At 43.0% G+C, this 288,358-nt stretch overlaps 10 protein-coding genes and 2 long non-coding RNA genes across 25 annotated transcripts; 6 read left to right on the forward strand and 6 right to left on the reverse strand.

The window, feature by feature from the left end:
* Positions 1 to 238: 238 nt before the first annotated feature.
* On the reverse strand, positions 239 to 13,334 carry LOC135524602 (megakaryocyte-associated tyrosine-protein kinase-like). 6 transcript variants are annotated; one of them, XM_064952287.1, is made up of 13 exons: positions 13,105 to 13,334; positions 11,820 to 11,882; positions 11,143 to 11,256; positions 10,645 to 10,760; positions 9,505 to 9,724; positions 7,060 to 7,153; positions 6,633 to 6,698; positions 6,403 to 6,502; positions 6,183 to 6,267; positions 5,890 to 5,963; positions 4,693 to 4,888; positions 4,164 to 4,250; positions 239 to 2,621 (listed from the first exon to the last, which is right to left on the reverse strand). In XM_064952287.1, the coding sequence occupies exons 2-13, from the start codon at positions 11,865 to 11,867 to the stop codon at positions 2,430 to 2,432; spliced, it is 1,392 nt and encodes a 463-aa protein (XP_064808359.1). In that variant the 5' UTR covers positions 11,868 to 11,882; positions 13,105 to 13,334; the 3' UTR covers positions 239 to 2,429. The 6 variants fall into 6 exon arrangements, with proteins under 6 accessions (XP_064808359.1, XP_064808356.1, XP_064808360.1 ...); XM_064952284.1 differs by having other exon boundaries at positions 11,820 to 11,846; positions 13,104 to 13,334; XM_064952288.1 differs by having other exon boundaries at positions 13,230 to 13,333.
* Positions 13,335 to 13,515: 181 nt separating this feature from the next.
* Positions 13,516 to 50,660, reverse strand: LOC135524603 (zinc finger RNA-binding protein-like). The gene is given in 21 exon segments (XM_064952291.1): positions 13,516 to 17,462; positions 18,336 to 18,433; positions 21,083 to 21,194; positions 21,312 to 21,407; positions 21,591 to 21,679; positions 24,027 to 24,095; positions 24,445 to 24,619; positions 25,625 to 25,796; positions 25,977 to 26,308; positions 26,444 to 26,570; positions 29,811 to 29,986; positions 30,397 to 30,516; positions 30,618 to 30,772; positions 30,926 to 31,145; positions 31,703 to 31,888; positions 32,121 to 32,309; positions 32,312 to 32,418; positions 32,570 to 32,779; positions 33,043 to 33,157; positions 34,138 to 34,393; positions 50,586 to 50,660. Coding segments are annotated over 21 exon segments (3,231 nt in total). The 5' UTR covers positions 50,639 to 50,660; the 3' UTR covers positions 13,516 to 17,288.
* A 1,655-nt stretch (positions 50,661 to 52,315) lies between these two features.
* LOC135524604 (caytaxin-like) lies at positions 52,316 to 68,363 on the forward strand. 2 transcript variants are annotated; one of them, XM_064952292.1, is made up of 13 exons: positions 52,316 to 52,566; positions 54,678 to 54,767; positions 58,479 to 58,537; positions 60,201 to 60,452; positions 60,798 to 60,971; positions 61,668 to 61,770; positions 62,032 to 62,163; positions 62,542 to 62,628; positions 62,761 to 62,859; positions 63,212 to 63,247; positions 64,907 to 64,990; positions 65,532 to 65,596; positions 66,131 to 68,363. In XM_064952292.1, coding segments are annotated over exons 1-12 (1,152 nt in total). In that variant the 5' UTR covers positions 52,316 to 52,564; the 3' UTR covers positions 65,566 to 65,596; positions 66,131 to 68,363. The 2 variants fall into 2 exon arrangements, with proteins under 2 accessions (XP_064808364.1, XP_064808365.1); XM_064952293.1 differs by lacking the exons at positions 52,316 to 52,566; positions 54,678 to 54,767 and adding an exon at positions 56,952 to 57,145.
* A 10,706-nt stretch (positions 68,364 to 79,069) lies between these two features.
* Positions 79,070 to 82,994, forward strand: LOC135525034 (protein-lysine 6-oxidase-like). Its single transcript, XM_064952806.1, has 5 exons — positions 79,070 to 79,916; positions 80,182 to 80,290; positions 80,864 to 81,158; positions 81,233 to 81,328; positions 82,875 to 82,994. The coding sequence occupies exons 1-5, from the start codon at positions 79,070 to 79,072 to the stop codon at positions 82,992 to 82,994; spliced, it is 1,467 nt and encodes a 488-aa protein (XP_064808878.1).
* Positions 82,995 to 89,496: 6,502 nt separating this feature from the next.
* LOC135524606 (uncharacterized) lies at positions 89,497 to 97,997 on the forward strand. Of its 2 annotated transcripts, XR_010452999.1 has the most exons (6): positions 89,497 to 89,821; positions 90,383 to 90,490; positions 90,743 to 90,804; positions 91,160 to 91,581; positions 95,826 to 96,520; positions 96,761 to 97,997. It is a non-coding gene; the product is annotated as an uncharacterized LOC135524606 (long non-coding RNA). The 2 variants fall into 2 exon arrangements; XR_010452998.1 differs by lacking the exon at positions 90,383 to 90,490 and having other exon boundaries at positions 89,499 to 89,821.
* LOC135524605 (uncharacterized) lies at positions 96,131 to 113,546 on the reverse strand. The gene is made up of 3 exons (XM_064952294.1): positions 112,396 to 113,546; positions 101,493 to 102,381; positions 96,131 to 96,220 (listed from the first exon to the last, which is right to left on the reverse strand). The coding sequence occupies exons 1-2, from the start codon at positions 113,401 to 113,403 to the stop codon at positions 101,611 to 101,613; spliced, it is 1,779 nt and encodes a 592-aa protein (XP_064808366.1). The 5' UTR covers positions 113,404 to 113,546; the 3' UTR covers positions 96,131 to 96,220; positions 101,493 to 101,610.
* Positions 113,547 to 119,680: 6,134 nt separating this feature from the next.
* On the reverse strand, positions 119,681 to 134,036 carry LOC135524607 (tumor necrosis factor alpha-induced protein 8-like protein 1). 2 transcript variants are annotated; one of them, XM_064952296.1, is made up of 4 exons: positions 133,767 to 134,036; positions 133,053 to 133,113; positions 122,192 to 122,471; positions 119,681 to 121,940 (listed from the first exon to the last, which is right to left on the reverse strand). In XM_064952296.1, the coding sequence occupies exons 3-4, from the start codon at positions 122,461 to 122,463 to the stop codon at positions 121,652 to 121,654; spliced, it is 561 nt and encodes a 186-aa protein (XP_064808368.1). In that variant the 5' UTR covers positions 122,464 to 122,471; positions 133,053 to 133,113; positions 133,767 to 134,036; the 3' UTR covers positions 119,681 to 121,651. The 2 variants fall into 2 exon arrangements, with proteins under 2 accessions (XP_064808368.1, XP_064808367.1); XM_064952295.1 differs by lacking the exon at positions 133,053 to 133,113.
* A 4,624-nt stretch (positions 134,037 to 138,660) lies between these two features.
* On the forward strand, positions 138,661 to 144,932 carry LOC135525312 (coatomer subunit epsilon-like). The gene is made up of 9 exons (XM_064953021.1): positions 138,661 to 138,775; positions 139,104 to 139,204; positions 139,323 to 139,430; positions 139,517 to 139,570; positions 139,708 to 139,777; positions 140,762 to 140,917; positions 141,502 to 141,570; positions 144,151 to 144,225; positions 144,553 to 144,932. The coding sequence occupies exons 2-9, from the start codon at positions 139,122 to 139,124 to the stop codon at positions 144,604 to 144,606; spliced, it is 669 nt and encodes a 222-aa protein (XP_064809093.1). The 5' UTR covers positions 138,661 to 138,775; positions 139,104 to 139,121; the 3' UTR covers positions 144,607 to 144,932.
* A 391-nt stretch (positions 144,933 to 145,323) lies between these two features.
* On the forward strand, positions 145,324 to 211,154 carry LOC135524608 (ceramide synthase 1-like). 2 transcript variants are annotated; one of them, XM_064952297.1, is made up of 7 exons: positions 145,324 to 146,568; positions 178,649 to 178,808; positions 191,205 to 191,385; positions 192,039 to 192,200; positions 194,245 to 194,392; positions 194,724 to 194,908; positions 208,193 to 211,154. In XM_064952297.1, exons 1-7 carry the CDS (start codon positions 146,317 to 146,319, stop codon positions 208,233 to 208,235), a joined length of 1,131 nt encoding a protein of 376 aa, XP_064808369.1. In that variant the 5' UTR covers positions 145,324 to 146,316; the 3' UTR covers positions 208,236 to 211,154. The 2 variants fall into 2 exon arrangements, with proteins under 2 accessions (XP_064808369.1, XP_064808370.1); XM_064952298.1 differs by lacking the exon at positions 145,324 to 146,568 and adding an exon at positions 171,037 to 172,632.
* Positions 211,155 to 211,165: 11 nt separating this feature from the next.
* Positions 211,166 to 238,665, reverse strand: LOC135524609 (BOS complex subunit ncln). Of its 5 annotated transcripts, none has more exons than XM_064952300.1 (15): positions 238,384 to 238,665; positions 237,530 to 237,720; positions 237,082 to 237,223; positions 235,676 to 235,770; positions 230,546 to 230,626; positions 224,340 to 224,443; positions 219,277 to 219,365; positions 218,885 to 219,024; positions 218,489 to 218,715; positions 217,745 to 217,832; positions 217,563 to 217,601; positions 217,168 to 217,331; positions 213,046 to 213,099; positions 212,836 to 212,914; positions 211,166 to 212,642 (listed from the first exon to the last, which is right to left on the reverse strand). In XM_064952300.1, exons 1-15 carry the CDS (start codon positions 238,556 to 238,558, stop codon positions 212,580 to 212,582), a joined length of 1,731 nt encoding a protein of 576 aa, XP_064808372.1. In that variant the 5' UTR covers positions 238,559 to 238,665; the 3' UTR covers positions 211,166 to 212,579. The 5 variants fall into 5 exon arrangements, with proteins under 5 accessions (XP_064808372.1, XP_064808375.1, XP_064808374.1 ...); XM_064952303.1 differs by having other exon boundaries at positions 217,168 to 217,328; positions 218,537 to 218,715; positions 237,082 to 237,226; XM_064952302.1 differs by having other exon boundaries at positions 218,537 to 218,715; positions 237,082 to 237,226.
* A 27,405-nt stretch (positions 238,666 to 266,070) lies between these two features.
* On the forward strand, positions 266,071 to 273,805 carry LOC135524610 (uncharacterized). The gene is made up of 2 exons (XR_010453000.1): positions 266,071 to 271,823; positions 272,592 to 273,805. It is a non-coding gene; the product is annotated as an uncharacterized LOC135524610 (long non-coding RNA).
* Positions 273,806 to 280,698: 6,893 nt separating this feature from the next.
* LOC135524611 (sphingosine 1-phosphate receptor 4-like) lies at positions 280,699 to 284,888 on the reverse strand. Its single transcript, XM_064952304.1, has 2 exons — positions 284,824 to 284,888; positions 280,699 to 284,037 (listed from the first exon to the last, which is right to left on the reverse strand). The coding sequence occupies exon 2, from the start codon at positions 283,852 to 283,854 to the stop codon at positions 282,649 to 282,651; it is 1,206 nt and encodes a 401-aa protein (XP_064808376.1). The 5' UTR covers positions 283,855 to 284,037; positions 284,824 to 284,888; the 3' UTR covers positions 280,699 to 282,648.
* Between the last annotated feature and the right edge of the window lie 3,470 nt (positions 284,889 to 288,358).

Consider the following 288,358-nt stretch of genomic DNA (forward strand, 5'->3'; position numbering starts at 1 on the left):
TCTAAATGTCAATTAAATTAAAATGTTATTTGTCACCTGCGCCGAATACAACAAGTGTAGACAAATTCACTTATATGTGTATTAAAGTAGTTGAAAGTTAAGTATTTGGTCCCATATTCCTAGCACACAATAACTACATTAAGCCTGTGACTGTACACACTTGTTGGATGCATTTGCAGTTTGTTTTGGTTGTGTTTCAGATTATTTTGTGCCCAATAGAAATAAATGGTATATAATGTATTGTGCCATTTCAGTCACTTTTATTGTAAATAAGAATATAATGTTTCTAAACACTTCTACATTAATATGGATGCTACCATGATTATGGATTATACTTATGCCTCTGTGTAACTTTCTCACTCATCATTATTCACAATTTATTCAGGATTATCTGTAATCATGGTGAATTTGTCCCAAAACCTTTGGACCACTAAAATGGTGGACTATGTACAAAAAGTGCTGTAATTTCTAAACAGTTCACCCGATATGGATGAAAATAACCTCAAATTAAAGCTGACAGTCTGCACTTTAACCTCATAGTCATTTATCCTTTCAAATCCAAAATGCTGGAGTACAGAGCCTAAATAACAGAACATGTGTCATTGTCCCAATACCTTTGGAGCTCACTGTATTTCTGTACTTAATTTTCAATACATTTGCAAAAATGTCTAAAAACATGTTTTCACTTTGTCATTATGGGGTAGTGTGTAGATGGGAGATATTTAATTTATTTAATACATTTTTAATTCAGGGTTAACAAAATATAGTCAAGGTATGAACACTTTCTGAAGGCACTACATAGTTTTGTTTTTGTACAGTTAGTTCTGATAGCTGGAGTTTATTTGTTGCAAAGATGATTTCTTTAGACAGTGTTTCTGCCATAGAGAAACCCATGTCCACATTTCACTGCTGTTTATAGTATGGAGTAGAGGTCGGCCGATTTAATCGGAATGGACGATTAATTAGGGCCGATTTCAAGTTTTCATAACAATCGGAAATCTGTATTTTTGGGCGCCGATTTAAAAAAAAATATATTTTTACATTTGTATACCTTTATTTAACTAGGCAAGTCAGTTAAGAACACATTCTTATTTTCAATGCCTGCCTAGTTACGGTGGGTTAACTGCCTCGTTCAGGGGCAGAATGACAGATTTTCACCTTGTCAGCTCTGGGATTCAATCTTGCAATCTTACAGTTACTAGTCCAACCCAATAACGACCTGCCTCTCTCTCGTTGCACTCCACAAGGAGACTGCCTGTTACGCGAATGCAGTAAGCCAAGGTAAGTTGCTAGCTGGCATTAAACTTATCTTATAAAAAACAATCAATCATAATCACTAGTTAACTACACATGGTTGATGATATTACTAGATATTATCTAGCATGTCCTGCGTTGCATATAATCTGACTGAGCATGCAAGTATCTAAGTATCTGACTGAGCATTGGTAGGCAGAAGCAGGCGTGTAAACATTCATTCAAACATTATGACTTCAAGCCTATCAACTCCCGAGATGAGGCTGGTGTAACCGAAGTGAAATGGCTAGCTAGTTAGCGTGCACTAATAGCATTTCAAACGGCACTCGCTCTGAGCCTGTGGTTGTTTCCCTTGCTCTGCATGGGTAACGCTGCTTCGATGGTGGCTGTTGTTGTTGTGTTGCTGGTTCGAGCCCAGGGAGGAGCGATGAGAGGGACAGAAGCTATACTGTTACACTGGCAATACTAAAGTGCCTATAAGAACATCCAATAGTCAAAGGTTAATGAAATACAAATGGTATAGAGGGAAATAGTCCTATAATTCCTATAATAACTACAACCTAAAACTTCTTACCTGGGAATATTGAAGACTCATGTTAAAAGGAACCACCAGCTTGCATATGTTCTCATGTTCTGAGCAAGGAACTGAACGTTTGCTTTCTTACATGGCACATATTGCACTTTTACTTTTTTCTCCAACACTTTGTTTTTGTATTATTTAAACCAAATTGAACGTTTCATTATTTACTTGAGGCTAAATTGATTGTATTGATGTATTATATTAAGTTAAAATAAGTGTTCATTCAGTATTGTTGTAATTGTCATTATTACAAATAATAAATACAAATCGTCCGATTAATCGGCATCGGCTTTTTTGGTCCTCCAATAATCGGTATTGGCGTTGAAAAATCATAATCGGTCGACCTCTAGTATGGAGTCATAGTGAGTGTACATAAAGGCTCATTGATGATCTAAGAAAGATGTATGCTGCATGTCCCCTTCGCAAAATCAGCCAATGTTCAGACTCTTTATGAGTCAATACCATTAGATCCAACCCTGACCAGCCTTCTGTGGGTTCAGGCTCACTTCGGTCCACCTGTCCCGGGTTACTGTCCATCTCCAGGCAGCTCTGAACAAAGAACAATAGTTATTTGAATAGGATTATTGAGGTGACCTCAGCAGGCAGGCCCAGGGCTGTGTTTGGTCAGCTCTCTCTCTATCTTCTCCTGTAGTTTATGAAAGGAGGGCCTTTTCTTGGGCTCGGCCTCCCAGCAGCCCCTCATCAGGGCGTAGACACTGGGGGGGCACTCCTCTGGAGCATCCATACGGTAACCCTGCTCCACCCGCTCCTTCACCTCCTTCACAGACTGAGGGAGACGAAAGAAAAGAAAAAGAGATGGCGCATGAGATAATGCCACCCCCTCTTAATGGGTCGGTTCACTTTTTAGTGGACATAAAATAAAAGGTCAAACGTTCAGCCGACATACTGTATCTGTATGTTAATCACCTGGATTAAACAAGTACAGTACAACTCACTCATTCTAATTATATGGTTAGACACTAAGCATGCTTTAAGTCATTCTAGCTGATCCCCCCAGGCTGTCCCTATATCCCCCCTGACCTACCAGGCAAACAGGGACAGGGCTAGATGGGTACAAAGGATGAGGACAGTGAGACTGTGTGTCACAGGAGAGTGTAAGTACCATAATCTCCCTCCCCCCATGTACAAACACAAAATACGCACAAAAGGATGCAAGTACACACACTCACACTCTCTCTCACATCCCCACCCCTCCCCTTCGCTCTTCTTTTTGGCTGGCTGCCATCATGAGCTGTTGCCTTAGAAACGTGGCCTACAAGCACTAATCCTGGTTTATCTCCGCTGTTATTACCTGGTTAGTGCCATTGCTTTGATTCTCTGCTTTACATACCTGTGGGGGGAGTAACAGACTCCCTACAACCAGATACAGCGTGGAAAAAGGGGATTTTAAGTATGGAGTAAATAAATAAATACACACGCCCTTCCATTTCATTCCAGTTAACTGCCCTCTGATCACAGCAGAGTTTGTTAATCGACGCTGCTTCACTAAGACTGAAGTGTGTCTCTTCAATTGAACACATATCGACAATGAGTGTCAATGAAGGTCTGAGCCAGATTACAGTATGTGACACCATGGGAAAGAAATAAAAACCTACTCATGGGGTCCTCTATTGGTACAACATCATGACTACACATAGAAGAACCCCATCTTATGAATGCTCAAATTTCACCCCCGACTCCTATTCAGGACAGATCAAATGAGTCCAGGGCAAATGCATGTCCTGACGCACTAACCTGCCTTTAATCTTAGGGGAAGTTTCTTTAGTTTCAGTACCATAAGTCTATCAGTGGATGAAGCACTGCTGACGTAAACTGGATAATGGGTCATAGAGGGATAAGGGTCAAACAAACCCTATTTTCCATGACCTGCCCTAATAGATCAGGCGTTTTATGTAACCTGAGATTATGGTCATTTGGAGAGATGCACTGGTGCCAGGATGTCAATGGTGTTTTCAGTTAGTAAAAACTACTGGGTTGCCACTGATCAGCGGTAAGATAAGGGCTCTGGACATTGTAGCAGGCATCCTGAGAACAGCATCAGTAAGCTTTATTGTACCGTGGTTCACCTCTCACGGGCAAAGACCTCTGGAACACCTGCTGAGAACAGAGGACCTTGCAGCTTCCATGAAGCACAGGGAGCTATGGCATGCCATCATTCAGCGCATTGCACCACCATAATAAGCAAGAGTGCAACTGGATCAGACAGCCATTCATATTTTTGTCACACACTAATTTCTGTTGCATTGTTGTGCCAGTAACTCAGAACTATACATCACTGTTCATTAAGATCAGTAAAGTCAGGACTCACCATCTTGGGGTAGGGCTGTCGACCATAGGAGAACGTCTCCCAGAGGAGAACACCATAACTCCATACGTCTGACCGCATGGAGAATTTCTGAAGGACAATCACACATGACCACAAAAGCAATTCAATGACAAGATTCCACTGATGGCTGCTCGACATGATAGTTACTGTGTAATAGCCACATAGGCTAAAAAAAACAGACTCCAAACCTTATAGTTCACATACAATTCACATGGATTACACATACTGTTAAGTCTGTAAAGTGGGCGTCAGTAACCGAAAGTTTGAATCCCTTAGCCGTCAAATCTGTCGACGTGCCCTTGAGCAAGGCATTTAGCGCTAATTTGTCCCACACTCCGAAGGTGTCTCAGGGGGAGTTGGGATATGCAAAAAAACTTTTACAATTCACACATTTGCATTCACACTTGTGAAATAGGACAGATAAGCACCCACCTAATTCATATTTTATGATAAATCTGTCTGTACTGTAAGCATGATAAACACTAGATGTTAGAGGTAAACATGATCCTACCTCTTTCTTCAGGGCCTCAGGGGCTGTCCATTTGACCGGTAGTTTAGCATTGTCTGAGGCCTTGCAGTCCACCTTGGTCAACCCAAAGTCACTGACTTTGGCCACGCCTTCATTGGAGACCAGGATGTTACGGGCAGCTAGGTCTCTGTGAACCAACCTCTTAGACTCCAGGTACTCCATGCCCTCGCACACATCTCTGAACACACACATACACACACTCTTACTGAAATACACAGAAAGGCAAAGCTTCTAATAAAGACTCTCTTAAAAAGAGGCTTTAAGTAAAGTTGGTAATGTGGCAATGTTTTAATGTATAACATATAAAGTTATATTAAATGATATACTCCGAGTCAATATTCATGTCATAAGAAGCAATTCCCTACGACCACGCCCACAAAATTAGGTGAAACACATTCTTCCCCATTGTCCGCCATTGTAAAAGAGCCAACTTCATCGTCAATGTTTAGTTAGTGCATTCGGAAAGTATTCAGACCTCTTGACATTTTCCACATTTTGTTACGTTACAGCCTTATTCTAAAATTGATTAAATTGTTGTTTTTCCCTCATCAATATACACACAATACCACATAATGACAAAGCAAAAACAGTTTTTTGGAAATGTTTGCAAATGTACTACAAATATAAAACTGAAATATCACATTTACATAAGTATTCATGTAAATATTACATTTACATAAGTAAGGTATTTAATTGTTATTTTATTTTATACATTTGCAAGAATTTCTAAAAACCTGTTTTCACTTTGTCATGATGGGGTATTGTGTGTAGATTGATGAGAAATTAAATATTTAATACATTTTAGAATAAGGTTGTAACGTAACAAAATGTGGAAAAAGTCAAGGGGTCTGAATACTTTCAGAATGCACTGTATACAGAAGTAACAAAACATGCTGAAAAGCTGCTGTGTTGTTCAATGTACATGTAATCAGGTCAAAACTCCAATCCTACGGTTGCCTCGGGAGCAGGTAATATTGAAAAGTAGTCTTTAGACATGCTGCACTTTTCTTAAATGTAATTTTGTAATTGACTAAAACAAGCCGATAACAAGAAAATTGTGTTTGAAAAATGTCCGGTTTTTGCTGTGGGCCAATGGGGTAACCTAGGTTGATTTCCCCACAGGTGGGCAGGGCCACGAAGTTCTATCAAATACCGCCTGGGACTGTGGTGGGGCCTCACAGTGCAAAACGTAGAAGCTGGCCAGTGCTAATGACAAAACGGCCCCTCGTCCGGAGGAAGTTCACCAGATTACCCTGCAACACACAAATAATACAGTTGGATAAGAGTTGTGTAATCTGAATTAGATTTGAGTAGATAGTCCTAATTGTTTGTTTGTTACAGATAATTGTTTTGCATCAACAAGCTGTTAGGGCTTGTCTCCTGGACTGAGATTAAGCCTACTCCTAGTCTGTTAGTTAGTCTTGATTGACTGTGATGACAGATTGAAGGTACTGAAGTCACAGCAGCAGAACCTTGGCCATGAGCTCTGTGACGATGTGCAGTCCATTGTCTACGATCACCCCCAACAACCGTACCAGGTTCTTATGCTGCAGTTTCCTAGTGGAAAGTTCGTAATCAGATCAAAAACAGATCAACACAATAAAATGAAAAAAAGAAAGGAACAAAGGTCAGACAGTCGTTACTCCATTTAATGAAGTTAATTAAGAAACTGTGTCGCCACTCTGGACTCACGTCATAACAGTGGTCTCTTCTAAGAATGCCTGTGCCGTTACATCACATTTGATGTTCTTTACTGCCACCTTCTGGCCAATGTAGTCTCCTTCAAACACCGCTAGGGGACAACAAAACAAGACTAAATTAAATCTGTAACAGAATCAGGGTTCAATTCAAGGTTACAATGGTTTACCGGCTTATTTAAAAAAAAAACTCCACCGACACAATTGAGGGAATTGCAGCCTCACCTCCAAACTCCCCCTCTCCGATACTCTCTCCCAAGGTCAGCTTCCTGATGTCCAGCAGCCATCCCGCTGTGACACAAACAGAGATGCCAATCTAAAACAGTATCTTTTTTTCTCTCTCTCACTTCTAAAGAAACAGGTAGCTTTTATATTTATCGCTCTCACTTCTAAAGAAACAGGTAGCTTTTATATTTATCGCTCTCACTTCTAAAGAAACAGGTAGCTTTTATATTTATCGCTCTCACTTCTAAAGAAACAGGTAGCTTTTATATTTATCGCTCTCACTTCTAAAGAAAGTCACATTAACACCCCACCACCACACCCTCCCACATACAGAATACCCTTCATCCCCCTCACCCAGGAAGGGTTCTCCGAGCCTTAAGGAGGCCAACTCTGACACATCATGAGAGTGTTAAGACCAAGCCCTTACTTTTAGACAGTTCCAACTCAGCTGACTTGGTGCCCTCCTTATCTTTGGGCTTCAGAAGTTTGGTGGCGATAGCTCCCTTGTGCTTGGAATGGAACTGCGAAGATGGCCATTATTATTATTAACCTTTATTTATACAGGGTGGGTCCCCATTGAGACCAGGTTCTCATTTACAAGGGAGCCCTGTGAATATGAATATACACAATAAAATGTAACACAACATAATGTAAAATAACAATACAAATACAACAAGAATAATCAAATCAAACAGAACTCTCACATATCACCTCCCTTAAAACTTGATCTAAACTTTCCAATGAGACCAGCGAGTCTAGCTTCAAGGTGGCCTGCAGGCTATTCCATGAGCTGGTGGCATAAAAACTAAAAAGCATTTCTCCCCCAACTAAGTGGAGACCCACGGGACCTCCAGAACCATCCAGTCCAGAGAGCGGGTCAGCTTGTGACAGCTTACGGTATATTAAGAACAGAGAATGAACTATGCTGTCGTTGACACTTAAAAGGGTCGGTATGGGGCATTGATTGCTTAGTTGGTTGCTAAAACTCGCAACACCAGTAGAGCTGATTCCTGTATGGGCAACATATAGTATACCGATTGTATGTACAGTATTTACTGTTAGTTATTCATTCTAAAACATTAACAATTAAGTACTGTCAAAAAGAAAACAGAATGATGCTAAGGGGAACTGTACACAACAAATGCATTTTTCCAAATCCAATAGTCCTGCGTGTCAGGAAGCAGCTGGATTCTCCCTTTATTTTCTCACAAGAGTAAGTCAGCGATATGAGTCAGGACTAAAGACTTCTGTGCTCCACAGATAAGGGAGTGGTGAGGCATCTGTAGCTTTTACAGTCACCCGTATCTCCAAACTCCCTAATGACTGTGCTTCCAATAGCTCGGAAACTCACAGGCACAACATAGATAAACCTTAAAAGGTCTGCTAAGACCTTTCTTTTAAACTGTAAGCAATTAATGACAGTTACTTTCTATGGGTGACAGTTAACCGTGGTTAGGTTCAAATACAATTATGAGTGATTATTTATCCATATAGAGGCTGATTATGAACATTAGCTCCACAGTATAAAGATGTAGGCAAGACATTTGTATGGAAATCCTGTATTTTCATACACTCCCCTTTTAAATGTGACTCTACTATACTACCCTACCAAGCAAAAAGGCAGTAACTGCTCATTTGGTCAAAAATGAGTTAATGTCATTTTTGCTACATTAAATACATGCTTAAATATATGTTCGCCCCCAACCCCTCTTTCTGTTTACCATATATGCATAGTCACTAACTATACATTCATATGCATACTACCTCAATTAGCCCGACTAAACGGTGCCCCCGCACATTGGCTACCCGGACTATCTGCATTGTGTCCTGAAGGTTACTAGGTTACCCCCAAGCTGACAAGGTACAAATCTGGCAGTTAACCCACTGTTCCTAGGCCGTCGTTGAAAATAAGAATTTGTTCTTAACTGACTTGCCTAGTTAAATAAATAAAGGTTACATCAGTCAGGAACTCAAAGCTTGGTCGCAAATGGGTCTTCCAAATGGACAATGACCCCAAGCATACTTCCAAAGTTGTGACAAAATGGCTTAAAGACAACAAAGTCCAGGTATTGGAGTGGCCATCACAAAGCCCTGACCTCAATCCTATAGAAAATTTGTGGGCAGAACTGAAAAAGAGTGTGCGAGCAAGGAGGCATACAAACCTGACTCAGTTACACCAGCTCTGTCAGGAGGACTGGGCCAAAATTCACCCAACTTATTGTAGGAAGCCTACCCTAAACATTTGACCCAAGTTAAACAATTTAAAGGCAATGCTACCAAATACTAATTGAGTCTATATAAACTTCTGACCCACTGGGAATGTGATAAAAGAAAAAAAAGCTGAAATAAATAATTATCTCTTCTATTATTCTGACATTTCACATTCTTAAAATAAATTGGTGATCCTAACTGGCCTAAAGACAGGGAATTTTTATTTTTACTTGGATTAAATGTCAGGAATTGTGAAAAACTGAGTTTAAATGTATTTGGTGTGTGTAAACTTCCGACTTCAACTGCATGTTATTTTTATTCGTTATTGTTATTCAATCTGCAATGTTGGAAAAGGACCCGTGAGTAAGCATTTCACTGTTTGTCTACACCTGTTGTTTACAAAGCATGTGACAAATACAATTTGAATTGATAGTACAGAATGTCACCTTTGTGGGTATTTTTATACATATCTGTTTTACCTTTTAGAAATGAAAGCACTCCATGTATCTAGTCCCCCCCATTTGAAGAAGTCATAAATATTTGGACAAATTCACATTAAAGTAGAAAAAAGTTTAGTATTTATTCCCATATTCCTAGCACTCATTGACTACATCAAGCATATGACTCTACAAACTAAATAACAAATCCATCTCCGCCTCACCTCTATCATGTCTATGAGGTTGTAGAAGTACTGGGTGTTGTCGATGGTCAGTTTGCTGTGCTGGTACATGACTCGGTAGTGGATGACCTGGCTGGAGTAGCCGACACAGAGCACATAATCACCAGGGTGGCGGATGGACTCTCGCACCAGGAACAGGCCATCCTCTACAGGCCGCAGCTTGGACACCGCCTCGGGACCTGAGATCTTCCCATGGAACCAGCTGACATGGACCAACAAATTATTAGTAGAAGCAATTAATAAAGAGACATTCCACAAAGTGTATTGCACAGGGCTAAGGATTTTGTTCTGGTCAAGTCACATGTTCAGGAAATCACCTGGCCCTAGCTATACAAAACCCTCATAGGCCTCACTCCCCCCTATCTGAGATATTTACTGCAGCCCTCATTCTCCACATATAACAACAATTCTGGCAGTCATATTCTGTTAAAGGTCCCCAAAGCACACACATCCCTGGGTCTCACATCTTTTCAGTTTGCTGCAGCTAGTGACTGGAACAACCTGCAACAAATACTCAAACTTGACAGTTATCTCAATCTCTTTATTCAAAGACTCAATCATTGACACTCTTACTGACAGTTATGGCTGCTTTGCGTGATATATTGTTGTCTCTACCTTCTTGCCCATTGTGCTGTGCCCAATAATGTTTGTGCCATGTTTTGTGTTGCTACCATGTTGTTGTCATGTTGTGTTGCTACCATGCTATGTTGTTGTCATTGGTCTCTCTTTATGTAGTGTTGTCTCTCTACTCGTGATGTGTGTTTAGTCCTGTATTTAAAAAAATATTATTTTATTATAAATAGGAATTTGTTCTTAACTGACTTGCCTAGCTGAATAAAGGTTAAATATTATTTTTTAAATAGCTCGAAGCTTACATAACTGGAGAAGAAAATCCCCATCTAAATTATATTATAAACTGATAGTACAAAACAATGGCACGATGAGGAAGTGTACATATTAGTCCTTCAGTGGAAGACAGTGTGGATATTATGGAGAAGAACAAAAAGGAAACAGAAAAAAACACAAATGCCTAAATTGCACAATATACATGGTGGTCAGTCATATGACTGGGGATCAAGGAAAAATAATGAAATCCAGACTGATAGCCTTCAATAGACTTACGGCATGAGACTGAGACTGGGGTCGACACGAATGGCCTCTCGCTCTCGCATGTTGGTGGCAGAGATGAGTCCTTCCTCTCCTGTGGTGTTGTGTCTGGCCTTGTAATGTTCTTTCCCCTAGAAAACAGCACCAGAACAGCTTTCAGTAGAATCATGCAAATAGATACATTTTTATCTCAGTTCAGTTCAATTATATTTATAGAGCCCCCACCAAAGCGGAGAGTGCACAAAGATCATGGGCAATTTTTTATTTTTATTTTAGAAAAGTACATTGTAAATGATGTGCTTACATTTGTATACGATCACATATCTCTCTCTATTATGCATGGGAATATTTTGGAACAGATTACCTAAATAAAAATATCATGGAGCTTCTTTGCTGGTGTTTTTACAGTCTTTTTTTGCTCAGAAAACTTGTGGGGGGAAATAAAATCGCCTGCCCGCCAAATTCGGCCTGTTGCCACAAGTTAGGGAACCTTGCTATAAATCATTACTGTACCATTCCTGTTCTCATAATAGTGAGGATGTCTCCTTTGCGATAGGCCAGTTCACCAGTTTTGGGCTGGCTGTGGTCACTCTTGGCAACACATTGTGTGCCGAACACCAAACACTTCTGTAAGGGAGAGGTCAAAAATGCAAAGGCCTGTGAAAGAACTTTGACATTTACAGCATCGGTTGGTTCAAAATTCTAAAATTAGGAAATTTCTCTGAAATGTGTACACTACATTTAACAAACATTATAAACTGGGTGGTTTGAACCCTGAAGGCTGATTGGCTGACAGCCGTGGTATATCAGACCGTATACCACGGGTATGGCAAAACATGTATTTCTACTGCCCCAATTACATTGGTAACCAGTTTATAAGAGCAATAAGGCACCACGGGGGTTTGTGGTATATGGCCAATATACCACCGCTAAGGGCTGTCTAGGCACTCCGCGATGCGTCGCACTTAAGAATAGCCCCTCGTCGTGGTATATTGGCCATATACCACACTTCCTTGTGCCTTATTACTTAATTATTGTTCAGACACTGGTGATTGTACATTATGAATTACAATAAGTTATTTCTCAGGCGGTAATTAATCACACTACTAACAGATAAAGGAGCTTGTGTCCTGACAGAAAGATGGCTTTTATCTACCAGTGAGTGACCCGAACATGGAATGGATACATACCGTTGCCATCCTCAAGATTGGAATATGCTTGGGTGGATGTAAATTCATAAGTAAAGAGAACACCTGTTTAAGGAGAGCACATTATGCAAAACCTCATATGGAAAACGTTCAACACAAGTCTAGCAATAATAGTAGGTTAAATAAACAATATGCTATTTAAGAGTAACAGTAGACTCCCACTGGGAAAAAAATGGTTGAATGAACGATGTTTCCACGTCATCATTTTATTTTTATTTTTTTGTATCGTGATGACCATGAATCAACGTGGAAAACTGATTTGCAAAAGGTCATCAACATATGGGCATTTGTATTTTTTTTCCACACAATTATTTTTTTATCTAAATGCAGTGTGTCATGGTGACATTTTTTGCAGTGGTGGAAAAAGTACCCATTTGTCATACTCGAATAAAAGTAAAAAGATACCTTAATAGAAAATTACTCAAGTAAAAGTCACCCAGTAAAATACTACTTGAGTAAAAGTCTAAAAGTATTTGGTGTTAAATATACTTAAGTATCAAAAGTAAAAGTATCAATCATTTCAAATTCCCTGCACCATTTTCTTGTTTTATTATTTGCGGCAAACCAAGGGCACACTCCAACACTCAGGCATAATTTACAAACGAAGCATTTGTGCTTGACACAAGATCAGAGGCAATAGATGACCAGGGATGTTCTCTTGATAAGTGCATGAATTTGACAATGTTCCTGTCCTGCTAGCCATTCAAAATGTAACGAGTACTTTTGGATGTCAGGGAAATTGTTTGGAGCAAAAAGTACATTATTTTCATTAGGAATGTTACGTTAGTGAAGTAAAAGTAGTTGTCAAAAATATAAATAGTTAGAGTACAGATACCCCCAAAACGAGTTAAGTAGTATTTTTTACTTAAGTACTTTTCACCACTGATGTTGTTGTTAATTTCACGTAGTTGACAACTTATGTGCAGTGGGCTACCACTGCTCATTTCCCTGTCATTAAAATATAGACATTCCTGAAAAAATAAGCCTTTTTTGAATTATCAGTTCAATATAATTATTAAAAGAAAGGAAAAAACAAAGTAGGCAACAGCAGACGACTGAGGGTGGAGCATCATATGACAGTGGCAGTCTGTTTACCCGTGGCTCAGCAATGTAGCAAAATGTTGCCTAATGTTGTCCAAGGACAGATGTGATCAGAGCGCTAAGAGGATACAGGTTTTTGGTGACCAGTCCATAGACACGAGCTAACACTATTTCCTGACAATGAGAAGACAGTTGAAGCCATAACACAGCTGAAACTGTCACTTACCTAATAACGCTGCAATTGTACGACCTGTTACATTTATCATTGCAGTTTCGAGTGGGTAACCAATCGCTGCGATTCATTACAGGCTATTTCGTAGAAATGAAATCGAGGTAGAGATAACTGCTTACTTCTTCGTTAGGTCAGACGTCAAGAACGGAAAGGTTAAGCAGACGCTAAGCAGACGCATCTTCGAATACTAGACAGCGCTTCATACACTATTATTCATCATCACTCACAATAGCCCATCTCATCGCCCCCTTTCCAATCATGAATATTCAATAAGCCAGAGGGGTGTTCTAGGATATGTGGAAGTGCTGACAATTTTTCAGTGACATGACTAGCAACACATTTTAAAAGGTTCGTGGGGCGCGTGTTCTGTCAAAAATAATCAATGATTCATTCACACAATGAGAAAAGTATACATGAGTTGTCTTTAATATTCATCATTGGTTTTAGGCAGCACTACAAAGACGTTCAAATAATATTACAGCAACGTTAACTCACCTTTTAACAAAACAAAGTTGATTGCAACATGATCCAAAGCCAAAAAAATTAATTAAAATGGCTAGTGAAGATGCTCTTTGAAAATAAAAACATCAAAAGCGTTGTTTTTTTTACAAAAACCTTAATTCAAATATATCTGCATTTTTCATCACAATGATAAGATGTTCAAAATATTGCATGATACAGTATTGATTTATTACAATGTTCCCCTTTTAGAACTGTCAGTCCATATCACTCCTCCTCGCCTCTCCACCTGATGTGTGGTGAGCATTCTGGCCCAAATCGGTTACTGTGCATCACCCAAGTGGGTGTCACACATTGGTTGTGGATAAGGTGAGCTTCCCCCTAACTACAGTTGAAGTCAGAAGTTAACATACACTTAGGTTGGAGTCATTAAAACTCGTTTTTCAATCACTCCACAAATTTCATGTGACCAAACTATAGTTTTAGCAAGTCAGTTAGGACATCTACTTTGTGCATGACAAGTAATTTTTACAATTGTTTACAGACATATTATTTCACTTATAATTCACTGTATCAGTATTCCAGTGGGTCAGAAGTGTACATACACTAAATTGACTGTGCCTTTAAAACAGCTTGGAAAATTCCATAAAATTATGGCATGGCTTTAGAAGCTTCTGATTGGCTAATTTACATAATTTGAGTCAATTGGAGGTGTACCTGTGGATGTATTTCAAGGCCTACCTTCAAACGCAGTGCCTCTTTGCTTGACGACATGGGAAAATCAAAACAAAATCAGCCAAGACCTCAGATAAAAAAATTGTAGAACTCCACAAGTCTGGTTCATCCTTGGGAACAATTTCCAAAAGGCCTGTACCACGTTCATCTGTACAAACAATAGTACCCAAGTATAAATACCATGGGACCACGCAGCCGTCACACGACTCAGGAAGGAGACGCATTCGGTCTCCTAGAGATGAACGTACTTTGGTGCGAAAAGTTCAAATCAATCCGAGAACAGCAGCAAAGGACCTTGTGAAGATGCTGGAGGAAACAGGTACAAAATTATCTATATCCACAGTTAAACAAGTCCTATATCGACATAACCTGAAAGGACACTCAGCAAGGAAGAAGCCACTGCTCCAAAACCGCAATAAAAAAAAAGCCAGACTACGGTTTGCAACAGCACATAGGGACTAAGATCGTACTTTTTGGAGAAATGCCCTCTGGTCTGATGAAACAAAAATAGAATTGTTTGGCCATAATGATCGTTATGTTTGGAGGAAAAAGGGTACGCTTGCAAGCCGAAGAACACCATTCCAACCGTGAAGCACGGGGGTGGCAGCATCACGTTGTGAGGGTGCTTTGCTACAAGAGGGATTGGTGGGATTGAGAGGGATTGGTGCACTTCACAAAATAGATGGCATCATGAGGCAGGACAATTATGTGAATATATCGAAGCAACATCAGTCAGGAAGTTATAACTTGGTCGCAAATGGGTCTTCCAAATGGACAATGACCCCAAGCATACTTCCAAAGTTTTGGCAAAATGGCTTAAGGACAACAAAGTCAAGGTATTGGAGTGGCCATCACGAAGGCCTGACCTCAATCCCATAGAAAATGTGTGGGCAGAACTGAAAAAACGTGTGCGAGCAAGGAGGCCTAACAAACCTGACTCAGTTACACCAGTTCTGTAAGGAGGAATGGGCCAAAATTCACCCAACTTATTGTGGGAATTTTGTGGAAGGCTACCCGAAACATATGACCAAAGTTAAAAACAATTTAAAGGCAATGCTACCAAATACTAATTGAGTGTATGTAAACTTCTGACCCACTGGGAATGTGACGAAAGAAATAAAAGCTGAAATAAATCAATTTCTCTACTATTATTCTGACATTTCATATTCTTAAAATAAGGTGGTGATCCTAACAGGGAATTATTACTAGGATTAAATGTCAGGAATTGTGAAAAACTGAGTTTAAATGAATTTTTGCTAAGGTGTATGTAAACTTCAAACTACAGCTATATGTAAAGCGCTATGTAAATCCAATCAATTAATATGAAATCTCCAAACACACTCCACAAAAGACAGATTTTTAAATGCAAAGAATATGGCTGCATATAATAACTAATTTCTTAAGAGCTTTATTCTCATAGCATGCTAGACAGACTGTGCAACATAGGAGCTATCTGTCAACTCCTCTTAAACAAAACATATTCTATAACCCTGTGATTTCTTTAAAAGCGTTTTGTGGTGCAATCAATCATCTTCAAAAATGCAGATATTTTTTTCCAGGTGTCTGACAAATTTATAGACATCTTTAGACTACACAGAGAGAGTGCTTTTCAAAGCACTGTCTTCAGAGTGTTTCTTTACAGCTTTAGCATTTTATTTGTCATTGCCTGCAATTTTGGCACAATGAACTGTACATTTTTAAAACTTACTTTAATGTACTAACATCAGTCTTTAAAGGGGGGCTGAACTTGGTTTCAAGTCTCATTAGGAAATGCGACAGAACGGTTTCGGAGGCGTGCTTTGATGTGGGTTACTCGTCTGTGTTTGAACATGGGAAGTATTTGTACTTTCACTATGCCAAAACAGTACAGTTACATTCACTCACCCTTCTAGAGAACTTGAAACAGTCTAACCATGTCTCAAAGTAGTCTTGCTAGTAAGTTAGCCAACTTCTTTCACCAAGTCGCTTCAGCCACCTGGTGTGCAACTGTGGCAAAATTGGGTTGACTTTGGATTGCCTGTCTGTGGAGCTAGTTCGGGACTGTCAATAAATTACACAATGTAAATGAGACAATAACTTCATGTTCCACACCTGTTCTCTTTAAATGATTTCAATATTTGTATATTCATTTCTAAAATGTATAGTTGGTTTGATGTCAAGTCATTGAAATTTGGAGCTATTGATATTTTTAAATGTTGTCCCATGTACATTGTGTAATTCACTGATGGTCCCCAACTAACCCATAGCGATATCGAATGTCAAACCAAATTGACCATGGGCATTACGATCTGGTCCTGTGCAGCTGCGCTCTGAAGTGATGATTATTTGGGTGCTGCCAGCTGTGGGCAGGATGAAAATAAACCCAATATATGTACCTAAATTAGTAACTCCTGCAGTCTTCAGTATATAACTGGCCTGTACAGTAAATGATTACATCTTCTCTTCAATAAGAAAAGCAGGGGGGAAAAGTCCTTACAGTACATACAAAACAATGTAAGGAACAGTGGTTGGTACAAGTACTGTAAATGGGAGGGCTTCAGAAGTTGAGTGGGCAAATATTCTGGAAATGGAATGATGCAATCATTTAGTCTGGTTCCAGCTCAGCATGTGCTTTAGCAAACTCCTCTGATGATTGTTGTCATGAAGCACATACAGATCTGGGACCAGACTATCAGTCATTAGCTCCTAGAAACCTCAGTAAGTCAGTCTGACGTTAAAGCCAATTTTCAGCACAATTTTAAGAGTAAATCATCTTTACCTTTCCTATCCCATTCCCTCTAGTGGAGACATAAATGTTACAACTAAGTCAGTTATATTCATATAGACTCTGAAAATTAAAAACACATGTAAAGGATGTGACATTCTGCCAGTATAGACGACTAACCTGCTATAGCCTGGGTGCTGATATGTTTGTTTTACTCTATCATGCCAACATTAGAAGCAAAACCAGACGGCCATCCAAGCTAACACTGCTCCGTCAGGGATCAAGCATCCACCTCTTCTGTATCCTCCTTCTTGTCTTTCTTGACCTCCCCCTCTCCAGTCTCGCTCCCGTCCCTTCTGCGCTTGCGGTTCCGAGCGCTGGCCTTGGACGCCGGCAGGGAGTCCATCCCCAGAACCTTGTGGATCTGACGGAACGCCAGCAGTCGCAGAGCATGCTGGAATCAGAGACGAGAGGAGGATCAGTGGACTTCAAACACATTCCATTGTCACACATATCACTGGGTAAAAATCAAAGACGAATGGAGTGTAATTAGAGCTAGCATAATGACTAGGGGTTTAAGTTAGAGGGATATGAGTGTACAAAACTTTAACACCTGCTCTTTCCATGACAGACTGACCAAGTGAATCCAGGTCAACGCTATGATCCCTTGATTGATGTCACTTGTTAAATCCACTTCAAATCAGTGTAGATTAAGGGGAGGCGACAGGTTAAAGAAAGATTTTTAAGCCTGGAGACAATTGAGACAATAATTGTGTGTGCCATTCAGAGGGTGAATAGGCAAGAGTAATGTAAGTGCCTTTGAACAAAGTATGTTAGTAGGTGCCAGCCAGGAGCACCGGTTTGTATTAAGAACTGCAACGCTATTGGGTTTTTCATGCTCAACAGTTGTTGTGTATCAAAAATGGTCCACCACCCAAAGGACATCAAGCCAACTTGACACAACTGTGGGAAGCATTGGAGTTAACATGTTCCACAGGGATTCTGGTCCATTTGACACCTTGTAGAGTCCATACCCTGACGAATTGAGGCTGTTCTTAGGGCAAAAGCTCAAGAGGTTGCAACTCAATATTAGAAGCGATCTCAGTGAGATTGAAAGAGTCGCCGCAAAGAAACATAAGGGGTTTAAAAGTTGTGTGTGTACACACACACACACACACACACACACACCTTATCCATGATTGCTTTACAGAAATTCATATTCAATGTGTTCTGTACGCAGCACAGTTTCCCAGTCTAAGATGGTAGACCACCAAATGTTACAGTTGATTATACCAATCACATGGTGAGTGTGGGGTCGTGAGCATACCTGTGCACTGGCAGTAATGTCTTCCCTGGCTTGTTTGGTCATGCTCCATAGAGCATCGGTTTGGTGTTTCTCACAGGGGTCCAGCAGCCCAGGACCGTCTAAGAAAGAGGAACACAAAATCAGCACACACACACACTGATTTGTTTAACACTTTTTTGGTTACTACATGATTCCATGTGTTATTTCATAGTTTTGATGTCTTCACTATTATTCTACTATGTAGAAAATAGTAAATATAAAGAAAAACTGTGGAATGAGTAGGTGTCCAAACTTTTGACTGGTACTCTGTGTGTGTGTGTGTGTGAAAGATAGATATATATATCTATCACACACACATCCTACTGCCACATTATTTAGATTGTTCCACTCACTGTTTACATACCACCTCTTTGTACAACTTAGTTCATGTTCAGAGCTATGTTTACCACTGACAAAGCACATTGTACAGTGCAAACCGCAAGTTTCCCCATGGACCCTGAATGACCAGTGGAAAGCACTAGAGAACAAAGGTGCTCCAGGTGGGTCAAAACAGAGCTATTTTTTACATTTGTAATTTAGCAGACGCTCTTATCCGGAGCGACTTTCAGTAGTGCATATATTTTCGTACTGGTCCCCTAGGGGTATGTATCAAACCCACAACCCTGGCATTACAAGCGCCATGCTCTACCAACTGAGCCACACGGGATCAATGTGATGTGGGGGTGATGTGGGGGTGATCCCCCGGCCTAACAAATAGATGTGGGGTGAACCTGCCCTAACTAATAGATGTGGGGTAAACCCCCCCTGGCCTAACTAATAGATGTGGGGTGATCTCCCCCCCCCCCTGGCCTAACAAATAGATGTGGGGTGAACCTGGCCTAACTAATAGATGTGGGGTAACCCCCCCCCCTGGCCTAACTGATAGATGTGGGGTGATCTCCCCCCTCCCCCCCTCCCGGCCTAACTAATAGATGTGGGGTGAACCCCCCCTTGCCGAACTAATAGATGTGGTGTGATCCTCCCCCCTGGCCTAACTAATAGATGTGGGGTGAACCTGGCCTAACTAATAGATGTGGGGTAAACCCCCCCCCCCCTGGCCTAACTAATAGATGTGGGGTGATCTCCCCCCCTCCCGGCCTAACTAATAGATGTGGGGTGAACCCCCTTGCCGAACTAATAGATGTGGTGTGATCCTCCCCCTGGCCTAACTAATAGATGTGGGGTGATCCCCCCCCCCCCCTGGCCTAACAAATAGATGTGGGGTGAACCTGGCCTAACTAATAGATGTGGGGTAAACCCGCCCCCCTGGCCTAACTAATAGATGTGGGGTGATCTCTCCCCCCTTCCCGGCCTAACTAGTAGATGTGGGGTGAACCCCCCTTGCCGAACTAATAGATGTGGGTTGATCCCCCCCCCCCGGCCAAACTAATAGATGTGGGGTGATCCTCCCCCCTGGCCTAACTAATAGATGTGGGGTGATCCTCCCCCCGGCCTAACTAATAGATGTGGGGTGATCCTCCCCCCTGGCCTAACTAATAGATGTGGGGTGATCCTCCCCCCTGGCCTAACTAATAGATGTGGGGTGATCCCCGCCCCCCCGGCCTAACAAATAGATGTGGGGGTGATCCTCCCCCCTGGCCTAACAAATAGATGTGGGGGTGATCCCCCCCCCGGCCTAACAAATAGATGTGGGGTAACCCCCCTCCCTGGCCTAACTAATAGATGTGGGGTAAACCCCCCCCTGGCCTAACTAATAGATGTGGGGGTGATCCCCGCCCCCCCGGCCTAACAAATAGATGTGGGGGTGATCCCCGCCCCCGGCCTAACTAATAGATGTGGGGGTGAACCCCCCCTGGCCTAACTAATAGATGTGGGGGTGATCCAACCCTGCCTAACAAATAGATGTGGTGCGATCCCCCCCGGCCTAACTAATAGATGTGGGTGGGGGTGATCCAACCCTGCCTAACTAATAGATGTGGGGGGAACCCACCCTGGCCAAACGAATAGATGTGGTGTGATCCCCCCTGGCCTAACTAATATATGTGGGGTGAACCCCCCCCCCCCCCTGGCCTAACTAATAGATGTGGGGTAAACCCCCCCCCCCCCCCTGGCCTAACTAATAGATGTGGGGGTGTTCCAACCCTGCCTAACTAATAGATGTGGGGGGAACCCACCCTGGCCAAACGAATAGATGTGGTGTGATCCCCCTGGCCTAACTAATATATGGGGGTGAATCCCCCCCCCCCCGGCCTAACTAATAGATGTGGGGTGATCCCTCCCCCTGGCTTAACTAATAGATGTGGGTTGATCCCTCCCCCTGGCCTAACAAATAGATGCAGGGTGAATCCCCCCCCCCGCCCGGTCGAACTGATAAATGTGGGGGTGAACCCCCCCCCCAGGGGGCGTGATCCCCCCTGGCCTAACTAATAGATGCGGGGTGAACCCCCCCTGGCCTAACTAATAGATGCGGGTTGAACCCTCCCTGGCCTAACTAATAGATGCGGGTTGAACCCTCCCTGGCCTAACTAATAGATGCGGGGTGATTCTTCCCCCCCCCCCCATGGCCTAACTAATAGATGTGGGATGCTCCCCCCCAGCCTAACAAATAGATGTGGGGGTTGATTCCCCCCTGGCCTAACTAATAGATGTGGGGGTGATCCAACCCTGCCTAACAAATAGATGTGGGGTTATTCCCCCCCCCCCCTGGCCTAACTAATAGATGTGGGGTGATCCCCCCCCCTGCCTAATGAATACTAAAACTCCCTCACCTGGCAGTAGGATGCCAGTAGCGATACATTCCAGGACCCTACGCATGGCTTCCCCTGGGCTGAGGGGCCCTGTGGCACTGCTGATGGCCTTCTCTACCAGCAGCTCCATAGCCTGAACACAGGGAAACACACACACACCACGTAAGACACAATTCACACAATCGAAAACATCAATTATCATCAACTAGCTTCCTTAGAAAAGCTCAACACTGAGACAGAACATCCTCACCCAGGATGGCATCTTGCCCCAGGTTGGCACTCGCTGGCAAAGATCCCGTAACACTCTAATGATGATCACACAGGACTGAAGACCATTGGCACGAGCCTGTAGATGCCACACACACACACCTGTTACAGTACAGTGTTACACGGAGGCTAGCCTGGAGTACGTTGTAGTTAGCCTGAGTCCCAGATCTGTTTGTGCCGTTTGGCCAACTCCATTGCGGTCATCGTCACAATCCGGGACTCCAGCTAGTTTGAAGTGATCCATTGTACATATTGTCTTTACCTGGAACCACTTGGCGTGTCTCAGAGCAGCTAGGTATTCCAGGCACTTGTTCTGGTTCAGAACATCAGCAGGGTCTTTCTCAGGCACCCCTAGAGTAGGAGAGAAAGGACACACTGGCTCATTGATTACTGATCGATCACTCATGACTGTCCAGCAGTGCCACCTACAGTTCTGTTTCACATAGATTTATGGGTTATGGCCCAGTATTAACAACAGAGAGATATTTAAATATTTAAGTGATTGCATTGGATGTGTTGATTAAAACAAAAGATGACAAACAGGATAATTCAACAAAGTGATTGTCAGACTGTCTTACCATGGAAAAGATTTGTGGGAAGACAATGTGCCTACAATGCATTCAAGTTGGGAACTCAAGGAATTCTGTTTTGGGACTTGATGTTCTTAATGCATTCATTGCCATGTCATACCATTTATCAATAGACAGACATATTGAACTGAGTAGACATATGGAATGCCAAATGGTAACTTCTCAGTAATTTCACAAGATAAGCTACAGTAAGCAGTACAATGGGGCTTTCCATACTTCCATGTTCCTAGAGACTGTGGCAAAAGTGGTAGACATTACCGCAGGGGTGGACAAACTACAGCCTGTGGGCCGGAACTGGCCAACGAGCCTATTCAAACTTGCCCGATGGAGGTTTGAGTAAAAAATGTGTGTGTGTGTGTGTGTGTGTGGGGGGGGTGTTAAAAAAAACACACTTCAGGCCACTCGAGCATCTAAAACCAGATAGAAAGTAAGTAGAAATTATAAAACGGACATACACTACCGTTCAAAAGTTGTGTCACTTAGAAATGTCCTTGTTTTTGAAAGAAAAGCACATTTTTTGACCATTAAAATAACATCAAATTGATCAGAAATAACTATAAAACTTAATTAAAAAGTACCCGCAAAACACCAGTCTCAGCGTCAACAGTGAAGAGGCGACTCCGGGATGCTGACGTTCTAGGCAGAGTTTCTCTGTCCAGTGTTCTTTTGCCCATCTTAATATTTTCATTGGTCAGTGTGAGATATGGCTTTTTCTTTGCATCTCTGCCTAGAAGGCCAGCATCCCAGAGTCACATCTTCACTGTTGAGACTGGTGTTTTGCTGGTACTATTTAATTAAGCTGCCAGTTGAGGACTTGTGAGGCGTCTGTTTCTCAAACTAGATAGTCTAATATAATTGTCCTCTTGCTCAGTTGTGCACCGGGGCCTCCTACTCTTACTATTCTGGTTAGAGCCAGTTTGCGCTGTTCTGTGAAGGGAGTAGTACACAGCGTTGTACCAGATCTTCAGTTTCTTGGCAATTACTCGCATAGAATAGCCTTCATTTTTCAGAACAAGAATAGACTGACGAGTTTCAGAAGAAAGTGCTTTGTTTCTGGCCATTGAGACTGTAATCGAACCCACAAATGCTGATGCTCCAGATACTCAACTAGTCTATAGAAGTCCAGTTTTATTGCTTCTTTAAATCAGAACAACAGTTTCCAGCTGTGCTAACATATTTGCAAAAGGGTTTTCTAATGATCAATCAGCCTTTTAAAACGATAAACTTAGCTAACACAACGTGCCATTGGAACACAGGAGTGATGGTTGCTGATAATGGACCTCTACATAGGCGTACAGATATTCAATTTTTTTTAAATCAGCCATTTCCAGCTACAATTTACAACATTAACAATGTCTACACTGTATTTCTGATCAATTTGCTGTTATTTTAAATGGACAACAAAAAAAGTGTTTCTTTCAAATACAAGGACATTTCTAAGTGACCCAAACTTTTGAACGGTAGTGTATATATTTCAAATAACTGCCATTTTTCAGTCCCGTAAATTGCTTTTGACAAACAATTCGGTCCGTAAAAGAATATGCGTGTCCCTCCACAAAATTTGGTAATCCCAATGTGGCCCTTCAGCAAAAAACATTGCCCACCCCTGCGTTAGATCCTCTGGTACAGGGGAATATACATGTACATACTGTATGGTGGTTGTCTAGGTCTGCTGATACAGGCACACACACTGATCAACAAACCCAAACACAACTTAAGCAATGGGAAATACAATTTGTTTTCCAAGTAGTGTATACAGTAATAGAAAAAGGTGAAATCAGCTCAAATAGGTGAGGGAGTGTTTTACATCTCACAATGGTTCTAACAGTGTGCTGCACTGCATCGCAGCCTAATCAATTCAGAAATCTTCTACCAACTTTAATAGAGACCATTGTGTGGGGATAGAATTACACTCCAACACCGTGTCAACCAATACTTTGATAATGCCGTTTCAGTAAGCAGGCATGAGAGATGGAAGTGTGGGAAGGTCATGGGACCTTGTGAAATCCCTTAGCAACTATTGACCAATTACATGACAGAAATAGACATGGCGATCAATGGTAACAAAATAAAGTCATTATTTAATGTCAGAAAAGTGTTAAATGCACCCTTAATCCTGGGCATCATCTTCACATAGCTCAGTACTTCCATTGTTGTCATGGTTTCATGGGGCATATCTGGGCATGTTTAGAGAAACATACACAAAAACCTTAATGGCATAGAAAGGTCGGAGAGCCCGGCTTTAGATTTCCATATCAGACAAAGTGAAAAACAACTCGACGACTGGTACTACAAATAATGGTTAAATTAAAACAAGAGACAGAAACAAAATGGTGAGTCAATTCACTTCATATCATCGGTGTCCGGGATGGGAGAAACAAAAGTATTATTCTATGATATCTACCACATTTGGATGAAATAGTCATTATGTGCTTGGTTAAAAGTCCCATTTTAGTTTTTTTGTTCAGCTTGAGGTTTAGGGGACACACAGTGCATTTATTGGACTGAAAGCTTGGCTTCTCTAACCTTTCTCAGCCGCTTTGTCTCTTGCCTTTTCCTCCTTGTCAGGGGCAGGGTCCTCCCTCATCAGTGGCGAGGTTAGAGAGATGGTGACCTGCATTTTTGGCTCCTTGCTCGAAAAAATCACGATGTTGGCTTCCTCAGGGTGAGCCTTCACCTCATACTGATCTTCAGAAAATGGCTGCCGGTTAAAAGGACACTGGATTACTCACTACAGAGGAGGGGGTTATCTTTATGGACTGGGGGGCAGGGGAGATTAGTTTGATAGGGCACTGGATTCATGTATTTGGCCCCAGATATTCAAATAATAAGGCCAATTTAGATAACCCTGTGCTAGTGGACAAATGCAGAATTATATATTTTTTTTAGACAGTGGTTGTCAATACATGGGCACAAATGTTGTTTTCAATCAATGGCTTTATGTAACCTTAGGGGAGTCAATTTTAACTATAGCCCCACTCTCTCTGTAGGGTTCAGGTGTCATAACCAGGCAGTGGCACTAAAGATCAGTCAAATGCACTACTAATGAAACACTTATTGTAGCAGAACTTCAGGAGGGAGGAAGGAAATGCAACACACCACAGGTTTAATCTACACCTGGGCTCAACAAGTATTTGTTTTCTTTCAAATGCTCTGAACATTTAATTAAACCTGCTTGGAGTGCCAGATGTGCAGAATTTGCACTTGTACTTTATTTGTTTTACCATTTCATTGTTTCCATTGTGCCAGACAAGCTCATAGCTCAATCAAGCGCAGCCAAAGTATTTGAATGAAAACAATTACTTGAAGCCAAATCTGTTTGGTATAGGTCCTCTCCTTAACTGTTTCGTTTTGAATAGCCTTGATGTCCATCTGTATCCACTCTCCTTTAATAATTAATGATACAGTGTGATCTTCCAATTAGTTCCTCCTTCAGTGTTGGTGCCGATTTCTTTCACTTTAGCACTGATGACAACCTCACGACATGAAGTCGAGCGTTGTGGTTCGTATTGAAAATGATCAGATTTCCTCTGTTGTGACACTTTGCCTAACAAATATGATGGGGGGGGGCTGCTTATAATGGTTGATGTGATTAATATTTCTGGTGTGTAATCCAACTGTATGTAGAAAATCCCACCTCCAACACATAGACAGTGGATCCCAAAAGACAGTGATTCCACTAAAGGAAAGCTGTCTGTGGTCTTACCGCCATTTCTTTGGGAAGCTGCTCAGCAATGTCCTTCAGCAGAGAGAGGGTGGGCTTCTTGGCAGCCAGCAGAATGAGCTCCACGTTCCTATCCCCATGGAGCAGCAGGCCCTTGGCCAGGATGCCCACCCTCATCACCCCCTTCAGCATACGGGCCGCCTGGTTGTCCGGTCTATACACCAGGGATCAGACAACCAGCAGGAATCAGTAAAGAAAAAGCTACAGATCAGGCTACATGCCCATGGCCCACACCACAAGGGATCAGCGTTACAGAACTTTCAAGTATAAATGTGTTGTATAGAACATTGTGTGAATGATGTAGTGCACTAGTACAGACCCATACAGCTCTTACCCTTTCTCTCCAGCATCAGCCGACGGAGCAGCCGACGGAGCAGCCGACGGAGCAGCCGACGGAGCAGCCGACGGAGCAGCCGACGGAGCAGCCGACGGAGCAGCCGACGGAGCAGCCGACGGAGCAGCCGACGGAGCAGCCGACGGAGCAGCCGACGGAGCAGCCGACGGAGGCTCTTTCTCCAGCAGGGAGACAGACACCAGTTTGAGGGCTCTCTCAGTGTGGGAGACGATCCTCTGCACCGCCTGCAGCTCCTCCTCCACAGGGTAGATGGTGGAGTGTTTGGCCATGATGTGACGATCGTCTGGGGAGTCCGGCCGACGCACAGGCTGCTATAAGGGGAAAAGAGCTCAATAAAACCAGGTGCCCTCTTAAAACTAGCCACTTCTGGAAACAAACTGAAAAGCTAAAACACCCGTTTTTTTCTCTATTGATCAAGTTCATGTAAATGGTTGATTTAATCTTACCAGTAGTGGGGGAACTGGCATGCCGGGCCGGCTCATGAGTGGAGGGGGGGCCATCATGTGCCTCTGCTCCCCCCAGTACAACTGCTCCTCCTCCCTCCTCCTCCAGTACATGTCCTCCTCATAGCGGCTGGCAGAGGACACACATACAGAACAGGATTATTAAATATTCTGACTGGGTAGATTTTTCTGCTGAGATACCCGTCTCTGTCAGGTGAAAATGCTGATCAGGAGATAAGGAAACATCTTTGAGACAGTTAGAAAGCAGTTTGCAAGATTATGCAGGGGGAATGAAGAGAACTTCTTGATCAACAGAAAGCAAATTACAGACTCCTTTTTCAATCTGCGTATTCCCTCAAATCACAGTTGTCTTGAGTCTGCACAGAACTTTCAGGACCTAGAATCAATGGAGAAACTCAAGTTTTTAATCCTGTATCTATTGGACACATTCACAAAAATAGTTATGGCCTCTAAACCCTCAAGCTGCATAGCGGACCCTATTCCAACTAAACTAATGAAAGGCAGGCCAAGCACCGGAAGTAGCTCTATGTTGAACATAATAAATGGCTCCCTATCCTCCGAATGTGTACCGCAAACGACCACCCCCCATCACTGTCAAAAGCACCATAAAAAAAACAGCCTCCTTAAAAGTCTAAGGCACTAGCTGTGCCACCAGAGGTTCTGGGTTCGAGCCCAGGCTGTCGCAGCCGGCCGCGACCAGGAGGTCCATGGGGCGGCTCACAATTGGCCAAGCGTCGTCCGGGTTAAGGAGGGTTTGGCCGGTAGGGATATCCTTGTCTCGTTGCGCACTAGCGACTCCTGTGGCGGGCTGACCGACACATTGGTGCAGCTGGCTTCCGGGTTGGATGCGCGCTGTGTTAAGAAGCAGTGCGGCTTGGTTGGGTTGTGTTTCGGAGGACGCATGGCTCTCGACCTTCGTCTCTCCTGAGTTGTAGTGATGAGACAAGACAGTAACTACTAACAATTGGATACCACAAAATTGGGGAGAAAAAGATAGTAAATGTTGTTTTTTAAGAAAAGAAAAAAAGCACCCTAAAACACTTCAGCGAGCAGGCCTTTCTCATCGACCTGGCCCGGGTATCCTGGAAGGATATTGACATTCCGTCAGTACAGGATGCCTGGGTATTCTTTAAAAAGTGCTTTCCTCACCATCTTAAATAAGCATGCCCCATTCAAAAAAATGTAGAACTAAGAAAAGATATAGCCCTTGGTTCACCCCAGACCTGACTGCCCTTGACCAGCACAAAAACATCCTATAGCATTCTGCATTAGCATTGAATAGCCCCCGCGATATGCAACTTTTCAGGGAAGTTAGGAACCAATATACACAGGCAGTTAGCTAGCCATTGCTTTCCTTTTTTAAACAGAAATTTGCATCCTGTAGCACAAACTTCAAAAAGTTCTGGGCCACTGTAAAGTACATGGAGAATAAGAGCACCTCCTCCCAGCTGCCCACTGCACTGAGGCTTGGAAACACTCACCACCGATAAATCTACAATAGAGAATTTCAATAAGCATTTTTATATGGCTGGCCATGCTTTCCACCTGGCTACCTCTACCCCAGTCAATAGTTCTGCACCACTGACAGCAACTTTCCCAAGCCTCCCCCATTTCTCCTTCACCCAAATCCAGATAGCTGATGTTCTGCAAAACTCTCTAAAATTACCCCTATTACTAGCCTGTTCAACCTCTCTTTCGTATCGTCTGAGATCCCCAAAGACTAGAAAGCTTTGGCCACCATAATTTGCAAATATACTCATTAAAAATCCTACAATGTGATTTTCTGGATTTTTTTTTCTCATTTTGTCTGTCCTAGCTGAAATGTGCTTATGATGAAAATTACAGGCCTCATCTTTTTAAGTGGGAGAACTTGCACAATTGGTGGCTGACTAAATACTTTTTTGCCCCATATATAGCCTAGCTATTGTTGTCATTTTCTTGTGTTACTTTTGGATATTTATTTTTTTAAAGTTTATTTAATAAATATTTTCTTAACTCCATTTATTGAACTGCAATGTTGGTTAGGGCTCGTAAGTAAGCACTTCAAGGGAAGGTATTGTATTCGGCGCATGTGACGAATACAATTTGATGATTGAGTGTCCAGTTTTGTGCCCCCTCAGTCTCGTGCGATGGAGGAGATCTTCGTGGGCTATACTCAGCCTTGTCTCAGGGTAGTAAGTTCGTGGTCTGTTGATATCCCTCTAATGGTGTGGGGGCTGTGCTTTGGCAAAGTGGGTGGGTTATATATATTCTGCCTGGTTGGCCCTGTCTGGGGGTATCGTCGGACGGGGCCACAGTGTCCTTCAACCCCCCCATCTCAGCCTCCAGTATCTATGCTGCAATAGTCTATGTACCGGAGGGCTAGGGTCAGTCTGGTATATATGGTGTAATTGTCCTGTCTTATCTGGTGTCCTGTGTGAATTTAAGTATGCTCCCTCTAATTCTCTCTCTCCCCCCAGATGACCTGAGCCCTAGGTCCATGCCTCAGAACTACCTGCCTGATGACTCCTGGCTGTCCACAGTCCACCTGGCCGTGCTGCTGCTCCAGTTTCAACTGTTCTGCCTGAGGCTATGGAACCCTGACCTGTTCACCGGACTTGCTACTTTGTCCCAGACCTGAGGTTTTCAACTCTTTATCGCACCTGCTGTCTCGACCTCTGAATTCTTTGCTATGAAAAGCCAACTGACATTTACTCCGGAGGTACTGACCTGTTGCACTCTAAAACCACTGATTATTATTTGACCCTGCTGGTCATCTATGAACGTTTGTTCTTCAAGATGTTCAATCTGGCCTTAATGACCATGTACTCTTATAATCTCCACCTGGAACAACCACCCATCAGAGCCTGGTTACTCTCTAGGTTCCTGCCTTTCTAAGGAGTTTTTCATAGCCACCCTGCTTCTACATATGCATTGCTTGCTGTTTGAGGTTTTAGGCTGAGTTTCTGTATAGCACTTTGACATCTGCTGACGTAAAAAGGGCTTTATAAATACATTTGATTTGAGTTCTCATCACGTTAGATGTTGCAGGCATTCTATTAATATATTAGGAGGAAAGGTACTGAAAAGGGGAACTGGCATAATATTCTATTACTTCTATTACTGAAGAAGGCAGGGGATTCCCCTTTTGGTTGAACCACAGTGTGACAGCGTGGGCTGCAAAACTGCATGGGGAGTTTACCCAGCACCCACAAGTGGGGTTCCCCTGTCTGCCTTCCTCTGGCATCATCAGCAAGAAACATAGGAAGAATGACTAAGCACAGCTCAAACCTTAACCCCAAATGGATGAGGCTAGGATTTGGGGAAGGTAAGCTTGATCCTAGATCTGTGCCTAAGCAAGGGCTCTGACCTCATCTCTGTGTGCCAGCTGCCGTCTGGCTCTGACCTCATCTCCAAGTGCCAGCGCTGCTCGTCATCCCGCTGTCTCTTCAGCACAGCCTTCTGCTTCCTCAGTTTGCCCTCTTGCAGCTTCCTGGCCCGATTACTGGGCTTGATCTCCACCGGCAGCTCTGGGTTCACCTTCTTCTACAGGAGGGGATGGAAGGGATAGTAAACAATGTCAAGAGCTGTCAAACATACATACATAACACACACCCAGTGAGTGAGTAGCAGGCTCTCCAACTGAGAGGTAGGCCTATAGCCATCATCCAAATAAATGATTATATGATGTGTCAAGGTATACATAATTCAACAGATGACCAAATTACAAGGGGGCTACAGGACATCAAGCAATGTCTACATCCTGCCTAAATAAATTCTGCCATCTAGTGGCGCTAGTTTTGCAGTGACTTGACATAATGCTTGTACAACAGGGCTCAATGCCTAAGTTTCAGTCAATTAATTTCAGCAGTACAATAAGTGCATTGTAGTACGTAGCTGCTAGCTCTAGAAACATCTTGCGAAAAGATAATGCATCGTATGTAGTACTATCTTACCTTGTACTGCAGCCGGTGCCTGCGTCCCTTCAGGTGCATGTCTTTAGCATTGGGGTCATTGAAACTACATTCACAGAGTTTACAGTGGAAGCGAATTACCTTCCCATCATCATTACGCACCTGAGGAAAAAAATGTAAACTTGCATTACAACATACCTTAGTATCTTTAACAACATGGTTAGTGAATCAATTAAATAAATAAGAAATACATGAACTCCTACCTCCTCCACATAGTCATGTCCTACAGGCTGGACGTCGCCCTGCCTCCCCACTCCATCCCCGTCCTCATCGTCACTCGTGGTCTCACTCTTTGACGCTTTTGCTGACTGCTTGGCTTCATTCTCCTTGGCTACTGCAGGGGTGGCCGGCTTGTTGGCTGTCAAGAGAAAGTCCAAATATAAGTATGGAGCATTTTAGCATTGTAGTTTGAGTCCAAAATTACTGCTTAAATTAAAACATTATTGGTTTATTCTGTAAGGACAGATATCATAATTCCAACTAATAAACACTGATTCCTTGGAAGACTTACCAAGAAGGGTTATTTTGGATGCGACTGGCTTCTTCACAGGTGCTGGGGCTTTGGTGGCGTTTATGACCACCAGTTTTGGTGGCGCTACCGGAGCAGTTGCTGTAACAATGATAGGGGTTGTCTTCCCAGCTGTCGACGTTGAGATAATTGGAGCATTGTTCACTAAAACAGGCTCAGTTGAAGGTATAGGTTTGCCTAGTTTGGTGTGGAGCTTCACCACCTACACAGGGTTAAGAAGGAGAGAAATCAAACTAAGGCATGCACAATACCAGTATCGCAATATTTAAAACATGAAGGAGAGCAAACTCTTTGGTCCTTTAAAAACCTGCTGTATGTAAAATATTGTGCTATAGCTTGGAAAAGAAATACATGTGACTCTGGATGACAACATAATGTTTGTTTCCAACATGTTTTCCTAAAGAAGTTAAATCTGCTTTGTGTTTCGTTTCCTTGCCACGATACTAACGAGTATCGTCCCGGCCCTAAATAAAACATCATAATACATTGTGAGGTGGACTCCGTAGGACTCCCTGGAAAACATAGTCAACTGTTACGGAGTGGGCTATACAAGCTAAATAAAATAAAAAGTAACAATAAAATGGATGTCACATAAATGCCTGATTAAAAAGTGTTATACTAAAGACATACCAACTATCACAGAGCTGATCTAGACAAATTAGCTAGCTAAAGAGTGCATCAATTAGCTAGCTAAACGGTGCATCAATGAGCTAGCTAGATGCCTGATGTTACTCCTCCTGTCAGTGCAGCTGTGCTGACCTTCTGGTGCTTGGCCCCTCGGATATGGGCAGCGTACGCATCTACGCCAGTGCAGGCAATGTCACATAGTTCACAGCGTAGCTGGGTCTGAATCCCCCGGGGCCCGTTGCTCCCCCCCGCGCTGCCAGACTTCAGAGCTGCATCCTTCTTTTTGTGCTTCTGGCCCTCAAGGTGCTCTCGGTACGTCTGCAGAGAAAACAATTCAACAACAGTTCATTCAACTTATCTACAAAAGCAAACCTTCAACAACAAAACACTGTACATCCTGTGTTGCTACAGTATGTCTCCTCTTAGGCACTTTGCATGTATAACTGTTGTATGTTAAAATACTGTACATTCATTTGACTCTAAAGTGCTTATGTCCATTGCCGACAAATAACCTGTCCCTCATAACGCATCATCCACAAAGCGCCGCTACCTGCGGTCCAGCACAGCTGATCTTGCAGATATCGCAGTAGTGCAGCTGGGGTTGCTTGGGCGGTGCTTTCGGCTTCTGAATCTTGTTCTGGTGGAACATGGGCTTCTTGTAGGCGTTGACCGTGGGAGCAGCCACCATGTTGCTGCCTGCATTGCTCCATGAGGAGCTGGTGAGCTGCTTGGGAGGCGGATGGGACTGCTGGGGGGCGGCTGGGGCTGAGGAGGAGGTAGCTGGGCAGGCTGGTAGTATGAGGGGGTGGAAGTGTAGCCACTTGAATCATAAGTAGAGTAGCTGACACCTGAGAGGTAAAAAAATATATTTAAAAAAGAGAGAGTTGAGACGGGGAAGAAGGGTGGGGGGGGTCACACTAAAAGACATACACTGCGACAAATATATATATTTCACAAAGGTTGATTCTTGGCTGTGTGGGGATATGTTCTTGTTCTTGCCAGAGTAGGTGCCAGCTGTGGAGCTGAAGGACGAGCAGGGGGTGTAAGACGAGATGGGGGGCTGCTGTACACTGGTGGACACTGGGTAGATGTTGTAGCTGGTGGACGTTGAGCTGGCAGGGGCCAGAGGCTTTAAAGTTGTGACATGCCTCTGTGGTGGTGGCGGCTGGCTGTATACTGTGCTGACTGGACTGTAGCCACTCTTCACGCCTACAGGGAAGGGAACCATCACAGAGTTTTGTTTAACAGGCTTGGTTCCAATTCAACGATATTCAATACACCGGCTTTTGTAGTACACCAGCAGCCAAGTTCTTTTGCACAGTGTAGGTGTTTAAATTAATAGTGTATAACACAGTAAAAACGATGTACTGTCACACGAGAGAACATTTCAAATGAATTAGTGGCTTTTGTATTAGAGTGTTATGACTATTTGTGTGTGATTATGCGTGGGAAGAAGGTTGGCAATGACTCACCTGTCTGGTAGTAAGCTTCTGTTGGTGTCCGATGGGCTGGAGCTATACTAGTCTGGTAGTATTGCTTAGTCTCATAACTAGTGGCTGCAGGCAGGCGTCCGTAACTGTAGTTATCCTGAAAGGTTGTTTTACAGCATGAACATGGATGGCAGAAAAGTGTAAATAGTAAGCAAAATAGATTGCGACTTTAACAATCTACAATTCTCCCCATATACTTGCATTTATATACAATAGCTCAGTGGTCACCAACCTTTGAGTCAAGCAAGCCGAGATCTACCGCACAGATTTTTAAAACACGACTTAACTGTAACATTAACCTAATAAAAACGGTCCTGTAGGAATGAGGTTTGTGTAGTTGGCCTAATAAATTATCACATATTGGCTATATGCATGGTCTGCCAATATTGTTCTTCTTAGACCATAAACTTCAAAAGTCGAGCTTTGATAACAAAATAGATCACTTGGTGTAGCACTTGTTACGCACAGCGGAGAATCAATTTTAATAATTTGCTTCTTTATTTTACTGGACTGATGGTACCTGCATCTGATGGCCATGGTGCTTTCAAGACAACTGGGAACTCGGGAATAAAAAGGAGGTCAAAGATCTTTAGATTGGAAAGTCGGAGCTCTAGAAAGAGGCCCAAGTTCCGACTTGGAATTCTGAGTTGGATGACCGTTCAAAGCGATTTTTCCCCAGTCGCTGAGACTGACCAGAGTGAGGGCACACCGTCTTCACCTGATGGCGAAACTCGAGTCGCACCGCATCTGCCTCATGCATAAATTCATGTTGTTCCTATGACCAGAGAAAGTGAAATATTCCTCGATATTAAAATATAGACAACGAGCTGCTGCTAATAATAATATTAATTATCAAAACGCAGGGCTAGCTACACGTGTGCACCTACTGCTAATTGCGCAACACACAAAAAAGGAGCACAAGCCTTTATCGTTGGCTTTTCTACAGACATTTTTGGTGATCTACTAGGAATTCCTTGACGTTCGACCAGTCGATCGTGAACGACCACTGAAATAGCCAATAGATAAAACACGACAACAGCATGCAATGGGATGATAAGGAATGGAATTGTGTCTTACTGTTTCAGTGTATATTGGTAGCTGGTATGTCTGTGGGGTGGTGGTGGGTTGGGGCGTGGGGTCCGGCTGCCGGTAGCCATAGTCTGGGGGGGTAGCGTGGGTCTGGTAGGCCACCGGGTAGGCAGAGGCAACGGGCCTGGCTGGTTGTGCAGGGGCAGGGGCATAGGAGGCAGTCACTGCATGGGCCACGGCAGGGGCCGGCTGGACATTGTAGCTGGCTGTGGTGGGATGGGCATAGGCTGGTGGAGGCTGAACGCTGTGGGGACAGAGACAAGATGGAGGGAAGAATGAGGCATGTAAAAGAAGGTAAGGAACTTAAACTTAAAGACTAAAATTGGTTAAAGAAAATGGTGAAAAATAAAGTATACCAGTTGCATTTAAGAACCAAAAAAAGTACAGCTGCACCATACAGGTTGCAAAAAGAGATTTGATGTACAGATTCCATGGCACAAGAGGTTCATGAACTGACAAAAACTCTGCCTCGCTCTGCAGATTTTGCTGTTTAGAGAATCATTAGATCACTTGTTTTGATACTGCCCATATGTAGCTTTGTTTTGGTCGCAGGTACAGGAACGGCTGAAGAATTGCAACATTTACCCGGATCTCTGCAAATAGCACTCCTGGGTGACTTGAAAAGCCATAGGTCAATTGATCAATAATACTCTTTTATTTTTTTATTTATTTTTTATTTTACCCCCAATTTCGATGTATCCAATTGTTGTCTCATCGCTACAACTCCCGTACGGGCTCGGGAGAGACGAAGGTTGAAAGTCATGCGTCCTCCGATACACAACCCAACCAGCCGTACTGCTTCTGAACACAGCGCGCATCCAACCCGGAAGCCAGCCGCACCAATGTGTCGGAGGGTACACCGTGCACCTGTCAACCTTGGTTAGAGCTCAATGCGCCCGGCCCGCCACAGGAGTCGCTGGTGCGCGATGAGACAAGGACATCCCTACCGACCAAGCCCTCCCTAACCCGAACGACGCTAGGCCAATCGAGCCTGGGCACGAACCCAGGGACTCTAGATGAAGGGTGGGACTAAAAACAAGTTTAAAAAGATAACTTTTGTAAAATATTCAGTGTCCGTAAAATGTATATAGTATGTATAAGCTGGAAGTAGAAGCATAAGTGTTGTTGTCCATTAGTTTACTCCACACACTGCCTTCGGAAAGTTCAGACCCTTTGTCTTTTTCCAGTCAGGTTACAGCCTTATTCTAAAATGTATTAAATCGTCCCCCCCCCCCCCCCACTCAATCTAGACACAATGCCCCATAATGAACAAAGCAAAAACAGGTTTTTAGAAATGTTTTCTAATTTATTAAAAAATGAGAAACGGAAATATCACATTGAAGTAAGTATTCAGACCCTTTACTCTGTACTTTGTTGAAGCACCTTTGGCAGTGATTACAGCCCGAGTCTTCCTGGGTATGAAGCTACAAGCTTGGCAAACCTGTATTTGGGGATTTTCTTCCATTTTTCTCTGCATTTCCTCTCAAGCATGGTCAGGTTGTATGGGGTGCGTTGCTGCACAGCTATTTTTCAGGTCTCCCCAGAGATGTATGATTTGGTTCAAGTCCGGGCTCTTGCTGGGCCCCTCAAGAACATTCAGAGACTTGTCCTGAAGCCACTCCTGCATTTTCTTGGCTGTGTGAGAAGGGTCATTGTCCTGTTGGAATGTGAAGCTTCACCCCAGTCGGAGGTCCTGAGCACTAGGAGCAGGTTTTCATCAAGGATCTCTGTACTTTGCTCCATTCATCTTTGCCTCTATCCTGACTAATCTCCCAATCGCTGAAAAACATCCCAACTGCATGATGCTGCAACCGCCATGCTTCACCTTAGGGATGGTGCCAGGTTTCCTCCAGATGTGATGCTTGGCATTCAGGCCAAAGAGTTCAATCTTGGTTTCATCAGATCAGAGAATCTTGTTTCTCATGGTCAGAGTCCTTTGGGTGCCTTTTGGCAAACTACAAGCGGAGCTGTCATTTGTTGTTTATTGAAGAGTGGCTTCCGTCTGGCCACAATACCATAAAGGCCTGATTGGCGGAGTGCTGCAGAGATGGTTGTCCTTCTGGAAGGTTCTCCCATCTCCACAGAGGAACTCTAGAGCTCTGTCAGAATGATCATCAGGTTCTTGGGTCACATCCCTGAATCTTGGTGGTTCCAAAGTTCTTCCATTTAAGAATGGAGGCCACTGTGTTCTTGGGGAACTTCATTGCTGCATTAAATTTTTGGCACATTTCCCAGATCTGTGCCTTGACACAATCCTGTCTCAGAGCTCGATACACGTGTGTGTGTGTGTGTGTGTGTGTGTGTGTAGCAACAGTCAAAAGTTGACAGAGCTACTCATTCAAGGGTTTTTCTTTACTTTTTACTATTTTCTACATTGTATAATAATAATAATAATAATAGGAAAGACATCAAAACAACACATATGGAATCGTGTAGTAACCAAATCAAAATACACTGCTCAAAAAAATAAAGCGAACACTCAAATAACACATCCTAGATCTGAATGAAATTCTTATTAAATACTTTTTTTCTTTACATAGTTGAATGTGCCGACAACAAAAAAAAATCACAAAAATTATCAATGGAAATCAAATTTATCAACCCATGGAGGTCTGGATTTGGAGTCACACTCAAAATTAAAGTGGAAAATCACACTACAGGCTGATCCAACGTTGATGTAACGTCCTTAAAACAAGTCAAAATTAGGCTCAGTAGTGTGTGTGGCCTCCACATGCCTGTATGACCTCCCTACAATGCCTGGGCATACTCCTGATGAGGTGGCGGATGGTCTCGAGGGATCTCCTCCCAGACCTGGACTAAAGCATCCGCCAACTCCTGGACAGTCTGTGGTGCAACATGGCGTTGGTGGATGGAGCGAGACATGATGTCCCAGATGTGCTCAATTGGATTCAGGTCTGGGGAAAGGGCAGGCCAGTCCAGAGCATCAATGCCTTCCTCTTGCAGGAACTGCTGACACACTCCAGCCACATGACGTCTAGCATTGTCTTGCATTAGGAGGAACCCAGGGCCAACTGCACCAACATATGGTCTCACAAGGGGTCTGAGGATCTCATCTCGGTACCTAATGGCAGTCAGGCTACCTCTGGCGAGCACATGGAGGGCTGTGCGGCCCCCCAAAGAAATGCCACCCCACACCATGACTGACCTACCGCCAAACCGGTCATGCTGGAGGATGTTGCAGGCAGCAGAACGTTCTCCACGGCGTCTCCAGACTCTGTCACGTGCTCAGTGTGAACCTGCTTTCATCTGTGAAGAGCACAGGGTGCCAGTGGCAAATTTGCCAATCTTGGTGTTCTCTGGCAAATGTCAAACGTCCTGCACGGTGTTGGGCTGTAAGCGCAACCCCCACCTGTGGACGTCGGGCCCTCATACCACCCTCATGGAGTCTGTTTCTGACCGTTTGAGCAGACACATGCACATTTGTGGCCTGCTGGAGGTCATTTTGCAGGGCTCTGGCAGTGTTCCTCCTGCTCCTCCTTGCACAAAGGCAGAGGTAGCGGTCCTGCTGCTGGGTTGTTGCCCTCCTCCACGTCTCCTGTACTGGCCTGTCTCCTGGTAGCGCCTCCATGCTCTGGACACTACGCTGACAGACACAGCAAACCTTCTTGCCACAGCTCGCATTGATGTGCCATCCTGGATGAGCTGCACTACCTAAGCCACTTGTGTGGGTTGTAGACTCCGTCTCATGCTACCACTAGAGTGAAAGCACCGCCAGCATTCAAAAGTGACCAAAACATCAGCCAGGAAGCATAGGAACTGAGAAGTGGTCTGTGGTCCCCACCTGCAGAACCACTCCTTTATTGGGGGTGTCTTGCTAATTGCCGATAATTTCCACCTGTTGTCTATTCCATTTGCACAACAGCATGTGAACTGTATTGTCAATCAATGTTGCTTCCTACATGGACAGTTTGATTTCACAGAAGTGTGATTGACTTGGAGTTACATTGTGTTGTTTAAGCGTTCCCTTTATTTTTTTGAGCAGTGTATATATTTTATACTTGAGATTAGGGCTGGGCGATATGGCCAAAATCTCATATCCCTATATAGGTCATTTCATATCCAGATAATGATACCTATCATGATATGGCACATTTTCTGTAAATTCAATGAATAAATAGTTTACATGTGGTAATTTTATATAAAGGCCCATTTCTTAATACATTTTGAATTATACTCAACAAATAAATCAAATCAAATTTTATTTGTCACATACACATTGTTAGCAGATGTGGTCCCAGCTTTGATGCACCTGTACTGACCTCGCCTTCTGGGTGATAGCGGGGTGAACAGGCAGTGGCTCGGGTGGTTGTTGTCCATGATGATCTCTTCCTGTAACATTGGGTGGTGTAGGTGTCCTGGAGGGCAGGTAGTTTGCCCCCCGGTGATGCGTTGTGCAGGCCTCACTACCCTCTGGAGAGCCTTGCGGTTGTGGGCGGAGCAGTTGCCATACCAGGCGGTGATACAGCCCGCCAGGATGCTCTCGATTGTGCATCTGTAGAAGTTTGTGAGTGCTTTTGGTGACAAGCCGAATTCCTTCAGCCTCCTGAGGTTGAAGAGGCGCTGCGCGCCTTCTTCACGATGCTGTCTGTGTGGGTGGACCAATTCAGTGTCTTATGTGTATGCCGAGGAACTTATAACTTACTACGCTCTCCACTACTGTTCCACCGATGTGGATAGGGGGGTGTTCCCTCTGCTGTTTCCTGACGTCCACAATCTCCTTAGTTTTGTTGACGTTGAGTGTGAGGTTATTGTCCTGACACCACACTCCGAGGGCCCTCACCTCCTCCCTGTAGTCTGTCTCGTTGTTGTTGGTAATCAAGCCAACCACTGTTGTGTCGTCCGCAAACTTGATGATTGAGTTGGAGGCGTGCGTGACCAAGCAGTCGTGGGTGAACAGGGAGTACAGGAGAGGGCTCAGAACGCACCCTTGTGGGGCCCCAGTGTTGAAGATCAGCGGGGTGGAGATGTTGTTGCCTACCCTCACCATCTGGGGGCGGCCCGTCAGGAAGTCCAGTACCCAGTTGCACAGGGCGGGGGTCGAGACCCAGGGTCTCGAGCTTGATGACGAGCTTGGAGGGTACTATGGTGTTAAATACCGAGCTGTAGTCGATGAACAGCATTCTCACATAGGTATTCCTCTTGTCCAGATGGGTTAGGGCAGTGTGCAGTGTGGTTGAGATTGCATCGACTGTGGACCCATTTGGGCGGTAAGCAAATTGGAGTGGGTCTCGGGTGTCAGGTAGGGTGGAGGTGATATGGTCCTTGACTAGTCTCTCAAAGCACTTCATGATGACGGAAGTGAGCGCTACGGGTGGTAGTCGTTTAGCTCAGTGGTTCGCACTTTCAGTTTCAGGCGAATGCTGCCATCAATCCACGGTTTCTGGTTTGGGAATGTTTTAAATCGTTGCTATGGGAACGACATCTTCAACGCACGTTTTAATGAACTCGCACACCGAATCAGCGTATTCATCAATGTTGTTGTCTGATGCAATACGAAACATATCCCAGTCCACGTGATGGAAGCAGTCTTGGAGTGTGGAATCAGCTTGGTCGGACCAGCGTTGGACAGACCTCAGCGTGGGAGCTTCTTGTTTTAGTTTCTGTCTGTAGGCAGGGATCAACAAAATGGAGTCGTGGTCAGCTTTTCCGAAAGGAGGGCGGGGCAGGGCCTTATATGCGTCGCGGAAGTTAGAACAACAATGATCCAAGGTTGCCAGCCCTGGTTGCGCAATCGATATGCTGATACAATTTAGGGAGTCTTGTTTTCAGATTAGCCTTGTTAAAATCCCCTGCTGCAATGAATGCAGCCTCAGGATGTATGGATTCCAGTTTGCAAAGAGTCAAATAAAGTTTGTTCAGAGCCATCGATGTGTCTGCTTGGGGGGGAATATATACGGCTGTGATTATAATCGAAGAGAATTCTCTTGGTAGATAATGCGGTCGACATTTGATTGTGAGGAATTCTAAATCAGGTAAACAGAAGGATGAGTTCCTGTATGTTTCTGTGATCACACCACGTCTCGTTAGCCATAAGGCATACGCCCCCGCCCCTCTTCTTACCAGAAAGATGTTTGTTTCAGTCGGCGCGATGCGTGGAGAAACCCGCTGGCTGCCCCGACTCCGATAGAGTCTCTCCAGTGAGCCATGTTTCCGTGAAGCAAAGAACGTTACAGTCTGATGTCCCTCGAATGCTACCCTTGCTCGGATTTCATCAACCTTGTTGTCAAGAGACTGGACATTGGCGAGAAGAATGCTAGGGAGTGGTGCACGATGTGCCCGTCTCCGGAGTCTGACCAGAAGACCGCCTCGTTTCCCTCATTTACGGAGTCGTTTTTTTGGGTCGCCGGTTGGGATCCATTCCGTTGTCCTGGGTGAAAGGCAGAACACAGGATCCGCTTCGCGAAAGTCATATTCTTGGTCGTACTGATGGTGAGTTGACGCTGCTCTTATATTCATTAGTTCTTCTCGACTGTATGTAATGAAACCTAAGATATTTGATTATTTCTCCTTTTATTTAGGACCTTTGAGCAAATTTTCAATTAAGCATTTAACAAAATATATGAATGTATAAAATCTAAAAAGGTAAATAGAAAACACTTCAACTGTAGTTGCAAACAAAATAAATATAGGCCTAAAAAATATTTATTTTTGGGGGCTTGCCTGTTTTGAATGTTATTTTGGCATTAATACGTGTCACATATCAATTTGCATTTGGTACCTTGGGTCGAGTGTTAGCACCAACTCATGAAACCCCCGTTTCTCAACCGTGTAAATTGGGGCCATGTCTTTGCAGATGCAAGTTGTAATCTCCTTCCATCTTCGTGATTCTTTGCCATATGGTGTGCCACGGGCAAAAGCCTGAGTCGTGGGTTTGTTTTGAGCCCTCTACTGTACTTTTTTGCATCTCATCCGTAGACTCTCCATACTGTTTCACATAATTCTTGCGTCGGTGGTAAAATAGGTTAGTGATGTTTGAACCGATTGTCGGGACCGTTCTGCGGCATATTTTGCAGAGGACGGTTTTCTGGTCCGTGTCAGACTTTTCATACCTAAACCACGTCCATGCGACCGAAGTAGCCCCTCTTTTAGGTTCGAGCTCCGTGTCACGTTCACTCTCCTCCATGTTTGTTTGTGTTGCAAATTCCCTTTTACACGGCATGTGTGGAAGAACGCAAAGCGTTGCCCAAAATATTGCCGTAGAGAATGTGATTTGTGACACAACAAAATAAATAGAGTATATGAAACGATAGAGGTTTTTCTATCGTCACATGATGTACAGTCATATCGCCCAGCCGTATTTGAGATTCTTCAAAGTAGCCACCTTTGCCTTGATGACAGTTTTGCACACTCTTGGCATTCTCTCAACCAGCTTCATGAGGTAGTCACCTGGAATGCATTTTAATTAACAGATGTGCCTTGTTAAAAGTTCATTTGTGGAATTTCTTTCCTTCTTAATGTGTTTGAGCCAATCAGTTGTGTAACTAAAAACCCTTGAATGAGTAGGTGTGCATACTTTTGACTGGTACCAATTACATTGATAGAACCCACAATGTATCTGCAATATTAAAGCTGATCTACTCCTATAAATATATATGGCTCAACAATGGTCAGCACTGTCTAAAAACAGGGCAGTGTGTGCTGTAGGCAAATGCATGATGATGTTTAATAGATGGCCAGAGATAGGCCATCTATTAAACATCATCATGCATTTGCCTACAGCACACACTGCCCTGTTTTTAGACAGTGCTGGCCATTGTTGAGACACCTATCTACTGAAACAGTCTGTTTTTAAAAATGACTCAATGAGGAGTACTGAAATAAGAAATCACCACCCACAATAAAAGCAATACTGCAGACTACAGCACTCTACATTTAACATTTGAAGGATGGAAAATCTATTTTCTGCAGAATATGCAATGCCAAAAGGATGACCTTGCAAACATAAAGCAACAGCCCTATCATTATAATGTATTTTGATGCTAACAGACCGCCTTTCTAAAATCATCTTTGTCAACATTTTGTCTGGAATAACCACGATTTGTTTCATGACGGACAAGGAAAAATCAAAGTAATGGATTATGGGGGGGAATAGATACAAATGAAATCTGTGAAAAAGTTTAGGCTGTTCCTCACTCGTACTGTACTGGTATACAACGGCACAAGGCAGCAGACTTTGCAAAATGGAACTGACCAAAGAAAGCAATGTTCCTATAAAAGGAGAGTGCAGTGACATCACAGTCAAGTGTGCCCGATTTATTCTAAAAAAATAATCCAACTGAGAATCTACTGAGAGTGACAGCTGTAGAATGAGCTGGCAACTAGCAGCTCTAGGCTGCCATGTAAACATCAGGGAATAGTGTAAAAAGAATTATGGTGATAGTTAAAAACAAGGCAACAGTAAACATGCTGTCCCCCACAAATGATACACACACACACACACACACACACACCCCCCCCCGGGCCAATTGAGAAATTGCATGTGACTAACATTTCAGGTAATTACTATAGCTCCCATCTTGGGTCAATCGGTGTCCTTTTTGTAAATGCCGGACCTCTCTGGCAAGACGCATCATTCACCCAAGTTTGGACAAAATCGGCCAGCACAGTGTGATGAACTACAGTTGTATGGAAGAAAAAAATAACTAAAGTCCCTTCACCGATTTCATCATGTGGAACAACAAAGTATTCTAACTAGTGATGCACCAATGAGACATTTTTGGCCGGTACCGACGTCCAACATTTTCCTTGCCAAAAAATACAATACCAATACTTAAAATTTTTGCGACCTTTTAACTATTTAATTGTACAAGAATGCTTAACACACACACGGACGCAGCGGTCTAAGGCACTGCATTTCAGTGCACGAGGCGTCACTACAGTCCCTGGTTCGATTCCAGGCTGTATCACATCTGGCCGTGATTGGGAGTCCCATTAGGGCGGCGCACAATTGGCCCAGCGTTGTCTGGTTTTGGCCGGTGTAGGCAAGTCATTGCAAATAAGAATTAGTTCTTAACTGACTTTCCTAGTTAAATTAAGGTTACCCACACAGACACACATATACACCAACCAAAAAGTTATTTTGTTGGCATTTACATATGTCCCCATTACCAGTAAAACAATCAAAACCTATTTCCTTCACTTACTTGCTGTTTCATTGTTCAGTCGTTTCATTCTCAACCAGGATTTCTATGGAACGCCGTTTGGGTCTTTGCATGTCAAAAAATATACTGTTTAACACCATTTGACTTGTCCAATAAGTTTGTAGACCAAACAGGACCTGAATATGACTGCACGTCACATAATAATTTAACGCCTTCATTCATTTTGTACGTAGTTATTACACATTGATTACACTACCACTCGTATTTCATGTTACAACGAATTATAAATAAATATGCTATGATGCCGGTAAAGTAGTCTAGCTGGTCATTAAAAAAAAAAACGTAGCTAGCTCATGGATGCAAACAATGTTCTTCCACAAAAAGATAGCAAAACGACATCTGTTTAAGTAGCTATAGTTAGCTAGCTAGGTGTCATCTAAAATAACCCTAATTTAGAAGACAGTTCTTATTTGATTAATGGTGGTCGGACCCATCTATGTGAAACTAGCCACAGTAGTGGCCTTCAAAATAAAAGTATTGCATAATTCTACTACTATTGTATTCACTTGCATCACTGTCAATGACATACTTTAATTTTGAAGGAAAACTGCAAATTCCACTATTGTGCCTAATCCTTATTGTGGCTATCTTCACAACACATAACCCCGTCCGGTTGAGTCTCACTAGCCAGATGAAGCTAGCTAGCTGCTTATAACATTAGCTTTGGGCAACAGGGTTAAGTAGCTGGCTAGCTATTTATTTTCATGAACTGAAGTTCAATTTCAATAGGCAAACAACAGTACTTACAAGGATTCCTAAATCATTGCTAAGAATAATAAAAATTAATGCAGTTTCTACTGGTCATGGTTTTCAGGCTGGTTGTATTGGTGCTAGCTAGGTAACGTAGGCTAACCCCATTCTGTACAAATGTGTGCAACCACGACATTCAAACGAGGCTGCAAAGAAAACTAATGGGACTGTAGCGACATCAAAATTTGGGGTGTGGACTACGTTTCTATGCAAGCGTTGATTGACATGGTAATTGTCACCCCCCCCCCCGACATCACGCATAAAGCAACTAATTCTATCTTACAGCCTTTCTCCACCAGGTGTAGCACTTCTCTCACCGTTTAAAAACAAGAAAGGGACAGGGTAAGGGATAATCTGTCATACTGTGGGAGCAATTATTAGGAAAGTAGACATACAAGACCACTGAATCTCCCTGGATCTGGGGCTCCACGCAAGATCTCACCCCGTGGGGTCAAAATGATCACAAGAACGGTGAGCAAAAATCCCAGAACCACACGGGGGACCTAGTGAATGACCTGCAGAGAGCTTGAAGTGTACCATTTGGATGATGAAAATTACAGGCCTCATCAAAGAATTTTTAAGTGGGAGAACTTGCACAATTGGTGGCTGACTAAATGAAACGTGGCTGGGTCTTTTTGCCCCACTGTATGTCGTGAAGCTAATAGCCCCAAAACATCAGTGATCTGCATGGAGGAATGGGCCAAAATAGTGTTGAAAACCTTGGTGTAACTCCAGTAGGGCAACATTGGAAAAATAGCACACTTGGTAGTGTTAACCGGTGCTCAACCAATCGGCGAAAGCCAACATCCCCCACGACAGAGAACGGTTGAATGTCAAGGGCAATGAATTCCATTATCTTGGCTTTAATAGATTTCGCGGTTGAGCTGTCTTGCTGTTATTTTGTAACTCTTTCAAATAGAGGTCAACCGATTATGATTTTTCAACGCCGATACCGATTATTGGATGAACAGAAAAAGACTATATGGATTAAATCAGACGATTTTTATACATTTGAAATAATGACACTTACAACAATACTGAATGAACACTTATTTTAACTTAATATAATACATCAATAAAATCAATTTAGTCTCAAATAAATAATGAAACATGTTCAAATTTGGCTTAAATAATGCAAAAACAAATTGTTGGAGAAAAACAAAAGTGCAATATTTGCCATGTAAAAATACTAACGTTTAAGTTCCTTGCTCAGAACATGAGCATATGAAAGCTGGTGGTTCATGTTAACATGAGTCTTCAATATTGCCAGATAAGTTTTAGGTTGTAGTTATTATAGGACTATTTCTCTCTATACCATTTATATTTCATATACCTTTGACTATTGGATGTTCTTATATGCACTATAGTATTGCGAGCCTAATCTCGGGAGTGTTGATAGGCTTGAAGTCATAAACAGCGCAATGCTTGAAACACAGCAAAGAGCTGCTGGCAAATGCAGGAAAATGCTGTTTGAATGAATGCTTACGAGCCTGCTGCTGCCTACGACCGCTCAGTCAAACTGTTCTATCAAGTCATAGACTTAATTATAATACACTGCTCAAAAAAATAAAGGGAACACTAAAATAACACATCCTAGATCTTAATGAATGAAATATTCTTATTAAATACTTTTTTCTTTAGATAGTTGAATGTGCCAACCACAAAAATCACACAAAAATGATCAATGGAAATCAAATGTATCAACCCATGGAGGTCTCGATTTGGAGTCACACTCAAAATTAAAGTGGAAAACCACACTACAGGCTGATCCAGCGTTGATGTAATGTCCTTAAAACAAGTCAAAATGAGGCTCAGTAGTGTGTGTGGCCTCCACGTGCCTGTATGATCTCCCTACAAAGCCTGGCCATGCTCCTGATGAGGTGGCGGATGGTCTCCTGAGTGATCTCCTCCCAGACCTGGACTAAAGCATCCGCCAACTCCTGGACAGTCTGTGGTGCAACATGGCGTTGGTGGATGGCGCAAGACATGATGTCCCAGATGTGCTCAATTGGATTCAGGTCTGGGGAACGGGCAGGCCAGTCCACAGCATCAATGCCTTCCTCTTGCAGGAACTGCTGACACACTCCAGCCACATGAGGTCGAGCATTGTCTTGCATTAGGAGGAACCCAGGGCCAACCGCACCAGCATATGGTCTACCAAGGGGTCTGAGGATCTCATCTCGATACCTAATGGCAGTCAGGCTACCTCTGGCGAGCACATGGAGGGCTGTGCGGCCCCCCAAAGAAATGCCACCCCACACCATGACTGACCTACCGCCAAACCGGTCATGCTGGAGGATGTTGCAGGCAGCAGAACGTTCTCCACGGCGTCTCCAGACTCTGTCACGTGCTCAGTGTGAACCTGCTTTCATCTGTGAAGAGCACAGGGCGCCAGTGGCAAATTTGCCAATCTTGGTGTACTCTGGCAAATTTCAAACGTCCTGCACGGTGTTGGGCTGTAAGCACAACCCCCACCTGTGGACGTCGGGCCCTCATACCACCCTCATGGAGTCTGTTTCTGACCGTTTGAGCAGACATATGCACATTTGTGGCCTGCTGGAGGTCATTTTGCAGGGCTCTGGCAGTGCTCCTCCTGCTCCTCCTTGCACAAAGGCGGCGGTCCTGCTGCTGGGTTGTTGCCCTCCTACGGCCTCCTCCACATCTCCTGATGTACTGGCCTGTGTCCTGGTAGTGCCTCCATGCTCTGGACACTACGCTGACAGACACAGCAAACCTTCTTGCCACAGCTCGCATTGATGTGCCATCCAGGATGAGCTGCACTACCTGGGCCACTTGTGTAGGTTGTAGACTCGGTCTCATGCTACCACTAGAGTGAAAGCACCGCCAGCATTCAAAAGTGACCAAAACATCAGCCAGGAAGCATAGGAACTGAGAAGTGGTCTGTGGTCCCCACCTGCAGAACCACTCCTTTATTGGGGGTGTCTTGCTAATTGCCGATAATTTCCACCTGTTGTCTATGCCATTTACACAACAGCATGTGAAATGTATTGTCAATCAATGTTACTTCCTAAGTGGACAGTTTGATTTCACAGAAGTGTGATTGACTTGGAGTTACATAGTGTTGTTTAAGTGTTCCCTTTATTTTTTTGAGCAGTGTATAATAAAACACAGAAATATGAGCCTTAGGTCATTAATATGGTCAAATCTAAATATTGCTGTTCCATTGCACAACCTTCAATGTTATTTCATAATTTTGTAAAATTCTGAAAAATTAATTACGGTCTTTGTTAGAAAGAAATGGTCTTCACATCGCTGCCTGACTTGTTGCGAACTATGTGAAGACCATTTCTTTCTAACAAAGACCGTAATGAATTTGCCAGAATTGTACATAATTATGAAATAACATTGAAGGTTGTGCAATGGAACAGCAATATTTAGACATAGGGATGCCACCCGTTAGATAAAATACTGAACGGTTCTGTATTTCACTGAGAGAATAAACGTTATTTTTTTCTATAAATGATAGTTCCCAGATTTGACCATATTAATGACCTAAGGCTCGTATTTCTCACATCAAAGTTGGATCAGCCTGTAGTGTGGTTTTACATTTACATTTACATTTAAGTCATTTAGCAGACGCTCTTTCCACTTTAATTTTCCACTTTAATTTTGAGTGTCACTCCAAATCCAGACCTCCATGGGTTGATAAACTTGATTTCCATTGATAATTTGTGTGATTTTGTTGTCGGCACATTCAACTATGTAAAGAAAACAGTATTTAATAAGAATATTTCATTAATTCAGATCTAGGACGTGTGATTTTAGTGTTCCCTTTATTTTTTTGAGCAGTGTAATGATTTTAAGAAAGGCATAGGTGTTTATGGTTAGGTAAACATTGGTACAACGACAGTGCTTTTTTCGCAAATGCGCTTGTTAAATTATCACCCGTTTGGCAAAGTAGGCTGTGATTCGATGATAAATTAACAGGCACCGCATTGATTATATGCAATGCAGGACAAGCTAGATAAACTAGTAATATCATCAACCATGTGTAGTTAGTTAACTAGTGATTATGTTAATATTGATTGTTTTTTATAAGATAAGTTTAATGCTAGCTAGAAACTTACCTTGGCTCCTTGCTGCACTCGCGTAACAGGTAGTCAGCCTGCCATGCAGTCTCCTAGTGGAATGCAATGTAATCGGCCATAATCGGTGTCCAAAAATGCTGATTACCGAATGTTATTCAAACTTGAAATTGGCGCTAATTAAATTGGCCATTCCGATTAAAATCGATCAACCTCTACTTTCAAATGACTGCTTGACATGTTGACTACTCAATCAGCAGACATTGTGGGTCTAAGTACCTAGGTGTCTGACTAGACTGTAAACTCTCCTTCCAGACTCATATCAAACATCTCCAATCTAAAATCAAATCTTTCTATTCCGCAACAAAGCCTCCTTCGCTTACCCCGCCAAACTTACCCTAGTAAAACTGACTATCCTACCAATCCTCGACTTCAGCGATGTCATCTACAAAATAGCTTCCAATACTCTACTCAGCAAACTGGATGCAGTTTATCACAGTGCCATCCATTTTGTTACTAAAGCACCTTATACCACCCACCACTGCGACTTGTATGCTCTAGTCGGCTGGCCCTCGCTACATATTCGTCGCCAGACCCACTGGCTCCAGGTCATCTACAAGTTCATGCTAGGTAAAGCTCCGCCTTATCTCAGTTCACTGGTCACGATGACAACACCCACCCGTAGCACACGCTCCAGCAGGTGTATCTCACTGATCATCCCTAAAGCCAACACCTCATTTGACCGCCTTTCCTTCCAGTTCTCTGCTGCCTGTGACTGGAACGAATTGCAAAAATCGCTGAAGTTGTTGACTTTTATCTCCCTCACCAACTTTAAACATCTGCTATCTGAGCAGCTAACCGATCGCTGCAGCTGTACATAGTCCATCGGTAAATAGCCCACCCAATTTACATACCTCATCCCCATACTGTTTATATTTATTTACTTTTCTGCTCTTTTGCACACCAGTATCTCTACCTGCACATGACCATCTGATCATTTATCACTCCAGTGTTAATCTGCAAAATTGTAATTATTTGCCTACCTCCTCATGCCTTTTGCACGCAATGTATATTGACTCTTTTTTTTCTACTGTGTTATTGACTTGTTTATTGTTTACTCCATGTTTACTACTCTGTGTTGTCGTCTGTTCACACTGCTATGCTTTATCTTGGCCAGGTCGCAGTTGTAAATGAGAACTAGCCTACCTGGTTAAATAAAGGTGAAATAAAAATAAATAAAATAGTTTAGGAAAGCTGTTTGCATGTATAGCACAAAATTTTACGTGGAGTCATTACATCATGTACCTTCATTATATAGGTATGCACGCAAGCTTTGACATCGGTTTTGCACATCGGACGTTAAACTAGACATCGGCCGATACCTTTGTTGGTATTTTTAGCTAATATAGGACGATTCATATATATATAGCCTTTATTTAACTAGGCAAGTCAGTTAAGAACAAATTATTATTTCCAATGCCGGCCTAGGAACAGTGGGTTAACTGCCTTATTCAGAGGCAGAAGGACAGATTTTTACCTTGTCACCTCGGGGATTCGATCTTGCAACCTTTCGGTTACTAGTCCAACGCTGTAACCGCCCCAAATGTTTGCCGATATATCGTGCATCCCTATTTCTAACTGTAAAATAAGTTGGCAACATTCTTATAGACTGGTGACTAATTTATTTTGAAGTTGCCAAGTACCTCACCTCATTTAAAAGTTGAGTTTACCTGAACCTTCGACTCCTTTGAGTTGCTATGCGTCTATACTTAAATGTACATTCTTAAACCCTTACTGTGTAACGTTACCTGTTTGTCCTCTGTTGTTGCATAACTGTTTGCTGAAATCCATATTATTAATAAGATGTTAATTCAAATCGACTGTTTCCTCATTGTTGCTACTCTAAATCGGCTATTTGATCAATGTTTTATTAAGTATGGATTGCATCCGATCTGTCGGCTCGATTCATGGTATTTATATCTGCATCGTTTGGCAACTGAAAGTGGCTCAAGTTTTCAGCAAATTCACTTTGCCCAAAACGTGACAGGTTTCAAAATTATAAAACTGACCAGAAACTCGCTTTCAGCTAATTCGTGCGTCCCTGCCGCTAGAGAATAAGATAGCTAGCCATTATGCCAAAGTAAGATACTGGTTGTTTCTGATTGTGACACAAATAATGTAAGCAAGCTAACTCTATAACTAATATTTGGCATATTAAATGAGACAGTTTGAGGTTTCATCCTATTCCAAGTGCGAAGAAAGCGCTCCTTAGCCGGGTAAGACTGGGACCTGCTTGCCTGGCTACCTTATTTCGCTAGCATATCCATTGCAATGAACTCCCAAGGCCTCGAGCTTGCAATATCGCACAAGCAATGAGGCATAGCTACTCGTCGCAATAAGACGGGACGACGACTCGAGATGAGTGCATGCTACCCATGCCCAGAATCGATGTAATTACCTGTACTGAGGACCGGCACCATGCGTGAATCCATAATAATTGCTTGCAGCCATCTTGGAATCTACTGTACTGGGAGTCCGGGACAGACTTTATGTCACGTGTCCGTCATCTACAATCGCGCGCATGCTTCGACATTTAAAGGAGCAATTCGCAGTTAAAACAATAACAAACTAAACCTCCCGCCTCTGTTTTGATTTGAGGGATGGGCCTGGAGAAATGGAACCACTCTCAAATTAATAGACAGAGCTATGGATGCAAGAACTCTATTATATAAAAATGATAGTTTTTACCATTATTTGAGGCCATTGTGTTTTTTTAACGTTTACATTATTTACAAACATTGGAGTAAAACAAGCATATATTTTGGGTTATGATAGGGTACGACAGTTGAACTAAACTCATGAGGCATTAGAAGTTATTCAAGAAATCGACGGGTATATATAATTAAGCTAAAATAATGGATGTAACAACTGCAGATTGCCATTTTAACTCTAGATGCGCTGGGACAATGTATTTCACCATTTAAAACTATTACTATATATGTGTAGCCTACTCTGTTTAGATGAAATTCTGTTCTAACAGTATCAGTTTCTCGATACATTGTTGCAATAATAAACCGCTATGCGTGTAGCCAACAGTAGCTTCTGCGACTGAGATCGGGTGGTTTGCGTAACCAAGTGCAAAATGTAGGCTATTAGAAGTATAGAGGTAAGAATCATGCAAATATCCATCCTAAATAGAATGGTGAAATGTTGTGTTGGTAGCCTATCAGTGCACTGTGTAGAGATCGGGTGGTTTGCGTAAAATGAGTTTTAGTTTAAATCCTAAATAGAATGGTGAAAGTTTCAATCTGCAAATAGTTTTAGTTTAAATCAGTTTCAATCTGTATAGGCCTATATAGCTTCTGAACATTTATAGTCTATTCTGTTTAAAATCTACAAGCTGTGCAGAGTCCAGACTGATGCAACTAAACTAGTGGTGAACAAAGCGTATATTAAGGGTCAGACAAGTGCCACATATAGACCTTATGGTGTGTCCCACTGGCATTGAATGGCCGCCTCCCACCACCACTGCTGCTTAGGGCAGAATGCTCCATAGAGTGAAAGTCCACTACTGCAGCTGGGCATAAAAAGGGGAGAGGAAGGACAAGAATGGGTGGAGCATAAGCAGCCGGGTGAGAAATGTGTGGATGAAAGGGGAATATGATTGGTGGAGAGAACTGAAGCGAGAGAGTGAGACTGAATAAGTGAGTGTATGGGTAGGGGATGGGAAGGTGATGTGTTGAGTGTAGAGAGAGAGAGCGGGAGAGAGAGAGAGAGAGAGATGCTGTTGCCAGGGAACAGTCGGCATAGAGGACCATTCACAGCAGCTCATGGAGTAAAAACACAAAGAGAGACTTGATATATTTGTGGTGTTTTTAGAATAAACAGGCAGATAGGAACAGGAGGAGTATCCCAGTATGGACTGGAATAAACCAACATGAGCAGAGAGGATAGTACAGTATAACTGCTGAAGAGGAATTGGCACAGATGAAATAGCTATTATGGGATGTAGAGAGGAGGGATTATCACAAAAGGATTTAGAGTATAAATAGAATTACATGGGCAGAATAGACAACCAGAAACAGTCATAATGATACCAGCATTGATGCCTTCAATTTAAAGGGTTGAGTGGAACTCTAAAGGAGCCTGTCACTTCAGTCTTCACGGCCAGTCTCTTTCACATTCTCCTTCCCCAACAGAGGTGGCCAGGGGGTTTTAGGGAACAGAGCTGCCCCCTGTCTTCAGACACCTGCTGCTGCCTTGACACAGGGGATGTAGAGAGAGAGGGGGGCGCCTCACTAGACCCATGCATCAACCCTGGTCTGGAGGATTACAATTCCTAGCTGTCCAATCTTTACATCAGTGAGTAAGGAGGGTGGACGCACAGGGACGCACAGACGGACGGAAGGAAGAAATTCAAAGGATCTCTTATTGCCCATGTGAGTACTACGGCCGCTCAGACCAGATGCCCTTGCGTTCTTCCTCTACCCTCTTTATTACACACTCCTTGTACAGTGTGTGTGTGTGTGTGTGTGTGTGTGTGTGTGTGTGTGTGTGTGTGTGTGTGTGTGTGTGTGTGTGTGTGTGTGTGTGTGTGTGTGTGTGTGTGTGTGTGTGTGTGTGTGTGTGTGTGTGTGTGTGTGTGTGGTAAATGTATAGTAGCTCATGAAAACCATTGTCTATCAACTCAGTAGGATTAAATGTAAAAGAGGAATGTTTTCATTGTATTCTGCTCTTGCATTGTCCTTGCATGTGCATAATGCACACTACTATAATTCCTCTTCATTTACTCAAATGCCTGGCAGAATACTGAATACCCTTCCTGCCTACAGGCATAGCCTCCATTTGTATGCCCTCCAGAGAAGTAGTACCATCATTTCATTGTCAGTGTCTTACCTTAAAGTATTAGGATCCAATAAATATTTGTGCATGGACATTATAGTGAGGGCACAAAACAATCCATAGTGTTCTATAAATGAAAGATGCAGGCAATTGATTACTTTGAGCACCTCTCATGCTAGTTTGTTTTTCTTCTTCCCTCCATCGTGATAACATGCCAGCTCTCTTTTCATTTGTTTGGATAGGATACTGTATTACGTCACTAGGCACAGACAGTTGGGTGTAGGAGGGTATGCAAATTATTCTGGCCACACAATAAGGCTCACGGTTGCACACTCAATCGAAGTGACATGTTTTGTGGGTTATGGCTGGGGTATTCTGCTATGCCCTTGGATATAAAGGACACTTCCCTATAGCCTCTGAGAGTGTGTATGGTGTAGATATATACATTATATATATAGAGCTTGACCTACCTAACCACTCCTCTATCTTTGACAATTAATATGATTTTACAAAGACATTATAAAAACATAGTACATCTTACAATGCATTTGAAAGTATTGCCGGACAACAACATGATGTAAACAATCATTGAAACATTGTGATGTGTGTAGGACATTGCCTTACAAATCGTAGTGTTATCTCATTTATTTGTTCTGTATTTGTGTTCTCAGAGTAAGTGTTGCCACTTACCAACAGATCGGTACTGTACTTAAGGGGCCCTCCGTCAGTGTATATGTTTCTATAAATATGTCCACAGTTGACCTAGAGAACTTACTGTATGTCACTCAGTACAGCCCCAGTCAGGCTTTGTTGATTTTCTACATGAGTGAAGAGGTACAAAGAGAGGAGGACTTCAATTCCATTAAACAACATTGGTCCCATTCTAATGCAATGAACCATACAACCTCAGCAGTAATTATATTGTGTATCTGACTCTTAATAACATTACATTACCTCATTCTTATTCAACACCGTGGATGATGCTAATGAAAACTGAAACCTACGTTACACTTACAAGTTTCCCTTAAAAACAGAATGTCAGTGATTACACTACGGTGCACTAACTAACATGATGTTAACACAGCTTGAGCTACCTGTAGGCAGTATTATTACGCTGTAGGCCTGTCACTGTCTATTTGAACTAGTGGCAGACAGACAGGATAAACCTGAACAGATCAAAAAGGTGGCAACTGGGCTGAGGATTAGTAGCTGAGGAGGAGGGATTCAGAGTTGATTTCTCCTGGACTCTTGGATTCCACCTAGGAAATTCCTTCATTGTGATTGACTTTGAGTGAAGCTGCAAGGGGACCTGAGTCACATGTTCCTCACATGCTACATAGAGGGATAAACGCCCCGTGGCCTAGATTAAGCCTCTCAATTGAAATCATAAATACCGATAAATTAAATAAAAATCCTAATAACTGTACCATTGTTCCTTTAGTACAAACTCATTCTCTGTCTTATAACGGAGGAATTATCTGTGTTACACAAAACATGGGCTTATTGAAGTTGCCACTTGCACTTCATACCTGAGGATTGGTTTGATTTGGTTTGAGGTAATTTGATAATATAATAATAGTAGTGATGGTGATCAGTGATCATTATAATTGTGATTTTTTCCAAAGCTCAAAGTGCTCCATTGTAACAAGTGATTGATTGATTATTGTTGGTTAGTTAATTATGCATGGTCCGTTGCTGTGTGCCGCAGGCCCCTCTCCTCCCCTCCATGGAATGAGGCGACTGTAAGAATGGATAACATGGAGTATAAAGACGAGTGGCAGGATGATGACTTTCCCAGGTGGGTGACAGATGACTTTGATAATGCTGTACTTTACAGGGTACTTATTACTGTGTGTCAAGTATTGTAATAACTCACCGTTACATTGTACTTACAGCAGTAATCCAACAGTATGTAACAGTAAACATAGCCTAAAGTGTAACCGCAAGGATTACAATTAAGCAATAAGGCCTGGGGGGGTGTGGTATATAGCCAATATACCACGGCTAAGGGCTGTTCTTAGAAATGATGCAACGCGGCGTGCCTGGAAACAGCCCTTAGCCGTGGTATATTGGCCATATACCACAAACCGGTGCCTTATTGCTGGTGGCTTATTGCTATTTGTTGTCATGGCATTGTTCAATACTTGTTTCTGATTGGCTTGAAGCGCATTCTAGAGCATGCATTATTTCCCTATAATGCACAGCATATTTGCACGGTAGAATTCAATGGCTATAGTTTATTCTTACATGTTCTATATTTGAGTTGCTTTTGAAAGCAAAAGTTTAATTGAAAACATTATTTGCATTGTAGATTTTCATGATGGCAAGCGAGGATGGATGGTTTGGTTAGCTAAACTAGCAAGTTGATTTGTTTGGTTACCATGGCAACTACTGTAGCTATCTAGTAAACTTGCTAGCTACAGTCCTTCAGGGATGTTGAACACATTTCCACTGGCAAATTATAACATTTCTAGTGGCAAATATGTTATATTATAGCTACAGTATAAAAGGGACAATCAACTTGGGGTGCTATGTGTTCTCTGGAAAATAATGCAACACCGTGGAAGGTCGCGGAACACACCTTCCACGTTGTTCATTATTTTCCACAGAACACATAGCCCCTCGTTGATTATCCCTTACATAAACTGGTTACCAAGGTAATTAGAACAGTAAATAAGTTATTTTGTGTCAGCCAATCAACATTCAGCATTGTGTTGACTTTTTTTAACACCTGGGCATCAGTACTGAGGAGATGTGATGGGTGGATGGCATTTCATCACAACTGGTAGATGACAATGACTCATGTTTGCAGTGATGTTTGTTGTTGAATTACTATAATCAGCTTCAGCAAAATGTGCTTGAGGATTTCCCAGTGGGCTAGCCCGTGCAGCTGGTCTAATTATAGACTGGGATACCCAGCAGATACCCCCATCTACTGAAATCAACCTTCTCTGAAATTACAATAGCTATATCACAATAGTATGTGCCTTAAACATTCACAAACACTGCATTGATAAAGATGAATTGGCCCCCAATAACTGAAGAATTATGAAGATAACTTGATTTAGGCGTGATGTGTCTCTTTATTGTCCCTATGAGGTGTACGGAGATCAGATACTTGCTCTGTAGGCGTGAGAGTGAAAGAGAGAGAGAGAGAGAGAGAGAGAGAGAGAGAGAGAGAGAGAGAGAGAGAGAGAGAGAGAGAGAGAGAGAGAGAGAGAGAGAGAGAGAGAGCATCCTGACACCAGGCAGCATCCTTTCTTTCTCCATCTGCAGCCTGGCCACATAGACAAGACGTAATATAGTAAAAGTAAATCGGGGACACACAAGTTAGTATGATATGTTACAATTGGTATGTTACATAAGACAGAAGGTTACTAAAAGCAAAAACAAAAGTAGGGTGTTTGTTTGGGGTGGATGTATAACGCAAACATCTAGCAACACAAAGGTTAAGTGTTCAAATCTAATCACAGACAACTTGAGCATTTTAGCTACTTTGCAATTACTTAGTGTGCTAGCTAACCTTCCCCTAACCTTAACCATTTAATCTAACTCCTAACCTTCACCAGTAACCCTAATCCCTAGCCTAGCTAACGTTAGCCACCTAGCTACCATTTTGTATTAGTTATCTAGCCACCTAACTAATGTTAGCCACAACAACTTGGATATTGTAACATATAATAACATTTGCAAATTCATAACATATTGTATGAATTGCAATTCATAGCATATCATACGATTTGAAAGTCATTACATATCATACGAAATCAATGATGGACATCCACAAATTAATACATACAGTTCCATAGGAAAGTAACATATCAGACTAATTGGAGTGTCCCGGATTTACATTTACTATGTTGCGTCTACCCCTCAGTCCAGGTTGCCATCTGAGGGAGTGGAGGCAGGGAGCATGTGCAGCTCTCATTAAATGGCAGTGGGCTATGTCATGTGATGCAGCCAGGAGTCAAAAACACAGCATCACCAGGAAAATGGTGGCAAGTCAGCTTTAGGGAAGAGGAGGAAGAGAAAAGCAGCAGCTCTGAAGGATGATGTGCCTGAGGCTCGCTATAATCGACTAAGATAAGGGAATGCATAATAATATAGGATCTAGGGTTGTGAAGTCAATTATTTGCCTGGATCATCTTTGAAATCGTCCTTCTCCTTTTTCATAAGGTAAGCTCTTATGATATGTTATTTCAGCCCTCGTCATCTTAGGAGAAGAATATGGCCTGACCGCTTGACTTTTCAGATTATAATACCCTTTGTTAGATATCAATCCTATTTAATTTCATCTTCATGGATTTCATTTTATGTAGAAAATGGTTATTGAACAATGGAAGCTTGTCAGTAGTGATAGCAGTAGTCTGTCTTCAGGGACACTAAGTTGGACACCATGCAGTGTAACGGATGCTCTTGTCATTTGTTATTGCCAGTCATGTTGTTTTGGCAACATTTTGTTCTGGACTTTCTGTTCACCCTGGGATGTTAGGATGAAAGGATATCTTAGGCTTATGCAGCAAAGCAAAGTGGAACTGTATACCTTAATTTTCCTCTGTGCTTCTTGGTATTTGGTTGAAGTTGTTGTTGTTGTTTCTCCCTGTATTATACCCTTGATTCCCCTCCTCCTTCTCGTTGTTTCACATTACAATAGGTGACAAGGGAAATTACACCTCATGTTAAGGGGTAACTTAACAGTGTGTCTGCCTCCCTGTACAGAGAACAGGGGGTTTTGACATACCGCCGCCTCTCCCTCCCTCTTCACAACATGGCAGGGCTATCATCTAAAGAGCTCCCTGGGGAGATGCTAATAACCATCCAGACTCTCTCTCTGTGCTCCCTTTGTGGTGCTGAGCCAGATAACTGACAACCCCACTGACATGATTCAAACCAAATCAAATCAAAGTGTATTTGTCACGTGCAACGAATACAACATGTGTAGACTTTACAGTGAAATGTTTACTTACAGGCTTTAACCAACAGTGCAAAAAAGGTATTAGGTGAACAATAGGTTGCTAGCATATGTTAATTTTACATTTACATTTAAGTCATTTAGCAGACGCTCTTATCCAGAGCGACTTACAAATTGGTGAATTCACCTTCTGACATCCAGTGGAACAGCCACTTACAATAGTGCATCTAAATCATTTAAGGGGGGGTGAGAAGGATTACTTTATCCTATCCTAGGTATTCCTTGAAGAGGTGGGGTTTCAGGTGTCTCCGGAAGGTGGTGATTGACTCCGCTGTCCTGGCGTCGTGAGGGAGTTTGTTCCACCATTGGGGGGCCAGAGCAGCGAACAGTTTTGACTGGGCTGAGCGGGAACTGTACTTCCTCAGTTTTGCACCATCTGCAATGATGTGATACTGTACTAGTGTGCTTCCAGGACTATTTGGGGTTTGGTTTATTTGAATAAAGTCTGACTGGCTGGCTTTAGGGTTCGGTCATGTCATGCTATTGTGTGTGGCTGTGGCTCTGATAGAATGCTGTGCCTCTGTGTTGATTTTTTAGACCACTTCCTGAAGACGGTGACATGGAGTCTTCCTGTGGTCTCACCGATGACAAAGCCTGTGAGTAACTTTAAAAGACTATGTGACTGGCATTAAGTACCTCAATTAACTTATACTACATGTCCAAAAGTATGTGGACACCTGCTCGTCGAACATCTCATTCCAAAATCATGGGCATTAATATGGAGGTCCCCTATTTGTTGCTATAACAGCCTCCAGTCTTCTTGGAAGGCTTTCCACTAGATGTTGGAACATTGCTGCGGGGACTTGCTTCCATTCAGCCACAAGAGCATTAGTGAGGTTGGGCACTGATGTTGGACGATTAGGCCTGGCTCGCAGTCAGAGTTCTAATTAATCCCAAAGGTGTTCACTGTGATTGAGGTCAGGGCTCTGTGCATTTGAACATCTTGGCCATGTTCTGTTATAATCTCCACCCGGCACAGCCAGAAGATGACTGGCCACCCCACATAGCCTGGTTCCTCTCTAGGTTTCTTCCTAGTTTTTGGCCTTTCTAGGGAGTTTTTCCTAGCCACCGTGCTTCTACACCTGCATTGCTTGCTGTTTGGGGTTTTAGGCTGGGTTTCTGTACAGCACTTTGAGATATCAGCTGATGTACGAAGGGCTATATAAATCAATTGGATTTGATTTGATTTGATTTGTGCAGGCCAGTCAAGTTCTTCCACATCGATCTCAACAAACCATTTCTGTATCTACCTCAGTTTGTGCACGGGGGCATTGTCATGCTGAAACAGGAAAGGGCCTTCCCCAAACTGTTGCCACAAAGTTGGAAGTACAAAATCGTCTAGAAGGTCATTGTATGCTCTAGTGTTAGGATTTTTCTTCACTGGAGTTAAGGGGCCTAGCCCAAACCATGCAAAAACAGCCCCGGACCATTAATCCTCCTCCACCAAACTTTACGGTTGGCACTATGCATTGGGCAGGTAGCGTACTCCTGGCATCCGCCAAACCCAGATTCGTCCGTTGGACTGGCAGAGTTGTATTTGTATTTGTATTTGTTATGGATCCCCATTAGCTGCTACCAAAGCAAAATTAAGACAGTTGTTGAAGCTAAGTGAGTGTTGCGACCGAGGACAGACTATTTTTATGCACTATGCGCTTCAGCACACGGCGCTCCTGTTCTGTGATATTGAGTGGCCTACAGCTTTGCGGCTGAGCCATTCTTGCTCCTAGACATTTCCACTTAAAGTTGACCAGGGCAGCTCTAGCAAGGCAGAAATTTGAAGAACTGACATGTTGGAAAGGTGGCATCCTATGACAGTGCCACATTGAAAGTCAGTGAGCTCTTCAGTAAGGCCATTCTACTGCCAATGTTTGTTTATGGACATTCCATAACTGTGTGCTCAATTTTATACATCTGTCAGCAACGGGTGTGGCTGAAATAGCCGAATCCACTAATTTTACGGGGTGTCCACATACTTTTCTGCATACAGTGTAAGTAACTTCAGCAGTATTACTTTATGAATAACAGGCATTATCCAATTGTCATATTTTGCTGATGATTGTTATATTGTTAAAAAGGCCACTAAATATATTGTTAAATATATATATATATTACTTTATGACAATAAGCCTTGCCTCAAACACTGATGCTTTAAAACCTTTTTTTCACATGCTACTTCATAAACCCTGCAACTGTGAATTCAACTGGATGTTATGTGTGTACACTACCAGTTACTAATGAGTCTCACCTCCTCTGCCGCAGCTCCCCCCAACTCTCTGAATGTTAGTGCAAGTGGAGGTGGCGGAGGTGGAGTAGTGTCCACTCATCGCAAGCGCCGTACGTTAGTGGCCCCGGATATCAACCTGTCCCTGGACCACAGTGAGGGTTCCATGCTGTCTGACGACTTCCTGGATACGCCCGACGACCTGGACATCAACGTCGACGACATCGACACCCCCGACGACAATGACTCTCTGGAGTTCATCACCAATGGCAATGAGCTGGAGTGGGAAGGTGAGTAGGGCTCATGGGGCATGGATTAATGGTAGCCCTGGTACCAGCCTTCAGCCCTGGTTGCCAGCCTGGTAGCCTGGGTGCCAGTCTTTCTGCTTTAGACAACCTGTTATTTGGCTAAATGTAGTTTGCGCAGAAACGATCTGGCACCCACTTCTGGTAGATAAATAGCTGCATAGTACACTAATGTTTATGTCCACAGACAAACAGCACAAAAGCTAAAATACTGAAGAGAAATACAAAAGTGGATGACATAAAATAAACAAATGTTGTCTCACTCATACAAATACATTAGCTTCACATTGTAGCATAAACACCTTTCAACTTTCCACTATGTATGTCCAGATGATACCCCGGTGGCCATCGCCAAAGCGGGGCCTGGTGACGGAGTGGAGGAAGACTGTGCTGATGGGACGGGGGGTAACGGGCGCCTGTGGAGGACCGTGATCATCGGGGAGCAGGAGCACCGTATCGACATGCAGGTCATCAGGCCGTATCTCCGCGTCATCACCCATGGGGGTCAGTATCCAGCCAACAGCATCCAGCCAGAGCCATAGATATTGTATACGTATTTATTTTATTTTTTATTTCGCCTTTATTTAACCAGGTAGGCCAGTTGAGAACAAGTTCTCATTTACAACTGCGACTGGCCAAGATAAAGCAAAGCAGTGCGACACAAACAACAACACAAAGTTACACATGGAATAAACAAACATACAGTCAATAACACAATAGAAAAGTATATATACAGTGTGTGCAAATGAGGTAAGATAAGGGAGGTAAGGCAAAAAATAGGCTATAGTGGCTAAATAATTACAATTTAGCAATTGAACACTGGAATGGTAGATGTGCAGAAGATGAATATGCAAGTAGAGATACTGGGGTGCAAAGGAGCAAAAAAAAAATAACAGTATGGGGAGGAGGTAGTTGGATGGGCTATTTACAGATGGGCTATGTACAGTTGCAGTGATCTGTGAGTTGCTCTGACAGCTGGTGCTTAAAGTTAGAGAGGGAGATGTGAGTTTCCAGCTTCAGTGATTTTTGCAATTCGATTCGACATGGTTAAACTCATTAACATTTAATTGTCATGGAACTTTCTCTGCCAACATGGTGCAAATTATTAAATCTCAAACTGAGTTTACATTGTAAATGGCTGTGCATCCAACATAGTGACACCAACGGAATGAACTAACAGGCTCTACTCTCCTCCTGCAGGTTACTATGGTGAGGGTCTGAATGCCATCATAGTGTTCTCAGCCTGCTACCTGCCCGACAGCAGCTGTGCAGATTACCACTACATCATGGAAAACCTCTTCCTGTGTGTAACTGTGTTATTAAAAATATGGAACCCATCAGAAAGCCTTGCTATGTAGTGATATTTGAAACTAGGTTATCATGCACAAAATGCTATCATAAAAAAAAACATTCTTCAGAGAGAGCATTTCATACATCATGTAGGAATGTTGGATTGAATATTTACGCTGCCAGAAAATATAACCTGATTGAGATTTCGTTAGTGCTTGCAATGGCAGCAATAAAATGAACCTCAATATTTTTCCCTTCCACATTGCCATCTCAGGTATGTGGTTAGCAGTCTAGAAATGCTGGTGGCTGAGGACTATTTGATCATCTACATGAATGGAGCCACACCGCGGGGCAAGATGCCAGGCATAGGATGGCTAAAGAAATGCTATCAGATGATTGATAGGAGGTAAGGATATTTATATTTTATACTAACTACTGAACAACAGCTTTTTTAATTTGATCGTTCATGCTGTTGACATAGGATGGACGTGCATGACATAAATATCAACTGAGTTTAAGAAAAGTTAATGGCACTACTGGCAGTCAATGGGAAAGGGATTCACTCATACTAAGCTGTATTTCCTTATTTCAACTGTCGGTAGGTAACCTAGCGTTTAAGAGCGTTGGGCCAGTAAACAAAAGGTTGCTGGTTCAAATCCCTGAGTCGTCTAGGTGAAAAATATTTTGATGTGCCCTTGAGCAAGACACTGAACCATAATTGCTCTGGATAAGAGTGTCTGCTAAATTACTAAAATGTAACTGCTTAAATCTGTTGTCTCTGTAGGCTCAGGAAGAACCTGAAGTCTCTGGTCATTGCCCACCCCACCTGGTTCATCCGCACTGTGCTGGCCATATCCAGACCCTTCATCAGGTGACCACACAACACAACGACACATTAATAACACAGTTATATTATACATATCGTCACTGTGACTGACAATTTATAGTTGTACACAAAACATAAATATAACTTGTTGTTGTTGTATCCTGTTGTTATTTGCAGTGTGAAGTTTATGAATAAGATCCAGTATGTACACAGTCTGGATGAGCTGGCAGAGATAGTCCCCATGGAACATGTGCAGGTCCCAGAATGTGTAATGCAGTAAGTATCATCAACCATCATGGTTAGTAACTGAGCTGAAGACTTGGCTCCCACCATCATTCACAGACTTGCAGTGATTTACAGTTTTGCTGGAGTAGACTAATAAATTATGTAAACTTGCAAGAAAATAATTATTCCTTCAGTGAAAAGACGTGGATGCCTGGCAGAGTCTTTGAGGCAGTAAAGAAGTCATAGAAGAAGACATTTAAATATCAACGTTTTTGAAATGGGAATTGATGTGTTAATTACGTTATTCTCAGCCAAGGAATACATTTAAGATAGGTTCTGTATTCCAACTTGAAAAGGACTTGGATAGGAATAGGAATCGTATGATTTTTCTTTCTTTTTATAGATTTGAGGAGGAGAGGATCAAGGCTCGGAGAGAAAGGTAAAATACATTTACATCTGATTTACACTACCGTTCAAAAGTTTGGCGTCACTTAGAAATGTCCTTGTTTTTGAAAGAAAAGCAAATTTTTTTGTCTGTTAAAATAACATCAAATTGATCAGAAATACAGTGTAAACTGTAATTGTTAATGTTGTAAATGACTATTGTAGCTGGAAATGGCAGATTTTTTAATGGCATATCTACGTAGGCGTACAGAGGCCCATCATCAACAACCATCACTCCTGTGTTCCAATGGCACGTTGTGTTAGCTAATCCAAGTCTATCATTTTAAAAGGTTGATTGATCATTGGAAAACCCTTTTGCAATTATGTTAGCACAGCTGAAAACTGCTGTGCTATTTAAAGAAGCAACAAAGCTGGCCTCCTTTAGAGACTAGTTGAGTATCTGGAGCATCAGCATTTGTGGGTTCGATTACAGGCTCAAAATGGCCAGAAACAAAGACCTTTCTTCTGAAACTCGTCAGTCTATTCTTGTTCTGAGAAATGAAGGCTATTCCATGCGAGTAATTGCCAAGAAACTGAAGATCTCATACAACGCTGTGTACTACTCCCTTCACAGAACAGCGCAAACTGTCTGTAACCAGAATAGAAAGAGGAGTGGGAGGCCCCGGTGCACAACTGAGCAAGAGGACAAGAACATTGGAATGTCTAGTTTGAGAAACAGATGCCTCACAAGTCCTCAACTGGCAGCTTAATTAAATAGTACCCCCAAAACACTAGTCTCAACGTCACCAGTGAAGAGGTGACTCCGGGATGCTGGTCTTATAGGCAGAGTTCCTTTGTCCAGTGTTCTTTTGCCCATTTTAATCTTTTATTTTTATTGGCCAGTCTGACTTTTTCTTTGCAACTTTTCCTAGAAGGCCAGCATCCCGGAGTCACCTCTTCACTGTTGACGTTGAGACTGGTGTTTAATCAACAAATTAGGCACATTTGGGCAGTCTTGATACGACAATTTGAACAGAAATGCAATGGTTCATTGGATCAGTCTAAAACGTTGCATATACACTGATGCGATCTGGTGGCCAAAATCTAAATTGCACCTGGGCTGGAATAATAGTACATTATGGCCTTTCTCCTGCATTTCAAAGATGATGGTACAAAAAAATACAAAATAACGGTTGATTATTTCTTATTATTATCTTTTACCAGATCTATTGTGTTATATTCTACAACATTCCTTTCACATTTCCCTAAACTTCAAAGTGTTTCCTTTCAAATGGTACCAAGAATATGCATAACCTTGCTTCAGGATCTGAGCTACAGGCAGTTCGATTTGTCATTTTAGGCTTTTAAATTGATAAACTTGGATTAGCTAACACAATGTGCCATTGGAACACAGAAGTGATGGTTGCTGATAATGGACCTCTGTATGCCTATGTAGATATTCTATAAAGAAATCTGCTGTTTCCAGCTACAATAGTCATTTACTATATTATCAATGTCTACACTGTATTTCTGATCAATTTGCTGTTATTTTAATGGACATTTTTGTAGGGGAAAATCATGTCTGACATGTCAAAGTGTAAATTACAAACATCAGAAGCCTTTTTAAACCTCAAATACACTACAAGTTTTAAATTTCCTCCAGGGTGATGAAATGAAGATCCTACATCTGTATTGTGTCCCTCTGCTTGTACAGGATGGAGCAGGAACAGCGTCAGCAGGAGCAGCAACATCAGCAGCAGGCAAACCCACAGGAGTCTTCTTCAGCCAAGGCAGAGAGGTAGGGAGTAGACAGTTGCACTACAATGGCCTGTGTGTGATAGCCAAATTAAGCAATAAGGGACGAGGGGGTGTGGTATATGGCCAATATACCACAGCTAAGGGCTGTACTTATGCAGGACGCAAAGTGGAGTGCCTGGATACAACCCTTAGCCATGTTATATTGGCCATATACCACAAACCCCTGAGTGGCCTTATTGCTATTATAAACTGGTTACCAATGTAATTAGAGCAGTAAAAATAAAGGTTTTGTCATACCCGTGGTATATGGTCTGATATATCACGGCTGTCACCCAATCAGCATTCAGGGCTTGAACCTCCCAGTTTATAATATCATATAGACCAGGGATCTTTAACTCCCTCTTCAGCCAGAATACCCAGTAACTCCCTGGGACCAAGGTTGGAGATCCCTGGTATAGACCAAGCAGTAGTCAACATGTCCATATGGTCAAGCAATATTTCCTGTCACTAGCAATATAGAAGGGAATGATGGGGAAAAAATGTTACAGAGACATGTTTATTCATAGTCATGTCATTTGCAGGCCCAAGTCAATGATCGCAGAGCAAGGAATCTGAAAAGGACCTCTTCCTCTATGTTCATCTCATGGTAAATACATAACACTCCACTGCTCCTCTCATAGGGACCACAAGGTGGCACTGCATTCATAAATACACTGTGCATTGTGCATATGGTATCCACTGGCAGCCTTGGCAGGAGCCAGGCTCATTGAGATCCTATTAAATTAGTTCTAAGATATAATTCTGTGGTCGTTAAAACACTTCAACAGATGTTAACCACCAGCACCATTTGAACGTCTACTGTTACGTAATGTCCACTTGCTCACTTTTTTAAGAATCAGACCCTGTCAGCCCACAATGCTATTATAAAGGAATGACCTATCAAGTGCATACAGCCAGGTCTAACGAGTGGACATGTGAAGAGTGTGTGTGTCTCACTGTGTCACCATGGAACTTTCAGGGGTTAAGGGGTCATGCATGTTGCAGCCCCACTCATTTTTCAATAAGGCCAGCTGTTTCGAATTAACTGCTCAGTCTGCCGTGTTGAAAAGTGTGTTCTTGTACAAGTTGTTTAAATCATTAGTCTCCTTCTTAATGACAGTGTCTTTTTTAATCTGTGCAGTTGCTGAAAGAAGTTTGGAGCATGAAAAGAATGTTTTATAAGAAGCAAGAGGAAGGCCAACAAGTCTAAGAATACTTCCTAATTTATCAATATCAAGCTGAAGAAAGAATAATGATTTTTCCGTTGTGATGTGAACCGACCTGACCCCCAGCACACACACACACTCCTCTGAAGATCTTAGGTTGCAACTGATTCCATCAGGACATTTCAAGGAAAGCAAAGTCCCGACAGGTACTCTCGCTGTTACAAAGACTGTACAACTGCATATGTTACTTAATTTTTACGACTGCTTGAAGCAGTTACTTTTGAACCCCCAGGTTCGCACCATGAGTTTTGTATCCATTTCAAATATAGATACCAGTGTGACAGTGAAATCCCTTTGCATTAGTCAAGATTTAAGGAAAACGTACAAGAATATTGAAGAAAATGTTCCACAGGACATGTAAGAAAACAGGAATATTGTAGAACATTTTCCACAGGACATATTGTAACTGGTGTAAGCTGTCAGTAGCAGGCAGGCTGGTAACCAGACCTGTTTGATGTGTTGGAGGCTCTTGCGGGGACCATGGTAGGCTAGACTTGAGGATGTAGTGTATGCTGAGAGGAGGATATGATCAAAGAGGAGAAGAAGAGAGAAAAGAGAGTCAAGAAATGCTTCCCAGAGAGCTCAGCAATGGTGTATGCTGTGGCATAATAAACAATCTTTCACCCATTAGCGCAATGCTACTCCTTGTGTAGACCAAAGGCTTTGCGAGACATCAGATGCCTTCACCTTTGCTTTGTTTTTGCCTCATAATGTCTCCTAAAACAGGCCTTATTTTTAATCTGCTGCGTTGCATGAATCAATTTGATGCCATTGTTCCATATTCCTAGATTGATCTGGGGATCATTCAGTACCCAACCAACCCATGTACCTTACATTCTGATGTGCCGCACAAATTATGTCTGTACATGAATATGAAGGCACACTGAAAGTAAGACCAACAAGATATTTGCTGTTTTTTTCAAGAGGACAGCATTTAGTTTAAATTACTTTACTCATTCATGTTGTGATTTAATCACATCATTTTTCCATTGTGCTTTGTTTTTGGTACAGTCAAAGCATGTCAACATATTGCCAGCCTCTAATGTCCCTTCAGATGTCCTATAAGACAATAGACTAGCTGTAAATCTTCTATTGGATACTCACCTAATGGATGGTTAAAGGGGAGGTAGTGTTAGAGTTTTTATTTTTGTAAGAATTACATACATGATGTTTTGCCAGTGTAATGTAAGTGTTGTTTTGCACTATTGAATTTGATTGTCATTAAATGGTTAGCATAGAATCTATCTGTGTATATTTGGGGACAGGTTGGCTTGCTAATACTGTATGTAACTCAAGATGGATTTTTGTGTGCTGTTGACATTTTTGTGCATTTAGTATGTACAATTTCATGCATTTTTGGTTACCTGTCTTGGCATGCACCTCTATAGCAAGTATGATGATGAGAAATGTCTAGATGTTTCTGAAAAGCCATCCAACTTCAAAATGTTACTGTACATTGATTCATGTAAAATTGAAGATAGACATTTTCTGTGGACTGGTATTGTGCAGATGATCATGGGCTGGACTAGAGGTTACCGATATTCAAAGGACAGAGTAAGAAAATGTCTTCAGAAAAGTTTACGAAACATTCCGAACACTGGAACGTTTATTTTGCCTTTGAAATACCTATCCCACCAAAAGGTAGGCCTAAACAAGGCACATAATTGCAGGAGTTCTTCTGTAGTCTCCCAATGTTGCTGGGGATTGTGCCCTTTTCTAAGGATTGTCAGTTCTTCTGAGTGCCTATCTATCTTTCAACCAAATTCTACACAGAAAACTATGATGTGGAACGTAAAAATATATTCTCTTAACACTTAGTTGACTACTGGGACTTTTTCCAAGTCATTGGTAGTAAACTGATTTTGTTGACAGTAGTGTATTTTGTTTTGATAAATGTTCTCCATGGATAGCAAGCCCTGAGCATCCAAAAAAGGATATGAATCATATTTTCAGTCTTTAAAAGCACAATATGTTATTACACTGGATGATTTGAAAGATATCAGTGGGTAATTTGTCTGCTAGCATACTGTATGTAGTTTATTTAAAATAAAAAATGCAAAGCTTAAAATGGGGATCAAAGATTAGCCTTGTTCTTTAGATTGTGATGGTAAATTCTTCCATGTAAATAAAATGTTTTACTGTTCCACCCAACAATCTCTCTGTGACCTGTATTCTTCAATTTCTAATTGACAAATTGCTGTAATGCATATCTTTCACACATTCAGAATGTATGGATAGCTTTCACTTGAATTGAACTTGTTGAGAAAATTACAGTTACATTTGCATTACCATAAAAGTAAGGGTGTCCAGGTGTTCACTGAGTTGACTTGAAGCAATGCTGGACTTCCCGAACCGGTGCTTGTTGGGGTTCAAATGAAGCTATTAATACACAGTCGTGACACACACGTCCACATCCACTCTAACAAGTATCACATGAGCCTCCCGGCTCTGTTAAAAAAAACGGCAGTTACATCAGCTCAGCTGTATTAGTGACAGAGGCAGAGTTGGTCACTGGTCAGTCACACACATGGATCTAAATTAAGAATGGCCTTCAGCAAATGACAGTGCAGCCAATTACATTGTCCTATCAAAACAATTGCAGTCACGTATGACTCGCAACACAAATACTGTATCTGTTTACTCATAGTAGTGAGAAGTATTGTGGTGTTTTGAACTAACGCATATGCAATGGCCTTGGTAGGCTATCATATGTAGAGAATGGAATACAGATTTTTTTTCTACATGAAAGACTGGTACAATACATTTTGTTCTGAATGTTTTGATTTACTGTACCAGTCACATGTTTGGACTTCTACTCATTCAAGGGTTTTTCTTTATTTTTACTATTTTATATACTGTAGAATAATATTGAAGACATCAAAACTATGAAACCAAAAAAAGTGTTAAATAAATCTAATTATATTTTACATTTTAGATTATTCAAAGTAGCCACCCTTTGGTGGGAACTCCTTCAAAACTGTTGGAAGTGCATTCCAGGTGAAGCTGGTTGAGAGAATGCCAAGAGTGTGCAAAGCTGTCATCAAGGCTAAGGGTGGCTAGTTTGAAGAATCTCAAATATGAAATATATTTTGATTTGTTTAACACTTTTTGGGTTACTACATTATTCTATATGTGTTGTTCCATAGTTTTGATGTCTTCACTAGTATTCTACAATGTAGAAAAATAATAAAAATAAAGCAAAACTCTGGAATGACTAGGTGTGTCCAAACTTTTGACACGAGCAATGGACATTCGACTTGTGGAAGTCTGTCCTTTGGTCTGATGAGTCCAAATTTGAGATTTTTGTTTCCAACTTTGTGAGACGCAGAGTAGATTAACGGTGGATCTCTGTGTGTGTGGTTCCCACCATGAAGCATGGAGGAGGAGGTGTGATGGTGCCTTGCTGGTAACACTGTCAGTGATTTATTTAGAATTCAAGGCACACTTAACCAGCATGGCTCCCACAGCATTCTGCATTGATATGCCATCCCATCCGGTTTACGCTTAGTGGGACTATCATTTGTTTTTCAACAGGACTATGACCCAACACACCTCCAGGCTGTGTAAGGGCTATTTGACCAAGAAGTAGAGTGATGGAGTGCTGCATCAGATGATCTGGCTTCCACAATCACACGACCTCAACCCAATTGAGATGGTTTGGGATGAGTTGGACCGCAGAGTGAAGGAAAATCAGCCAGCAAGTGCTCAGCATATGTGGGAACTACTTCAAGACTGTTGAAAAAACACTCCTCATGAAGCTGATAGAGAGAATGCCAAGAGTGTGCAAAGCTGTCATCAAGGCAAAGGGAAGAATCTCAAATATATAATACATTTGGATTTGTTTAACACTTTCTTGGTTACTACATGATTCCATACGTGTTATTTCATAGTTTTGATGTCTTCACTATTATTCTACAATGTAAAAAATAGTAAAAATAAAAAAAAACTTTTTAAGGTGTAATAACTATATTTGGTACATTTTTTGTTTATGCTTTCATTCCTTGTCAGTTCAGTTCCTTTGACATTTAGGAAGTGATAGAGCCATAAACAAAGTCCCCATACAACCATCACTTAGTGCCTCAACGCCATTCATTGGGGAATTAATGTAATTATATATTTAGTGAGTGTGTGTGCGTTGTTAACATCTGCCTAAGTTACTGCCCAGATCTTCCAGTCTGGACGACCAGACGACGGTTCTGGAACGGCTATCACTATCCGGACACCCGCTGCCCATCCTTCTGTCGGCCTGTTCCATTTGCAAAAATCCTACCAAGGTAAACCACCAGAGGGGGGGACCACAACGGCGATCATCAACCAGGACATCCCCTGGCCATTCCTGTAGTACTTTGCAACTTCCAGGAAACCCACCAAGGTAAACCACTAGAGTGGGACCGCAACAGCGATCACCAACTGAACATCACTGTGGTGGACTGCTCCGCTTTCAGAAAGCCTACCAAGTTCAACCACCAGAGGGGGACTGCAACGATGATCTACAAACAGGACATCACATGGTCATTATTTACATTTACATTTACATTTAAGTCATTTAGCAGACGCTCTTATCCAGAGCGACTTACAAATTGGTGAATTCACCTTCTGACATCCAGTGGAACAGCCACTTTACAATAGTGCATCTAAATCATTAAGGGGGGGTGAGAAGGATTACTTATCCTATCCTAGGTATTCCTTGAAGAGGTGGGGTTTCAGGTGTCTCCGGAAGGTGGTGATTGACTCCGCTGTCCTGGCGTCGTGAGGGAGTTTGTTCCACCATTGGGGGGCCAGAGCAGCGAACAGTTTTGACTGGGCTGAGCGGGAACTGTACTTCCTCAGTGGTAGGGAGGCGAGCAGGCCAGAGGTGGATGAACGCAGTGCCCTTGCTTGGGTGTAGGGCCTGATCAGAGCCTGGAGGTACTGCGGTGCCGTTCCCCTCACAGCTCCGTAGGCAAGCACCATGGTCTTGTAGCGGATGCGAGCTTCAACTGGAAGCCAGTGGAGAGAGCGGAGGAGCGGGGTGACGTGAGAGAACTTGGGAAGGTTGAACACCAGACGGGCTGCGGCGTTCTGGATGAGTTGTAGGGGTTTAATGGCACAGGCAGGGAGCCCAGCCAACAGCGAGTTGCAGTAATCCAGACGGGAGATGACAAGTGCCTGGATTAGGACCTGCGCCGCTTCCTGTGTGAGGCAGGGTCGTACTCTGCGGATGTTGTAGAGCATGAACCTACAGGAACGGGCCACCGCCATGATGTTGGTTGAGAACGACAGGGTGTTGTCCAGGATCACGCCAAGGTTCTTAGCGCTCTGGGAGGAGGACACAATGGAGTTGTCAACCGTGATGGCGAGATCATGGAACGGGCAGTCCTTCCCCGGGAGGAAGAGCAGCTCCGTCTTGCCGAGGTTCAGCTTGAGGTGGTGATCCGTCATCCACACTGATATGTCTGCCAGACATGCAGAGATGCGATTCGCCACCTGGTCATCAGAAGGGGGAAAGGAGAAGATTAATTGTGTGTCGTCTGCATAGCAATGATAGGAGAGACCATGTGAGGTTATGACAGAGCCAAGTGACTTGGTGTATAGCGAGAATAGGAGAGGGCCTAGAACAGAGCCCTGGGGGACACCAGTGGTGAGAGCGCGTGGCGAGGAGACAGATTCTCGCCACGCCACCTGGTAGGAGCGACCTGTCAGGTAGGACGCAATTCAAGCGTGGGCCGCGCCGGAGATGCCCAACTCGGAGAGGGTGGAGAGGAGGATCTGATGGTTCACAGTGTCGAAGGCAGCCGATAGGTCTAGAAGGATGAGAGCAGAGGAGAGAGAGTTAGCTTTAGCAGTGCGGAGCGCCTCCGTGATACAGAGAAGAGCATTCTCAGTTGAATGACTAGTCTTGAAACCTGACTGATTTGGATCAAGAAGGTCATTCTGAGAGAGATAGCGGGAGAGCTGGCCAAGGACGGCACGTCATTATTTTTCTGTTGATTTGTAACTTGCAGGATAATCACAAGATCCAAACCACCAGGGGTGGACTGTCATGACGTGGCCCTTTCGGAGTGTAGGTCGTGGCTTTTCCCTCTCTCACTGACTTCATGGAGGAGAGGAAACACATAACTATATCTCTGAACTTTTCTCAATTATGGGGTTTGCATCTAATTCTTCTATAAAATCAATGAGTAAAGATGAAACTATTTGTGAAATGATGTCACGTGATGTTAACCTTTTAATTTGAGAGAATTGAATTCTCTGTAGTTTCACTAGTAAGCAGCCGTTGCCCCCGTGTGCACAGACATGATCAGGCATCATGGCCCTTTTCTATTGTTACTAATAAAAACCCATCCTGAGGAAATCCTCTTCAGACTAAGCAAACCCACAGCGTGAGCTGTGATTGCGAATAGTTGAGTACCGAGACTAGAAAACCATACCACGTGGTGCATTGGCTACACGGCTGGCAATGGTTAAACTCTGAGACTACCGATCCCTACAGAATAAGAGCAAATCTTAGATACTAATTACTAGTCTGCAGCTAGAAATGATGTAAACCTGGGATGCAAATACCGGCAACCGCCGAAACATCTATTCTAAGAACAATGGACGCCTGACGTATCCATTACAACAGACACTATCAGGAGCCGCCGATAGATCTTCATCCACTCTCTGATGAACTGACTCTCCAGCAGACGGACCAACGATTCCAACAGAGAAGACAACAATGACATATGAGCGTAAATATATTTATTGGAATTATTCCCGAATGAGCGAGCGTTCATGTGCAAAGGATTAGCATTTCAATGAATATAATGATCCACTGTGTAGTGAAGCCATTTTGTCTTTCCCGCTCCTTTATCGGTCCACACCCCCTTTCCTTTGTCCACCAAGCCGTCATATCGGCTTAGCCCACTAGGGGATCTTCACTATCATTGTTAGTAACCAATATCTATTGTTTGTTTATGCATTTGTGATTATTTAGTTAGTTAGTAAATAAATGATTAAGCCAATTGGTGTATGGATGATTCATGGTTTAGGCTAGATTCGTACAGATAACCAAGAATTCTTTGAAATGAGACTGACGGAAGGTAATAATAATTAATTAATAGAAGAGTAATTGATCAGATATTAAAATATCTGAATAGTTATATTCGGAAAATTCTAAATTTGTAATCTGAAGATTTTCCGTGGTGGCCCATTTCCTAGTTAATTACATTTACATGATTAATTTAATCACTTGAAAATAATTACAGAGAATTGATTTTATAAAATAACAGTCTTCACCTTTAATTATACTAAAGACATGATACTATTTGTGTTGTGTTATGTCCCCTATATGAATAGGTACCAAGTGTCTTGCAGTGTTGTGTAACCTGGAGACCATACCGTGAGGACGTGATAGGTGTCGTTGTGTGAACTATACTCTCAAGAACCAACATGGACCCTGCTAAGCTCTCTACCGATCTCATGGAAATATACATATGTCCATGGTACATAAGCCAGCTTTAATCAGCGTTTCCACACACACACACACACACCCTACAGTAACAGTGCTTGAATTATTCAAAGCTGCTTTACAGTAACGTCTATATTAAATCTTAACCTAAGCAACAACAAATCCTGTCTAGACAATTTCCTGGAGGAACTTTTCAGAGGGAAAAGTGTATAAACTCTGTTGTACATCCATCATTCTATGCGTGCCTGAATAGCATCTACAATACACAACATTCTGTATTAAATCAAGGGGAAACTGCATGCCAATAGTTTGTGGTATGATGTTTGGCATATGGTTAAGCTATTGAAGCACCAATACAGACAGTTGTATAGTTTTAATAATGTCACTACATGACCATGGTCGGATCATCATTAAATTGATACACTGATGAAGACAGCTTAGCTGTCGAAACACTGGTAATTAAATTATTGCATCTGTGCTCCTAGAGTGTGCGGCTCTCTTTTATTTTCAAGTTTTCTACTCCGCTAGCCAGCACCTCGTCTTAATAGGTGTGCGTTTCTTTTTATTCTAGACGGATCATCATTTATAGCTACCAAGCTTGTCAACAACTATAACAGTCATTGTTATTATACCACAATGAAGTACCAAAAAAATTCTGAACAAATGGCTAAACTGCACCTTGTTTGAAATAAATATAAATATCTGATTACAGATGACAAGAGGAGCTGTTTGCATAGAATATTGTCTGGTTTCATAATTTGTTTAATTTATGGCAACACTTTACAACACAGAATAAAGTGGTAAGAACATGGTAATAGTATGGTTTCTTATAGCAACTTCTCACATCTAACAAAGTGACATTCCTGAGTTCTACCTGCTATGCTACCTGTAACCTGTGCCCTATTGAAGCCCATGTATCAGGTATGAAGGTAAGACCCAGATGCAGACAACGTCGAATTAACAATGGTTTAATAATCCAACAGGGGCCGGCAATATAGGTTAAGGCAGGCAGGGGTAAGTAAACCAGAGGTGGGGCAAAGGTACAGGTCAGCAGGCAGGCTCAGGGGCAGGCAGAGTGGTCAGGCAGGCAGGCTCAGAGTCAGGACAGGCAAGAGTCAAAACCGGGAGGGCGAAAAAAGAGAGACTGGGAAAATCAGGAGCTGAGACACAAAACCACTGGTTGACTTGACAAACAAGAAAAACTGGCAACAGACAAACAGAAAACACAGGTATAAATACACAGGGGATAATTGGGAAGATGGGTGACAACTGGAGGGGGGTGGAGACAATCACAAAGACAGGTGAAACCGATCAGGGTGTGACACCATGACCTTAAATAAAATCTGTTGACAGAGGGAAGGGCTGTGAGGAACCTGTAGGAGACCCACGTAGTAACCACCTGTTGACACGCATCCGGTTGTAGCCAGCTGACCCTGCAATGGTTGCCCTCTGGAAGACAGACACATTGCTGGAAGGTTCTGAGTGCTTCTGGACATAGGCAGGCTGTGTGTTTATAATGAGCTGGGATTCACGCAATGTCAGGGGAGGAGATATATTACTTTTACAAAGATGGACACCCCCACACTCTTATCCACAGCATAACTGGCCTGTTGCCCGAAGCCTGCCTCTTGTCCAGCCACAATGCATCAGAGGAGGACAAAGCAGGGGAAGGGGAGGCTCTAATGAAGCCACTTTACACCCTTTCAATTAAGTATATAATGAGTGGAAACAATTACGCACAATAACCCACTTGCCTTTCCATGGAAACCTTTGGTATGGTAACCTATTGTCCCTATCCTCTGTCCCTACCCTCTGTCACCTTGCACAACATATGATGATATATGAGTTATATTGACACTGAGCTGTTTAATAAATGGTATCACACAGAAGTGGTCATGGAGTCATTGAAAGCACATGTGCAATAGCTTACATAATCCTCTTGCTCTTCATCTTGCAATTCATATCACACAGGCATTCATACTGTATCTTACTGTACTGTATACCGCCATGGGACAGGGCCAATTAGCACTCTTCACTGCAGACTATTCTAAGATTTCTGCACTGTAACATATCTGATGTGAAGGCTTCATGTAACAGTTCTGACGTGTACAGTAACAGATCTCTGAGGCAGGAAGAGTTCACACTGTTCGACAGCATCCAAGACTTCCATGGTGATATAAACTATATATACAAAAGTATGTGGACACCCGTTCAAATGAGTGGATTCGACTATTTCAGCCACACCCGTTGCTGACATGTGTATAAAATTGAGCACACCGCCATGCAATCGCCATAGACAAACATTGGCAGTAGAATGGCCTTACTGAAGAGCTCAGTGACTTTCAACGTGGCATCATAAAAGGATGCCACCTTTCCAACAAGTCAGTTCGTCAAATTTCTGCCCTGCTAGAGTTTCCCCGGTCAACTGTAAGTGCTGTTATTGTGAAGTGGAAGGGTCTAGGAGCAACAACCGCTCAGCCTTGAAGTGGTAGGCCACACAAGCTCACAAAATGGGACCGCTGAAGCGTGAAGAGCGTAAAAATCTCACTAGCAAATTCAACCTGCCTCCTGAAGCAACGTCAGCACAAAAACTGTTCGTCGGGAGCTTCATGAAAAGGGTTTCCATGGCCGAGCAGCCACTCACATCCTAAGATCACTATGTTCAATGCCAAGTGTCAGCTGGAGTGGTGTAAAGCTTGCCGCCATTGGACTCTGTAGCATTGGAAACGCATACTCTGGAGTGATGAATTACTCTTCACCATCTGGCAGTCTGAAAGACAAATCTGGGTTTGTAGGATGCCAGGAGAATGCTACCTGCCCCAATGCATAGTCCCAACTGTAAACTTGGTGGATGAGGAATAATGGTCAGGGTCTGTTTTTCATGGTTCAGGCTAGGCCCCTTACTTCCAGTGAAGGGAAATCTTAACGCTACAGCATACACTGACATGCTAGACGATTCTGTGCTTCCAACTTTATGTCAACAGTCGGGGGGTGGCCCTTTCCTGTTTCAGCATGACATTGCCACCGTGCACAAAGAAGGTCAATACGGAAATGGTTTGTCGAGATTGGTATGGAAGAACTTGACTGGCCTGCACAGAGCCCTGACCTCAACCCCATCAAACACCTTTGAGATGAATTCGAACGCCGACAGCGAGCCAAGTCTAATCACCCAACATCAGCGACCAACCTCACTAATGCTCTTGTGGCTGAATGGAAGCAAGTCCCTGCAGCAATGTTCCAACATCTAGTGGAAAGCCTTCCCATAAGAGTGGAGGCTGTTATAGCAGCAAAGTGGGGACCAACTCCATATTAATGTCCATGATTTTTTAATGAGATGTTCGACGAGTAGGTGTCCACATACTTTAGGTCATGTAGTGTATGGCAAATCATCATGAGCCATTGAGTAAGATACCAATCAGTTTCACGGTCTTCTGTAACCACAGTTCACGTCTGGGTAAAGTCGTGCATTTAAAACCTTAAGCATAGGCATTGGCCATCTGAAAGACCGGCATTGGCATTATCATTCAGCAGTAAATGAGTCCCTACTCTGCACAATTTGCAATACTCCCTTGAAAATTGATGAATAATTATCTTACCATTTTTACTTGGCAGCTTATTAAAGTGAGACACTAGGGAAAAGCTTGATAAGATGCGACTGTAGGTTAGTTCCATTTCACATGGGCAACATTGGAACCAAGTTCTGTCATTGGGATATGTAGTTAATTGTAGAAGATTAGCCTGCTGTTTGGATTATTGTTGAGTAATAAGATTGCTAATTATAAGGTTAATAAAATCCATTATGGATTGAGATCGAAAGATAGATCTTTATTTGAGATGTACTTCACCTTGCATTTGTGTATAGCCACTCCGTTGTGTGTATATCCATGATGGGTTTGGTGTCCAAATGCGCTTTAATGCTGAACTACACCTGACGTTGGTAGCCGCATTGTATTGTAGAGTTTACCAGTAGTTTCCTTTCCAAAGTAAACAAATCAAGTTTGGATGAAGTACAAGGGAGGTTTTGCAACGCTTTTTAATTAGTCCTCGGAGCTGCGGACATCACCTCCGTTATCCTTCATTGGAGTGCACAGAAGAACACGACATAAAAAGTGAAAGGTATGGTAACCACAAAAAGTAAACTACATAGTTGAGGTATGTTACATGGTCAGATGTTTGTATTACAAATCTCTGCTGTGACCTTTAAATACCTGGTTTGACCTTAAGGCATAGGCCGTATGCCTACTTTTTATCTAGTGTGCCAATAAAAACATTTGTTTTACATGTTTACATGTGTTTTGATAGACCACAAAACTTTATTTATTTAATTACTTACTACTTTATTTCGTATTCATCTCGAGGTAGAATAACTAGTGACCAGTTGAACAACGTGGTCTGTTGCTTTTATACAACGGATGCAGCCTTCTTTAGAACGACACTGCGGTAGACTTGACGATAGGTCGTATGCCAGGAATTGTGTAGTTTTCCTTAACCAGGTCAGGCGCAATGTGTTTTTTAAACTCAGTAAATACTTTCCCTATAGGCCCACTGCCATCAGGTGGCAGACGTGAGGTAATCGAGGGACCAGAGTGGAGAGTCAAATAGAAACAGAACTCGATAACCCCTATTCTTATCCCTCAGCTGCATGGTTCTGTATTTCAGAGAGGTGGTGTGAGGTAATACAAGGCCCGCCCCACTGTGTGCTTTTCCAATGTGGCATTTACCGTTAAAATAAACAGGCTGAATGGATCTCAAAGAGCCATCCAGCAGCAGCGCGCGCCACCTGCATGTGTGCTTATTTTCATGATGCAAATAGCACCTATTATAAAACACATTTTCTATTCCCCTATTATGAAGGTTTCAATTTAATCCACGTATAGAACGTATTGTTTATGATGACTATCAGTCAGTTGTTGTGAAGTTCCCAATTGCCAAGAGGTCATTGCGTCATGACGCAAAAGAAATAGACAAAAAAGTTGGATGACTAATCAGGGACACATTTGTTTTTACTAAAACCACTTAATTAAAAAAAATGTAATCTTGCATTTTCAGCAAAAAATCTCAACGTGCTCTGAGAAAGGGCTACCGCTTATGCGGAAAATTTACTTATAGGCCTACTGAACAAATAGCCTAGTTGTAATAGCACGCCCGATATGGTGACGAAACGGTTAAGTTAAACATAGTGTCTGTAAAATAAGCCCTTGCCCCTCTCTGTGCATGCGTAGACAAACTAATTATATGAAAGTGAGAGCCTACATTTCCACTCCAAGTAGTTCACCTGAATTTCACTATGGAGATGTGGTGCGCAACTCCCTGACAGAATCAAGTGTGTACAAAACATCACCCGTACCCCAGCATCACTTAGATTACATTTTTACTGAAGTGACACATTTACGAAGTGTTTTGTGTAGTTGCGATACTTTTTGCCATGGAGAGGTTTTCTTTTCTACTTTTTTGCCTGCTTTATGTTCTGGTTAGTTTAAGCACTGGACAGCGCCATTTACGTGCCCGAATGGGGCCATGGAGACACAGAATCCAATGGGAGAACAACGGTCGGATGTATAGTTTACTCAGCACGGGGTCTGAATATCTCGCACCGGCACAGGCGAGGAAACTACCTGCTCAGCTCTATCTGACCACCAATAATGATTTCCATACACGTCACCCACCTTCCCCGAGGGACACGGTGCCGGTGGCGGGATACCCAGGAGCGCGTCCCCCTCCCCAAGGAGACACCGGTTCCACTTCCAACGGTACTGATTCCGGGGCTCTCCAGGAGTTCTCAGGCAGTGGGATACCGAGGGGAGGACGAAACACTACTCGGGTTGATGTCAGCCTGCCGGTTCGGCGACCGGTCTCTGTGTCACCGGTCAGAAGCGCAGAGAATGCGCATGATCAGGGCACGATCCAAGCGCGACATGAGACCCCAGAAGCATCAGCCCACCCACCCACATCTGGCTACGTGAATAATTCAGAGCGCATTGCCCAAGCAGCGGATTCTATTCCCTCATCCAGACGCATTCCAGCTCCAGAATCAAATACATCTCCAACTGCGCTGAGTGCGCTTTCTAACAATGGCGTGGAGGCGCACATCACTCGCTCGCAGCCCCAGCAACCGAGGAGGGTTGAAAGTAATAATATGATAGGTGATTATGATGATGATCCCACGGACCCAAATAAAAACCACCAAAATTCTGTTTTTTATAACGGAAGAACCAGAGAACCTGTGCGTCTTCCACCGGGAACAGGCTATGGCACCAGATTATTTCATAACGGTAAGGTAGACAGTATGTGAAAATTAGGCTAGCTTTTCTATATTTTATATAGTAGGGTGTTCTATTTTACCCAGGGCCATTTGCTTTGCATTATGCAGACATATTTTTACATACAGATAAAAGTACAGAATATTACAAACAATACATAAAACACTTCAGACTCTCTTGTTGATAAAAATACAAATGTGGTAGGTTACAACAACCCTCACACACCCTTGTAAATCATACAGCTAACACATTATGATTCCTCATTCCTCTTCCCCAGGTCTCCCAGACCTTGTCCCTGACCCCTACTATATCCAAGCTGCTTCTTATATTCAACGGGTACAGATGTATGCCCTGAGGTGTGCAGCAGAGGAAAACTGTCTGTCACGGTAGGAGTTCATGTTTTATTATTGATTACACATATCAATGTGTATGATCAATACCACTAAAACATTTATATTGGCATCATCAATGTATCATTAGACAAATTAATAATATTTGACATATACAGTCATTTGTTTGATTAGTGGTAGACATCAGGCAGGTTGTGTCGACCAGACTTCCTTGGCACTGGCCCATTTGGAAATAACAGTATAATGACAGTACCATACAATCTGGCAGCCGACCTCGATTTTTCCCTCTGTTTCTCTGCTCTGCCAAGTAAAATAAACTTCAAATGAAAGGCTGTGGATTCCTGAGGTGAATGTTAAACTGTCCCAAATACACCTCAAGCCTCCTCCTCAGTGTCTTCTAAAGCATAATACGTGAACTGTTACTAACTTGTTATTAAGCTGTCATTAATGATAATTCAAATGACGGTCCATGCTCTTACCTGTAATAATTGGGGCCAGGAGTTTTTTCTGACCAAGAAAGTTATGGTCAGGTGACATTGTCAGGAAAACTCCTGACCCTAGTCATTATGTACAGTCTGTTATTTGTATTTTTTATTTCTCTCCCCCAAGGTCAGCGTATCGACCAGGTGTCAGAGACATCGACTACAGGACTCTACTGAGGTTTCCTCAGAGGGTGAAGAACCAGGGGACTGCCAACTTCCTCCCAGTCAAACCCAGTCACCAATGGGAATGGCACAGCTGCCACCAGCACTACCACAGCATGGAGGCCTTCAGTAACTATGACCTGCTGGATGTCATCACAGGCAGGAAGGTGGCAGAGGGACACAAGGCCAGCTTCTGTCTGGAGGACACGAGCTGTGACCCGGGAGTCCGCCGACGCTTCGCCTGCACAGCACACACACAGGTTCTGATAGTTTAATTGATCAATCGATCAACCAATCAGTTTGTTATATGTTTTTAATCACATGTTTGGTACAGGGATTGGGTCCTGGTTGCTATGACACCTACAATGCCAACATTGATTGCCAGTGGATTGACATCACAGACGTGCCACCAGGAAACTATATTCTCAAGGTAACACTATAGTCACTTTAAGGAAGAGACAGATATACAGTGCGCTACAAAAGTATTGGGGCAGTATTGGCTCTGTACTTCAGCACTTTGGATTTAAAATGATACAATGACTATGAGGTTAAAGTGCAGACTGTCAGCTTTAATGTGAGGGTATTTTCATACATATCAGGTGAACCGTTTAGAAATTACATCACTTTTTGTACATGGTCCCCTCATTTTTGGGGACCAAAAGAATTGGGGGAAATCCACTTATATGTGTAGTAAAATAGTCAAAAGTTTAGTATTCGGATAGTCCTGAATTAATCGTGAATAATGATGAGTGAGAAAGTTACAGAAGCACAATATCATACACCCACGACCTGCTAACCTCTAACCATTACAATAACAGGGGAGGTAAGCATTTTTGGGGGTTATGATATTTGTGTGTCTGTCATCATTATTCATAATTAATTCATGACTAACTGTAATCATGGTAGCATCCACAGTAGTGTACAAGTGTTTAGAAACATATTCTATTCTTATTTACAATAAAAGTGACTCCAAAATGACAATACATTATTTCACATTTGTCAGGACTCCTCTTCCCGTTCGGGTGGCGCTCGGTGGTCGTTGTCGCAGGCCTACGAGCTGCCACTGATTCTTTCCTCTCCCTCCTTGTCTGTTTATTGGTTACACCTGTTATGCGTTTGTGGTGATTAGTTGGGCTTTATTAGTCAGCCGGCCCGCCTGTTTCTTTGTGCAGAATTGTTTGTTGTAACATTTGTGTATGTTGGAGACGAACGTGTTTGTTCCTGTTCGTGGGTTTTTCTGGACTGTTTTAGTCCCCGTGTTTGTTCCTGTTCGTGGGTTTTTCTGGACTGTTTTAGTCCCCGTATTTGTTCCTGTTCGTGGGTTTTTGCGGACTGTTTTAGTCCCCGTGTTTGGGGCATTTGTTTTTTAGCACCCAGTGTTTCGTGGGGTGGCCTTTGTTCGCCGTGTGTGCATTAAAGAGCACTACCTTGAACTCTCTGTTTCCTGCGCCTGACTTCACACACACGACACCCAGATCGTTACAACATTCATTTCCATTGCGCACAAAATAATCTGAAACACAACCAAAACAGCAAATGCATCCAACAAGTTTGTAGGGTTACAAGCTTAATGTAATCATTACGAGCTAGAAACATGGGACCAAATACTAAACTCTTGACTACTTTAATACACATAGAAGTGAATTTGTCCCCATAATATTGGTCTCCTAAATGGGTAGACTATGTACACAAAGTTCTGTACTTTCTAAACGTTTCACCCGAAATTGAGGAAAATACCCTGAAATTAAAGCTGACCATCTGCACTTTAAACTCATATTCATTGTATCATTGCAAATCCAAAGTGCTGGAGTACATAGCCAAAACAACAACAAATGTGTCACTGTCCCAATACTTTTGGAGCTCACTGTAAACCAGATAGATACAGCTCTTTGTCACTGGCATTTTTCAGTTGTCCAAAACCTATAGCAAAACTAGCAACATGTCATTGACCCGTCTTGTCTCACGATGTATCTCAGGTGACGGTAAACCCAACTATGCAAGTGCAGGAGTCAGATTTCTCAAACAACATAGTGAAGTGTGACATCAGGTACACAGGAAGCTATGTCCATGCCAGGAACTGTAGGATCACTGGGTAAGTCACAAGACTTTCTGTATATAATTGATATACACATTTAATTTTTGATACTGTGAAATATGTGTTTGTTTATCATTGGTTTGTGTTGATTCTACAGGAGTTAACCCTAAATTGCTCTGATGGAGGGGACCATTTTCTGCTACCATACGCCTGCCAATGATAACCAAGCCAGACGAGTAACATGTATGGATTTGTATCAATATTTTTTGAAGTCAGTAATGACACCTGTCTTTCCTTAAGCACTTTCTGGCTTTTTAAAATCATCCAATGCATATGTTCTTAGGTGTGAGCTGTGATGTACTTAGCTACAGTAAGTATTTAACAAGTTATCCTCTTTGTAATAAAAACATGCACGTTCTGCATGAAAGGAGGTTGTATACAGTATGTCAAAGTTACAGTAGTATAATGCTAAGCTAAAATGTATACTATGGTGCTGTGCAAACATAGACATAAAAAGTCTTCGAAAGGCCATTTCAAATCAAACAAATTTGTTTGTTTTGTGTCCCAAGTTGACAGTTATTCCAAGAAAGTCAATGGTGCTCTTGTCTCCTTTAGGCCATTTCTATTTTGATGGAGAATAAATTATTTATCCCCATTATTTTTATTTCTACTTTGCACATTCTTCCACTGCAAATCTACCATTCCAGTGTTTTACTTGCTATATTGTATTTACTTTGCCACCATGGCCTTTTTTGCCTTACCTCCCTTATCTCACCTCATTTGCTCACATCGTATATAGACTTGTTTATACTGTATTATTGACTGTATGTTTGTTTTGTTTTACTCCATGTGTAACTCTGTGTCGTTGTATGTGTCAAACTGCTTTGCTTTATCTTGGCCAGGTCGCAATTGTAAATGAGAACTTGTTCTCAACTTGCCTGCCTGGTTAAAGAAAGGTGAAATAAAATAAATAAAAAATGCAGTAAACCAGACACTGACCCCAAAGTTTATGCTTATTGAAATGAGCCACACATATGTACTTTATTTATGTGATTATATGCACCATATATTCCTATGGATGGATAATAAAATGCATGGATTTCTTTGCATTCTTTTATTCAAACTACTAAAGCAGGCATAAGAACACTAACTGCTACTGTCAAACAGTGTATATACTGGGTTTAAAAATATATACAGTATATTTGGTTATTTTGTAATGAAAATAGATACTGTATGTTTTTGAGGAAGTTTTTCAGCAGTTCTTAGTTTGAGAATTTGTCTTTTGTAATAAAGTTTGCCTAAAAATGTTGAGAAAAATATCAAATATGACTTGAGCCTTATTCTAAACTCAGCAACAACAAAAAAATGTCAATTTTTCAGGACCCTGTCTTTAAAAGATCATTCTTAAAAATCCAAATAACAAAACATCTTCATTGTAAGGGGTTTAAACACTGTTTCCCATGCTTGTTCAATGAAACATAAACAATTAATGAACATGCACCTGTGGACCGGTCGTTAAGACACAAACAGCTTACAGACAGTAGGCAATTAAGGTCACAGTTATGAAAACTTAGGACACTAAAGAGGTATTTCTGCTGACTCTGAAAAACACCAAAGAAAGATCCCCTGGGTCGCTGCTCATCTGCGTGAACCTGCCTTAGGCATGCTGCAAGGAGGCATGAGGACTGCAGATGTGGCCAGGGCAATAAATTGCAATGTCTGTACTGTGAGATGCCTAAGACAGCGCTACAGGGAGACAGAACGGACAGCTGATCATCCTCGCAGTGGCAGACCACGTGTAACAACACCTGCACAGGATCGGTACATCCGAACATCACACCTGCGGGACAGGTCCAGGATGGCAACAACAACTGCCAGAGTTACACCAGGAATGCACAATCCCTCCATCAGTGCTCAGACTGTCTACAATAGGCTGAGAGAGGCTGGACTGAGGGCTTGTAGGCCTGTTGTAAGGCAGGTCCTCACCAGACATCACCGGCAACAACATCACCTATGGGCACAAACTCATCGTCGCTGGACCAGACAGGACTGGCAAGAAGTGCTCTTCTCTGACGAGTCGTGGTTTTGTTTCACCAGGGGTGATGGTCGGATTCGCTTTCATTGTCGAAGATATGAGCGTTACATCGAGGCCTGTACTCTGGAGTGGGACCGATTTGGAGGTGGAGGGTCCATCATGGTCTGGGGCGTTGTGTCACAGCATCATCGGACTGAGCTTGTTGTCATTGCAGGCAATCTCAACGCTGTGCGTTACAGGGAAGACATCCTCCTGCCTCATGTGGTACCCTTCCTGCAGGCTTATCCTGGCATGACCCTCCAGCATGACAATGCCACCAGCCATTCTGCTCGTTCTGTGCGTGAATTCCTGCAAGCCAGGAATGTCAGTGTTCTGCCATGGCCAGCGAAGAGCCCGGATCTCAATCCCATTGAGCACGTCTGGGACCTGTTGGATCGGAGGGTGATGGCTAAGGCCATTCCCCCAGAAATGTCCGGGAACTTGCAGGTGCCTTGGTGGAAGAGTGGGGTAACATCTCACAGCAAGAACTGGCAAATCTGGTGCAGTCCATAAGGAGGAGATGCACTGCAGTACTTAAAACAGCTCGTGGCCACACCAGATACTGACTGTTACTTTTGATTTTGAACCCCCCCACCCCTTTGTTCAGGGACACATTATTACATTTTTGTTAGTCACATGTCTGTGGATCTTGTTCAGTTTATGTCTCAGTTGTTGAATCTTGTTAATGTTCATACAAATATTTACACATGTTAAGTTTGCTGAAAATGAACACAGTTGACAGTGAGAGGACGTTTCTTTTATCGCTGAGTTTATAAGAACCGACGCTGATGATGAGAAGCAGGTACGTCTCCGGAGACTTTCTTTTTCCAAACGCAGTTAAGCCAAAACCACGCTCCGTTATTCAGAGAGGCCTTCTACTACGCTCCCATTGGCTAGCTAGCGTTGTCTCACTCACATGCGATCAGCGCAGAGACAGTGACCTTCCAAGGTAAGGATGGAAAGTGCAATTTAACAATTATTTGCCTACCATAACGTAAAAATGTCTCAGAGAACTCTGCTGAATTCCCTAAATTGAAGGTCAGCTAAGTTAACGTAGGCAACTTAATATTACTAGCTCCGTATTTGAAGTTGTTATATTATCATTAGTAGTCTATTATCAGGTAAAAGCATATGCTTATTATTCCTAATTTCTTAAATATGTATTAGCCAATCATTCAGGCGAATATGCTATGCTACAGCCATTGAATCTGTCTTTGAGTGTTAACGAACATTAATGGCTAGCTCTGTCCAAGACATTGTTATCATATTTTTCAATCTTGAAATACCAGGGCAAATGTTATTAATGAAATTTTGCACTATGTGATACTCACTTCTGGACTTGGAGACTTGAAGAGGATTTAAAGCGTTGTAGAATGCCCCCTGAATAACAGGGCGTGGTTTTGACTTAACTGCATTGGGAAAAAGAAAGACGTGGTATGGAGAGTGAACATTTAATTAGCACAGATATGGAACAGCATCAGAACAGGTGATTGAGTCCAGGTAAGTCCAATGATTCACTGTTGTGTATGATGAGGGAAGCAGGTGTGCGTAATGATGGTGGCAGGAGTGAGTTTAACTCAAGCTGAGCTCAAAACCATTTGAGGGCAGAGAAGTTGATTTCTTAAATTAATTAAGAAAACACGGCATGCCTCAGAAATGTATGAAATTATCTAACTTAGCACATTATGTTTCTTGGAAAGGGAAAGAAAAATGAAAGGCTTGAGCGTGGAAGCTGCTCTTGCGTGTGTTTTGCCATGTCAGTATGTCATTAAAGCTGTCTAGAGGACCCACTCCCCTGGTGTCAACTCTATGTCAAGTGCCTCTTGAAATGTGTTTACATTCAGCCGCAGTGTCAACTAGAGCCTCTGTCTGATGGGTCCCATTCAGGAATGGAAAAGGTTTAACGAGTTCCGAATACCCTAGAATTATTAATGATAACAATTTGGGTGAGGTAATGTAACAGGTCGTGTCTGTTCTTGAGTTTATAATAGGGGAATACTGAGCATGAGTTAAATTGAAAGGACTACACGTTAAGCACATTGCCTCATGTCCTTGTCATCTTAAACATGCCATGGAAATAAAAGAGGCTCTGGTTTGTTCAGCTGGATGGAGCTCATTTATTAAAGGCAAATGGTCTATGGAATGGCTCTGTTGCCACTGCTTAACTTGCTCCATGAAAAGACCTGCTCCGTGAAAAAACATCAACACATTCCCTTTAAGAACTTGACAAGAGGACATACCTCTGTAGTATTTATGATAACCTTCTTTCAAAGATGTGGAGGTCACAGAGTACATCTAGTAATACCCCATATCCTTAGTGAAAGAGTGAAAAGCTACTTATTTTTATCATTAACCCTATTTTGTAACAAACCATCCTTCAAGAAACACATGAATAAGTATAAGGGTTACTCACTCTCGATGGGTACATAGGGAAACTAACTGTGTGCTTGAACTCCATCCACAAACCACCAGAGGGATATTTCTGTCATCTTCCATCCAAAAATGGCCTCTCAGTTGTAGCTCACGCCATCTTTGGTAAAAAATAGAGGTGCTGATGTGAATTGAAGTGTGACAGAATGTCAGAAAGAGAGAGCGATGGTGCCGGTTGTTTGCCCAGAGAGCCCAACGTGCTAAGTCTCAGTAATGTGCTACAGTTTGGGTGCTCCAGCCTGCCCTTTGGGTAATGGCGAGGAGCAGAGAAATTTCACGGCTACAGTGTCAGCCAGGAATCAGGCCAGATAACTGCTGAGATCAGCAGCAGGACTGATCCATCCTTCACGTACTTTACTGTGCACAGCCATCCCAGAGCAGACCAGACCTGGGGGAGACATTGGTCAAACATACAGTAGTGGTTACTATACTGTCAATGTACAGACAACATCTTCAAAGATAAATAATCAATATTTGGGCTAAATGGGTATACAGTACCTGTATGATAGGCTTGGGCTTTCAATAGGCTATTACTCATGTCAGTAAGAATATAAAAATAAAAGAATTGCACCTTTTTGTAGAATATCTGGAAAACATGGAACATTGGGAACTCATGGTATTTTTAAATGTAATAAATGTTTCTTATTTGTTTCTTTAGAGTTAAACAGCTGAGTGTCTGATGCTTCAAAAAGAGAGTGTTTACTTGGGCAGAACAAGGGATTCTATTGGTTAAACCCATTTGCACATCAATATAGTTTAACAAGTAGCCTGTTTGAAATAGAAAAATGTGCACTTATTAATGTCCCTGTACTTTTCCTTCAGAGTCCCTGTGCAAATACCAAAGAGTCAATACGCCATCAGGGTCATTTATAGTCATTTTTACCGTGGTGAAATCCTGTTATTCTATTATTTTTGGGCAGGGAAGAGGAGGTGGGTGGGGAGACCAGCAGGATGGGGCTGGGGGTGGTGGGGAATTATTCAAACTGAACTGAAACTAATGATCCTGTTATTTTTTGTTTATATACAGTCCTAAATACTAGTGGTGTTCCACATTTATAGCATACAAATGAGCGTCTGCCAAGAAGTCTCCCATCTGTCTAATACGCTCAATGAAGAGGGCCATAGAGTCAGGTGAGTGCTGCCCTTGTGTCTTGCTCATTCTCTTGCTCTCTCTCAGACATAGCAGGGTAGTGCTGAAGTGAAGACACGCAGGTTTGTTATTGAGCTTGGACAGGAATACACTTGTTAAGAAATACCCGAATTGTTAGCTTTTGGAAGCAATAAGAAAGTGTGACTTTTCTTCTACACACTTAAGCACAGTGTGCGTTGTATTCTTGCCGTTCATTCTGTCACATCCTATGGCCCTCGCCATACGTCATCACCACATGAATCATGGACAAAGATCACAGTGAAGTATCCCTGAATTAGCAGTGCAGTTTCAGCCAGTGCACGTGAGGAACCTGAAACAGGCTGGCCTTCTATAGAGTGGAGGGAGAGGGGCTTGTAGGGGTGAGTGTATGAAAGTCTCAGACAAGACTTAAATAAACAGAGACGCTGGCCAGTGCTGATCCAGAAATACATACAGAGTCAACTGCTATACCACTGTTATTTCCTATTGCTATAGAACCAGGGCAGATGGGTTCATAATGTTGAATAGTCTACTTTCACAACATTGGTTTTAACCTTTTCTTTACATTAACACTTTAAAATATTTTTTTTATATTAAAAGTGGTAGAATTCTTGCAAAGACCATTGAACTATTCATAATTGACCTGTGGACTGTTTTGGTTTTCTCGATGACTTGTAAACAATAAAATACAATAATATTGTATCTCAATGAGATCAAATAACAAACAATCAAGTAAAATAGAGGATAAATAACCATAAACAAAAAGGTTGAAACGTGTGGTTTCTCCTGTATATGAACTTCAGAACAACTTAGTCATCAGTGCAAGATGAGACAAGAAAACAGCCTCAGTATTTTTAGAAAATGGCGCCCTTCGTGTGGTAAAAATGAACTATCTCAGAGAGATACTGATTTGATATTTAGATTTCTGCAGGGTGAAAAAGAACAATAAATTAAACTGTTTAACCACATATGTGTTTGTATTTGAAAACATCAGGAGGTTTCGCGTATTTGAGAGCAAAAACGTGTTTTTCACGAATTCCCTCATCACTTTAAATATTTTGAGTTCCCTGTGACGACACTCGCATGAGTTATCGGTCAGTAGCAGCAGACAAAAATGGCGCAAAATAACTTTGCATTTCTTGCTTTGTTGGTTGTAACGTCAACAGTTACATTGGCTAGTGCCGATGAACAAACGAAAACTGTGGAATTCAACGTAAAACCCGGCGGAATGGTGCACACGTTCACTGAGAAAATGGTAAGCAATATAGCTAGCCACAACATCCAGCCAACAAACAGTATTGTACTACTAGACAGCTCGTGAAGTCGTGTATTTTACATTGTAAGGTTGTAAGTGGCACAAATATGCATACGAATTGCCGAGTAACGTTATAATTCCCTGCAAACTATCTTGCTGTATGTTCACATATGGTAGCTAATTCAAATAACAACCAAGAACATGATGGCACCGCTCACAAATTGAAACTCTATGTAGATAAAACATTTTTTCTTAAGTCTCTGGTCGTCGCATGATGACGAGGAAACGACCTCTGATATGTTGACACGTCCGTACCGGAGTACCACAAGGAGGCTATTCATTGGTCTAGAATATATCTACATTTTCCGACAGACGCAATCCATGTTTTCTTTATGTTAAATCACAAATATTGAAAATAAAGTGCCCCGTTGTATTACAAATAGCAGATGTTTGAAATAATAATGAGCTATAAATTGTTTGACTCCCAAACACCCGATTTGTCTTCCAAACACTTAGGCCTACAAATAAATAATGTGTTTTGTCTTTTAATGATCATTCCAGTCTCAATTTAATCATCAAGAAAAATGTGCAGACGACTAATTCCTCCTCCTTTCACTGAGAGAATATGAATGTTCATTCACATATGCATCACAAGGGGGAACCAACGAGGTAGGTTGTATCCTGATCTAAGTTTAGGTTGTTTCAACCTAATAAATAGGACACTTCATTCTAGTCTAGAGTAGAAACATATGCTACCTGCAGTAAACTGATTCATAGGTTTTAGTGTGCAGTTTAAAAGTACATTCCAAAGTAGATCAACAGAAAGTACATTTTTAACCTGTGCCATGCTACTCACATACCTAAAAAATACATAATCAACATAATAATATAACATGTTTTCATGTTATGTTGTTTCAACAGCAATGGCTGATGAGTGTGGGCCTGAGCGACGACGACAGTCTGTTCTCCTGCTCTTTGTGGAGGTAAACTGTAATCCCTGGTGTGAGGTCACACTGAACAATTGAAGTTCGGCTGCAGAGATTTCCATGTACACTGAATGACTTATTCATTCAACTGTCACTTGGTGGTCATTCACCTGAGATATCTCAGGTCAATCAGTTCCAGTTTTTCATCTTGGCTTTGCCTAGTGAATAACTAACAGCAGAGTCAACAATTGTGCTTTATCTTGGCCATGTCACAGTTGTAAATGAGAACTTGTTCTCAACTGGTCTACCTGGTTAAATAAAGGTGAAATAAAACAATCTAATAAAAACGTCAGTGGTGATTTAATCCCTATCTTCATTTGTGTTGATTTCTCTCTTCCTCTTTGTTATTTAGACCCCAAGGGAAGTCCTACCTGTTTTTCACACAGTTCAAGGCTGAGCTGAAAGGAGCAAAGATTGAGTATTACATTTACATTTAAGTCATTTAGCAGACGCTCTTATCCAGAGCGACTTACAAATTGGTGAATTCACCTTCTGTATGCCAGTGCATATGTAAGTATCCACCATATACAGATGGGTCATGTAATTTGCTCTCCTATCAGCATTTCTACATAATAATGCATTGGAGCACAATCTTTGCTAACATGTTTTTGTGGTGTAAAGTAGATAAGGTATATGTCCAATGTCAGCATATTGTCGCAGCAGCATTGATCCGTCTTCTCCGCTGGTCTCCTGGTTCAAGTGCGCTTCTGTCTGTCTCAGTGATAATGATATAGAACTGCATATCCTAATGGAAACATGTCTTCTCCATTGACTGTATGTACCTACCTACACATTTTTACACTTCGGTCTGTTTTTATCCTGATTTACTGGCAAGCTACAGTTGAATACGGAAGTTTACATACACTTAGGTTGGAGATATTAAAACTTGTTTTTCAACCACTCCACACATTTCTTGTGAACAAACTATAGTTTTGTCAAGTCGGTTAGGACATCTACTTTGTGCATGACACAAGTAATTTTTCCAACAATTGTTTACAGACAGATTATTTAACTTATAATTCACTGTATCACAATTCCGGTGGGTCAGAGGTTTACATACACTCAGTTGACTGTGCCTTTAAACAGCTTGGAAAATTCCAGAAAACTATGTCATGGCTTTAGAAGCTTCTGATAGGATAATTTACATAATTTGAGTAAATTGGGGGTGTACCTGTGGATGTATTTCAAGGCCTACCTTCAAACTCAGTTCCTCTTTGCTTGACATCATGGCAAAATCAAAAGAAATTAGACAAGACCTCAGAAAAAAATTGTAGACCTCCACAAGTCTGGTTCATCCTTGGGAACAATTTCCTAAAGGCCTGAAGGTACCATGTTCATCTTTACAAACAATGGTACGCAAGTATAAACACCATGGGACCACGCAGCCCTCACACGGCTCTTGAAGGAGACGCGTTCTCTCTCCTAGAGATTAACGTACTTTGGTGCAAATCAATCCCAGAACAACAGCAAAGGACCTTGTGAAGATGCTGGAGGAAACAGGTACAAAATTATCTATATCCACAGTTAAACGATTCCTATATCGACATAACCTGAAAGGCCGCTCAGTAAGGAAGAAGCCAGTGCTCCAAAACCGCCATAAAAAAGCCAGACTACGGTTTGCAACTGCACATGGGACAAAGATCATACTTTTTGGAGACATGTCCTCTGGTCTGATGAAAGAAAAATAGAAATGTTTGGCCATAATGACCATCATTATGTTTGGAGGAAAAAGGGGGAAGCTTGCAAGCCGAAGAACACCTTCCCAACGGTGAAGCACAGGGGATGGCGGCAGCATCATGTTGTGGGGGTGCTTTGCTGCAGGAGGGACTGGTTCACATCGCAAAATAGATGGCATCATGAGGAAAGAAAATTCTGTGGATATATTGAAGCAACATCTCATGACATCAGTCAGGAAATTAAAGCTTGGTTGCAAGTGCGCTTCCAAACGAACAATGACCCCAAGCATACTTCCAAAGTTGTGGCAAAATTACTTAAGGACAACAAAGTCAAGGTATTGGAGTGGCCATCACAAAGCCCTGACCTCAATCCCATAGAACATTTTTGGGCGGAACTGAAAAGGCGTGTGTGAGCAAGGGGGCCTACAAACCTGACTCATTTACACCAGCTCTGTCAGGAGAAATGGGCCCAAATTCACCCAACTTATTGTGGGAAGCTTGTGGAAGGCTACCCAAAACGTTTGACCCAAGTTAAACAATTTAAAGGCAATGCTACCAAATACTAATTGAGTGTATGTAAACTTCTGACCCACTGGGACTGTGATGAAATAAATAAAAGCTGAAATAAATAATTCTCTCTGCTATTATTCTGACATTTCACATTCTTAAAATAAAGTGGTGATCCTAACTGACCTAAAGACAGGGTATTTTTACTAGGATTAAATGTTAGGAATTGTGAAAAACTGAGTTTAAATGTATTTGGTGTGTGTAAACTTCCGACTTCAATTGTAAATCAAAGCTAATATAGGGCTTTATATGGGTAGAGATGATAAAATAGATTGTCATGGCAACACACAGTACCAGTCAAAAGTTTGGACACAGCTACTCATTCAAAGGTTTTTCTTAATTTTAACTATTTTCTACATTGTAGAATAATAGTGAATATAATAAAACTATGAAATAACACATCTGGAATAATGTAGAAACAAGTGTTAAACAAATCAAAATATATTTTATATTCTTTGAAGCAGCCACCCCTTGCCTTGATGACAGCTTTACACACTCTTGGCAAAGAGTATTTTCCAAGTATTTAGTCAGCCACCAACTTGTGCAAGTTCTCCCACTTAAAAAGATGAGGCCTGTAATTTTCATCATAGGTACACTTCAACTATGACAGACAAAATGAGAAACAAAATCCATAAAATCACATTGTAGGATTTTTAATGAATATATTTGCAAATTATGGTGGAAAATAAGTATTTGGTCACCTACAAACAAGCAAATTTTCTGGCTCTCACAGACCTGTAACTTTTTCTTTAAGAGGCTCCTCTGTCCTCCACTCGTTACCTGTATTAATGACACCTGTTTGAACTTGTTATCAGTATAAAAGACACTGTCCACAACCTCAAACAGTCACACTCCAAACTCCACTATGGCCAAGACCAAAGAGCTGTCAAAGGACACCAGAAACAAAATTGTAGACCTGCACCAGCCTGGGAAGACTGAATCTGCAATAGGTAAGCAGCTTGGTTTGAAGAAATCAACTGTGGGTGCAATTATTATGAAATGGAAGACATACAAGACCACTGATAATCTCCCTCGATCTGGGGCTCCACGCAAGATCTCACCCCGTGGGGTCAAAATGATCACAAGGTGAGCAAAAATCCCAGAACCACATGGGGGGACCTAGTGAATGACCTGCAGAGAGCTGGGAACAAAGTAACAAAGCCTACCATCAGCAAGGGCATTAAAGATGAAATGTGGCTGGGTCTTTCAGCATGACAATGATCCCAAACACACCGCCCGGACAACGAAGGAGTGGCTTCGTAAGAAGCATTTCAAGGTCCTGGAGTGGCCTAGCCAGTCTCCAGATCTCAACCCCATAGAAAATCTTTGGAGGGAGTTGAAAGTCCGTGTTGCCCAGCAACAGCCCCAAAACATCACTGCTCTTGAGGAGATCTCTATGGAGGAATGGGCCAAAATACCAGCAACAGTGTGTGAAAACCTTGTGAAGACTTACAGAAAACGTTAGACCTCTGTCATTGCCAACAAAGTATTGAGATAAACTTTTGTTATTGACCAAATACTTATTTTCCACCATAATTTGCAAAGAAATTCATTAAAAATCCTACAATGTGATTTTCTGGATTTTTTTCAGTTGAAGTGTACCTACGATTAAAATTACAGGCCTCTCTCATCTTTTTAAGTGGGAGAACTTGCACAATTGGTGGCTGACTAAATACTTTTTTGCCACACTGTATATCACAGACAGTGTCACCAGTAAAGCACCCCCACACCATCAGACCTCCTCCATGCTTCACGGTGGGAACCACACATGTGGTGATCATCCGTTCACCTACACTGCGTCTCACAACGATACAGCGGTTGGATTCAAAAATCTCAAATTTGGACTCATCTGACCAAAAGAGAGATTTCCACCAGTCTAATGTCCATTGCTCATGTTTCTTGACCCAAGCAAGTCTTCTTCTTATTGGTGTCCTTTGGTAGTGGTTTCTTTGCAGCAATTTGACCATGAAGGCCTGATTCACGCAGTCTCCTCTGAACAGTTGATGCTGAGATGTTTCTGTTACATGAACTCTGAAGCATTTATTTGAGCTGCAATTTCTGAGTCTGGTAACTCTGATGAACTTATCCTCTGCAGTAGAGGTAACCCTGGGTCTTACTTTCCTGTGTCGGTCCTCATGAGAGCCAGTTTCATCATAGCGCTTGATGGTTTTTGCAACTGCATTTGAAGAAACTTTCAAAGTTATTTAAATTTTCCGAATTGACTGACCTTCATGTCTTAAAGTAATGATGGACTGTCTTTTGTCTTTGCTGTTCTTGCCATAATATTAACTTGGTCTTTTACCAAATAGGGCTATTATGTATACCACCCCTACCTTGTCACAACACAACTATTTAGCTCAAACGCAGTAAGAAGGAAAGAAATTCCACAAATTAACTTAACAAGGCACACGTGTTAATTGAAATGCATTCCAGGTGACTACCTCATGAAGCTGGTTGAGAGAATGCCAAGAGTGCACAAAAGCTGTCAAGGCAAAGGCTGGCTACTTTGAAGAATCTCATATGAAATATATTTTTATTTGTTTAACACTGTTTTGGTTACTACATGATTCCATATGTGTTATTTCATAGTTTTGATGTCTTCACTATTATTGTAGAATGTAGAAAATAGTAAAAATAAAGAAGAAACTTGAATGAGTAGGTGTGCCCAAACTTTTGACTGGTACTGTAGGTATTTGAGAGAACATTATATTGCAGTCAGAGAGTACATTGTTACCCATGTTGCATTCAGATCTAACCATGTATTCTTCTCCCAAGTGAATGTTGCTGTGTTCAGAGTACAAACAACTCTCAGACTAGTGTCACATCACATGTGAGTTGCACACAGTTCTAAGGCAGTGGTTCCTAAACCGGTCTGTTCTGTGTCTGTCCTCTGATCTACTATGTAAACTAGACTGATGTTTGTAGTCATGACGCAGTTTATTGCCACATTTTCACACAAATCAATGGCAACCCACCAGTGTTTACCAAAACACCATACAGGGAAACACTGTTCTGAGGAGTCTGTCAGGCGAGGAGGCTTTGTACATCGCCGCACATACACTGCTCTCCCACAGGCCTCTTGACCATCCTCCCTCGCAAGGACAAAGCCTCAGACATACGCTGTCGTCAGAACAGAACCGTTCAACCTCTCCTCCTGACGGCACTGTCCCCTGTGAAAAGACAGAGAAAAAAACAACACTCACTAAACATTGGGATAAAAATAACCAGCACTCCTGAGAAGCAGAACATCTCCTCGACCTTGTCACTCCACTATAACTCTCCTTGCCTCTGTCGTGATGAGTTTCTCTCTTTTCCATTCACACTTTCATCCCCTTGTTTGTTATCCCTTTTCTGGTCAATCCCCTGCTCCCATCTCTCCCCGTCATCGTCTCCACAGTCCCAGACTGTGGCGGGAGGACAGAGGGATGTGACTTTGAAGGAAGATGAATTCACTGTGGGGGATTCTACAGGTGAGATGACTAGTCTGCTTACTACTGAGCTCCATTCCCATATGTCTGTCACAACAGATCAAAACTATTCTTGTTTTTTACCTATTTGTCTGGAATGAAGTGTTTGCGACAAAAGTAGATAGCATTGATGATGAATCTATGGTATGCCACTGTCTACTACTGAATGTTGTTTTTTCATTGAATGTTGTACTTGTGTTATGATGTTGTAGTAACTCGTTTCCTCTCCCATCACCCTTCCAGTGACCCACAAAGATGGGAAGTTCCGCGCTGAGCTCTCCAAACTGACTATTATTGGCCGGACACGACGCGATGAGCTTTGATTGGCTGGAAATCCGAATGACTGTTGTAATATCATCAAATGGTGACATCCAGGCGTGCTCTCAAGGCAGGCCATTGTGCTCTAATGTCGACAACAGTGGCAAGTGAAGGACGATATTCAAGCACGAAGGACGATACAGTAATGAGTGACAGCCTTAGACCTTGGTGGTCTACAAATATGCTGTTGAATAAATCTATTGTTTTTATTTGGAGTATTATGGCTTTACATGGAAAATTCATTATGTTCCATACTGTATGAGAATGCATATTGGGATGTCTGATCTTAACGGGTGTAGAGAGATATAGATTCAGAGGATGTATTGGTATTATGCTAAGCCAGGGAAATGTGAGTAATCATTTGTCTTCTTCGTGCGCACGTTAAGATATATATACATTTTTCCAGTCTGCTTCTTCTCTAAGCAAGTGAATGGTTAGTACAGATAATGTAGAGCATGGAGCCCCAGTTTCTATGTTCTTTTGATCTAGATAGAGCACCTGATTCAACCAACCAATCATCATTCAATGCAGTTGATTTAGTTTTTCTCCCTCCTCTCTCACTCCTACCAACAGTCTTAATGAAGCTAGGTGGAGCTTTAGAACAGATGCTTATTTGGCCTTCCAGGATTAGAGACATATTGCCTTGATGTAGAGGATAGTTAGCTTGCCAACACATACAAGGTTCATCCCTGTCTGTCTAGAGGAGGCCCTCACTCAGTGTTGATAGTGGAGTCCCTTGGCTCCCAAAAGGAAATACCACCGGGCACTTTTTTAAATATTTTATTTTCTACTCCTTTGATTTCTAAATCACAATGTGCAACTGATGCTCCAATAAAAGTCATATTGTCTGGGAATGTGAAATGTGTGTTCTTATTTGTTTTGACACAGCTAAGATTTCACACTGCTGTCCATGCTCAGGTTTGATGGTTTTCAGCTTGGATTACTTTCAGAGTTCTGTGTGCTGATCTCATGCTCTTTTTTTATATTATTAGGACACACATTTTCAGTCCAGAATATTCCAACATTATTACGTTCCTTATGAAAATGTAGCTATAACACAAAGACAATTCAATGTGCATAATGTTTTTGGGCTGTTTGCAAACAATGTAAAAGAAATAATGATAAAATTGTTGAGTTAATAAAGCCGAATACAAACATGGTCTCTTTTTTTGCTTTCTTGAGTAAGGCAGCTCCAAAATGCAGATGTTTCAGCCAAGCTCAGTGCTTTCTGTGGTGGTGGGGCATTCAGCGGAAAACAAACTCTCCTTTTCAGGATCCTGTCTTTCAAAGATAATTCGTAAAAATCCAAATAACTTCACAGATCTTCATTGTAAAGGGTTTCCCATGCTTGTTCAATGAACCATAAGCAATTAATGGACATGCACCTGTGGAACGGTCGTTAAGACACTAACAGCTTACAGACGGTAGGCAATTAAGGTCACAGTTATGAAAACGTAGGACACTAAAGAGGTATTTCTACTGACTGAAAAACACCAAAGAAAGATGCCCAGGGTGTGTGAACCTGCCTTAGGCATGCTACAAGGAGGCATGAGGTCTGCAGATGTGGCCAGGGCAATAAATTGCAATGTCCGTACTGTGAGACGTCTAAGACAGCGCACAGGGAGACAGGACAGACAGCTGATCGTCCTCGCAGTGGCAGACCACGTGTTACAACACCTGCACAGAATCGGTACATCCAAACATCACAGCTGCGGGACAAGTCCAGGATGGCAACCACAACTGCCCGAGTTACACCAGGAATTACACCACAATCCCTCCATCAGTGCTCAGACTGTCCGCAATAGGCTGAGAGAGGCTGGACTGAGGGCTTGTAGGCCTGTTGTAAGGCAGGTCCTCACCAGACATCACTGGCAACAACGTCGCCTATGGGCACAAACCCACTGTCGCTGGACCAGACAGGACTGGCAAAAAGTGCTCTTCACTGACTAGTCGCAGTTTTGTCTCACCAGGGGTGTTGGTTTGATTTGCGTTTATCGTTGAAGGAATGAGTGTTACACCGAGGCCTGTACTCTGGAGCGGGATCGATTTGGAGGTGGAGGGTCCATCATGGTCTGGGGCGGTGCGTCACAGCATCATCGGACTGAGCTTGTTGTCATTGCAGGCAATCTCAACGCTGTGCATTACAGGGAAGACATCCTCCTCCCTCATGTGGTACCCTTCCCGCAGGCTCATCCTGACAAGACCCTCCAGCATGACAATGCCACCAGCCATACTGCTCATTCTGTGCGTGATTTCCTGCAAGTCAGGAATGTCAGTATTCTGCCATGGCCAGCGAAGACCCCTAATCTCAATCCCATTGAGCACGTCTGGGACCTGTTGGATCAGAGGGTGAGGGCTAGAGCCATTGCCCCCAGAAATGTCCGGGAACTTGCAGGTGCCTTGGTGGAAGAGTGGGGTAACATCTCACAGCAAGAACTGGCAAATATGGTGCAGTCCATGAGGAGGAGATGCACTGCAGTACTTAATGCAGCTCGTGGCCACACCAGATACTGACTGTTACTTTTGTCTGTTACACATGTCTGTGGAACTTGTTCAGTTTATGTCTCAGTTGTTGAATCTTGTTATGTTCATACAAATATTTACACATGTTAAGTTTGCTAAAAATGAATACAGTTGACAGTGAGAGGACGTTTCTTGTTTTGCTGAGTTTATGTAGCGTAGGGGTTGGTAATGTTCTCTAGTTGCGCCGTGATTGGCTCAGTGTTCTGTCACTCATGGGGACACTACTTCACCACCAAGTCTAAGGGTAGAGCTCAAAAATTCAAGCCCCTTGTGTGCTGACATATATTTACATTAGAAGAGCCCATCCAAGAAGGCTCAAGGTCATTGGCCACAGATAAAATTACGTCAAATCATGTTATATCTACAGTACCTTTGATTGGACTGATCATGTCAACATCATATTTTCAAAATCTTGGCTCGCAGTCATCATCCTGAATCAAGTTGACAATCTACTGGCAAATCTTTTTTAATCCTTGTCATATGAAGGGAAATAATGAAGAGAATTTATAGATAAAACGTATCGGTGCTCATCGACCATTGGACATCAACATTACACAACAAGTCGGAAGTTGCAAATTCAACAATGAGTGGTTTGGAAGTAGCTAACTGCAAGCATTGCAAAGCAATCACTAGCCTGCTATTCAGTGGAGTGACTGTGTGGTCCCAAGTCTGGGTATCAGGGTCTCTTATCCAAGCTTAAAATTATAAACATTCAACATTGGCCATGCTGTCAATGAAGCATGATTTGTGCTGTGCTCAAAACAACTTAACTTGGACTGGGAAATCTGACTTCAATGAGTTCAAGACAACTGGGAACTCGGGGAAAGGCCCTTTCCTGTTTCAGCATGACACTACCCCCGTGCACAAAGCGAGGTCAATACAGAAATGGTTTGTCAATATCGGTCTGGAAGAACTTAACTGGCCTGCACAGAGCCCTGACCACAACCCCATCGAACACCTTTAGGATGAATTGGAACGCCGACTGCGAGCCAGGCCTAATCGCCCAACATCAGTGCCCGACCTCACTAATGCTCTTGTGGCTGAATGGAAGCGAGCCCCCGCAGCAATGTTCCAACATCTAGTAGAAAGCCTTCCCATAAGAGTGGAGGCTGTTGTAGCAGCAAAGGGGGGACCAACTTCATATTAATGCCCATGATTTTGGAATGACACATTCGACGAACAGGTGTCCACATACTTTTGTTCATGTTGTGTATCTGTGACCAACAGATGCATATCTGTATTCCCAGTAATGTGAAATCCATAGATGAGGGCCTAATGAATTCATTTCAATCGACTGAATTCCTTATATGAACTGTAACTCAGTAAAATCTTTGAAATTGTTGCATGTTGCATTTATATGTTTGTTCAGTTTATGAACAGGTCGTTACTATTGGCCATCTGTTACTACTATAACTGTTGACTTGAACTTCCCATCAGAAAACATAGCCAACTTTGTCTTAAAATTGCATTGGAAGGTATTCCTAAAATCCCTAAATTTCCAGTACAAATGTATCTGCTGAAGTTCATGTCAAGTCCACAAGATGGCATCAATTTAACTAAAAATACAAATTATCTACAACATGCAATAGCACGTTACAACCACTGTGATACAGGCAGATTGATTCTGAACTATGGGCACCATGATACAACCCGATGATTGCGCCATCATTTCTCTCTTTTGAATGCTCTCGGCCGGTTTGGACTGCGTTCCCCCATCTCTCTCTCTCTTCCTCTGTATTTCCTGATTGACATTTACAGGGAACAGATGGAGCTTGTGGATGAGGAGGGTTGGGTTAGGAATCACCACCAAGGGCCCTTTGAAGGGTAGGACTAATGGCCAGCTGCCCCACTGTCTCTGTCCCCCTCTCCCCTATCTCCCCCAGACACACTTCCAAGCACTGGGTGACCAAGTCAGCCAAGAGACATGGTACGCCAAAGAGATGCTCTCACTTCCTATTTGGTTGTGTCATTATTCTGCTAAGTGGGTATCTGCATCGGGCCCTAGTAGTTACAAGTGCGCCGAGCCAGGTGTTGCTGTCTCTTATCCTGTCTCTTATCTTTGGTCAGAGCCAAGCCAGAAAGGTGGAAAGGGTGTCCGGACAAATGCAGCAGAACTCTGCTGACATATACCTACCCCGAGACACCTCTCATCACCTTGGAAATGTGGGCTCTGCTCAAGTTGGCGAGCCTTAAATCACCCTCTGCTCCCTCAGCTCTGTGGTAGTTGCTCCATTAATCCAACCACCTCCCTCTCACACCGTGGTCGAGAGCAGTCTTCTCTTCACAGGATATGGGGGAGCTTTCTTGGGGTCCTTGCCTTTACTTGCCCCCCGATCAAAGTGCCCATCGTGCGGGTAAGGAGGCGGCTTGTGGCCCTTGGGCCCCGGAACTCTCCCTGGGCCGTGTGGGACTGTCTGGCCCTGCGTTAGCCCCAGCGGTCTAGCAGATGTTGTCCTCACTCCCTCCACCATGGTCTGGGTCTTACGGGCTCTGGGTGGGCTGACAGGGAGAGGTGACCTCATGGGTGACCCTGTTTGGGTTTCTAAGGTGACAGAAGGACCGAGAGCAGAGGGGTGAGGAGGGGAACTTATTTCATGGGGGGAAAGTCCAAGGATGTGAAAGAGAGCAGAGTTAGAGGCATGGTTGAGGGGGTAATGTAAACTCTTGCTCTTGACTGAGGGATCATGGGTGTTGGGGTGAGGTGGGTTGGTACTGATGGGGGACAGACCAGAGGTGGGAGGGCGAACAGGGCTACTCCTGTGAGGCCTGGGAGCAAGTTGGTGGGGAAGGCGGACCGGGCTGGAGGCAGGGTTGTGACGCTGGGGTGAGTTAGTCCTGATGAGGGAGGACAGAGCTGCGTCCCCCTGCCTGGCCTCCTCACCCCCTGGGCCTCTGGGCCTCTGATGGCTACTGCCCATCGCGACTCCACTGGAGGTGGAGCTACTGTCGCTGGGCAGGCTGGGGCTGGCTTCCCCTTCACTCAGGTCAATGGACGAGGTCAGCAGCTCAATCTGCTGCACCACCTGTGAAAGAGATTAAGATGCACGTCAGAGATGGGGCTGGAGAGATGCGAGAAAATGAGATGGAGAAAATGTTTGATCTGCCTCAGCCTTTGCTGTGTGTGGTCGTACTGTTGCTAGGCAAATTGTTTTTCTCACTGAACTACTCAAGTTCTCTGGTGTCTTCCTTCAGGTCCCTGGCCACCTGGTCCAGTAAGAGATTTTCCTTGCACCACACTATAAGAGCAGCATCGCTGAATGTTACTCCATACATTTATTTAACATTCTACTATCGTTTGCAATACCCTGTGGAATACCCTTGCTCTCGGACTGTACTTATGCGGAACTTTCCCCCTGGCACGGCAGGAGTGCCATATACAGGACTGTAATGCAACAAGATAACGTGAGAGGGGCCGATTTACATGTCACTTTTATGGGATGAGAATATGAGCCAGGGCTCAGGCGTTTCCATAAATGGATTAAAAGCATGGTTCCAGCTGCTCCTCTGTCAGCATCTGGTGGTGGAAGGACTGGAGAGGAGAGGGTACCGCCGCTGAGCATCACTTTAAAACATTGCCTACATTAGGTAAATGGAGCATAGCAGGGTCGTTCCATGAAAAGAGCGCCTGTTTGCGTACCGTTGATATTTTAAGCAGAAATTGTGCACCAATAGAAATTGTGCCCTTTAATATAGACCACATGGTCAATTTAATACATCAGATTTTTTTAAATGAATTAAGTCTTGCTAAAGTGCCCAAATCCAGTATTTTAACCATTTGCATTCAATTACCCCTCCCTGTTGCACACAGCAAGCTTCCATAGGGATTTATGACTGATTTAAGAGGAAATCGTCAACCCTGTAACTTTATTTGGAACTTAATTTTTGTATTTAATTAACTCCTTGCGATGGGAAACTTGTTTTTCATTAAGTTTAACATGTGCTCTTTATAACAGAATGTTAAAATGAGATGGAGGGAAAATGGACGAAGTTACACTACCCAGAAGGTTTTCTCATTTGATGGAACCATAGAGAATGATAGAGGCCTCTACTAGCCAAAAGCCTGTATTAGCATGGGCTGCACAATTGAGGACTTTCACCATTTTGAAGTAGTCAAGTGGGTGGGACGTCCAATGGGTTAAGGAAGGATCATATGATTCCATCCGGGTCATCAGGAGGAGTCAGACAATGAATATACTCATGAGAAGAAATTCCATAATGGCAGGTGGCAGTAAATCAGCAACATTGGCTTTATACCTGTTCAAACAACACACTACAAGTGGCATAATGTATTCCTTTCAGTTTGTTTGCCAACAAAAGAGAATGGTGTTGGAATGTATAAAGGCCGTTTTACGGGCTCCTGACCAACTCTGCTATTTTTTTATTTTTTTTGCGCTGATTGTAACTTTTTTATACATTATGTTCCCACCATCATTTCCTATGACTGAAAATAACTTCTGTACATCAGAACAGCGATTACTAACCTCAATTTGGATGAAGATTTCTACTTCAATGATTTGGTGGCAGAGGGCATACTGCTCAACCCGGACCAGCCCGTAATCCCGACACTCGGAAGAGAAAGAGGCGACAATATAGAGGCTGATTTGCGGGGTACCCTGATGAAACTACGGACAAGTAAATAATCCACCTCTACCCTCTGTTCTATTGGCGAATGTATAATCACTGGAGAAGGTACTGGACAAGCTCCGTTCGAGACTATCCTATCAACGGAACCTGAAGAACTGTAATATCCTATGTTTCTCGGAAACTTGGCTGAACAAGGCCATGGATAATATTCTCTGGTTTTCTATGTATCGACAGGACAGAACGGTAGCGTAAGGTAAACTCAAGGATGGTGGTGTGTCTCTTTGTTAGTTAGTAGTTGGTGCTCAATCTCTAATATTAGGTTTCAAGGTTCTGCTTGCCTGAGTTAGAACACCTCATGATAAGTTGTATACCATACTATTTACCAAATATTTACCATATTTTACGTAGCTGTTTATTTACCACCACAAACTGAGGCTGGCACTAAGACTGCACTCAACGAGCTGTATAAGGTTATAAGCAAACAATATAATGTTCATCCAGAGGTGGCGCTCCTTGTGGTCGGTGATTTTAATGCAGGAAAACTGAAATCCGTCTTACCTCATTTCTACTAGCATGTCACCAGTGCAACTAGAGACAAAATAACTCTAGATCACCTTTACTCCACACTCTGACGCTCGTTGGATGTGGCAGTGTTGCAAACGGGTTACAAAGGGAAACTCCGCTGCAAGCTGCCCAGTGACGCGAGCCTACCAGACAAGTTAAATGCTTTCTATGCTCGTTTAGAGGCACGCAACACTGAACCATGCGTAAGAGCACAAGCTGTTCCCGGATGACTGTGTGATCACGCTCTACGTAGCCGATGTAAGAACTTTAAACAGGTTAACCCCTTAGCACTCACACCTGTAATTATGAAATGCTTTGAAAGGCTGGTCAAGGCTCACATCAACACGGTCATCCCAGACACCCTGGACCCACTCCAATTCGCATACCACCCTAATAGATCCACAGATGATGCAATCTGTATGGCACTCCACACTGCCGTTTCCCACTTGAACAAAAGGAAGACCTACGTGAGAATTCTGTTCATTGACTACAGCTCAGCATTCAACACCATAGTGGCCTACAAGCTCATCACTAAGAGTAAGACCTCCCTCTGTAGCTGGATCCTGGACTTCCTGATGGGATTCCCCCAGGCGGTGAGGGTAGGCAACAGCCCATTGGCCACACTGACACTCAACGCGGGGGCCACTCAGGGGTGCGTGCTTAGTCCCCTCCTGTGCTCCCTGTTCACCCACGACCACATGGCTACGCATGACTCCAACCCCATTATTAAGTGTGCTGACAACACAACGGTGGTAGGCCTGATCACCAACGACGATGAGACAGCCTATTGGGAGGAGGTCAGAGACCTGGCAGTGTCGTGCCAGGACAACAACCTTTCCCTCAACGTCAGAAAGTCAAAGGAGCTGATCGTGGACTACAGGAAACGGATGGCCAAGTACCCCCATCCACATCACTATGGATCTATCATGGTCCAAATACACCAACACGCTTGTGAAGAGGGCACAACAACGCCTCTTCCCCCTTAGTAGGCTGTAAAGATTTGGCATGGGCCCTCAGATCCTCAAAAAGTTATAAAGCTGCACCATTGAGAGCATCTTGACCAGCTACATCACCGCTTGGTATGGCAACTGATTCGTCATCCGACCGCAAGGCTTTACAGAGGATAGTGTGGGCAGCCCAGTACATCATTGTTGAGCTCCCTGTCATCTAGGACCTCTATACCAGGCGATGTCAGAGGAAAGCCATAAAAATTGTCACAGACTCCAGCCACCCAAGTCATAGACTGTTCTATCTGCTATCACACGGCAACGGTACCGATGCACCAAGTCTGGAACCAACAGGACCCTGAACAGCCACTACCCTCAAGCTATAAGACTGCTAAATAGTTAGTTAAATAGTTAACCAAATAGCTACCTGGACTATCTGCATTGACCTTTTTTGCACTAACTCTTTTGACTCATCACATCCGTGTTCCTATCGTTTACTATCTAGCACTTTATTCCTAGTTATACAGTGGGTATAGAAAGTCACCACACCGTTTCAAAATGTTCACCTTTTGTTGCCTTACAGCCTGAAATGAAAATACATAAAATTATACTTTTTCCAGCTTTATTTACACACAGTAACCCACAATATCAATTGAAAAAACAGTAAAATGCCCTATTTGGATAAGTCAACCCCCCCTTAGAATTTAAATTGAAAACTTGCTGAGGTATAACCAACCACAAATCAAGTTCATTGGCTTCCATCTGTGATCAGTTGTAGTAACTTTGATTAGTTCAGAATAAAAGCAGTTGTTCATAGAGGACTCCACTGCTTAGTAGTACAATTCATAGCAAATAATCCATTATGGGCGGTACTTTCAAAAGATCTATGAGATCAAGTTGTGGATAGCACAAGTCAGGGGATGGATATGAAAAGCTTTCAAAGGCTTTGTCTATCCCTCGGAGCACAGTTAAGACCATTGGTGCATATGGCACCACCCAGACCCTGCATAGATCAGGCCGTCCCTCCAAACTGGATGACCTGGCAGGGAGGAGACTGATCAGATGCTACCAAGAAGCCAATGGTGACTTTGAAGGAGCTTCAGGCCTTTATGGCAAATATTGGTCAATGTGTGCATGTGACCACAATACCACAAGCGCTCCACAAATCTGGCCTCTATGGGAGGGTGGCAAGAATAAAAACACTCCTCAAAAAAGCCACATCAAGTCTGGTTTGAGCTTCGCACATTGTAGATTCCGAGGCCAAGTGGCAAAAGGTGCTGTGGTCAGATGAGACCAAATGAAACTTTTTGGCCTGAATGCAAAACGATACATCTGGCGAAAACCCAATACATCGTTCCACCCAAAGAACACCAAGTCTATAGTAAAGCGCAGTGGTAACGATGTGCTCTGAGAGTCGGGAAGCAAGTTCGGGGAGTATGTGTTTTAATAAATAAACACAACATAATACCAAATAAGAAACATGGGCAACGCACAGACATGACACAGAAACAATGGTGCCTGGGGAAGGAACCAAAGGAGTGACATGTAAAGGGCAGGTAATCAAGGAGGTGATGGAGTGCAGGTGAGTGTCATGCGCGTAACGATGTTGACAGGTGTGCTCCATAAGGAGCAGCCTGGTGACCTAGAGGCCGGAGAGGGAGCACAGGTGACAGCAGCATCCTGTTGAGGGGTGTTTCTCTTCAGCAGGGAGCATTTGTCGGGATAGAAGGGAAAATGGACAGTACAAAATACCGACAGATTTTTGAGAACATGCAGCACTCTGCCAGGAAGTTAAAAATGGGAAGGTGGTTCATGTTTCAACATGACAATGACCCAAAGCACACCGCCAAAGTAATTGTACAGTGGCTGAAGGACAAGAAGATGAATGTCCTTGAGTGGCCTAGTCAAAGCCCCGACCTAAATCCCATTGAGAAGCTGTGGAATGACTTAAAGAGAGCGGTCACTATGCATTTTGACTGAGCTTGAACAATTCTGCAAGGAAGAATGGGCAACTATTGCACAGTCTAGGTGTGCAAAGTTAGTAGAGACGTATTCAAAAAGACTTATGGCTGTAATTCAAGCAGAAGGTGGTTCCACCAAGTATTAACTCAGGGGGGTGTTCACTTATCCAAATATGGTATTTTACTGTTTTAATTGTGGGTTAATTTTTCTCACTTGGATATTGTGGGTTACTGTGTGTAAATAAAAAGTGTGATTTTATGTGTTTTCATTTCAGCAACAAAAGGTGAACCTTGAATTACCTCGTACACCTGCACATCGACTTGGTACTGATGCTCCTTGTATATTATCGTTACTCATTATGTATCTATTACTACTTTTATTATTAAATGTTTTACTTTTCAATTATTTCTCTATTTTCTTTCTCTCTGCATTGTTGGGAAGGGCCCGTAAGCATTTCACTGTTAGTCCAAACCTGCTGTTTCGAAGCAAGTGACAAATAGCATTTGTCCAGCTGTTCCTTGGACAGAATATGAGAACTGATTGCCCCCCATCTATCTTCAGAGCTCGTGCTGTTAGCTGACCTAAACTGGGACATGCTTAATACCCCGGCCATCCAACAATCTAAGCTTGATGCTCTCAATCTCACACAAATTATCAATGAATCTACCAGGTGCAACACCAAATCTGTAAACATCATCCTAACCAACCTGCCCTCCAAATACATCTCTGCTGAAAGCACCTTTAAAGAATAACCAGGATCTCAACAATCACTGCCTCATTGCCTGCGTCCGTAATGGGTCCGCAGTCAAACAACCACCCCTCGTCACTGTCAAATGCTCCCTAAAACACTTAAACGAGCAGACCTTTCTAATCGACCTGGTCTGGTAATCCTAGAAGGATATTGACATTCCATCAGTACAGGATGCCTGGTTATTCTTTAAAAGTGCTTTCCTCACCATCTTAAATAAGCATGCCCCTTTCAGAAAATGTAGAACCAGGAACAGATATAGCCATTGGTTCACTCCAGACCTCACTGCCCTCGACCAGCACAAAAACATCCTGTGGCGTACTGCATTAGCATCGAATAGGCCCCGCGACATGAAACTTTTCAGGGAAGTTAGGAACCAATATACACAGGCAGTTAGGAAAGCAAAGGCTAGCTTTTTCAAACAGAAATTTGTATCCTGTAGCACTAACTCCAAAAAGTTCTGGGACACTGTAAAGTCCATGGAGAACAAGAGCACCTCCTCCCAACTGCCCACTGCACTGAGGCTTGGAAACACTGTCACCACCGATAAATCCGCGATAATTGAGAATTTCAATAAGCATTTCTCTACGGCTGGCCATGCTTTCCACCTGGCTACCCTAACCCCGGTCAACAGCCCTGCACCCCTCACTGCAACTTGCCCAAGCCTCCCCCATTTCTCCTTCACCCACATCCAGATAGCTGATGTTCTGAAAGAGCTGCAAAATCTGGACCCCTACAAATCAGCAGGGCTAGACAATCTGGACCCTCTCTTCCTAAAACTATCTGCCGAAATTGTTGCAACCCCTATTACTAGCTTGTTCAACATCTCTTTCGTATCGTCTGAGATTCCCAAAGATTGGAAGCTGCCGCGGTCATCCCACTCTTCAAAGGGGAGACACTCTAGACCCAAATTGCTACAGACCTACATCTATCCTAACCTTCCTTTCTAAGGTCTTCAAAAGCCAAGTTAACAAACAGATCACTGACCATTCTTTAATCCCAACGTACCTTCTCTGCTATGCAATCTGGTTTCAGAGCTGGTCATGGGTGCACCTCAACCATGCTCAAGGTCCTAAATGATATCATAACTGCAATCGATGAGAGACATTACTGTGCAGCCGTATTCATCGACCTGGCCAAGGCTTTCGACTCAGTCAATCACCACATTCTTATTGGCACACTCGACAGCCTTGGTTTCTCAAATGATTGCCTCGCCTGGTTCACCAACTACTTCTCTGATAGAGTTCAGTGTGTCAAATCGGAGGGCCTGTTGTCCGGACCTCTTGCAGTCTCTATGGGGGTGCCACATGGTTCAATTCTTGGGCCGACTCTATTCTCTGTATACTTCAATGATGTTGCTCTTGCTGCTGGTGATTCACTGATCCACCTCTACGCAGATGACAGCATTCTTTGTACTTCTGGCCCTTCTTTGGACACTGTGTTAACTAACCTCCAGACGAGCTTCATTGCAAGTAATAAATGCAAGTAAAACTAAATGCATGCTCTTCAATCGAACACTGCCCGCACCTGCCCGCCCACCCGTCCAGCATCACTACTCTGGATGGTTCTGACTTAGAATATGTAGACAACTACAAATACCCAGGCGTCTAGTTAGACTGTAAACTCTCCAATCCAAAAAAGCATCTCCAATCCAAAATGAAATCTAGAATCGGCTTCCTATTCCGCAACAAAGCATCCTTCACTCATGCTTCCAAACATACCCTCGTAAAACTGACCATCCTACCGATCCCTGACTTCGGCAATAACATTTATAAAATAGGCTCCAACACCCTACTCAACAAATTGGATGTAGTCTATCACAGTGCCATCCGTTTTGTCACCAAAGCCCCATATACTACCCACCACTGCGACCTGTATGCTCTCGTTGGCTGGCTCTCGCTTCATACTTGTCGCCAAACCCACTGGCTCCAGGTCATCTACAAGTCTCTTCTAGGTAAAGCCCCACCTTATCTCAGCTCACTGGTCACCATAGCAGCACCCACTCATAGCACACGCTCCAGCAGGTATATCTCTCTGGTCACCCCCAAAGCTAATTCCCCCTTTGGCCGCCTTTCCTTCCAGTTCTCTGCTGCCAATGACTGGAACGAACTGCAAAAATCACTGAAGCTGGAGACTCCTATCTCCCTCACTAGCTTTAAGCACCAGCTATCAGAGCAGCTCACAGATCACTGCACCTGTACATAGCCCATCTGTAAACAGCCCATCCAACTACCTCATCCATATACTGTCACGTTCTGACCTTAGTTCCTTTGTTTTGTCTTTTGTTTTAGTATGGTCAGGGTGTGAGTTGGGTGGGTTGTCTATGTTAGTTTTTCTATGATTTTCTATTTATGTGTTTGGCCTGGTATGGTTCTCAATCAGAGGCAGCTGTCAATCGTTTGAGAACCTGATTGAGAACCATATTTATGCAAAACAAATGCATTTTGTGGGTGGTTGTTTTAAGTCTTTGTGTGTCTACACTAGACAGAACTGTTCCAGTTGTTTCTTTGTTATTCAGTGTTCTTTGTTATTCTCCTGACCTCTCCTGTCTCAGCCTCCAGTATTTATGCTGCAGTAGTTTATGTGTCGGGGGGCTAGGGTCAGTTTGTTATATCTGGAGTACTTCTCCTGTCCTATTCGGTGTCCTGTGTGAATGTAAGTGTGCTCTCTCTAATTCTCTCCTTCTCTCTTTCTTTCTCTCTCTCGGAGGACCTGAGCCCTAGGACCATGCCTCAGGACTACCTGACATGATGACTCCTTGCTGTCCCCAGTCCACCTGGCCGTGCTGCTGCTCCAGTTTCAACTGTTCCGCCTTATTATTATTTGACCATGCTGGTCATTTATGAACATTTGAACATCTTGGCCATGTTCTGTTATAATCTCCACCCGGCACAGCCAGAAGAGGACTGGCCACCCCACATAGTCTGGTTCCTCTCTAGGTTTCTTTCTAGGTTTTGGCCTTTCTAGGGAGTTTTTCCTAGCCACCGTGCTTCTACACCTGCATTGCTTGCTGTTTGGGGTTTTAGGCTGGGTTTCTGTACAGCACTTTGAGATATCAGCTGATGTACGAAGGGCTATATAAATAAATTTGATTTGATTTGTTCAGTTTACTTTATTAAAAAGATGAACACGTACCACGCTGCGCATTGCTCCTCACCTAATTCCACCGATGACGGCCGATACACATACTGTATTTATTTATTTATCTTGCTCCTTTGCACCACAGTATCTCTGTTTTTACATTAATCTTCTGCACATCTACCATTCCAGTGTTTAATTGGTATATTGTAATTACCTCGCCATTGTGGCCTATTTATTGCCTTCCCTCCCTTATCCTACCTCATTTGCACGCACTGTATATAGACTTTTTCTACTGTATTATTGACTGTATGTTTGTTTATCCATGTGTAACTCTGTGTTGTTTGTGTTGAACTGCTGTGCTTTATCTTGGCCAGGTCGCAGTTGTAAATGAGAACTTGTTCTCAACTAGCCTACCTGGTTAAATAAAGGTTAAATATATATATATATTTTTTTATTATTTGAAGAAGAAAATGTTATAGTTTAAAATGGAGATTTCCTCAATGGCTCGGCCCGTGCGCTCACAGACGTCATAATGGAAACGATATAGGGATGCTTTCTCTATCATTCTCTATGGGTGGAACGACCCAGCACACACCACTTCCTCCCTTTAAAAATGCAGTGAAATCTTCACTTCTATGCTGTTTCATAGATAAGACTGTGACACTGTGGTGGAGAGACGCTTTGCAAGCAGTATAACAGTGTATATCAATTCAGACGCCCTTTTAATGCATGTTAAAGTATCAAACGTATGAACTGGTATTATGCTCTTTCTGGGAAGTGCAAAAGTAGCACACTGTACAACTGCTCTTCACAGTCTCTTCAGGACCTGAAATAGCGTGATAATATGTTTATACAAATATCAAAAGAACATCAAAGAAAGCACCTGAAAATTTTTGAAGGCTATATGACAATACCAGGATATAGCTCACTATCCCCTCCCAAAACAACTTTTTTTTTCCAAGTATTTGACACTTATTGAGACAGTTTGGAAATCAGAACAGTGGGATGCGGGGATTGAACCCCAGTCTCCGTTGTACATGTGACTTGTGCCAGGGAGTGTTACCACTACACCACAGCTCTGCACAAGAAACAGCTTTAAATCCTCCCATCAAAGATATCTGTAACTTATAGGCAAACAGAAACATATTTACCTCCTTCATCTCCTGATGGATGTCCTTCAGGCCTCCTAGAACCTCCTCCAGGTTCTCCACCACTCTCCGGATCTGATCACGGACCACCTTCCGGTGGCTCCTCTTCGACCCAGTCAGCCCTGGCCCTCTCCTGGAGCCATGGTGGCCGCTGGCGGGCCTGGTCTGGACATCCTCTGGGGTGGGACAGGGCTTACTGGAGCTCTGCTGGGGTCGGAGAGTGGGACCTCCAATATTTCTCTGAGGAACCTCTGTAGAGAATATGACCTCATGCAGAGAGCTGGGTCCATTGTAACCCTCCACAGGTTTAGTCAAGTATTTCTGGTCTCTTCTGGTCTCTGGTCCGCCTACTGGTCTAGTCAAGTCTCTCTGGATGTTTCTGACTTTTTTGGGGGTGGACCTCAAGGTAGAACCGAAACTCTGGTGTCTGGGTAAGCCCTGTGTGGCTGTGGTTGTATCCACCCAGCTGGATTTATGAAGGTTTCTCTGACAGGTCTGTCTGGGGTAACCCCAAAGCTGGTCCTCCAAACAAACAGGCACTTTACAGCCGTCTTGACCTTTGAACTGTGTTGGTGGAGCGGGGGCAGTAACGGAGTTCCTGACTGAGGGGTGTGGTAACGTCTGGCGGTGGTTCCAAACAAAGGAGTGTTCTGTGTAGTGGTTCCTGACAGATGCGCTGTGTCTCAGGCCTGGCTCTGGAGACCGGACCTGGCTCCACCTGGAAGGACTGCCAACTTGGCTTCTTAAATCTAGCTCCTCCAATCCCAGTCCATTCAAATGGGGACCCATCCTTTCCTTCACATGTATATTGTTGATAACCTCTTGTGATTTAAAGCCTACCTCTTTGGCTCTGTTGGGATAGGTAAGGTTGGCATCAGTCCGCCTGCGCTGCCCATTGAGTCCCATGTCACTGTGATGGGCCCTGAATCTATTGTGGAGCCAGAGGTTGAGATGAGGGTTGCTGTGCTGAAAGCCTCTGTGCTCCCCAGGTGCTCTGGTGTCTGAGAACATGACGGAAGCAGTCCAGCAGCCACAGAGGAAGACTCCTTAAAGAATTAGCTTTGTCCCTCCAGCTTCCCGCCCTTGACATTCACATGGAATGTTTTTCTCATTGACTTCTCCCTCTCCCGCTCTTTTCCTCTCTCTCGAAAACTTTCTTCCGCTTATTTCTCCTCAGACCCCCACCCGCCCGCTCCCCTTTCCTGTCCAAGCCTGTTTCTGATTGTATCCCTTTGTTTTTTCTCTCTTTCTCTTCCTGGTCCTCCCCCTCACTCTCCGTCTTAGCACGCTGTGATCCTTACTGCTTCCCACTGTTGCCCTCTCTGCTGCTCATGGCCTCTCTGTCTTCCTCTCCCTGCGTCTCTGGCTCAGTGGCTGTGGCACGCTTCCTGTCTTCCCCTCTCTCTCTCTCTCTCTCTCTCTCTCTCTCTCTCTCTCTCACACTCATTCCCCCTGCCGCCCAGCACTGCGCTGTCTCCCTTTCTCGCTCTTTATTCCTCCCACTCCTTCTCACTGCTGTACCTCCCTCTGTACCTTTCTCTCTCTTCCCCTCTCTCTCTCTCTGTATGTCTGTCTCTTTCTCTCCCATTTAACCCGCTTGTAGAGTGAGACTAGTGGAACTTCAATCAAGATTTTTGTTTTTTAATCCCTGGTAGACGCTGTGTCCCCACGTGAGCCTCCCCACTCCGCCTCTCATCTGATTACTCCTGTTCAGCTTGGGATACCAGAAGGGGCGAGAAGGGGATAAGGAGGGGGTGGGGTGGGTGCACAACACTGCACCCGTAGCATACAGCAGTTAGCTACACAGACATAAAAGCCCTGAGCAGATCCAATCTGTAACACACCTGTCCCGGCCCGTTAACTACAGTATTGTCACCTATGGAGCTGAGGCACCTCTTGTTGTTTCATGTTATTTTCTGCTTCTATGACTTCTATTTGTTCCAGTTATGCAGTGGCAGCTGCTATTTGAAGCTTGATTCAAATCCCATCTTGGCTTGGCAACTGTCTGGATTAGTTGTGATGTGTCTGAGAAACCCAGAGATGCCTCCTAGGGGTCTTTTGACTCACTGTGCGACTCCCTCCTTGGATGCACCCTAAAGGAGATAATGGCAGTCACTGAGAACACTGATAGTGTCTGTCATTCAGGAAAAACAGATTCAGTATTTGCCATGAGCTTTACTCAGCACAACAAACTACTTCTGAGAAATCCCCTTTAGTGACAATAGGAAAATGAATGGAGAAATACTGCAGAAAGACTATGACATATTCTAATAGATACATGTACTCAAAGTGATGGGGGGGGGGGGGTAATCCCCATTTCAGGCTAAGAAGATTCCTTCTCAAACTCGAGCGCCTGTGCTTAGCTGACCACTGCTTTGTGGATAACAACTAACCCTGGAAGTAATAGAGGAGGCTGTATTAATCTATCCAAAGCTCTACTTGAACATGGCTTACGCTCTCCAATACCCCAGCTGTTTCCAATGACTGTTTCCTTTGTTTCACTGAACACTTCTGCTGCACAATCACTCCATTCCCTATTGTTCTCAAGGTCACTCATGAACGTAAACAGATCCCCAAAAATATGTTTTGTCCTCAGATGTTGACCACCCCACTCCCACACAGACAGACGCACGCGCACGCATGCACACACACACACACACACATCTGAATTGTCGGGCTCTCATGTGCTGGACTTTACTCATCATACCTCTGGCTAAAACTCTCGGCTTTCAACCAATCACCCTCCCACTGTGTGTGGATCATAAATAACGTCCAGACTGCGAAAATGGTAGCTCATTTGAAAGTCAATGTGGAATAATAAGTACCTGTCGCTGTTGCTCGTCTAACAGCAGTCGACGTACGGTGGAGCCTAGTTGGAGACCTTCTCTCCATCCATTACATTATGGTAATGTCTGTCCTTATAGAGCCACCACAACTTTACAGGCACTACACAGTAACAGAGCCACAGTAGACTAGCTATATATCCTGGTGGAGCTTCTGTCTCTGTCTACACAGCACAGCGCCAGAGAGAAGCAGAAGTAGCGTTATGTAAGCGTGTGGCGGAGATTGTCCTCTGGAAAGACCCCATATGTTGTCAAAGCTCTGTGAAAAAAAGTATTGTCACAGTCTGAAGCCCCTAAGGGCATTTTGGTAACTTTAGAACTATAGCCATTTAAACAGCAGAGATGCTTCAAGTGCAATACAGTATATTGAAATACATATTTTTTTTGCTGTCTTAGAGAATGACTGACTACATTGCAGGAAAAAAACATAGTGAGTCAACTCCCTCAATTCCTATTAAAGTACTGGTATTCCTGAGTCCAGCATGAGGTCTTACCACCGTGTGAAAGAACAGCATGCTTCAGTCTGTTCTTGTGTATTTCTTACATTGTTTTCCCTTTTGATGTCTTTCGGCTTTCATCTTTGAAATAACACGTCAGTCAGGTGCACTCAGAGGATTCACCAGAGCAAGAGAAAAGAGGGTTTGAAAGACTTCAAGTCCCAGGTAACTGTCATAGCTCCACTTGCCAAAGGGGAGAGCCTCTTTAAGCATACAGGATGAGGCAGAGTTCTGGATGTGAAGGGAATACAAATGAATGACAAATATAGCAGTTTTCTAACCCTGGATCTACTGACAAAAGAAACTCAAGGATGTATGAAACTCTACTCAAAAAAATAGAGTTTACCGAGCTACCAATTACTTTACACTGGAAGAAGTTAAGCTACCCTTAAGAAAAATATACTTTGAAAAAGTAGTCCACTCCTACCAAACTACTTAATATGTAAATCTGAAATGTCAGACTACAAATTGCAAGACATAACTTTGAGGTCATATGTTAACAGAATGTGTAATTTAGCCGGTTAAACACAAATACAAATGTTGTAAATGAGAATTAGGCAGGTCTGATTCTGAAAAAGGAAATTATTACGTACTTATATCTTTCATTTTATTTGTGCAAAAACAGATGAAACTCAAGAACAATTCATCAAATGAACTGGAACGTTGCCATACAGTGTATTGTGCCATTTACCTAATACATTAAAATCAAGGAAAGTGCTTTGTGGATTTCTGAGATTCGCCTATATACTGTATAAGAGACAATCCTGCTGGTGCAAAACCATTTTCTGGATTAATGATACTACATTCTGATCCATAAATAGAAACAATAAGTACTGAATAAATCTGTAAAATTAGACGCTGCCCATCTTTCACATTCATTTGATATTGAGGCATAGCTGGATCTACATCACAGATGGTGTGGGACATGATCACCACATTGAACCAATTTTGAGGTCTGAAAACATGTGATGTGGACCTTTAAAAACCTATCTTTATGGATGCCAACCTGTGGTGTGTCTGTTAATTGGGACAGGGTTGGGATAGACTCTTTAACACATGGATTGAGTGAATGTAAGTGGACTGACTAATGTCTTCACAGGCCTGCACTGTTCAGCAGTGGCTGCTGAGGGGAGGATGGCTCATGATAATCTCTGGAACAAATGGAATGGCACCATTCCACACATTTTTATCTCCCTCACCAACTTCAAACATCTGCTATCTGAGCAGCTAACCGATTGCTGCAGCTGTACATAGTCTATTGGTAAATAGCCCACCCATTTTCACCTACCTCATCCCCATACTGTTTTTATTTATTTTTCTGCTCTTTTGTACACCAATATCTCTAGCTGTACATGACCATCTGATCATTTATCACTCCAGTGTTAATCTGCAAAATTGTAATTATTCGCCTACCTCCTCATGCCTTTTGCACACAATGTATATAGACTCCCCTTTTTTTCTACTGTGTTATTGACTTGTTAATGGTTTATTCCATGTGTAACTCTGTGTTGTCTGTTCACACAGCTATGCTTTATCTTGGCCAGGTCTCAGTTGCAAATGAGAACTTGTTCTCAACTAGCCTACCTGGTTAAATAAAGGTGAAATAAAAAGAAATAAAAAAAATTCCGCTCCAGCCATTTCTACAAGCCCGTCCTCCCCAATTAAGGTGCCACCAACCTCCTGTGTTCAGCTTGCCTCCTTTTTAAGATGCAGCACTTCTCCTTCGTCGTTGGCTCATTATGTAAACATTATAGTCATGCCCCAATGGAAGGCGGCTTCATACAAAAATGTATTAAAGTTTACATTAATATCCACTTTGATAAACAAGTCAGGGACTGGCTATTCCAAAGTAAAAAATGTAGCCTCACCATTGAAGCAAGCCACACTGGGGAGAAAAATAACCAACTGGACTGAACAAAATAAATAAGTATTATAGAAACTTTTAGTAATGTGTGCCACCCATTTTATGTGAGGCTTTGATGTCTCCTCTGTCCACCCTGAAGAGACCATTATGTATCTTATCATGATGATTCAGAAAATGATTGGCCACTTACCAGTACATTTAAGTCTTTACAATCATTTCTGTCAAAAATAGCTAGATTGGATAATCTATCCTGACACTGTCTTTCAGAAATTATCAAAACCAATAGCTACAAATGAATTCACACAGCTGGCATTTGAGCTTGATTTGAGCTTTGACCTTTCCATTCAGAAGCGGATAGAACATTTCCTGAATCCTGACCAATATAAAGAATTACTGTAGCCATGTCAATACTGAGTGGAAACGCTTCATTTCTGCACTATTGGCTTCCAACTTTTCCTTTGACCTGGGCACTTCCGTTTGGAAATTAAGTTCAAGAAAAAAAATGCACAAAAACAAAATTGTTTGTCAGGAAGTTAGGCTTGTGTTTACTTTAGGAACATGGCTAACAGTCCTGACCAGGCGGAAGGGATTTGGCTGACCCAATCCAGGTCAGACGCACACAGATTACATTCTGATTTAGCTGCTGAAATTTAGCATCGAGCTGGAAAGAGACTGGTGCTTTAATCAAGAAAAGACAAAGAATTTATTGATTTAAAAAAAAGGAGTATTCATTTACATATTTGTCATATCTAGTGAAGAAAAGGGACACTAAAACAATATATACATCACAATCCAATTTCACAATCCATCGGTAAAAATACAACATGACTTAAGAATCGTGAACTTATCTGAAATGTATGAAGACAAATTGGTCAAATTGTTTCATTAAGTTTTTCATGAGTACAAGCTCTCTAAGACTTAACCCTGAGAAGTGTTGATATTGGGAAAAATGGAATCTTTGACATTTCAATTCTAAACTAGCTCAAATATTCTGGGACTTCAATGTTCTAGTCCTGTGAGCATTCACTTACTGCAACTCCCCCAGATGTAGGGGGATATAACAAATAACAATTAAGTCAAAATGGAGACTACACAAAAGGTACGGAAAAAACGGAATGTAAAATTTGAAAACATCATCTTGTGCATACGGTTTTCCTTAGTAATGTTCCTTTAGAAAATATAATTTTCACAATTGTGAGATTCCTTTCCTCTTTGGCAAAGCTGCTACAGTACAGAAGAGGGAGGTTTCCGTGACAGAGTAGATCCTGGAGGACACAGTGCTCATTACAACTCTGCTGCTGCTCCTCACAGGTATACACGGTCACTGAGAATACTAAATGAGGCCACAGCACAAACAGTCTCCTAGACAGGCTCAGCCATAAACACGCAGAGATAGGTCTAGACAAACAAAAATAACATACATTATGTGCAGGATAGTAGGATATAATTCTAAATAACAATTTAAATTGTTCATAAAAAATACAAAAAAAATTAACTCCAAATAGGACTTGCATCAAGCAGAGATGGGGATCTCAATCACATTAAAGGGGGATGGGGTGTTGGAGTGAAGTGGATTATCTGTATTATTGGCACAGAGTAGGGGATTAATTATATGGAATCATGGAAGGTACAATCAGGTATTGTTTTGGTCTCTGCTCTAATCTAGAATACCCGGTCTCTCCCTATGCTATGTGGCGAAACAGCCTGGATCTCACCAACAAAGAGAACCTCATGTAGGAAGCTACTTCCCTTTCCCATATACTCCAGTCATTAACATGACTGTACATAGTCTCTCACCTGTGCAGACACACCATTTACAGAAATCAAAGTATTTGCTGGGCGGTGGGTTCAGTACAGCTCAGATGAGGTTAAAGAGCTGATGAGTCAGCAGCTCAATGACACAGGTCATTGGGACCAAAGCAGGCAATACAGGTATTTTGTTCCAAACACAGTACAGACTTCCTTAGGATATAGAGGCCATGTGGATGCTGAATCTGGATTATTGGTCTGTTATGTGAACTGTTCCATAAAAAGAAGTAACACCTCTGCACCTCTACAAATATTTTTGGGTGTGCATCAGCTCATGACTTTTTACTAGAATGTTTATTATTAAACAAACAAACTACAGTGCTTGTTTAACCTCAAGTAGCACTCCTGTTTCTAAATACAGAGTCCCTTATAGTTGTCCTGAAGTAGGTGAAAATCTATAATTGTCCTCTTTCTTTTGCTCTAAAAGCATTTCAGCCCATTCAATTCACCACTCAAACATACAACCTTTACGCTGTGGTTGGAATCATGCCTTGTTGCCAGGGGGAACAGACACCCCTTGGTCTATATAGGAAAAAAAGACATTGCCAAGGCACTGGTGAAGTCCTCGGTCCAGAAATGATTGACAAGAGCTTGTGTTCTACGTTCACTGGAGAGGTCCATGTTTTTCCTTTAAAGGAAGAAGCTAGAAGAAACTTTGGACTAACTAAAGCATCCTTCAGTGTTGTACAGTAATGTCAGAAGGACACACAAGAAAACACAAAAGTAAGTACAGTTGAAGTCGGAAGTTTACATACACCTTAGCCAAATACATTTAAAAACTCAGTTGATCACAATTCCTGACATTTAATCCTGGTAAAAAATCTGTTTTAGATCAGGTAGGATCACCACTTTATTTTGAGAACGTGAATGTCAGAATAATAGTAGAGAGAATGATTTCAGCTTCTATTTCTTTCATCACAGTCCCAGTGGGTCAGAAGTCTACATGCAATCAATTAGTATTTGGTAGCATTGCCTTTAAATTGTTTAACTTGGGTCAAACGTTACGGGTAGCCTTCCCACAATAAGTTGTATGAATTTTGGCCCATTCCTCCTGACAGAACTGGTGCAATTGAGTCAGGTTTGTAGGCCTCTTTGCTCTCACACACTTTCAGTTCTGCCCACAAATTCTCTATAGGATTGAGGTCAGGGCTTTGTGATGGCCATTCCAATACCTCGACTTTGTTGTCCTTAAACCAGTTTGCCACAACTTTGGAAGTATGCTTGGAGCCATTGTCCATTTGGAAGACCCTTTTGCAACCAAGCTTTAACTTCCTGACTGAGGTCTTGAGATGTTGAATATCAATATACGCACATAATTTTCTTCCCTCATGATACCATCTATTTTGTGAAGTACACCAGTCCCTCCTGCAGCAAAGCACACCCACAACATGATGCTGCCACCCCCGTGCTTCACGGTTGGATGGTGTTCTTCAGCTTGCAAGCGCCCCATTTTTCCTCCAAACATAACGATGGTCATTATGACCAAACAGCACTTTTCAGATCAAAGTACGTTCATCTCTAGGAGACAGAACGAGTCTCCTTCCTTAGCGGTATGATGGCTGCGTGGTCCCATAGTGTTTATACTTGCAAACTATTGTTTGTACAGATGAACATGGTACCGTCAGGCGTTTGGAAATTGCTCCCAAGGATGAACCAGACTTGTGGCGGTCTACAACCTTTTTCCTGAGGTCTTGGGAAAATCAAAAGAAATCAACCATGTCAAGCAAAGCGGCACTGAATTTGAAGGTGTGCACCTGTGGATGTATTTCAAGGCCTGTCCAATTGACTCAAATGATGGCAATTAGTCATTCAGAAGCTTCCAAAGCCATAACATCATTTTCTGGAATTGTCCAAGCTGTTTAAAGGCACAATCAACTCAGTGTATGTAAACTTTTGACCCACAGAAATTGTGATACAGTGATTTATAAGTGATAATCGGTCGGTAAACAATTGTTGGAAAAATTACTTGTGTCATGCACAAAGTAGATGTCCTAACCGACTTGCCAAAACTATAATTTGTTAACAAGTTATTTGTGGAGTGGTTGAAAAACAAGTTTTAATGACTTCAACCTAAGTGTATGTAAACTTCCGACATCAACTGTAAATGTCCACATACAATGTGCATAACGTCAGTCTCTTAAAAACAACAATGCAAGCCAATAAGGCAACCCCGTGGTGGATTTCACACTACCAGGTAATGCCTCAAAAGGTTAAAGGGGGAGGGGTCAAAAGGTCCTGGGGAGAGGTCAAAGGTTGCCCTCGTCCAGCATCTTATTGACGCCGTCACAGATCCTTTGCAGGTGGCCGCGGTACACCTCAGACGGCCCGTAGAGCGCCGCGAGGAAGTCACAGTCGGCAAAGTGGTTGAACACGTGGTTGACCCGCGAGTGGCTCTTGGCCGTCAGGTGGCGGTTGATGGCCTGGTGCAGCAACTCCCGGCACTCGTTCAGGATGGCGTTCATCACGCGCCGGTCGAACGTGAACTCGATCTGGTGAAAGCTGACAGCCGTCATAGCCAGTGTGTGGACCTTCTTCCTGGAAAGGGGACGCAGTAGAGTTGTTATGCATGATGGCTTAACTACAGTAGCTGGCAAACCACTTGCCATTTCTCTGAGGACCACAGCTTTTGTTCAAGCCCAACACAATGATTGTTTTTAATCAGGGCTGGAATAAAAACCTGAACAAATTAGCCCTCAACAACCATGGCTGTCAACCCTTAATCAAAGGTCATTATAACCCTGTTAATGCGCTCTACAGCCATAATATAATCATATAGCATAATCAACCTGAAGCTCTCAACCAGCACCAGCTCCTCCCCGCTGAACTGGTTGTTGCGGTAGAGGACTCCCAGCTTCACCACCATCTTGATAAGGTTCTTGATGATCTTCTGGGCCTCCTTGCGGTTGTGCGTGTACTCCTTCGTAACGCGGTAGAGCTCGTCCAGCACCTCGCTGCTGGTGTCGTCGATGAAGAGGTTAGCCATGCTCTTGGTGGCCATCTTGCTCATCAGCTTCTTCTGGGCCTGAAGGGCCAGGCTCTTAGTACTGAAGGAGTCCATAATGACGTCTGGAGGGTGAGAGAGGGAGGGAGAAAAGAGATTTGGGTCATACAGATGCACACTCACTGTAACCAGATGGTGGATTTTCTTCCTTCTTAATTATATACTGTACAGAGAGGAAATAACAGATGTTTATTTGGATGCATTCCTGACAACATATGGGAAACCCATATTTGCTTTTTGCATTTCTAGCACCAGCAGATCATGCAGAAATAATAAAACATACTGCAGACAGACAATGAACTGTTTTATGCAAATTATCACATTTAATTATTTCATTTTCTCATCTGAATGAAGGCATTGAAGAGTCTTGCTACCGGTGTGCAATCCCTTAGTATAACTATGATGTCATGGGACATAGATTCTATTTTAATTGGTGACGGGGTCTTTAAGATACCAGTGACATGATACAAGAATGACATCATGTAGGAGTGATGAGACTCACTGCAGTTCTGCAAAGCAGCCAATGATAGGACTGTCTCTGCAGCTACCGGCTGAATCCACATTTAGAAAACAAGAGGTTTATGTGAGGATGGGCTATAGCATACGTGTGCACATTTGTGGAGGCTAGCTCCAAGCTGTGGGTGTTGCCTGCCAAAGCACAATGACTCAGAGGAAGCCTCAACACATTGTGGCAGCTCATAAACAATGGGTCAGGGGGACACAGGCTTTCATATCTTCTGCATTTCCTCAGCCAGATGAGCCCGGTCCTGGGCCCGACAGTACTGCAGTAGCTTCTTAACAAGAACCCAGGAATGACAGGTTCAGGTTCAGCCGGTCTTAATCCCTAAGGAAGTAGGAGGTTACCTCGAGACGGATCCAAGGTCAGCGGCTCATTTTACCCCCCAAAGGCTAAAGTTACAAGTTAGGGAAGGTAAGCTGAGCCTAGATCTGTACACATCTCTAGCATAGCATAGCAATCATTACTCCCTCCAAGATTAAAACATAAAACCTTTATTAAAATCCTAAATGTGACTGGACGCTAATACAAATGCTCATATTTACCAACAGTAATATCTGCTAAGTATTATTACTGTAAAGCAGCTGACCGACTGCAGAATGAAAATGTGCCTGCTATGTGAGTCATGAGATTCCACTCCAATCCGCATTGTCTCTCCAAGAATACCAATTGGTCTCCTTCGAGTGTCAGCAGGACGCTTTTTCTTCAAGGGAGTACCCACGTCAGAAACCAAAGACAAGCTCTCCCTGCAACATTGTCAGAGGGATGTAAAAAAATAAATAAATTTAAAAAAACACCACTTTGCCTGCTACATTCAATCACAATGTGTCAATGAGAATCTGAACAGATGCTTTGAGGATAGAGAAAAGTACAGCTTGCGACACTGCGCAAAGAAATCAAAGTTCACAAGCCTCTCTCTGCTGGAAGTATGAAAAAACAGAGTCGGTGGATTAAAAAGAAACCTTTCAGAGCCTGGAGAGTGAAGTGATTTTCAGGGGGCTCATTAAATTTCTCTCCTGTCAAAGAGAATAACTTTAATGGAGTCAGTGGCTGTGATGACTAATACTGCCATGAAGAAGTAAAAAGCCTGTATTTGTCTTTCACCAAAGTGAATCCAAACACTTAACTTCAGATGTGATGGATACACAGGAGCGTCTGTAGTTTTACTCAAAGCCAAAGAAAATACAACAAATTCTTCCTGGAGCTGGCAATCACAAATGTAGGTAGATCCTCTCTCTCTCCGTCTCTCTCACGAGATGGGAGGCTTCATGAAAGGACAAGCGCTTAGAACGATGAAACATTTTTCTATCAAGGACTCCTGCCTTGTAACTGTGCAGTGGGAGTTATGGCCAAATATAAGCTGCTGTGTGAACTGGGCCCAGGCAGGGAAAGCTTGGATCCCATCTCAGCACTATTTATACAGGCACTGGAATGGATTGAAAACAGAACGAAACATGACAGTGACAACATTACTGTGTTCAGCCAATATATCTCCCACATAACCAGTATTAATTGCTCTGTTGTTTCTTTGAGCTGGGCAGGCACTCTGGAATGAGAGACAAAGTGCTGGCGTATCAACTGGATTTACTTAAACCAACATCAGTGCAGTGTAATCCAGAGTGCTTAAACTATATAGTTTAAAAAAACAAGACCTCAGTCAAAGTAGAACAGGTAGGTAAACATGACTCATGGAAATGAAACCCGACCCTGGGCCTCTTTGGCAGCCAGGGACAGCCTGGCCAGCGTCCCCAAAAGCACTTACCCTCCTGCAGGTGAAAAGTGGCCTCCAGAGGCTCAATGATGGGTGTGCCGAGTGGCTCAGAAAGGGTCTGTGGAGGTTTGATGGCCAAACATGTGTCCAAAAGTCTGTCAGGCTAGTATGATTGGGTCAGGTGAGAGAGTACCAATGATTGGACAGGAAAGGGAGCTCCAGGTATATCCACTCTGCCGCAGGCCCCCCCCCCCCCCCCACTCCTTAGCCTCAGGGAAGATGATATGAATCCCCACCAATTCTCAATACTGCTCCCCCAACTCAAAACAAGACTATACAGATTTCTGCCAGCCAGACATTTCTGTGAAACCACTTCAAAAGATCAAGGTGGAATAACTAAGCAAGCATGTCTGGAAATACTGTAACTATACAACTTTGAACAAGAGTTTATATTATTCAAGAGTGGATGTTTTAGGCTGTGTGGCTTGCTTATAATTCCAATTGCATAGCCTACCCTACATGTATAATATTAATTCAAAATAGGGGGAAATCCCTACACACTTCTTTAGTACTGTAACGTGTCTCAGGAACTTAGATTTACAGAAATGTATGACGTCACCCTTATCTACAATAAGAGACAATGCACAATGGTTATGTAAAATGTATCAGTGCTTTGTGTTGGATCTGAACTGATCACCTCACAATCAGCTCTTCACATGAAACATTTCTTCTGTCTGGTAATGAACAGGATCAATTAGGATTACTTGCCTTCTACAATTTCATTAAGTGTAGTTTTTACTCCTCTCCCTTACTCTCCTACTGTCCTTTAATCTCTCCTACTCTTGAGCTGTTGCATAACAGTGGAGGCGCTGATGAGTGCTGGGAACTCAGTTTTGTATGGCTGTGATGTGTGTATCAGTGTGTGTGTGTCACTCTATCATCCTCCCACACAGTATCAGGGGTTGTGCACAGTGCCTAAGGGGGAGACGGTCCCTTTTTTACTGTCTTCTCAGATCTGAAAGAGCCCGCTGTGGGATTAATAATTAACGTGGCAGCATTAAATGGATCACAGATTAATAATTAATATGACCAATTTGAAAAAAATAGACCAGGGTAAGAGATTCATGCCACAGGTGAACCAGGAAATGTGGGACCTGGCTGAGGGGTCAAACAACATCAGGGACAAATGGTGGAAAATATTATGACAAATGTGAATGGATAGTGAGCCCTCGTTGTTAGCCAACTGTATGTGCAACTATAAAATGAAATGTGCAGCTGTGATGCAGCAATGGTATCCTTGTCATAGACATGACATAGCATTAACATAATATTGAGTAGGTTGAAAGTAAATACAAGCTGAAACCAGTTTAAAACAATAGACTCATAGATAAAGGTAGATGACTTGTGGATGACTAACTCGCCTGTTATCAGTTTTTGACAATGGCACCACCACATGGACTTTGAGGAAACATGGCATGCCTACAAAAGGAGTTTTACATCAAAAAGTGTTTTATTGACCGACAGATAAGCGATCAAACACACACACACACCTCTCTCTCTCTCACACACACACACACACACACACACACACGTGTGGGCTCAATTCAGAATTGAAAATGACTCAAATTTCAATAAAATTCAAATTTAAGTAGTAAACAGAATCCAGAATTGCAATTTGAATTAAGGAAATGGAATATAGTGAAATGCCTCTTATAGTATATATTTAGGTGCAGTCTATACAAATATACTGTACATCTTGTACATAAAACACGTTATATACAAGCATAGAAAATATTGTTTTAACTTAAAAAGAATGATCAAGAAAAACAAAACCTTATGTGAATTCTAAGTTTTTAAATGTCATTAAATATGGGAAAAATACTACATCTCAGAATGTATGTTCTCAGAATGTTTAAACCTCAAGTTGACCTTGAAGCCTTCAAAAAGATGGACAAATGGACAGTGGACATCTAATTGGATATTCTAAGCACGAAGTTTAAAAGTATATGAACATTGCTTCCTGAGAAAAGTTATATATTCTTTGGAAGTGTGACCTGTTAGATTCAATGAAACTCATGTTCTATGTTCTTAAGCAATAAAACAGACGCATGCGCAACTATGGGGCAAAACAGACAGGGTTGGCTTAGACTTAAGAACATGTAAACTATATTGTCTCCAATGCATATTGAAATAAATACATTTCAAAATGAGCACTTGTTGTCTCTCAAATACATTTCTCGTTACAGTTGTTGGTTAGCTAGCAAATTTTAGCATTGACATGAAATCAGTCAAAACAGGACATAGTATCAAGAACAAGATAAAACTAGCTGATTCGAACAACTTATGATTCGCCACATGGCAGTTTGTCATTGTTAGCCAGCCATCTCGCCATCCAGAATCATAACTAATGGACTTCTGCCCCATGGAAGCATTGCTTTGGTGACGTTAACAGCTAACCCATCTATGATTGAGTGGAATTTCTTTGAATGGAATCCTGTGGGTGTGGTCAATTCAAATTTTAACTCATGAGTATCTATGGTTGAATGGGAGTAAATTCCAAAATTTGGAATAGAGACACATGGCGAGGTGTGGATCAACATGACTACACCCCCGAGTAGGGTACAGACATAGGGTCCTCCCATCACTCCCATGTAATTAGCCTAAATTTGGTGTCATCCAAAACAAACAGACACTTTGTCTTTTCAATAAACGTTTTCACATGTTGTTAACATACTTGGCTGTCACAACAAATTATTTGCATGATATGTATTCTGCCACTAATGTGTTACCCGACCAGCAAACACGGACAGTAAAGCTGTCGCATTATACTTACAGTACCCGTCAAAAGTTAACACCTTCTCATTCAAGGGTTTTTCTTTATTTCTACCATTTTCTAAATTGTAAAGTAATAGTGAAGATATCAAAACTATGAAATTACACATATGGAATCATGTAGTAACCCAAAAAATGTTAAATCAAAATGTTTTGATTTGATAGTGGGACTAAAGCTAAACCAGATGGGATGGTGTATCACTGCAGAATCCTGTGTTGGCCATGCTGGTTAAGTGTGCCTTGAATTCTAAATAAATTACATAGTGCCACCAGCCCCACGCCTCTTCCTCCATGCTTCACGGTGGTAACTACACATGCGAAGATCATCCATTCACCCACTCTGTGTCTCAAAGACACAGCGGTTGGAACCCAAATTTTTTTTGGGGGGGGGACTAATCAGACCAAAGGACAGATTTCCCCCGGTCTAATGTCTATTGCTCGTGTTTTTTGGCCCAAGCAAATCTTCTTATTATTGGTGTCCTTCAATTCGACCATGATGGCCTGATTCACGCAGTCTCCACTGAACAGTTTTTAATCATTTATTTGGGCTGCAATTTCTGAGGCTGGTAACTCTAATGAACCTTTCCTCTGCAGCAGAGGTAACTCTGGGTCTTCCTTCCCTGTGGCCATCCTCATAACAGCCAGTTTAATATAGCGCTCAATGGTTTTTGCGACTGCACTTGAAGAAACTTTCAAAGTTATTGACTTAAAGTAATGAATGTTTTTTCGTTTCTCTTTGCTTATTTGAGCTGTTCTTGCCATAATATGGACTTGGTATTTTACCAAATAGGGCCATCTTCTGTATACCACCCCTACCCTTGTCACAACACAACTGCTTGGCTCAAACGCATTAAGAAAGAAATGAATTCCCCAAATTCACTTAAGGCACACCTGTTAATTTAAATGCATTTCAGGTAACTACCTCCTGAAGCTGGTTGAGAGAATGCCAAGAGTGTGTAAAGCGGTCATCAAGGCAAAGGGTGGCTATTTGAAGAATCTCAAATATATTTTGATTTGTTTAACACTTTGTTGGTTACTACATGAATCTGTGTATTATTTCATAGTTTTTATGTCTTCACTATTATTCTACAAAAGTAAAAATAAAAACTCTTGAATGAGTAGGTGTGTCCAAACCTTTGACTGGTACGTCACCATTTGTTTAAATCTAGCTTTTTCTCAGGTTAATTGATGTTAACTGGCTGGCTGGCGGAATAAGTTGATCTCGATCATAATCGCTAGTCTTACATATGCCGCGTAACTACTTCCAGTCTTTGCCTGCCCTTAAACGGTTTATGCATTTAGGACTTCCTATATGTACTTTCCACTTGCCTGAGACCAGCTGTGCAGACAACCTTACCAAATGGCCCAAAGTAGCCTATGGCAAAATCTACACCAACTTCGTGGAATTTCCAGGTATACACAGGCAATACACATAGCTACAAAGAAGCGTCAGCTAGCGATTTACCGTGAATTAAGTGCTTTGAACACACAAATGTATTGAGTAACCAGAGCCCACATATTTCCATCATCATCATCGCATATAGCCTGAAACCAAGAGGTTCATTTAACCTAGTCCTTGGGCAGTTGAAACTATTTTTACAAAAAACGATTGCAGCCAGAGTGCAGTATTTTTTCTGCAGTAATTTTGCACTTAACTGCAATTACTGCATCCAAAATACCCCAGTCGGCTACAGTTACAAAAAGGCTATCTTTTTTTGTAAGGGTTGATTTGGTGGTCTTTCTCCTACTATTGTTCAAAGAAAACAGTATGCAAGAAATTTTTGACATCCTAGTTATAAAATCATGGTAAGTTAACTAGTTGAAGAAAGTTAATTGGAATCGTCTCTTTGGCTGATAATGGTGACATACAGTCAACGCTACAGTTTCTGTTCATGCTAACATTTTTACATTTTCATCAGTGTTTTTAGGAATTCTGTAGTTTTTTTATTAAGATGACATGGAAGTACGTTAACAAACCAACCAAGCATATCCAAAACTCAGCAAAAAAAAAGAAAACGTCCCTTTTTCAGGACCAGATCTTTCAAAGATAATTTGTAAAAATCCAAATAACTTCACAGATCTTTATTATAAAGGGTTTAAACGCTGTTACCCAAGCTTGTTCAATGGACATGCACCTGTGGGACGGTCGTTAAGACACTAACAGCTTAGACGGTAGGCAATTAAGGTCACAGTTATGAAAACTTAGGACACTAAAAAGAGGCCTTTCTACTGACTCTGAAAAACACAAAAAGAAAGATGCCCAGGGCCCCTGCTCATCTGCGTGAACCTGACTTAGGCATGCTGCAAGGAGGCATGAGGACGGCAGATGTGGCCAGGGCAATAAATTGCAATGTCCGTACTACGAGACGCCTAAGACAGGACGGACAGCTGATCATCCTTGGAGTGGCAGACCACGTGTAACACCTGCACAGGATCAGTACATCCAAACATCACACCTGCGGGACAGGATGGCAACCACAACTGCCCGAGTTACACCAGGAACGCACAATCCCTCCATCAGTGCTCAGACTGTCTACAATAGGCTGAGAGAGGCTGGACTGAGGGCTTGTAGGCCTGTTGAAAGGCAAGCCAGACATCACGGCAACAACATCGCCCATGGGTACAAACCCACCGTGGAGGGTCCATCGTGGTCTGGGACGTTGTGTCACAGCATCATCGGACTGAGCTTGTTGTCATTGCAGGCAATCTCAACGCTGTGCGTTACAGGGAAGACATCCTCCTGCCTCATGTGATACCCTTCCTGCAGGCTCATCCTGACATGACTCTCCAGCATGACAATGCCACCAGCCATACTGCTCGTTCTGTGCGTGATTCCCTGAAAGACAAGATTGTCAGTGTTCTGCCATGGCCAGCGAAGAGCCCGGATCGCAATCCCATTGAGCACGTCTGGGACCTGTTGGATCAGAGGGTGAGGGCTAGGGCCATTCCCCCCAAAAATGTCCGGGAACTTGCAGGTGCCTTGGTGGAAGAGTGGGGTAACATCTCACAGCAAGAACTGGCAAATCTGGTGCAGTCCAAGAGGAGATGCACTGCAGTACTTAATGCAGCTGTTGGCCACACCAGCTACTGACTGTTATTTTTGATTTTGAACCCCCTTTGTTCAGGGACACATTATTCCACATTATTCCATATTATTCCATTTCTGTTAGTGATATGTGTCTGTGGAACTTGCTCAGTTTGTGTATCAGTTGTTGAACCTTATGTTGATACAAATATTTACACATGTTAAGTTTGCTGAAAATAAACGCTGACAGTGAGAGGACGTTTCTATTTTTGTTGAGTTTGTAATGATAAAAAAACTAATAATACAGCCAGTCAGATTCTGAGTAAAGTAGACAATTAAACATTGGAGTAAAGTGAGTACCCCACATCTGTACCCTACTCGGGGGTGTGGTCATGTTAAGCAATGCCTCGCCATGTTAATCTATTGAGCCCAACCCTGTCACACACACACACACATTTTGTTCTTCAATCCTTGTGGGGACCTACAATTCACACACACACACACACACGAGAGAAACAAATGTCCCAAAGGCATACTCTGTCACATAGTCTTCTTTCTAGGAAGGTTTCACTGCCCTTCTATGCACAGAGTGTTTCATATTTCCTAGGTAACAACTGAGGCTGCTGGCCAACTGAACTTTGCAGTCTTGTAAATCAGGTCAAACACCACTGTACTGCTCTTGTCAATGAGTTACCTTTCATCTCCACAGGAATCATACATTTCCAGCAGTACTTGAGTGTCAGAAATCATGACAAACAGGTTTGACATTAATTAATATGTTTGGGATTTTGGAGCTGGCTTCCTGGCCAAAGTGGACCTCAGTTCTCAGTTAGCCGAGCAACCAAACTGTAGCTGTAACTGACCCACTTGTTTGTCAGCCATAGCCAGATGGTAATGTGAGTGTAACGAAATTCTTGTGCTTCTAGTTCCGATAGATTACTTGTTAGATATTACTGCACTAACAATTTCACAATAACTACCTTATACACACACACAAGTGTAAAGGGATGAATAAGAATATGTACATATAAATATATGGATGAGCGATGGCCGTGAGGCATAGGCAAGATGCAGTAGATTGTAGAGTGCAGTATATGAGATGAGTAATGTATGGTATGTAATCATTATATAAAGTGGCATTGTTTAAAGTGACTAGTGATACATTTATTATATCCAATTATTAAAGTGGCTAGAGATTTGAGTTAGTATGTTGGCAGCAGCCACTCAATGTTAGTGATGGCTGTTTAACAGTCTGATAGCCTTGAAAAGCTGTTTTTCCAGTCTCTTGGTCCCAGCTTTGATGCACCTGTACGGACCTCGCCTTCTGGATGATAGCGGGGTGAACAGGCAGTGGCTCAGTTGTTGTCCGTGATTATCTTTTTGGCCTTCCTGTGACACCGAGTGATGTAGCGTCCTGGAGGACAGGTAGTTTGCCCCCGTGCAGACCTCACTACCCTCTGGAGAGCCTTACGGTTGTGGGTGGAGCAGTTTCCGTACCGGGCGCTAATACAGCCCGACAGGATGCTCTCGATTGTGCATCTTAAAGTTTGTGAGTGTTTTCAGTGACAAGCCAAATTTCTTCAGCCTCCTGAGGTTGAAGAGGCGCTGTTGCGGTGGGTGGACCATTTAAGTTGGTCCTTGATGTGTACGCCAAGGAACATAAAACTTTCCACCTTCTCCACTGCTGTCCCATCGATGTGGATGGGGGGGTGCTCTCTTTGCTTTTTCCTAAAGTCCACGATCATCTCTTTTGTTTTGCTGACATTGAGTGAGAGGTTATTTTCCTGACATCACACTCCGAGGGCCCTCACCTCCTCCCTGTAGGCCATCTTGTCGTTGTTGGTAATCAAGCCTACCACTGTAGTGTCGTCTGCAAACTTGATTGAGTTGGAGGCATGCATGGCCACGCAGTCATGGGTGAACAGGGAGTACAGGAGAGGGCTGAGAATGGGCCCCAGTGTTGAGGATGAGCGGGGTGGAGATGTTTCCCACCCACACCACCTTGGGGTGGCCCGTCAGAAAGTCCATGACCCAGTTTCAAAGGGTGGGGTCGAGACCCAGGGTCTCAAGCTTAATGACGAGTTTGGAGGGTACTATGGTGTTAAATGCTGAGCTGTAGTCAATGAACAGCATTCTTATAGGTATTCCTCTTGTCCAGATGGGTTAGGGCAGTGTTCAGTGTGATTGCCTCGTCTGTGGACCTTTTGGGGTAGTAGGAAAATTGGAGTGGGTCTCGGGTTTCAGGTAGGGTGGAGGTGATATGAGCATGGGTAGCAACGGAGACGCACATACACAGCGGGGTAGCAACAATTGTTTAGAAAAACAAAAATCAATCAATCAAAATAAATCAATATTACAAGCATTTCACTACACCCGCAATAACATCTGCTAAATATGTGTATGCGACCAATACATTTGGATAAATAATTTCTTCACAGACACAGCTGGTTAAAGCTGCAAGAGGCAACTCATTCAAGACCGCAATTCATGCAAATTGAAAACGTCCTGATTCTTCTTTTACTAGTGACAAACAGTTAGTGCTGTATAATAAATCGTACTACCTGCCAGAATACACAGGGAGGGTATTCATACACATACTAGTAGAAAAGCTTTCATCTCGATCTGAAAAATAAGTCACATATAAAACATAATTTTTTGTTGCTACATTTTGTATGTTATATGGGGTAAAATGCGGAGTAGGCCTCAAGCAGGCACATCTTCAACAAATCGCTTGATATACACTTCATACAGAGATTAAATAATTTGGAGGAAAATAGGCTTGCAACGCGACAGTGTCGTTTGAAACGCAAGAAAGGAACATGATTAACACTAGCCTTCACCTTTTGTGGGGTATTCCATTAAAAACTATTGATTTGTAAACCATTTTAAAAATTTATTTCGATTTCTAAGGATTAAATCATTCACATCAGAAATGACAGTTGCCATTCAAAACGAATACATCAAACCAAAATACTGACCAAACATAAGGAAATAAAAATATAATTATAAATCTTGTGTTGGCAAACTAGGTTTATATTCTACAATATCGACCTATTATTGCATTTAAGGTCGAATGACATTAGTTATAACTAGAATAGGCAGTGTAATGTAAATGTTTTGGGCAAATTGGGCTTCAGCCTTCCTTTAGCAAATTCTGCCACCTCCCATCCTCCATTGTATAGTTTCAAAGGACTATGTAACCTATTATTTGTTAAATGTTTCTCTAAGACTGGTCAAGCATAGGCTAAAATACGATCCATCTACATTCCATTTACCTTTCGTTCAAATCAAACCGGATGCGGAGGGTGAGTAAAGGGACCGTGGATTACGCTGCTACAATTTGACAATTTAATCTAGGCAAAATCTCGAGTCTTCATTATGGCAACCCATAACAAATCCATGTACATCACCATGAGTCGGTTCTTCGTCTTTACTTGCGATTCTTTGTCTTCCATGTAACCGTATTTTGTATCAGATACTGGTTTGTAAATAATTGAAAGACTGTTTCTTCTTTCCCTGCTGAGCTCGGTTACAGGAGTTTGTAACCCGACTCCTCCTCACAAAAAGATTCAAATTTGAGGGATTTCGAAAATACGAGATTGATGTTACTCTGGACCAATGGAAGAGCCCAGTAAAAATGTATCAAACCAATCATACTGTGGGAAATTCCTGTTATAACTTCAACATTCCCTGCCCCCATTCTGTTTCCAGTAATTAGCCTCATCGAGCTCCCAAATCCAAGGTTGGAAATTTCCCAATGAGTTGTTTGTCATAAACAAAAAGCCTAGTAGACGGCACAATTATTTAATCATAAACCATGAAGATTAATTATTTGACCTAATTAATGGAAAATATTGCCTCAGTAGATGATTTCGGCAACGTTATTGATCAAAACTGATTTATATAGGACACACAATAGAGAGAGCGAGATATAGTAAACCAGACATCTAGGTGTTTTACAGCGGATGTTTTCTGGACCGGACAGCACCGTTTTCCCCGGTCTATGAATGAATGGGTTTAGCAGGAATTCCGGAGGGTTATGGTGTTCATTGTGAATGCCATGTGTTTTAAACAATCAACAAGCTATTTTTCTCTTATGGTCTGGATGTAAATGGATATAAATAGGCCTAACTCACGCCAGATTTGATAGGGCTATTTTAAACATATTGTAAATTAAAATACATAATATTATAGAATAGCACCACATTTACATAGCCTAGTTAGTTCATAGTACAATCCAGTCATCAATATTATTGCATTTTATGCTTAGCCTACTGTCATCCTTATCACAAGGTAGTTTACCTTAATTTTTTAACCAATGCGAGATACTGTAGCAAGCAGTGTTACATTAGCTAATCTCTGAGCCATAAAATAACTATCGAGATACACACTCTATTTAGCTTGAATATACATGATCATTTTTCTAATAAGTATACTATATAAATCATTTTAACACCCATAGAAAGGTGACCGAATAACGATTTACTTTTCATATTCTCTGTGATTAGTAGGCAAAAGACAAAACAAATATTTTTGTGTAAACAGAAACCAATGGACACACATGAGCATAAATGATGTAATGTGTATTAACTGGATTTTTATATAAATAAACAAATGTAATCAAACATGGTAACAAGACAACATTTCAACAGCATAGCCCATAGGGGATCGAATGGACGAGTGAGAGGTCGAGGCGACGAAGGAAAATGGCGGAAGGAGATGATGGAGTGGATTCTGAATACAATAGTGGTAAAATCAAGGATAATTTGAGTATTGTCCAAAATAATGGAAAACGGAGCAAAGTGGTATACAGTGATGAGAATGACCCTTCGTATCTAGTAGGAGTACGGTTTGTTAATGAGGAGCAGCTGAGCAGAGAACCAGTCTTTAAGAAACCATTTCAGTTATCCAAACTGGTGGAGAGAGTGCTGGGTAAAGGGAAGGCTGTGAGGATACCGAGAGGCGGGTTTGTTTAGATTTTTTTTTTGTGCTTCTGCAGATCAGAAGTAAAGTGCGTTGTTGTCTTAACCGATTTGATAAGTATGAAGTTTCGTGGGTGTCTCTTCGAAACAGGGCACCCCCTCAAGTTTTTATTTATCTGGCGTCTCGTGGAAAGTCGATTTTGAAGAAATAAAAATATATTCCTGGAGTGATTGAAGCACGTCGGATGAATCGTGTTGTGAATGGTGAAAAAGTGACGTGTATCTATTATTTTGATATGTCTCTCCCTACTCAAGTGCAGTTGGGGTATATTAACTACAGATTCAGAACATTTATCCCAAGACCAATGCACTGCGATCATTGTAAAGCTTTTGGTCATGTAGCAAGTGTTTGCAGAAGGGAGAAGCCGATATGTCCAAGATGTGGAAAGGATCATATTATGCGTTATAAAAGTGATAAATATGACCTTTGGCTATTTTTATTTTAACTGGGCAAGTCAGTTAAGAACAAATTCTTATTTACAATGACGGCCTACCACGTCTTCCGAATGCCCCACAGGGGTGAAAGAGAATGAGGTGGCCAAAGTCAGGGTTGAACAGAGCATTTGCAGCAGCAGGGAGGGTTTGAATGGTGCCCCAGAAGAGTCCATGGTAGTGGATAGGCCTACGATGCAGGGGTTGCCTTTCACCAGCAGAATGCTGACATTTTAAAGGTTAAATAGGTGGACTTTGTGGCATGTATAGCTATGGTAATTACTGAGGCATGCATGAGAGCATCTGCTGTTCCGGACGACTGTGTGATAACGCTCTCCGTAGCCAACGTGAGTAAGACCTTTAAAGAGGTCAACATACACAAGGCTGCGGGGCCAGACGGATTACCAGGACGTGTGCTCCGGACATGTGCTGACCAACTGGCAGGTGTCTTCACTGACATTTTCAACATGTCCCTGATGGAGTCTATAATACCAACATGTTTCAAGCAGACCACCATAGTCCCTGTGCCCAAGAGCACAAAGGCAACCTGCCTAAATGACTACAGACCCGTAGCACTCACGTCCGTAGCCATGAAGTGCTTTGAAAGGCTGGTAATGGCTCACGTCAACACCATTATCCCAGAAACCCTAGACCCACTCCAATTTGCATAAGGCCCAAACAGATCCACAGATGATGCAATCGCTACTGCACTCCACACGACCCTTTCCCACCTGGACAAAAGGAACACTTATGTGAGAATACTATTCATTGACTACAGCTCAGTGTTCAACACCATAGTACCCTCAAAGCTCATCACTTAGCTAAGGATCCTGGGACTTAACAACTCCCTCTGCAACTGGATCCTGGACTTCCTGACGGGCCGCCCCCGGGTGGTGAGGGTAGGTAGCAACACAAATGCCACGCTGATCCTCAACACTGGAGCCCTCCAGAGGTGCGTGCTCAGTCCCTTCCTGTACTCCCTGTTCACCCACGACTGCATGGCCAGGCACGACTCCAACACCATCATTAAGTTTGCAGACGACACAACATTGGTAGGCCTGATTACAACGACGAGACAGCCTATAGGGAAGAGGTCAGAGACCTGGCCAGGTGGTGCCAGAATAACAACCTATGCCTGAACATAACCAAGATTAAGGAGATGATTGTGGACTACAGGAAAGGAGGACCGAGCACGCCCACATTCTCATCGACGGGGCTGTAGTGTAGCAGGTTGAGAGCTTCAAGTTCCTTGGTGTCCACATCACCAACAAACTAGAATGGTCCAAACCCACCAAGGCAGTCATGAGGAGTGCACGACAAAGCCTATTCCCCCTGAGGAAACTAAAAAGATTTGGCATGGGTCCTGAGATCCTCAAAAGGATTTACAGCTGCAACATCGAGAGCATGGTTGCATCACTGCCTGGTAAGGCAATTGCTCGGCCTCTGACCGCACGGCACTACAGAGGGTAGTGCATACGGCCCAGTACATCACTGGGGCTAAGCTGCCTGCCATCCAGGACCTCTACACCAGGCAGTGTCAGAGGAAGGCCCTAAAAATTGTCAAGGACCCCAGCCGCCCCAGTCATAGACTGTTCTCTCTACTACCGCATGGCAAGCGGTACCAGAGTGCCAAGTCTAGGACAAAAAGGCTTTTCAACAGTTTTTACCCCTAAGCCATAAGACTCCTGAACAATCGAATGGCTACCTGGACTATTTGCATTGTGTGCCACCCCCCAAACCCTATTTTACTCTGCTGCTACTCTCTGTTTATCATATATGCACAGTCACTTTAACTATGCATTCATGTACATACTACCTCAATTGGCCCAACCAACCAGTGCTCCCGCACATTGCTTAACCGGGCTATCTGCATTGTGTCCCACCACCCGCCAATCCCTCTTTACGCTATTGCTACTCTCTGTTCATCATATATGCATATGTAACCAATGTGAAATGGCTAGCTAGTTAGCAGGTGCTAATGTGTAACGAGCGATGGGTAACGATGCTTCGAGGGTGGCTGTTGTCGATGTGTGCAGAGGGTCCCTGGTTCGAGCCCAGGTAGGGGCGAGGAGAGGGACGGAAGCTAAACTGTTACACATAGTCACATTAACCATATCTACATGTACATACTACCTCAATCAGCCTGACTAACCGGTGTCTGTATGTGGCCTCGCTACTGTATATAGCCTCGCTACTGTTTTTTTCACTGTCTTTTTACTGTTGTATTTTTTTCTTTACTTACCTATTGTTCACCTAATACCCTTTTTGCACTATTGGTTAGATCCTGTAAGTAAGCATTTCACTGTAAATTCTACACCTGTTGTATTCTACGCATGTGACATATGGAGAACTAAAAGAAGGAAGAAGTGGGAGTTTTTTTTAAACCATCCAGTTGGTGGGGGTAATACACCTTTTTGGGGGCTCCCGAGTGGCCCAGCGGTCGAAGGCACCGCATCTCAGTGCTAGAGGCATCACTACGGACCCTGGTTCGATTTCAGGCTGTATCACAACCGGCCGTGAATGGGAGTCCCATAGGGCGGCGCACAATTGGCCCAACGTCGTTAGGGTTTGGCCGGGGTAGGCCGCCCGTCGTTAGGGTTTGGCCGGGGTAGGCCGCCCGTTGTAAATAAGAATTTGTTCTCAACTGACTTGCCTAGTTAAATTAAAACAAAACTGACAGAAGAAGAAGAACATCGCCCATGTACCTCAGTAAATACGCTGTGTGATGACGCGTCGGCACTACGTGTCCAGAAAGTCATCGAGTCAACATGGCGGCGCAACAAGGAGATGTTGATGAGCTCTTAGATGTGAAAAATGCTTATTATATTGGCAATTAACAACAATGTATAAATTAAGCCCAGAAAGTTAAGGTAATTATCTGATGGTAAACCGTTTGTAAAATGTGGCTAAGCCTATATATTTTTAAAGTGTCGCTGTATGACACTGAACTGTTTAGCTAACAAATCAACTAGCTAACATCTCTATAGTAATGAAAAGCGACAAAAAGTCAACTACTTATTTTCCTCTTTGCAGCCATCAACACCTGAGAAGGAGGTTGAGAGAGACATGTTTCTGTATAGAGCCTACATTGCACAGCTAACATAGCCGGGACAGTCAGTTTATAGGAGTGTACATTTTTGTTCCACCACCTATCAGCATGTGCAATTAGCGAACACGCCTCATTCTGTCTTGTTTCAGAGGAAGTATGCTGTGGTGATGGGTGACATCAAGGCCAGTTCCTCGCCAGAGCTCCAGGCTGTCAAGGTGTTTGCTGAGTATTGCTCCAACGAGGCCAAAAGGTATGAACCCATTAGTGTTCAGAATTGTTATTGTAAACTAGATACACAACTCAAGATTAAATGCTCTTTGTTGACTCCTTAGCTGGCAATTACAATATATATATATTTTTTTGTGTAGGGATGCCGTTGTGGCTGAATTTGAGATGACTACCATGAGTAGTTACTACCATGAGATGAACTCTGACGCTGCCCTGCGGTCCCTGCACCAGAGAGAATGTCTGGAATGGTAAAGACAATCACAGGATACTATTAATGTTTGTAGCCCCTGTTATGGGTGATTCTGTACGTTTATGTCCCTCTTTTTCTTTTCAGCACGGCAATGACCATTCAGGTGCTGCTGAGTTCAGAACATGTTGATTTGGCAAGGTATGTCCGCTCAACACGGCATCTGATTTAAATTCCTTTTAAATACTTTTAAGTAAATTGAGCTAAACAGATTCAGCAAATGTAAGAGTTGATCATATATGGCATTGTTTACTTATTTTAACACCTGCCATTTAAATGAAAGAGCTGAAGAAAATGCAGGAGGCCACACTGACCCAACTATCCACGGCTTGGGTCAACATTGCTGTTGTGAGTGTCAGCCCATAGTGAAGACCAGGGCATAAAATTAACACCTGCCAAATGCTGGTATATTTGGGTATTGGCAGGCAAGAATGTCTATTTCACAAGCCATGTAGGTGGGTGGTCAATTTGCAGGGTGATCATCCCATTCGCATATGCAAATAAAAAGTGAGCACATGTGCGAGTTGTGATTTATAGCAAACAAATGCTGCAGTAGCTGTTTTCAAAATATGTATGCATTTTGTTTCATAGCTGCTAATCGCATAAAGAAATACAAATCTATATCCCACCTCGCACAGCAACACTGCCTGGCTTTGTGCACTGTGCTGATAGATTCATTTTTGGAGGTGCTGCGCACAGGCATAAGTTTGTGTAATTTACTTGAAAGTGTACAGAGTGAGACTTTGTCCTTGTGTTTCGTGTATATTTACATTGTTTTGTTCACAAGCTTGGTTGTTTTTTTAATGTTAGTTTGAGTCTGCTGCTTCAACTGATAGCGAAGAGATGCTGTCTACTACCAGTGCGATTTTTAAATCTCACACACACACACAGACGCACACGACTCGAGTGGCCCCGTTACCACAGTAATCTTCCTCCCTGTAATTTAGCAATATATCACATTATTTCTTACTAATAAATGCTTTTGTTTTCGCAAGATTACAACGAATGGTCATCTGTGTTTTGTTTTTGTATGGTGGAAAACGTTTTTTGGCTGGTATAAAATTTAAAAAATCAGTGGCTGGTGGACCAAAAAGGTAATTTTAGGTCCTGGTGAAGCCGCCCTACAGGCTAGAATACTTCAGTGCAGCGGGCCCCATTAGCCCTCCACCTGAAATAAATGGTATTTTATTGACAGCACCACTCACTCTAAATGTAGTCATCACTTTACAATTGAATTCAGCTTTTTGTACAGTCATTAAGAATAAAACTCAATTTCAGTTTTTCATCTAAACAGAAAACTGCACTCTTGCTTTTTTTCCCCCTTTTTTAAAGGGAGGAGAGAAGCTGCAGGATGCTTACTACATCTTACAGGAGATGTCGGATAAGTACTCCCCAACTCTGCTTCTGCTTAGTGGCCAGGCTGCCTGTCATATGGCCCACAACAAGTGGGAGGAAGCAGAAGGGGTTCTCCAGGAGGCACTAGACAAGGTCATTACTTTCCTCAAATGCACTCTAATATCTTATTCTACAGAGGAATCTGTAGAGATGTGAAAAGGGTTGTTTTTAAATAAAGATGAAGACAAACTAATAGCATAACATTACAGTGACTATTGAATAGTACCATTTCAATTACTTTAACCAATTGATGTCTGTTGTCTCATCCAACCACAGAGCAATACAAGTTTAGTGTAATTTTAAGGGAAATACTTGCAACTTTTTCAATTGAACAGTAGGTGGTGCCAAATGCTATATTCTTGTCCCCATGGCCTGCAGTTCATCTGAGATGAGAAAAAAAATATTGGCCAGAGCATAACCAGTACCTTGTGTCATGGAAGACTGATCCTTGGTTAAATAATTACACAAAAAGATCACCCACATTTTATGCTCTTGTTTTAGACTATGACCAGTGATTGATGTGAATACACTAGTACTAAAGTGGTTGTATACACATTTCAGAACGTGTGATTGAACATGTGTGAATGAAGCAGGGTAGTGAGTAAGGTCATACAGTGCATTGAGACACTGCTGTGAGAAACTGGGTGTTTTCCAAACTCTGATTTCCCCCGTAACAGGACAGCAGCCACCCTGAGACTCTGATCAACCTGATTGTGCTGACCCAGCACTTAGGCAAAGCTCCTGAGGTGAGACTTTGGACCTATATCGGTTTATGGGGATTCCTCAGGGTGCATCAGGGTTTGTCACAGATACAGAGAAATGTTTGTCTCAATTTAGGTTTGTTTGTGATTTGTTTGGCTGAAAGGTTTGCTGATATATTGTGCTCTTTTTAAACAGCAAGTAAAACTCATGAACACAATTGTAGCGATGGAGCTTTAAAAAAATATTATCTGTGCCAGATTGAGGTGATAGGGAGTAAATTATCAATAGAATTGTTATTGTCTACAGAATGCTGTCTTCAATGGGTTCAATCTAATTACTGATAATCACCCAATCAAGGATATCTACAACTGGTGTATAAAGAGTAGACCTTGTTCTAATGATTTATGATAAATTATTTTTGGCATTAACTTCCTTAAGGGGATTCTCTAGTACTGTTCTACACTTTTTAGCCAGTAGTTCTGAAAATAGCAATCACGAGTCAGAAGTGGTCCCTGAAAATTGCATCACATACAGTGCATTCAGGAAGTATTCAGAGCCCTTGACTTTTTCCACATTGTGTTGCATTACAGCCTTATTCTAAAATGTAGTTTTTTTTCATCAATCCATACTTTTTCCTCTTTTTTTTTTGCAAATGCATTAAAAATTAAAAAACAATCACATTTACATAACTATTCAGACCCTTTACTCAGTACTTTGTTGAAGCACCTTTGGCAGTGATTACAGCCTTGAGTCTTGTGTCTTGGGTATGACGCTACGAGCTTGGCACACCTGTATTTGGGAAGTTTCTCCCATTCTTCTCTGCAGATCCCCTCAAGCTCTGTCAGGTTGGATGGGGAGCGTCGCTGCGCAGCTATTTTCAGGTATCTCCAGAGATTTTTAAATCAGGTTCAAGTCCGGGCTCTGGGTGGGCCACTCACAGACATTGAGACTTGTCCCAAAGCCACTCCTGTGTTGTTTTGGCTGTGTGCTTAGGGTCGTTGTCCTGTCGGAAGGTGAACCTTTTCCCCAGTCTGAGGTCGTGAGTGCTCTGGAGCAAGGTTTCATTAAGGATCTCTCTGTACTTTGCTCCGTTCATCTTTCCCTTGATCCTGACTAGTCTCCCAGTCCCTGCCCCTGAAAAACATCACAGCATGATGCTGCCACCACCATGGTGCCAAGTTTCCTCCAGATGTGACGCTTGGTATTCAGGCCAAAGAGTTCAATCTTGGTTTCATCAGACCAGAGAATTGATCATCCCCACCTCTTCAAGGAATACCTAGGATAGGATAAAGCAATCCTTCTCACCCCCCCCCCCCTTAAATTATTTAGATGCACTATTGTAAAGTGGCTGTTCCACTGATGTCAGAAGGTGAATTCACCAATTTGTAAGTCGCTCTGGATAAGAGCGTCTGCTAAATGACTTAAATGTTAAATGTAAATGTTTCTACAACTTGATTGGAGTCCACCTGTAGTAAAATCAATTGATTGGAAATTATTTGGAAAGGCACACACCGGTCCATATAAGGTCCCACAGTTGACAGTACATGACAGAGCAAAAAACAAGCCATGGGGTCGAAGGAATTGTCCATAGAGCTCAGACAGGAGTTGACCAAAAGGCACCTAAGGACTCAGACCATGAGAAACAAGTAGAAACAGTATGCACCTGAGCTCAATTACGAGTCTCATAGCTTATGTAAATAAGGTATTTCTGTGTATATATATATATATATATATATATATATATATATATATATATACACAATTGCAAACATTTCTAAAAAACTGTTTCCGCTTTGTCATTATTGGGTATTGTGTATAAAAAAATAAAGTTTAATCCATTTTAGAATACGGCTGTAATGTGGAAAAGGGGAAGGGGTCTGAATACTTTCCGATTACATTATGTACACCACGTCATTGTTCTCACTCAGCTGTGGGTGCTTCTTGTTAGCTGCTAGGGGGCTGGCCCACGTTTGGGGAAAATGTAGCAACTTCCAGAAAAATAATTGCCTTCAAACTAGGGATTTCCTGGGTAATTGAGGTAAGACAGTAATTCTGCTCATAGATTATGTATGTATGAACTACACAGTGACTGTTTACATGCACACTAATAATTCAATGTTTTTCTGAGCATGAGCAGTCTTTCAAATTATTAGGTCATGTGAACACCTTAAATTGGCATTCCAGCTGTGTATTTGATTTGCGAATATGCCAGCACCATCTGAGCGAGCCTCCCCTTTTAGCGCGAGTGAAGCGAGTTCGAAACAACAATGTTTGTCTTAAAGTAGTTTTCGCATACAAACTCAATCAAATAGGCTTCCCAAAAATAACATGTTCGCTGTGTTAGAATGTTTATTTTGATTGGTGATTTTCTACATTTATCAGTCCCATGAGGAAGCCTGATTTCAGAAGTGTTCATGTAAACAGGGTTATTAGGGAAATTGTTAATCTTGCAAAGCATGTAAATGTTTTATTGGAATATTATATTAATCTGACTTCTCAATAATCACATGATTGTGTGCATGTAACCGTACTCATTGACACATTCAGCCCAAATCAGAAGGTATAAAAATAAAAAGTAGTTGCCGAAGTTCAGGAGCATGTCTTTAACATCAATCTGTTCACAGGGAACCAATCGGTCTCTCTCTCAACTGAAAGATGCCCATAGAGCTCACCGCTTTCTTAAAGATTACCTGGCCAAGGTATGTTGATTTAATTTGCCCGTACACAGTTCTGCTACATCTTGAATCAATGCATTCTTTAGCTGTTGGTCAGTCTTTGCTCTCTTGGAACTAACTCAAATTATTTGATTGGTAGCACTTCAGGATATCTAGTCCAATGAGATCATTTAAAAACGGTCTGATTTTGACTCAGACTTCACTACACATAATTACCCAATAAAGAAGTGTAAATAAACATTGAAATGTCAGGTTGTTTCACGCAACGGACCAGGTTATTTCAGTGCACAATAGTTTTACTAGTTAAACATGTTCTACTGTGTGTTAAATGCTTATTTTTTCTTGCCTCAGGAGAATGAATTTGACAGACTGGCGACGCAGTATGCTCCCACTGCGAATGTTTGACACAATGAAGGCATTTGTTTGGACCACAAAAAATTATGAATACTGGACTCTAAATTGTATGGATTAAAATTGACATGCACATTTAGACATTTTTATATATTAAAAAAAAACTTTTCTTTTGCAGAACTTTATCATAATAATATTACATTTTATGTAGTGGACACAGATTTTATTTATACTCCGAAGTAGTTGTAGTACATGAAATGTCCCTTTTGATAATGTCTCTGTTTGTAACATTTCCATTTCTCTAAATTGATAAATTGCCTCCAGGGTAACTGTTTTCTATAAACATTCCTCTGAATTGACAATACATGTTTTATGACCTTGTTTACACCCAGTGTGTGTCAGTGTGAAACTTTCTATTGAAATTCTTGAAATGTGGCCCGATGATACTTGCTGGAGGTAGATCATCTTTCCCCCTTATGTCTCGTCCAATTCACAGATTAAGTTTTATTTTGCATGTGAAATGATTTATTTTGTAAATGAGTGGGCCATTCAATTAATGTAGAAATTCCTCTGCAGTATCAACGTGTTTTCTGGAAAAGTCGGCATCCTGTACTTTATGTGCATCGTGTTACTGTTACATGTTGAATTGTCGCTTTAAATTATCTCCGGTTTCAATCCCAGCAGTTGGGGGAGATAGCGGGACATAATTACGTCACGGCAACGCTGCTTTTTCTACATTAAACTCGAATTTTAAATTAAAGTGGTATTCGGAGCGGGTGGTGAACAGCCGCTAGTCGCGCCGGTAAAAACGTTTACTATACTTGTATTATTATAACCGGATAGGTTTCAACTGAGTGCCATATGGAATTAATTATGTTCTACATTGATTCCCATTAAAACAGCGCGCATTTCTGTCACTTGTCGAGGCAGAGAGCGCAGACACAGCAAGGACACGCCGTTGATCACCAGCAGTGGCACTGCACAGGAAGCCGAACATTGAGGATATATATTCTAGATTTTTGTCGGCGTTAATTAAATAAATAAAAACAGTATTAGAAAGGTTTCAACTCCACTGGTTTGGTGTCTGGTAGGACTAGGTTATTCTAGTTGGTGAGATGTTATATAAAACGAATAACGGAGATGAGATTATACGGAATATAACGTTAGGTTCACTAGATTCACGTGTGATACTCCGACTGTATCGATCATTATGGCACATTAGGCAGCCAGATAACATTTACTGGATTTTTTTCTTGTAATTTAAAGGTGATTTTACAGCTACATCTAATCTCAGAAAGATTCAGCTAGCTAGTTTGGTAGGTGTTGTAAATGCTGGTATATCCAGTAATGTGAATTTAATTTAGCTAACCGTAGACGGCTGACAAGCTAGCTAAAATGATGAGGTAGTATGCATAGAATAATGCCCAACATTTTGAACAATGTTTACTGGATCATAGAATATAAGTAATATTACAATATAGATAGCTAATTACGTTGGCTATTAAATAAATCAACCCGGCTATTACCCTTGGTTTTTGTGGGCCTATATTCCAATCTGACATAAATTGTCACCTATGCGAAATGGGCCCACATTTTAAATTAGAAAACAAAGAATTAGGCAGGCTACTTGAGAGATTAAGCTGATTACAGTTTTCCGCGTTTTTGGGATAGCTGCTGGCTAGCTAGTTTGGAAGTGTAGGAGCTTGCCACTCTGTTCCTAAATCAGGGTCAGTTTTCTCAATCGACGTTTTCAGTGTCGCCACAATGGACAGTCATACCGGGGACGACATGAGTGTCGGGGAGGTGGAACCCATGCCTGGCTATGCGGATCTCATAACGAGAGCATCAACAGTGATGCCCAGTGCCTTGAGAGGCTGTAGCACTTGCGGTCTAGAGCTCTCCAAAAGTACGCTCCTGGATAACGCTTATATTACCTGGACCGAAATCGGCCTTTTCTTCATCTGCGCGGTTATGTGGACGCAGATACGACGGGGACTAACAGAATGTCTGTTCCAGGTAGATACAGAAGCATTCTCAGCCTTCCACTCATTTTTGAATACTATACATCCACACATACACGTTTCCCCACAAATACATACATTCCTTCTTCAAGGACCATGAGCCGTATTCTCGTTCGTATAGGGGCCTTCTTTCAAAGTGCAGCCTTCATGGCTCAATATAAGGGTGTTGTTAATGTCCCATGTTTCATGTACCTTGCAGTATTAGTGGAATAAGAATAATTTGATTTCAATTATGATTAATCACATTTGACTTGTGAAGCCCACCACAGGATATGGTCCCCTTTGGTATAAAAACATAAATGATTCTCTTGCTGACATCACCAATTGTTACTGGGACTTGTCCTCTTAACAAGTTCATCATGATGCCCATCAAATCGAAGCATATTAGGAAGACCTTCATTCTGAGGAAGGCTATGCATAAGGCCTATATACTACGTTCAGATACCTTGAGTCTCTGTGTGTGTCATGTGGCCAAGATAAAGATCAGATACCAGGTTTAACAACCCTTTGCCCCAGCTAACGAGGCTACTATAGAATAACAACTCCCAGGTTACAAAGACCAGAGCAGAGATGGAGAAAGCAAGCTTTGCAGAGGGGATTAAGGACCCATACACGGAAACCACAGACCTTCCTCATCACTGGGGATTGATTTAAGACAGTAGACTGATGAGGAAATCAATGCATATGAGATCTAGTCTACTACAATATTGTCTCACAAACTGCTGTCACAGCACTAACACACGTGGGCTGTTTCTTAATTCCATACTTTTACTTTGAGATTTGTGTGTATTGTTGTGAATTGTTAGATATTACTGCACAGTTGGAGCTCGGAAAATACAATCATTTCGCTACACCCGCAATAACATCTGCTATCTACACCACCGGTCAAAAGTTTTAGAACACCTACTCATTCAAGGGTTTTTCTTTATTTTTACTATTTTCTACATTGTAGAATAATAGTGAAATAACACATATGGAATCATGTAGTAACCAAAAAAGTGTTAAACAAATAAATATATATTTGAGATTCTTCAAATAGCCACCCTTTGCCTTGATGACAGCTTTGCACACTCTTGGCATTCTCTCAACCAGCTTCACCTGGAATGCTTTTCCAACAGTCTTGAAGGAGTTCCCACATATGCTGAGCACTTGTTGGCTGCCTTTCCTTCACTCTGCTGTCCGACTCATCCCAAGCCATCTCAATTTGGTTGAGGTTGGGGGATTGTGGAGGCCGGGTCATCTGGCCTCCACATTCATGGTCAAATTGCTGCAAAGAGGCCTCCCAGGTGGCGCAGTGGTCTAGGGCACTGCATCGCAGCGCTAGCTGTGCCACCAGAGACTCTGGGTTTGCGTCCAGGCTCGTCGCCCCACGGACCTCCCAGTCCGTGGGGCACAATTGGCCTAGCGTCGTCCGGGTTAGGGAGGGTTTGGCCGATAGGGATATCCTTGTCTCATCGCGCACCAGCGACTCCTGTGGCGGGCCGGGCGCAGTGCACACTAACCAAGGTCGCCAGGTGCACGGTGTTTCCTTCGACACATTGGTGCGGCTGGCTTCCGGGTTGGGATGCGCGCTGTGTTAAGAAGCAGTGCGGTTTGGTTGGGTTGTGTTTCGGAGGACGCATGACTTTCGACCTTTGTTTCTCCCGAGCCCATATGGGAGTTGTAGCGATGAGACAAGATAGTAACTACTAATAATTGGATAGTACGAAATTGGGGAGAAAAAGAGGGACAGGCCTTCCCCAGTTGGTAAGGGTAGGTAACAACACATCTGCCACGCTGATCCTCAACACGGGGGCCCCTCAGGGGTGTGTGCTCAGTCCCCTCCTGTACTCCCTGTTCACTCATGACTGCACAGCCAGGCACGATTCCAACACCATCATTAAGTTTTCCGATGACACAACAGTGACACAGGCCTGATCAAATCAAATTTATTTATATAGCCCTTCGTACATCAGCTGATATCTCAAAGTGCTGTACAGAAACCCAGCCTAAAACCCCAAACAGCAAGCAATGCAGGTGTAGAAGCACGGTGGCTAGGAAAAACTCCCGAGAAAGGCCAAAACCTAGGAATAAACCTAGAGAGGAACCAGGCTATGTGGGGTGGCCAGTCCTCTTCTGGCTGTGCCGGGTGGAGATTATAACAGAACATGGCCAAGATGTTCATAAATGACCAGCATGGTCGAATAATAATAAGGCAGAACAGTTGAAACTGGAGCAGCAGCACGGCCAGGTGGACTGGGGACAGCAAGGAGTCATCATGTCAGGTAGTCCTGGGGCATGGACCTAGGGCTCAGGTCCTCCGAGAGAGGCAAAGAGAGAGAGAAGGAGAAAATGAGAGAACGCACACTTAGATTCACACAGGACACCGAATAGGACAGGAGAAGTACTCCAGATATAACAAACTGACCCTAGCCCCCCGACACATAAACTACTGCAGCATAAATACTGGAGGCTGAGACAGGAGGGGTAAGGAGACACTGTGGCCCCATCTGATGACACCCCCGGACAGGCCCAAACAGGAAGGATATAACCCCACCCACTTTGCCAAAGCACAGCCCCCACACCACACCACTGATCACCAACAACGATGAGACAGCCTATAGGGAGGAGGTCATAGACCTGACCGTGTGGTGCAAGAACAACAACCTCTCCCTCAACGTGATCAAGACAAAGGAGATGATTGTGGACTACAGGAAAAGGAGGACCATGCACGCCCCCATTCTCATCGAAGGGGCTATAGTGGAGCAGGTTGAGAGCTTCAAGTTCCTTGGCGTCCACATCACCAACAACCTAACATGGTCCAAGCACACCAAGACAGTCGTGAAGAGGGCACAACAAATCTATTCCCCCTCAGGAGACAGAAAAGATTTGGCATGTGTCCTCAGATCCTCAAACTGTTTTACAGCTGCACCATCGAGAGCATCCTGATGGGTTGCATTACTGCCTGGTGTGGCAACTGTTCGGCCTCCAACTACAAGGCACTACAGAGGGTAGTGCGTATGGCCCAGTACATCACAGGGCCACGCTTCCTGCCATCCAGGACCTCTACACCAGGCAGTGTCAGAGGAAGGCCCTGAATATTGTCAAAGACTCCAGCCACCCTAGTCATAGACTGTTCTCTCTGCCACCGCACGGCAAGTGGTACCGGAGTGCCAAGTCTAGGTCCAAGAGGCTTCTAAACAGCTTCTACCCCTAAGCCATAAGACTCCTGAACAGCTAATCAAATGGCTACCCATACTATTTGCATTGCCCCCCCCCCCCCCACCTCTTCTACGCTGCTGCTACTCTCTGTTATTATCTATGCATAGTCACTTTAATAACTCTACCTACATGTAAATATTACCTCGACACTGGTACCCCCGCACATTGACTCTAAACCGGTACCCCCTGTATATAGCCCCGCTATTGTTATTTGCTGCTGCTCTTATTCTTATCTCATCATTTTTTTGGGGGGGGGGTATTTTCTTAAAACAGCATTGTTGGTTAAGGGCCTATAAGTAAGCATTTCACTGTAAGGTCTACTACACCTGTTGTATTCGACGCATATGACAAATACATTTGGATGTGATTGGATTTGATTAAAGGACACCAATAAGAAGAAGAGACTTGCTTGGACCAAGAAACATGAGCAATGGACATTAGACCAGTGGAAATTTGCCCTTTGGTGTGGAGTCCAAATTGGAGATTTTTAGTTCCTACCGCCGTGTCTTTGTGAGACGCGGTGTGCATGAACTGATGATCTCCGCAGGTGTATTTCCCACTGTAAAGCATGGAGGAGGAGGTGTTATGGTGTGGGGGTGCTTTGCTGGTGACACTGTCAGTGATTTATTTAGAATTTAAGGCACACTTAACTAGCATGGCCAACACAGCATTCTGCAGCGATACGCCATCCTATCTGGTTTGGGCTTAGTGGGACTTTCATTTGTTTTTCAACAGGACAATGACCCAACACACCTCCAGGCTGTGTAAGGGATATTTTACCAAGAAGGAAAGTGATGGAGTGCTGCATCAGATGACCTGGCCTCCACAGTCCCCCAACCTCAACTAAATTGAGATGGTTTGGGATGAGTCGAACCGCAGAGTAAAGGAAAAGCAGCTCAGCATATGTGGGAACTCCTTCAAGACTGTTGGAAAAGCATTCCAGGTGACGCTGGTTGAGAGAATGCTAAGAGTGTGCAAAGCTGTCATCAAGGCAAAGGGTGGCTATTTGAAGAATCTCAAATATAAAATATAATTTGATTTGTTTAACACTTTTTTGGTACTTTATGATTCCATATGTGCTATTTCATAGTTTTGATGTCTTCACTATTATTCTACAATGTGGAAAATAGTAGAAATAAAGAAAAACCCTTGGATGATTGGTTCTAAAAAAATATGTGTATGTGAAATAATTTGAGAAAACTATCTTACTTTTTTGGTACTTTATGATTCCATATGTGCTATTTCATAGTTTTGATGTCTTCACTATTATTCTACAATGTGGAAAATAGTAGAAATAAAGAAAAACCCTTGGATGATTAGGTGTTCTAAAACTTTTGACCAATTGTGTATGTGTATGTGACCAATAACATTTCATTTGATTCGATTGTGCTCAAACTATCTTGAAAGATCGGCTATCCTCAATAAAACAATATTACTAGATTCTAGGTTATTTTGTTGTTTCTTTGTTATAACACTGTATCATCAAATGGTGTACAGTAAATGTACATGTTAGTCATTTAGCAGATGCTCTTATCCAGAGCGACTAGGATTAAGTGCCTTGCTCACTGACAGATTTTCATCTAGTCAGCTTGATGATTCAAACCAGTGACCTTTCGGTGACTGGCCCAATGCTCTTAACCACTAGGCTACCTGCCAACCGGGTAAATCAATATTCAACAATTCTAGGTTGTTTTGTAATTTCTTTTAGAGTAGTAGTAGGATCTCTTTTATTTTTCTCTTACACACATTCGGTCAGTCAATCAATTTATTACATTACCGTTTGCATATATTGGCCTATCAATGAATGAGCACATTAATAATCCTCCCAGATACACAGACTCTGACTCTCCCACTTTGTTGGGGTTGACTGGGAGGTCCCTAACATCTAGTCCTCACAGATAGATGTGGCTCACAGCTCATTATTCTGACATTTGGCTGGTTAGGGGAGGAGTTGGTGTATGTTGTGCTAATACACTGTGTGTATTAGAATGGGCTTGTGGTAATGACGAGCAGAATAAGTGGAATGGTATTAAGGTGTTTGATGCCATTCCATTTGCTCTGTTCCGGCCAACTCTTTCCATGACATAGACTGCCCAGGTGAATCGAGGTGAAAGCTATGATCCCTTATTGATATCACCTGTTAAATCCACTTCAATCAGTGTAGATGAAGAGGAGAAGACAGGTTAAAGAAGGATATTTACGTCTTGAGACAATTAAGACATGGATTGTGTATGTGTGCCTTTCAGAGGGTGAATGTGCAAGACTAAATATTTACGTGCCTTTGAACGGGGTATGGTAGTAGGTGCCAGGATCACCAGTTTGAGTGTGTCAAGAACTGCAACGCTGCTGAGTTTTTCACACTCAACAGTTTCCTTTGTGTGGTCTAGAATGGTCCACCACCCAAGGACATCTAGCCCACTTGACACAACTGTGGGAAGCATTGAAGTCAACAATGGCCAGCATTCCTGTGGAACATTTTCTAAATTTTGTAGAGTCCATGCCCCGATAAATCGAGGCTGTTCTGAAGGGAAAAGGGGTGCAACTCAATATTAGGAAGGTGTTCCTCATTTTTTGTATACTCAGTGTTGACGGATTGTCTGACAAGGTCATGAAAATGATGCACGCGTATCGATGTGGCCAGAAGCTGTGCGTTTTTGCCGTGTGTTGCTGCGTCATTGTAAATAAGAATTTGTTCATAACTGGCTTGCCTGGATAAATAAAGGTAAAGAAAAAATTTGTGATTTTGAATATGCAGATTTTTCCTCTTAGTTATCATTACTATGGACGAGAAATGGCTTGAGGTTTGAAAGTTAAAATGATTCCCACTCATGAGTCACTAAACTATTACAAATTGATGCAATGCTATGGGGGTATTTCTCCAATTACGTGTTTTTGTCTGTACTGTGTAAAATGCACCAAACAATAAACGAGAAGTGGGTTCAGTGTCAGGTAAACCATGTTAATGAAAATGAGCATCCAGTGATGCATTAAGGTTAACCTGCCACCTTAGCTAGCTTTCATCTGAGAGGAATGGGTCACTGTGGACTTCAATATATCAGAACAACTACAGCCTCTTGTAGAATTAAGGTACGCCATAAACAAAACACAAGGCATATGATTAAAGATCCTGGGTGCTCCTGCTCCACTACTCCTTAAATATTTGAAGCTGTCAGGAAACAATACCCACGACCTCTGTCTCTGTGGCTGCATGGGCTTATAAAGGAGTATCTGAGATGGAAGAGGAGAAGAGAGAGAGAGATGGTGTTACAGCGATAGGACCCACAGTGAACCTACTGACTGACTGACTGAATCTCATGCAGTTACAGTAGTCTCTCTCCTAGAGGTCGAATGATTAATCGGAATGGCCGATTTCAAGTTTTCATAACAATCGCAAATCGGAATTTTTGGACAAAGATTTGGCTGATGAATTATTATTATTTTTTTTTACACCTTTATTTAACGAGGCAAGTCAGTCAAGAACACATTCTTATTTTCAATGACGGCCTAGGAACGGTTGGTTAACTGCCTTGTTCAGGGGCAGATCGACAGATTTTTTTACCTTGTCAGCTCGGGGGATTCAATCTTGCAACCTTACAGTTAACTAGTCCAATGCTCTAACCACCTGCCTCTCATTGCACTCCACGAGGAGCCTGCCTGTTATGCGAATGCAGTAGAAACCAAGGCTAGCTAGTTAGCGGGGTGAGCGCTAATAGCGTTTCAAACATCACTCGCTCTGAGACTTGGAGTAGTTGTTCATCTTGCTCTGCACGGGTAACGCTGCTTCGAGTGTGGCTGTTGTCGATGTGTTCCTGGTTCGAGCGCGGGTAGGAGCGAGGAGAGGGACGGAAGCTATACTGTTACACTGGCAATACTAAAGTGCCTATAAGAACATCCAATAGTCAAAGGTATGAAATACAAATGGTATAGAGATCAATAGTCCTATAAATACTATATTAACTACAACCTAAAACCTCTTTCCTTGGAATATTGAAGTCTCATGTTAAAAGGAACCTCCGACTTTCATATGTTCTCATGTTCTGAGCAAAGAACTCAAACGTTAGCTTTTTTACATGGCACATATTGCACGTTTACTTTCTTCTCCAACACTCTGTTTTTGCATTATTTAAACCAAATTGAACTTGTTTCATTATTTATTTGAGGCTAAATTGATTTTTATTGATGTATTATATTAAGTTTTAATAAGTGTTCATTCAGTATTGTTGTAATTGTCATTATGACAAATACATTTTAAAAAATCGGCCGATTTGGTCCTCCAATAATCGGTACGGTATCAGCGTTGAAAAACCATAATCGGTCGACCTCTACTCTCTACCCCTACAAACCCCCTGACCACGCAGGAAAAACTCTTGGCACTAATGAGCTATAACTAGAACACATACTTCCATCCTTGAAAATCTGATATTGAGTCTGACATTGTTGCTCATGTGTTCACATAAGATGGCCTCTGACTTTACTGTCAAAAACTATTTTTAAGGACTTTCTATTTAGAGGATAGATACGCACATTGTTGAGCTCTGATGTGCAGAAGGCTCAGAGCTGCTTCAGCCTTTTTAGTTACTGATATTATTACACCGTCTTAACTCGGTCACTGCAGTGCACAGAGGGCAGAGGTGTCACCTAAGAAGACTTGGGCTTAGACAATGGGAGAGAATGGAGGACAGTGACGACGCCAGGGTTCGGGGCCACAACGCAAGCCCAAAAGACAGCCCAAATGTATATTAAATGTATATTTTTGGGGGGGGCACATGGAGTGGTCGGTGGAGTTGAGGGGTGAGTCAGAGACCGTCGAGGAGTTATTGAATAGATTGGAGGAGAGTGAACGGCGGGGAGTGTTAAAGACCTTCGAGGAGTTGTTGGATCAATTGGAAGAGAGTGAAGCGAGAGAGCTTCCGGCGACGATTCCCATTCCCAGCTCAATGGCCGGGGCCTTCTTCTACACTGATGCCCAGTCCGGGCACGGCGACGTTTCACAGTCCAGAACCTCCTGCGACGGTCCACGGTCCAGAATCTCCAGCTCCAGGGCAGGAGCCTTCTCTGCGCCGATGTCCAGTCCAGGCACAGCGTCCAGTCCCGCTCCATGGGAGGAGCCTTCCTCTGCGCTGATGTCCAGTCCAGGCACAGCGGTCAACTCAGCACCATGGCCGGAGCCCTCTTTGGCGCCGGTGCCCAGTCTGGGTGCGGCATATAACCCAGCTCCATGGCTGGGGCCCTCCTCCCTCCAGTCCGGGCATGGCGTTCTAACTGGCTCCATATCCGCGAGCGGAGTGGGTACTTCGACCCGCACCAGAGCCGCCCCTGACTTTAGGTGCCCACCCGGACCCTCCCCTATTGAGTCAGGTTTTGCGACCGGAGGTGGGGGGAGCCTTTTATTCTCTATGTTGGTTTGGCCGGGGTGTGACTAGGGTGGGTTATCTAGGTTGCTATATCTGTTTATCGTTGTCTCTGATTGGGGATCATATTTAGGCAGCCATTTTCCCCACTGTGTTTTGTGGGATCTTGTTTGTGTGTAGTGGCCTGTGAGCACTCCATGACTTCATGTTTCATTTGGCTCTTTATTGTTTTTGTGAGTTTCATTTCAATGAAACATGTGGAACTCTACATACGCTGCGCCTTGGTCCGACCTTCATTATAACGATCGTGACACTTTAATGAGGACCAGCCAACATTTTGATAGAGGATGCAGTGGTGCGTATTTAAACTGGGTGTTATGGTAGACAGCATCCACAGTTTTAAGGGTAGTGGCTGTTGCATTCCCATAAACAGTGTCACCAAAGTCAAGAACTGTCAGGGAAGTTGACTGTACTATCTGCTTCCTGCTGTTTAGGGAGAGGCATCTATTTCCATAAAAGAAGCCTACTTTAAATCTCAGCTTCTTAACTACAGTAGCTCATACATATGTTTTTTAAACATCAAATTATTGTCGATCCAAAAGCCTAGATATTTATAGGCAGGAACCTGCTAGATGAAATAACCATCCAATGCATCAGTCGGTAGAGCATGGCGCTTGCAACGCCAAGCGTCGTGGGTTCGTTTCCCACTGGGGCCACCCATATGCAAAAGTAGTGGCCCCAGCCGACTTGTAAGTCGCTTTGGACAAAAGCGTCTGCTAAATGGGATATATTAAATAAATTGGGTGTCGTCGTCTGAAGAGGAGGAATCGGACCAAAGCGCAGGGTGGTAAGTGTTCATTACTTTTTATTTAAACTGAACACTATAACAAATGAACAAAGAGAATAAACGAAAACGAAACAGTCCTGTCAGGTGCAGAAAACACTAAACAGAAAATAACTACCCACAAACACAGGTGGGAAAAAGGGTACCTAAGTATGGTTCCCAATCAGAGACAACGATAGACAGCTGTCCCTGATTGAGAACCATTCCCGGCCAAAACATAGAAATAGAAAATTATAGAAACACAAAACATAGAATGCCCACCCCAACTCATGCCCTGACCAAACCAAAATAGACATAATAAGGATCTCTAAGGTCAGGGCGTGACAAAATGTATAGTCCATCTGAAATATTTATACGAGAATTAAAAAACTGCATACATTTAGTTTTTCCCTCATGAAGTTCCAATTTTTAACAAACAAGGACATTTTGTAAGGTGACAAATTAAGATTGCTGCTCAAACTTAGCCTGTTCAGCCGTAGGGGCAATAGTGTACTTAACAGTGTCATCTGCATACAAATACATGTTACAGGTTTTTGCAGATAGACCAATATTATTTACACTGGGTATACAAACATTAGGAACACCTGCTCTTTCCATGATAGACTGACAAGGTGAATCCGGGTGAAAGATATGATCCCTTATTGATGTCACTTGTTAAATCCACTTCAATCAGTGAATACCGGTTAAGAATGATTTTTAAGCCTTGAGACATTGATTGTGTATGTGTGCAAATCAGAGGGTGAATGGGCAAGACAAAAGATGTAAGTTTTCCATGCTGGCTCAGCACACCCAGCTCCTATTATCGGGGTCAATAGGGCCCTGATACAAGGCCTGCCTGCTTCTCAACAGCCACAGCATCTCAGGGCCCAGCCAAATGCGCCAGACCAAAGTGAAATGCACTCAGCAGCAGTTTATAACCCTATTATGAATTCCTCATTCCCTTCCCTCTCACAGCTGATACATGTAGGTGAAGCATTAACCTGGTTTGAGGGCTTATCAGCATTAGGCTGTGTAAAAACCACTTGAGGTAGAAGGTGACCTCAACCGCAGGTCTGGAATCAGATTACCCTACTCCATGATCCTAATCTTAAGGTGCAGCTACTTTTGAAGCATATGTTGTGCCCTATAAACTAATATGTAACACTGTAAAGACATTAGGTTTCTACATTGTGCCTCATCCCGATGATGACAAAGATGATTCTGGCCCAGTGGGAGTGAGATTTTTGGAGAATGTATCCTTGACTTGCAGATCCATATATGGTGTCAGGTTGGTGGAGATGAGTTTGGGGACTGTTGAGTCTGTGAAAGTAACTCTATGTGGACTTGTGGTTATTTTTTGCATTTCTTCCATCTACAAGGAGATGGACAAGAGCTGTGACTTCATTTGATCTCTGAAGCAGGGCGCTGCGGAAGGACTGATAACTGGGGTGGCTTTAACTGTTGAGGAGGGTCAACTGAAATGGATTATTCCCGATATCTGTGACGCCCACTGTTTGGTGCAATGCAGACCCAGTGAAGACCTGGTGAAACTGAAGACACTGTCTGTCCTGTTGAATTTTGAGTCTTTACCCGACAAAGTTAAAGTTAGGATATGTCAGTTATCCCGTGAGAGCTTTTGACCCGAACCCATTAGGGTGTTTTAGGTGCCAAGCTTATGGTCATGTTGCAACAGTATGCAGGAGGGAGATTCCGAGATGTGAGCAGTATGCAGGAGGGCATGAGACAAAGAAATGTGTAGTATTGGTGGAAAAAGTTGTGTGTGTTTACTGTAGGGGTACCTATGGCGCTGGAGATCAGAAGTGTCCGTGTGAGAGGAAGGCAGGTTGAGGTTGCCAGGATCAAAGCAGTGCAGGTATGCTGAGGCAGTGAAGAGAGTAGTAGAGGAAGGTCCAGGGCGAGGGATGCTAAGAGGATCCCTGTGAGTAGGCTGAGAGCAATAGAGAGTGATAGGAATAGCATGCTTCAGTAAGATTGGTTTCTTAGCGTTCATAGCCATGGTTATCAACTATACCGCAGACATGGAACGTAAATCACTGAAAACAGATGTTGTGGCAGCTGCAGAGAAGTACTTGGGTGTAACAGATTTTACTGCAGAAGTGTTACAAGGTATTGAACGATAGCGCCCAGTCCTCCCAGGCTGTCGACCTGGTTTAGGATCAGATAGGACAAAGTAGTGTAAAGGTGGTGAGGTGTAGGGTTAGTTAGTAAGGCAATTTTATTTCCTTTTTTCCCCCTTCCTTTTTATGTTACAAAGAATAGGGAGGCCGTGACCAGCCTCACACTTTAGTAGGTGGTGGTGTATGCACCTTTCAGTTGGTTGTGGTCCGGCAAAGCAAGTTTGAAGAAGAAGAAGCTGTCCCACCAAATGTTTGTATATATTGGTACAGTTAGCTAGCCAAGATTGTTTGACCTGTTTGTGATAGAAGCAAGCCATTTTTGCTGTATAGTCATGCACCCATGATGCTATTTTTTTATATGTTTTTTTACCTTTATTTAGCTAGGCAGGTCAGTTAAGAACAAATTCTTATTTTCAATGACGGCCTAGGAACAGTGGAACTTGATACTCCCCATCCCGGATCCGGGACCGTGAATAAAGCCTCAGGCTCATTAGCATAACGCAACGTTAACGATTTCTGAAAATCGCAAATAAAATGAAAATAATGCACCTGCTCTCAAGCTTAGCCTTTTCTTAACAACACTGTCATCTCAGATTTTCAAAATATGCTTTTGAACCATAGCAAATCACTAATTTGTGTAAGAGTATGCTAAGCTAGCTTAGCATTTTGAGTAGCATTTAGCACGCAACATTTTCACAAAAACCAGATAACCAAATAAATAAAATCATTTACCTTTGAAGAGCTTCGGATGTTTTCAATGAGGAGACTCTCAGTTACATAGCAAATGTTCAGTTTTTCCTGAAAGAATCTTTGTGTAGGAGAAATCGCTCCGTTTTGTACATCACATTTGGCTACCGAAACGAAACGAAAATTCAGTCACCAAAACGTCAAACTTTTTCCGAATTAACTCCATAATATCGACCGAAACATGGCAAACGTTGTTTAGAATCAATCCTCAAGGTGTTTTTTCACATATCTCTTCATTGATATGCAGTTCGTGGAAGCCTGCTTTCCCCTCAGAATCGCATGGAAAAATACCAGCAGCTGAAAAAGACGCACCAATTTTGACGGAGGACACCGGGCGGACACCTGGAAAATGTAGTCTCTTATGGTCAATCTTCCAATGATATGCCTACAAATACGTCAGAATGCTGCAGACACCTTGGGGAAACGACAGAAAGGGCAGGCTCATTCCTCTCGCATTCACAGCCATATAAGGAGACAATGGAAAACGGAGCCTCAAAAATCCTGCTGGTTTCCTGGTTGCTGTTTCATCTTGGTTTTGCCTGTAGCTCCCGTTCTAGGGCACCCACAGACAATATCTTTGCAGTTCTGGAAAATTCAGAGTGTTTTCTTTCCAAAGCTATCAATTATATGCATAGTCGAGCATCTTTTTGTGACAAAATATCTTGTTTAATTTAAAACGGGAACGTTTTTCATCCAAAAATGAAATTGCGCCCCTAGAGTTTCAAGAGGTTAACTACCTTGTTCAGGGGCAGAACAACAGATTTGTACCTTGTCAGCTGGGGGAATCGGTTACTAGCCCAATGCTCTAACCACTAGGCTACCCTGCCGCCCCATTGAATCTGCACTCTTGTATTCTCCAGGGCACTCGGAAACAATGGTACAGCGAAGCCTTATCGTTACATGAATTATTATCTGGGAGATGTTTTTCCTAGTCGCACAGTGCTTCCAAAATAAAACTCTGGTCGCACAGCAAAATGTTTTGTCGCATATGCAGCCAAATTGGTTACACTTTAGATCCCTGTTAACAGGTAACTGTAGTTGTGAGCTGTATTAGTATAGTACAACTAATTGTGTCTTAATTCAAAGTCCCAACAGCCCTGAATTTAAGAGATGATCCTTACATGTCCTCATATGAAGCTTGATTAAGTGTTGATATATAACTGGCTTCAACCAAATAGCGTATGAAGAAGCAGCTCCAAAACCTCTTCAGACAACACTCAAATCATTACCAAAGCAGACAGGCAGTCCTTTATAAATGATTCACTAACCAAATCCTATAAATCACTTGTGTTTGCATCCTGTCTTTCCCATGGCAAGCGGGAATGCACAGCCATGACCACAATAGCGTTTTTTCCCTCTCTCTTCTCTTCTCATGGCAACCACTTGGTACGTAGACAAAAACACATTGTGGCTGTTCAACTTGGCAGAGCTCTGTAACCCCAACAACAAAGCTACTCTATAACAATATGATTGGGAAGGCGAAGGAAATGTGAGCTCATTGTCTCCTCAGGACACTGTAACTCTGCAAAGGCCAGAGTCTGAAAGAGTCGTGGTGGGAGTGAACCTTCATTAGTAGTAGGCAAGAAACACATGGCTAAGCGTTTTAATCACCACTTCATTAAGTCAGGATTCCTATTTGACTCAGCCATGCTTCCTTGCCCATCTAATATTTCCTCATCTCCCACCCCTTCTAATGCAACTAGCCCCAATGTTCCCATTGCTTGGAAGGCAGCAATGGTTTGTCCTTTATTTAAAGGGGGAGATCAAGCTAATCCTAACTGTTATAGGCCTATTTCTATTTTGCCCTGTTTATTAAAATTGTTGGAAAAACCTGTCAATAATCAACTGACTGGCTTTCTTGATGCCTGTAGTATTCTCTCTGGTATGCAATCTGGTTTCCGCTCAGGTTACGGATGTGTCACTGCAACCTTAAAGGTCCTCAATGATGTCACCATTGCCATTGATTCTAAGCAATGTTGTGCTGCTATTTTGTTTGACTTGGCCAAAACTTTTGATACAGTAGACCATTCCATTCTAAGGGGTATTGGTGTCTCTGAGGGGTCTTTGGCCTGGTTTGCTAACTACCTCTCTCAAAGAGTGCAGTGTATGAAGTCAGAACATCTGCTGTCTCAGCCACTGCCTATCACCAAGGTAGTACTCCAAGGCTCAATCCTAGGCCCCACACTCTTCTCAATTTACATCAACAACATATCTCAGGCAGTAGGAAGCTCTCTCACCGATGTACAGTGGGGAGAACAAGTATTTGATACACTGCCGATTTTGCAGGTTTTCTTTCTTACAAAGCATGTAGAGCATGTAGAGGTCTGTAATTTTTATTATAGGTACGGAATCTATACAAAAATCCAGAAAATCACATTGTATGATTTTTAAGTAATTAATTTGCATTTTATTGCATGACATAAGTATTTGATACATCAGAAAAGCAGAACTTAATATTTGGTACAGAAACCTTTGTTTGCAATTACAGAGATCATACGTTTCCTGTAGTTCTTGACCAGGTTTGCACACACTGCAGCAGGGATTTTGGCCCACTCCTCCATACAGACCTTCTCCAGATCCTTCAGGTTTCGGGGCTGTCGCTGGGCAATATGGACTTTCAGCTCCCTCCAAAGATTTTCTATTGGGTTCAGGTCTGGAGACTGGCTAGGCCACTCCAGGACCTTGAGATGCTTCTTATGGAGCCACTCCTTAGTTGCCTTGGCTGTGTGTTTCGGGTCGTTGTCATGCTGGAAGACCCATCCACAACCCATCTTCAATGCTCTTACTGAGGGAAGGAGGTTGTTGGCCAAGATCTCACGATACATGGCCCCATCCATCCTCCCCTCAATACGGTGCAGTCGTCCTGTCCCCTTTGCAGAAAAGCATCCCCAAAGAATGATTTTTCCACCTCCATGCTTCACAGTTGGGATGGTGTTCTTGGGGTTGTACTCATCCTTCTTCTTCCTCCAAACACAGCGAGTGGAGTTTAGACCAAAAAGCTCTATTTTTTGTCTCATCAGACTACATGACCTTCTCCCATTCCTCCTCTGGATCATCCAGATGGTCATTGGCAAACTTCAGACGAGCCTAGACATGTGCTAGCTTGAGCAGGGGGACCTTGCACTGCAGGATTTTAATCCGTGACGGCGTAGTGTGTTACTAATGGTTTTCTTTGAGACTGTGGTCCCAGCTCTCTTCAGGTCATTGACCAGGTCCTGCCGTGTAGTTCTGGGCTGATCCCTCACCTTCCTCATGATCATTGATGCCCCACGAGGTGAGATCTTGCATGGAGCCCCAGACCGAGGGTTATTGACCGTCATCTTGAACTTCTTCCATTTTCTAATAATTGCGCCAACAGTTGTTGCCTTCTCACTAAGCTGCTTGCCTATTGTCCTGTAGCCCATCCCAGCCTTGTGCAGGTCTACAATTTTATCCCTGATGTCCTTACACAGCTCTCTGGTCTTGGCCATTGTGGAGAGGTTGGAGTCTGTTTGATTGAGTGTGTGGACAGGTGTCTTTTATACAGGTAACGAGTTCAAACAAGTGCCGTTAATACAGGTAATGAGTGGAGAACAGGAGGGCTTCTTAAAGAAAAACTAACAGGTCTGTGAGAGATTAAATTCTTACTGGTTGGTAGGTGATCAAATACTTATGTCATGCAAATGAATTACTTAAAAATCATACAATGTGATTTTCTGGATTTTTGTTTTAGATTCCGTCTCTCACAGTTGAAGTGTACCTATGATAAAAAATTACAGACCTCTACATGCTTTGTTAGTAGGAAAACCTGCAAAATCGGCAGTGTATCAAATACCTGTTCTACCCACTGTATATGCAGATGATACAGTCTCATACTCAGCTGGCCCCTCCCCGGATTTTGTGTTAAACGCTCTACATCAAAGCGTTCTTAGTGTCCAACAAGCTTTCTCTGCCCTAAACACCTCCAAAACAAAGGTCATGTGGTTTGGTAAGAATAATGCCCCTCTTCCCACAGGTGTGATTACTACCTCTGAGGGTTTAGAGCTTGTTAAATAAAGGTTAAATAAAATAAAATGAAGAATATATATCAAGCCTGTTGACAAGGAGTTCCCCACTTTCCATGGTTTTCAAAGGTAGGACCATAGTTGAATACTTTTCAGTGTTTTTCAAACAGTTTTTAGGCCTACATGGAAGTCTCTCGTTAGGCAGTTGAAGGGCTGGTGTACATCAACACATTTAGAATCATAGGAAAATAGCAAATGTTTCTGTAATTGCCATCCAGTGTTGTTGTTTGTCTCCTCTTCCATCTCTCGCTCCACTGTCAGACCAGCCTCAGCCAAAACCTGTCGGTTAGCATAGCAACAGGCTAGTTAGCCCTACATGAGCTACACATCTGGCAGCTATAACAGCTATGTCTGTTTTACAACGACAGCCTAGGTATTACTCTGTTAGCACTAACATAAGGGCAGCTGAGCAGACGCTACCAGGTTTGTTTGAGCTGAACCCCCACCCCCAGTGTCATGTGGTCTAAGTGTCGCTAATAGAATCAACACTAATCAGCGAGCCTGTCCTTTAGATCCTCCTACATGACCGCCCAGCAGGCAGCAACATGGTTATCACAGTGACCTCATAAACCACAGGCTCCTGGATTTATGTACAACCCCTCTTAGTGTTGCAAATTTCTTGCCTGTTGAATTATGGATAGTGCCCATATGCCTACATACACACCGGGAGAACAGAACAGCTTGTGAAAAAAAATATATATATATCAGTATTTTCCTGCTAGCACTGACTACTTTATTGTGGGAAAATGTACTTACAACGACTGTGACATCGAGACCGTGGGACTATAATATTCTGACATTTTGTTTAAAAATTCTTTAGTCACATATAATTGATCTTTCGATAGTTGGTCATCATATGTTTGTGAAGTTAGATTTAGAAAAAGTAAATTTTAAGTGAAGAAAATTGACCATGAATGTTCTGTCTGCATAAACCTATTTGAACTTGGCGCTATAAGGTTCTATCTGCAATCCAATCCCAAGCCAGAACAAATACAGATGGATCAGTCAGAAAACGTCTTTGCCATCTTACTCTAAGGATGGTCTCGTCGGCAATAATGGCACATAAGCTAAAAAACAAGGCGGTCAGAAATCTTAAAAGTAAATTATGCTGTTACATCGTCCTTCAGTGATGACAGTAATTTGTCTGATGACCATAATACATTTGTTCATGTATTTGATAATGTGTTCTGACTATCTTGGTATAATGGTGTTGTTCTATCATTTATATATTCAAATATCTAATTCAGAAATGTTGGCTGAACCCAGATGAACATTTCAGAGCCATAAGGTTCTATCTGCAATTGCACCTTCCTAAAAAAAAGTGATTTACAAGTGTCTCAGGATTTTGATACTTTCCATTTTAGGTGCATTTTAAGGTAAGGACCTAATTGGTTATGAAAGAAGAATTCACAACAAAACAGTTCTGAGTGTGAAAACCTTCATGCTCAATATCGCAGAACTATGCTTTGCAGATAGAACCTCATTGTCCCAAAGTCACGAGTAAATAAGTCAGAGCGACTTACTTAATTGTAAGTCGCTCTGGATAAAAGTGTCTGCTAAATGACTAAAATGTAAATGTTAAGTGAATAATTGAGGAAAAATGAACTCTTAGAAAAGAAGGTGCTTTCTAGAACCAAAAATGGTTCCTCGGCTGTTCCCATACTGCAGGAGAACCCTTTGAAGAACCCTTTTGGGTTCCATGTAGAACCCTTCTGTGGAAAGGGTTCTACATGGAACCAAAAAGGGTTCTTCTATGGGGAAACCTTGTCAGTTGTACAACTGAATGCATCTTCCACATTTAACCCAACCCCTCTGACGCAGAGGGCTACCATAATCAACATCCACGGCACCCAGGGAACAGTGGGTTAACTGGCTTTCTCAGGGGAAAAACAACAGATTTTTACCTTGTCAGCTCAGGGATTCGATCCAGAAACCTTTCGGTTACTGGCCTAACGCTCAAACCACTAGGCTACCTGCCGCCTTCAGCAGATGCTATTATCCAGACAGCCAAATAACCTTTTGGAGTCCTGTTTTCTAAGCATGTGGTTTCTTTTTCTTTTCTTTTGCGTTCTCTCTATCACTCCCTGACGGTTAACCTTTGAACTGGGCTCATGACACCAGCACTTCCTGCTCGGGGCTGTACAACGTTCACCTAATACAGGACTGAATGAGCTGGTGGGTACGACAAGAGACTCTGAGACCTACAGCAGCAGCAGCAGAAGACATCAACAGCTATAAGATAACCTAGCTAGCGCCTCAATGTTACTGTTTCGTTTAATGGTAGGTCATTCGACCACAGATCACAATCTGGCTGTAAATAAAAGTCAATTTTGTCAACATTAGAAATGGTCATGAATAAAGCTGTTATGTGACTGAATAAGTCAGAGCCTGGGAGTTAAGGGTGGTCAGTTGACAATATTTAGTACATACAGTATCCTCCACAAACAAGGACAAATATAGGCCCAGTAGTTGTCCGATTTAGGGCAAGCTGTTATCTCTATATTCAGACTAATTTCAGTGTAAGAAACCAAATTTACCTCTTGAATGCCCTTCCACTGAAAACATTCAGTGGGAGAAACATTTCCCATGAAAAGAAGACATTAGAAAAAACAACAGTGATGAATTGAATTGGTGCAACGGTGAAGTGGTCTGTTAAAATGCAGTCAGGATGACACTGAGTGGTCCGACTTCTCTCCAGAGGAGCAAAGCATTAGTGTGAGATGCATTTGTGTCTTCAATCATTAGGAGTGTGTGTGTGTGTGTGTGATCCTCCAATTAGCAGGCGGATGTTGGGGGGGTTAATATCTCCTCCGAGACCAGGTGGAGAGCTGGGGTTGCCTATTCAGCACTTGTCACACACAACCCTAACACACACACCACAGAGCAACAGAGAGAGCAGCTCCAGGAGTGTAGGCTAGTGTGTGTGTGTTCTCGTGTGGGTATGGTTTGTTTGTGTTTTGTCACGTCTGTTATGTGATTATGGTGCGTTGTCTATGGAGTGTGAGTAGGCCTATTTCTCTTTTCCAGCATGGTGTTGGTGTATCATGTTTTTCCTCTTACAGTGCCTTGCGAAAGTATTCGGCCCCCTTGAACTTTGCGACATTTTGCCACATTTCAGGCTTCAAACATGAAGATATAAAACTGTATTTTTTTGTGAAGAATCAACAACAAGTGGGACACAATCATGAAGTGGAATGACATTTATTGGATATTTCAAACTTTTTTAACAAATCAAAAACTGAAAAATTGGGCGTGCAAAATTATTCAGCCCCTTTACTTTCAGTGCAGCAAACTCTCTCCAGAAGTTCAGTGAGGATCTCTGAATGATCCAATGTTGACCTAAATGACTAATGATGATAAATACAATCCACCTGTGTGTAATCAAGTCTCCGTATAAATGCACCTGCACTGTGATAGTCTCAGAGGTCCGTTAAAAGCACAGAGAGCATCATGAAGAACAAGGAACACACCAGGCAGGACCGAGATACTGTTGTGAAGAAGTTTAAAGCCGGATTTGGATACAAAAAGATTTCCCAAGCTTTAAACATCCCAAGGAGCACTGTGCAAGCGATAATATTGAAATGGAAGGAGTATCAGACCACTGCAAATCTACCAAGACCTGGCCGTCCCTCTAAACATTCAGCTCATACAAGGAGAAGACTGATCAGAGATGCAGCCAAGAGGCCCATGATCACTCTGGATGAACTGCAGAGATCTACCGCTGAGGTGGGACTCTGTCCATAGGACAACAATCAGTCGTATATTGCACAAATCTGGCCTTTATGGAAGAGTGGTAAGAAAAAAGCCATTTCTTAAAGATATCCATAAAAAGTGTTGTTTAAAGTTTGCCACAAGCCACCTGGGAGACACACCAAACATGTGGAAGAATGTGCTCTGGTTAGATGAAACCAAAATTGAACTTTTTGGCAACAATGCAAAACGTTATGTTTGGCGTAAAAGCAACACAGATCATCACCCTGAACACACCATCTCCACTGTCAAACATGGTGGTGGCAGCATCATGGTTTGGGCCTGCTTTTCTTCAGCAGGGACAGGGAAGATGGTTAAAATTGATGGGAAGATGGATGGAGCCAAATACAGGACCATTCTGGAAGAAAACCTGATGGAGTCTGCAAAAGACCTGAGACTGGGACGGAGATTTGTCTTCCAACAAGACAATGATCCAAAACATAAAGCAAAATCTACAATGGAATGGTTCAAAAATAAACATATCCAGGTGTTAGAATGGCCAAGTCAAAGTCCAGACCTGAATCCAATCGAGAATCTGTGGAAAGAACTGAAAACCGCTGTTCACAAATGCTCTCCATCCAACCTCACTGAGCTCGAGCTGTTTTGCAAGGAGGAATGGGAAAAAATTTCAGTCTCTCGATGTGCAAAACTGATAGAGACATACCCCAAGCGACTTACAGCTGTAATCGCAGCAAAAGGTGGCGCTACAAAGTATTAACTTAAGGGGGCTGAATAATTTTGCACGCCCAATTTTTCAGTTTTTGATTTGTTAAAAAAGTTTGAAATATCCAATAAATGTTGTTCCACTTCATGATTGTGTCCCACTTGTTGTTGATTCTTCACAAAAAAATACAGTTTTATATCTTTATGTTTGAAGCCTGAAATGTGGCAAAAGGTCGCAAAGTTCAAGGGGACCGAATACTTTCGCAAGGCACTGTATGTGTATAGGGTAGCCTATGTGTTTAGGGTGTTTTCACACTTGTTCCCGTTCAGGCAATTTTTGTGAACTCAGTGCGGTTTGCTTAATTTTTGTGTGCAGTGTGAACACTCCAAAGGAACTCAGACCCCTCAAAAGAGCCCCTGAAGCGAACCGAACTGAGACCACCTCCAGAGGTTGTCTGAGTTCAGTTTGAATTCGGAAGTCCGGTTCCCTTTTTTTAGGGCAACGTGACACAAAGCTCCCGAGGTTCGCTTGTTATTATTCCTGCACCACATACTTGACTACTGCAACACCGTTTGCCCTTCCATAAACCCTCACATTTGACTACTGTAACACTGTTTGCCCTGCCATAAACCCTCACATTTGACTACTGTACCACTGTTTCCCCTGCCATAAACCCTCACATTTGACTACTGTAACACTGTTTCCCCTGCCATAAACCCTCATATTTGACTACTGTAACACTGTTACCCCTGCCATAAACCCTCACATTTGACTACTGCAACACTGTTTACCCTGCCATAAACCCTCACATTGACTACTGCAACACCGTTTCCCCTGCCATAAACCCTCACATTGACTACTGCAACACCGTTTCCCCTGCCATAAACCCTCACATCGACTACTGCAACACTGTTTCCACTGCCATAAACCCTCACATTGGTGCCACAAAAGAGAGATGATGATGCGCAGGTTCGCTGAAAAAAAAACATGCTGTTTCTGGATAATGTTTAGCGATTGTCAAGGATGCACAGAAATGAAAAAATATGTGAGTTTTTAGTTCAAGATTATTTGTTTGCAATATGTGATCTATAGGCTGAAAGCTTCACAAACTGTTTGTTCAATTGTGGGGTTTGAATAGTGTGAGAAGACAGCATATTTGATGAGAATCATGGGCAGTTGCCTACATTGGGTGTACAATTTAATCTGCAGTTATAATTCTGCTATTTATTCTGTTACCAATAATATTTGCATGTTAATATTATCTACTGATTACAGTTATTATGTATCATATTTTAACTAAATCCAATCTATAAGCTTCCAAAATGTAGGTAGGTATATTTAGCTATAATGTTCTGATGGAAGGGCTTGTCCTGCACTTTGTAAAAACCTAGAGTGAATTGAGTGAATGTAGGAAAAAGATCTTGGTTCCTTTCTAAACATAACAATGTGAATGCAAATAGGACTCAGAACACAAAATAGGTTAATTAAGTGAACTGGAAAAAGAGTTGAGTCCTCATTCAAAGGCAAGAACAGTGTGAATATAAAGATAACTGAGTTATTTAGCTGTTTTTTTTACCCAAGAGTTCACTTTAAAGAGGACTGAGATCGGTTCTTTTAAAGAGGAATATGTGTGAAAACACCCTAAGAGTGTGTCCTCTGTAAATATGATATGCAGGCAAATATGTCACGTAATAGGCATGTCATGTTCTAATATGACGTGTGTTGTTGCGTGCGTGAGATGTCTCTTTCTCCACGTCATGGTACTTCCTGCTGTGTTGGCCTGTCTGATCTGGTCGACTCTGGTTCCTCTGTACTGAAATGGATTCAGGATCACAGGCCAGATGCAGAATACCTTTCATTCATCAAATCATTAAACACAGATTATCCTTAAAACACTACATTTCTCAGAGTACTTTGCAGTTGTTAGGCAGAGGGGTCGCAGTGAAATTACCTGAGAAGTGTGAGATGACAAAATGATGGAAGAGCGGGAGCTTTGTGGTGGGATGGAGATGGTGTGGTACAATGCCTTGCAAAAGTATTCATCCCCTTGGTGTTTTTTTTTTTGCATTACAACCTGTAATTTAAATGAATTTTTATTTGGATTTAATGTAATGGACATACACAAAATATTCCAAATTGGTGAAGTGAAATTAAAAAAATAACTTGTTTCAAAAAATTCAAAAAAATAAAATAACTGAAAAGTGGTGCATGCATATGTATTCACCCCCTTTGCAATAAATCCCTTAAATAAGATCTGGTGCAAACAATTACCTTCAGAAGTCACATAATTAGTGAAATAATGTCCACCTGTGTGCAATCTAAGTGTCACATGATCTCATTATATATATACACCTGTTCTGAAAGGCCCCAGAGTCTACAACACCACTAAGCAAGGGGCACCACCAAGCAAGCGGCACCATGAAGACCAAGGAGCTCTCCAAACAGGTCAGGGACAAAGTTGTGGAGAAGTACAGAACAGGGTTGAGTTATAAAAAAAATATCAGAAACTTTGAACATCCCATGGAACACCATTAAATCCATTATTAAAATGGCACCCCAGCAAACCTGCTAAGAGAAGGCTGCCCACCAAAACTCAGGGACCAGGCAAGGAGGGCATTAATCAGAGATGCAACAAAGAGACCAAAGAAAACCCTGAAGGAGCTGCAAAGCTCCACAGCGGAGATTGGAGTATCTGTCCATAGGACCACTTTAAGCTGTACACTCCACAGAGCTGGGCTTTACGGAAGAGTGTCCAGAAAAAAGCCATTGCTTAAAGAAAAAAATAAAATTGAGCTTTTTGGCCATCAAGGACAATGCTATGTGGACTGGGAAACTGGTCAGAATTGCAGGAATGTTGGATGGCGCTAAATACAGGGAAATTATTGAAGGAAATCTCTTTCAGTCTTCCAGAGATTTGAGACTGGGATGGAGGTTCACCTTCCAGCAGGACAATGACCCTAAGCATACTGCTAAAGCAACACTTGAGTGGCTTAAAGGGAAACATTTAAATGTCTTGGAATTGCCTAGTCAAAGCCCAGATGTCATTCCAATTGAGAATCTGTGGTATGATTGCTGTACACCAGCAGAACCCATCCAACTTGAAGGAGCTGGAGCAGTTTTGCATTGAAGAATGGGCAAAAATCCCAGTGCCAAGTTTATAGAGACATACCCCAAGAGACTTGCAGCTGTAATTGCTGCAAAAGGTGGCTCTACAAAGTATTGACTTTGGGGGTCCTAGGGGATGGGTTAATGAGTAGGGGGTCCTAGGTGAGGGGTTAAGGAGTAGGGGGTCCTAGGGGGTCCTAGGGGAAGGGTTGAGGCTTATGGAATCTTAGAGGAGTGGTTATGGTGTAGGGGTCCTAGAGGAGGGGTTAAGGAGTAGGGGGTCCTAGGGGAGGGGTTGAGGAGTACGGAATCTTAGGGGAGGGGTTATGGTGTAGGGGGTCCTAAGGGAGGGGTGAAGGGGGTGAAGGTGTAGGGGAGGGATGAAGGGGTGGGGGTCTTAGTGGAGGTTGAAGGGGGGTGTTTATGGGCTTGGGGATATGACTGGAGGAGCTCTGGTTCCTTCTGTCCCCATCTGGGGTGCAAGCTGTGTCCACCGCTGACAGCTGTCCCTCCCGTCCCAGCCTGACAAAGAGGGAGGAGAGAGAGAAATACATGGAGAGGAGGGGAGAGGGAGAGAGAGAGAGGGAGGAGGTGGAGAGGGAAAGAAGGGAAGCCTTATTAAATAGACCCCTACATCAGCACCCTGACTCACTGGCTCTGTTCATGCCCCGTTATATAACACTTCACTGTGGCACTTTTTCATTAATTCACTCCCTTTCCTCCCTTGATTTTAAGCGAGGCAGAGGGGTGAAATAGAGAGATGGTGAGAAAGTGACAGTGAAAGAGCGAGCCATGGGGTGCAGTTGGTGGAGGGATGGGAAGCGAGGAAAGGAGTGGGCAGCATGAGCCGCCATCAGCAAACAGTTGGCATGGTAACCACTTTTTTCGTCATGAAAGATAACTCTCTCTGCGTCTCTCAACTCTCTCTCTCACAGACAACCTGGATAGTAAATTACTGAGGTTGGTAGCGGAATACATTGTGACTTCTGTTTTCCACATTTTCAATTTAAGCCTAGAAGACAGTGTGTGCCCTCAGACATGGAGGGTGGCAAAGGTCATTCCGCTACCCAAGAATAGCACCATTAAATGCGTTAAACAGCCAACCAATCAGCCTGTTACATGTGCAAGCTTTTGGAAAAAAATGTGTTTGATCAAATTTGACAGAGTACAAGTTAACAACAGACTTTCAGCATGCTAATAGGGAAGGGCACTCAACATGCTCGGCACTGACACAAATGACTGATGATTGGCTGAAAGAAATTGATAGTAAGAAGATTGTGGGAGCTGTTCTGTTAGACTTCAGTGCATCTTTTGATGTAATTGATCATAACCTATTGCTGAAAATACGTTGTGGATTTGCATCCTCTGCCTTATTATGGATTGAGAGTTACATATCTAATAGAACACAGAGGGTTTTAGTTAATGGAAGCCTCATGCAAATTCAGTTGAGTGTGGTGTACCACATGGCAGGCAGCTAGGGCCATTATTGTTTTCTGTTTTTACAAATGACCTTCCACTGACCTTAAATAAAGCCTGTGTGTCTATGTATGCTAACGACTCAACAGTATACACGTCGGCTGCAACGTCAAAATAAACGAGACATTTAACATAGCGCTCCAGTCAGTTTCAGAATGGGTAACTAAATATCTAAAAACCGAAAGCATAATTTTTGGGACAAATCAATTGCTCAACACTAAACTTTGTTTATATTTATTATTGAATAATGTGGCTATTATGCACGTTTAGGATACTAAACTGCTGGGTGTAACCCTAGATAGCAAGCTGTCGTGGTCAAAGCATATAGACTCAATGGTTGTGTGGCAAAGAAGGGGGTCGAGTGGTAAATGGCAGATATGTGAGAGCAGAACTAATAAACGGGCTCTGCCCGATCACTAAAATGGCCACCCCTGTCAGAACTACAGATCACAAAATGGCCGACCACCAAAACTACAAGTCCCAGAAGCAAGGGGACCCCTCAGAAGGTGGAGCCAACCCACAGATAAAGGGTCAAGAAAAACCAGGAAGAGAAGAAGAGAGTGCTGGAAGGATCTATGAACAATAGAGAAAGAGACAATAGAGATTGGCTGGATTTACCGTGTATGAGCTGGACTGTTTTTGGACTTACCTGTTGGCGTTTGGACCTGGACCTACCGAGAACCCGATTCGTGTACCGAACCCTGCTATCCTTGACCTCGCCTACGGCCTGGGTGGACCAGGACGGAGAAACAAACACACAGGTACTGTCCTGTTCGAAAGAACTCTCATTCTTGGGTGATTTGGTGACAGTTTACCACTTAGTTTGTGACAAACGCTCCTAACCTTGAAGAGGTTTGCCACAGTTGCTAAAATGGGAAGAGGTCTGTCCATGACAGGGCGTTGCTCTGCCTTCTTCACATCTCACAAAGGGGACTGTGAATAGACACAGCCATTTTATATATCTTGTATTGTAATTTGCACTGTACTATGTATTATACCTAGATATTGTGTGGATGTACTGATATGTAGGCTATGTGTGACCTTTTAAATGTATGTATTTCAATCCTTGACTAATAATGTTCTATACTATGTATTATGTCATTTCATGTGGACCCCAGGAAGAGTAGCTGATGCTTTTGCAGCGGCTAATGGGGATCCTAATACATACCAAAAATACGAAATACCTCTCTCTTTCACCAGGTCTCTCTTTTATTTGTGGCCCTGTGAGAAATGGAGCAGAAGAGAGAGCCACTGAATGCCAGTTTAGCCGTGAGGTCAGGGCTGACGAACGAGTGCCTGAAGAGAGATCACTTGTTCGGCAGCATCAGCCGAAAGGCCAGAGGAAACCATTATTTTAGAGTCCAGTTAGGAAATTACTGAAGTGTGGGCTGATATGAAAGGACAACCAGGATTGATGGGTATTTGTTTATGGGAGAGATACTGTCCTCGCCAAATATGTCTGCCATGCAGAGCATGACTTATGTATTACATGGGCATTACAACTCATATGTTGTCAGATCTATACATGCCTTTATTGTATGGTGGGAGGGGACATTGCGCTGACAGCTGGCGTCTATAAATAAACGTTGTAGGCAGGGGGGTCAGAGGGGAAGGACATGGAGGAGGTCTGAGGCATGCAGTGGATATCCTATCTGAGGCGTGTTTGGTGTGGGCCGGCCGGTCGCAATGAGAGGTACAGCTCCTCTGTCACGAGGAAAGATAAGGAGTCAGGGTTTGGTTTCTCATCTTGCATGCCAGCCGACAGATCGTCTGTGAGCCCAGAGGCTCCTCTGGCCTTGTGGAGGGCCTGGTTTATCACTAGTTACCACAGCTACAAAGTCATAAGGCCCACATTCCCGACCAGTCAGATGAGGGAGTGTGGTGACACGTATGCCAGCTTGCAGTTTGTGGGAAACGACCAATCAGACGAGGGAGTGTGATGACACGTATGCCCACTGGCTTGCAGGGGAAGACGAGAGACATGCATTTATTTTATCAAGTGATCTGTCAATTATTTGGTTATTTATTAGCTGTAATAAAACCAAACGTTCTAAATGCAAAGTGGAAATTGGATGCCTTATTCAAACTCAGTTTGCAAGGTTATAATGATTGTTACGGATACAGTTATCCTGTGTGTGTGTGTATCCTGTGTGTGTGTTTCTTTTCTCTCCTTCTCCCCTCACAGGTGAAAATCATCACTCCCCAATCAGTCAACAATCAATCATCAATCAGAAGACACACCTTCTCCTATTTCCTGACCTATCACAGTTCCTTCCCCATGGTTTAAAAACCCCATAATTTGTTTGTTCTAGAGTCCAGCTCAGCTCAGCTCAGCCTCTCTGTAAATGCCATGTCTGTAGGTCTCTGTGTTTCACTCTCGCTTTGTGTCTTAACCTCTCTTTTGTTTAAGCACCTCATAGCACTTTGTCATCACCTGTGAGTATTGTTTTTGGTTATGGTGTTTGTGTTTGATTGCTGGTGGAAAAGGGGGAAACCAAGACAAGTCGCCCATGGGCATACACTACCCGTAGGTGAACTTTGTTAAATACACTAGTTAGAACTGGGCGGACCACCAATTGTATTTTTGGTTAGTTAGCTGTTGTTAAAGTAGGCTAGTCTAGCTTAGGGGTGTTTTTGAATACTTGTTTCTTTCCTTGGGTCCAGCTCAGCCCCTTTTCCTGCTCCCCCCATTACCGTGTGTTTATAAATAAACCTAGAGTTTGACGGTAGATTTCAGTTGTCGTGCTTATTTCGTTCACACTTTTCCTTTGTCACAATAATAATTTGCATGAGTTATGTTACGAGTCTCATTACCATCCCCCCTAGACTGTCGGGCCAAAAGGGATTCGTAACAATGATTTTTGCCCTTAGTTACTTGTCTTAACCCAAAATAGGTTTACTCCAAAAGCTGTCTTGTGTTTAATTAAGATGGCTTGTAGACAAACAAATTGACACATCTTGGTTTTAGATTTTTTTAAATGTACACAGTTTCATAGAAATGCAACAAATGTCTCATTCTGAAATTGGCTAAATTTCTGTCTGATTTAAGATAAAATTCAACCCTGCTACTTTATTTGGCACTTATTTATTTAACTTATTTAACATTTTGAGATGAGAGAACATGTTAACAAGTTGAACTCTTTTTGAAAGAGTGTTAAAGTTAACTGAAATAAAAGTGACTGCTCAAAAGGTACTCAATTGGTGGAACGACCTGCACACTGTTCTCCTCCCTTCCACCCTAGACTCCCTGCCAACAAGGTATCTCACTCCACACTCAGTTTGGCTCTCAGTTACCCTGCCTGCTCTCTTGATTGGTAGGGTGTCCATGGCCTTCTCAGCTTTTCTCTTCCTTGGAGAAAAAGCCAGTGTGAGGCCTTTATCCTGTGGAACATGTGCCTTTTTCTGCAGTAGGCTCTGCAGAGATGAAGACAGGTTAGTCATGAACTCTTCATCTTGGAGATGATAAGTGAGGTCTGTGATCTCTTTAAGATAGTCTGCACATTGCCTCCGCAACACCTTCCTAGAGGTCCTATTCTGTCCTCCAGATGGACCTCCGTATGGACGGAAAGCTTCTTCATCCGCATCACCATGCTGCTCAGATGTGGAGTTGTGCAGTTGTTGGCTAAAAGTGGCATAATGGAGATTCAACAGGGGATTGTCCTTGTAGATGTTCTCCAGCTGATCCCAACCCCACCCTTCAACTAAACTAAAAACAGCACAGAAATGCGTATAAGGAAGCTTGGGTCTCTCCCAGTCCCTGCATGTGCAACAGGGCACTATGCAATCGTTCCCGAAGTTTACAGAGTACCAGCTTGTAGGGTCAGTCTGGCTCCTCACTTTGAACAACCCCTCACCTACTTTGGTGAAGTACTCCGCCCTGATTGTGCTGGCCTTCTCTATTTGGTTGGTGACATGCTCCGCCATCCCGCGGGGTCGGTGTCGCAGTTTTGGTGGATTAATTGTATTTTCTTTAAGATGACGAGCACTTCACGTTCAGCTCTGTGTACCTTGGATCCCAGTCCGGGTTCCAGTCCTTGAACACACTGATGGCCTCTCTTGCGACTGATGTCATCTTTCTGTGTGACAAAGGCCCCGGCAACTGCATAACAAACATTGATTTGGACACACAGAAAAACAGAGTACCAGCAGGTCTTGTGGGTTGAATCTAGAAGACATATCTGTTGGCCATATAGGTTTAGTCATTTATTTTGCCAGGCACAGCAGAAGCTTTGTTTCTTGGTCCTCATTGACCTGGTATGGCCTTTAGTGGACCGAGAAGCCCATTTATCATCCAGGGCCTGTGGAAGAGGTAATGACCCATAAACATACACTCTTAGAAAAAAGGGTTCCAAAATGGTTCTTCGGCTGTACCAATAGGAGAACCCTTTTTGGTTACAGGTAGAGCCCTCTGTGGAAAGGCTTTTACATGGAACCCAAAATGGTTATACCTGGATCTAAAAAGGGTTCTTCAAAGGGTTCTCCTATGGGACAGCTGAAGAACCCTTTTAGGTTCTAGATATCACATATTTTTCTAGATATCACTTACTACTCCCTTCACAGAACAGAGCAAACTGGCTCTAACCAGAATAGAAAGAGGAGTGGGAGGCCCCAATGCACAACTGAGCAAGAGGACAAGTACATTAGAGTGTCTAGTTTGAGAAAGATGCCTCACAAGTCCTCAACTGGCAGCTTCGTTAAATAGTACCTGCAAAACACCAGTTTCAATGTCAACAGTGAAGGGATGCTGGCCTTCTAGGCAGATAGATGGGGGGCAATCAATTCACATATGGTGTCCAGGGCACAGCTGTGGGCAGAGGGTGGTCTATAGCAAGCGGCAACGGTGAAAGACTTGTTTCTGGAAAGGTGAATTTTTAGAAGTAGAAGCTCGAATTGTTTTGGTACAGAACTGGATAGTAAGATAGCCTGCAGAGTTCTATCTCTGCAGTAGATTGCAACACCTCCCCCTTTGGCAGTTCTATCTTGGCGGAAAATGTTATAGTTAGGGATGTAAATTTCAGGGTTTTTGGTGGTTTTCCTGAGCCAGGATTCAGACACGGCTAAGACATCCAGGTTGGCAGAATGTGCTAAAGCAGTGAATAAAGCAAACTTAGGGAGTAAGCTTCTAATGTTAACATGCATGAAACCAAGGCGTTTACGGTTACAGAAGTCTACAAATGAGAGCACCTGGGGAGTAGGAGTGGAGCTAGGCACTGCAGGTCCTGGATTAACCTCTACATCACCAGAGGAGCAGTAGGATAAGGGTACTGCTAAAGGCTATAAGTACTGGCCGTCTAGCACGTTCGGAACAGAGAGTAAAGGGAGCAGGTTTCTGGGCACGATAGCATAGATTCAAGGCATAATGTACAGACAAAGGTATGGTAGGAATAGAGTACATTGTAGGTAAACCTAGGCATTGAGTAATGATGAGAGAGATATAGTCTCTAGAGACGTTTAAACCAGCTGATGTCATCGCATATGTGGGAGGTGGAACAACATGGTTGGTTTAGGCATATTGAGCAGGGCTAGAGACTCTACAGTGAAATAAGACAGTAATCACTAACCAAGACAGTAATGGACAAGGCATATTGATATTAGGGAGAGGCATGTGTAGCCAAGTGATCGTATGGGTCCAGTGGGTGGTTGGGCTGGCTGGGGACACTGCGATTCAGACAGTTAGCAGGCCGGGGCTAGCAAGCTAGCATAAAGCCTTAGATGGACGTTGCGATGGGGGAAAGTCTGTTTTTGCCTCTTCGTGCTGTGATGTCGATAGACCAGTCGTGGAATTAGTAGGGTTCCAAGTAGCAGAGGTGTCCAAGTCAAATTGGCAAAATGGGTATAGTGGCTCAAGAAACTGACTGATGGATCAGCTAACAGTACAATTTAAAAAAAATTTTTTAACCTTTATTGAACTAGGCAAGTCAGTTAAGAACAAATTCTTATTTTCAATGACGGCCTAGGAACAGTGGGTTAACTGCCTGTTCAGGGGCTCTAAATAGCTAGCAGGCCGCTGTTAGCAGAATGGCCTTCAGAGGCCAGAGGGGACTGTTGGGATCCTCGGGCAGATTATGTCAGTATTCCAGTCGTGAAGGATCGGTGGGGTTCCGTGCCCCATACCGGCAGTAGAAGGGGTTTGGATATTGTAGCCGATGAGTGGGCTTCAGGAGTAGCCCAGGAGCTTTAGCCGGGAGATGGGTCTGGCATGGGCAAGCTCCATGCTAGTTGGTGCTAGCTCCGGGACGGAAACGTTAGCCAGGAGTAGTCAACCCAGGTTGTGGTTAGGTAGCTGTGATGATCCAGGTGAAAATGTTCAGCGTTTACGGTAGGAATCCGTGGATATGGAGAGAAAAATAGGTTCTGTATGCTCTGGTTTGAAACGCATTGTACAAACTGACGAGAGCTTTCTAAAGGTTAGCTGATGACCGCTAGCAGTGGTTAGCTGGCTGGTAGCTAGATAGCTAGTTAGTTTCAGTTGAGGTATTCCAGTTCGGAGATAAATAGAAATACTTCAGAAAAAAACAGATCCACACCACTGGGTGAAGCAGGTTGCAGGAGAGTATTTTTAATTTGAGGTTTAGGAAAAATATTAAAGAATGCGAAGAAAAAGATATAAAAAGATATATACATGGGACGGGACAAGACAAAGATAAAGACGTCTGACTGCTACGCCATCTTGGCCACTGCATACTTAACATTCCATTGAGATTGTTTCAATCTTAAAGCAGAGTTTCCCCAGCTGAGTTTTGAACAATAAACAGTATCCTGTGATTTGTGTTGCAGCCGTTTGCACAATGGTGTAGTCTCCAGCCCAAAGATTCTGCCAAGATGCCAGAGAGCTCGTGGAAGCTGGTCTTCTACACCATGTCCTGGTCATACAGCACCTACCTGCTCTTCTTCACCAACTACACCTTCTTCCACGACCCACCCTCCGTATTCTATGGTAAGCCATACAAATTTTAAAAAGCTGCACAATTATTGTCAAGTGATACGTAGACCTAAAATAGTCAGCAGTGGAACTCAGTCGGGCATTCAACTGCTGTTGAGAGTTGTAATTGAATAATGCACAATTTTCAAAATTTGGTAGTAAATGGGCAGTTTTTCTCTTGTTATGTCATTCAACGACAGACCTTAGAGTGCTACACTACATGGCCAAAAGTATGTGGACACCTGCTCGTCAATTATTTAATTCCAAAATCATGGAAATTAATATGGATTTTATCCCCCTTTGCTGTGTTCCAATTCATCCCAAAGGTGTTCGATGGGGTTGATGTCAGGGCTCTGTGCAGGCCAGTCAAGTTCTTCCACACCGATATCGACAAACCATTTCTGTATGGACCTAGCTTTGTGCACGTGGGTATTGTCATGCTGAAACAGGAAAGAGCCTTCCCCAAACTGTTGCCACAAAGTTGGAAGCACAGAATCATCTAGAATGTCATTGTATGCTGTAGTGTTAAGATTTCCCTTCACTAGAACCAAGGGGCCTAGCCCAAACCAATGCAAAACAGCCTCAGACCATTACAATGACGGCCTAGGAACAGTGGGTTAACTGCCTTGCATAGACTTCGGGAAGTGTACAACACCTACCTCTGCAACATCTATCATAGGTCAGAATATAGAGATTGTAGAGGAATACAAATACCTGGGTGGCCTCTTGGACAATAAGCCTCAGTGGAGTAAATGTACAGACCTGATCAAAAAGAGTCAACAGAGACTGTACTTTCTCAAAAAGATGGGATCTTTTAATGTAGACTGTACTATACTGACTCTGTTTTACAAATCTTTCATTGAGAGTATTTTAACTTTTTGTATTGTTTGTTGGTTTGGCAATGCCACTGTCAACTAGAGAAATATGCTGAGAAGGATTATCACTGTTATGTTCTGTTAATTACTATTGTCCCCTTTAAGGATGGAGCACCCTGGAGCACCCTTCTGGTACTAACTCGCTTGAGTAAATGTGAAGCTCCAGTTCAATTGCTTGTCTTCAGAGTCTTATTATATAAATAAGTGTTAAAACACTACAATTACCACAGTAAGCAAGGTACTTGGAGTCAAACAGACAGGCCTGGATGTGATCTTTAAGGTCAGGGCCCTCCACAAGGCTCACAAAATCATTTTAGACCCAAGCCACCCCCTGTACCCAGACTTTGAACTACTCCCCTCTGGGCGCAGATATAGAGCACCCCTCAGCAGGAAAAACAGAACTAGACAATCATTTGTGCCTATTTGTGGCTTTGTGATATCCCTCCTAAATAGCTCGGGCTAATATTCCCATCGACTCATTAAGGCCAGCAGGCTAGTCTTTTTTATTTTTTATTATGTTTTATTGGTATGTAACTGTTATGAAAGTTGTATTGTCCATTTTGTTTTGTATTTAAACACCACTTTAAACTTGTACATGACACTGCAACAAAATTTCCCCATGGGGACAATAAAGTCAGTAAATTGTTCAGGGGCAGAATGACAGATTTCTACCTTGTCAGTTTGGGGATTAAATCTAGCAACCTTTCGGTTACTGGCCCAACGCTCTAACCACTAGGCTACCTGCCACCCCGATATGAAATGAGTAAAGCAGTATGTAAAAACTACTAAAGTGGCTTGTGTTCCATTATTAAAGTGACCAGTGATACCATGAATATGTACATTGGGCAGCAGCCTCTAAGGTGCAGAATTGAGTAACCAGGTAGTAGCCGGCCAGTGATAGCTATTTAACAGTCTGATGGCCTTGAGATAGAAACTGTTTTTCAGGCTCTCGGTCCCAGCTTTGATGCACCTGCACTGACCTTGCCTTCTGGATGATAGCAGTGTGAACAGGCTGTGGCGGTTGATGTTCTTGATGATCTTTTTGGCCTTCCTGTGACATCGGGTGTTGTAGGTGTCCTGAAGGGCAGGCGGTGTGCCCCCGGTGATGCGTTGGGCAGACCGCACCACTCTCTGGAGAGCCCTGCAGTTGCGGGCGGTGCAGTTGCTGTACCAGGCAGTGATACAACCTGACAGGATGCTCTCAGTTGTGCATTTGTAAAGTTTGTGAGGATCTTAGGGGCCAAGACAAATTTCTTCAGCCTCCTGAGGTTCAAGAGGCGCCGATGCTCCTTCGTCACCACACTATCTGTGTAGATGGACCATTTCAGATTTTTCCTCATGTATACTCCAAAGAACTTGAAGCTTTTCACCTTCTCCACTGCTGTCCCATCTATGTGGATAAGGGCGTGATCCCTCTGTCTCCTGAAGTCCATTATCAGCTACTTCGTTTTGTTGACGTTGAGGGAGAGGTTATTTTCCTGGCACCACTCCGCCAGGGCCCTCACCTCCTCCCTGTAGGCTGTCTCGTCATTGTTGGTATCAGGCCTACTGCTGTTGTGTCATCTGCAAACTTGATGATTAAGTTGAAGGCGTGCATGGGCACAGGTGAGCAGGGAGTACAGGAGAGGGCTGAGCACGCACCCTTGTGGGGCCCCTCAAATCACATTTTATTGGTCACATACACATGGTTAGCAGATGTTATTGCCAGTGTAGTGAAATGCTTATGCTTCTAGATCTGACAGTGCAGCAGTATCTAACAGGTAATATCTAACAAATTCCACAACAACACCTAATACACAAAATCTAGTAAAGGAATGGAATGAGAATATGTAAGTATAAAATATATGGATGAAAAGTGACAGAGCGGCTAAGATACAATAAATAGTAAAGAATAGATAGTGAATGATACAGTATACAGTATATACATATGAGATGAGTAATGTGAGATATGTAAACATTCTTAAAGTGACATTATTAAAGTGACTAGTGTTCCATTTATTACAGTGGCCAATGATATCAAGTCTGTAGGTAGGCAGCCGCCTCTCTGTGCTAGTGGTGGCTGTTTAACAATCTGTTGGCCTTGAGATAGAAGCTGTTTTTCAATGTCTCTGTCCCAGCTCTAATGCACCTGTACTGACCTCGCCTTCTGGATGGTATTGGGGTGAACAGGTAGTGGCTCGGGCGGTTACTGTCCTTGATGATCTTTTTGTCTTCCTGCGACATCGGGTGTTGTAGGTGTCCTGGAGGGCAGGTAGTTTGCCCCCGGTGGTGAGTTGTGCAGACTGCACCAAATCAAATGTATTTATATAGCCCTTCTTACATCAGCTGATATCTCAAAGTGCTGTACAGAAACCCAGCTTAAAACCACAAACAGCAAGCAATGCAGGTGTAGAAGCACGGTGGCTAGGAAAAACTTCCTAGAAAGGCCAGAACCTAGGAAGAAACCTTGAGAGGAACCAGGCTATGGGGGGTGGCCAGTCATTTTCTGGCTGTGCCGGGTGGAGATTATAACAGAACATGGCCAAGATGTTCAAATGTTCATAAATGACCAGCATGGAAAATAATAATAATCACAGTAGTTGTCGAGGGTGCAACAAGTCAGCACCTCAGGAGTAAATGTCAGTTGGCTTTTCATAGCCGATCATTAAGAGTATCTCTACCGCTCCTGCTGTCTTTGGAGAGTTGAAAACAGCAGGTCTGGGACAGGTAGCACGTCCGGTGAACAGGTCAGGGTTCCATAGCCGCAGGCAGAACAGTTGAAACTGGAGCAGTAGCATGGCCAGTTGGACTGGGGACAGCAAGGAGTCATCCTGCCAGGTAGTCCTGAGGCATGGTCCTCAGGCTCAGGTCCTCCGAGAGAGAGAAAGAAAGAGAGAATTAGAGAGAGCATACTTAAATTGACACAGGACACCGGATAAGACAGGAGAAGTACTCCAGATATAACAGACTGACCCTAGCCCCCCGACACAAACTACTGCAGCATAAATACTGGAGGCTGAGACAGGAGGGGTCAGGAGACACTGTGGCCCCATCCGATGATACCCCCGGACAGGGCCAAACAGGCAGGATATAACCCCACCCACTTTGCCAAAGCACAGCCCCCACACCACTAGAGGGATATCTTCAACCATCAATTTACCATCCTGAGACAAGGCCGAGTATAGTCCACAAAGATCTCCGCCACGGCACAAACCAAGGGGGGGGGGGGCGCCAACCCAGACAGGAAGATCACATCAGTGACTCAACCCACTCAAGTGACGCACCCCTCCTAGGGACGGCATGGAAGAGCACCAGTAAGCCAGTGACTCAGCCCCTGAAGTCCACAATCATCTTATTTGTTTTGCTGACATTGAGTGAGAGGTTATTTTCCTGACATCATACCCCGAGGGCCCTCACCTCCTCCTTGTAGGCTGTATCGTTGTTGTTTGTAATCAAGCCTACCACTGTAGTGTCATCTGCAAACTTGATGATAAGAGTTGGAAGCGTGCATGACCATGCAGTCGTGGGTGGACAGGGAGTACAGGAGAGGGCCGAGGACACACCCTTGTAGGGCCCCAGTGTTGAGGATCAGTGAAGTGGAGGTTTTGTTTCCTGCCTTCACCACCTGGGGAAGGCCTGTCAAGAAGTCCAGGACCCAGTTACAGAGGGCGGGGTTCAGACATAGGGCCCCAAGGTTAATGATGAGATTGGAGGGTACTATGGTGTTGGAGGCTGAGCTGTAGGCAATGAACAGCATTCTTACATAGGTATTCCTCTTGTCCAGATGGGATAGGTTAGTGCGATGGTGATTGCATCGTCTGTGGATCTATTGGAGCGGTATACACATTTAAATAGGTCTAGGGTGTCAGGGAAGGTGCAGGTGATATGATCCTTAACTAGCCTCTCAAAGCATTTCATGATGACAGACGTGAGTTCTATGGGGCGATAATCATTTAGTTCAGTTACCTTTGGCTTTCTTGGGTACAGGAACAATGGTGGACATCTTGAAGCAAGTGGGGACTACAGGCTGGGATTGAGAGAGATTGAATATGTCCGTAAGCACTCCAGCCAGCTGGTCGGTGCATGCTCAGGACCGAGGGAAAGATGAAGGGAGCAAAGTACAGAAAAATCTTTGATGAAAACCTGCTCCAGAGCGCTCAGGACCTCAGACTGAGGCGAAGGTTAAACTTTGAACAGGACAGCAACCCTCAGCACGCAGCCAAGACAATGCAGAAGTGGCTTCTGGAAAAGTCTCTGGATGTCTTTGAGTGGCCCAGCCAGAGCCCGGACTTGAACCCGATCGAACATCTCTGGAGAGATGTGAAAAGAGCTGTGCAGCGACACTCCCCATCCAACCTGATAGAGCTTGAAAGGATCTGCAGAGAAGAATGGGAGAAACTCCCCGAATACAGGTGTGCCAGGCTTGTACTGTCATACCGAAGAAGACTCAAGGCTGTAATCGCTGCCAAAGGTGCTTCAACAAAGTACTGAATACTTATGTAAATGTGATATTTCTGTTTTTTTTGTTCGTTTTTTTGCAAAAATGTCTAAAAACCTGTTTTTGCTTTGTCATTATGGGGTGTTGTGTGTTGATATAATTTAACCCATTTTAGAATAAGGCTGTAGTGTAACAATATGTGGAAAAAGTCAAGGGGTCTTGCGCTGTAATACTAATTTATAGGCCAACACTACAACTCTGTAACGGTTTTCTTGTGGTGAAGGAGAGGTGGACCAAAACGCAGCGTGGTGGTTATTCATGGTTCTTTAATATAGACACTTCATGAATAAACTAACAAAACAAGAAATGTGAAAAAAACAAAACAGCCCTATCTGGTGCAAACACAGAGACAGGAACAATCACCCACAAAACCCAACACAAAACAGGCTACCTAAATATGGTTCCCAATCAGTGACAATGACTAACACCTGCCTCTGATTGAGAACCATATCAGGCCAAACATAGAAAGGAGGAGCAGCGCGATTAAAAACTTCTGGACTTGGGAAGAAATCCTCGACGGGAGAGGACCCTGGGCAAAACCAGGGGAGTGTCGCCGTCCCAAGGTGCAGCAAGAGAAGCGGCAGTAGGAGCAGCGCGAGGAGGAATGGACATGGGAGGACGAACTGGACGGAAAGGGACCCTGGGCACAGCCAGGAGAATATCGCTGCCCCAAAGAAGAGCTGGAGGCGGCGGAGGCGGAGAGGCACTGGTATGAGGAGGCAGCACGGCAGCGTGGATGGAAGCCCAAGAGTCAGCCCCAAAAATGTATTGGGGGGAGGGCACACAGGAAGTGTGGCGAAGCCAGGTAGGAGACCTGCTCAAGAGCTCCAGTGCGCCTGCACGGTCCGGTCTATCCGGTACCACCTCCATGCACCAGCCCTCCGGTGGCAGCCCCACGCACCAGGCTGTCTCTCCGTCTCATCCCTACAGGTGCTCCCGCCTGTCCAGCGCTGCCGGAGCCTTCCTCCTCTCCAGCGTAGCCAGAGCTCCCGCCCCTCATTCCAGAGGTGCCAGAGTTCCTCAGTCCAGCGCTGCTAGAGCCTTCCTCCTCTACAGCGCTGCCGGAGTCTCCCGCCTGTTCGGCGCTGCCAGAGCTCCCGCCCCTCAGTCCAGAGGCGCTAGAGCCCCTCATTCCAGAGGCGCCAGAGCTACTCAGTCTAGCGCTGCCAGAGCCTTCCTCTCCAGCGTTGCCGGAGCTTCCCGTCTGCCCAGCGCCATCAGAGTCGCCAGTCTGCCCAGCGCCATCTGAGCTACCCGTCTGCCCAGTGCCGCCTGAGCCACCCGTCTGCCCAGCGCTGCCTGAGCCACCCGTCTGCCCAGCACCGCCAGTGCCGCCAGTCTGCCCAGCACCGCCAGTCCTGCCAGTCTGCCCAGCGCCGCCAGTGCCGCCAGTCTGCAAGGAGCCGCCAGTGCCGCCAGTCTGCAAGGGGCCACCAGTGCCGCCAGTCTGCAAGGGGCCACCAGTGCCGCCAGTCTGCAAGGGGCCACCAGTGCCGCCAGTCTGCAAGGGGCCGCCAGTGCCGCCAGTCTGCAAGGGGCCACCAGTGCCGCAAGACTGCCAGGGGCCACCTGACAAGTGTATAAAATTGAACACACAGCCATGCAATCTCCATAGAGAAACTTTGACAGTAGAATGATCTTACTGAAGAGCTCAGTGACTTTCAACGTGGCCCTGTGTTACGAGAATTATGTTCTCAATGTACATAAACTGAACTTCAATTAAACTACTCGGTCTGTAACCAAGAATTTGTAAGATTCTTGTTGAAATGAAACAGACAGAGGCCAGTCTACAATAGTCAGCAACGTTTATTTTTGAGAGCTCTGCTTGTCATCTCAGGTACATTGGTTTATATACAGTGCCTTGCGAAAGTATTCGGCCCCCTTGAACTTTGCGACCTTTTGCCACATTTCAGGCTTCAAACATAAAGATATAAAACTGTATTTTTTTGTGAAGAATCAACAACAAGTGGGACACAATCATGAAGTGGAACGACATTTATTGGATATTTCAAACTTTTTTAACAAATCAAAAACTGAAAAATTGGGCTTGCAAAATTATTCAGCCCCCTTAAGTGAATACTTTGTAGCGCCACCTTTTGCTGCGATTACAGCTGTAAGTCGCTTGGGGTATGTCTCTATCAGTTTTGCACATCGAGAGACTGACATTTTTTCCCATTCCTCCTTGCATAACAGCTCGAGCTCAGTGAGGTTGGATGGAGAGCATTTGTGAACAGCAGTTTTCAGTTCTTTCCACAGATTCTCGATTGGATTCAGGTCTGGACTTTGACTTGGCCATTCTAACACCTGGATATGTTTATTTTTGAACCATTCCATTGTAGATTTTGCTTTATGTTTTGGATCATTGTTTTGTTGGAAGACAAATCTTCGTCCCAGTCTCAGGTTTATGCAGACTCCATCAGGTTTTCTTCCAGAAAGGTCCTGTATTTGGCTCCATCCATCTTCCCATCAATTTTAACCATCTTCCCTGTCCCTGCTGAAGAAAAGCAGGCCCAAACCATGATGCTGCCACCACCATGTTTGACAGTGGGGATGGTGTGTTCAAGGTGATGAGCTGTGTTGCTTTTACGCCAAACATAATGTTTTGCATTGTTGCCAAAAAGTTCAATTTTGGTTTCATCTGACCAGAGCACCTTCTTCCACATGTTTGGTGTGTCTCCCAGGTGGCTTGTGGCAAACTTTAAACAACACTTTTTATGGATATCTTTAAGAAATGGCTTTCTTCTTGCCACTCTTCCATAAAGGCCAGATTTGTGCAATATACGACTGATTGTTGTCCTATGGACAGAGTCTCCCACCTCAGCTGTAGATCTCTGCAGTTCATCCAGAGTGATCATGGGCCTCTTGGCTGCATCTCTGATCAGTCTTCCCCTTGTATGAGCTGAAAGTTTAGAGGGACGGCCAGGTCTTGGTAGATTTGCAGTGGTCTGATACTCCTTCCATTTCAATATTATCGCTTGCACAGTGCTCCTTGGGATGTTTAAAGCTTGGGAAATCTTTTTGTATCCAAATCCGGCTTTAAACTTCTTCACAACAGTATCTCGGACCTGCCTGGTGTGTTCCTTGTTCTTCATGATGCTCTCTGCACTTTTAACGGACCTCTGAGACTATCACAGTGCAGGTGCATTTATACGAAGACTTGATTACACACAGGTGGATTGTATTTATCATCATTAGTCATTTAGGTCAACATTGGATCATTCAGAGATCCTCACTGAACTTCTGGAGAGAGTTTGCTGCACTGAAAGTAAAGGGGCTGAATAATTTTGCACGCCCACTTTTTCAATTTTTGATTTGTTAAAAAAGTTTGAAATATCCAATAAATGTTGTTCCACTTCATTATTGTGTCCCACTTGTTATTGATTCTTCACAAAAAAATACAGTTTTATATCTTTATGTTTGAAGCCTGAAATGTGGCAAAAGGTCGCAACGTTCAAGGGGGCCGAATACTTTCGCAAGGCACTGTACCTCTCATTTCATCATAAATGTCCCTCCTCCTCTCAGACAATGACAATATAGTTCACAAGTCTTCTCCTACTCATACATTGCTTATCCCATCCTGCCACCTGTTATACAATCTACTACAAGCCCAAGGTTTCTCCCCTCCCTGGATGGGGAGACTTCCTTCCCTGTTATCAGTTTCACAGTGGACACAAGTTGTCTGCCACAGTTCCTTGCCTTCTAACAGTCCCTCTTTCTTATGGACAAACATTCTTCATCATTATACAGAGACAGGGTAGAATTATTTTAGATATAGTCCTATCATTACTTTAAATGTATACATCATTTAGTCATTATACATAAAATTCATAACACCCCGTCATAAGATGCCAGCTTTCCAACAAGTCAGTTCTTTAAGTTTCTGACCTGTTAGAGCGGCCATGGCCAACTCTAACTGTTGTTATTGTTAATTAAGTGGAAACGTCTAGGAGCAAAGTGGTAGGCCACACAAGCTCACAGAACGGAACCGCTGAGTGGTGAAGTGTGTAGTGCATAAAAATAATCTGTCCTCGGTTGCAACACTCACGACTGAGTTCCAAACTGCCTCTGGAAGCAACGTCAGCACAATAACTGTTCTTCGGGAGCTTCATGAAATGGGTTTCCATAGCTGAGCAGCCGTACACAACCCTAAGATCACCATGCGCAATGCTAAGCATTGGCTGGAGTGGTGTAAAGCTCACCGCCATTGGACTCTGGAGCAGTGGAAACACGTTCTCTGGAGTGATGAATCACACCTCATCTGGCAGTCCGACTGACGAATCTGGGTTTGGCCAGGGGAACGCTACCTGCCACAATCCATAGTACCAACTGTAAAGTTTGGAGGTGGAGGAATTAAGGTCTGGGGCTGTTTTGCATTGGTTTGGGCTATGCCCCTTGGTTCCAGTGAAAGGAAATCTTAATGCTACAGCATACAATAACATTCTAGATGATTGTATGCTTCCAACTTTGTGGCAACAGTTTGGGGAAGGCCCTTTCCTGTTTCAGCATGACAATACCCCCGTGCACAAAGCGAGGTCCATGCAGAAATGGTTTGTCAAGATCGGTGTGTAAGAACTTGACTGGCCTGCACAGAGCCCTGACCTCAACCCTATCAAACATCTTTGGGATGAATTGGAATGTCGACTGCGAGCCAGGCCCAATCGCCCAACATCAGTGCCCAACCTCACTAATGCTCTTGTGGCTGAATGGAAGCAAGCCCCGCAGCAATTTTCCAACATCTAGTGGAAAGCCTTCCCATAAGAGTAGAGGCTGTTATAGCAGCAAAGGGGGGACCAACTCCATATTAATGGCCATGATTTTGGAATGAGATGTTCGAAGGGCAGGTGTCCACATACTTTTGGTAATTTAGTGTACGTTTCCACCCAGACAGAGGCTTGAACAATGCATAAAATTTTAAGCTTCGACTGCTGGCTACTCGTCTGTTGCTTAACCCAACAACAGAAGTGCTTCCCTAAAAGCTGCCTGGGTCGAAAGATATTCTGTGAAAGGCTCAATTAATAAGGACAGAATAGCAAAGTCCATTTTTTGTCTCCTCAAATATTGAAGGATGCAGCTCAGCTTCAGAATGTCATATAGACTAATCAATACATACCAATATGCATCAGTTGCGTCTTTTGTGGGCATTTTAAAGCTTGTTTCTAGCAAAGCATGGAGGTAAGCATTGTTATAGAACGCTTTATATTATCTGGATACTTTTTGTTTTTATTTATAAAAAAAATATAAAGTAACAATGGTTATTCTTTTTGGCATTTTCTTTAAGGTAATGGCATACCCTCACTCAATTTGTAATGCTTTTGCAACAGTCTTGAATGAGTTCCCACATATGCTGAGCACTTGTTGGCTGCTTTTCCTTCACTCTGCGGTTGAGGTTGGGGGATTGTGGAGGACAGGTCATCTGATGCAGCACTCCATCACTGTCCGTCTTGGTCAAATAGCCCTTACACAGCCTGGAAGTGTGTTGGGTCATTGTCCTGTTGAAAAAAAATGATAGTCCAACTAAGCGCAAACCAGATGGGATGGTGTATCTCTGTAGAATGCTGAATTCTAAATAAATCACTGACAGTGTCACCAGCAATGCACCATCACACAACTTTCTCCATGCTTCATGGTGGGAACCACACATGTGGAGATCATCAGTTCACCTACTCTGCGTCTCACAAAGACACAGCGGTTGGAACCCAAAATTTCAGATTTCCACCAGTCGAATGTCCATTGCTCGTGTTTCTTGGCCCAAGCAAGTTTCTTCTTCTTATTGGTGTCCTTTAGTAGTGGTTTCTTTGCAGCAATTCGACCATAAAGGCCTGATTCACGCATTCTCCTTTGAACAGTTGTTGTTAAGATGTGTCTGTTACTTGAACTCTGTGAGGTGCAATCTGAGGTGCAGTTAATTGACGATTTCTGAGTCTGGTAACTCTAATGAACTTATCTTCTGCCGCAGAGGTAACTCTTGGTCTGTGGCGGTCCTCATGAAAGCTAGTTTCATCATAGCACTTGATGGCTTTTGCGACTGGACCAGAAGAAACATTCAAAGGATGTTTCTTATTTGAGCTGTTCTTGCTAAATAGGGCTATCTTCTGTATACCACCCCTACCTTGTCACAACACAACTGATTGTCCCAAATGCATTAAGAAGTAAAGAAATTCTACAAATGAACTTTTAACAAGGCACACCTTTAGATGAAATGCATTCCAGGTGACTACCTCATGAAGCTGGTTGAGAGAATGCCAATAGTGTGAAAAGCTGTCGTCAAGGCAAAGGTGGCTGTCACGAATCTCGCAGAAGATGGTGCCTCTTCCTGTTCGGGCGGTGCTCTGCGTTCGTCGTCGCCGGCGGCCTATTAGTTGCCATCGATTCCCTTTCCGTTTGTTTCTGTTTATTGGGTAATTGGGTACACCTGTTTTGAGTTAGTGTTTGTTTGTAGGCTATTTAAGGGCATGAGGCCCGCTGGGTATTTGTGCAGGCTTGTTTTCTGGAATCTGGTGTATGAGTGTAACAGTATTTTTCCGGACAGTTTAGTCCGTTGTATTTTGGGATGGGTTGTTTCATGCGCCCTGGTGTTTTGCATGTCGTGGCTCCACAGTCTATGGAATAAAATATCCACGAACTGAATTACCTGCTCTCTGCGCTTGACTCCTCCACTCACCATTGGTAGAAGTTGTAACAGTGGCTACCTTGAAGAATCTCAAATTTTAAATATATTTTGATTTGTTTAACACTTTTTTTGGTTACTACATGAATCGAAATGTGTTTTTTAATAGTTTTGATGTCTTCACTAATATTCTACAATGTAAAAAATAAAGAAAATCCCTTGAATGAGTATGTACTGTATGTGCGTGTGTATGTGTGTGTCAGCGTGCATGTTTATTGTGTCTATGCCAGGGTGCATATGTGTTTGCATATGTGTTTGCATGTTTCCAGTAGGCATGTTTGTGTGCATGTGCGTGTGTGTATGACAGCATGTGTTTTCCTTTCTCCTGTGGAATATCCCCCAGGCCGCTCCTCTAATCCTTAGCCTCTCTCTCTGTCTTCTCCCTCTCCCAGAATGGAAGCGTGGCATGACAGTGCCCACGGACATCGCCATCGCCTACCTGATCCAGGGCAGCTTCTACGGACACTCCATCTATGCCACGGTCTACATGGATGCCTGGAGGAAGGATTCTACCGTCATGGTGGTGCACCACGTCATCACCCTGGCCCTCATCACCTTCTCCTACGCTTTCAGGTAGCTGACCACTCCCTGCCTGACTGGTGGCCCCAGGTTTGGAAAACACTATCGCAATGTGATGCTTTGTAATCTATTGCCTTTCAGGGACATTGATGAAATATTGGCAACATATCCTCTTATTAATAGTTGTAAACGATAGTTGTAGATGCTTTTGTCGAGTTGTCGAATCACACTCTTAGAAAACAATATTGGGCCCCATAGGAGAACCCTTTGAAGAACCCTTGTTGGTCCCAGGTAGATCACTTTTGGTTACAAGAGGAACAGTTTTGAGTTCCATGTAGAACCCTTTCCATAGAGGAAAATGGTTCTACCTAGAACCATAAAGGGTTTTTAAATGGAACCAAAAAGTGTTCTCCTATGGGGACAGATGAAAAACCTTTTTTTAACCCATTTTGCATTTTTCAAAAATGCAGAATTCTGATTTGTCATAGTGTAAAAAGGCTCTAGGTTATTTGATGTTGAAAAAACGGTGTTATTTGATGACTGTTCTCTTGCTTTAAACAATATTTGTTTCAAAGTCAATCCGTGTCATTGACTAAGACTAACCCCTTGGCTTTCACATTGCACCATCCAGAAAACAGCACAGCTATGTCCTCGGCTAATATTGTTTGTGTACTGACACTGTGCTCCCCACTGCTCTCTCCTCTCAGATTCCACAACATTGGGTTGCTGGTGTTGTTCCTCCACGACATCAATGACATCCAGCTGGAGTTCACCAAGCTCAATGTATACTTCAAGACCCGTGGAGGGGGCTACTACCTCATCAACGACGTCCTGTCCAACATGGGCTCTGTCAGCTTCAGCATCACCTGGTGAGGAGAGAGAAGACACACACAGACAAGCACCAGTGTTGGGGAGTAGTGTACAACTAGTGATTTAACTACATGTTTCAGTAGTTTGGTGGTAGTTGAACTAAATTCAAATCTAAGTAATGTTTCAGTAGTTAATAACTTGTTTTGCCATTTAGTGGTGTAGCTAACTACTGGAACTACACAACTTTCTTTGCAAATAGAAAATAAAATATGGGTGAAGTAGGAAAGAATTTCCTTTCTTTTTCAGCATAACTCCTTTCTAATTTAAACTTGAAACAGTTTTTGTGTTTAATATGCTAAACTACACATTCTGTTAACATCTTACTCCAGAGTGATCTGACCTTGCAATTTGTAGTCTAGGACAATACAGATTTAGATATGATAAATTATCACAAAGTAGTTTGGATGTAGTGAACTGTCATAAATTCTTACACAGGGACAGTCAAAGTCAATCTTAACTGAAAATAAACAATGATTAATTTATCTGGAGAGATTCCAACAAACTTGATGCACCATAGTGAACGTCTGTCAGGAGCTCTAACGGGGCAGTCCCGTTTAGTTCCCCTATATACTGGTTACAGACAGGTTACATAGGCGTTGGTTCCGGGATGTGTCTGGCACCGTCTCCTCCCTTAACTTAAAGAATATTCCGGGTGTTCTGCCAAATAGTCTAAAGGAGGAGGTCGTGACACCCCCACCCCCATATCTTTACCAGGCACAGGCAGAAACCAAGGATTATTTGCCACCAAAGACAAGATGCACAAAGTAAAATTTTCTTCACATTCCACCCTTTAATCACTTGTGTGATAACTTCCAAACAGGGATTCCAACCAAGTTGCAGACTTATTCTTAATAATTCCAGTGGTAGTGTATTTGGCGAGATCAGTCATGTTAGAAGAGTGATCTGGGACAAAAGTACAATATTCAACACCAATGATTGCACAGGTGCCCCCTTGACCTGCCAAAAGTTAATCAAGAGCTTCTTTGTTACACAGAGACAATTTATACAATTCTTTTAGCATTTCCAATTTTCTCAACATCTCTAGAGATCTCCCAAATTTGGTCTTGGGCACATGCATATTGACTTTCACAGGGAAGAGAGAGAACACATGCTATAACAGTTTCACAACAGTTTAACCAGTACCACTTGCCGTGCGGTAGCAGAGAGAACTGTCTATGACTTGGGTGACTGGACTCTTTGACAATTTTCAAACCTTTTAGTTCCCATTTAGTTCCCTTATATACTGGTTACAGACACGTTACATAGGCATAGTTCATAGGGTTGGTTCCGGGATGTGTCTGGCACCGTCTCCTATCTTAACTTAAAGAACATATTCTGGGTGTTCTGCCAAATAGTCCCCTCATAACTTACCAGGCACAGGCAGGAACCAAGGATTGTTGACACCAAAGACAAGATGTACAAAATAAAATGTCCTTCATAGAATTACTTTTTCAAAATAGTTCAGAATAGTGAACTATATTTTTCTTAAGGGTAACTTTAGCATAACGTAACTTCTTCCAGTGTGAATTAATTGGTAGATTGCAGGGCTCTACGCTGACGTTTTTTGACGAGGAGCACAATGAAAAATATTTGCAGTAACAAGACGTTTTCTTTGTAGTAATGGTACAAGCATGAAATCATGAATCTGCGCTCCGTGTATTCTCCATGACACTCAGGGGCTGTTGTACAGTGAAGTAATCATTGCAATAATTATCATCTGGGTAATTGTTTCTAGGTGCACGCTACTCCTAAATAAAGAAATCCAGGTCCCATAGCAAAATATTTAGGCGCATATGCTAGTAAAATGGTTGCACTCTAGAGCCCTTGCTTGGTACCTATATGTTCAGAGTCGCTTCCCCAAAACTAACAAGCACACACGCCTGCATGCCTGGGTACACACACACAACACACACACACACACACACACACACACACACACACACACACACACCTGTCCTGAGAGATAACAAGGGTGTTTGAAACCCTAGACAATGGTAATCTTTCTACCCTAAAGCGTCTGAATAACACTGTTCCTCTGTGCAGGTTTTGGTTTCGTCTCTACTGGTTCCCTCTGAAGGTTCTGTACGCCACCTGTGTGTCCAGCCTCCAGTCCGTCCCAAACATACCCTTCTACTTCTTCTTCAACTCACTACTCTTGACACTCCTCTGCATGAATATCTACTGGTTTTTGGTGAGTGTTGGAACTCCGTCTGCAGCAGGTCACATATCTCACAGTGGTGTGCAAACATACTGTAGCTACCTCATTAGTCAGACTCTAGGTTAAACAAGACTCATCTAATTCAGAGAGGGCAACCACTCACAGATATGTGTTCCCAATAAGTAAATAACATGTCTTGACAGTTTTATGACTCTTACCTGGTCTTTTCCATTTGTATTAGCCTATTATGTCTAATGCCTCTGTCAGGGGTTGATACATTCAAAATAAACTGGACTGAATATGTGACATCAAACCTCTCTCCCCTCTAACCCCTGATCCCCATCCCCCCTCTCTCTCCCTACAGTATATAGTGGCATTTGTGGCGAAAGTCCTGACGGGGCAGATGAAGGATGTAAAAGACCTGAGGGAGTACGAGGGTGAGGAGGGAGCCCAGAGGGCCGCAACCCTGCTTAAGGCCCAGCAGCAGAGTAAAGATGCAGGACATCTCAACAATTCTGCAGAAACTCAACTCAGCAACTCTACTGAAGGGTGAGGAAACAAACACACTACTTTACCATGCTGATTCAACATGTGTATATGAATCACCAAATCATATGTATGTATTAGGTCTGCTAAATTACTAAAATATAAATTCACAAATATAACTTTAAACATTTTTTATATTTTTTATTATTAACCCCCACTCTTCCGAGGGGGAAAAAAATGTAGTTTTTTTCAGCTTTTTTACTAAATATAAATACATTTTATGTATACATTTTACATATATGGTACATTTATATAAAGCAGTCTTATAACAACAATACATTACCAAACATCAGCTCTTTAATCCCAACCCTCAGCCCATCACACCTATCACCATAGACCTCAGCTCTTTAATCCCAACCCTCAGCCACTCTCAGCCCATCCCACCTATCACCATAGACCTCAGCTCTTTAATCCCAACCTTCAGCCATTTTAATTTTACCTTTATTTAACCAGACAAGTCAGTTAAGAACAAATTCTTATTTTCAATGACGGCCTGGGAACAGCTCGGGGGTTTGAACTCACAACCTTCCGGTTACTAGTCCAACGCTCTAACCACTAGGCTACCCTGCCGCCCCATCCCACCTATCACCATAGACCACCCTCATTTGGTTGTGCCACCCTCGTTTGGTTGTGCCATGTGCCATATATTTTCCAATTGTGCTGTGATGTTTGATAAAAAATGTTAACCTTTCTAATCGTATATTAACCACAGATTGTGAGCTAAAGATGATAACCTTTCCTACGAGTATTATTATATTATTTATTGACTTACTATGGCTGTCCAAATTGCCCAACACTGCTATTTGTAAGGTTCATTTTAAGTGCATGTTGTGATTTTTTTTTAACCTTTCCTGAACCTGTAACCATCATTAAGATACATAGGGTCAATACCAGAATAATTTCTGTTGATTCTGTCTCTTCGCAGCAAAATCTACAGAGCTGAGATTGTTGCATGCCCCATACACAACTTGGGTCGAGTGGACAGGGACATAAGTTCAATGAATTGAGACCCATCCAGCTAAGATACCCCAGGATGAGAATCAGGTTTACCAGAGTTTACTGAGTCATCTGAGGCCAAGGGGTCATTCTCTCTCTTCAGGTTTTCCTGACAAAAAACTTCTCTCTGGATATATATATATCATTCTGTTGGTTGCAAAATAATTATATAATAATGTAAATCAAGTGTAGTTTTTTGTACCAGTCCATATACTATATGCCACGAATATTACCTTGAATGTTTTACTGTACTGAAGTAATGCCACCACTATACAGACACTGCATCTCCAGGTGACAAATGCTTTCCAAAACATCCAGAGAGAAGGTTTTTGTCAGGAAAACCTGAAGAGAGAGAATGACCCCTTGGCCTCAGATGACTCAGTAAACTCTGGTAAACCTGATTCTCATCCTGGGGTATCTTAGCTGGATGGGTCTCAATTCATTGAACTTATGTCCCTGTCCACTCGACCCAAGTTGTGTCCAAGTTATTCTCTTCCGTCTACCCTGTCCCTTCATATCTGGATTCTACAACAAAGAAGAGCTAGGCTAGGGGAAGGATAGGCTTTGCATTGTTATTATTAGCGGCTTGGGTCTTTTTTAATATTGAGGAATATTTCCCTTTCTCTGTTCATAGGAGTAACAACATGAATTTGTGCGTGACTCAGAAATAATGCGGTGCCATCAGCTGCCATCAGCTGGAAGAAGGTGTCCTTTTTTGGTCAGTGTCAGTGAAGGAAAGGAAAGGAAAGGGAGAGGGGAGAGATGCTGAGACTGACCATCAGATGCAAGCACCATCAGCCTAGTAAAATAAATAATTTAAATGTATGCTCACTCAGCTTTGCCTCACAAGTAATACAACAGATCTATTACCGATGTGATCATATAGTGTGTCCATAATGGCACAGCAGTAAGACGTTTGTTTTCTTCCCAGGTAAATATTGTTTTTTTTTTTGTTGTTTTTTGTTGTTGTATACATCTCAATCTCTTTTTTTCCATTTTCAAAATAAATATACATTACTGCAACCCGCCTCACCCAATGTGGTATGGATCAGCTATTTTTTTAGACCTTATAACTGGAACCTCCATCAGATGCTAGCCAGCTAATTAGCTACTAGTTATTTAGTCATTGTTAGCCTCTGCTAGCGGTTTTTACTTTTAGCTCGGACTCCTGCCGCTTTAGCCTGGATAGCCCGGATAATACCTGCCAGGTTGCACAGCGCGATACCAGCCCTGAGTATATCGGACTGCTTTTTTCCACTACATCTCCGGATTCCTGAAGCAAGCTCTGGACCATTACACTGGATCTTTGCAGCCAGCTCGTTGCTACCGAGGAGCTATTGTGGCTAACGCCTTTGTCAAGAGGCATGCACCAGTTAGCCCCGAGCTAGGCCCATCTCCCGGCTAGCAAACAAAGTACACCAACTACAAAATTTCCCTTGTCAATTGGACTGGACCCTTTGTCGACATGGAGCCCAGCCGATCCATCACGACTGGTCTACTGGTCTGCTGACGTAACTCGGCCGATGTGCTTTCAACCGGCCTCTGCGTCATGGATGTTTGGTGATGATCCATCTGCTATCCCCGGCCTGCTAGCTGTCTAAGCGCTGTCTCCCGCTCGCACAACGTAGTTATCGACTACTGAACAGTTCCCTGTTTCATCTAGTGCTGCTCTTCGGACTCTATGATCACTGCTACACAGCCGACTCCTGCTGGACTGTCCATTAACACAAACCGGTACCCCCAAAGAAGCTAGCCAGCTAACTAGCTACTAGCTAGTAGTCAGTTAGCCACTGCTAGTGGTCATCAGCTAACCTTAGCCCAGTCCAACTCCTGCCAGTCTGCACAGCGCGATTCAACCCAGAGCATACCGGACTGCTTTTTCTCCACCAAATCTCCATATCTCCGGATTCCTACCGCAAGCTCTGAACCTTTACACCTGGATCAGCGCAGCTAGCTAGCTGCTATCAGAGTGGCTACTCCTGGCTAATGTCTCTGTCCCGAAGCAAACACCAGTTAGCCTGTAACTAGCCTTGTGCTAGGCCCATCTCCCGGCTAGCTGAACAGGTCCATCAACCACTTCTTGGGCTACAATACCTATTTTGCCAATTGGCCTGGACCCCTTTTACTGCCAACACAGAGCCCCACTGATCCATCATGACTGGTCTACTGACGTAATCCGCCCGAGGGGGTTTCAACAGGCTCCTCTGTTGCGACTTCCCCTGAAGGCCCATCTGCTAGCCACGGCCCGCTAGATTTCTAGAGCACATCGGACTGTTAGCCGAAGAGATCCATCAGCCAATTTCTTGGGCTACAATACCTATTTTGCTAATTGGCCTGGACCCTTTGACTGCCTACACGGAGCCCTGCCGATCCATCACGACTGGTCTGCCGACATAACCGTCCGGGGGGGCTACAACAGACTCTTTCTTAGCTAGCCCTTTTGTTCCAATTCCAACACATGCGGTGACCTCACCTGGTTTAAATGGTATCTCTAGAGACAAAACCTCTCTCATCGTCACTCAATGCCTAGGTTTAGCCCTTGGCTCACTCCAGACCTGACTGCCCTTGACCAGTACAAAAATATCCTGTGGTGTATCACATTAGCATCGAATAGCCCCCGCGATATGCAACTTTTCAGGGAAGTTAGGAACCACTATAAACAAGCAGTTAGGAAAGCAAAGGCTAGCTTTTTCAAACAGAAATTTGCATCCTGTAGCACAAAGTCCAAAAGGTTCTGGGACACTATAAAGTCCATGGAGAATAAGAGCACCTCCTCCCAGCTGCCCACTGCAGTGAGGCTAGGAAACACTGTCACTACCGATAAATCCACAATAATTGAGAATTTCAATAAGCATGTTCCAAGATGGCATAGCAGTAAGTCGTCCTGTCGTATCGTCTCTCTGTAAATATCGTCTCTTTTTCGTTTTAGATATTTTTCTTCGCATATCTTTAAAAACATTTTTGCTCGCTTCCAAATACTCTCCTGCAACCCGCCTCACCCAATGTAGCTACTTTTCCTAAAGTATTTATATTTACTTCGGAACCGGAACCCCTCAACTGAAGCTAGCCAGCTAATCCACCTGCTATGCTAGCGGTCTTCAGCTAACCGGTCATCAGCTAACACTTAGCTCGGAAAGCTCTCGCCAGTTCGAACAACGCGACGCTAACCAGAGCATAACGGACCTATTTTTTTTTTTTAACCCTAGATTCCCACCGCAAACGGAACATCTTTCAGCTGGATCTTCACAACTAGCTATCAAGCTAAACCGCAACCCTGGTTGATTACTCCTGGCCAGCGTTTCCACCCACGTAGCTTGAAGCTAGCCCGGCCAGAGCTCCTGTGCTCATAGCATACTCCTGGGCTACAATACCCGGACCCACGACCGGTCTATCGATGTCACTGCATGAAGAGGAATAAACAGACTCACCCCATCGCGACGCCCTCCAAAGGCAAACTCTCTAGCCCTCGCTATCTCCTTGCTTGCTAATTCGGCATGCTAACTGCTAGCTTGTTTAGCCCAGGTCCGCTATCTACTACCTTGTTTACCCCGGCCTGCTAATCTGCTAGCACAGGCCTGCTAATCTGTTAGCTTGTTAGCACAGGCCTGCTAACCGTCTGCATTGCCGCGTCCCAAACACGCAGTGGCCCATATGTACTTTCTATCTCTTCCCAATTTTTTTATTTTTTTATACCTTCCGGAAACCTGCCTCAACCAATGTGATACGGAATCGCTATTATTTTTAATTTTTAGAACACACTCAAGAACCTCCAGAAGCTAACCAGCTAACTAGCTACAAGCTATTTAGTCATTGTTAGTTTTTTAACCTGGATAACACTCGCCAGTCCAGCCCCCCTGCCCCATGGACTCTGATCACTTGGCTACATAGCTGATGCACGCTGGACTGTCCATTAATCACGGTACTCCATTCAGCTTGTTTGTTTTATCTGTCGGCCTCGTTGCCTAGTCAATGCCATTTTACCTGCTGTTGTTATGCTAGCTGATTAGCTGTTGTTTCACCCACTGTTTTAGCTAGCTTTCCCAGTTCAACACCTGTGATTACTGTATGCCTCGCTGTATGTCTCTCTCAATTGTCAATATGCCTTGTATACTGTTGCTCAGGTTAGTTATCATTGTTTTAGTTCACAATGGAGCCCCTTGTCCCACTCCTCATACCCCTGATACCTCCTTTGTCCCACCTCCCACATTTGCGGTGACCTCACCCATTACAACCAGCATGTCTAGAGATAAAACCTCTCTCATCATCACCCAGTGCCTGGGCTTACCTCCGCCGTACCCGCACCCCACCATACCCCTGTCTGCGCATTATGCCCTGAATATATTCTACCATGCCCAGATACCTGCTCCTCTTATTCTCTGTCCCCAACGCTCTAGGCGACCAGTTTTGATAGCCTTTAGCCGCACCCTCATACTACTCCTTCTCTGTTCCGCGGGTGATGTGGAGGTAAACCCAGGCCCTGCATGTCCCCAGGCACCCTCATTTGTTGACTTCTGTGATCGAAAAAGCCTTGGTTTCATGCATGTCAACATCAGAAGCCTTCTCCCTAAGTTTGTTTTACTCACTGCTTTAGCACACTCTGCTAACCCTGATGTCCTTGCCGTGTCTGAATCCTGGCTCAGGAAGGCCACCAAAAATTCAGAGATTTCCATACCCAACCATAACATCTTCCGTCAAGATAGAACTGCCAAAGGGGGAGGAGTTGCAGTCTACTGCAGAGATAGCCTGCAAAGTAATGTCATACTTTCCAGGTCCATACCCAAACAGTTCGAACTACTAATTCTGAAAATTACTCTCTCCAGAAATAAGTCGCTCACTGTTGCCACCTGCTACCGACCCCCCTCAGCTCCCAGCTGTGCCCTGGACACCATTTGTGAATTGATTGCCCCCCATCTAGCTTCAGAGTTTGTTCTGTTAGGTGACCTAAACTGGGATATGCTTAACACCCCGGCAGTCCTACAATCTAAGCTAGATGCCCTCAATCTCACACAAATCATCAAGGAACCCACCAGGTACCACCCTAACTCTGTAAGCAAGGGCACCCTCATAGACGTCATCCTGACCAACTGGCCCTCCAAATACACCTCCGCTGTCTTCAATCAGGATCTCAGCGACCACTGCCTCATTGCCTGTATCCGCTACGGTGCCACAGTCAAACGACCACCCCTCATCACTGTCAAACGCTCCCTAAAACACTTCTGTGAGCAGGCCTTTCTAATCGACCTGGCCCGGGTACCCTGGAAGGACATTGACCTCATCCCGTCAGTTGAGGATGCCTGGTCATTCTTTAAGAGTAACTTCCTCACCATTTTAGATAAGCATGCTCCGTTCAAAAAATGCAGAACTAAGAACAGATACAGCCCTTGGTTCACTCCAGACCTGACTGCCCTCGACCAGCACAAAAACATCCTGTGGCGGACTGCAATAGCATCGAACAGTCCCCGCGATATGCAACTGTTCAGGGAAGTCAGGAACCAATACACGCAGTCAGTCAGGAAAGCTAAGGCTAGCTTCTTCAGGCAGAAGTTTGCATCCTGTAGCTCCAACTCCAAAAAGTTCTGGGACACTGTGAAGTCCATGGAGAACAAGAGCACCTCCTCCCAGCTGCCCACTGCACTGAGGCTAGGGAACACGGTCACCACCGACAAATCCATGATTATTGAAAACTTCAACAAGCATTTCTCAACGGCTGGCCATGCCTTCCGCCTGGCTACTCCAACCTCGACCAACAGCTCCGGCCCCCCCGCAGCTCCTCGCCCAAGCCTCTCCAGGTTATTCTTTACCCAAATCCAGATAGCAGATGTTCTGAAAGAGCTGCAAAACCTGGACCCGTATAAATCAGCTGGGCTTGACAATCTGGACCCTCTATTTCTGAAACTATCCGCCGCCATTGTCGCAACCCCTATTACCAGCCTGTTCAACCTCTCTTTCATGTCGTCTGAGATCCCCAAGGATTGGAAAGCTGCCGCAGTCATCCCCCTCTTCAAAGGGGGTGACACCCTGGACCCAAACTGTTACAGACCTATATCCATTCTGCCTTGCCTATCTAAGGTCTTCGAAAGCCAAGTCAACAAACAGGTCACTGACCATCTCGAATCCCACCGTACCTTCTCCGCTATGCAATCTGGTTTCCGAGCCGGTCACGGGTGCACCTCAGCCACACTCAAGGTACTAAACGACATCATAACCGCCATCGATAAAAGACAATACTGTGCAGCCGTCTTCATCGACCTTGCCAAGGCTTTTGACTCTGTCAATCACCATATTCTTATCGGCAGACTCAGTAGCCTCGGTTTTTCGGATGACTGCCTTGCCTGGTTCACCAATTACTTTTCAGACAGAGTTCAGTGTGTCAAATCGGAGGGCATGCTGTCCGGTCCTCTGGCAGTCTCTATGGGGGTGCCACAGGGTTCAATTCTCGGGCCGACTCTTTTCTCTGTATATATCAATGATGTTGCTCTTGCTGCGGGCGATTCCCTGATCCACCTCTACGCAGACGACACCATTCTATATACTTTCGGCCCGTCATTGGACACTGTGCTATCTAACCTCCAAACGAGCTTCAATGCCATACAACACTCCTTCCGTGGCCTCCAACTGCTCTTAAACGCTAGTAAAACCAAATGCATGCTTTTCAACCGATCGCTGCCTGCACCCGCATGCCCGACTAGCATCACCACACTGGATGGTTCCGACCTTGAATATGTGGACACCTATAAGTACCTAGGTGTCTGGCTAGACTGCAAACTCTCCTTCCAGACCCATATCAAACATCTCCAATCGAAAATCAAATCAAGAGTCGGCTTTCTATTCCATAACAAAGCCTCCTTCACTCATGCTGCCAAGCTTACCCTAGTAAAACTGACTATCCTACCGATCCTCGACTTCGGCGATGTCATCTACAAAATTGCTTCCAACACTCTTCTCAGCAAACTGGATGCAGTTTATCACAGTGCCATCCGTTTTGTCACTAAAGCACCTTATACTACCCACCACTGCGACTTGTATGCTCTAGTCGGCTGGCCCTCGCTACATATTCGTCGCAAGACCCACTGGCTCCAGGTCGTCTACAAGGCCATGCTAGGTAAAGCTCCGCCTTATCTCAGTTCACTGGTCACGATGGCAACACCCATCCGTAGCACGCGCTCCAGCAGGTGTATCTCACTGATCATCCCTAAAGCCAACACCTCATTCGGCCGCCTTTCGTTCCAGTACTCTGCTGCCTGTGACTGGAACGAATTGCAAAAAGCGCTGAAGTTGGAGACCTTTCTCTCCCTCACCAACTTCAAACATCAGCTATCTGAGCAACTAACCGATCGCTGCAGCTGTACATAATCTATTGGTAAATAGCCCACCCATTTTCACCTACCTCATCCCCACAGTTTTTATTTATTTACTTTTCTGCTCTTTTGCACACCAATATCTCTACCTGTACATGATCATTTATCAATCCAGTGTTAATCTGCAATATTGTAATTATTTGCCTACCTCCTCATGCCTTTTGCACACATTGTATATAGACTCACCTTTTTTTTCTACTGTGTTATTGACTTGTTAATTTGTTTACTCCATGTGTAACTCTGTGTTGTCTGTTCATACTGCTATGCTTTATCTTGGCCAGGTCGCAGTTGTAAATGAGAACTTGTTCTCAACTAGCCTACCTGGTTAAATAAAGGTGAAATAAAAAATAAAAATAATTATACGGCTGGCCATGCTTTCCACCTGGCTACCCCAACCCCGGCCAACAGCCCTGCACCCCCCACAGCATCTTGCCCAAGCCTCCCCCACTTCTCCTTCACCCAAATCCAGACAGCTGATGTTCTGAAAGAGTTGCAAAATCTGGACCCCTTCAAATCAGCTGGGCTAGACAATCTGGACCCTCTCTTTCTAAAATTATCCGCCGCAATTGTTGCAACCCCTATTACTAGCCTGTTCAACCTCTCTTTCGTATCATCTGAGATACCCAAAGACTGGAAAGCTGCCGCAGTCATCCCCCTCTTCAAAGGGGGAGACACTCCAAACTGTTACAGACCTATATCTATACTACCCTGCCTTTCTAAGTTCTTCGAAAGCCAAGTTAACAAACAGATCACCAACCATTTCGAATCCCACCGTACCTTCTCCGCTATGCAATCTGGTTTCCTGGCTGGTCAGGGGTGCACCTCAGCCACGCTCAAGGTCCTAAACAATATCATAACTGGCATCGATAATAGACCTGTCCAATGCTTTCAACTCTGTCAATCACCACATTCTTACCGGCAGATGCCACAGCCTTGGTTTCTCAAATGACTGCCTTGCCTGGCTCACCAACTACTTCTCAGGCAGAGTTCAGTATGTCAAATCGGAGGGCCTGTTGTCCGGACCTCTTGCAGTCTCTTTGGGAGCACCACAGGGTTCAATTCTCGGACCGACTCTCTTCTCTGTATACATCAATGATGTCACTATTGTTGCTGGTGATTGTCTGATCCACCTCTACACAGCCGGCACCATTCTGTATACTTCTGTCCCTTCTTTGGACACTGTGTTAACTAATCTCCAGGCGAACTTCAATGCCATACAACTCTCCTTATTTGGCCTCCAACTGCTCTTAAATGCAAGTAAAACTAAATGCATGCTCTTCAACTGATCGCTGCCGGCACCTGCCCGCCCGTACAGCATCACTACTCTGGACGGTTCTGACTTAGAATATGTAGACAACTACAAATACCTAGATGTCTGGTTAGACTGTAAACTCTCCTTCCAGACTCACATTAAGCATCTCCAATCCAAAATTAAATCTAGAATCAGCTTCCTATTTCACAACAAAGCATCCTTCACTCATGCTGTGAAACATACCCTCGTAAACTATCCTACCGATCCACGTCTTCGGCAATGTCATTTACAAAATAACCTCCAACACCCTCCTCATCAAAATGGATGCAGTCTATCACAGTGCCATCAGTTTTGTCACCAATGCCCCATATACTACCCACCACTGTGTCCTCTATGCTCTCATTGTCTGACCGTCGCTTCATATATGTCACCAAACCCACTGGCTCCAGGTCATCTATAAGTATTTGCTAGGTAAAGCCCCACCTTATCTCAGGTCTCTGGTCACCATAGCAGCACCCACCCATAGCATGCGCTCCAGCAGGTATATTTCACTGGTCACCCCCAAAGCTAATTCCTACTTTGGCCGCCTTTTCTTTCAGTTCTCTGCTGCCAATGACTGGAACGAATTGCAAACATCACTGAAGCTGGAGACTCATATCTCCCTTACTAACTTTAAGCATCAGCTGTCAGAGCAGCTCACAGATCATTGCACCTGTACAAAGCCCATCCCACTACCTCATCCCCATATTGTTATTTATTTATTTATTTATTTGTTGTGCCTTTGCACCCCAGTATCTTTACTTGCACATTCATCTTCTGCACATCTATCACTCCAGTGTTTAATTGCTAAATTGTAATTACTTCACCACTATGGCCTATTTATTGCCTTATCTCCCTAATCTTACCTCATTTACACACACTGTATACAGATTTTTTCTATTGTGTTATTGACTGTACGTTTGTTTATTCCATGTGTAACTGTGTTGTTTGTGTCGCACTGCTTTGCTTTATCTTGGCCAGGTCGCAGTTGTAAATGAGAACTTATTCTCAACTGGCCTACCTGGTTAAATAAAGGTGAAATAAAAATGTTTAATAAAATAGCCTACCTCAAATTTTGAAATATAATTTTAAAATATGGCTCTAACAACAATGCATTGGCAGGGATATTTAAGCAAAGCCAATATGCGTTGTATTGGGCCTATAGCTTATTGCACAAACGTCATTGTTACAGTATACTGTTTTAATAGGTTAATGTTGCATAGGTTTACGTAACAAAAAAAAAACATTAGTATTTTTATCTGAGCAGTAGATCTCGGGTTGCAATTTGACTTGACTCAGAAAAGGTTGGTGACCACTGCTGTAGAGGCAGGCACACAGAGACAGAGACCAACATACAGTATAACTGGCTAGAAGGTAAGAATAAGTGTTTGGTTTTGGTTGACTACATGGCTAGAGGCTAGGCTAGGGGAAGGACGGATTAGAGCCTAGGGCAGGCACGGGCTACAGGCTAGGGCAGGCACGGGCTACAGACTAGGGCAGGGACAGGCTAAAGGCTAGGGCAGGGACGGGCTAAAGGCTAGGGCAAACACGGGCTAGAGGCTAGGGCAAACACGGGCTACAGGCTAGGGCAAACACGGGCTACAGGCTAGGGCAAACATGGGCTACAGGCTAAGGCAAACACGGGCTACAATTTAGGGCAAACACGGGCTACAGGCTAGGAGAAGATAGGGCTACAGGCTAGGAGAAGGCAGGCTTGAGTCTAGGATGGACTACAGTCTGGAGTGAAGGAAGTGCTACATGCTAGGGGAAGGATGGGCTTGACGCTAGGGGAAGGACAGGCTACAGTGTAGGGAAAGGACGAACATGAGGCTAGGGGGGGGAAGGACGGGCTTGGGGCTAGCGAGGTGAAGGGGCGAGTTTGAGGCTAGGGTGGGGAAGGAAAGTGTGGGCTTTGAGGCTAGGGAGGGGAAGGACTGGCTTGAGTCAAGGGGATGCACGGTCTACTGGCTAGGGGAAGATGTGCTACAGGCTATGCAAAACAGGGGCTACAGGCTGGGGAAACTTTGGCTTGAGGCTAAGGGAAAGATGTGCTACAGGCTATGCAAAATGGGCTACATGCTGGGGAAACTTTGGCTTGAGGCTAAGGGAAAGATGTGCTACAGGCAAGGGGAAGGATGGGCTCGAAGCTAGGGGAAGGGCTACAGGCTTAGAAAAGGATGGGCTAAAGGCAAAGGGAAAGATTGATTGAGGCTAGGGGAAGGATGGGCTTGAGACTAGGGGCTAGGATTGGCTTGAGGCTAGGGGAAGGATGGGCTACAGGCTAGGGGAAGGACTGTCTTGGGGCTAGGGAAAGGAAGGGCTATAAGCTAGGGGAAGGAAGGGCAACAGGCTAAGAGATGGCAGGCCTGAGACTAGGGGAAGGATGGGCTACAGGCAAGTGGACAGACTGCTTGAAGCTAGGAGAAGGACGGGCTGCAGTCTAGGGGAAGGACGGGCTTGAGGCTAGGCCAAGGACGGGCGTGAGACTAGGCCAAGGACGGGCGTGAGACTAGGCCAAGGACGGGCGTGAGGCTAGGCCAAGGACGGGCGTGAGGCTAGGCCAAGGACGGGCGTGAGGCTAGGCCAAGGACGGGCGTGAGGCTAGGCCAAGGACGGGCGTGAGGCTAGGCCAAGGACGGGCGTGAGGCTAGGCCAAGGACGGGCGTGAGGCTAGGCCAAGGACGGGCGTGAGGCTAGGCCAAGGACGGGCGTGAGGCTAGGCCAAGGACGGGCGTGAGGCTAGGCCAAGGACGGGCTTGAGGCTAGGCCAAGGACGGGCTTGAGGCTAGGGCACCTGATTCTAAGGTTAGTTACATCTGTGGTTGTAGTGAAAACCTACAGGAGGGTAACTCTCCAATAACAGGGTTGGAGAGAACCTGGGCTAGAGTCTGGGCTGGAAGGGCTCGAGGCTAGGTAAAGGAAGTAGGGGTTGTTTTTGAACCTGGCCGACCTGTAGACAACCATTCATCACACCATAAACCTCATGCCAACAACGAGTGCTTTCCAAACAACCCCTACGCACTTCAGTGTGTGCAGATCTGAAATAACCAGATACAGAAGGTGTGATAAATATGGCGGACTACAGTCGGGAAAAACATCCACTTTTAAAATGAAAGACAACCATACATTGAATAGCGTTGTTCCAGTCCATCCTTGGGTGTAGCTGTCCTCCTCAATCTTCTTGGAATTCTGCGTAGTTTTCCTTTGAGCTGGTGCTGGTGCCATCATTATGTCATTATATTGCTATCTGGTCGTATTGCTATCTGGTCGTACTGCCATCCACATACCCTGTTAAACCTCCAGTGAGCTCTCCCTTGGAGGAAGTGCCTCTGCTTTAGCGTGATACACACAGCTTTGTTCACTGTCCCCTCTTGAAACCCCAGTAACCTGTGCTCTGTCAGTCCACTCAGTACGACCTCAGACCAGCAGATCTCCTGTGTGTTGGCCTTGTCTTGTGTAGCAAAGATAGAGAGGAACCACAAGCTGCACTTATTGAGGTGTGCTTACGCGGTACGGCCTGACCCTGCCCTTATCTGGTGCCCTTGAACACCAGTGATATATTTTTGATATTACCATGTGTGCATAGCTGATTACCTTTTCACTGGCTGACAATTGGTCATTTTTCTTCTCTCCTCCTCACAGGAAGCACTTGCAGAACGGGATCACCAAGGAGAAACATCTATAATGGCCTCTCTAGCTCTATCTCCTGGCACTTAACTCTGAATGCAAGTAACCTACATGTAGGTCTAAGTGAATCGCAAAAAGGTAAAAAAAACAACATCAAATTAGAAAAGTGATCATTTTTCATTCTGTTTTGTCATTGTTTTATTATATCACTGTGAATGCTATTTCAGGTGACCTTTGTCTTATTAACATTAAATTTGAAGAAAAAGAAAGGTGTGAGTTATGTGAATGTCCTCTCGTGTATTCTACAGGGGCATTTAGCAGTTGTGTCAGCTCTAACAAACATAAGACAAGGTTGAGCTATTGATTTTTAAACATCTAGACCTATAAAAAAAATAACATGCATACGTTGGAGGACAGGGCTCTATTCAGTCTGTCACTGAAGCGTTACAGATTGCGATATAAAAATGTAAAGGTCATTTTTAATTGAGCCTACATGCAGAGTTTACCGTGAATGCACTCTGCTAACGCGGAAACGTTGCCTTTAAATTTAATCACAATGTAATGATGAACTTCCGCAATACGGATAGATTAAGGCCCTAAAGCACTCACACAGTCACCATGTCAAAGGTCCTCTCTAGTATAGTATCAGGTGTCAGGTAAGACCCAAGTGCAGACTTTGTAGAAGTAACAATGTTTAGTGTAACGGGCAGGCAAACGACAGTTCAAGGCAGGCAGGGGTTGATAATCCAGAGTAGTGGGGCCAAGGTACAGGACGGCAGGCAGGCTCAGACAGAAGGTCTGTAATCCAGAGTAGGGGCAAAGGTATAGGACAGGAGGCAGGCAGACTGGTCAGGCAGTTAGGCTCGGGGTCAGGACAGTCAGGGGTCAAAACCAGGAGAGCGAGAAAAGAGAGACTGGAAACAGCAGGAGCTGAGCCCCAAACCACTGGTAGGCTTGCTCAAATAAGACAAACTGGCAAAGACGGACAGAAAACACAAGTGTAAATACCCAGGGGATAAGTGGGAAAGATGGGTGACGACAAGCACAAGGACAGGTGAAACAGATCAGTGTGTGACATGGAGAGAACTGGATCTTCGTTTTTTAAAGATCCTTCCTCTAAAAGCTTTTTTAAGTTTATACCCCCTTCAGGAGTGAAGGCTAAAATACTGAAGGGAACTATTGCATCATGTCACCATTGTGGGTGAGAGGTTGCATGTAAGGGGCCGGTTTTGTTTTCCAAACATGTATTCATTTTCTTATCATTGCACAGGTCGATAGTGACCACATATACATTTCCTCAGTCTGAACTGCAACATTTGAAGAGCCACTTCGGTGTAGTATTGATGTCTTTTAAATGTGAATGACTTGTGAACCAATTTTATTTTTTAGAATTAGAAATATTTCTTGCATTCCTGTATGGAAAATGCATTGTCACATTTTCTGTTTTTTTTAGCTTCTGTTGTCGCACTGAAATGAAGGCATACAAGCCGATAGCTGGTTAATGACAGCTGATGTAGCTGAACTTGATTGACTGGGTTTAGTATCATCCTTATGATTTTGGTAAAGATATGGATTTGAATAATAATCAATATGGTGGTGGTTGTCAGGTTCACAGAAAAATTTAAGCAAATGGCCTTTACTTGTGTAAAAGAAGATACAAATCAAATGGGAAAAACATATGCAGACATGGTATTCAGGAATGCATGCCATTGCAATGGTTTTGGAATATGCCATGAAGCAAAAACCACAAATTAAGAAAACTACAAACTATGTAATCTTAACCTTTATCAATGTGCAGAACTGACCTTAAAAAAGTTAAGTAATTTGAGCTGACCGTCACACACTCCAAATGGTTCTGTTCTTACATTTGAATGTGCCACTGGTTGTGTGTGCATGTGTTCCGCAACTCTCCAGTTTTTCTCTTTGCTGTGCCTGTAACATAAGGGGTGCTGTCCTTTTCGATCAAATTCAACCTCTTTTTGTTTTGATGAACAGTATGCTTGTGCTGGAACAGGCCACATATGTCGGCAGGTAGAAGTGTCCGTAGTTGTGGATGTGTCTTCCAGGCCCAGCACTAGCTACCACTAGTGCCAGTGCCTGGGATTACCTAGATTTTGATATTACATGCAATTATTAGATTTTTTTCTGAAAACACTGTAATCCAGTCGTGTCCCTTTTCCTGTGTATGCGTCGGTTAATGGTTTGTGCCCAGCCATCTACCATGGTACTGTCCCCAAAGGTGTGCACACTTTCCCTCCATTTCTGTCCAGCTCTCTCCTGGTCTGTCTGTCCTCTCCACCACAGACAACCACCAACAACCAGATTGGCTTTGTGAGGTGAAACTACTCACAGCAAATTCCCTCTGTTCAAGAAACAGTATACTCCCCTTTCCCCGCCAAAGAAAATACATTTGTGTCAGAAAGACTAAGGTTATAGAGTAGTAATCACTTGTGTAAGTTTTATTTTGAGGCAGATCTGGCAGTTTTGTGACAAGCATTAAATATATAGAAGCCCATCCACAGTTCAGAATGAAAATGTGGAAGAATAATGATTCTATGCGTTGCATTAATGCTTTAAGAATGTGCCAAAAATGTTGATCTTTATCACAAAGTGTTCTGATGAGAGGCCTAGCCTGGACCTGGATGGCTAGAAAGAGCTGTTATAATGAATATGAAGAGGGTATGCCTCACAGGTGTTTTTTATCATCAGAAAATAGGAATGCAGGTAGATTTGGGATTTTTTTTACACATTTCTGGACGTTAAGAATCAAATGAGGTATTGAAGTGAAATAGTTAATTGGTTTTAGGTAAATATTTCTTTGACCACTGACACACTAAGGTCTCTACCATCAGCCCCAAGTTTCAATTTGACCACTTTGGTATGACAGGTACTGACTTGTAATAAAACATTGTTAATTCCATTCAACCAGTGTTATTGTATCATGTTTCCACATAAAATAAAATGTGTTCATTTGAAAAAGAAACTGACTTATTTCAACAAATGTATTTATTTTTGATGTCATTGTTGCAAGAATCAAGTTTTTGTCGATCAGGTAAAACACAGTTAAGAAAGGTAAAACAAAGGTGTTGGACAAAGTCTCAGAAATGGGAGAGTTCAATTCAGTGCACAGTTAAGCAGAGTCTGCTTCAATAAATACAAATTCTAAGATATGTCCCACACAGCTTGTTCCGTTGTGTAGATAGGTGAATCTCGCCAGTCCATTTGCCTTCACTGACTGCAGGAGTGACATGGCATGCAGTATGTAATTATACCAAATACAGCACTCAAGCACAGTCTCCTCATCTCAAGATCAAAGACTGTCAGGGATATAGACAACACAGATCCACACATTACCAGACTCCCTTCGAAGGTCCAATTCGATCTAACAACACGTCTTGCCTTTAACACTTTAGTTGTTGATAAGCAGAGCAAGGGGGGATTTGCACATCGATGTGGAGCTAACCATTTTGTAATAGACATGTCCAGATAGATGGAGGCAAAATCGCGTTGGTAGACCAACACTGCATACATCTCATTAACATTTGTGAGGGGTGGGCCTAATTTTCTTCACATTTTAAAATCTAAACTGTCACATAGTAACCCTAGTAAACAAATGTCACAAAGGGGTGAAACCCCAAAATGATACATTTCCATTCTATTACCGTACTTACTCTTACGGCAATAGGAAGTATATGGGACACTATCATTCTTATTCATACATTTATTTCATTAGTTCAGTCAAGGCCATGAATCATGTTATCGACACACTATTCAATATTTAAACAATAAGAAAACTAATTTGGGTTAGAGAGAAAAAAGAACAAAAATAAATCTAGTCATGATGACCAAATACATTGACCATCCAAACAAATATTACCAAGTCTCATAGCTGCCCAAGAAGATGACCCACTGACGTTTGGCAAAATTCACACTATAGGGCACTGAGTGAGCCGTGGATTTAGAAATGCCCAAACCCACATCAACCCCTAGTCCCTCCCTACTTATGCATGTGTAGAACGGAGAGGATTGGTTGGGTATAAGCTGGTGTAAATCGCACTTAGCCGATCAAAGAGCCAGGTGATGCTATTACCATATTGACACCTATCGAATTATCTCAGATCATGAGGGAAATAGCGGTTAATGTGGGACTGGGCTTACGAGGTGGTAACGTTTGACATCTGTTTTTATGAGGACAGGAAGACTAAAGGAACCGACAAAATGGCTAAACTTGGCAGAGAGAAATGATTCAACATGTTTCATTTCCAAAGAGGGAAAAAGGCAATATATTGGGTGGTAAAATGTTTTTATATCATAAGAGCTGCTTGGTCCGCCCCCGTTTTGTTATTGGCTAGAACTCGTTGTTGCTGTGAGGAGAAGTCTGGAGGATAGTAAGGGGAGGGGCTTAATGCTGCTTGGTCTTGGGTGCTGTGATTCTGCGCACAACACTGTAGAGAACTCCAAAGTGCTGAAGAGAGAAAAAAGCGAGAAACATCATTAACCCCTAAATAACAAGGTAAGCCGACTGAGAAGACGGCAGTCATCTGATTTACAACAATGACCTGGTTAGGAGTTACAGGGGGAGGCTAGGTCAAACAAATGACCATACATCAAAATAACACTAGTGACCATCAGAATGGTGATGTTGGATCAATACATACCTGAATGGCCAGATATATCACTCCGAGGTAAGCTGCGATGCAGACCGCCAGAAGCAGGTCAAAGATGGCTGGTTTCACCCTGTTAGGAAAGCAAAATGTGACACAAAAGCAAGCTGAAGAGGTTTGAAGTGAAAAATCAATAAGCTATCGCTCTATTGCACTAAAGAACAGCACTGTGAGGGCTAAATAGAGTGGGCAGCTATCACCTACCTGTAAGCATTCATGGTCTGTTTGAGCTGATCATAGAAGACAAACTCTGGGTCTCTGAGAGGGAGAATACAGATGACAACTGTCACTGAAACTTCAACCATTAACTTTCATAAGGTCATTGGATCAATAAACAACAGTAAATAGAAAGTGTACAACTCTCATTAAAATCCCATCCGTCCCAGACAATTTATTCCATACAAATCGTCTTCTACAACACAAGAAGTGGTTCTGTCACAGTTTTGAACACTACGAGCGGTCTTTTTTTTTTTAGAGGGTGGATCAGCTTAATATTACGGAAAGAATGATGCAGACAATTACATTGGAAGCAACATTTCCAATCCCCCATATTTTTTTGGTAAATATATCCATACACGCATGCATATATATATACACATATATACATACACATACTTATATAGACATACATACTTTTTTAAAGAATATACCTTTATTATTATTCCCCGCAAACCCTACCGCCGATTCCCCAATTGGAGTAAACTAAAACACTTCTGCTTCTACCTTCAATCCATACATCTTATACATACTCTACAGACACAGTCTACTTTACAATAGTTCACTCTTGTTTGTTCTTAGTCCTTCCTCTATTTCTGTTGTCCATCCAGTTTGATTTCTATTTGTAACTATGTTATTTCACAAAAGTTCCGAACCTATAGACATTTTACAGATCCCGTATGTTTTACATTGTTTATCTTGTTATTAGTCCCACCCTTCAGCTCCACTCAACCCCTCCCATCTATCTCTCAACATCATCCATTTCGGATTTCTACTTGCCATTTACTGTATTTTTCAACTGTGCTGTGATGCTTCACAAAATAATTGAACCTTCCTATTCTCATAACTTCTACAGATTGTAAATTAAAAATAAACATTTTTGCTAAAATAATAATTATTGATTGATTGACTATGGCTTTTCAAATTACACAGTATTGCTATCTGTAGTGTTAGTTCTAGGTAAATGTTGCAATTCTTCAGCCATTCCTGGACATGTGACCAAAAATGAGCTACATATGGACAATACCAAAATAAATGATCAAATGACTGCCACCTCACAGCAGAATCTGCAGAGCTGGGAAGATTGTATCCCTCATATATAACATTCTATTAGTTGCAAGAATTTTGTATTGTAATTTATATTGAAAAATTCAAAGTTTTAAATCCGGCGTTGTTTTGCGTATCAATTCATAAACCATGTGCCATGGAATGGGTACATCGAAAATCTCTTCCCAACTATTTTGCAATTTACATGGCACAGCTGTCAGTTTTTTGGTCCTTAAATGAAATTGGTATATGTTTTTATTTATCACACTTTTCTTTAACCATTTATGTTCTTTAATACAGGGCCGACATACTTTTTTCTCCTTCTACTTGCCTCTTCCATTTTTGTGGTAATGCTGCAATTAATTGGTTGTAATTTTGGGTAGAGCAGACATTTCCATATGTCTGTGTTAGCTGCATGTGCGACATAACTCCACCAGTCCTATTTATGATATCATTCACTAAAATTATACCTTTTTAAAAAATTTCTTCGATAAATACAGTCTTTTTATCAATTAGTATATTTGAATTTAACCACAATATTTGTTGTACTATTTGTTCCGTCCTTTCAGGTTGATTAAACTGAAATTGCAACCAACTTTCTAAGGCTTGTTTAAAAAATAAAGATATGTTGGAGATGATTTCCTTTTCAAACAACCGAAAGTGAGCAGGTGTAATCTGAATAAAGAGGAAAAGGCCCTTCCTGAATATAGGATGAGACATTCGTACCAATTGACTAGAGAACCAGTTTGGATTTAAGGTTAACTTTTGTATGACTGATGCCTTTAGTGAGAGGTCTAATGCTTTAATATTTAATAATTTCTGCCCACCGAATTCATATTCATTATATAAATAGGCCCTTTTAATTTTATCTGGTTTGCCGTACCAAATAAAATTGAATAATTTTTTTGTTCATATAATTTAAAAAGCAGGTCAGTAGGTGTAGCCAAAACCATAAGCAAATAGGTAAACTGTGATATAACTAAGGAGTTAATCAGGGTGATTTTTGCACAAATAGACAGGTATTTTCCTTTCCATGGTGGCAAGATCTTATCTATTTTTGCTAACTTTCTATAAAAAATTATTGGAGCGAGATAATATCTTTCATTTGGGATTTGTATTCCGAGTATGTCCACATCTCCGTCAGACCATTTAATTGGTAAACTACATGGTAATGTAAAATGTGCATTTTTTAGTGATCCAATACGTAATATGGTACATTTATCATAATTTGGTTTTAATGCAGAGAGAGTAGCAAAAGTATCTAGATCCTCTAAGAGGCCGTGGAGAGACTCCAATTGTGGTTTTAAAAGAAAACATGAATCATCAGCGTACAATGACACCTTAGTTTTTAGGCCACGGATTTCTAATCCCTTAATATTATTGTTTGATCTAATCGTTGCAGCTAACATTTCGATGGCAATAATAAATAGATATGCCGATAGTGGACAAACTTGTTTTACTCCTCTAGATAGTTTAAAACTTTCTGAGATGTAGCCATTATTTATTATTTTACACTTAGGGTTACTATACATAACCTTAACCCATTTTATAAGAGATTCCCCAAAATTGAAATATTCTAGGCATTTATATATAAACTCCAGTCGTACTTTATCAAAAGCCTTTTCAAAATCAGCTATGACAACCAGGCCTGGTGTCCCCGATATTTCAGTGTTCTATTGTTTCCAGTACTTGTCTTATATTACCTCCAATGTGTTGTCCATGAAAAAACCTGTCTGATTCGGATGAATAATATCTGACGATACTTTTTTAATTCTATGTGCCAAGTATTTTGCTAGGATTTTTGCATCACAACACTGAAGTGTAAGAGGTCTCCAATTTTTTAAACGGACTGGATCTTTATATATACCACTTGGGTCCTGTTTCAGTAATAATGATATCACACCTTCTTGTTGCGTGTCTGATAATCTACCATTTATATAGGAGTGGTTAAAACAAGCCAATAATGGTCCTTTGAGTATACCCAAAAAGGTTTTGTATACTTCCACTGGTATGCCATCCAACCCTAGAGTTTTCCCATCCTTAAAAGGCCCCAATTGCCTCAAGCAGTTCCTCCTCTGTAATTTGGTCTTCACATGAGTCTTTCTGTACAGATGTTAATTTTACAATATTATTAGGAAAAAAATCCATATAATTAGTTTCAATTAGTGGAGATGGAGGAGTCTGAAATGAAAACATATTCTTAAAGTACTTTACTTCCTCTTTCAAAATATAATTTGGTGATTCATGCGTGCCTCCGTCATTTGTAACAAGTTAATACATTTTTTTTGGTAGCATTTCTATATTGAAGATTGAAAAAGAATTTGGTGCATTTTCCCCCATATTCCATCCAGTTTGCTTTATTTTTGTTATGTATTACACTGGATCTTTCTTGAATAAGTTCCTCCATTTCTTTTTGTTTTTCCTCTAACTTATTCTGTGCCTCTATAGTAGCGTATTTTATTGCTATCTAACTGTACTGTTAGTCCTTCAATTTCCTTTGTTAATATGGACTCTTGATCTAAATTGCTTTTGTTTTATAGATGAGTACTGAATTGCATTGCCTCTAAAGGCACATTTAAAAGTGTCCCATACAGTAAGGGGATCTGCTGTACCTATGTTATGTCTGAAAAAGTCAGTTATAAATTCTTCTGTCCTAGTTCTAAACAATTTATCATCTAGTAGGCTTTGATTAAATTTCCAATATCCTCGCCCACGTGGAAATTCTGTAGGAGTAATATATATATGCCAATTATGTGATGATCCGACCGCATTCTGTCCCCTATCAACACTTTTTAACCTTTTGGTGCCAGAGAGAATGGTATAAGAAAGTAGTCAAGGCGACTAGCTTGATTAAGCCTCCGCCATGTATATCTCACTAGGTCAGGGTATTCAAGTCTCTATATATCCACTAATTCCAATATATCCATGACATTCACTACGAGCGGTCTTAGTGGCTTTGTGATTCCTCCCAAGGCATACACGGCAGAACCACTAGCGGTGACCAGTCTAGAGGACCAGCGACACCTTGTATTAGCCGTAGCACTGTGGTCAGTGACTGGTCACCTCTTGTCAGCCTTGACGTAGTGCCTGCGGACGTCCTTCAGGTAGTGTCCCAGGTGGTACTCCAGGGTGCTGACCACGCTGCTGTCTTTGTCCACCAGCTGGGCAGCCCGCGGCTGGGCTGTCAACCAGTCCACCACTGACGACAGCTGCTCCTCCTGCACCTGCTGGACACACATACACACTCATCATCAGTGGTCTTATAGTACACACCTTGATACACACTTGTCTCGTTAAGACACACACATCGTGAATCTGACTTTAACGGTCCATGCTATGACAAAACTAGCCTAAGAGTCCTGGTGTGTAGAGCAGCCTTCAAAGACGCTTGGTAAAGGTCACATCAGAGACAGTCTGAAAGGGAGGAGACAGCAGGGTAGTCACATTCAACCACTCACCATTTGTTCAGTGAAGATCTGCAGGTCTCCTGGAGCACCCTGGACACACACACACACACACACACGAGAGAGAAACATCAAACCTGCTGTAGAGTTCAAAAGGTCAACTTAAATATCAAAAGCAACATGACTTTCATTATGGCTTTGAATAATGAAACGTCCTATATTGTACATATCTTTACCTTCTCTGTGAGGTTGTAGATTACTCTCGCCAGTGACTCTGCAATCAGCTTTGTGTTCCTGCTGAGCTTTCTCAGATCCACATACGGTCTGTAACAGTAATTCACAGTTAAACTAACCAGCAATCAGGAGCAGCTCAACTAAGAAAAAAAACTAATGGAGGAGGAGAATGGAAGGGGAGCAGACAGTCCACTGGGCTGGGAGGAGGGGAGATGGCAGTGATGAGGTTGAGAGGACAGATGGTGCCCTACAGTGGGATGAAGGTGTCCAATTCAAAATCAACCCAGTAGCCCAGTGTTTAACCTTTTCTATTCCACTGACAAGCTATGTTCCATCCTCCTGGAGGTACCGCTAACAGTAAAACTAACACAGTATTTGTGTCATTTAAGCATCTCAGAGACCAATAGCTCCACCTTCCTGTGAAATCAGATTTCTACAAGTCCTACATCTACGGTCCCAAAGGCAGGGGTGTGGGCAATACGGTCCTGGAGGGCAGCAATGTGTGCAGGCTAAAGTGTGCAGGCTTTTGTTCTAGCCCAGCACTTACACACCTGATTCAATTGATCCTATTGAGCAGTTAATTATCATTTGAAAAAGGTGTGTTAGGTGAGCTGGGCCTAGGCAGGGGCTGGGGCTTGTGGTGTGGTTTGGGATCGGCAGGGCAGAATGGGGGGGGTGGGGTGTAGCAAGACAGTTGCGGGCGACAGGCGGTTGGATGCTTGGTCGGACTGCGGTAATAAACCCACCCAGCAGGGGGCTCTCCCACTCCATGGCGAGAAGAGGGGGACACTGACCGCACGTCCATGATGCTGGAGCGCTGTGCCTCACGGTGGCTGTTGAGGTGGGACAGGGTGAAGGCCGGCAACCGGCGGATCCCGAAGCGCTCGTGCTCCCACGCCAGCGTGTCGTCTGCCAGGTTGATCTTCTTGTGCACCATGGAGAACTTGACCTCTGGGTACTGGTTGGATGCCACCTGAGAAGAACACAGAGGAGGTTTTGAGGTCAGGAGAACTTGATCTAATGAGAACAGTAGGGATGTGTTATATGTGGTCAATACATGTTAGTTTGTATCAGTGGTGTGTATCATATGAATTTCAATACTAAAAAACTTTTTGTGGTGAGTATTCCGTCGTGGTCCTTACAGTCTCCAGCTCTTTGAGCAGGGCGTACTGGGTGGTGCCTTCTTTAGGGGGTTTGGACACATGGAGGTGCAGACTGTCCCCGTTCCCCAGGGTGTCCAGACACAGCACAAACGCCACGTTGTCCTGAAGCAGACTGGAGTCTGCAGAGAGAGAGGGAAGAAAGGATAGAGGAAAAGAGAAACTGTTTAAACTGCAATATGAATTTCCATGACTTATGTACGCCCATTGTTTTGCATGCAGGACCACAATTTAACAAGAATTGTTGCCGGTATCACGTTTAATTTCCATTCATTTGCAGTGTGTACTCCACAGGTGTTCTCTACAGTGTCCCACTGTGGCAATCATAATACCTGTCCAGTAACTGAGTCTATAGCCTTCTGAGCTTAGTGTACCTGTATGATCCAGGTTGTCCTCCAGCCATCTCTTGGTGCCTTGGTAGTTGAACTTCCCTCCTCCAGAGACAAAAAACAGGAGGTTGTATCTAAGAAGACAGCAGGTGTGTTAGAAATGACAGGAGAGTACATTCTTATTAACGTGGATGTTCACTGGCCTCCATTAGATCAACAGACTTGTACAGTCTGGTAGCTGTTGGGAATTCCATATTGGGAATTCCAAACATAGAATATCAGAGGAGAAAAGGCTAGTCAGTTGCAATAGTGTTTCTGAATTCAGAGGTCATGAAATCTGCACCAAGTAGCTGACTTGTCTTTACCTTGCTTTGCCTGTCCTGTACTTTTGCTTCCTGACGACTGCACCCTTTTCCCCTACCCGCTCTATGGTAGGGTGGGGCTTCTTGCGCTTTCGTTCCTTTTTACTAGTGATATGCAAACAGCCCTTATGCAAAGTTAGCAGTAGTTGCTGGTTAGCATTTTGTTTGTCTGTATGGAGAATAAGTTAATACCAGAGTTCACCTAACACCATGGAAAATTGGCAGTGTGCCTTAACGTCCACAGATTTACATTAATTTCAAATCAAATTGTATTTGTCACATGTGCCGAATACAACAGGTGTAGTAGACCTTACAGTGAAATGCTTACTTACACACGCTTAACCAATAATGCAGCTAAAAAAAAAAATTATTTAGAAAAGTATTTACTAAAATAAACTGAAGTAAAAAAATAAATAGATAAAAAAGAAAATAATTAAAGAACAAACCATTTTAATAGTAGCGAGGCTATATATAGGGGGTACCGGTACAGAGTCAATGTGCGAGATCACAGGTTAGTAGAGGTAAATGAGGTAATATGTACATGTAGGTAGACGTGACTAGGCATAGATAATAAACAGAGTAGCAGCAGCATAAAGATGGGGGTGGGAGAGGGGGAGACAATGTAAATAGTCCAGGTGGCCATTTGATTAATTGTCCAGCAGTCTTATGGCTTGGGGATAGAAGCTGGTACCAAAGCGCCAAGTCTAGGACAAAAAGACTTTTGGTCCTAGACTTGGCGCTTTGGTACCGCTTGCCGTGAGATAGAGAGAACAGTCTATGATTTGGGTGACTGAGTCTGACAATGACAGAGTCTGACAATTTTTTAAATTGTTTTTTTTTTGGTGATGTGGACACACCGAGGAACTTGAAGCTCTCAACCTGCTTTACTACAGCCCAGTCAATGACAATGGGGGCGTGCTTGGTCCTCCTTTTCCTGTAGTCCACAATCATCTCCTTTGTCTTGATCACATCAAGGGCTCTGACCTCCTCCTTATAGGCTGTCTCATCAGGCCTACCACTGTTGTGTCTTCGGGCAAATGTAATGATGGTATTGGAGTCGTGCTTGGCCATGCAGTCGTGGGTGAACAGGGAGTACAGGAGGGGACTAAGTACACACCCCTCAGGGTCCCCAGTGTTGAGAATCAGCATGGCAGACGTGTTGTTGCCTACCCTTACCACCTGGGGTGTGGCCCGGAAGCTCAGGATCCAGTTGCAGAGAGAGGTGGTTAGTCCCAGGGTCCTTAGCAAAGTGATGAGCGTCGTGGACACTATGGTGTTCAAAGCTGAGCTGTAGTCAATGAGCAGCAGCATTCTCACATACAGTTGAAGTCTGAAGTTTACATACACCTTAGCCAAATACATTTAAACTCAGTTTTAAAACATTCCTGACATTTAATCCTAGTAAAAAATTCCCTGTCTTAGGTCAGTTAGGATCACCACTTTATTTTAAGAATGTGAAATGTCAGAATAATAGTAGAATGATTTATTTCAGCATTTCTTTCTTTCATCACATTGCCAGTGGGTCAGAAGTTTACATACATTCAATTAGTATTTGGTAGCATTGCCTTTAAATTGTTTATCTTGGGTCAAACGTTACAGGTAGCCTTCCACAAGCTTCCCACAATAAGTTGTGAATTTTGGCCCATTCCTCCTGACAAAGCTGGTGTAAAACTGAGTCAGGTTTGTAGGCCTCTTTGCTCGCTCACACTTTTCAGTTCTGCCCAAAAATGTTCTACAGGATTGAGGTCAGGGCTTTCTGATGGCCCCTTCAATACCTTTTTTAATGGTGGTTTTGGAGCAGTGGCTTCTTCCTTGCTGATCGGCCTTTCAGGTCGATATAGGACTCGTTTTACTGTGGATATAGATACTTTGTACCAGTTTCCTCCAGCATCTTCACATGGTCCTTTGCTGTTGTTCTGGGATTGATTTGCACTTTTCGCACCAAAGTACGTTCATCTCTAGGAGACAGAACGCGTCTCCTTCCTGAGCGGTATGTCAGCTGCGTGGTCCCATGGTGTTTATACTTGCATACTATTGTTTGTACAAATGAACGTGGTAACCTTCAAGCGTTTGGAAATTGCTCCCAAGGATGAACCAGACTTGTGCAGGATAACTTTTTTCTGAGATCTTGGCCGATTTCTTCTGATGTCAAGCATGATGTCAAGCAAAGAGGCACTGCGTTTGAAGGTAGGCCTTGAAATACATCCACAGGTACACCTCCAATTGACTCAAATGATGTCAATTAGCTTCTAAAGGCATGACATAATTTTCTGGAATTTCCCAAGCTGTTTAAAGGCACAGTCAACTTTATGTATGTAAACTTCTGACCCACTGGAATTGTGATACAGTGAATAAGTTAAATAATCTGTCTGTAAACAATTGTTGGAACAATTACTTGTGCCATGCACAAAGTAGATGCCCTAGCCGACTTGCCAAAACTATAGTTTGTTCACAAATTTGTGGAGTGGTTGAAAAACTAGTTTTAATGACTCCAACCTAAGTATATGTAAACTTCCAACTTCAAATGTAGGTGTTCCTTTTTTCCATTTGGGAAAGAGCAGTGTGGAGTGCAATAGAGATCACATCATCTGTGGTTCTGTTGGGACGGTATGCAAATTGGAGCGGGTCTAGGGTTTCTGGGATAATGGTTTTGATGTGAGCCATGACCAGCCTTTCAAAGCACTTCATGGCTACACACGTGAGTGCTACGGATCGGTAGTCATTTAGGCTGGTTGCCTTGGTGTTCTTTGGCACAGGGACTATGGTGGTCTGCTTGAAACATGATGGTATTCCAGACCTGGTCAGGGACAGGTTAAACATGCCAGTGAAGACACTTGCCAGTTGATCAGTGCATGCTCGGAGTACACATCCCGGTAATCAGTCTGCCCCGTCGGCCTTGTGAATCTTGACCTATTTAAAGGTCTTACTCATGTCAGCTACGGAGAGCGTGATCACAGTCATCTGGAAGAGCTGATGCTCTCATGCATGCTTAAGTGTTGGTGGTCTCGAAGCGAGCATAGAAGTATTTAATCCTTTCTGGTAGGCTTGTGTTACTGGCCAGCTTGCAGCTGTGCTTCCCTTTGTAGTCTGTAATAGTGTGCAAGCCCTGCCACATCCGACGAGCATCTGTTTGATGGTTCATCGAAGGGCATTGCGTGATTTCTTATTAGCGTCCGTGTTAGAGTCCCGCTCCTTGAAAGCGGCAGCTCTACCTTTTTAGCTCAGTGTGGATATTGCCTGTAACCCATGGCTTCTGGTTGGGGTAGGTACGTACGGTCACACTGTGGGGATGATGTCATTGATGCACTTATTGATGAAGCCAGTGACTGATGCGGTGTACTCCTCAATGCCATCGGAAGAATCGCGGAACATCTTCCAGTCTGTGCTAGCAAAACAGTCCTGCAGCTTAGCATCTGCGTCATCTGACCATTTCCATATTGAGCGAGGCACTTGTACTTCCTGCTTTTGTTTTTGCTTGTAAGCAGGAATCAGGAGGATAGAGTTATGGCCAGATTTGCCAAGTGGAGGGCAAGCTTTGTACGCATCTGTGTGTGGAGTGAAGGTGGTCGAGTGTTCCCCCCCCCCCCTCTGTTTGCACATGTAACATGCTGGTAGAAATTAGGTAAAACGGGTTTAAGTTTCCCTGCATTAAAGTCCTCGGCTACTAGGAGCGCCGCTTCTCGATGAGCAATTTCTTATTTGCTTATTGCCTTATACAGCTCGTTGAGTGAGGTCTTAGTGCCAGCATTGGGTTTGTGGTGGTAAATAGACAGCTACGAGAAATACAGATGAAAACTCTTGGTAAATACAGTGTATGTGATCTACAGTTTATCATGAGATCATGAGCAAAATGTCAAGACTTCCTTAATATTAGATTTCATGCACCAGCTGTTATTTACAAATAGAAACAGACCGCCACCCCTTGTCTTACCGGAGGCAGTAGTTTTATCTTGCCAATGCACCGAAAACCCAGCCAGCTGTCAGCCTCGACTCAGTGAAACATAAGATATTACAGTTGAATGTCCAGTTGGTAGGATAGTCTTGATCGGAGCTCATCCATTTTATTATCCAATGTATGCACGTTGGCTAATAGGACTGATGGTAGAGGCGGATTACTCATTTGCCGGTGGATGCTTACAAGGCACCCCGACCTACGTCCCCGATATCACTGTCTCTTCTTCATGTGAATGACAGGGATTTTGGCCTTGTTGGGTGTCTGAATTAAATCCTTCACGTCCGACTCATTAAAGAAAAAATCTTCATCCAGTACGAGGTGAGTAATCGCTGTCCTGATATCCAGAAGCTCTTTTCAGTCATAAGAGACAATGGCAGAAACATTATATACAAAATAAGTTACAACAAACACGAAAACACACAGACAATAGCACAATTGGTTAGGAGCCTGTAAAAACGGAAGCTATCTCTTCCAGCGCCCTCTGGAGATCTGGTTTCTCAGCACAAACTGCTCTCACTCCTGGGTGTTTAGAGTACACTTGTTCTAGAAATCGACAAATACCTTCTAAGAACCACATCTGTTCTACTTTATTATTACAAGTACTACTGAAAAGCATTTTAACCACAAGGTCTCCATCTTCTGAATATTGTAAGAGGTTTATTCTTACATTTGTACGTTTTACACATTTTCCTCGGCTGTGGGTGCCTAGATGCCAGAAGGAAAGGTGTGGATGGTTATAACCTTGTAAGAAGCCTGATTTCTCAGGGTGGCTTGGGATGTGTGTTGCTCACCCAGCGTGTGTCCTCTTGTAGGTGTAGAGTCTGGAGAAGAGCCTGGCTAACTCCAGCAGCATAGACACCCCACTGCCGTTAGAGTCTGCTCCATAGGACAGCCACTGGACAGGACAACACCACAATCATACAGAGAACACATTTACTTAGCATCTTCACTTCTAGTGGACTACGATAACAATATTTTAAGATTAATACACAACACAGAAGTCTAAAAGGTCAAGAGGACTAAAAGTCAATAGAGTACTAACGATCAATGGAAATAGTGTTTTTTCCGTAATAGGGAATTAATGAGTAATGGGTCAGAGACATGAGAGGAATTTGTCTATACATTGAGCCTGAAATAGGATACTTGTTATTTGACTATTGGCCCAGTTCTATCGCAAGGAATTCTAATTGGTCAACCACTCTGCTAGGGTTGGGTAATAAAACTACATCTTGTCCCTTTGTTCTGTGGAAAGAATCACTGAGGACAGGGGAGAATGAACATCTACCTCTCAGCATAACATCTATGATTTGTCCTCTTTGAATGAAACTATTTTTCTCCCCCTGATTTGCTTTGGGGTTTGTGTTATTGAAGAGGACATCATATGGTAACACCACAATGGCGCTATATAAATCGATCAATAAAAAACAAAATAAATGCAGTGCCTTCAGAAGCACCCCTTGACATTTTCCATATTTTGTTATGTTACAGCCTGAATTTGAAATGGACTACATGGAGATGTTTTGTTACTGGCCTACACACAATACCCCATAATATCAAAGTGGAATGATGTTTTTAGAAATGTTAAATTAATTCCAAATGAAAAGCAGAGATGTTTTGAGTCAATAAGTATTCAACCCCTTTGCTATGGCAAGGCTAAATACATTGAGGAAAGATTTGCTTAGTTGCATGGACTCAGTGTGTGCAATAACAGTGTTGAACATGATTTTTGGATTACTTACAGTTGAAGTCGGAAGTTTACATACACCTTAGCCAAATACATTTAAACTAGGTTTTTCACAATTCCTGACATTTAAACCTAGTAAAAATTCCCTGTCTTAGGTCAGTTAGGATCACCACTTTATTTTAAGAATGTGAAATGTCAGAATAATAGTAGAGAATTATTTATTTCAGCTTTTATTTCTTTCATCACATTCCCAGTGGGTCAGAAGTTTACATACACTCAATTAGTATTTGGTAGCATTGCCTTTACATTGTTTAACTTGGGGTCAAACATTTTGGGTAGCCTTCCACAAGTATCCCACAATAAGTGGTGAATTTTGGCCCATTCCTCCTGTCAAAGCTGGTGTAACAGTCAGGGTTGTAGGCCTCTTTGCAAGCTTTTTCAATTCTGCCCACAAATTTTCTATAGGACTGAGGTTGGGGCTTTGTGATGGCCACTCCAATACCTGGACTTTGTTGTCCTTAAGCCATTTTGCCACAACTTTGGAAGTATGCTTGGGGTCATTGTCCATTTGGAAGACCCATTTGCGATCAAGCTGTAACTGATGTCTTGAGATGTGTCAATATATGCACATAATTTTCCTTCCTCATGATGCCACCTATTTGGTGAAGTGTACCAGTCCCTCCTGCAGCAAAGCACCCCCACAACATGATGCTGCCACCCCCAGGCTTCACGGTTGGGATGGTGTTCTTTGGCTTGCAAGCCTCCCTCTTTTTCCTCCAAACATAACGATGGTCATTATAGCCAAACAGTTCTATTTTTGTTTCATCAGACCAGAGGATATTTCACCAAAAGGTACAATCATTGTCCCCATGTCCAGTTGCAAATGTCTGCGTGGTCCCATGGTGTTTATACTTAGCCAGCAGCATACCACCCTGCATACCACTGCTGGCTTGCTTCTGAAGCTAAGCAGGGTTGGTCCTGGTCAGTTTCTGGATGGGAGACCAGATGCTGCTGGAAGTGGTGTTGGAGGGCCAGTAGGAAGCACTCTTTCCTCTGGTCTAAAAAAATATCCCGAGGGCAGTGGTTGGGGACACTGCCCTGTGTAGGGTGCTGTCTTTCAGATGGGAAGTTAAACAGGTGTCCTGACTCTCTGAGGTCATTAAAGATCCTATGGCACTTATCGTAAGAGTTGGGGTGTTAACCCTGGTATCCTGGCTAAATTCCCAATTTGGCCCTCAAACCATCACAGTCACCTAATAATCCCCAGTTTACAATTGGCTCATTCATCCCCCTCCTCTCCCCTGTAACTATTCCCCAGGACTTTGCTGCAAATGAGAATGTGTTCTCAGTCAATTTACCTGGTAAAATAACAGATTCAAATAATAATAATACTTGCATACTATTGTTTGTACAGATGAACGTGGTACCTTCAGGTGTTTGAAAATTGCTCCCAAGGATGAACCAAACTTGTGGAGGTCAAACTTTTTTCAGAGGTCTGTGGCTGATTTCTTCTGATGTCAAGGAAAGAGGCACTGAGTTTGAAGGTAGGCCTTGAAATACATCCGCAGGTACACCTCCAATTGACTCAAATTATGTCAATTAGCCTATCATTTTATGGAATTTCCCAAGCTGTTTAAAGGCACAGTCAACTTAGTGTTTGTAAACTTCTGACCCACTGGAATTGTGATACAGTGAATTATAAGTGAAATAATTTAGTCTGTAAACAAATGTTGGAAAAATGACTTGTGTCATGAGCGAAGTAGATGTTCTAACCGACTTGCCAAAACTATAGTTTGTTAACAATAAATTTGTGGAGTGGAAGTTTTAATGACTCCAACCTAAGTGTATGTATACTTCCGACTAAAACTGTATCTCTGTACCCCACACATACAGATCATTTTAAGGTCTCTCAGTCGAGAAACTAATTTCAAACACAGATTTAACCACCACGACCAAGGAAGTTGTCCAATGCCTCGCAAAGGTGGTCACCTATTGGTTGATGGATTAAAAAAAAGCAGACATTGAATATCCCTTTGAGCGTGGTGAAGTTCTTAAAATGTGGGGTGTGTATCAATAAACCCAGTCACAACAAAGATACAGGTGTCCTTCCTAACTCAGTTGCCGAAGAGAAAGGGAACCGCTCAGGGATTTCACCTTCAAATCAAACTTGATTTGTCACATGCGCCGAATACAACCTTACCGTAAAATGCTTACTTACTTACTTACTTACAAGCCCTTAACCAACAGTGCAGTTCAAGAAGAGTTAAGAAAATATTTACCAAATAAAATGAAGTAAAAAATTATAAAAAATACAAAATAACGAGGCTATATATAGGGGGTACCGGTACCGAGTCAGTGTGCGGGAGTAAAGGTTCGTTGAGGTAATTTGTACATGTAGGTAGGGGTGAAGTGGCTATGCAGATATTAAACAGCGAGTAGCAACAGTGTACAAAACAAATAGAGGGGGAGGGAGGGGGGGGTGTCAATGTAAATAGTCCGGTGGCCATTTGATTAATTGTTCAGCAGTCTTATGGCTTGGGGTAGAAGCTGTTAAGGAGCATTTTGGTCCTAGACTTGGCGCTACAGTGCCACTTGCCGTGCGGTAGCAGAGAAAACAGTCTATGACTTGGGTGACTGGGGAGTCTGCCAATTTTATGGGCTTTCCTCTGACATGGCCTATTATATTGCTCCTGAATAGCAGGAAGCTTGCCCCCAGTGATGTAGTGTCAGATGCTGAGCAATTGCCATACCAGGTGGTGATGCAACCGATCAAGATGCTCTCGATGGTGCAGTTGTAGAACTTTGAGGATCTGGCGACCCATGCCAAATCTTTTCAGTCTCCTGAGGGAGAAAAGGTTTTGTTGTGCCCTTTTCATGACTGTCTTTGGACCATGATAGTTTGTTGGTGATGTGGACACCAAGGAACTTGAAACTCTCGACCCACTCCACTACAGCCCTGCCGATGTTAATCGGGCCTTTTCCTGTAGTCCACTATCAGCTCCTTTGTCTTGCACACATTGAGGAAGAGGTTGTTGTCCTGGCACCACACTGCCAGTTCTCTGACCTCCTCCCTATACGCCATCTCACCGTTGTCGGTGATTAGGCCTTCCACTGATTTGTCGTCAGCAAACTTAATGAGTGTCCCGCTCCTTGAAAGCAGCAGCTTTAGCTCGATGGTGGAGGTTGCCTGTAATCCATGGCTTCTGGTTGGGATATGTACGTACGGTCACTGTGGGGAAGACGTCGGCAATGCATTTATTGATGAAGCCGATGACTGAGGTGGTATACTCCTCAATGCCATTGGATGAATCCCGGAATATATTCCAGTCTGTGCTCGCAAAACAGTCTTGTAGCGTAGCATCTGCGTCATCTGACCACTTCCGTATTGAGCGAGTCACTGGTACCTCCTGCTTTAGTTTTTGCAGGAATCAGGAAGACAGAAGCAGGAGGATATAACTATGGTCAGATTTGCCAAATGGAGGGTGGGTGAGAGCTTTTTATGCATCTCTGTGTGTGGAGTAAAGGTGGTCTAGAGTTTTTTCCACTCTGGTAAATTTGGTAAAACTGATTTAAGTTTGCCTGCATTCAAGTCCTCGGCCACTAGGAGTGCCGTTTCTGGATGAGCATTATCTTGTTTGCTTATGGCCTTGTAGAGTTGGTTGAGTGCGGTCTTAGTGCCAGCATCGGTATGTGGTGGTAAATAGACGGCCTCGAATAATAAAGATGGTAGATAGTGTGATCTACAGCTTATTATAAGGTACTCTACCTCAGGCAAGCAATACCTTGAGACTTCTTTAATATTAGACATTGCACACCAGCTGTTATTGACAAAGACACACACCACCACCCCACGTCTTACCAGACGTAGCTTCTCTGTTCTGCCGGTGTATGGAAAATCCCGCCAGCTCTATATTATCCGTGTCGTCCTTCAGCCACGACTCAGTGAAATATAAGATAGAACGGCTGGCCAGTAGAACGGATGGCAGTGGGAGTTTACTCACTTGTCTAAGGATTTTCAGAAGGCAGCCCAACCTGCGCCCCCTTTTCCTTTGTCTTTTCTTCACGCAAATGGTGGGGATTTGGGCCTGTTCCCGGGAAAGCAGTATATCCTTCTCGTCGGACTCGTTAAAGGAAAAAGTTTCTTCCAGTTCGTGGTGAGTAATCGCTATACTGATGTCCAGAAGTTATTTTTGGTGATAAGAGACAGTAGCAGCAACATTATGTACAAAATAAGATTTAAAAAAAAACAAGTTAGAAAAAATGCAACAGTAGGTTAGGAGCATGTAAAACGTCAGTCATCCTGTTCGACGCCATCTTATAGCCAATGGCCCACCTTAAGGCCAATGGTGACTTTAAAACAGTTACAGAGTTTAATGGCTTTGATAGGAGAAAACTGAGGATGGATCAACAATATTGTAGTTACTCCACAATACTAACCTAATTGAAAACAAGGAAGCCTGTACAGAATTTAAAAAAATCAAAAACATGCATCCTGTTTGAAACAAGGCATTAAAGTATTACTGCAAAAAAAAGGCTTTTGTGCTGAATACAAAGTGTTGTTTGGGGCAAATCCAATACAACAAATTAGTGAATACCACACTCCATATTTTCAAGCATAGCGGTGGCTGCATCATGTTATGGGTATGCTTGTAATCGTTAAGGACAGGGAAGTTTTCCAGGATAAAAAAGAAACGGAATGGAGCTAAGCGCAGGTAAAATCCTAAAGGAAACCCAGGTTCAGTCTGCTTTCCACCAGACACTGGGAGATAAATACACCTTTCAGCAGGACAATAACCCAAGACTCAAGGCCAAATCCATACTGGAGTTGGTACCAAGAAGACAGGGAATGTTCCTGGGTGGCAGAGTTACAGTTTTGAGTTAAATCTACTTGAAATATAATGGGAAGACCTGAAAAGGTTGTCTAGCAATGATCAACAACCAATTTGACAGAGCTTGAAGAACTTTGAAAAGTATAAACCGGCAAATGTTGCACAATCAAGGTGTGGAAAGCCCTTGGACGTATTCAGAAAGAATCAGAGGTGATTCTACAAAGTATTGACTAAGTGGCGTGAAAACTTATATAAATATGATATTTCTGTATTTCATTTTGAAAACATTTGCAAAAATGTCTAAAACCATATTTTCACTTTGTCATTATAGGGGATTGTGTATAGATAGGTGAGAAGAAAATAAGAAAAATCCATTTTGAATTCAGGCTAACAAAATTTGGAATAAGTCCAGGGGTATGAATACTTTATGAAGGCACTGTAATAACGAGTATATTGAGGTGCATGAAGGGAGAGCTGGGCGTACCGGAGCCACACCAAAAGAGTCATAGTGAGCCACCAGGACGATGGTGGGCAGGTCCTCTCCTCCAGTTCCAGCCAGTCGCCCCTAGGAGAGGATGGGGCTACAATGATTAGACAACAGTATATTGTATTAGGATTTACATTTTATATATCAGTCCTAAAACATCTCAAAAGACACTAGTACATTCGCTGTCATCTTGTATAAAAGTAAAGAATGTACCTAAGGGTATGTCGAAACTTAAGACATATCAATGAAGTCAGGCATGGGAGGCCTCTCACAATGACTTCAACTAAAAACCATGATACAGTGCCAGTCAAACGTTTGGACAAACCTACTCATTCAAGGGTTTTTCCTTTATTTGTACATTGTAGAATAATAATGAAGACATCAAAACTACGAAATAACACATGGAATCATGTAGTAAAGAAAAACCTTTGAATGAGTAGGTGTCTAAACTTTTGACTGGTACTGTATGTGAAACAAGGCCATTGACTGGTAGTGGCCGTATGCATTAAGGCTGGGCTCAATTTGAATTTAACGTATTCAGGAAGGGATTTGAATTTAACATTCAGAAATATAAAAACTTTTCAAATACATTTCTTCTACTTTTCAGTTTATTGAGAAGACATGAAAAATAAAATATAATTGTCTATTGAATTGCAACTTTAGTTTACTTCCTGAATGGATTGTCTTAATTTAGAGCTGAACACTTGATCCATCTCAGAGTCAGGAGTCTCCTGATCCCCTACTGCATGGCTAAGCCCATTATTCCCCTGGGTTTGACACCTAGCTTAGTTTAAAACACACATGCACACACAAACACTTATCATACGGTGCATTTGGAAAGTATTCAGACCCCTACCCGTTTTCCACATGTTGTTGCGTAACAGCCTTATTCTAAAATGGATTAAATAAGTGTAAAAAAAATCGAATCTACACACAATACCCAATATTGCCAAAGTGAATGCAGATTTTTTTAGAAATGTTTGCAATGTATTAAAAACAAAAATACTTAATTTACATAAGTATTCAGACTCTTTGCAATGAGACCTGAAATTGAGCTCAGGTGCATCCTGTTTCCATTGATCTTCCTTGAGATGTTTCTACTACTTGGAGTCCATCTGTGGTTAATTCAATTGATTTGATATGATATATGATTTGGAAAGGCACACACCTGTCTATATAAGATCCCACAGGTGACAGTGCAAGTCAGAGCAAAAACCAAGCCGTGAGGTCGAAGGAAATGTCCGTAGTGCTCCGAGACAGGATTGTGTCAAGGCACAGATCTGGGGAAGGGTACCAAAACATTTCTGCAGCATTGAAGGTCCCCAAGAACACAGTGGCCTCCATCATTCCTAAATGGAAGAAGTTTAGAACCACCAAGATTCTTCCTAGAGATGGCCATCCGGCCAAACTGAGCAATCGGGGTTAGAAGGGTCTTGGTCAGGGAGGTGACCAAGAAACCGAAGGTCACTCTGACAGAGCTCCAGAGTTCCTCTTTGGAGATGGGAGAACCTTCCAGACAGACAACCATCTCTCCAGCACTCCACCAATCAGGCCGTCATGGTAGACTGGCCTAGACGGAACCCACTCCTCAGTAAAAGGCACATGACAGCCTGCTTGGAGTTTGCCAAACTGCACCTAAAGGACTCTCAAACCATGAGAAACAATATTCTCTGGTCTGATGAAACCAAGATTGAACTCTTTGGCCTGAATGCCAAGTGTCACGTCTGGAGGAAACCTGGCACCATCCCTACGGTGAAGCATGGTGGTGGCTGCATCATGCTGTGGGGATGTTTTTCAGTAGCAGGAACTGGGAGACTAGTCAGGATCGAGGGAAAGATAAATGGAGCAAAGTACAGAGAGATCTTTGATGAAAATCTGCTCCAGAGTGCTCAGGACCTCAGACTGGGGCGAAGGATCACCTTCCAACAGGACAATGACCCTAAGCACACAGCCAAGACAACCCAGGAGAGGCTTCGGGACAAGTCTCTGGAATGGCTCAGCCAGAGTCCGGACTTGAACCCGATCAAATCTCTCTGGAGAGACCTGAAAAAAGCTGTGCAGCGACGCTCCCCATCCAACCCGAGAGCTGAGAGGACTTGAGACTGTAATCACTGCCAAAAGTGCTTCAACAAAGTACTGTTGGATTTAGGGTAAACCTTGAACATTGAGATACTAAAGACATGATAGATCCGAAGCAGTATATAAAGGAGTGAGAGAGACTGGGTTTTATGTCAGAAGTTAATGGTTCTCTGTAGAAAGACAGAGTGGCTGTGAAATGTGCTGGAAGTCACAGGAGTGCGATAAGTGCGAGGTGATACGTGCGAGGTGATACGGGAGGACATATGTAGCTTAGGCGAAGGAGGGGTTGAGGTCAGGAGGTCAGGTCAGTTCCCCCGAAGGGAGTAATAAGGGTTTAGTATCCGGTTACGCTCTTCCTGTGGAACCATAAGATGTAAGGATTGGAGAGAAGGAGGAGTGTCCAAAGTGCTTCCAGGAACACGTTTTGTCTGAATACAGCGGTGTCGGCCCTTTAGGGAGAACTAAACTTGGTTAAGCTTCTCAAGTGTCCGTGAGTTATTTACTCTGTTAAATAAGAACCTAACAGTACTTAGTAAATGGTCTGAATACTTATGTAAATGTGATGTTTTTTATTTTGAATACATTTGCAAAAGTTTCTAAAAACCTGTTTTTGCTTTGTCATCATGGGGTAGTGTGTGTAGATGAAGACATTTTATAAATTTTAGAATAAGGCTGTAACGTAACAACATGAGGAAAAAGTCAAGGGGTCTGAATACTTTCCGAATGTGCTATGGACTCGAAAATTACATAAGGTTAAGAAAACGAACAAGTTATCTGCTTATTAATACCTTTACACCCAAAGTGTGAGGCAGTGTGCTAATTAGAGTACTGGTCTACTGGTGGCCTAATAGACAGGTTGGTTGTTTAGCAACAAAACTGGATGCTTGAGCAAGTATGCGGCAAAACAGATGGGGTTGGCTAAGATCGTTGATAACATGTACACTATTTATTTACCAACGTTTATTGAAAACATAAATAAAGTTGCACAATAAGCACTTGTCTCTCAAATCCATTGTTACAGTTGGTCAATGTTTGCCATATTAGCATAGACGTGACAGTCAAAACACCTCAAAACAAGACATGGTATCAAGAACTAGATCAAACAAGCTGAAACGTGCCACTGAAGATTCACCACATGGCAGTTTGTCATTGTTGCTAGCTATCTGGCCATCTAGAATCACAACAACACACAGCCTTCTGCCTATTTGAAGCGTGCGCATCATTTTGGTGAAGTTGTCAGCTAACCTATGATAACTCATGGTAAATAGTATGCTCTACAGTTTTTCATCTATATTTTTCGTAGCTGTCTATTTACCACCACTAACCGATGCTGGCACTAAGACCGACTCAACAAAATGTATAGGGCCATGAGCTAACAACAAAAATGCACATCCAGAGCCAGCGTTTCTCATGGTTTGTGATTTTAATGCTGAAACTGAAAAAACTAGAGGCGACAAAACTCTAGATCTCCTTTACTCCACACAGAAACGCATACAAGGCAAATTAGACCAAAACTTTATCCTCCTGGTTACAAACAAAAATTCAAACAGGAAGTGGTTTGATGAAGCAGATGCTAAGCTACAGGACTGTTTCGCTAGCACAAACTGGAATTTGTTTCGGGATTTATCCAATAACTCTGAAGAGATCATCACATCAGTCACCGGCTTCATTAATAAGTGCATCGAAACTTATCCAGGACACATACTCAGAGCATGTGCTGACAAGCTGGAAAGTGTCTTCACTGACATTTTTCAACCTATCCCTAAGCCGGTCTGTAATATCAACTTGTTTCAAGCAGACCAACATAGTCATTGCCCCAAGAACGCCAAGGTAACCTGCCTAAATGACTATCGCCCCGTAGAACTCACATCTATAGCCATGAAATGCTTTGAAAGTCTGGTCATTGTTGCCATATTAGCATAGACGTGACATTCAAAACACCTCATAACAAGACATGGTGTCAAGAACCTCAGTTGAGCTGAAACCATTATCCCAGGCACCCTGGACCCACTCCAAAACAAAGGAGCTGATCGTGGACTACAGGAAATGGAGAGGGCGAGCACGCCCTCGTTCACATCGATGGGGCTGTAGTTGAGCGGGTCGAGAGCTTCGAGTTCCACGGTGTCCACATCACTAAGGAATTAACATGGTTCACACACACCCACACAGTTGTGAAGATTGCACGACAACACCTCTTCCCCCTCAGGAGGCTAAAAAGATGTGGCATGAGGCCTCAGATCCTCAAAAACTCCTACAGCAAAATCACGGCTTGGTACAGCAACTGCAAGGCGCTACAGAGGGTGATGAGTACAGCGTCCTGCCATCCAGGATCTCTATTCCAAGCAGTGTTAGAGGAAGGCCCCAAAAAATGTCAAAGCCTCTAGCCACCCAAGCTATAGACTGTTCTCTCTGCTACCGCACAGCAAGCGGTACCAGTGGACCAAGTCTCGAACCAACAGGACCCTGAACAGGTTCTATCCCCAAGCCATAAGACTTCTAAATAGCTAATCAAATGGCTACCCGGACTACCTGCATTTAGCCTTTTTTTGCACTAACTCTCCTGGACTGAAAATGCACACGCTGGACTCTACCCACACACACATAACACGCCCACACATGCATACTGACTACACACAAACTTTCACACTCACCACATACGCTGCTGCTACGGTCTATTATCTATACTGTAGCCTAGTCACTTTACCCCTACCTATTAAGTACATAGCTACCTCAATTACCTTGTACCCCTGCACAGACTCAGTACTGGTACTCCCTGTATATAAGACATGCTATTTTTACTCATTATTGTTATTCACTGTCTATTTTTTCCTTGTGTCACTATTTTAGGAGATGTATGCAATTCATTCTGTATTGGCCCGTAAGTAAACATTTCACTGTTAGTCTACACCTGTTGTTTACAAAGCATGAGACAAATACTATTTTATTTTACCTGTCTATATTTTAAAATATCACCAATTATCAGAAACTTGGATTAAATGTCACAATTCTACATAATCATTAAACGGCTACAGAACAGTGGATTCTCACCTCTAGACTGGTGATGGCCCAGTCACTCACTGCCTTGCTCTGAGCCCCACTCGTCACCATCTGAAAGCCATTGGCCGTGGCTGTGTGTATCAGCACTGAAAAGACATGAGGAAAATGCATTAAAGCGCTAAAAAGAAATTCACCAGAAATAATTATATTTAACATGGTTTACACCAGGGCTATTCAACTATATTCTTATGGGGGCCAGATATGAAAAATACATTTTCTACATGGGATACATGTGATTACTCTTCCTAAAACAGGTATAAAAAACAATGTAAACACAATTATAATCCTATGAAGCCCTTTTATTAAAATGAAATGTCGCTAAAAGTACATGTTAAGTGGTTTAATTATTTATTGTATAATGGAACATATTTGTACTTAACAGTTGACCTGCATCACATACATTTGTAATTTTCTGTCCGTTTTACAAAGCCTCATCTTGTTTTCATTTACACATAAGCAACCTTTTATACATGGTATATCTCACTTGACTAGTTTTTGCAGAGAAGTCTCTTGCTCCCCCAGCATTAGTAGAGAACGGGTCCCTATAACAAACTGCACTACCTCTAAGATTTCAGTTTATCTAAAAACTTGTGGGAGTGATCTGTACTGATGATTATTGAATATAGTTGTACAGTGTAGGCAGATGGTGCGTTTAGTTTGGGCTCAAATCAGAGGAGAAAATACATTTATTAATTATGTCAACAACTGCTTTATCCATCCCCTGTCGTCCCAAATTAAGTCCATTCAATTGATTGAAAAACAAACATCTGATACAAACTCCTTATCAAGCATTTTCGCTCGATATGCGTTGGCTTTCTTGTGGTTGCAATCGTGGAGAAAAGCAACTATTTCCTCCCTATGCTCACATAGCATTATTACCCTTGCTTAGCCAACGAAAATCATTGTGGTAGATGATGCTCAGCAGCCTACGAAACAAGCCATGTTGCGGCTGTATGTCGATCAGATAAAGTTTATGATAGCCAGAAGCGAGTCCATGGTATTTTTTTAACTCACCACAAAGCACGCTCTGCTGTATCAGGCAGTGTAGTGATGTAATCTGCGGTGAAAGAGCCGATAGGTGGGCAGAAACACACTGTACCCCTCTTAGCAGCTCTGATTGGCTGTAACTGGTATGTTGGATGATATTGATTGACAGCACTTAATGGGCGGGACTAAAGGAAAACAGATTCTCCCATTGGAGAATATTGAACAAGGGCTCCTTTTGGCACTAAATATGGGATATTTGAAGGGCTTTTTGAAACAATTATTTTCTTTTTTTTAATGTTCAGAATTCATCAAAGGGACATTCTGAGTTGACAAATGGGCCAGATCTGGCCCGTGGGCTTCAAGTTGAATAACCCTGCTGTACACAATTTAAATAAAAAAATCTCCTGTACCTTCGGCTGCAGAGGAGGACCCCTGGGAGGAGGAGGTGGTGAGGGTCTGTGTGTAGATGGAGAGCAGCTCATCATCCTCCAGTGCAAAGTACACTGGAACAATGGTCTCTGTGGCCAGCATCTCTGGCTCCAGCTCCATGAACTGCTACAATGTGTAGGAATACTGAATGACTGGTTATCATTCACAAGACTATTGCACCATCAGAATGTGAACGTGAAACAGCATAACATTTTCAACTTTCGCCTACTTCACTCCAGCAAGTCTGTTTTTTCAAGTTTATCTTGAAAGTGTGTTGTGACCGCTGTTTTATCTGTAACATAAACATACTTTACATGGACACAAACAGCTCTGGCTTTCAAGGAAACACAGGGCCTTGCCTCTTGATTCGAGTTCCAGGGTTGTCTGCTGTACAGCTGTACATTCATAAGGCATTATAATTCTTATTACCTGTACTATGTCCTGTGGCATGGTGGACATATTCTTGGGGAGAATGATGACCACAGCCCCAGCGGACTGGCGCAGGGCTTTCTGATATCTCTCATAGGAGAAGTCCACCAGCCGCATGATGACACAGCGGCGGCTTAGCACCTCCGCCTCCACTGTGCGGGCCTCTGTGTTCAATATGGCATTCCTGGTACCTGGGAATCACAAGTGGGATCAGATCAGCCGGGGAGAGATAAATGGAAACACCGTTCAGTGACTAACTAGCTGACATGATTGATGTAATGCTATAGTCTACTAACGTTAGCTATCACACAGCACATCATATTCAAATTCTATGATTTGAAGTAAATAAGACATGGTTATAACCTGATGGGGGTCGTGTGTTTATGGTTGTGGTGAGTGGCACTCCCTAGGGCTCTGAGGGTATGTAGCTGCTGGCGTTACCTTTTAGGACAACTTATCATTGAAATGGTAACGATTGGTAGTTAAGATTAGCTAAGATAACGTGGTATTGCCAGTGAATAACAACCATAACACTAACTAGCTGTCAACCCGTGTCATCCTATTCATATTTATACATATGAATAGGAGGAATGAGAGAGAGCTCTGCCGCATGAATGAAGGAGGACACGGGTTGACAGCTATCTTAGCTAGCTAACAGCCGTTATAGCTAGCTTTTTAGATAGCTAACAGACCCAGGCTAGCACGCTAACGTTGGCTAGCTAGAATTTTGCAGTGACAGACAGCGTTTACTTGACGAAATATATGCCTTATATCAGGATCGCTAACCACAGAACAGGATTACAATTTAATACTTGCACAATATACATAGTTAGCTAGCTATTTTAAATGCTTACCGTACGGTTGTCCCTGCAGGTCATACTGCTGCATGCGGTACACAGTGAATTCATGTGCCGCTTCGGTTGGAAGGGGTGAGACGAGAATCAGCACCGCAGGGATAAACACAATGAAAGTCAAGGGGAAAGATGACTTAAACATGTTATCGAACACCTCACTAGCCTCCTCAAACATCTTGACCTTAGTATTCAGGTCTAAACAAGAGACAATTGTAATCTGGGCAGTTTCTGGAACGATTCTAGTCTATGCACAAAGCGCAGCAGCAACCGACACAACTTAATTTTAATACGGCAAAAAGCTTGGCCACCTATAGTAAGCACGCAAGAGCTTACATTTTGATTGGCATGTACACATTATTGTAAAATGTTTCATAACTATAATTTATATTATTTATTATAAAATAATTCTGTCATTCATTGATTTATTTAACGACAATATTCTCTGCATTTGAGGGTCCTACAGGGACTCTCAGAGACAGCTTCATGAATTTCAGGGTAGGCTGTGCAGTTGATTAATTCAACGACAGGGGTCAGTGTAGACCGATCTTAAACTCAGAAAGAGTAACGGGGGAGGATCGTCAACGTGTGCTTCTACTCGTGACAGAGATTGTTTCTGACAGGTGAAGTATGTGCTAAGAAATGTTTGACTTTTTAGGATCTTTTTGACTGGCAGTAATGCTATTGTTGTTTGTGTACAGTACAAGGATTTTATAATGTCTTGTGTTTTTCCCCCAACACCACTTTCCATCAATTTGTGCAGCAGATCCTCATGCAAAATTGAGTCAAAGGCTTTTTTGAAATCAACAAAGCATGAGAAGACTTTGACTTTGCTTTGATTAGTTTGTTTTGTCAATTAGGGTGTGCAGGGTGAATATGTGGTCTGTCATATGATAATTTGGTAAAAAAGCCAATTTAACATTTGCTCATTACATTGTTTTCACTGAGGAAATTTACAAGTCTGCTGTTAATGATAATTCAGAGGATTTCCCCAAGATTGCTGTTGACGCATATCCCACGGTAGTTATTGGGGTCAAATTTGTCTCTACTTTTGTGGATTGGGGTGATCAGTCCTTGGTTCCAAATATTGGGGAAGATGCCAAAGCTAAGGATGATGTTAAAGAGTTTTAGTATAGCCAATTGGAATTTGTTGTCTGTATATTTTATCATTTCATCGAGGATACCACAAACACCACAGGCCTTTTTGGGTTGGAGGGTTTTTATTTTGTCCTGTAGTTCATTCAAGGTAATTGGAGAATCCAGTGGGTTCTGGTAGGCTTTAGTAGTTGATTCTAAGATTTGTATTTGATCATGTATATGTTTTTGCCGTTTGTTCTTTGTCATAGAGCAAAAAAGATTAGATAAGTGGTTTACCCATAAATCTCCATTTTAGATAATTATTTGTGTTGTTTGTTTAGTGTTTTCCAATTACCCCAGAAGTGGTTAGAGTCTATGGATTCTTCAATTACAGAAGGTTCAATTACACATTGAACCTTCTTTTTCTGTAGTGTATTTCTGTATTGTTTTAGTGATTCACCATAGCGAAGGCGTATACTCAGGTTTCCTGGGTCTCTATGTTTTTGGTTGGACAGGTTTTTCAATTTCTTTCTTAGGTTTTTGCGTTCTTCATCAAACCATTTGTCATTGTTGTTCATTTTCTTCGGTTTTCTGTTTGACATTTTTAGATTTGATAGGGAAACTGAGAGGTCAAATATAATGTTAAGATTTTCTACTGCCAAATTTACACCTTCACTATTACAGTGGAACGTTTTGTCCAGGAAGTTGTCTAGAAGGGATTGAATTTGTTGTTGCCTAATTGTTTTTTGGTAGATTTCCACACTACATTCATTCCATCTATAGCATTTCTTAATATTACTCAGTTCCTTTGACTTTGATGCCTCATGATTGAGTATTGCTCTGTTCAGGTAGACTGATTCAAGTAGACTGACTGATTTTACTGTGGTCTGATAGGAGTGTTAGTGGGCTGACTGTGAATGCTCTGAGAGACTCTGAGTTGAGGTCAGTGATAAAGTAGTCTACAGTACTACTCTCTCTCTCTGTATCACTCTCTCTGTCTCTCTCTCTCTCTTTCTGTCTCTCTCTGGCGAGCTGCTCTGCTAAGTGGAAGATTAATGGCGAGATGATGTCCTGCCATCCCACTTAATGGACCTTGGAGTCATTATTTCCGTTGTGTGAGAAATTCTGCCCAGGCTTATGCGAGGGCAAGAAGCAAACAAAGCATAAAAACCAATTAGGTGTGGGCATATCAGTTCTTTGTCGTGATTTCACATCAACTCTGGCAATTATTGATTGGAGTTCAGCTTAATAAGAGGGCCTGTTTCTGATAATTGGAAAAGGGATTTTTCAAGCAAACAAGCAATAGCTTAAAGACAAGAAATGTAGATATGAAATAACTAGCAGAGATTAATATTTTATTGTAGTGCAAAAACATGTATATATTTTCTTAAATCTGATTGCTCACAAACAAAAGCATGCCATTGTGGTGGAATCATCAGACCCAGTTATCCAATAAAAGTGGATGTAGTCAAATTGTTAATAGATTTTCCAGTTGACATTAAGGGCACTCACTCTACTGTAACGTTACATTGTGGACCCAATGCCTGCTCAATGGGAATTTGAGTGTATGTGCTTTGAACACATGCAGTGGACATGAATGTGGGTGCTGTTCTGTGTCCCCGACTCCCTCCACTGGTCCCTGGGAATGTTCTGAACTGCTCCAGCTTTCACCCTGCCGAAAAACACTTTTTTTGTGACTACACAAAAGATGCAGTCAGTGTGTGAGTAAGTACCATGATGGATTAGTGAGAGATTAGCAAGCCAGCAGTAAGTAAGCAATTTCTGAGCATTTTGTCTCCACATCCCCCTTAGTACTCTCAGGAGATGCTCTCTCCTCAGCAGTGGCAAGTTGAGCTGCACACTGGAGCATTTAGGAAACAAAGCGCTGTTTGAATCATAGAATACCAAAGAGATATAGTAATATGAGTGTTCTTCTTCCCAAGTTTATTTTGTCAGCTTCTCTCTCACTGGAACCTTGTAGATTTCCTAGATTCTCAAGAGAAGTATGATGCCATATTTCCATGTACAGTGCCTTGCGAAAGTATTCGGTCCCCTTGAACTTTGCGACCTTTTGCCACATTTCAGGCTTCAAACATAAAGATATAAAACTATTTTTTTGTGAAGAATCAACAACAAGTAGGACACAATCATGAAGTGGAACGACATTTATTGGATATTTCAAACTTTTTTAACAAATCAAAAACTGAAAAATTGGGCGTGCAAAATTATTCAGCCCCTTTACTTTCAGTGCAGCAAACTCTCTCCAGAAGTTCAGTGAGGATCATTGTCTTGGATCATTGGATCATTGTCTTGTTGGAAGACAAATCTCCGTCCCAGTCTCAGGTCTTTTGCAGACTCCATCAGGGTTTCTTCCAGAATGGTCCTGTATTTGGCTCCATCCATCTTCCCATCAATTTTAACCATCTTCCCTGTCCCTGCTGAAGAAAAGCAGGCCCAAACCATGATGCTGCCACCACCATGTTTGACAGTGCGGATGGTGTGTTCAGGGTGATGAGCAGTGTTGCTTTTACGCCAAACATAACGTTTTGCATTGTTGCCAAAAAGTTCAATTTTGGTTTCATCTGACCAGAGCACCTTCTTCCACATGTTTGGTGTGTCTCCCAGGTGGCTTGTGGCAAACTTTAAACAACACTTTTTATGGATATCTTTAAGAAATGGCTTTCTTAATGCCACTCTTCCATAAAGGCCAGATTTGTGCAATATACGACTGATTGTTGTCCTATGGACAGAGTCTCCCACCTCAGCTGTAGATCTCTGCAGTTCATCCAGAGTGATCATGGGCCTCTTGGCTGCATCTCTGATCAGTCTTCTCCTTGTATGAGCTGAAAGTTTAGAGGGACGACCAGGTCTTGGTAGATTTGCAGTGGTCTGATACTCCTTCCATTTCAATATTATCGCTTGCACAGTGCTCCTTGGGATGTTTAAAGCTTGAGAAATCTTTTTGTATCCAAATCCGGTTTTAAACTTCTTCACAACAGTATCTCGGACCTGCCTGGTGTGTTCCTTGTTCTTCATGATGCTCTCTGCGCTTTTAACGGACCTCTGAGACTATCACAGTGCAGGTGCATTTATACGGAGACTTGATTACACACAGGTGGATTGTATTTATCATCATTAGTCATTTAGGTCAACATTGGATCATTCAGAGATCCTCACTGAACTTCTGGAGAGAGTTTGCTGCACTGAAAGTAAAGGGGCTGAATAATTTTGCACGCCCAATTTTTCAGTTTTTGATTTGTTAAAAAAGTTTGAAATATCCAATAAATGTCGTTCCACTTCATGATTGTGTCCCACTTGTTGTTGATTCTTCACAAAAAAATACAGTTTATATCTTTATGTTTGAAGCCTGAAATGTGGCAGAAGGTCGCAAAGTTCAAGGAGGCCGAAAACTTTCGCAAGGCACTGTATCTCCATTCCGATTTGGACTTATCAGGACTGACATATACATGTTTGTCTGATTCTTCAATATACTCTTAGTGAGGGAATTAAATGACTTCTACTACCTGATAATAAACAAATCAAAATAAAAGCAAATTGTATTGGTCACATGCACATATTTAGCAGATGTCATTGCGGGTATAATGAAATGCTTGTGTTCCTAGCTCCAACAGTGCATTAGTATCTAACAATTCACAACAATAGACACTAATCTAAAAGTAAAAGAATGGAATTAAGAAATATACAAATATTAGATCGAGCAATGTCAGAGTAGTATTGACTAAAATATAGTAGAATAAAATACAGTATATACATATGAGATCAGTAAAGCTGTATGTAAACATTATTTTGACATTATTAAACTGACTAGTGTTCTATTATTAAAGTGGCCAGTGATTCCAAGTCCATGTATATAGGGCAGCAGCCTCTAAGGTGCAGGATTGCGTAACCGGGTGGAAGCCAGCTAGTGATGGCTATTTAACAGTCTGATGGCCTTGAGATAGAAGCTGTTTTTCAGTCTCTCAGTCCCAGCTTTGATGCACCTGTACTGACCTCACCTTCTGGATGATAGCGGGGTGAACAGACCGTGGCTCGGTTGGTTGATGTCCTTGATGATCTTTTTGGCCTTCCTGTGACATTGGGTGCTGTTGGTGTCCTGGAGGGCAGGTAGTTTGCCCCCAGTGATGCGTTGTGCAGACCACCCTCTGGAAAGCTCTGCGGCTGCGGGCGGTGCAGTTGCCATACTAGGCAGTGATACAGCCCAACAGGATGCTCTCAATTGTGCATCTGTAAAAGTTTGTGAAGGTTTTAGGGGCCAAGCCAAATTGGTTCTTTCTTCACCAGACTGCCTGTGTGGGTGGGCCATTTCGATTGTAGGTATGTGTACACCGAGGAACTTGAAGCTTTCCACCTTCTCCACTGCGGTCCCATCGATGTGGATAGGGGCGTGCTCCCTCTGCTGTTTAAGGTAGTCAAACATGGAACACCATATAATTTAAACCGACAGGAAAGTGGAAAAAATGTATCTGTGGTGGATGAGCTGTAGGAGTAAGTGAGAGGGACTGGGAGGCAGCCGTCTGAAAGGTCAGTGTAGTAAGACAATGCAGTGTGCCTGTCTGTGCCTGCCCTAGCTCTGCGGAAAGGTCTAAACGGGATCCTTGGGGCGTCCCAACTCTGATGTCACTCCGTTGAAGTTCAAATTTAAAATGGATAAGGTTAGGTTTAGGGTAGGGGTTAGAGTTAAGATTGTACTTAACCTAGCTCTGCTGAGCCGCAGAGTTAATGGATGGGGAGGCCTCATGGAGCCAGCCATTCTATTGAGTTGCATTAATGTGGTCAGGGGAGACTCAAATCAAATGTATTGGTCACACACATATTTAGCAGATGCTATTGCTGGTGTAGCAAAATACTTGTGTTCCCATTGTAGCTCCAACAGTCGCATTGCTCATCTCTTCATATCCACTTTCAGAGCTGCTCAGCCCTCAGTGGTGGGAGAGCTGAACCCCCCTCCTTATCTCTCTCTCTCTATTACTTAAAAATCATACAATGTGATTTTCTGGATTTTTGTTTTAGATTCCGTCTCTCACAGTTGAAGTGTACCTATGATAAAAAATTACAGACCTCTACATGCTTTGTAAGTAGGAAAACCTGCAAAATCGGCAGTGTATTCCCCACTGTATATATATATATCCCTCTCTCTCTACCATCCACAGGATCAGATCTTAGCATCAGAGCAATAACTTGGTTAATCTTTGTTTTGTTGTTCTACCTCAGCTTTAGGGAGTGGTTTTAGTACCGTCATGCTATCTGTCATGAGAACAGGTTGGTCTTCTCTGTATTACAAGGGATTTTATAGCTTCACATGTTTGCAATACAATGTGTATTGTTACCCAATCTAATTAATCTGTCCATGTGTCGCATGTTGAAGACAGTCCCCACCGTGCACAGTCATTGTTGAAAGGTGTTGAAACATCTTTAAAACAAGATAAGGGTGTGTAAGTTGTTGTCTGTGGTTTCACTGATTTCCTGCTATGCTGATTTGACTACCTCAAGTTAGAGTACATTAAAGGATACTACTTGAGTTCAGATATTTCGAAATGGCATGTTCCTAATGTGTTCTGAGAACTCTGATTGTGAAACAGAGTTGCGTTGGACTGCCATGTCTTCATATAGATTGAATGAGAGGTACATAGTTCATGAATGGAGCACAGTGGCTTCAGGGCCAGTCAGGCTGGCAATCTGCTTAGCATAATGACAGGAAAGGATGTTGTTTAATACTCCCCTCCAACCCACAGGAACCACTTCCACTCTCTGACACTTCTCCACTCCCCCAGATATCACTCTATCAAAATGCCTCAAGAGGCATGACCAATCCATCACAGACCCATATTGTAATATGGCCTCTTACACTGCCTAATGCTCTCCTATGTTTAATGTGGCTGTTGTGGTTGACTAACCTGTAATTGGGGTAACAAGTGCAGTCAGGTTCATCTCCACATTCTTGACATTCAAGTTTGTCTCAGTCGGGTATTAACAAGGCCTTCAAAGATGTTACGTTTATATTATTTTTTTGTTTTAGAGTCACACCCCAAAACACTGTTTATTTATAGTTAACACATTAGCATATTTATAGTACACATAAAACATTCATAAAACTTTCATTAATCCCCCTAATATTGTGTTTACACCTAGTTTGAATGAAGATTGCATCCAACATTCCCCTCTGCTCTCTGTGTTTGTTTTGGTTGTTTGATTGCGCTGATTGCTAATGGCTGGTCAGTCAGAGGGTAGAAGATGGATGTACAGGCTTTTGTTCTGAGTTCAAATGTAGGCCTACTTGTGGTTCCATGGTGTTGTTAGTGCAAATATAGATTCATTATGTGAGGGTGAGTGTTATTTGAATTTCATTCAATTACCTTTATCCAATTGTTATTTAGGATAGGCTGTACTTGGCTACTAAATGTGTACCTAAAGCAGTGTTAGCGAGTAGGCTGTCCATATAGCTAGATCCACATAGCCATCTGTATTACCATGCAGTGTTCAAAACATTAGGAACACCTGCTCTTTCCATGACATAGACTGACCAGGTGAATCCAGGTGAAAGCTATGATCCCTTATTAATGTCACCTGTTAAATCACATGTTAAGTGTATGTGTGCCATTCAGAGGGTGAATGAGTAAGAAAAAATATTTAAGTGCCTTTGAACTGGGAATGGTAGTAGGTGCCAGGCGCGCTGGTTTAAATGTGTCAAGAATTGCAGCACAACATATTATAGTGCCTTTGAACGGGGTATGGTAGTAGGTGCCAGGCGCACAGGTTTAAATGTGTCAAGAAGGTGTTCCTCATGTTTTGTACACTCTGTGTATAACCCTACAATATGATTCATTGATAAATTCCAAGCAGTTTACCACCCGCAGTATTGCTCGTAGTGTATCCAAATCAAACTGGTGGCAAAATCAAACATTTGACACTGAGCTTCTCCAATCAATGAGGGCTAATCCCGGACTTTAACCATACATCTGTTTGGTAATTGGTTGGGCTACTGGAGGGATGAACCATGGCTGGAGGAGACTGTGGTGGCTTTGGAGTGTTCCATTCTGCAAATAACCCATTCCTGTTCTCAGATTCGAAGAGAAGCAATTCTGGCAGCCTCCTGGGCCACATTGTCTGTGATATTCTCTCCCCCTGTGTGCATTTTCCTCCGGGATTCATTATTTCTTCTGAATATAAATAACAGTCAAGAGCCAGATGCAGGAGGGAGACAATTTAAATTCTAGTAAACTTCCAGGGAGTAATCGGGAGCAGAGGGGACGGTTTCCTCCCAGTTCACTTTATACTACATTGTGACCGGCAGCATATCCATATAGCCTTCTTTTTTTGTGTGTGTGTGGGGGGGGGGGGGGGAGCGAGCAGATAAATCAGCTATGAAACTAACAGACAGATCAAAAAACATTACATGCATTATTTCTGATCCCCTTTTTATTTTCATTTTTTTGCCCCTGCCACCCTCTCCTCCGGTTGGAGGACCTGGTGGAAAACATAAAAATTCAATATATATACATATATTGAGAGACCTCTTGAGTTGAACCAGTAAATCTCGGAGCTTTGAGGTTCCAATAGCCTACCAGGAAGTGTTCTCACAGTGCTGATGACATGCAGGCTGAAGCCCAGACTCAAATCTGCAAGCTGTGCAGTCAGGAAATGAAGGAATCAAGCTGCCACGAGTGAGGAAAGTGGTGTGAACTTCACAGGGCATAACTACAGCATTTGCTATTGTGTAAATCTGATGCGTGTGTGTAATGACAGAGTAACATTGCATCTCATTGACCAACATTTAGATAAAGTGCATTCGTAAAGTATTCAGACCACTTGACTTTTTCCACATTTGGTAGGTTACAGCCTTATTCTAAAATGGATTAAATTGTTTTTCCCCCTCATCAATCTACACACAATACCCCATGATGACAAAGCAAAAACAGGTTTTTAGAATTTACATTAGTATTCAGACCATTTACTAAGTACTTTGTTTAAGCACCTTTGGCAGCGATTACAGCCGTGGAGTCTTCTTGGGTATGACGCTACAAGCATGGCACAACTGTATTTGGGGAGTTTCTCCCATTATTCTCTGCAGATCCTCTCAAGCTCTGTCAGGTTGGATGGAGAGCATTGCTGCACAGCTATTTTCAGGTCTCTAAAAAGATGTTAGATTGGGTTCAAGTCTGGGCTCTGGCTGGGCCACTCAAGAACATTCAGAGACTTGTCCCGAAGCCACTCCTGCTTTGTCTTGGCTGTGTGCTTAGGGCTGTTGTCCTGTTGAAAGGTAAACCTTCGCCCTACTCTGAGGTCCTGAGCGCTCTGGAGCAGGTTTTCATCAAGGATCTCTGTACCTTGCTCCGTTCATCTTTGCTTCAATCCTGACTATTCTCCCAGTCCCCACAGCATGATGCTGCCACCACCATGCTTCACCGTAGGGATGGTGCCAGGTTTCCTCCAGACGTGACACTTGGCATTCAGGCCAAAGAGTTCAATCTTCGTTTCATCAGACCAGAGATCTTGTTTCTCATATTTTAGGTGCCCTTTTGGCAAACTCCAAGCAGGCTGTCATGTGCCTTTTAATGAGGAGTGGCTTCCGTCTGGTCACTCTACCATAAGGGCCTGATTGGTGGAGTGCTGCAGAGACAGTTGTCTTTCTGGAAGTTTCTCCTATCTTCACAGAGGAAATCTAGGGCTCTGTTAGAGTGACAATTGGGTTCTTGGTCACCTCCCTGACCAAGACCCTTCTCCCCTGATTGCTCAGTTTGGCCGGGTGGCCAGCTCTAGGAAGAATCTTGGTGGTTCCAAACTTCTTCCATTTAAGAATGATGGAGGCCACTGTGTTCTTAGGGATTTTCGATTGTCACACCCTGATCTGTTTCACCTGTTCCTGTGCTTGTCTCCACCCCCTCCAGGTGTCACTTATTTTCCCCAGTGTATTTATCCCTGTGTTTCCTGTCTCTCTGTGCCAGTTCGTCTTGTATGTTTAGTCAAGTCAACCAGCGTGTTTTTCCCGTTCTCCTTTTTCTAGTCCTCCCGGTTTTGACCCTTGCCTGTTTCTGGACTCTGTACCCGCCTGCCTGACCATTCTGCCTGCCTTGACCACGAGCCTGTCTGCTACTCTGTACCTCCTTGACTCAGATCTGGTTTTGACCTTTTTGCCTGTCCACGACCATTCTCTTGCCTAACCCTTTGGATTATTAAACATTGTAAGACTCAAACCATCTGTCTCCTGTGTCTGCATCTGGGTCTCGCCTTGTGCCTCGATATCAATGCTGCAGAATTTTTTTTGTACCCTTCCCCAGGTCTGTGCCTCAGCACAATCTTATATTGGCGCTTTACGGACAATTCCTTCAACCTCATGGCTGGTTTTTGCTCTGACATGTACAGTCAGCCACCATGCTTCTACACCTGCATTGCTTGTTGTTTGGGGTTTTAGGCTGGGTTTCTGTACAGCACTTTGAGATATCAGCTGATGTACGAAGGGCTATATAAATAAATTTGATTTGATTTACTGTGTGCCTTTCCAAATCACATCCAATCAATTGAATTTACTACTGGTGGACTCCAATCATGTTGTAGAAACATCTCAAGGATGATCAATGGAAACAGGATGCACCTGAGCTCAATTTTCAGTCTCATAGCAAAAGGGTCTGAGTACTTATGTAAATAAGGTATTTAAAATAAATAATAATTAAATTTGCAAAAAAAAAAAAACGTTTTCTTCTTTGTCATTATGGAATATTGTGTGTAGATTGCAAAGCATTTTTATTTTATTTAATACATTTTAGAATAAGGCTAACAAAATGTGGAAAACATAACAATGTGGAAAAAGTCAAGGGGTCTGAATACTTTCCGAATGCACTGTACGTACAGAAGCAATGATTGAATTGATTAGGCACATTGTGTTGATGTTAAATTAGGTTGTATATTCATCATAAATAAGCAAATGTATTTCTCCACCATAAAAACAAGACTCCACAATATTTCTGTGGAATCATTAGGCTAAATGTAAGTCTGATGTTTGAGTTAAATGGTTTGAAGACTGATTTGTAGCTTTGCCTATTTCTGGGACTCTGCGGCCCATGCATTTTTAAAAGCTTTTCCATTGGCGATCATCATCCATCCTCTTTGTTCAACAGTTCAGCAAACTCCTCCCTGGAAATACACTCACCATTTTCCCATTACTTTCTTGATAACCTGCCAACAGTTGTAATGATCTCCTTATTTTACAGCAGTACATCTGCACTCTACATGGCATGAGCATGACCCTCTCCTATCACTTTGTGTGTTGGTGTGTGATTCTGCCCAGCGCAGTGCCACAGCCTGCTGATGGTGATGAATGAGCTGGAGGGGATGATGAAGTGGCTGGAGTCAGGCCCTCATCTGATGCAGCCTTGGGGATGAATACCACAAGGCCAGCCCCACACTATGCTAAACATCTTGGTTCATTTGCACTGAAGCAGCAGGAAGCACCTCCCTCAGGGCCAGGGTCCAAGGTTTGAATTATGAAGACACCCAGGGATGGTGGGTGGGTGGGTGCATACTCAAATATAACAATATTGATCCAGAGAGGCATATTTTTAGGGGGCCTGTCACCCCTAAGAGTTAGTGTGTAATTTTAACCCTACCAGGGTTCCCATCTCAGGGCAAGGTGCGCTCTCCCAGAGTGACATCCAGTCAGGGTGGCCTTGGTCTGGCCCAGGGGTTAGGAGTCAGAGTTATTGGATGGGGTCTATTTGGGGTGGGAAAGGTGGGTGTTAGGAGTAAGAGGTACTGTGGGTGGCCAGGGATGTGAGGATTTGGGTAGTGTGAGGTGTGATGAGGGGCTAGAGGTACTGGGGGTTGGAGGCTGAGGGTCTTTGCCAAGGCCTTGGTGGATGTGCTCCAATCAAGTGGGATTACCATGCCACCTGTCTGCACGTTGCTGCCCAGCCTTGATATGCTGCGGCGGGGTGGCAGCCAGATGTGGAGGTGCAGCTGTGGTTCAGACCTGGAGAGTTTACGTAGTCCCTCTGGATTTCCCCCTAAGCCTCTCCACAGCACAGACGGCCATTCAGCTAGGAACCACATGTGCCTCCCTCCTTCCCTCCCTCTCTCCGCCCTCCTCAATTCCAGGATGCTACAGATCCTCAGAGGAATCTATTACCCCCTCTTCATCCCCACTGGTCTTGGTTATCCGATTCATTACGTGGGAAGGAATAACTCTGGCCACTCAACATCCACCCACCTATTGTCAGGGCTATCTCATTAGGGTGAACTGTATGTGTTTCCAATAATGTTCACTAAATGTAAGATCTGTGAATAGGTAAGTGCAGGTATATTGAATCAGAAATAACACATTGACTTGACGTGTTTGTTTTTCCATGTCTCTGTCAGTTGTGACTGGGGTGAACATGACCTTATTGCAAAGCCTTCAAAGAAAAAGCCCTTGAAAGAACACACAGAGCTCCGAGCTCACAAGGCAATATGCACCATGCTCCCCCTCTTTAACGGCTTACCCTAAAATTCTCAAAGCTTTAGGAAACATATGTGTCTATTTTTATTGGCAAAAGCAATTGAGCAGCCCTCTGTGTATGTTGGCATAGATCAGACAGGATTTCTGCCATGGATAATTCCAACTAACACTTCAGAACCTATGACTAAAAAGGGTTTTCTAGAGGTCATTATATTGGGGATTCTTTTTGAAATCAATTTGTGCATATTTAGTTTTATTTTCTAATTTCAACAACACCCACTTTTGTGGCGATTGAAAAGGAAAGTAAATAAAAGATCTGAACACATGCAGATATCAGGACAGACAGACATCCTTCGACATTGTGATCTGCCGTTCCTCCATGCCCTCCCTGGTCGCCCAACAAAGAGGCAGGCTCTTGTCGGGAAACCGAGCGTGGGCAGGAGAGAGCTGGGTATCTGCCACATGCCGTGTAACCACTCCCTGCGGGTTGAGAGTGGTGCCCATATGCGTAGAATGTGTGTGTAGGGGTGGCTTTATGTGCCCTTTGTGTGTTCCCTTTCCCTGTGTGCCTTGAGTGGTGCCGGGTACGTAGGCATCCCTTCCCAGCACAGGCAGCACCGTGTATGGCATCCCCCGTTGGCACTGCCCACAGCCCACCCTGACAAAGCCAGCCCTGGCTTGCCCTGCCTGCCCAGACTCCCCTGCCCTGGCACCGGACCCTGGAAAGTTCAAATGCTCCAACTCAGGATAAATAAACAAATCCCCCATAAATAGAAAAACCAGGGTTTTCTGTTCATTAATAGACTACCACCTTTTGAAAGCTGTATTGTGTGCACTGTCTATCTGAGAGGACAACAACACAATGATTTAGGGATAAAGAGGAACAATACAGCTCTGTGTGACAGGTAGTTAAATTAACTCAAACGGATCAATGCCTCAGTGTCTTCTGTTTAAAGAACAAAATCACCCCATAATGCATCAGAAAACTAAACTTAGGAGGTAGTGGTTCTTAGGACGGACACATCGTCTAATTTGTGTAGTTTGATTCATTATGACACTGAGAAGTCATTTCTCAGTGTAATTATTCTGACACGGCTTTTCTCCCACCCACCACGTTTGTGAAGCATTATGTAACTTAAAGGAGTCTAGACTTTTATGAGCAGAACCTGTGTATTGACAATTTGCGTAGTTGTTTCTATTGATAGGTGTGGGGTCATTGCAGGAGAAAACAGAAACAGCTGACTTTTTATGGAATATCTACATAGGCGTACAAAGGCCCATTATCAGCAACCATCACTTCTGTGTTCCAATGGCACGTTGTGTTAGCTAATCCAAGTTTATCATTTGAAAAGGCTAACTGATCATTAGAAAACCCTTTTGTAATTATGTTAGCACAGCTGAAAACTGGTGTTCTGATTAAAAAAGCAATACAACTGGTCTTCTTTAGACTAGTTGATTATCTGGCGCATCAGCATTTGTGGGTTTGATTACAGGCTCAAAATGGCCAGAAACAAATACCTTTCTTCTGAAACTCATCAGTCTATTCTTGTTCTGAGAAATGAAGGCTATTCCATGCGAGAAATTGCCAAGAAACTGAAGATCTCGTTCAGCGCTGTGTACTACTCCCTTCACAGAACAGCGCAAACTGGCTCTAACCAGAATAGAAAGAGGAGTGCGAGGCCCTGGTGCACAACTGAGCAAGAGGACAAGTACATTAGACTGTCTAGTTTGAGAAACAGACGCCTCACAAGTCCTCAACTGGCAGCTTAATTAAATAGTACTCGCAAAACACCAGTCTCAACGTCAACAGTGAAGAGGCAGAAGGCAGAAGGCCAGCATCAAACTAGACACTGCATATGTGTATCTTTCTACCAAGAAGTGACAGGCCTTTCAGCGAATTAAATAGTTAGGGGATATGAGGATCTTTCCAGCTTTCAGTGCGGTGGCTATGTCATGTAATTCGACACCAGAGTCACTTGTTACCTCAACTCATAAACTTACTTGCTGGGCTGAGACTGAGATTCAGAAGTGAATATACTACCCGGATAAAGTACTACATAAACTTCAGTTAGGATTCTAGCAGCCGTATTTAGCACTGACTAGAACCCCAAAAATGGATCATTTTACTCCAGTGCTAGCCTCCCTACACTGGCTTCCTGTCAAGGCAAGGGCTGATTTCAAGGTTTTACTGCTAACCCACAAAGCATTACATGGGCTTGCTCTTACCTATCTCTCTGATTTGGTCCTCCTGTACATACCTACATGGACGCTACGGTCACTAGACGCAGGCCTCCTAATTGTCCCAGAATATCTAAGCAAACAGCTGGAGGCAGGGCTTTCTCCTATAGAGCTCCATTTGTATGGAATGGTCTGCCTACCCATGTGAGAGACGCAAACTCAGTCTCAACCTTTAAGTCTTTACTGAAGACTCATCTCTTCAGTTGGTCATATTTTTATTTATTTTATTTTTCTAGGCAAGTCAGTTAAGAACAAATTATTATTTTCAATGACGGCCTAGGAACAGTGGGTTAACTGCCTGTTCAGATTTACTGAAGATTCATCTCTTCAGTGGGTCATATGATTGAGTGTAGTCTGGCCCAGGAGTGTGAAGGTGAACGGAAAGGCTCTGGAGCAACGAACCGCCCTTGCTGTCTCTGCCTGGCCGGTTCCCCTCTTTCCACTGGGATTCTCTGCCTCTAACCCTATTACAGGGGCTGAGTCACTGGCTTACTGGTGCGCTTTCATGCTGTCCCTAGGAGGGGTGCGTCACTCGAGTGGGTTGAGTCACTGATGTGATCTTCCTGTCTGGGTTGGCGCCCCCCACCTTGGGTTGTGCCGTGGCGGAGATCTTTTTGGGCTATACTCGGCCTTGTCTCAGGATGGTAAGTTGGTGGTTGGAGATATCCCTCTTGTGGTGTTCCTACATCGACTGCACCACAGCAGATGATCTGCCATTTCTCACAGACACGGACACAGCACTCGGACCAGCAGAACCAGAACCTTTAGCAAATAAGTCAGATAATTTCAAACATTTAGCAGTATCAGCCTCAGTAACTCTTTTTTGGTCTCTAACTTTTTCGGCTCCACCCTTCCATGTTTCTGTTTTGACTGAGTGACTGACAGTCAGAGTGGGTCTCACTCTCTTTGATGATGCGCATTTGACTTTGAATGTGAATTTTCCCCACCTCAGCTCAGCCAATCAGAAAACCAGACTCTCCCATCTTAGTAGGGGGGCTGGCTGTTCCCCACATGCTCAATGTAGATGATTATGACAACAGAGAAATAGAGCAAAAGTCATTTAAAAAACAGGCACAATATCGACCAGCCCTTCTGGCATTTACCAGAATTGCCAGACTGTCAATCAAACCATGGATCAGGAAGTGTTTGAAGTCAGAGTTGAATTATTGATTTGGGGTATAGCCGGAAGATAGACCTATTATAAACCCAATGGTTTCACACCATTAACATTAAGGGTTCGGGCTATTTTGATCATACATACGTTTCCATGGCACACCTCTGGTGCACTAGTGTGTTAGAAGTGAGGCAATGACACAGTGCACACAGTCAATGAGTTTCTCTGGTAGTAATAGGATACTGCACCTGGACTCTTTAATAGCACCTCAGAAAAACAGAGTCCTTGCCCCTTTAAGGGAAGAAAAGTCAGAAAAACAGGAGTGAGAGATATGTGTGTATGTCTGTATGTACGTGTATAAGTCATACTGATAGACACATACACTTGTGAGAAAGAGAGAGAGAGAGAGAGAATTCATTAGGCACTAAGAGCTATTCCTCTCTGGCGAAAGGCTAATGCAATTGCCACAATAAGAGAGTCTCAACGGAGCCTGGAAAAACACTGAGGGGGATGAAAGAAGAGGAGGGAGGGAAGAAAGGAGGGAGGAGAACTGACAGCACTGCTTCCAGACCCTCAGATAGACAGTGGATCTCTTGGGACGAACAGTTGAAAGTCTTTCTCTCACTCTCCTTTTTTCTCTCTCTCTCTCTCTCTCTCTCTCCTGTTATTCTGCTGTAAGTGGACGAGCTGGGGCTATGCATCTCCAGAGTGATTCATTTGATTGAAGAAAGGAGACAAAACTAGCTAGCTGCCAGTCACCAGCCAGAGGGGTGTGTTAACTAGCTCCAAGTCTGACCTCTCCTCTGCTCTCCTCTTCTCTCCTCTTCTCTGTGGCAACCGAACACAGGATAGGACAACCCTTCTCTCTCTCTCATCTCCTCTCCAACACTGGCTGTGGGAACTGGGAACAAGACCGGTATAGCCCCCTCTATACGCCCCCAAAAGAGACCTCGGCACAGGACAGACTGAGCTTCTGCTGCTGGATCTGAAATGGCACATTCCTTAGAGCAGTCTTCCCAGAAGGAACTCCTCCACTGACTGCTCCCCTCCTCAGCTGAACTCAGTCGGCTCCATGCGGCACTGCTGGATCTGGGAGCATGGTGAGTGGCGGTTCTGTTCACTTTTTTCAGATTAGTGTTGGCCTGTTCACATATTTTATTTAGAACTTAAATTGTCATACTGTTCAAGAAGAAAAATGATCCATGTCAGATTTCCATTTGAGACAGTGTTGAGACATACCAGCTGTGCACAAAGGATCAACCCTCTATCCTGTTAAATTGAGTGAAAAGAAAAATATACTACCAGCTAGAATTTCACACACCTGGTGCTGAATATTTGCATGTCTTTGTGCCTCCACGCCCTCTTGTGAGCTTGTGAGCACTACTGTGTACTAAGGCTCTTCAAATGCCTACTCTTTATTTGGACATGGAATACTTTGATTCCATAAACTCAAATTCCTCTATTTCGAGACAACTAGTACAAATATTTGAATATGTTCCAAGATTTCTGGATTTACTTATCTAGTAGTTCCAGACAGACCAGGACAAAGGTTTTACAAGGTCTGATATTTGTATTTCTTTAGGTGCATTTTCAGATACTTGTCTATTTCCTGCTGGAGATGCATCTTTGGGCGTTGCCTGGAAGATGGGGAATAATGAACAGATGTGTCAATGATAGGGACATTCTGTTTGTGTGTGTGTGTGTGTGTGTGTGTGTGTGTGTGTGTGTGTGTGTGAGTCTGTGTATGTTGCCACCACACAGTGAAACAGGAATGGTGGTCTGAACCCTGGCAATTACCAAACACATCCAAGCCATGCACTCAATGAAGGAGCCTTTGATAGGCCAGACTGACGCATAGAATTTACTTTTACGACCCTCCAAGTAGGAAACAGCTTCCCTTGTTGGAGTTTAAACATATGCCTGCACACACAGACAGACAGCACACGCACTCATAAACACCTACTGTGCAGTACAAAGTACCCGGTGGCGTCATGCACCCAATCATTTTAATAAGACACTGTTTGATGATCAAATTCACTATCTTTTGCATTAATCCTGTGTATGATTTTTTTTTTTGGGGGGGGGGTCTTACATTTCTCAAATTCAATGGACATGATGCCTCTGAGTAAACACAAACACTCACACCATCCCTTCAACACCAAGTGCGTGAAATTGCTGCAGTAACGTTGGCCAGGTCAATATGTTGCTCACCAGTCATTGAATAATCAGGTTATGAAACGATGCTGTGCTTCATGGCGCAGTAGGCTAACAGCAGCAACAACAGCCTACAATTGGAGACATCCGTCATGGAAAAACAGGCCTCAGTGTGTAGAGAAGAGATTGCATGCTTGGAATGGGGAGGGAGGGAGCCTCCCTGTGCACGTCAACTCCTCCTGTCTTCTCACATGTATTGTTTTTTATGATTGATGTTGCGTTATCGTTGGCATGGCTTTAGATAAACCAGCTGATATGGTTTTGTCTGGATTAGTATAGTTTGACCTTCTGACTGACATATGCCATTGATGTCGTCAGTCTGATATTGTATCTATGTGCCACTCCACTGTGACTTCACTCACAAACTAATTATCTCTCTCTCTCCCTCTCTCATCAACTTTGAAGAAAATCTGTTTTTCAGAATAGTTCAAACACACTTACTACACTTGATAAGCCTACATTGTAACAGATTCCATTAACACAATGCAAAGTGAATTATAGCTAATGGAACACCAGAAGCTTTACTCCCAGTCCCTCCAGGTTGTAAATTCTGATTGAGGGACTCAATGGGGTGAATAATGGAATCCAGACTTAATGAACAGCTATAATGACGTTTTAATGCCGTGAAGCGTCTCACTACCTGCAAAAACAAAGGTGTGATATGACCTTTTGGGTTCAACATGGATATCCTCTCATGTCCCAAACCTCAGCTTCTCAATCAGGATTACCGCACCAGTCACCACTAAAGCAAAATACTTTAAGACTAAGATAACCAGCAGTGAAGGTCAAAGTGATGTAACTACTGAACTTAGAACAATGCATGTCTTACAATTCAGACTTTTAGGCCTGCACATACAGTGGGGCAAACAAGTATTTAGTCAGCCACCAATTGTGCAAGTTCTCCCACTTAAAAAGATGAGAGAGGCCTGTAATTTTTATCATAGGTACACTTCAACTATGACAGACAAAATGAGAAAAGAAATTCCATAAAAATCACATTGTAGGATTTTTAATGAATTTATTTGCAAATTATGGTGGAAAACAAGTATTTGGTCAATAACAAAAGTTTATCTCAATACTTTGTTATATACCCTTTGTTGGCAATGACAGGGGCCAAACGTTTTCTGTAAGTCTTCATAAGGTTTTCACACACTGTTGCTGGTATTTTGGCCCATTCCTCCATGCAGATCTCCTCTAGAGCAGTGATGTTTTGGGACTGTTGCTGGGCAACACAGACTTTCAACTCCCTCCAAAGATTTTCTATGGGGTTGAGATCTAGAGACTGGCTAGGCCACTCCAGGACCTTCAAATATTCTTACAAAGCCACTCCTTCGTTGCCCGGGGGGTGTGTTTGGGATCATTGTCATGCTGAAAGACCCAGCCACGTTTCATCTTCAATGCCCTTGCTGATGGAAGGAGGTTTTCACTCAAAATCTCACGATACATGGCCCCATTCATTCTTTCCTTTACACGGATCAGTCGTCCTGGTCCCTTTGCAGAAAAACAGCCCCAAAGCATGACGTTTCCACCCCCATGCTTCACAGTAGGTATGGTGTTCTTTGGATGCAACTCAGCATTCTTTGTCCTCCAAACACGACGAGTTGAGTTTTTACCAAAGAGTTATATTTTGGTTTCATTTGACCATATGACATTCTCCCAATCTTCTTCTGGATCATCCAAATGCTCTCTAGCAAACTTCAGACGGGCCTGGACATGTACTGGCTTAAGCAGGGGGACACGTCTGGCACTGCAGGATTTGAGTCCCTGGCGGCGTAGTGTGTTACTGATGGTAGGCTTTGTTACTTTGGTCCCAGCTCTCTGCAGGTCATTCACTAGGTCCCCCCGTGTGGTTCTGGGATTTTTGCTCACTGTTCTTGTGATCATTTTGACCCCACGGGGTGAGATCTTGCGTGGAGCCCCAGATCCAGGGAGATTATCAGTGGTCTTGTATGTCTTCCATTTCATAATAATTGCTCCCACAGTTGATTTCTTCAAACAAAGCTGCTTACCTATTGCAGAATCAGTCTTCCCAGCCTGGTGCAGGTCTACAATTTTGTTTCTGGTGTCCTTTGACAGCTCTTTGGTCTTGGCCATAGTGGAGTTTGGAGTGTGACTGTTTGAGGTTGTTGACAGGTGTCTTTTATACTGATAACAAGTTCAAACAGGTGCCATTAATACAGGTAACGAGTGGAGGACAGAGCAGAGGAGCCTCTTAAAGTAGAAGTTACAGGTCTGTGAGAGCCAGAAATCTTGCTTGTTTGTAGGTGACCAAATACTTACTTTCCACCATAATTTGCAAATAAATTCATAAAAAATCCTACTATGTGATTTTCTGGATTTTTTTTCCTCATTTTGTCTGTCATAGTTGAAGTGTACCTATGATGAAAATTACAGGCCTCTCTCATCTTTTTAAGTGGGATAACTTGCACAATTGGTGGCTGACTAAATACTTTTTTGCCCCACTGCATCTATTTCATCTTCACACTAATCACCCTTGGAATAGAATAGAACATAATATAACTAGCTTCATGGAAATAATAGAATACAATAGAATAAAGTAGACTAATGAGACATTTATAAGTGGTTTATAAGCAGGAAGCTCTAAGTCCTCTCTCTAGCTGTCTCATTCTGTCCTGGCAGGTTATGTTTTGCGAGAACAGAGATTCGTGGAGACAAACCATTGTAGCGCCAGTGTGTGAGATGCTGGGTGACTTAAACAGTGCGTCACTGTGGTCAGATGCTAAACTTCCACCTGCAGTCACAACCATCTCCTATGTAAACATGCCCTGTGGTTGGATATAAGGAGATGTTTTAATTCCATTATGTCTGGGAAACATCATAACTTTGTGCAAAATAAGCAGAAAAAGCAATCCATCACATTTTGAATGAGCTCATTTGTGGTTGTCTATTCGGGACATATCAGATCAGATCGATTTAAAATTGTATTGGTTGCATACACGTTTATCAGATGTTACTGCGGGTGTAGCAAAACGCTTGTGTTCCTAGCTTCAACAGTGCAGTAATATCTAACAATACACAACAATACACACAAATCTAAAAGTAAAAGAACGGAATTAAGAAATATTGAAATATTAATTAAGACGAGCAATGTCGGAATCCGGAGTTTTAAAGCGAAATGAACACTATGTAAAGTATATTCCAAATAAAAGCTGATTAGCATATTACATGTGTAGAATGTCTCCAAATGATATTATATTACATTCTATTGTATTCTATTCTATTGCAAGTTGTCATTCCAAATACAATTCCAATACATCAATGCATTTCCTATGCTGCATGGTCTTGGCTAATCCTTTGTTTGCTTACTAGAGCTGAACTGATATGACACAGAGTTTTGTCATTGTGCCTCTGTCACTTTCAACAGTCACAGATACATTGATTTGTGTAAAATGTTATCAGCAAAGAAACATTTCCTATAGCACACCTATCAAACAAACACACTGACTCACAGGTCACAAAGAGAGAAAGACAACTCCCTTTCTCTCCATCTCTCCCTCCCTCTCTTGCTCTCTCTCTCTCTACATGCAATGAAGCACAACTTGCCTTTCACATCTATAAACTAGACAAACATATTTATTCATGATACCAGAGAAGGGAGGGAGTGGCCAAGTGTTAACACTGGGCTAGACAGATAGGACATACATATTTCCCTCGCCTGCACCACGGTGTTGTTAAAGGTACACTGCTATATACACTGTGCAGGATTGTAGCAATTTCCTGCTGAATGCCAAGTTGGATACACAATACCTTGGCTGCTACAGTATGACAATGTATGGATGCAGGAAGTAATGTATGGATGCAGGAAAGAATGTATGGATGTAGGAGCAGAAACAGGAAATGGTGTTGTCGACAAAGCTTAAAGCTCAGGGATAATAAACTTAATCTGGGAAAGGTCAGTGATATTAATAATTATGAGTTGTGCATTGAATCAACTGTAATTTATTTGATTAATATAATATGAGGTATCTGATCAATTATTGCTAACTCTGAAAAGTGTGATCACTGATGGTCCTTATGTAGTGCACTCCACTAGTTACTGTACACTACACAACATAACAAGCATAGGGACTCATTTGAGCTGAAATCAGCCATTTAAATCTAGCTCTCTATGATCGTTCTTTAATACCACTCTATATTTGAACCCTGTGTAGTGCAAACCAGGCCTCCACCCCACACTACTGCACACTTGACCTCATCACAACAATCACAACAATCTTGTCATTATGTAGTCCCCACAAGGGGACTCAGGAATTGGCCCAGGAATTTTCCTCTGGAGGAAAACAACAATAATAGTTATAATACATTCCTCATACAACATGAAAATGAAGTTGTTAAAAGAGAAGAGTTTGTTTGGTTTTCTTTTCCCGCCAAGTTCCGCCCACAAACTTGAACTTTCTCGAACAGGGTTCCCCAAATAGCGGCCCGCGGGACAAATTTGGCACGCTGGTGGTTTTATTTGCCCCACAAGTTTTCTTAGCAAAAAAACATATATATATATATATATATATACTGTATAATGAAAATCATTATTTTCATCGCTGAACATAATAGCCTGTAGAAACACCAGGAAATCAGCTCCAAGTTATTTAAATTGAAGAAATCTGTTCCCAAGTATTCTCACACATAATAGAGAGACACGTGATTGTGTACAAACGTAAACAAGGTTTGAAATTATTATGTTTTAATCAAACATTATATCCGTTTGGGCTTCTTGCGGTCAATTTGCAGTCTACAAATTATTTGTAATTATGTTCCGGCCCCCCGACCATCCGCTCCAGAAATAATCGGCCCGCGGCTGAATCTAGTTGATGATCCCTGTTCTAGAACATTTTAGAACTTGAAGCTTATTGAACGTTCTGCTCTGTTCCATGGGTGAAAACTTTTAATTGGGGTGGTCTCTCTGTGTCAAATTCGGCTATGCTTATTTGAAGTGGGGCTCCCGAGTGCCTCAGTGCTCTAAGACAATGCATCTCAGTGCTAGAGGCGTCACTACAGACCCTGGTTCGATTTCAGGCTGTATCACAACTGGCCGTGATTGGGAGTCCCATAGGGCGGTGCACAATTGGCCCAGCGTCGTTAGGGTTGGCCAGGGTAGGCCGTCATTCTAAATAAGAATTTGTTCTTAACTGACTAGCCTAGTTAAATAAAGATTAAATAAATAAAATATAAAAGTGGTCTATACTGTATGTTTGTCCAGTTTTTCCTCTAGATCTGGTGTTATTGGGAGCATTGATGTCCAGTAGCAATAAACAGTGCTCTCTGCTCCAGCCATTCCAAACAAGAACAATGTTTTCCCTGAGTCACTCCAAACAATGAGCTTTGACTGAGCAGCTGTGTCTGCATATTTCAACCAACCTCCACACCTGCTGCTTGCCTGCTTCCCTCTGACACAAACAGCATGCAACCAAAGTCTGCACAGCCATTCCTCATGTCCACCTACTTTATCAAAACCGCCTCTCGTTACGGAGATCAGACTATTGTCTTGCATTCCAGTGCAATCTGTATTGCGTGGTAGACAGTGGGTCATCTCTCCCCCGGTAAGTGATGAGGTGGTGACGGCTTCTCTCTCCTCTCCCTGCAGGGAGGGTCTGACTGGGAGCAGCCTGAGGTCACAGGTGGACCACAGTTGGGGAGACATCTGGAGGCCGCACAGCCACGGGCCAGGGACGGGCAACCGGCACAGCTTGCTAACAGTCTGGCTGTGGTGGGGAGGGTTCCTGGCACCGTGATTTGGTGCACAAACATAAACGAAAATCACATTGCCAGGGATTTCCACCCTTTCACATGTAGTTCTCCAGGTGGGGTCTGTATGTTTTGCCCGTCAGGAGGACTTTCATGTCTGTCTTCTGTCTTGGCCCTATGTGGTCTATGGAAACAATATCATGTAAAATATTAGAGCGAGTGGATAGGAAGGTTGAATGTCAGGAAGTTCAACTCCAGATATAAGCTGTTCTTAGCTCTCACAGTGATTTACAGATTACCTCCTGGTATTAGCTCCTTACAAACAAAATCCCAAACAAAAAACAACTTTCCCCTGTGGAAAGTGTTTTATTCCTCTAAAGCTGCAGATGAGAGTACAAGCTGAAATCCAAACTGTTCTTTACAAATGGCCAGGAAGTAAATCCAATGCATTTGAAAGCAGGCCAGGTTTACACAATGTATCATATTTCGAGTAAAGATCATCACCGTTAGGAATGCACAATGACATATAGCTTTAGAACTAAGGAGATTGTCTGCAGACTCTCTATTTGAACTGTAGGAAACTGATCCTACTTAGGCAGCCTTTGCTTATAGACTTAAGGAGTGTTTAGATTTAAAGAACAAAGAGTGTTTTACCATCTATAGAAGTCTACAAAGTACCTATAGCTTTAGAGCAGCCATACTCAACAGGCGGGTCCCAACAATTAGCTTTTTATAAAAGGGGTGCTAGTGTGGTTGTCTACTATGGACATATGGAAATTATCTAGAGAATATTAAAATTGAACGCTGACCCTTGGTAACATTCGGGATTTGCTATTTTTCATGGTTCTAGGTCTATTTTCAAGCATTTTGAACAATGAGCCTTTAGGGAGCCAAATAATGCTTCTCTTTTACGTGAATGGTGCCAAACAATGCGGCTCACGGAAAAGACTCGGAAGGCCCATAGCTAATATGAACACACATAATACATGGCAAAATGTGTAGAATTGCAGAACATTTGTTTAAAACTCACGCCATCAAGAGGAGCATGTACAGTTTGAACAGTTTGGGGTCGCATGGGTTGCGAGGTGGCGATTTCTTACGACACCGATAACTCACAATATCCATCAAGACCTTTGCAGCCTAGGAAATGTGTGTGATCGGACCTTCTCAAATAGAACCCCTGCTATAGACGAATCAATTAAAGTTTCTCCCAACTGTCTGCCAGTGAAAGTCTCTATTCTTTTCCTCATTTGCATCCTGTCATGAGCAGCCAATTGCTAAAGGCACAGAGCTTAGCTAATTGGTGAGCATTGATCCCTCTTATATGTTGTTCACAGTGGCTAAGTTCAGTGCCTGAGGTGAAATAGTTGATGTGGCGGGATGTGTTCCAAGCGATGGCGATGAATGTAAAGAGCACTGGCTGAGATCTGAGATGTGAAGATGAAGGAAGAGGGTGGAAAGAGAGGGACAGAGTTGTGCAGCAGTGGAACGCAGCACGATCCCCGTAAAGAGCGGAGGAAGGAAGAAATGCTACTGAGAGAATGTCTGGCCAGCCTAGGCATGCCTAGTTCCACTCCACCTCAGTCAGTCAATCAGAGCACAGCACCCCACCTTTGTCACTCAGCACAGGCACTAGTTTATGAGGCATGCCTCACTTCACCTCCTTCCCAGAGCTGTATGTGTAGGCTAGGCTGCCTGCCCAACATTCACACTCTGAGCTGTGGAAGACTGTGGGTGTTTGGTACTTGGTACAGTACCATGCCAAGTACCTCTGAGGCCACTTTACGAGTGTGTGAAATTAACTTTATGAGTTAACATACAGTGGGGTCCAAAATTATTGACACCCTTGATAAAGATGAGCAGTAATGACTGTTTAAAATAAATAATTCAAATACTGAGCAATATTGTATGCTCAACTTTTTTGGGGGGAATTATATTATTCTATACTAGTACAATTGCTCAGAGAAATATATTTTGCTTAACAAGTAAAAAAATTTCCTCTCAAAAAGTTAGGGGTCAAAATGATTGACACCCCTAAAGATTCTTATAAATAAAGTAGTGAAAAGTGTAGTATTTGGTCCCATATTCCTAGCACACAATGACTATGTCAATTTCTGTTAGTTATGGTTGCTTTTCTGATTATTTTCTGCCCAATATTATACATTTTATTATAATTAAGAATATGATATGTTTCTAAATACTTCTACATTAATGTGGACGCTACCATGATTAATGATAATCCTGAATGAATTGTGAATAACGATGAGTGAGAAAGTTACAGAGGACGATATTGTTGGGAAAGAGCAAGCAAAAAAGACATTTCATTGTACTAGTGCACATGACAATAAAAACTTGTCTTGGGGGTATGATCTTTGACCCTCAGTAACGCTACTTCCTTGTTCTAAAATGTATTCAATTAAAAACTTTCAATCTATATACAAAACCCCATGATGACAATGCGAAAACAAGTTTTTATACATTTTTGAAAAAACAAATAAACAGAAATACCTAATTTACATAAGTATTCAGACCCCTTGCTATGAGACTCGAAATTGAGCTCAGGGGCATCCTGTTTCCATTGATCATCCTTCAGATTTTTCTACAACTTGATTGGGGTCCACCTGTGGTCAATTTCATTGACTGGACATGCACACACCTGTCTATATAAGGTCCCACAGCTGACAGGGCATGTCAGGGCAAAAATCAAGCCGTGAGGTCAAAGGAATTGTCCGTAGAGCTCCAAGACAGGATTGTGTCGAGGCAAACATTTTCTGCGACATTTGCGACATTGAAAGTCCCCAAGAACACAGTGGCCTCCATCAGTTTGGAACCACCAAGACTTCCGAGAGCTGGCCATCCGGCCAAACTGAGCAATTGGGGGAGAAGGGCCTTGGTCAGGGAAGTGACCGAAAACCTGATAGTCACTCTGACAGAGCTCCAGAGTTCCTCTGTGGAGACAGGAGAACCTTCCAGAAGGACAACCATCTCTGCAGCACTCCACCAATCAGGCCTTTATGGTAGAGTGGCCAGACAGAATGCCACTCCTCATTAAATGGCACATGACAGCCTGCTTGGAGTTTGCCAAAAGGCACCCTATGGACTCTCAGACTACGAGAAACAAGATTCTCTGGTCTGATGAAACTAAGATGGAACTCTTTGGCCTGAATGCCAAGCATCACGTCTGGAGGAAACCTGGTACCACCTCTACAGTGAGGCATGTTGGTGGCAGCATCATGCTGTGGCGATGTTTTTCAGTGGAAGAGACTGGACTAGTCAGGAAAGAGGGATAGATGAACAGAGCAAAGTACAGAGATATTTGATGAAAACCTGCTCCAGAGGGCTCAGGATCTCAGACTGGGGCAAAGGTTCACCTTCCAACAGAACAACAATCCTAAGCAAACAGCCAAGACAATGCAGGAGTAGCCCCGGGACAAGCCTCTGAATGTCCTTGAGTGACCCAGCCAGAGCTCGGACTTGAACTCGATCGAACATCTCTGGAGAGACCTGGAAATAGCTGTGCTTGACCATCCAATCTGACAGTGCTTGAGAGGGATCTGCTGAGAAGAATGGGAGAAACTCCCCAAATACAGGTATGCCAAGATTGTAGCGTCATACCTAAGAAGACTCGAGGCTGTAATCACTGCCAAAGGTGCTTCAACAAAGTAGTTAGTAAAGGGTCTGAATACTTATGTAAATCTAATATTTTTGGGGGGGTTTTCAAATAAATTTGCAAACATGCTTTGTCATTATGGGGTGTTCTGTATTGATGAAGGAAAAACCCAATTTAATAACTAAATGTAGAATAACGCTGTAACCTAACAAAAGGGTTCTGAATTCTTTCCGAATGCACTGTATGTTGTTTCATCAAGATGTTTAGACCTCTTGTGGTAATTTCTTAGTGAGGCATTGGACTGACAGTTGCGGGTTGAAGTCCTGCTAAGGGCTATCCGTCAAATTGGCTGCCGTATCTTTTTTCTTCTCCATTCGGTCTCAATGCAGAGTGTTGGAGTGTTTCTAAAGGGATGGACGTGGGTTAAATACCCTATGGTTGGGGCTGTGCCCTCCTGTGCCTACTGAACTGGTATCAGTGTTAACTCTGAGTACTGGCTCAGTTCAGCAGGAACAGGAGTGAAGCCCATTGTGTGCCATTACATCATCATCGTCTTCCAATCAGCGTGCAGCAAGATGCCCAGTACCCCATTGAACCCTAAAATATAAGACAGAGGCATTGCAGCCTGTAAGAATTGAATATATCTGCTTCAAGTATGAATGTTTCACAACCAGATTTATCACTTTGGCTAGTCTTGGTGGCAGGCAGTGCGGAGAGGGTACATTGAATTTGCTGCATACTAATGCAGTCATTCTCCACAGACTTCATGTTTATTTCAATATCACATTCCTCCCTTGACAAGGCCGCAGACACGCACACATGCACTCTTTATTTCTCTGAGCCATCAGAGAGCAAACGGAGATGCACACAGTTATGACTATAACTACTGTTCCCTGAAGGAGGGAATTAGCTATAACACACTATGAAGAGTCAACGACAAATCCTATTCACCTGAAGAACTGAACTGAAATCACACCCGCCCTCGGAAGCCCCGCCTTCCTGGCTATAATACCGGGGATCACAATAATTTCCTCATTCCATCCTTTAGGGGAACAATAGTTATATTCATAACTGTATATTCCCTTTCAGTTGGTCACTCTGTATAACATACTATGGGTTACATACAATCACGCCAAAAGCCAGCTCAGAGGGTACCAAACTAGGAGACTCAACGCAGCCCAAGCACATACAGGTTCCACCGGCTCCAAAAAGAGGTTACAGAAGACACCTTTTTCCCCACTACTTAACTGTGAAGCATGAACTGTTAAAGTCTCATTAGGCCTGAACTGTCAGGTCCCCATATAGGGAAGCAGAACCTGCTGAAACTTGGCTATAAGCACAGAATCGCTGCCACTGCAGCCCAAGTCCATAGACCCAACTATTCCAAGAACAATACTTACCATACGAGCCTGAAATGTCAGAACTACAAAACAACAGAACACCTGTCGGGACTTTGTAAAGCATACACACGTTCTGCATAGCATCAACTAGAGTCGATGAACCACGGCAGCTCGAGGCGCAAACCCACAGGAAACCTGCAGTAACCTGGAAACGGTGTACTTGTACGCTGCCACGGCAGCCCAAGGCTCAAGCCCACAGGGGAACTGTGGTAACACGGATAAATGTGAAATCTGCACTCTGACTAACGCGCACTCCCAGACCCAGTGTAACAGTGTTGCTTCCGTCTCTCTCCTTGCCCCAACCTGGGCTCAAACCAGGAACCCTCTGAACAACTCAACAAGTGCCTCCCATGAACCATTGTTACCTATCGTTCCACAAAGCCTCGGCCCTTGCGGAGCAAGGGAAACAACTACTTCAAGGTCTCAGAGCGAGTGACGTCACTGATTGAAAAGCTATTAGCGTGCACCCCGCTAACTAGCTAGCCATTTCACAAACACTACATCAGCCATAAGAACAACATGAGACACAGGGAGGAGTTACATCCAAGCAATAAAACCTCACAAAGGTATGTGGGGAACCCCAACTCGCTACACCACAGACATCACCAATCATCATACACCTGAACACTGTCCAAGAAGCTGTCACACCCCTAGTAGAGTGAGCTTGCACACCACTAGGCAAACCTTGTCCTTTGTTGTCACAGGCCAGGGAGAAAGCCTCCACAATCCAATGAGAAAGACGCTGCTTATAAAGCGCCCTACCCAGAGTTGGATTATCAAAACGGACAAAAAGCTTGTCACAACGCGGATATCCTTGGTCCTATCCATATACGTGCGTAAAGCGCACACCAGACACAGGCCATGCAACCTGCGTTGTTCACTGGAAGCAAACGGAGGAGGTGAGAAAGGGAAAGTTCAAATACCAGAACCTGTAAGATATAGGCATAACCTTGGGAGCAAACTGCATTAGGACGTAACCTCACTTTGGAGTCAATACTGTATGCGCAAGATCCCCAGTGCCCTTGGCTGAGACATAGAACATGAGCAGGGCAGTCTTGTAGGAAAGGACCTCCACGTCCACAGACTCCAATGGTTCAAACAGTGCTAGCCTCCCCACACTGACTTCCTGTCAAGGCAAGGGCTGATTTCAACCTACAAAGCATTACATGGGCTTGCTCCTACCTATCTCTCTGATTTGGTCCTGCCGTACATACCTACATGTACACTACAGTCACAAGACGCTGGCCTCCTAATTGTCCCTAGAATTTCTAAGCAAACAGCTGGAGGCAGGGCTTTCTCCTATAGAGCTCCATTTTTATGGAATGGTCTGCCTACCCATGTGAGAGACGCAAACTCAGTCTCAACCTTTTAAGTCTTTACTGAAGACTCATCTCTTCAGTGGGTCATATGATTGAGTGTAGTCTGGCCCAGGAGTGTGAAGGTGAACGGAAGGCTCTGGAGCAACCAACCACCCTTGCTGTCTCTGCCTGGCCGGTTCCCCTCTTTCCACTGGGATTCTCTGCCTCTAACCCTATTACATGGGATGAGTCACTGGCTTACTGGTGCTCTTTCATGGCGTCGCTAGGAGGGGTGCGTCACTTGAGTGGGTTGAGTCACTGATGTGATCTCCCCCGTGGCGGAGATCTTTGTGGGCTATACTCGGCCTTGTCTCAGGATGGTAAGTTGGTGGATGAAGATATCCCTCTAGTGGTGTGGGGGCTGTGCTTTGGCAAAGTGGGTGGGGTTATATCCTTCCATCATCGGAAGGGGCCACAGTGTCTCCTGACCCCTCCTGTCTCAGCCTCCAGTATTTATGCTGCAGTAGTTTATGTGTTGGGGGGCTAGGGTCAGTTTGTTATATCTGGAGTACTTCTCCTGTCTTATCCGGTGTCCTGTGTGAATTTAAGTATACTCTCTCTAATTCTCTCTTTCTCTGTTTCTTTCTCTCTCTCGGAGGACCTGAGCCGTATGACCATGCCTCAGGACTACCTGGCATGATGACTCCTTGCCTTCCCCAGTCCACCTGGCCGTCCTGCTGCTCCAGTTTCAACTGCTCTGCCTGTGGTTATTGAATCCTGATCTGTTCACCGGACGTGCTACCTGCCCCAGACCTATTATTTGACCATGCTGGTCATTTATGAACATTTGACCATCTTGGCCATGTTCTGTTATAATCTCCACCCGGCACAGCCAGAAGAGGACTGGCCACTCCCCATAGCCTGGTTCCTCTCTAGGTTTCTTCCTAGGTTTTGGCCTTTCTAGGGAGTTTTCCCTAGCCAACGTGCATCAACACCTGCATTGCTTGCTGTTTGGGGTTTTAGGCTGGGTTTCTGTACAGCACTTTGAGATATCAGCTGATATACGAAGGGCTATATAAACACATTTGATTTGATTTGATTCAAACAGAGGCTCATACAGAGTATTTAGGACCAACGCCAGATCCCAGGTCTTTGCTATAGGCTTAGACCCTGATCCGAGCCTACACACGTCTTTCAGGAAACACACCACCAGAGGATGAGACCCCAGGGTTGAGCCGTCCATCCCTACCTGACACGTTGAAATGGCTGACATATAAACCTGCTCAAATAGCTCTTGCAAGAACATCAAAATGTCCACCAAAGAGCTCTGAAAAGGAGAAACTCCCTCACCCTGACATCCACCCTCAAACGCGTGCCACTTATATGTACACAACCCTCTTGTAGAGGATGCACTCGTCGACTGTATAGTCGTAATCAGGTTTGAGGATAAACCCCCAGCCATTAAATTCCACCTTTCAGGGGCCAAACCCACATATCCAATATCTATGGTCATTAGGTGCCAAATCCTTCCGTGGGACAATAGATCCCAATGGCACAGAATGCCCCACAGGTCCCCGCCCAACAAACGCATGATTCAGAACCAAGTCTAGAACTAGACCCAGAAACTGAATGCACAACTTTTTCTGTGATTTAAGATGAATCCCAGCTACTGAATATGGTAAACCAGCATGCAAGTGTGGAGCTCCAACTTTTCCCTCGACGCCGCTACGACCAGTCAAATGTCCAGATAAGCCAATACTCTTATCCCCTGGCACTGCACCGGTGCCAAAGCCGCCTGAACCACCATAAAAAAGGTGTGGGCGATAGGGAGATGGGGAGGATGTATAACACATGAAAATATGCATCCTTAAGATCTATGGATGTGAACTAATCGCTGGGACACGCAATGACTGCAATAGCCGGCGAAGTGTGAGTATTTTGAACTTGCAACCTTGAGGTGCATGTTTAAAACATGCCAGTCCAGGATGTGACGCAATGTTCCATCGCTCTTGGGAACTAAGAAGTACCGGCTATACCAACAGCTCTGTACTTCTGACACAGGGACCACCCGATTAGCCTGCTTTTGAAGGAGATCTCCTCTCTCCAGGCAGGTGCGAGGACCTCGGGGACCGACGACGTAATGACACCACGAAAAGAAGAAGGAGGATTCACAGCGAACTGCAGACCGTACACCCTCGTTTCCGTCCTCATCACCCATGGTGACTGCACATGCCCGCCACTGGATGGAGCACGCTGCCAGTCTTCCATACATTATCTCAAGGGGCAGAGTGCCACCCTGAGAACTGGGATAATTTCGATTTTTTTTTTTTGTCAAGCTGTTTTCATATCCATCACCCTTGACAATCGTGTGAAGGAACTATGCGTTCTGATACCTGGCCCACATCGTGTTTGGGGACACCCATTCTTGGATTAGCCACCTTGCTAGACTCTGGAGCCAAATAGCGTGCCACTCATCTGCAAAATATTTAAACATGGGTAAGCGACATTTCACCTCTGCCGGCACAGGAGGTAAATACCTTCCCCCACACCTGGAGGCACTCCTCTGTGGCGGAGATAAGCACCATCAAATGCACATTCACCACCAATGGTTCACTCGCCCTCGCCGAATCCAAAGCCGGGACTTTAGGCTGCCCCGGTCTGATGTCATCCAATTTACACTCTGAAAACCCTCCAGAACCAATCAGGGATAGTATATCATTCCATGGAATCCAGACTCTGAACATTGTCAGAGAAACCGAAATGAGCCTAACTCAGCTGAGATGACACCCATATTAATTCAAATCACCAATCTTCCTCACAAAGTCAGCCCAACTCCGAATGGAAGTTGAACTTAGCCAGAGCAGTGGTCACACAAACTGCTCCGAGCCAATGCCTCCTGAGCATGATTCCATCCCAGGCAATAGGACAGCCCCCGTGAGTATCTTTCATTTCCATTGTGAAACTACATGCGGTGGAGGTTCAAACTCGGCCGGTTAGCTTTTTTGAACAGACTCTTACCACTGGCCATCTTACTCAAGCAAGGAAGCATTAGCTACACAAGCAGAGCAGAACGTAGGTCACTGTTACCAAACACAAAAACTGATACCAAGACCTAAAAACTGAAACATCTAGGGGGACGAGTACTCTCTCCCCACTAACAGACACCTGAGTCCGATCCGAATCTCCTAGCCATCATGTGCTTTAAAGGTTTGTATATTGCGTTACATGTTCTTCCTTCAGGTGAGCTGAAGAGCCCCGGTGTTATAGCCAGGAAGGCGGGGCTTCCGAGGGTGGGATCAACATCCACTGGCCCGTTGGGCATCATTTCAGTTTGCTTCAGGTGAATAGGATTGGTCTTTGACTCCCCATAATATATTATACCGAGTGATGGACTGAAAGGGAACTGAATTTCATTGTGAGGTAATCCAAGTGAAATGTCTGCAATGTCTATTTTTTTGTAAAAATATTTTTTTTTTTTTACCTTTATTTTACGAGGCAAGTCAGTTAAGAACAAATTCTTGTTTTCAATGACGGCCTAGGAACAGTGGGTTAACTGCCTGTTCAGGGGCAGAACGACAGATTTGTACCTTGTCAGCTCGGGGATTGTCTATGTAATTGATGTTACCCTAGAAAGCCTCATTTTCAGCTGATTGGGAATGTCTGCTATGTTACTTTATGTTCCCCTGCCACAGAGATAATCTAGCATGTTATAAACCAGGACTTGGAAACATTCTTCATCTTAAGAGTTTGTTACCATAGGATAAAAGAGGTTCATTAACTATACAATACATCTCAGCTCATCCAACAAGATGTGCATTGTAGATGACATTTGCCACCTCTTGATTCTTTTGCAATTATTTTGAACCTTGAAGAGATTACCTGAATGAGATCCAGTTTTGTAATATGAAAGGACTGCCGGAATCTTGTCCTTGGGACATTGTTCCAAAGTAATATTAATCAAATGCTATGAATCTTTTTTTCTTCATCTATTATGGGATAAATCGAGTCTAATCCATCAGACAGGAGATTAATGTTGATCTACTACTTAAAATGTCTTATTTGTGGTTTCTTAACTCTGAGACATGCTTGGATTCTTTTGTTATCACAGATATCTCTTTCATGCTGTTCTGTGAGTCACCACTTTTCCTGTAAGTTGGACAAACTAAAATGGTCCACACCATATAGATAGTGTGGTGAAGAAGGCAGCGCCTCTTCAACCTGAAGAAATGTGTCTTGTCACTCAAAACCCTGACAAACTTTTACAGATGCACAATCGAAAGCATCCTGTCAGGCTGTATCTGGTACGGCAACTGCACCGCAAGGCTCTCCAGAGGGTGGTCTGGTCTGCATCAACGGGGGAAAACTACCTAGCCTCCATGAGACCTACAGGACAACAACCATCTGAGCCACTGCCTGTTAACACCGCTGCTATCCAGAGGGTGGTCTGGTCTGCATCAACGGGGGAAAACTACCTAGCCTCCATGAGACCTACAGGACAACAACCATCTGAGCCACTGCCTGTTAACACCGCTGCTATCCAGAGGGTGGTCTGGTCTGCATCAACGGGGGAAAACTAGCTAGCCTCCATGAGACCTACAGGACAACAACCATCTGAGCCACTGCCTGTTAACACCGCTGCTATCCAGAGGGTGGTCTGGTCTGCATCAACGGGGGAAAACTACCTAGCCTCCATGAGACCTACAGGACAACAACCATCTGAGCCACTGCCTGTTAACACCGCTGCCATCCAGAAGGTGGTCTGGTCTGCATCAACGGGGGAAAACTACCTAGCCTCCATGAGACCTACAGGACAACAACCATCCGAGCCACTGCCTGTTAACACCGCTGCTATCCAGAAGGCGAGGTCAGTACAGGTGCATCAAAGCTGGGACTGAGAGACTGAAAAACAGCTTCTATCTCAAGGCCATCAGGCTGATTTTATATTTGCCATGTATTTTTTAACTGTGCTGTGATGTTTCACAAAAGTTCTGAACCTTTCTATTTGCATAGTTTCTACAGATTGTCATTTTAAAGAACATTTATTTGCTAAGAGTATTATTATATTATTGATCAAGTGACTATGACTTTTCAAATCACCCAGCAGTGCTATTTGCAGAGTTAGCGCTAGGTAAATGTTGCAATTCGTCAGCCATCCCTGAACCTGCAAACAAAAACAAGCTACATATGGACAGTACCAAAACAAATTATCCAATGTTTATGTCTCTTCGTAGCAACATCTGCATAGCTGGGATGGTTGTATCCCCCATATATATAACATTCTCTTAGTTGCAAGAATTTTGCATAATAATTAAAATGGAAAAACTCTGTTTTGAATCCGGCGTCATTTTGTGTATCAGTTCATATATCATGTGCCGTGGAATCGGTACATCGAAAATCTCTTCCCAACCATTTCGTTATATGAATTGTAACTCTGTAAATAATTTAAATTGTTGCATGCTGCGTTCATATTTGCTCAGTGTTTATTTCCACACTATGAGGTTGGAATAATACTGTGCAATTGTGAAAATGGTGATAATGTCCTTTTAGTGTAAGATCTTTTGGAAAAGACCGGCTAAAATTTCAGCCTGTTTTGATGGGATGGAGTTTTGGCCTGCCTGGTAACATCACCGACATCAGGTGGTAATAGGTGGGACAGTTGTAAATCATGCAGTGCCGTGTGTCACGATGGCAGATTTTAGAGAAACAACAAATGTCGGTACATAAGTGTCTTATAAATACAAAATACAAAATATAAATACAAATTTTTTCACCGCAATAGGTTTGATAAATTCACCTCTGAAGGTGAAATATGTACTTACATTCTGAAATCTTGCTCTGATTTATCATCCAAAGGGTCCCAGAGATAACATTAATTGTTGTTTTGTCAGATAAAATCCTTTTTCATATCCTAAAAAGGTCCAGCATACACGATCGATTGCATGCACGATCGATTTTGTATTTCCACTCATTCAATTTGCAAAGAAAGGAATCTGTGAAAATCTAAACCTAAACGTTGTTTCAACCAGTAAAATCACATTTGTATTTATTCCTCAGAGATCCTAGAACGTAACCAGACTTCACTATATCATTAGGGGTGTAGTATATCCTATAGGACACTATATTTGGTCAGAGAGCGATGCCTTCATGGCGAGCCGATGACACAGGCGGTCTTCACTTGATTGACTGTAACTTTGTAAAATAAGCACCAATCGGGGTCAAAAAAAGCTAGCTAGATAGCCAATGAGCAGAGTGATGGCTAGTAGTGGGACCTTTCTGTTGCATTTCCTAGATGATGGTAGAAAAAAAGAAGTAAGTGGTTGGTTATTTCTTTGTATTTTCTTCTACCAGATCTATCGTGTTATATTCTTCTACATTCAATTCACATTTCTACAGACTTCAATGTGTCCTTACAAATGGTACCAAGAATATGCATATCCTTTCCTCAGGGCCTGAGCTATAGGCAGTTAGATTTGGGTATGTAATTTTAGGCAAAAATTGAAAAAAAGGGGGCTGTCCCTATGAAGTTTTAATAGACCAATAAGAAATAGTTCCAAACCTCTCTGCCAATAACAGCTAATTTTCCGTTTTTCCCTTCCCATTCAGACATCTCCCAGTTAACTTGCATGCCTTATCCAACAGTGCAGCATTTTATATAAAAAACAAGAGAAAAAGGAGAGGAAGCTAAATACAGTGTAAATTTACAATGTGCAGGGATACTGGAGTATTTGAGGTAGAAAACAATTACTGTACGGTACTTTATTGTTACCCAGAAATGAGTTGATATTCATATCAAAACAGCTGCATTGGACCTTTGAAAGGAACCCAAAGGGTTTTCCAGGTAATTACAGAAGGTCACAGGTTCAAATACCCACCAGGATTACACTTGTTCCATCCAGTGGGCTGCCTTCAACCCACACTAGAATCATAAATATGACAATACACACTCTCCAGCCCTCCTATACAGGCACAGTCCTAAATGGCTTACCCAGACCAAAGACTCAGCTCTCCCCACATCTCCTATATTAGTTTCCATAGCAATGCCAAAGTCCGTTTATCGTTCTCCTCAAAGGCTGACCAGATTTGAGATATGGCCACTTTATTTGGCTTGATTCGTTTTTGTTGCCCCCTCCACTATTTAATCAGTGTCCTTGTGATCCTGGCCGTGGCAGCGTGCGGGCTGGGTAATTGGCTTAGGCTGAGCAGTACCAGCTGTGCTACAAATTCAAGCCCCAGTCCACTCTGCCTCATAGCGTGTAAATGACAAGCTGGGAGAAAAACCACAGAATTGGGGCTTCTGCCTGCCGGTCCTCCCAGCCCCAGGTCACAGCCTTGCTGAAATCCAATTCTCAGTGCATAAAAGACCACTCTTTGAAAAAGTATTCGGTATGAAGTCATGCAGAAATTATACTTTGACCGAATTTCCTAGACATTTTTCTATTGAGTTCATATGCGCACGTCTTGAAGAGAGCAGCTGTTGGAATTATCAGATCGTGTCATATCCGTGTCCTTATACTGTATATCATCTAATACAGATGTACACGTCATGATAGAGATGTACACATCATGATAGAGATGTACACGTCACAAAATTCCTGGTCCTACATAACTTCTGTCTTGTCCTCCCTCCCTTCATCTTCTGATCTGCAAGCCAGACTGGAGCGATGACAGATCTGAAACTGGTAAAGAAGAAGGAAACAGCTGAGTTGAAGGCTTCAGTACATCTCCTCTATGCTCTCATGGTCACTTGTCCTCTCCAGATGTTTTTTTCTTCCTCAGCTTCTCAGAGGCCAGCTCGTATGTGTGTGTGTGTTACAACACAATTACAACTGAATATAATTAACCAAAATTACTCCAAATCCGCAATCTAAGATCACATGGTCAGGTGCAGCAGACAAATTCAAGAAATTGTGTAATCAAGCAATAAGTTCGAAGGGGGTGTGGTGTATGGCCAATATAACACAGCTAAGGGCTGTTCTTTCGCATGACGCAACGCGGAGTACCTGGATACAGCCCCTGGCCATGGTATATTGGCAATATACCATAAACACCTGAGGTGCCTTTTTCTTTTTTTACTTTTACCCCTTTGGTCAGGGCCAGCTGTGACACAGCCTGGGATCAAACCATGGTCTATAGTAACGCCTCAACTACTGTGTGTAACGGCATTCTTCGTTTGTCGAAAGAGAGTCGGACCGAAATGCAGCGTGTTGGTTACTCATGTTTTTAATAGGACAAATGACGATACATGAAATAACAAAAACAACAAACGGAACGTGAAAAACCTATACAGCCTGTCTGGTGAACACTAACACAGAGACAGGAACAATCACCCACGAAATACAAAGTGAAACCCAGGCTACCTAAATACGGTTCCCAATCAGAGACAACGAGAATCACCTGACTCTGATTGAGAACCGCCTCAGGCAGCCAAACCTAAACAACACCCCTACTCAGCCGCAATCCCAAATACTACAAACCCCAATACGAAAATACAATATATAAACCCATGTCACACCCTGGCCTGACCAAATATATAACGAAAACACAAAATACAATGACCAAGGCGTGACACTGTGATACACCTGAGGTGCCTTATTGATATTATAAACTGGTTACCAATGTAATTAGAGCAGTAAAAATAAATGTTTTTTCATACCTATGGTATACGGTCTGATATACCACAACTTTCAGCCAATCAGCATTCAGAGTTCGAACCACCCAGTTTATAAAAAGCAAATAATGATCTGTGTGGACAAGATGTGACTACACAGCTATGCCCTTCCCTTGCTTTGTTCTCTGTGCTGGCAGGAGCATGATGTCAATGATATCAATGACCCATGGTCAATTGGAAAGGAAATTATTGTGTTGTGATTGATTGGGTGTGATTGTATCCACAACACTCACTATTTACATAGCCTTTAGTAATGGATAAATACTTGAGCCTGAAGTATGAACGCTAAACGCCAAATTCATGACATTCGTTCTCTGAACCACTTTGACGTGTTTGGAGGCACCTACGATATTGTCAGCTCGCTAGTTTATGAAATCATCCATCCGAAACACTGAAAAAGAACAGATACTCAGGGCTCCCGAGTGGCGCAGCGGTCTAAGGCACTGCATCTCAGCGCAAGAGGCATCACTACAGTCCCTGGTTTGAATCCAGGCTGTATCACATCCGGCCGTGATTGGGAGTCCCATAGGACGGCGCACAATTGACCCAGCGTCATCCGGGTTTGGCCGGGGTTGTAAATAAGAATTTGTTCTTAACTGACTTGCCTAGTTAAATAAAGGTTAAATAAATAAAAAAAGATAACCAGTGACCTCCGTGACACCTTCAAGCTTCTGTTCGGTTCCCTCCCTGTTTCACCACAGTCAAATCCCATTTACCCACTAAAGATGGCCGCCAGAGCCAGGGAGAAAAATACAAATATTCCCACATCCACCTCCTGTAATGGCATGTTTACATGTTGTCCTCGTTCCTCATTTACAGTCTAGAAAACAAGCCATTGTATATCTCACTCAGGTAGCTAGCAGACGGGCAGGTTCATGAACTGTGAGCAGGAAAAGAGAGAAGGAGGAGAGGAAAGGAAAGAGAAGTCAGATGGAGTGGACTGCTGGAGTGTTTCAGGGCCTGTCGTAATGTCAGACAGTACATCATTAGCACACCTGCAGGCAAATCGCTGGGTAATTAAAGAGCATATGGCCACGTCTGCACGCAACCACCATTAACCCAACACACCTCAATTAGAGCAGAGAAAGGGTCTGTTGTGGGCGAGAGAGAGCGGCGGTCTGCGTATCAGCCCTTGACGTGTCAAATATGATACAACAAACGGCTAAGCCCTCTGCTAATAAAGCCTGGAATTTTTTGTTTCTTTTTCATCAGGCACTGGAGCCACGCCAGGACCCAAAATGAAAGGCTTATCTTACCTTTACTGCAAAAGTGCAGGACTTTGTGTGAAGAAGTATAGCAACACTTGCAACCACTTGTTTACTTCAACAATGTAACAACAACAAAAACAGTAAAGAGACAAAAGGCCACAATGCAGTGTATTTTACTGCACTGACTTCTGCTAGAGGCCTCTGTAGTGACTTTTGACTCGCAACTGACAGACTTATGCAAGCCATTTTACAGCAAAATATGTTCTCTATACCTTATAAATAAAAAGAAATATATTCTTTGGATAACCCATTTCACAATCAATATTCAACCATGATGGTTATGCATTGTTTATTTCTACAATTGAATTATCCCTCCACTTCCTGTGTGTGTGTGTGTGTGTGTGTGTGTGTGTGTGTGTGTGTGTGTGTGTGTGTGTGTGTGTGTGTGTGTGTGTGGCACATCAATCACCTGCATGGTAGATAAAGGGCAAGTTATTTTTCCTCTCTCACCTCACACCACATTTCCCTACCAGTTGCCAGTTCCCAAAGCCACGGGCAAGCCCGAGCAGCTCAGCGACTTCACAAACAGGCATGCCTGTGTGGTCGCCAAACCCTCTCAATACTCTAAACTGGCTTCCTTTCTTAAGCACCCTTCCCCTTACTTCATTAGCACTGGTGTAAAATAACTTGTCAGGTAAAAGCAATTTTCCAGATCAAGCATACCTGATTCAACTTGTCAAATAATAATCAAGCTTTTGACTAGGTCAATCAGGTGAGCTAGTTCGGGGCTAGAACACAATTCTAAACATCTGGGGGTGCCCAAGGAGATGTTTGAGAAACAATGGTTTGGACTATTGAGATGCACCTCTGCATCACAGTTCCCATAGCCATTATTTTCAGAACCTCTGACCGGCGAACCTCTGCAGCTCTGTCAGCTGAGTGATCCATTAGCTATGATTTATGACGACTATCCTCCATCCCGCACCATTTCCTGAGCTCAGCTAAAATCATCTCACCTCCATCTTCCTTCCCCACTGTCTTCTGGAATGTTCTCATAGAGCCCGAGTACTGTTGCTGATTCCTGATATTTAATTTACATTTCACTGTGATTGTTAGGTGTGAGGAGGTTCATCACCTGCGTAGGAACTGTACAGTATGGTTAGTTAATCTGTAAATAAATTGTTAGGTGTGAGGAGGTTCATCACCTGCGTAGGAACTGTACAGTATGGTTAGTTAATCTGTAAATAATATCTAATACAGTATTATTGTTAATAATCCTATGATTGGATGGAACGTTTTCACACATCTCCTTCCTATCTTCAATACCCCAGGCCTTGTTCCAAATGCTCGGCCACGTGTGTAATCATTTATACCCTACCAGTAACATACTATTTAGATTAACACCACAAATAGTCATTGTGATGCAAATTAAGTTTCTGTCCACATTTTTCATCAATCAAAGTCACAGATCTGGTGTTACAAACGTTGAGGTTATCTAGAAATACTGTGGATTCAGCCATGCAAAAAACAATGATCCTGTGCCAGAAGAGAATCTTAAAATGTATCAATTCTTTGAAGACACTTTTGCTCATGTATCTTGTCACAGGAAATATTTCAATATTTCAATAGCTGCTGTATGTTTTCGCATCCTAAAGTCTGGAACTTTTGATAACGTGTATATGTCCATTTCTATGCATATCTCATCAGTTGGGAAAATACTCAGAAGTTATGTAGTTCAGAGGTCACTGTTGACTGAATTTATGCTTCTGTGACTATTGCTGCGTTCAAATGCTAGTTGGAACTAGGAAACCCCAAAAATTCCAACTTGCTAACCTGGCCAGAAGAGTCAGATACAGAGTATCAGAATCAACCAATAGGAAACTCTACCCAAAAAACTTACTCAGAAGTTCGTAGTTCCGACTAGCACGTGAACGAGGCATATGCAAGCAGCACTGATGAAACCGGCTGTTGGATGTGAAGCAACATATTCACAGTTCACACAAGCACAGTTCTTCACAGTTCACACAAGCCCCTGGTAACATGTCTTCTTGGGGGCCTTGGGTGCAGGCGGGGGGCTGATACTGAAACTCCTGACCTTATTGAAACTGTTCCTCAAGCTACTATGCCTGGTGCTCCACGTGCTGCTGGTCTCCTTGGACACGAAGGCATCAGGGTGACAGAGGCCTGCCCTGAGGCAGCACAGTTCTTCACAGTTCACACAAGCCCCTGGTAACATGTCTCCACCCTGAGGTAGATGGTGGTAATTGCTTATGGGAGTGAAGTGTTCATTTAGTTTGACCATGTAGTAATACAGTACAACAACAAGACAGATATTATGTGATTTAAAACATTTATTTATACATAAAATGTACTGTGACCATCAAAAAAATGAATAAAACTCTACAGTTTTGTACAATACATACACTATATATACAAAAGTATGTGGACACGCCTTCAAATTAGTGGATTCGGCTATTTCAGCCACACCCGTTCCTGACAGGTGTATAAAATCAAGCACACAGCCATGCAATCTCCCTAGACAAACATTGACAGTAGCATGGCCTTAAAAAGAGCTCAGTGACTTTCAACGTGGCACCGTCATAGGATGCCACCTTTCCAACAAGTCAGTTCACCAAATTTCTACCCTGCAAGAGCTGCCCCGGTCAACTATAAGTGCTGTTATTGTGAAGTGGAAATATCTAAGAGCAACAACGGCTCAGCAGCTTAGTGGTAGGTCACACAAGTCCACAGAATAGGACCGCCGAGTGTTGAAGGCGTAAAAATCGCCTGTCCTTGGTTGCAATACCTCACTACGAGTTCCAAACTGCCTCTGAAAGCAATGTCAGCACAAGAACTGTTTATCGGGAGCTTCATGAAATGGGTTTCCATGGCCGAGCAGCTGCACAAAAGCCTAAGATCACCACGCGCAATGCCAAGCGTCGGCATTGCTAGTAGGTGTCCACATACTTTTGGTCATGTAGTGTATGTATAAATCTTATTGTATTCTCAAAAAGATCTAAAAACAAAAAAATATTTTTAAATCTCAGTTCTAGTAAAGCACTGAAAAAGTGCACACAGCATATAGACCTTAATGACAGAAACAGGTCATCTGTTTTGAGGCTCAAACAGTGAAACAAAATAAAGCTTCTATAATGCTTCTTTTATAAGAAATCTTGAAAAACTCTTTAAAGTTTTTTTTGTAATGCATAACATAAAATAAACTTTATCAGTATGTGCCACGTCCTGATCTGATGACAAAGCAAAAAAAATGAACAAAACTAATAACAGAAAACTGTGAGCCTTGTATCAAAGCTGTATCATGGTTGTATTATGGCTGTATCAAGGCTGTATCTTCATAGTTGTATCAAGGCTGTATCTAGGCTGTATCAATGCTGTATCATGGTTGTATCAAGGCTGTATCTTGGTTGTATCAAGGCTGTATCTTCATAGTTGTATCAATGCTGTATCTTGGCTGTATCATGGTTGTACCAAGGCTGTATCTTCATAGTTGTATCATGGTGGTATCAAGGCTGCATCAAGGCTGCATCAAGGTATATCTTCATAGTTGTATCATGGTGGTATCAAGGCTGCATCAAGGCTGCATCAAGGTATATCTTCATAGTTGTATCATGGTGGTATCAAGGCTGCATCAAGACTGTATCTTCATAGTTGTATCAAGGCTGTTTCTTCATGGCTTGTATCTAGGCTGTAACAAGGCTGTATCTTCATAGTTGTATCATGGTGGTATCAAGGCTGCATCAAGGTATATCTTCATAGTTGTATCATGGTGGTATCAAGGCTGCATCAAGGTATATCTTCATAGTTGTATCATGGTGGTATCAAGGCTGCATCAAGACTGTATCTTCATAGTTGTATCAAGGCTGTTTCTTCATGGCTTGTATCTAGGCTGTAACAAGGCTGTATCTTCATAGTTGTATCATGGTGGTATCAAGGCTGCATCAAGGCTGCATCAAGGTATATCTTCATAGTTGTATCATGGTGGTATCAAGGCTGCATCAAGACTGTATCTTCATAGTTGTATCAAGGCTGTTTCTTCATGGCTGTATCTAGGCTGTAACAAGGCTGTATCATGGTTGTGCCAATGAGATACATTTTCTACTACCCTGTTTTGAAAAATGCTCACAAACTCACACACCCACAAACCCTTGCCCTTTCTCTACCATGCAGGTGATTGATGTGCCACACACACACACACACACACACACACACACACACACAAAGAGCGCTCTCTTTCGCATCTACGTCTGCCCCAGGCAGCCCTTTGTGGTCTAACCGCTCGACACAGACAGGCAGCTGGTGGTGGAGCTGAGGCGGCTCTTCTTGGGGGCCTTGGGTGCAGGCGGGGGACTGATACTGAAACTCCTGACCTTATTGAAACTGTTCCTCAAGCTACTATGCCTGGTGCTCCCCGTGCTGCTGGTCTCCTTGGACACGAAGGCATCAGGGTGACAGAGGCCTGCCCTGAGGCAGCAGCAGCACAGCAGCCCTGCGATGGCCTTCCTCAGCTCTGTGCTACCCAGGGCGTAGATGACAGGGTTCAGAGCAGAGTTAAGCACAGCCAGAGCAATGACCCAGTCGGCACTGAAGAGGGGCGCACACTGCCGCGACACACAGAAAAAGTCCAGCAGCAGCAGGGCGAACAGAGGGCCCCAGCACATGATGAACACACCCACGATGGAGATTACCGTCTTCAGGAGCCCCAGGGATCGCTTGCGGCTGCGCTGGGATCCCACCTTGGCGCTGCTGCGCACGTGGCAGTAGATGGCGCCGTAGAGCACACCGATGGCCAGCAGGATGAGGGAGAAGATGAGCAGAGAGAAGAAGATGTAGCTCTTGGAGTAGAGAGGCAGCAGGGTGGAGCAGCTCTCCAGGCTGCACACGCAGTTCCATCCCAGCAGGGGGAGGAAGCCGATGGCGAAGGCCAGGATCCAGCACAGCGCCACCAGGCCGTAGATACGACATGTCTTCCTGGCTGACTTCTGGTGCAGCGGCTTCATCATAGCGGTGTAGCGCTCCACTGCTATCAGCAGCAGGCTGAAGATCGAGGCAGCCAAGGTCACAAACATCACCCCTTCCCTGAACAGCCACAGAGCTGGGCTCAGTCTGAACGTATGGCTGCCAGACATGCAGATGTTGACCACGTAGGCCGCCCCAGCCAGCAAGTCACTGAGGGTGATGTTGGCGATGCACACATAGACCCAGCGGTGGCTGTTGCGGATCCTGGAGAGCACGGCCACCAGGACCAGCAGGTTCTCCAGGATGATGAGGATGCTGATGAAGAGGGAGAGGGACGCGCCCAAGCTCAGGCCACCTTGGCGGGGCCCGCGGTGCTGCAGGCGCCCTGTGTGGTTGTAGTGCTCCAGGATCACATTGTTGCTAATACTGCTTCTACTGCTGTTGTTGGTGATGTTGCTACTCCAGAGGTACAGGTAGGGGCAGGAGGTTGAGGAGCTCAGGGAGGACATGGAATCCATGGCTGGGTTGTGAAGAACTTGATCGGGCTGTGCTGGTTTCGGCTGGGCTTGGCGTGTCAGAAAATGGCTGGATTGGGCTGGATAAGGCAAGACTTGGATGCGTGTAGAACTCCTGCAGTAGGCTCAGGGCTCACTCAGGCTAACACACTCTCTCCACTGGAGCTCTGCCGTCTCACAACCCACCTTGCAAACACAGGGAGATATTTGATATGAAAATATGTGTGATAAGCAATAATAATGAGGTATAAGCTGTTTGTAGCGCATGAACTGCAGGTAATGAAAATAATATTTTGTTGGTATATTGCATAGTTTATAAATTCATTGTGAAAAGCTGGAAAATAAACTATTTTCAGAAAATGAGATAAGAATTTGTCAGTTGACCCAACCTCGTAAAACTGCATGCCTCCACGAGCATGCGTTAGGGCCATTTAAACCTCTATGGTGCCATTTAAATCTCTCCGTACCATTTAAACCACATTGTGGTTAGCTGAGAGGAGCAGACAGCTGCAGCCAGGAAGGGGATTTAAGTTCAATCTGCACGTGAAGTCAACATGTTTGAAAGTCTGCTATTTCAAAATTCCTATTATTAGTGATAATTGAAAAACTGTGTTCCACTCTGGAGTGAAAAAAAGATTACCACATTATATTTATATTTTTTCTTCATTTTTAGATTTTATAAAACAATTTCCCTTTAAATTCCAAGATTTTTCCTTTTTTGCTAAATTTGTGTTAGAATTTGTTGCATGTGAGCAAAAGCTTACATGGCCACAAATGCCTTGCAAATGTATTGCTACAATTACATGTAATATATGTAACCATATACCTGGCTCTCCATTCCAAGTTTTTTTTGTCATCTAAAATCACTATCTAATTGTATAATTTCATATGAATAACACATGAAGTGAAGAGAAGTTGTGTATAATTTAGATTTTAACAAAATAAACAGTTGTTACTTAATGTGTTACTTACATGTGCAGAGATACTGTTGGTAGTGATGCTGTGTGGAAGGCCATCCCCTGTTTGGCTGATAGAACACATCTGCACTACTCTATTGAAGAGACGAGGAAGGAACTTATGGTACCACACCCATAAGGACCAACACACACACACACACACACACACACACACACACACACACACACACACACACACACGATGCAAGAGGTTATTGACACTGATGAGCTGTTTCATCACTGCTCAAGAGAAAACACACTAATTGTGAAATGCTTTAGAATGTGACCATTCAGATGGATGTGAATTGATCATTTGATATGGGCTAATCCACACTTCCATGAGGCCATCACAATACAGTTTTGTTGATTTTTTGCTGTAATTTTCCACATACTTAATCTCATTGACGTGAACACTTTTCCCAACACTTGAGCCATGTTTTGACCCCTGCAATACTTTAATCCTACTGCCCAAGTTACTCCATGATGATTACAGGAAGTGCCGTTCATAGTGTTTTCCTAATTTTATTTTTATTTTACCTTTATTTAACTAGGCAAGTCAGTTAAGAACAAATTCTTATTTTCAATGACGGCCTAGGAACTGTGGGTTAACTGCCTGTTCAGGGGCAGAACGACAGATTTGGACCTTGTCAGCTCGGGGGTTTGAACTTGCAACCTTCCGGTTACTAGTCCAACGCTCTAACCAACCAATACACGTAATTTGAATTGATTGGAGCAGGATGTTTTCAAGGATATGTTGCAAGATACTTTTTCTACTAGAAAGGCATCAACCCAGTGTTTTTACTCAATATTTCTCAGAAAGAAAAAGATGATCCTGACATGAAGAAAACAGGAACCTTCTGATCAGATGTGTAAAGGGGCCCCTCCCTTTGGTTCCCCTACTATAGATGTACAGCTATGGTTTCACACCTCACTTCACCCAGCTGTGACAGACCACAGTCCTACCAACAACGGCCTACTTGGCCTACTTACCACCCGGTGAGCCCCAACCACATACCATAACTGACCAAAGTCAACATCACACACTCAGTAAAGAAAAATATCACTACTGATAAAAAAAAAGTGCTATCAGTGATAAACCTTAAAGCACACTTCTTCCTTCAGATCAACTACTTGTTCCAGCTGAAGCGTATCTGCAATCTCATGCTTAACTTGACTCATGGTGAGTCATTTAAGGAAAGTGAGGCCACAAGTTTAAAGTATTGTCACAAGTATTGTCACATGCACAAGTACAGCGACATGCCTTTCTTGCTTGCTCTTTCCCAACAATAAAGTAATCAATATCTGTAGTTTATAAAACAAAAATATAGAAAAAAAGTAGCACAAGAAATAGAAATAAGAAGAACACAAGAAAGTAAGTAAGCTATATTGAGGGTCAGTTCTAATACCATGTTTACAATGTGCAGGGATACTGGAGTGGGAGGGTTATATACTGTATGTACAGTATAGGTGCATCAGGATATACACAAGAAAAACAACAAAATAAAACACAACATGAAACAATTTCAAAGATTTTAATGAGTTACATTTCAAAAAAGGAAATCAGCCATTAAAATCATTCTAAATTTTCTGCCACCAGCTCTGGTGGACAATCCTGCAACCTCTCTCACAACTTGTGTTGTGTGACAAAACTGCACATTTTATAGTGGCCAATTGTTGTTCACAGTACAAGGTGCACATGTGTAATGATCATGCTGTTTTAACAGCTTCTTGATTTACACACCCGTCAGGGGGATGGATTATCTTGGCAAAGGAGAAATGCTTATTAACAGAGATGTAAACAAATTTGTACATTTTTGAGAAATAAGCTTTTTGTGTGTATAGAGAATTTCTGGGATCTTTAATTTCAGCTTATTTCAACACTTTACATGTTGCATTGATATTTTTGCTCAGTATATGATAAACAAAGTAGCAGCAGCGTATATGATTACTGTATGTGACTGTGTGTGAATGTGTGTGTACAGTCAGTATGAAAGTGTGTGTGTATTATGTGTGTGTGAGAAAATTAAGTGAGTGTGTGTTGGAGTGTGAGTGTGTGTAAGTGAGTGTGCATAGAGTGAGTGTTTGAGTGTGCAAAAATTAAATAGAAAGGTCAATGTAGATACTTGTTGCTCCGATTCCACTTGCCGTACGGAAGCAGAGAGAACAGTCTATATCTATGGTTTAGATGGCTGGAGGCTTTAACAATTTTCCGGGCCTTCCTTTCACACAGCCTGATATACCGTGTATTCGGAAAGTATTCAGACTCCTTGACTTCATCCACACTTTGGTGCTTGACAGCCTTATTCTGAAATGTATTAAATTGTTATTTTTCCCTCATCAATCTACACACAATACCCCACAATGACAAAGCAAAAACAGGTTTTTAGAAAAAATAAATATTCAGACCCTTTACTCAGTACTTTGTTGAAGCAACTTTGACATTGAGTACAGCCTCAAGTCTTCTTGGGTATGATGCTACAAGCTTGGCACACCTGTGGTTGAGGAGTTTCTCCCATTATTCTCTGCAGATCCTCTCAAGCTCTGTCAGGTTGGATGGGGAGCATTTGCTGCACAGCTATTTTCAGGTCTCTCCAGAGATGTTCGATCGGGTTAACGTCCGGACTCTGGCTTGGCCACTCAAGGACATTCAGAGACTTTTCTCAAAGCCACTCCTGCTTTGTCTTGGCTGTGTGCTTAGGGTTGTTGTCCTGTTAGAAGATGAACGTTTGCCCCAGTCTGAGGACCTGAGCACTCTGGAGCAGGTTTTCATCAAGGATCTCTCTGTACTTTGCTCTGTTAATCTTTCCCTCAATCCTGACTAGTCTCCCAGTCCCTGCCGCAGAACCCCACCCATAGCATGAAGCTGCCACCACCATGGTTCACCATAGAGATTGTGCAAGCTTTCCTCCAGATGTGATGCTTGGCATTCAGGCCAAAGAGTTCAATCTTAGTTTCATCACACTAGAGAATCTTGTATCTCATGGTAAAGATAACTTTAGGTGCCTTTTGGTAAACACCAAGCTGGATGTCATGTGCCTTTTACTGAGGAGAGGCTTCCATCTGGCCACTCTACCATAAAGGCCTAATTAGTGGAGTGCTGCAGAGATGGTTGTCCTTCTGGAAGGTTCTTCCATCTGGAGCTCTGTCAGAGTGACCATCGGGTTCTTGGTCACCTCCCTGACCAAGGTCCTTCTCCCCCGATCGCTCAGTTTGGCCCGGGAGGCCAGCTCTAGGAAGAGTTTTGATGGTTCCAAACTTCATCCATTTAAGAATGATGAAGGCCACTGTGTTCTTGGGGACCTTCAAGGCTGCAGAATTTTTTTTGTACCCTTCCCCAGATCTGTGCCTCGACACAATCCTGTCTAGGAGCTCTACGGACAATTCCTTTGACCTCATGCCTCGGTTTTTGTTCTGACATGCACTGTCAACTGTGGGACCTTAAATAGACAGTTGTGTTCCTTTCCAAATCATGTCCAATCAATTGAACCTTCCACAGGTGTACTCCAATCAAGTTGTAGAAACATCTCAAGGATGATCAATGGAAACAGGAT

This window comes from Oncorhynchus masou, chromosome 31, assembly GCF_036934945.1.
Source record: "Oncorhynchus masou masou isolate Uvic2021 chromosome 31, UVic_Omas_1.1, whole genome shotgun sequence".
In the NCBI taxonomy this organism is placed as follows: domain Eukaryota; kingdom Metazoa; phylum Chordata; class Actinopteri; order Salmoniformes; family Salmonidae; genus Oncorhynchus; species Oncorhynchus masou.

Bases quoted from the DNA above. Each gene is read 5' to 3' on its own strand.
- LOC135524602 (XM_064952284.1), bottom strand. From the start codon at position 13,181: ATGAATCGCAGCGATTGGTTACCCACTCGAAACTGCAATGATAAATGT. The intron at 9,725-10,644 runs GTAAGTCTATTG...GGTCCATGTCAG, and splicing joins CCCAGTCTCAGTCTCATGCC to CTGGTTCCATGGGAAGATCT. The intron at 4,889-5,889 runs GTGAGGCCCCAC...GTGTGTGTTCAG, and splicing joins CAGCTTCTACGTTTTGCACT to AGATGTGTGCGAGGGCATGG.
- LOC135524604 (XM_064952292.1), top strand. The intron at 60,972-61,667 runs GTCAGTATCCAG...CTCCTCCTGCAG, and splicing joins CCGCGTCATCACCCATGGGG to GTTACTATGGTGAGGGTCTG. The intron at 64,991-65,531 runs GTAGGGAGTAGA...TGTCATTTGCAG, and splicing joins TCTTCAGCCAAGGCAGAGAG to GCCCAAGTCAATGATCGCAG.
- LOC135525034 (XM_064952806.1), top strand. From the start codon at position 79,070: ATGGAGAGGTTTTCTTTTCTACTTTTTTGCCTGCTTTATGTTCTGGTT. The intron at 79,917-80,181 runs GTAAGGTAGACA...CCTCTTCCCCAG, and splicing joins CACCAGATTATTTCATAACG to GTCTCCCAGACCTTGTCCCT. The intron at 81,159-81,232 runs GTTCTGATAGTT...TGTTTGGTACAG, and splicing joins CCTGCACAGCACACACACAG to GGATTGGGTCCTGGTTGCTA.
- LOC135524605 (XM_064952294.1), bottom strand. From the start codon at position 113,403: ATGTTCTCAGACACCAGAGCACCTGGGGAGCACAGAGGCTTTCAGCAC. The intron at 102,382-112,395 runs GTAAATATGTTT...TCTCTTTCACAG, and splicing joins TCCATCAGGAGATGAAGGAG to GTGGTGCAGCAGATTGAGCT.
- LOC135524607 (XM_064952295.1), bottom strand. From the start codon at position 122,463: ATGGACTCCTTCAGTACTAAGAGCCTGGCCCTTCAGGCCCAGAAGAAG. The intron at 121,941-122,191 runs GTTGATTATGCT...TCCCCTTTCCAG, and splicing joins GTGCTGGTTGAGAGCTTCAG to GAAGAAGGTCCACACACTGG.
- LOC135525312 (XM_064953021.1), top strand. From the start codon at position 139,122: ATGGGTGACATCAAGGCCAGTTCCTCGCCAGAGCTCCAGGCTGTCAAG. The intron at 139,778-140,761 runs GTGAGTGTCAGC...CCTTTTTTAAAG, and splicing joins CTTGGGTCAACATTGCTGTT to GGAGGAGAGAAGCTGCAGGA. The intron at 140,918-141,501 runs GTCATTACTTTC...CCCCCGTAACAG, and splicing joins TCCAGGAGGCACTAGACAAG to GACAGCAGCCACCCTGAGAC.
- LOC135524608 (XM_064952297.1), top strand. From the start codon at position 146,317: ATGGACAGTCATACCGGGGACGACATGAGTGTCGGGGAGGTGGAACCC. The intron at 192,201-194,244 runs GTGAGGAGAGAG...TCCTCTGTGCAG, and splicing joins GTCAGCTTCAGCATCACCTG to GTTTTGGTTTCGTCTCTACT. The intron at 194,909-208,192 runs GTGAGGAAACAA...TCCTCCTCACAG, and splicing joins CTCAGCAACTCTACTGAAGG to GAAGCACTTGCAGAACGGGA.
- LOC135524609 (XM_064952299.1), bottom strand. From the start codon at position 238,558: ATGTTTGAGGAGGCTAGTGAGGTGTTCGATAACATGTTTAAGTCATCT. The intron at 235,771-237,081 runs GTACAGGAGATT...ATGTCTTTTCAG, and splicing joins GTCCTCCTCTGCAGCCGAAG to TGCTGATACACACAGCCACG. The intron at 212,915-213,045 runs GTAGGTGATAGC...CTTTCCTAACAG, and splicing joins CAGACCATGAATGCTTACAG to GGTGAAACCAGCCATCTTTG.
- LOC135524611 (XM_064952304.1), bottom strand. From the start codon at position 283,854: ATGGATTCCATGTCCTCCCTGAGCTCCTCAACCTCCTGCCCCTACCTG.